The sequence below is a fragment of the Cucumis sativus genome, chromosome 1 (assembly GCF_000004075.3).
Source record: "Cucumis sativus cultivar 9930 chromosome 1, Cucumber_9930_V3, whole genome shotgun sequence".
Lineage (NCBI taxonomy): Eukaryota > Viridiplantae > Streptophyta > Magnoliopsida > Cucurbitales > Cucurbitaceae > Cucumis > Cucumis sativus.
In genome coordinates this window covers 30,903,871-31,139,711 of record NC_026655.2, presented here as the reverse complement: position 1 = coordinate 31,139,711, position 235,841 = coordinate 30,903,871, and the positions used below count along the sequence as shown (strand labels likewise).

The following is a 235,841-nucleotide window of genomic DNA, read 5'->3' as shown; positions in this document are numbered from 1 at the left end:
CATAGCAACCATTTCCTTGCAAATTCATTTCATCATAAAATCGCATCGCACAGGAAAGCATTTCGCATAACAATTTCCATCTTTCGTACCATGCTAAGCTCAAGAGTCAACACGCTCTTATCGCTGATTTGCAGCTGTACGGAGAAATCTAAACGTATACAAATATTTCCATTAATCCAGTTGTGCATAACGTGTTTTTCCAAGGCATGCAATTCGTGTTTTTCCTTCAATATGCACATTTAACATCGTATAAAATATTGCAAGCAAATGATTGGACTGTTCCTAAATTAAAGAAACGTTTAAAAGTTTAGAAACCATGTATAAGAGCGCACATACAAGAGCTTACGCACCGTGTGAAATTCGATTGCAACTAGTGTGGGAGATATAGAGAAAAAGATATGGGATTTTTCTTAATCCCTTCAATTATGTTTTATTTTATATAAATAACATTTGAAACTATATGCAATGGCATGCTCTAGCTAAACCATGCATTAATATTTCATTTTAAAATATCTTTTCTAGTTCCAAGGAAAGCACATATTATAAGTTCCAGTGTCTTTTGGGTGCATCAAACAAGGGCCATCTCGATAAATTTCCCACGAGCAATCAGTGCAACGATTTGTGTCCCTGTGAAAGTTATAGATGGTGAACTTTTGCATCTCGCCTTGCACAAATTCAAACGCGCGCAAGTAAATTCTGTTGTGCCCCAAATATTAGGTTTAAAGTGAAAGGAGTAACTACGTCCAGACTCAAGGAACTGGACTCCCAAGTCATCGTCCTTTGACCTACAGTGAACGCCTAGCACTGGGCCAGCCAATTTATTAATAGTGGTCACTGTTGTTTCAGGTGGACCAATTGAGATTAATTCTTCATCAGCATATAGCGTGATGAAAAGTATTTGTAAAACCAAGAATGCAAGTGCCAACGAGGAATTCATTATGCTTTCGAATCGAGAGAGAAAGATAAGTAATGTCCAAAGGACTATGCTTTTCTTTTGTTGTTGGACACAATGGAATGTTTCGAAACATCACACAGACATATATAGGAGAGTAAAGGAATACAAATCTTTTTTCAAATGGTTAAATGGTAATTTTGTGATCGTTATGCAACTTTTCATTTTAGAAGCAGGAACCGCGATAGTTTGAATCAATGGTGAAAAGAGCGCATTAAGCAACTACATATTGGTAGTGACATTCCACAATTAATATAAAAGAAGAAAAAAAATAAGTTGTAAAACAATTCACGAAATGATTGTTATGTTTAACCACATAAGGTTAATTTTTACATCCCAACTCAATAGTACTCCTTTTCCGTTTGTTTTGTCTTTCTTTTTTCTTCAAGTTACGTACTAATAAGGATGGTTGGAAGACAATAAATTAGGGAAAGAGTGTGGGTTTAGGTTACATTTCAGCATTTAGTTAAATTATAGGTTGATACTTTTTTTAATTTGTATTGTGTATATACAAAATAACACATATCTTGTTGTTGGTATTTTATTAATGCCACATCAAATTTCTAATTAGGAGATTCTTCAACCTGTATGTTTAGTTAGTCCGTGCTTGGATTGGAATGTTGGGTTGATTAATTTAAATCTTAAAATAATAATTGTATCGATTTAAATCCTAAACTTCGCCGGGTGTATCAATTTAAACCTCAACTAAACTAATAATAGTATCGATTTGAACATTGCACTTCAATTAGTCTATCATTCACCTCCTCTTCAACTTCTTCCCCCCCTCTTCCTCCCCTTACCATCATGCAAACGTTTAACATGAAACATCTTTACCAACACATTTTTCAATGTGCATCACTCAAGCAAAATGAAATACATCGTCCGACATAAAAGATAGGTGGTAACTTAATTATTTCCATTAGATGTTCACCATCACATTCGATTAATATATATATATACATAAACGATCTGTAACTGTGTGCTTGCTTGCCAATATTTTCCTTCGCTGCCTTGTGGGGCATAAAAAAAATATTTTGAGGTTACACCAAAACGGTCTAGTGAGTGGAGGTTTTCATCAACACACATTTAATAGAACACACTCTCGCCATAACGCATTACAAAATTTCTTTCCACAACACCACGCAATATAAATAAGTACGCATTTCAATAGAAATATGAGTTTAAATTGGAAAATCATTCCGCTGCGTTTGGCGATTTACACATTCAAATCTCATTGGCAAATATTCATAGCAACCCATTTCCTTGCAAATTCATTTCATCATAAAATCACATCGCAGGAGAGCATTTCGCATAACAATTTCCATCTTTCGTACCATGCTAAGCTCAAGAGTCAACACGCTCTTATCGCTGAGTTGCAGCTGTACGGAGAAATCTAAACGTATACAAATATTTCCATTGATCCAATTGTGCATAACGTGTTTTCCAAGGCAATCAATCGTTTTTCCTTCAATATGCACATTTAACATCATAAAAGCATTGCAAACATATGATTGGATTGTTCCTAAATTAAAGACACGTTTAAAAGTTCAGAAACCATGTATAAGAACGCACATACAAGAGTTTACACACTGTGTGAAATTCGATTGCAACTAGTGTGGGAGATATAGAGAAAAAGATATGAGATTTTTCTTGATCCCTTCAATTATGTTTTATTTTATATAAATAACATTTGAAACTATATGCAATGGCATGCTCTAGCTAAACCATGCATTAATATTTCATTTCAAAATATCTTTTCTAGTTCCAAGGAAAGCACATATTATAAGTTCCAGTGTCTTTTGGGTGCATCAAACAAGGGCCATCTCGATAAATTTCCCACGAGCAATTAGTGCAACGATTCATGTCCCTGTGAAAGTTATAGATGGTGAAGTTGTGCATCTCGCCTTGCACAAATTCAAAGCCGCAAGTAAATTCTGTTGTGCCCCAAATATTAGGTTTAAAGTGAAAGGAGTAACTACGTCCAGACTCAAGGGAATGGACTCCCAAGTCATCGTCCTTTGACCTACAGTGAACGCCTAGCACTGGGCCAGCCAATTTATTAATAGTGGTCACTGTTGTTTCAGGTGGACCAATTGAGATTAATTCTTCATCAGCATATAGCGTGATGAAAAGTATTTGTAAAACCAAGAATGCAAGTGCCAACGAGGAATTCATTATGCTTTCGAATCGAGAGAGAAAGATAAGTAATGTCCAAAGGACTATGCTTTTCTTTTGTTGTTGGACACAATGGAATGTTTCGAAACATCACACAGACATATATAGGAGAGTAAAGGAATACAAATCTTTTTTCAAATGGTTAAATGGTAATTTTGTGATCGTTATGCAACTTTTCATTTTAGAAGCAGGAACCGCGATAGTTTGAATCAAATGGTGAAAGAGCGCATTAAGCAACTACATATTGGTAGTGACATTCCACAATTAATATAAAAGAAGAAAAAAAATAAGTTGTAAAACAATTCACGAAATGATTGTTATGTTTAACCACATGAGGTTAATTTTTACATCCCAACTCAATATTACTCTTTTTCCGTTTGTTTTGTCTTCTTTTTTCTTCAAGTTACGTACTAATAAGGATGGTTGGAAGACAATAAATTAGGGAAAGAGTGTGGGTTTAGGTTACATTTCAGCATTTAGTTAAATTATAGGTTGATACTTTTTTTAATTTGTATTGTGTATATACAAAATAACACATCATCTTGTTGTTGGTATTTTATTAATGCCACATCAAATTTCTAATTAGGAGATTCTTCAACCTGTATGTTTAGTTAGTCCGTGCTTGGATTGGAATGTTGGGTTGATTAATTTAAATCTTAAAATAATAATTGTATCGATTTAAATCCTAAACTTCGCCGGGTGTATCAATTTAAACCTCAACTAAACTAATAATAGTATCGATTTGAACATTGCACTTCAATTAGTCTATCATTCACCTCCTCTTCAACTTCTTCCCCCCCTCTTCCTCCCCTTACCATCATGCAAACGTTTAACATGAAACATCTTTACCAACACATTTTTCAATGTGCATCACTCAAGCAAAATGAAATACATCGTCCGACATAAAAGATAGGTGGTAACTTAATTATTTCCATTAGATGTTGTTCACCATCACATTCGATTAATATATATATACATAAACGATCTGTAACTGTGTGCTTGCTTGCCAATATTTTCCTTCGCTGCCTTGGGGGCATAAAAAAAATATTTTGAGGTTACACCAAAACGGTCTAGTGAGTGGAGGTTTTCATCAACACACATTTAATAGAACACACTCTCGCCATAACGCATTACAAAATTTCTTTCCACAACACCACGCAATATAAATAAGTACGCATTTCAATAGAAATATGAGTTTAAATTGGAAAATCATTCCGCTGCGTTTGGCGATTTACACATTCAAATCTCATTGGCAAATATTCATAGCAACCCATTTCCTTGCAAATTCATTTCATCATAAAATCACATCGCACAGGAGAGCATTTCGCATAACAATTTCCATCTTTCGTACCATGCTAAGCTCAAGAGTCAACACGCTCTTATCGCTGAGTTGCAGCTGTACGGAGAAATCTAAACGTATACAAATATTTCCATTGATCCAATTGTGCATAACGTGTTTTCCAAGGCATTCAATCGTGTTTTTCCTTCAATATGCACATTTAACATCATATAAAAGCATTGCAAACATATGATTGGATTGTTCCTAAATTAAAGACACGTTTAAAAGTTCAGAAACCATGTATAAGAACGCACATACAAGAGTTTACACACTGTGTGAAATTCGATTGCAACTAGTGTGGGAGATGTAGAGAAAAAGATATGAGATTTTTCTTGATCCCTTCAATTATGTTTTATTTTATATAAATAACATTTGAAACTATATGCAATGGCATGCTCTAGCTAAACCATGCATTAATATTTCATTTCAAAATATCTTTTCTAGTTCCAAGGAAAGCACATATTATAAGTTCCAGTGTCTTTTGGGTGCATCAAACAAGGGCCATCTCGATAAATTTCCCACGAGCAATTAGTGCAACGATTCATGTCCCTGTGAAAGTTATAGATGGTGAAGTTGTGCATCTCGCCTTGCACAAATTCAAAGCCGCAAGTAAATTCTGTTGTGCCCCAAATATTAGGTTTAAAGTGAAAGGAGTAACTACGTCCAGACTCAAGGGAATGGACTCCCAAGTCATCGTCCTTTGACCTACAGTGAACGCCTAGCACTGGGCCAGCCAATTTATTAATAGTGGTCACTGTTGTTTCAGGTGGACCAATTGAGATTAATTCTTCATCAGCATATAGCGTGATGAAAAGTATTTGTAAAACCAAGAATGCAAGTGCCAACGAGGAATTCATTATGCTTTCGAATCGAGAGAGAAAGATAAGTAATGTCCAAAGGACTATGCTTTTCTTTTGTTGTTGGACACAATGGAATGTTTCGAAACATCACACAGACATATATAGGAGAGTAAAGGAATACAAATCTTTTTTCAAATGGTTAAATGGTAATTTTGTGATCGTTATGCAACTTTTCATTTTAGAAGCAGGAACCGCGATAGTTTGAATCAAATGGTGAAAGAGCGCATTAAACAACTACATATTGGTAGTGACATTCCACAATTAATATAAAAGAAAAAAAAAATAAGTTGTAAAACAATTCACGAAATGATTGTTATGTTTAACCACATGAGGTTAATTTTTACATCCCAACTCAATAGTACCTTTTCCGTTTGTTTTGTCTTTTCTTTTTTCTTCAAGTTACGTACTAATAAGGATGGTTGGAAGACAATAAATTAGGGAAAGAGTGTGGGTTTAGGTTACATTTCAGCATTTAGTTAAATTATAGGTTGATACGCTTTTTAATTTGTATTGTGTATATACAAAATAACATATCTTGTTGTTGGTATTTTATTAATGCCACATCAAATTTCTAATTAGGAGATTCTTCAACCTGTATATTTAGTTAGTCCGTGCTTGGATTGGAATGTTGGGTTGATTAATTTAAATCTTAAAATAATAATTGTATCGATTTAAATCCTAAACTTCGCCGGGTGTATCAATTTAAACCTCAACTAAACTAATAATAGTATCGATTTGAACATTGCACTTCAATTAGTCTATCATTCACCTCCTCTTCAACTTCTTCCCCCCCTCTTCCTCCCCTTACCATCATGCAAACGTTTAACATGAAACATCTTTACCAACACATTTTTCAATGTGCATCACTCAAGCAAAATGAAATAAATCGTCCGACATAAAAGATAGGTGCTAACTTAATTATTTCCATTAGATGTTGTTCACCATCACATTCGATTATATATATATATACATAAACGATCTGTAACTGTGTGCTTGCTTGCCAATATTTTCCTTCGCTGCCTTGGGGGCATAAAAAAAATATTTTGAGGTTACACCAAAACGGTCTAGTGAGTGGAGGTTTTCATCAACACACATTTAATAGAACACACTCTCGCCATAACGCATTACAAAAGTTCTTTCCACAACACCACGCAATATAAATAAGTACGCATTTCAATAGAAATATGAGTTTAAATTGGAAAATCATTCCGCTGCGTTTGGCGATTTACACATTCAAATCTCATTGGCAAATATTCATAGCAACCCATTTCCTTGCAAATTCATTTCATCATAAAATCACATCGCAGGAGAGCATTTCGCATAACAATTTCCATCTTTCGTACCATGCTAAGCTCAAGAGTCAACACGCTCTTATCGCTGAGTTGCAGCTGTACGGAGAAATCTAAACGTATACAAATATTTCCATTGATCCAATTGTGCATAACGTGTTTTCCAAGGCAATCAATGTTTTTCCTTCAATATGCACATTTAACATCATATAAAAGCATTGCAAACATATGATTGGATTGTTCCTAAATTAAAGACACGTTTAAAAGTTCAGAAACCATGTATAAGAACGCACATACAAGAGTTTACACACTGTGTGAAATTCGATTGCAACTAGTGTGGGAGATGTAGAGAAAAAGATATGAGATTTTTCTTGATCCCTTCAATTATGTTTTATTTTATATAAATAACATTTGAAACTATATGCAATGGCATGCTCTAGCTAAACCATGCATTAATATTTCATTTCAAAATATCTTTTCTAGTTCCAAGGAAAGCACATATTATAAGTTCCAGTGTCTTTTGGGTGCATCAAACAAGGGCCATCTCGATAAATTTCCCACGAGCAATTAGTGCAACGATTCATGTCCCTGTGAAAGTTATAGATGGTGAAGTTGTGCATCTCGCCTTGCACAAATTCAAAGCCGCAAGTAAATTCTGTTGTGCCCCAAATATTAGGTTTAAAGTGAAAGGAGTAACTACGTCCAGACTCAAGGGAATGGACTCCCAAGTCATCGTCCTTTGACCTACAGTGAACGCCTAGCACTGGGCCAGCCAATTTATTAATAGTGGTCACTGTTGTTTCAGGTGGACCAATTGAGATTAATTCTTCATCAGCATATAGCGTGATGAAAAGTATTTGTAAAACCAAGAATGCAAGTGCCAACGAGGAATTCATTATGCTTTCGAATCGAGAGAGAAAGATAAGTAATGTCCAAAGGACTATGCTTTTCTTTTGTTGTTGGACACAATGGAATGTTTCGAAACATCACACAGACATATATAAGGAGAGTAAAGGAATACAAATCTTTTTTCAAATGGTTAAATGGTAATTTTGTGATCGTTATGCAACTTTTCATTTTAGAAGCAGGAACCGCGATAGTTTGAATCAAATGGTGAAAGAGCGCATTAAACAACTACATATTGGTAGTGACATTCCACAATTAATATAAAAGAAGAAAAAGAATATAAGTTGTAAAACAATTCACGAAATGATTGTTATGTTTAACCACATAGGGTTAATTTTTACATCCCAACTCAACTACTTCCTTTTCCGTTTGTTTTGTCTTTCTTTTTTCTTCAAGTTACGTACTAATAAGGATGGTTGGAAGACAATAAATTAGGGAAAGAGTGTGGGTTTAGGTTACATTTCAGCATTTAGTTAAATTATAGGTTGATACGCTTTTTAATTTGTATTGTGTATATACAAAATAACATATCTTGTTGTTGGTATTTTATTAATGCCACATCAAATTTCTAATTAGGAGATTCTTCAACCTGTATATTTAGTTAGTCCGTGCTTGGATTGGAATGTTGGGTTGATTAATTTAAATCTTAAAATAATAATTGTATCGATTTAAATCCTAAACTTCGCCGGGTGTATCAATTTAAACCTCAACTAAACTAATAATAGTATCGATTTGAACATTGCACTTTCAATTAGTCTATCATTCACCTCCTCTTCAACTTCTTCCCCCCCTCTTCCTCCCCTTACCATCATGCAAACGTTTAACATGAAACATCTTTACCAACACATTTTTCAATGTGCATCACTCAAGCAAAATGAAATACAATTCGTCCGACATAAAAGATAGGTGCGTAACTTAATTATTTCCATTAGATGTTGTTCACCATCACATTCGATTAATATATATGTATATACATAAACGATCTGTAACTGTGTGCTTGCTTGCCAATATTTTCCTTCGCTGCCTTGGTGGGGCATAAAAAAAATATTTTGAGGTTACACCAAAACGGTCTAGTGAGTGGAGGTTTTCATCAACCACATTTAATAGAACACACTCTCGCCATAACGCATTACAAAAGTTCTTTCCACAACACCACGCAATATAAATAAGTACGCATTTCAATAGAAATATGAGTTTAAATTGGAAAATCATTCCGCTGCGTTTGGCGATTTACACATTCAAATCTCATTGGCAAATATTCATAGCAACCCATTTCCTTGCAAATTCATTTCATCATAAAATCACATCGCATGGGAGAGCATTTCGCATAACAATTTCCATCTTTCGTACCATGCTAAGCTCAAGAGTCAACACGCTCTTATCGCTGAGTTGCAGCTGTACGGAGAAATCTAAACGTATACAAATATTTCCATTGATCCAATTGTGCATAACGTGTTTTTCCAAGGCAATCAATTCGTGTTTTTCCTTCAATATGCACATTTAACATCGTATAAAAGCATTGCAAACATATGATTGGATTGTTCCTAAATTAAAGACACGTTTAAAAGTTCAGAAACCATGTATAAGAACGCACATACAAGAGTTTACACACTGTGTGAAATTCGATTGCAACTAGTGTGGGAGATGTAGAGAAAAAGATATGAGATTTTTCTTGATCCCTTCAATTATGTTTTATTTTATATAAATAACATTTGAAACTATATGCAATGGCATGCTCTAGCTAAACCATGCATTAATATTTCATTTAAAATATCTTTTCTAGTTCCAAGGAAAGCACATATTATAAGTTCCAGTGTCTTTTGGGTGCATCAAACAAGGGCCATCTCGATAAATTTCCCACGAGCAATATGTGCAACGATTCATGTCCCTGTGAAAGTTATAGATGGTGAAGTTGTGCATCTCGCCTTGCACAAATTCAAAGCGCCGCAAGTAAATTCTGTTGTGCCCCAAATATTAGGTTTAAAGTGAAAGGAGTAACTACGTCCAGACTCAAGGAATGGACTCCCAAGTCATCGTCCTTTGACCTACAGTGAACGCCTAGCACTGGGCCAGCCAATTTATTAATAGTGGTCACTGTTGTTTCAGGTGGACCAATTGAGATTAATTCTTCATCAGCATATAGCGTGATGAAAAGTATTTGTAAAACCAAGAATGCAAGTGCCAACGAGGAATTCATTATGCTTTCGAATCGAGAGAGAAAGATAAGTAATGTCCAAAGGACTATGCTTTTCTTTTGTTGTTGGACACAATGGAATGTTTCGAAACATCACACAGACATATATAGGAGAGTAAAGGAATACAAATCTTTTTTCAAATGGTTAAATGGTAATTTTGTGATCGTTATGCAACTTTTCATTTTAGAAGCAGGAACCGCGATAGTTTGAATCAAATGGTGAAAAGGCGCATTAAACAACTACATATTGGTAGTGACATTCCACAATTAATATAAAAGAAGAAAAAAAAATAAGTTGTAAAACAATTCACGAAATGATTGTTATGTTTAACCACAAGGTTAATTTTTACATCCCAACTCAATAGTACTCCTTTTCCGTTTGTTTTGTCTTTTCTTTTTTCTTCAAGTTACGTACTAAAAGGATGGTTGGAAGACAATAAATTAGAGAAAGAGTGTGGGTTTAGGTTACATTTCAGCATTTAGTTAAATTATAGGTTGATACTTTTTTTAATTTGTATTGTGTATATACAAAATAACATATCTTGTTGTTGGTATTTTATTAATGCCACATCAAATTTCTAATTAGGAGATTCTTCAACCTGTATATTTAGTTAGTCCGTGCTTGGATTGGAATGTTGGGTTGATTAATTTAAATCTTAAAATAATAATTGTATCGATTTAAATCCTAAACTTCGCCGGGTGTATCAATTTAAACCTCAACTAAACTAATAATAGTATCGATTTGAACATTGCACTTCAATTAGTCTATCATTCACCTCCTCTTCAACTTCTTCCCCCCCTCTTCCTCCCCTTACCATCATGCAAACGTTTAACATGAAACATCTTTACCAACACATTTTTCAATGTGCATCACTCAAGCAAAATGAAATACATCGTCCGACATAAAAGATAGGTGTAACTTAATTATTTCCATTAGATGTTCACCATCACATTCGATTTATATATATATACATAAACGATCTGTAACTGTGTGCTTGCTTGCCAATATTTTCCTTCGCTGCCTTGGGGGCATAAAAAAAAATATTTTGAGGTTACACCAAAACGGTCTAGTGAGTGGAGTTTTCATCAACACACATTTAATAGAACACACTCTCGCCATAACGCATTACAAAAAGTTCTTTCCACAACACCACGCAATATAAATAAGTACGCATTTCAATAGAAATATGAGTTTAAATTGGAAAATCATTCCGCTGCGTTTGGCGATTTACACATTCAAATCTCATTGGCAAATATTCATAGCAACCCATTTCCTTGCAAATTCATTTCATCATAAAATCACATCGCACAGGAGAGCATTTCGCATAACAATTTCCATCTTTCGTACCATGCTAAGCTCAAGAGTCAACACGCTCTTATCGCTGAGTTGCAGCTGTACGGAGAAATCTAAACGTATACAAATATTTCCATTGATCCAATTGTGCATAACGTGTTTTCCAAGGCAATCAATTCGTGTTTTTCCTTCAATATGCACATTTAACATCGTATAAAATATTGCAAACATATGATTGGATTGTTCCTAAATTAAAGACACGTTTAAAAGTTCAGAAACCATGTATAAGAACGCACATACAAGAGTTTACACACTGTGTGAAATTCGATTGCAACTAGTGTGGGAGATGTAGAGAAAAAGATATGAGATTTTTCTTGATCCCTTCAATTATGTTTTATTTTATATAATAACATTTGAAACTATATGCAATGGCATGCTCTAGCTAAACCATGCATTAATATTTCATTTCAAAATATCTTTTCTAGTTCCAAGGAAAGCACATATTATAAGTTCCAGTGTCTTTTGGGTGCATCAAACAAGGGCCATCTCGATAAATTTCCCACGAGCAATTAGTGCAACGATTCATGTCCCTGTGAAAGTTATAGATGGTGAAGTTGTGCATCTCGCCTTGCACAAATTCAAAGCCGCAAGTAAATTCTGTTGTGCCCCAAATATTAGGTTTAAAGTGAAAGGAGTAACTACGTCCAGACTCAAGGAATGGACTCCCAAGTCATCGTCCTTTGACCTACAGTGAACGCCTAGCACTGGGCCAGCCAATTTATTAATAGTGGTCACTGTTGTTTCAGGTCGACCAATTGAGATAATTCTTCATCAGCATATAGCGTGATGAAAAGTATTTGTAAAACCAAGAATGCAAGTGCCAACGAGGATTCATTATGCTTTCGAATCGAGAGAGAAAGATAAGTAATGTCCAAAGGACTATGCTTTTCTTTTGTTGTTGGACACAATGGAATGTTTCGAAACATCACACAGACATATATAGGAAAGTAAAGGAATACAAATCTTTTTTCAAATGGTTAAATGGTAATTTTGTGATCGTTATGCAATTTTTCATTTTAGAAGCAGGAACCGCGATAGTTTGAATCAAATGGTGAAAAGGCGCATTAAGCAACTACATATTAGTAGTGACATTCCACAATTAATATAAAAGAAGAAAAAAAATAAGTTGTAAAACAATTTACGAAATGATTGTTATGTTTAACCACGTAAGGTTAATTTTTACATCCCAACTCAATAGTACTCTTTTTCCGTTTGTTTTGTCTTTTCTTTTTTCTTCAAGTTATGTACTAAAAAGATGGTTAGAAAACAATAAATTAGAGAAAGAGTGTAAGTTTAGGTTACATTTCAACATTTGTTTAAATTATAGGTTAATACTTTTTTAAATTTGTATTGTCTATATACAAAATAACACATCGGCTTGTTGTTGGTATTTTACCAATGCCACGTCAAATTTCAAATTTCATATTTCAACGTTGAGGATTTCCTGGCTCCATACAGAAGTCAAAGATACCACATGTAGGAGCGGCGTGGTGCTGGTAATGCACCTATAATCGCTCGAGAGTTCTTTAACATGAAACATTATTCTACATGGAATGTGATTGAAAGAGCATTCAGTCTGTTGAAGGATCACCGGGCAATCCTTCGAGGAAAGTCACACTACCTAGTCCAAGTCCAATATCACATGATAATGACGTGTTGTCGACTACACAACCTCAACAATAGAGAGATGATGAACACTGATATGATGAAGGATTACGATAAAGGGTGATTTGACATACGCAACAATTGCAGGTGACAACACTCACTACATTGAGACCTCCAACGAATGAAGTCAATGGATGGATGATCTGGTAGAAGAAATGTTTAATAAATGGAAGTTACGTAATCAGTTGTAGTACTCTTACGTAATCAGTAGTATCCTTTGATGTAATTTGTTAATGATGGACACTTGACTTGTTTTTGTCATACGTTTTAATTTTTTTAAGAATGTGTGTGTGTAGCTACAATATCAATGGATTACTAACAAATCACTTGAAGCATGATGTATTATGTTGCATACTTTATGCCTTGTGTTAGTCACTTCATTAACATGTTTACATATATTTACTAGTATGACAAGTTCTTCTCAGGCCCCTGAACACATTTGGACAAAAGAAGAAGAGTCCAACCTAGTCAAGTGCTTGGTGGAGTTGTTCTTAGTAAATGGCTGGAAGATGGATAATGGAAACTTCAAACTTGGGTACCTGGCACAAGTACAAAGAACGATGGCAAAGAAGATGTCAGGATGTAACATCCAAGGTTCCCCGATAATTGACTGTTGAATAAAAACCTTGAACAGAACATTCTAGGCCATATCGGAAATGTGCGGCCCATCATGCAGTGGGTTTGGTTAGAACTATGAATTCAAGTGCATCATCACTTAGAAGGAATTATTCGACATTTTGGTGAAGGTACGTTATTCATTATGTCAATTGTTATTTGTTTATAATTGTAATAAAGCTGATAATTTATTGAAACATTTACATAGAGTCATCTTGCCGTCAAGGGCCTCCTAAACAAATCCTTTCCCTATTATGACGATATGTTCTACGTTTTTAGGAAAGATTGTGCTACAGGAGCACGCACACAAACATTCATCGATGTGAGGTCGAATGTGCCAGAAGGGTACGAGGGATTTCCCGCCGATGATGGGAATGACCCAGAGATTCCTATGATGTATAGTTAGGGACTAGACATGTCACTTGACGACATCATGGGCACACGACTTGGTCACTCAAGTGAGGGTAGGAATGCTTCAAGTGGAAGCAAGAGGAAGTGGGGAGACCAAACGGTTGAATTGTTGACATCATTCGCAATGTAAATGAAATTTGTGAATGACCAGTTGAAGGCCCTTGCAAAATGGCTGAATGTACAATGTCAAGTGGAGGATGACTTGCATGCAAAAGTCGTGAAAACATTCACAAAAAATTCCTGAACTAAGTAATCGCGATAAGGTGTAGCTTATGCAGATAATATATGAGTAATGTCCAAGACATGAAAGCATTCTTAGGAATATAACGAACTTAAATTGGACTAGTGCAATGTGCTGTTGGAAAATACACTTGACGGATGGCTAATTTTCGTTAGTTTCTTCCTGCTGTTGGTTGGTTAATTTTGTTTTTATGTATTTGTCTTTATTTCTTAATCTACTGTAAACATTGTGCTAGAAAGCTTTATATTATTGAATTTATGTTCAGATAAATATGTATTAGAAATGTCTTTGCCTTGCTTTATTACCTAAGTAACAAATCTTGGTGTTATATGCTTAAACTAGTATCGAGCACAATAACCTAAAATAGTGAGAAAAATGACTTTGTCGAGATTGATCCAAAATTAATCAACTAAGGGTCCTAAGTAAGAAATTTTAATAATATCAATTTATAATTATATGTTTTCTATTACATGTGTACGTCAAAAATAAAGTAGTGAAAAGTAACAATTCAAACTAAATTTATGAAATGAACGTCGTAATTAAGAAATTAATTTGAAGAAAATTTTTGTTTTCATGAAAAATATATATGCATGAAAAAAAATATTAGTGCAAAAGTAAAAGTAAGATTGAAGCTTAATTTATTATACGAACGTTGTAATTAAGAAGTTTTTTTTTTCATTCGATGTACCATATACATGCATGAAAAAGAAATAGTGAAAAATTATGGTTGAGACTAAATTTATTAAACGAATATCATAATTAAAAATATTTTTAAAAAGTCAATTTAAGAAAAATGTGTATTGCATGTATAATATGTAAAAACAAGTAAAAAAAATAAAATTATAATAGTTTGCACCCAAACACAAATTATAATAACATAAATTATAATAGTCTCAACTCCAAAAACAAACTATCAAAACAAAGGATAATAATTTACATTCAAAACACAGACTATTAGTCTGGCTTCAAACGGAGACTATCATAACACAAACTATAATAGCTACGATAATAACATAATATTATAATACCGAAAGTATTGAAACTGACTTCTCACTCCCAAACACCACCTTAATTTTTATACTAAATATGGATCTTGATCTCGGAAGAGAAAGACGGAGGAAAACTAGTACAGTAAGAGTTTAATAATTTAGGTTTGGACAATTTCCCCGCCGAATGGCATTTTTGAAAATAATTTTATGAACTCTCTGTTTCATTTTTCTTCTCTAAGTCCTAAAACTGCCCCTTTTCCTCTCATCCCCGCCATTTTCAGTTCCCCCCACCGTCGTCTCCCTCTATTTCCCCATCGCCGTCTCTCTTCCGTTCGTCTGTACCTATCTCTCCCTCCTTCTCTCCTGCGATCTCCGGTTTGTCACCTTCAACTTCTCCTCTGTGGCTTCTTCTCTGCCGCTTCTCCTGCAAAACCCTAGCATCTCCATACCCTTCGGTTGAAACAGGGTAAATCTTAAATCTCACGCAAAATGAGGATTATGATAAAAGGTGGTGTGTGGAAGAACACGGAAGATGAGATCCTTAAAGCTGCGGTTATGAAATATGGCAAAAACCAGTGGGCTCGAATTTCCTCGCTTCTTGTTAGGAAATCTGCTAAGCAGTGCAAGGCTCGATGGTATGAGTGGCTTGACCCCTCCATTAAAAAGGTACTTCTCCTTTTTCATTTCATGTGCTTTTTTTAGACTAGTTTGATACTGGAGGCTCTTTTTAGATTAGTTGGATTTGTTTCCATTCAATTGTCCAGGTCTTCTGTTTCTGTTCTTTCGTTTCCTCAGTTTTGCAATGCGGAAAATCACCTCAATTTCTTTGTTGTGGTAGGTTCTTTGGACTGACCATTTGATTTCCATGATTACTTTAGACTGAGTGGACAAGAGAGGAGGATGAGAAACTACTCCATCTTGCTAAGCTCATGCCAACCCAGTGGAGAACTATTGCACCAATTGTTGGACGTACTCCATCCCAGTGTCTCGAGCGGTATGAGAAGCTTCTTGATGCTGCTTGTGTTAAGGATGACAATTATGAACCAGGAGATGATCCAAGAAAATTGCGCCCTGGAGAAATTGACCCAAACCCAGAGTCAAAGCCTGCACGTCCCGATCCTGTTGACATGGACGAAGATGAAAAGGAAATGCTTTCTGAAGCACGAGCAAGGTTAGCAAATACGAGGGGAAAGAAGGCAAAAAGGAAAGCCCGAGAGAAACAACTTGAAGAGGCCAGGAGGCTTGCTTCTCTGCAAAAAAGAAGAGAGCTAAAAGCTGCAGGAATTGATACTCGACAAAGGAAGAGAAAGAGAAAAGGAATAGATTACAATGCTGAAATTCCTTTTGAGAAAAAGCCTCCTCCAGGATTTTTTGACGTTAGTGAGGAAGACAGACCAGTGGAACAGCCCAAGTTTCCAACAACGATTGAAGAACTTGAAGGCAAAAGAAGGATTGATGTAGAAGCCCAATTAAGAAAGCAAGATATTGCAAAGAATAAAATTGCTCAGAGACAAGATGCTCCATCAGCTGTGCTGCAAGCAAATAAGCTGAATGACCCAGAAATGGTGCGGAAAAGATCTAAACTTATGCTGCCTGCACCTCAAATTTCAGACCATGAATTGGAGGAAATTGCAAAGATGGGATATGCAAGTGATCTTCTAGCTGGTAATGAAGAGCTTGCAGAGGGAAGTGGTGCTACACGAGCTTTGCTTGCAAATTATGCACAGACACCACGACAAGGAATGACACCTTTTCGGACTCCCCAAAGGACGCCGGCTGGAAGGGTGATGCCATAATGATGGAGGCAGAAAACCTTGCTAGGCTGAGAGAATCTCAGACTCCATTATTGGGAGGAGAGAATCCAGAGCTGCATCCTTCAGATTTTTCAGGAGTCACCCCAAGGAAAAGGAGATTCAAACACCAAATCCTATGTTAACACCCTCAGCAACTCCTGGTGGTGTTGGTCTCACTCCTCGGAGTGGCATGACACCAGCTAGGGATGCTTACTCGTTTGGCATGACTCCAAAAGGTACACCTATTAGAGATGAGTTACGTATCAATGAAGATATGGATGCACATGATAGTGCAAAACTGGAGTCTCAAAGACAAGCTGATTTGAGAAGGAATCTTAGCCTAGGATTAGGAAATCTTCCACAGCCTAAGAATGAGTACCAGGTAGTTATGCAACCAATTCCTGAAGACAAAGAAGAACCTGAGGAGACGATTGAAGAGGACATGTCTGATAGGATTGCTAGAGAACGAGCTGAGGAAGAAGCAAGGCAGCAGGCTTTGCTTAGGAAGAGATCAAAAGTGCTACAAAGGGAGCTTCCACGGCCTCCTACTGCGTCTTTGGAACTTATTAGAAATTCTTTGATGAGAGCTGATGGAGACAAGAGTTCATTTGTTCCACCTACCCCTATTGAGCAAGCTGATGAAATGATAAGAAAGGAACTTCTAGCTTTGTTAGAGCATGATAACGCAAAGTATCCAATTGATGAAAAGGTCAACAAGGAGAAAAAGAAGGGTTTCCAAGCGCACTGGAAATGGACCTACTACTGTCATCCCCACAATAGATGATTTTGAACAAACTGAGATGGAGGAGGTAAACTTTTCTTTGTTGGATGATAAGCTTGCAATTTTCTTACTATTATATCTTCATTTAGAGCAAACAGTTGTGTCGTTTTTTTTTTTGTTTTTTTTATAGAAGCTTGCTTGATTGGAGGTTTTTCTTTTAGAATCTTAAATTTTATCTGTTATGCATGCTTAAAATTGCTTTTTATTTTCTTTTTTTGTAAGAAAAACTTGTGGAAGGCCAAATGAAGTATATAAACAATTGAGCATAGTTCCCTTGAGAACAATGTTCTATTGATCCCTATTATCTGTGCTCTTGCCATTGGATTAGCTACTTGTAATATTGGATTTTTGTTATTGGGGTAGCCACTAGTGGTAGCTGGTGGTTGTAGCTCTTTTTTAGTATTTTTGCCCAAGTATATCTTGTAGATGCTATGAATTGCCGTAGTTTCTATTAAAACTGCTGAGGGTGGTTTGAGTAGTAGCGTGTTGTTGATAGCTGTTTGTGGAGGAAGCTGAGGAATGTGAGTACAGATTTGGGTAGAGAGCATATCCATTAACGAGTTGAACTATTGTGGATTAAGTATTGACTTACTTTGTTACTAAAAACTTCAAATCGATAGTCAAAATGTATATTGAAGTCTAACTAAAATTAACTAGCATGGATTTATTTTTAGCTATTTAAAATGGCTTAAGTTGCAAGTCTAGTATGTGAACTTTGAGGTTTGTGTCTATCTAGTCCCTGAACTTTTAAAACTGTCTAATAGAATCTTAAACTTTCAATTTGTCTCTAATAGGCTCCTAACAAATTCAAAACTTTTTAAAAATTAATATAAACTTGATTTTTGTCCTACGGAACTCTAAACATTCATTTTTGTGTTTATTAGATATGTGAATTTTAAATAATTCGAAATTTCATGGACCAAATTTGTTATTTTAATAGATCAGAGATCAATTAGATACAACCCTCAAAATTTAGGCCTTATGGGTGAAATTTTAATTTGATCAGTAAAATATTAATGCTAACTAATTAATCAACTAGTAAAATTTAGCATGGAGAAAAATACTAATTTGAAGTATTCATAAGAGGTAGTCATAGAAAGTTAGTGTGTACTAAATAATATATTTGCTTGATTAATTTGCTATTAAATAAAACCAATTACTAAGATCTAGATTGATAACCATTTGTTTTTTAGTTTTTTGCTTTTGAAAATTAAGCTTACAAACACTAGGTAAACTGATCTCTTTGATCCTAATCCTAATAAATTAAGGATTTGATCATAATACCCTATTCCTACTACATCATTTTCATTCCTTATTATTCAACCCTTAGGAACAAAAAATGCTATGTATTGGTAGGGTAATTATGAAACCATAACATTTTCTTTACAATGTAACTTGAATAATTATATCCATTTAGAATCTAAAAACTGTGATAATTATTAAAAGCTAACTTAATATCTTATCCAATGATGAAGATCTTACCTAAAAGGAAATTTATAGTCATTATTGTTTATGCTTTTTAAAAATCTTTAAAATGGAGTTTGCTTTTTGGAACTCTCAAAGTTTATTATATGTCCCGACATTTCTTTATGTGTCCATTGATAATTTCAAATAAAGCAATAATGCGTGTTTACTATGATTAACCATTGTTTATGTGCAATTAAAAGTTTTAGTGTTATTTTTTTTTTTGAAAAGGAAACCAGCCTCTTTATGTTTAGGGTTTAATTCGTATCCAGTTTATTCAAGGAGTGTGCCAATACACGTTTTTTTTTATATGATATCTCCAAACAGACCTGTTTACTTTTATAAATTACACTAAATATATTATGATTAAATATGGAGTGTTCTTTTGCTTGTCACATTTACTTTTTTCAATGGTAACTTTAAGGAAGTATTGCAGTGTTATTCAGTGTGGCCAACATGGGCACATTGCTCAGGCTGAAGGGTATGTGCTTTATTGGTCAATGTGTTGCCTAGGGTTCTTATGATAAGCATGGGCTGTTACATACTATGATTCAAAACTATGATTCAGAACTATATGTTGTAGCGGGGCCCCTCCTGGTAGTCATCTTGTGTCATCCGTTTCCTCCAGTTAGTCATCTTGTCTCATCCTCATTAGTGATCTTGTTGAAAATCAATTAACACTTTGTCAATAGGTCTTGACATTTCTTCTTATATAAAAGAACCTGAAACTTAAGATGGATTTTTACATTTTCACTCAAGTCTGCATTGCAGAGTGAAGCTTTGGTATGCCAATCTTGGCATTTAGCTAACTTCCTTTGGAACTTTGTTGTTTTCAATGATTGTAGGCCAAAGGTTGAAGATGATGATGTGTCTTCTTTGCAACCATATATTATTTCGGGTATACGTTCAGATTCACAATGTGCTTTTGAAAAGTTTCAAAGGCCCATTTGCATAAAAGGTAGAAAGGGAAAGAGAAATCGGGGCGAGTGCCTTTGTGCTTATTGGAGGTTCTTAATCTTTGTTGTGTAATGTTTACCCTTTATTTTGTCTCCCTAGTGCTTATTCCTAGAGAGGTTAAGGAGGAGGTTTGGGTGGTGCAGATTATCCCTGTAGAGGAAGCCCTCCCCTTTTCTAGGAAAGGAGAGATGGAAATCAAAGGTAAGGGAAGAATAATGATGGAAGGAAGGTTTTGGTTAGACTAACTTTGAGACTACTTGAAGAAGTGTAATTTTGGGAGCGTCTAGATATAGTGATATTGGATGAAACTAAGCACAACAATTACTGTCGCCAATTAATAGAAGTTTATGGGGTGATAGGCATATGGCATGGTCTGGTTTGGACTTGATTGGGGTGTCAAGGACTCAAGTTGCATCTTGGGTTTATTGGATGGTTTTCTACTTGTTCTTGGTAAATTCGTCATCTCTTGGCTTGTGACTTTCCGAGTCAAGTGTGGGTTTGGTTTTAGGGGTTAATGGTCCTCCTTTCACTAGAGGTAGGAGAGGAGTGGGGAGGTCTTTTGAGGCATAAATTGGTGTTGTTCTAAGCTGATCCTTGGGTTGCTATTTTTATGAGGTGAGTCATTTTCCTCTACTTATCTTGGGCTCCCTTGCATAACTCTGTCCTGGATAAGTTTTAGAAATGGTTGTCCATATTTTTCTAGAGGGAGACACTTGCTCAAGGAGGGTCTTGGTTTGCAATTAGTCAAGTGAGATGAGGTTCTTAAACCTGTTGCTTGATGAGGGCTTGGGTATTAGGAATTTGAGCTTATATAATGGGTTTTTTTATGGTCAAATAGGTGTGGTGTTCCTTCCTTGAGTCTGATGCAATGTGGTTCACAGTGAGTAGGTTTGGTCCTTTCCCATATATTCCCTCTAGAGTCGGGGTCTTCTATGGTGACTTGCACCATTAGTCTCTTTGCATCTGTCAGCAACCTAGCTCTCCTCTATCACCTTTTTCAGCAGAATATTCCAAATAGAAGAAGGGGAGCAAGAGCAAGACTCAAATTCCTCGAAGATAGATGAGGAAAAACAACAAGTAAAATTGGAAGAAGGGTTGATTTGAAAGATAAGAATCATGAAGCTCCCAAAGTTAATAAGTAGAAGGTAGAGTGATTTAGAGGGGGAGAGGAAGTATGAACAATTGTGTAAAACAAATTTAACCTTTAGATTTACGAGAGTTTGAGGGTTAAATTCTTACATTTATCATAGTTTGAAGGTTAGATTATTACATTTATCATTGTTTGAGGGTTTAATTCTTACATTGAAAGTTTAAGGGTATGTTTTTCTTACATTGTAAAGTTTGAGGGTTTACAATCCAAAGTTATTGGTGTCTTCTCTTCTTTATACCTCAATAGTATTGTTTTCTTTTTTCTTTAGTCTCTTCTCTTGAAGGTTGATGTATGTTTTGAGCATTAGTCTGTTTTCATTCGGTCAATAAAAAGTTATGTTTCCTTTTAAAGAAAGGTTTATGATTGAAAGTTTAAGGGTGCAATTGTTACCACCAATATACTTTAGGGGTGGTTTTTACAATTTACCCTTTTTAATTTAATCCGTGTAGTTGCCCCATTGTTAGCAACTGCTCGTGAGGCTTCAACTTTCTTTTTTCTAGAAACAGAAACAATATTTTTCATTGATGAAATTAAAGGCTAATGCTCATAATACAGTAAGACATAGGAAGTAAATGAAAACTAAGAGTGGGGATCAGCAGACGCACCTGGCTATTTCAAATTTCTCAATTAGGTTGACACATCCTTAGCGCCATCTTCATTCCCAATAAAAAGAATTACAAAAGAGTTCTATCAACATAAGTCACTCAAACTACTACTCAATTATTTTGTAGAAATGAAAGGATTCCAATTTACACAATGTCCAGTGTAGAGTGGGCCCCATAAGCTTTTGATAGAGAACGCCGAGTGGAGGCCAAGAGATGAATAGTTCCCAAATGGTCGGACTAATTTGAAAGTTTGTCATGAAAAACCTTTGATTTCGTTCGAACCATATTTCTAAAATGAGAGCCTTGAGTGGATTAGATAATAACAATTGGGCTTTAGAGGATAAAAGAGGACCAACCAAGACTTGAACCACATCAAGGATGCAAGTAAATTTTTGCCAACAACAAAATAGACTAGGAGCGATCGAATAGCAATTGTTGGAAATCCTCACTATTAGCGGAATATAAAGGACAGATAGTAGGGGAAAGATAATGAAACTGAAGTTCGTGTTGCAAGATGGTCGAGCAATTGAGAACCAAGCATCAACATCCAGAAAAGGATAGTGATTCTTTTAGGGCTAAGCGTGTAAAAGTTCTGGACTTAATATCCAAACAAGGTTATTGATTATTAAAAGAAGGATATCATCTGAATTATCGTCTACCATAATTTTGTTTCTCTTCGTGAATATTTTGGAATTCTTCTTGATAAAAGATGCAAATTACTATGGATATATACTAGGTCATTGACACGTGACATCAACTTGTTTTGTCTAACTGAATTAATAAACGAGTACATGCTCCAATTCATCTCACAACATGAAGATGAGGAAGGGTGACCTAGTATCTTCAAAGCAATTGATGGGAGCATCGGTACATTGACACCATGCATAGTCCGCTGATCTTTTGCATCTTCATTGTACCTAGCTGTTATAAGATCAACATTATTAGAAAAGTTGAAAATCTAGTAAACTCCATATTCACTTTGGCCGGATCTTCTGCATTAGGAAAATATTTTTTAAGGCACTTATTCTCTCACAAGTCTTGCGAAATAATGGATCATCTAAAATCAATGGTTGCTGATTGTGGAATTATTCTAGTATGATCCTTTACACGTCCATTGTAGTCCCTCCAGATTTCTCTCATGTGGGTGGATGAGTTTAAGCCTTGTTGTTTGTGGTAGCCTGCTTGTTATGGCTTTTGTGTTTGGTCTTTGTTTCTATGGCTTAACAAGCGGGTTCTTGTCAGTGCCAATCAGAACCCAGAGAAGCTAGTTTCTTTGAGTTTAAGCCTTGCTGTTTGAGGTAGCCTACTTGTTATGGCTTTTGTGTTTTGGTCTCTGTTTCTATGGCTTGCCAAAGGGGAGTATTTTTCGTGGAGTTCTTTTGGAATCAGTTTCTGTTTGTTTTGGAAGATCTTTTCGAGTTTCTTTGGGTTCTGGTTGGCACTGACAAGAACAGTTTTGAGGCAGCCGACTGCTTCTTCTTGGCGCTTCTCTTTCTCCTCTCATATAGAAGATTTGGATGTGCAAGTTATCATATTCGGATGGGCTCCTCTTGATAGAGTTGTCAAGTTTTGCTTTGTATTTAGCTTTCTTCAATTTGTTTTGCTTTGCAAAGGCTTATTTTATTTGTTAAGTTTTTGTTTAACTTCGTTTGTTTAGGTTGTCTTCTTCTTGTTGCCTAAGTTTTCACTTTAGTTTGTATCTCCTCTAGTTCTTTTGCTTTTAGTACGATACTTTTGTGCTTTGAGCTTAAGGCTCATATTTTATCATTAATAAAAGAGGCTTGTCTTCGTTTCAAAAAAAAAAAAAAAAAAAACTGAAAAAAGAAAAGAAAAAAAGACAAATCAATAAGGAAGAAAGCAGAAGGGGAGGTGGAGTTCGGGAGAAAAGCTTCCCATCTGGACATGTATGTAACTTTACATAAAAAAATACAGTATTTGATGCAAAAACACATTAGAAAACTATGTTTGGATAGGTTAGTCTTTTGGAATTGAAGTTTCTTTGCAATGTTCATATAATAAGTGTCAAAACCAACACAATTTTTTTATGAGTTTTAATATTATTTACCATTTTCTTCTTTTTTAAAGTAAAAAACAGAAGACTTTTGCTTTTATGTGGGGAGATGAAGTTGCAAAGGCCAAGCGGCAGTCATCCGTGAGAAGCGAGGTCGTCCAGTGAGAAGTGAATGTCTGAGCGGCAGCTGATGTTCGTTGTCATTTGTGGAGGTTAAGGTCGATGTTTTCGAGGGTTGGGTCTTTTAGGGTTTCAAGTTTCATTGTTTAATTTTTAAATTGGGGGTGCAGTCTTGGGGTCCTACCCCCTTCAGATTTGAAAACATATGGATGGATCATCATCCCTTAAAATTTTTTAAAACTGGTGGGGCAGTATGATTGTTGACGGGTGGCCAATTTACTCTTTCATGAAGAAACTCAAAGGTCTCAAAGTTTACTCAAAGGGTTGGAATAAGGAAATGCTTGGCAACATTTTCTCCCGAAAACAAGTGCTTCTTGATAAGATTAACTCTTTTGATATGCTCGAAGAATCTGGTCCGTTTATTGAGGATAATGCCTTGGAAAGAGAAGATTGTAGAGGGGCTTTGCTTGATTTGATTGTTAAGGAACAAAAAATCTGGATCCAGAAATGTAAGCTCCAATGTTTTCTTGAGGGGGAGGAGAATTCAAGTTTCTTCCACAAATGGGTTTCGGCCCATAAAAGTAAAAGTCTTATTTCTTCTTTGATGAGCATTGATGGGCAGGCTCTAGTCACTGAGAAGGAGATTGTGGATGAGATCCTTAACTTCTTTTCAAGTTTGTATGGCACCTCTGTTCATTTGTGATGGTCTCAACTGTAAAACTCTTAGTTTACAGGCTTCTAGCTCTCTTGAGGCTCCCTTTAGTGAAAAAGAGATTATGGATGTTGTTTTTGAGATGGGTTGTCTCAAGTCCTCAGAATCAGATGGTATGACCGGAGAGTTTTATAAAAAAATCTTGGAACATTTTGAAATTTGACTTAGTAAGGCTGTTCCAAGATTTTTTTAAAAAACAGAATCATTAATAGAAGGTGCAACTAAACTAATGTTTGCCTCATCCCCAAAAAGAAAGAGGTGATTTATGTTAGTGATTTCAGACCCATAAGTCTAATTACCTCCTTGTATAAAATTATCTCTAAGGTGCTTGCAACAAGACTTAAAAAAGTCCTCTCAATTATTAATGATACTCAAATGGCTTTTGTGGAGGAGAGGCAAATTCTTGATGCTATTTTGATTGCTTTAGAGGCCATTGATGAGTGGTCTTCAAAAGGTAGAAAAGGTGTCCTGTTGAAGCTTGATCTGGAAAAAGCTTATGACAAGGTGGCTTGATCTGGAAAAAGCTTATGACAAGGTGGATTGGTTTTTTCTTGACATGGCCATGAAACTTAAAAGCTTTGGTAGAAGATGGAGGAGATGGATTTGAGGATGCAATCCGAAACATAAGGAGACTTTCCTTAATTTCTAGGCTTTTTAGTTGGGTGAGGGAACAAAAATCTGATTTTGGAAGGATAGTTGGTGTGGCATGCAACCTTTAGCAGAAAATTTCCCTAGTTTGTTCTCTTTGTCGCTTAGTTTCTCTAGTTTGTTCTCTATCGCTGCACAAGGATGCTCTTGTGGCTGATTGGTGTAATTTTAGTCCTTCTTGGAATTTGGGTCTTAGAAGAAATTTGCTTTATAATGAGCTTGTCAACGTGATCACCGTTATGGAAACTCTTCATTCTTGGGCCCCTTCAGATGATCGTGATAGTCTTAAATGGACTCTTAATGCTAATGACAGCCTTACTACGACGTCTTTCTTTCTTAAATTAACCAAAAGATCCCCCTCTATTGCTGCTCCCTTGATTTGCCACATTTGAAAGAATAAAATCCCCAAAAAAGTGAAATTCTTCTTATGGTCGCTTGCCTATAGAAGTCTCAACATTCATGAGAAAATTAAAAAAGAAATTCCAGCACACCATGCTCAGCCCGTCGATGTGCTATGCCTTTTTTTCAAAGACGAGGAGACCCTGGACCACTTATTTTTGCATTGCACTTTCAGTAGGAAAGCTTGGTACACTGTTTAGAATCTGTGACGTGGAGGTTTGTCTTCCTAGACAGTTGGATGTTGGAAGGGCTCAAAATTAGAAGTTATAGTCGAAAAGGTCACATCTTGTGAAGTTCTGCTACCCATTCCTTTCTATAGTGTATTTGGAAAGAAATGAATAGTAGAATTTTTTAAGATAACTATAATTCTTTTGATTCTTTTTGGACTATATTGCACAGCTTTTTGGTGGAGTACGAATTACACCAAACACATTTATAGTTATAGCCGTTCTATGATTTTCAACAACTGGAAAGCCCTTATTCTTTAGTTTCTCTTCGGGAGGGCCCTCTTGTCCCTTGCCCTTGGGCTGCTTATCTTTTGTTCATTCTTACAAAAAAGAATCTTAAAATAATGAAATAACCAGGATTTTTTTTTGAATGTGTACCATGCATGTCTGAGCTGAGCTTTGTGTGTGTGTGTAATTATATATTACTATTGTTTGTTATTATTTTAAAGACATGTAAAATTGCATATGTTGAGGCGTGTCGGTGTCAGACACGTGTTTGACACTATCACTTTATCCAAAATGAAATGCCCGTGTTTCCTAGTAATTGATCATTTCTATGAAAACCTTGTGACTGCATTTCATTGATTCTTGATTTTCTAATGTAGTGAAGTACTTTCATTCTAACTATCTATCTGTCCTTTGTTTTTTCCATCTATTTATTTTATACACGAGCATTTAGTGAGAATTTTTTTTCTGAAACAGGCCGATTATTTGATAAAGGAAGAGGCTCGGTATCTGTGTGCTGCAATGGGGCATGAAAATGAATCCTTAGATGAGTTTGTAGAGGCACACAAAACCTGCTGCTTGAATGATCTTATGTACTTCCCCACTAGAAATGCTTATGGACTTTCGAGCGTTGCTGGAAATCATGAGAAATTAGCCGCCTTGCAGGATGAATTTGAGTATGTTAAAAAGAAAATGGATGATGATACTGAGAAGGCTGTCCGGTTGGAGAAGAAAGTTAAAGTTCTCACACATGGCTATGAGGTATGTATTGTTGTTGGAATTATCATGTTTACGTCATTAAACTTCATTCTGTTTTGTTTGGTTTAATTTAATTCTTTTATTTCTTTCACTATTTATTATTAATTCCTTTTCGTGCTGGAAAATGTTTTTCCCTTCCAATTGACACTTATGCTTTATCAAGACTAATATTTCTTAACCATTTGCTTCATTTTCATTACTTTGTACTGGAATGTGCATTTAGAGAATGCTATTGTTTTGAGTAATTTCGCAATTTCTCTTTCTTTTGTAAATATTTCAATGTCATGCCTCGATTGATTCTAAATCCCGTAGGGCCTAAGGGATTAAAAAGTTAAGCCCTGTTTAATAATCATTTCTAAGGGAACCTCTAGAAGAATGGTCTCCTCTCTCCTCCCATCCCTCAATAAAATTTCTATAACTGCACCTCCGTCTTGTCCACCACTGGACCACCAATTACCCCCTCCTATCCTATCCGATCAATTCACATTGACCTGAAGCTATTTACTTTGCAACTCGATGAGTTCAGCAATGGAAAATCTGTGAAAATTACTAAAGGAAAAACATCATCACAATCTCTTAGCCTATCTTGGAAAGCTCTCACTTAGCGGTCCTCCGTTCATTTCTTACAGCACGATCCCTGCTACTTCAAGTTCTTCAAAAGTACACTAATGATGGAGCCACCCTCTGGTCGGGGAAATTCACAACAAAAATGGGCACTATGTTGAGCTCACCTACCTATACCAATCGGGACACTGAACAAAGATTTTCATTCCATCGGAAGATAAAAAACAAGGATGGTTCTCTTTTTACTCGCTTCTGTCTAATTATATGGCTGGCCCATCCCCACCTCCCACCAAAATTCACTTTCAAGGCTGCTATACAAGCAAACCCAATTAAACCAGTCAAGCGTGTTGGTTTGGTTAAGCCAATTCCCCACGACCTGATCACAACCGTCCGATCAATGCTCCGATGAATGATCTCTCTTCCCCCCACTCTGATTGGAAATCGATGGTTGTGATTCAAAGATACCAGCTCAAAAACTCTTGGGCGAAAATTTGTGAAGTTATACAATCAACTCTCATCACTTTGCACAATTAACCCCATTTCTTGACGACAAGGCACTCGTTCATTTTTATTATCCAACTGCTGCCAATTCTTTAACCAAACATAAAGACTGGGTTTTGTTTGGGAAGTTTTGTCTGGATTTTGGATGTTACACTCTTATCTTTCTACCAACGCCAGCAAAGATCATTTGGTGGCTGGATTGATGTCTTTGATCTTCCACCAATCCTTTGGAATGAGTAGATTTTTCAGTTCATCGGTGACCAACGTGGTGGGTTTATTTGCTGCTCAAGCCAAACAGATCGAGTATTAAATCTTCTAATTGCATGGTTGAAGGTTTGCACAAATTTAATTGACCTCATTTTCGCTCATGTTGTCCTGCCTCGAGTACTTGTTGGATCAGAAATCTGTGACTATTCGTGGGATCAACGTTGCAATCAACCCAACCCAAACGACGACGGTGGCGGATTCCTAGCGACGACGGCGGAAAATCAGGGCATTAATTTGGTCGTTGCAGAATTGTAGCATCCTCAAATCAACAAAGGAAAATCCCCCATTAATTCCTTATTGATGCTGACAATTTCCCATATTTTTCTAAGATTCTCAACAAATACAAATTTCAAATGATTTTCCTAATTTGATGGAAAATAATATTTTACAAGATCAGAATATCTCCAATACACCCACATTGACTTACCCCGTTATTCTTCTTGGCCCCAGGGAATCTCCATCCCCCTCCTTTAGTTAACCTTCCAAGATGTCTCTTCTAATCTTTGTGAAAGGTAAAGAACAACTTACAACTCCTAAAAATCCTCCACGATCCTATTCAGACTCTAAAGCCTACCTTACCAGTCCTGTCTCTCTCCAAATGACGATTTCTCTCTTTAGACCTTGGAGGATGCCGTGTTTGGTGATAACCCTGAATAGTCGCACCTTCTAATGATGATCCTTCCCCGTCCCTATAGATTTGAACAGCCCGGTTCAACACCCAATCCCTCCATCTCACCCTACTGCCTGTGACATTCTGTCGACATCTACATCTTGCCCAATCAGCTTACGAGACATGGCCTTCATTCTCTTGCAACATGGTTTATGTGTCATGTCCATTCCCTCTCTTCCACCTCCAAGGACTAAGAAGTCTTGCACAACTAGTAAATGAAATAAATTACAGAGTGAATTACAAAATCCAATCATCAATTTATTATGATAAATCTACGGATTTAGCCGATAGGTAGGGTGCCGAGGCTGTACAATGAAGATAATATCTTGGAATGTATGCAGTCTGAATTCTTGGAAGGAACATGCCCTTGTTAAGAGGTGGATTTAACAACATGACCCAGGTATTGTTTTTCTTCGGGAAACCAAAATTATCTGGTACTAACTCCTTTTTGGTTAAATCCATTTGGAGGTCCGCTTTTATTGGCTAGTTGGTGCTTGACGTGATTGGTACTTCAGGTGGTCTCCTTATTTTATGGCATGCACTTGACTTCGCTGTTCATGATGTTATACAGAGACTTATACTATTTCTATTTATTCATACATCTATGGCGGATGGATTCTATCTCCCTGATTTTTGGCATGAGCTTGATGATTTGGCTGGTTTGGGAGGGGATTCTCGGATTCTTGGAGGCGATTTTAATGTGACCATATGGTCATCATGGGAGAAATCACGACCATATAGTAACCGTCAATATGAGGTTTTTTAACCAATGAATTTCTGACATAACTCAAATGAGAAAATTTTATAAATGTTTTTGAAGTTGTGAATACAAGGTGACAACTACTCTATTTATAGCAAAAGTAAACTAATTCTTATCCTAATCCTAATTAATAAGAGAAACTTAACAAAAGTAAACTAATCATAATCCTAATTAATAAAAGAAACTTAATTGTAACCCTAAATAATAAAATAAACTAATTCTAATCCTAATAAACCAAAGAAACTAATCCAAATCCTAATCCTTATAAATTAAGGATTTGACCAGAATACCCTATTTCTACTACATCATTTCTTTTCCTCCCAAAAGAAACTCGTCCTCGAGTTTTAGAATGAATGAAGGTAAATATAAAAAAGTAAGTTGGTCGAATGGAGACATCTTGGAATATCCAACATCAATAATATCGGTCTTTTTGTTGGTGCAAAATTGGGCACCCTTTTAAGGACTTTGGCCTCTCAGTCATAGTTTCCAATTGACACTCTTTCTGTAATCACCTTTAGGTGCTTGGAGTCTTCGTATTATCTTATTTCCTTTTATCAAGAAAATGTTTCTTATATAAAAAAAAAAAAAAAAGATTCTAAATCCTGTGTTATAACTGCGCTTTATAAAATGTTGATATGGAATCATCTTTTATCTCTCAAACATTATGGGAAATGAATAATGCAGAGAGATAGAATTTGTTATTTGTTTACAAACTTGGAACTCAGAACTGTAATTTGTTATTTGTTGACGTTTCAGACACGGGCAAAACAAAGCCTTTGGCCACAAATTGAAGCAACTTTCAAGCAGATAGACACTGCAGCTACAGAGCTGGAGTGCTTTGAAGCTCTTTCAAAAGCAAGAGATGTCAGCTGCTTCACATCGGATTAGTGGTATCTGGGAGGAGGTTCAGAAACAAAAAGAGCTCGAGAGAACTCTTCAGTTACGTTATGGAAACCTTTTGGGGGACTTGGAAAAGATGCAGAAAATCATGGTTGATCGCAAGACGCAGGCACAAAAGGAAAAAGAGATCGCTGCTGAGAGTCACGCTCTTCAGTTGGCTGAGGTTGAGCCTAACCAAAACGTTGGAGAAAATGCTGATTGTTCAGTAGAAGCAGTTGATTGTGAAAATTCAGTGCCTGTTACCACCTCCATTGAATTAACGGGTGAACAACCAAACTCATCTGTGGGACATGAAAACAAAACTAATAAGGCCATGGATATCCACACTGAGAAAGAAAGTGTAGCAGTGAATTTGAATATTGGTTTACCTGATAACAAACTACCTTCTGCAGCGGGAGATGCATCACTGCCTGACAATGGCTTTGAAGAGTCTGATAAAAGTCAAACCATTGATGTTCCTCGTCACGAAAACTTGGGCCCTGATGCAAATGGCAGTTCAGATTCGGTTGATGGTGCAACTATTGAAAATGATAAATGTAGTACTGATATTGTCGAGGAAATCAAAGTTGTTGAAACTCAGCACCCTGTGATTGAAAATGAAAATAACTCAGATATGCATTCGATTAATCTGGAGGCGGCTGCACCTGCATCTAAGGATGGTCCTGTGGATGATGGCAACACAGGAGGAACGGAATCAAATGTCTAGACAATGTAGAGATGATTCAGGTTCTGCTGCTTGCCTGTCTTTCGGGTAGGATAAGAGGGAGAATTGTTGATTCCATGAAATAGTGTTATAGATTTAGTGTAAACAGAGAAGGTGGGTTTAGAGACCTCCAGAGGGGTTAGATCTGAATTCCAATTAGAAGGCTGCTTCTTACAAGTTTGTCTCTAGAGGGAGATGATGTGCTGAAACAAACCCCTTGAGGATGATGCACAAGATTTGTATTGCTTTCTTTTTGTAGGACTTTTTCTTAGAAATATTTTATTAAAGCTTCATCTGGAAGAGTATTGATGAAATTATACTGTTTCATTTCTATCACTGGCCCTCATTCAACTCATCATATCAGGTCTTTGATTTGCTAAAAAAAAAAAAGTTGAAAGTCTAGTAGTACGGGTTTTTGTCACTTTTCCACTTTAATTTAATGGACTTTCCAAGTTTTGAAGGTCGAGTATAAATTATTGTTTCTTTAGGTGTGAGTACATAATGGGTAGATTTTATAATTTTAAAAGTCAGAAAAAGAAAATCATAATATTAATAAAAGGCAATGAATAAATATTTGTAATGGGTAGATTTCAATTGTAATGGGTAGATTTAATTCACAATGTGAGTACATAATGGGTAGATTTCAATTGTAACACGTTTTCTATGAATGAAATTCGAGCTCGTGTGTTAGAGAACCTTTTCCCTTTGAAATTGAAGTATCAATTGTTGCAATATCGTATTTGACTGCAATTCTTCTAATAGTATTTGAGATGATTAATTTAACTTTGATCAAGTTTGTTTGTGAGTGATTTAATTTAGAACAAGATCCCCAAATCTTTCTTTTAAAGCTTTATTCATATGATTAGTTGATTCAAATTTTGTACAAGGAGGAGTCGTTTGTTTGATTTATTTTTGGACATTCTCTCTTTAATTTTGGGTTCTTGATTAGGGGTGGCCCTATCACTTAGAGATAGGTAGGACGAAGGATGAGAGATTGGATCCCCTCCTTTTAAGCTAAAAAATTCAATATCAACTCAATTTAGTGTAAAGGTCACCCAAGGTCAAGATCCAGTTAATTGAATCCAAGAGGCGAAGCCTATGGACCAGACATGTTCAAACTCACAAAGTCCACTAAATAACTCTATAAGCTTTTACATTTGAAGGGTCAAAATTTTACAATTTAAAGAGTTTAGAGAGAATTTTCCTAACAAACTCTCAAAAGATTTATAATGCAATTTAGAGGTTAAAAATTTATACTACAAATTAGGGGAAAAAAGAGGAATACTTGTACTAAAAATTAATAAAACCAAGTTCATTTCCTCGAATCAAATTTGATGTCACAAGCGTCGAGTTGTCGATCCTTCCTAGCCAACCAACACGAATACGAAGTCGTTTTTCATGTCACAGACATCGAACACATTTGTGGAAACTTTGTCCTTGCATGTTCTATACCTAGGACGATTGGAAACAAGCATGTTCACCTTTATGTAAGTTTCGTCCAATGCTCCAAAGCAATTCTGCATAATTGAACAAACTACAGATAAGTACTATGACCTAGGGCTATCTTATCAGTATGGATTACAAGACTAGTTGAAGCTTAAAGCACCTCCATTGTGAATCGGTGCATGTGTTTGTTATTGGTTGTGGTTTCTTCAGCAACTTATCGTGCAGTCGTATCATAGCTAACAACACAAGGTTGAAATGACGAAAAACAGTCTCCCCCGATTGCATAGTCTTGCTGGATGACTTTATTCTTCATATAGTGCGTTAGTATATATGCAGGAACATTGCGGCCATCTCCTCCCACATCGACGACGTTAGACCAGCACTTGTCCTTAGTAAGTGACATAGAATGGAAAAAGTTCTTCTATCCATTCTAGTACTTTGGTGACAAACAAGGGCGGAGGCGTGTATCATACGAAAGTAGGAAAGTTGTCTAATTTGATGCCTATTGTCGTACGATGTATGTGTCACCCGCTTATTGTCGTTCATCAGTGTCTCCAAAATCAGTAGTAACTAACATTGGGAGACTGCGAAGATGGTAATATTGTGCGAATATTTTTTTATGCCATTTGAGAGGTAGCGACTGTGAACCTGACGATCTACTTTTCTACCTAGAATGCTATTTCACCTACCATGCATGCGTTAGAACATAATACCTTTTTTAACTTGTAAATTGTAGTTAAGTAAAACAAACTTATGTGATTAATCAATCCACTCTTTTTTTACTGAAATCAAACATTCGTACCCGTTATGCAAAAAAAAGACAATGAAGTACCCTTTTTTTCCTTGAAATGATTTCATAATGCGTTTGAAAAATTGAACAAATCATGGCCTTTAGGCCACCAAAGTTTTGGAAGGAGGGAGGAAATAGACAAACGTAGGTATGCCCGTATCTCCACACGCACACGTGGCTTATTGTGACCATTTTTTTATTATTAACCAAAACGGAAATGAATTATTTCTTACCATTTTTGTCAAATTAAATATTGTGACCATTTGACGTTTTTCAACCCATTTACTGTCCACGATATGCTTCCCTATGTATTTTGTGACCGTTGGCTGCCCTCACAAACTATTATATATATCGTCTTTCCCTTATTCCTAGAAGGTAATTACTATATTTTAGTTTAATATTTGTTTAGATGTTAATTTAGTTTAGTGCGTACTTTTTAGATTTAACTATGGAGAATTGTCAAAAAAAATTAATTAGTTAGTTATATATCCTTGTAAAACTCTAATAACTAATTTAGAATTGCAATATAGTTTTTCAAGAACAGGAAACTATAACTGATTAATTAATTTTAAAACATTAATTAAACTTAATTAACAACTGAACAAATAATAAACTAAAATATAATTGGAGATAATTTGTTAATATTATCTTTTTTAAAAAGAATTAGAGATGGAGAAAAAATATGTATAATTTTAATTGAGAAATAACCAAATTAAAATATGAAAATATAATTTAATAAGAAAAATTAAATAGTGAGATATTATATAAAAGAAAAAGAATAAAAATTGAAAATAATTTTTTTAATAAAAGAAAATATGATGAATTAAATAAGAAAATAACATTATTTAAAAAATTTACCCAAGTTTTAGCTCAAAAAATCTCTAAAACCCTAATTTTAGTTTTTCACACATTTCCTCAATCCGACTCTACTTTATTTCCCTCCAATACTTTTTTCTAAAGTTATTTTCCCACTTCATAGTCTCACAATTGATTCTCTCTCTTTTTCCACTCTCACAGTCATTTACACTATACCCATCGGAGTGTGTCTGCTTGCTCGTCCGCCCTCGCCATCCTCATCTCTTTCTCCGGTGAAAAAAGTCAGTTTATCAAGCCACCAACGCCCTCTTTCTCTCTACCCCACCGCACGCCTACCCACTCACCGCCGTGGAGTGATTGCATCTCGTCATCTCGTCATACATTGAAATTATTATTCAAAAGTACCTAATAAAATACTTGTTTTGCTTCGCTTGCTAGTATGAAGGAGTCTGATTTGTGTCCTACTCTATTTAGATCAACTAAAACATAACCAAGCTCATCAATTCGAACATTGGCATTATTTTGAACCAAATCACATTTAAACACAAGATGGTGAGGTACAATGAAGGCATAATACCTATTGGGGAGAATGGAGCAAAGTTGAAGTTTTTCATAGGGTTTGTGACACATTATCATGTCCCTATCACATATATGTTTTCGAAAAGTGTGCCTATAGAACTGAAAGATAAGATATTCAATACAATTGATGTATATATAATTTACACATTGATAATGTTCTTGGTGTACGTACGCCTTATATTTACGTCGCATTCATCATTGGTTCAAGATGTAGGAAAAAAATTCTTCAAATGCAGACATTTTGTTTCGTCGGTTTAAGAACTAGATAACAACAAAATACATTATGCCACATAAAGATGAACGAAAACTCCTACAAGTTCCACTAGAAAAGTATCCATTTGTTGATCAAAATCATTGAGAAGAATTTGTAAGGTCAAGATTATGTGAGACTTTTTATGCATGAAAAATGTTTATTGATCAAAATTATTAGGAACAATATTTGTTACTTTCTCACTAATTGATCCATTTGAAAATATGAAACAAGAAAATTGCAACAAGATTGACGATCTAAGAACAACTACAACCATAAAATTTCGAGAAAATGTTATGCCAATCTTATTGAGGAAATAATAAAAATTAATTTATGTTCTCACAATTATTAAGTTTATCAAACTTTATTAAGTGTTATACCAATCTTATTATGAAATTGGAATGTAAAAGGAGAGTTCAAATGAAGCTGATTTCGATCGAGCCAACATGTGGAAGAAAGCTCGAGTTAACAAACAAGAGGAGTATGACAACGACGATGTTCAACAAGTTGTCTATAAAATAGAAAGACTACTTGTAGATTACAAATTTGAATTAACCATATATAAGAATTTAGATAACTTATATTAGTTTTGATATCGTTTTAGAATGAGATCTCAGTGAATATAGATTCATCGTCCCTTAAAGGACACTCTTCTAATGATGTTTTAACCCAAATTGAGTACGAAAGAGCATTATGGTCGTATTTGTAGGGTCGCGGTGGGTATGTTACTCCTACAACTTACTTCCATTTTTTTAAAAAGATATCAAAACGTTATTATTTGGGAATGAGAGGTGTTTGAAGCCAAATTTCTTGGAGGAGATTGAGTCGAAAAAGATAATCAAAGAGAAAGGTAAGTTGAAACCGGTCGAATATCAAGACTATTTGATAAATAAATATAAAAAGACAAAGGTGAAATTGATGGAGAAACCAGAAGAGAATGAATCTAAAAGGGAGGAGGTGGAGGAGATCAATATAAATGACAATGAAGTAGAGTGAACATTCAAGGTACGTGATCCGCTAATAAACTGAAATGTCTAATATTTATATTTTACTGAATGTGGATGTTCTTGAATTAAGAGATAACCTTAATAAAAATGCTTAAGGAAAGAGAAGTTATATGTGAGTCGACGTCGATTATGCCAATAGCTTTGAAGTCGATTATTAGATACACTGCGAAGGTAATGAACAAAGATTCCAGTATAACTATTCCACTACCTGTTGGCATTTTTGGTATTAGTAAAGAATCCTGTGCTCGGAGAGGACATCATTGATCTTTATAAGATGAACAAAGTCTTTGTTTACATTGATGGCTTATATGTCGTAAATCAATTAATGTAACTTGTTAAAAATATTTTGTAGGTATTTGTATTCATCTATTCTTGGTTTGAAGGAAAATTTGCAGTACGACTTTATGGATTCGTTGTTCATCTCTTTTGGACATAACTCACAAAAATCTCGAATTCGAAACTTGAGTAGTATATTGATGGTCTCAAAAGCAAACCAAGTAGTTCTTACCCTTTTTAATCTTGGGTAAGTCAAATTATTTGATTAGTTGCATTAACAATAAAATAGTACTTATATTTTGTATAATTAGGGACATTAGACACTGTTTGTCATAAATGTGTATGACGATACAATGTTCTATCTTGACTTACTAAGGATATCATCAAAGTCAACTACAAGATATGTGACCAACATTCAACGACTTCAAATAACTGTCATATTTTATTTTATGACAACAAATAACTATCATCATTTGTGTATTAACGACGGTTAAATAAATGTCGCGAATTCATTTATTGTGACATTTTTTAATTGTCATGAATATGTTAATCGCGATAGTTTTTTTTGTATAAAAATGTCATTGTTTTGCTATTGACGACATTTTTTTTCTGTCACACATAGGGCAATCGTGACCATTTATTTTATTAAACAACTGTCATCGTTTTCGGATTGACAACAATTAATAACTACCACAAATTCATTTATTACGTCATTTATTTTCTGTTGCAAATTTCTCAATTTACTACAGTTTTTTCCTGTTGTCCTTGTCGCTCCACCATTACACGAACCATTTGAATGACAATAATGTAGCTGAGAATGACAATTTTGAATTTATAATATTGACAACCATATAGAAAAAAATAGCCAACACTTTAATATATATACACTATAATACAATTTATAATATTTGTACATCTCCATACAAGTTTCAACAATCCACATGTACAGAATCCTAGCCCTTAATCAAAAAATATTTTAAATAGCATTAGAATACATCTAACAAGATTTTCTGCAGAAGCATAAACGACCAACCGAGAATGTTCGTCTCTGGAAATGTTCTTTGAAAGAAAACTCATGAAGTTGTCGACTCCAGTTGAACCTACAAAGACAACATGAATATAAGCATCCATGATAGGACAAGAGAGTACAACTCTTATAGAAAATTTCAACATTGAGCATTACCTATCATTGCAATTCAATAGTTTGTTTTAGTATATATAACCACTAAAATTGATTAATAACAAATCATCAAAGAGTGAAAAATGGAAAGCCAATATCACAAATATATCCTTATTCCTAGTCCTTACAACAAAAAAGCTAAGACAATTCCTAGTCCTTAAAGTTCAAGAGTTTGTATTAGGCAATCATCACAAATAAAGATGAATAATTATGCACCAATTCTCTCAGATTATTAAAACAGAGAGTAAGATTATAGCAAGTACTCAGGTTCATGACAAAAAAAAAGGCCATGAAATGCAGTTAGCCAAATTGCACTTCAATCAGAGTTTTGCGCAACTACGATAATCAAGGAATAGCTTTTCCTAACAAGCAATGAATGAGAATATATACCAGTTTGTGGAATGCAGATGATTGGGCAACTGAAGGGGTTCGTGTCAAAACATACATATATCAATGTACCATTCATTGCTGGCTTGCAACAATTTAGGGCTAGAGCTTGTTACTGGAATGAAGTGCCCAACATTATCCTATGTGGCACGTGACAAAGAATACCCTTGTAAGATTCTCCATTTGTTCAATACAAATTGAAAGGAATAGAAGAAAAAGTTGTATAGTTTTTGCATCATCAACAAGTAAGGAAGTCAACTGACTAATTACTCAATTCTTAAGTTACATGTGAGACTCCTAAAGAGACATAAATAATTAAATGCTTCATTAGCTTCCTGAAGTACACTATAATATAGGTATCCTAAATTTTGTATATGGATAACTAAGTATTATGAGAAATTCGTGCAGAGTCTTGTAACTTAACTCAATCCATTTACCTGACTTGAGTGGTGGAAATGAAACAAACAATTTTTTAAAAGTGAGAGGCTAAAAGAAATAAGCAAAACATTACAACCATTAAAGCCATCAAATTAACAAAACAAATTAAAGCCACTAAACTAAATCAAACAAATTAAAGACTTCACTTACATACAACCAACAAAATTATTACTTCATTTACATGGAGAAGTAAAACGCCGTTACAAACCTGAAACTTGTCTTCATCAGAGAGTTCATCAAGATCTGCTAGAAAGGAATCAACCAAAGTAGCCTACAAACCCCAAGAAAAGAAATTGGAAATTAACAAACAAGATAAATGACATCTACCTAATGTTGTAATTTCATGGACATGGAAGTCCCAAATGAGCTTCCATAAGTTACCTCTTGAAATTTCTTTTCCTTTCTATTTTGCTGCATTTTTTTTTCAATATGGTCTTGGCACAATGCAATAATTAAGTGTGTAGTTTTTGCATCAGAATATTACGAGTTGAGTACATTGGCAAGAATTTCCAAAGAAAATGAAGATGGAAAAGACAATTTGAATGAATAAAGCATAAACTACCTTAATAAGTTCATCAGATGCAACATATCTTATCACTTCTTCAAGACTCATCTCTGCATTTAAGTTTAAAATTAGATGTTATTGTGAGTAATCATACTTAGGAAAAGCTAATAAAGTTTTTCAGCCTACTCGTGTCCTGACGTTCTAGAGCTGAATTCTACATCTTGGATACCGAATTCACAATAACACTAAAATATATACAATTGGAACTCAATGTAGAAATAACATACAAGTCGAGGTGGAGATAGCTTCACATTTTCATCTTTGCAAGCAGAACGAATATTGGTAAGTTTTCTTTAGTTCTTACAAGATTAACCTGGAAAAAAGAAAACTGCTTACGATGTAAATCAAGTAGAAACACCATTACGAAAACACCAGAACATCCATTCTCCAGTTGGCTAAAGGAGGGGAAAATGTCATCATTCTTAATTTCTAGGTTTTCAAACTTGTTGGTGACTCATTAATTAGCAGTAAGCAATTGAAACTTACAAGAGCGAGGATATGTTATCTGGCGGAGGTAAAGACTTATCCACATAGGAGGTAGTCGCTGAAACTGATACCACCTCACATCCAACAAGTTGTTTACAAATACAAGAAACTAGCATTTCCAAATTAAAAATATCATATCAAGGATGGTGCCATCGGGGAGGGAACATAAATGCCATGCATGACTAAAGGTGGTTTTTTTTTCTTCCACAAATCAGAGCCTTTGCGACAGTCACGCTTGTAATTCATCACCACCTCATCTTATGTACTTGAGACTTGTACTGGTTTTATAGGTTTTGTCAATTTTGAGATTATAAACATTTTGGACTTAAAGAAGAGCAGAAACAGTAATGGTTAATCAGTGGGCAAGTGATAGCCATTAGGATAGAACTCAAATATTTTTCTCACAGGAAAAAAGTTTCAAAGGCAGTTACCATCCGTAATCCAGCAATGAAGTGTACGCCCATATCCAGAATGAAACCCCCCTGACACAAGACATATGTTGTCAATGAAAGATAAAATTTAAGAATACATCATCGGGATAAAAGAACAAAAAGAGAGAGAGAGATAACATAGATATAAATGTAGAGGTCTTGTTATTGGGCATTCCATTATACAATAGTTCCATCTATAATAAGAACATCATATTCTTCCATGAAAAAGTGTAAAAGTGGCAATCATGAATCATGATTTGATGGGAAAAATGAAAACAGCATAGATAATATTTAAAAATTGTGTTGTGGTTGTTTACTAGAAGAACACTTACAGCGAAGTCCCGCCGCCAAGAGCTTGAGAAGTAGGGGTTCGAACTATTCATTGATCCTTCAACAATCACTTGGACGCTCATCATATCCCCAACGTCAGCAATTAAGTTTTTGCACTGCAAAACAATAAAGAGCATTTTGCCGAAGTACTAGAAAGAATAAAAAATAATCTAAAAAAAGTACCTCAACAAATGCATATTCCAACTCGCTTGTGGCTGCATTACGACCATATTGCCAATTTAGAAATTGCTCTTTGTAATATCTTCAACTTAGACCCAAGCCATTTTGAATGCAACTTTTTCAGTGTACGTAAAATGACTTTATGGGGTTCATGGTTGATGATATTGATTTGGGTTTTTCTTTCCTTTTTTTCCTTTGCTAAAAAAGGTTAAGATAAGAGAGCCACTACCTTCAACTTAATATAACTTATAAGATGAAATAATTTTTCTCTGTGATCTATAAAGTTGCATTATTTATATCCTATGTCTCAACTGGTCCATTAGAACTTTCATTGTCATATCAGTTTCATAAATAGTGGTAATAGGAAGACAACATCTAGTCTCGATAAAAGTGATATACATTGGGATCTATACTATGGGCAATTAGAATTTATACTTCCAGATCAATATTCTCATTTCTCAAGAGAGAGACTATTGGGATCATAAAATAATACTAACAGAAAATCTGGCTCTTGGCATGCATCTTTGGGAAAAATATATTAGGTAATGAACCACCAGGAACAATGCTTGACACCGCTAAGTGATCCATGTTGGGGGAGAACCATAAAGAGGATCTCAATTGAAAAGAATTATGTCAAATCTGTGAATCTAACCTTTTACAAATGGATCTTTTCCATTCTATTGGAAAGAGACAGATCTAAAGCTAGCTAACTGAAAATGTGGCCAGACTAATTAATTAATCAACAACGCATAAAAGAGATAGAACACTCATACACGACATATATCTTCTAAATCACAATCCGCCTGAATGAGTTGCATTGTCTTCTTCTCTGTTATTCTTTTTATTCTTTTCACCAAAATTGTTTAGACAAAAATAAGCACAACTAAAAAAAAAGTCGCTTATATAAGAAAGAAAGGAAGACAGGAGAACTGTGTGCTATAAATTTGGTAGGACTAGAGTGTTTTTACTTTACACCTTGGTTTGTACAGCTTTGAAGCCATATGTATATTTTCCATATTTTCCAAAATATTCCCAAAAAAGAATGAATAGTTAGTTATAAAGAAAGCTAAAGTTTAGACAAAAGAAGTGTCGTGTTTTTAACATTTTTAATACATAACACATATATACATATATTAATCTAACTTTTGAATTAGAAGAGTATATATATAACAAGATCAAAATAAATTAGGATTTGAAGTATCACACCATATATGTACAAAATAATCAAACAACAACAATATTGTAATTAGAATTATATATTATATTATGATCACTATCAACTCAAATGATTTAGCATCTAAATTTGTTTATAACATAAAATGAGTTTCACAATAGAGGGGAATTAACAATTATTTACTCACATGTGAAGAACAAATGATCGTTAAAAATGTCAAAATATCCAATTATACGTCTTTAAATCTTGTTCGATCAATCTAATTAAATTTAATTTACAAGCATATATACATATATAATAGGGAGAAATTCAAAGTTTGAAACATAAATTTAATTAATTAAAACAAGTTTTTCAAAAGAGTTTACAACAAACTTTACCTTTAAAAGGAGTTTGATAAAGGACTTCAAGCGTGAAAGTCCAAAATCACAAACCTAAATAAAATACCACCAGATATGTACCACATTAATTGATCAAAGCAAACACACACACTAGAGAGAGGGAGTAGGGAAATGGGAAGGAACTGGCACTATCACTAAGAACATAATTTAAGTATCAACAAAAAGTCAATATTCTCCAAGCAAAAACATGATAACTAATCATAAAGAATTATGATTATGTTTTAACTAATCAAAATTTTATTCAAAGGGTCTTATCCCCTACCTCAAAAGAAAGTTAACTAATAAAATTAGAACCATTAAAATAAAATCTAGTTCACCAGGATTCCACTATAATAACATTCTAAAATGATTTCCTCCTATGTACATTCAATAATCAAGATTTCCTCCCATGGGCATTTCATCAAACAATTGGTGGGCAACACAAAAGAAAGAATATTCATTTACTTAGTGGCAGCCAAAAATCTAGAAAAATTAAGGAATAAATACAAAAATTTGTGAAGAACATATCTTAGATGCAATATTGAGAATTGAGTTTCAAGTTTAATTGAAAAAATCGGCAGGAGCAAGAACTCGATTCTTCTTAAATTTCGACCATGGGATTTTGTATTGAGAAACCACTTTGCAATCTAGCAAATAGCCTAAAGCTTTATTCAAATGCTATAAAACTATCTTTTTTAGGATGACTTACTCAAAGAAAAGTACAGAGAGTAACGATTCAAAACCTTTCAACCCTTTCTCTTAGAGACCTAAACTAACATTCATCCTTAATTGGAAACTAAACAAAGAACAACAGGAGAGGTAAGAAAAAAACAATAGTAATAATAAGGGATGAAGAAATTACAATTGCCTTTTGGAAATGAGGATAAAAGGTGGAACGAATATGAGAAAGGCGAGATTTGAGGCTTCAATGGTAGACTCCAAAGAGTGGTCGTAGCCCGTTCGTCGTGTAGTAGAAGAGGTACAGGCGGCGTTGGAGTGGGGAGATGGCCACGAGGGGGCAATGCCGATGATGGACCTCGTCGTCGTCTGGAGAAGGGAGTTCAAGGAGTTCGGAGATTGGGAGGCGAAAGGGAAGAAATCTGAAAGGGGAGACGAAAGGGGAGAAAGGGGAGAAAGCAGAAAGGGGAGGCAAAAGGGGAGAAAGACGAAAGAAAGGGGAAAGGGAGAAGGGAATAAGTTAAAAATCCCTTAAAAAGTTATTATTTTTTTATATTAAATATATTATTTTATTATTATTTTTTTTCTATTTTATGACATCAAATAACTGTCGCGAAAAATATTTTCCAAAAATTTCCGTCTTTTCCCGCCAAAAACGCATTTTTCTCCCTTTCGTGACATTTTTTTTTCCTCCCTCTATTTTGTGATATAAATAAATGTCATAGTAGAGGGTTTTTCTTCTAGTGGTAGAGCCAGGACAATAGGCTTATGATTGTGCGTGGAACAATAATAAACAACACATTAAAACAAAAACAAAAGAAAATTAAGGAAAATGAATATAAAAAATTAAGACAAAAGAAAAGGCCAAACTCTCAAGGTGGAACCTCATATCCCAAGTGAAGTCGTCAAGCTATCACCAGTACTAGAGACGACGCAAAGCGGCCAACGTCATAAAAAATGGAGTTATCACTAATCTTCTTCTTCTTCTTCTTCTTTTTTTTTACCTTGTGATTGGTCACCGAAATAAATTAAATAAAATTTAAATAAAAAAATGGTTTGCAAAAAAAAAAAAAAAAGAACGCGGAGCACGGAAGGTGTTAGGACCCATAACACTTGTTTAGAAAATTGTGGTCAAATTTAATATCTTGAATTGAAATCATTATTTAAATAAATTTCATTTAGAAAAAATAAGAAATTTTTAAATGTCTTATTTCATTGCTCATACTCCAATGATCCCATTAAATAAATATATTTTTTAAAACATTCTAAACCCTAAACTCCACCTTAAGAGAAAAAAATTATTATAATTTTTCAAAATCTATTGTAACCTAATCTTTAAATAAATATATTTTTTTAAAACATTCTAAATTCATTTTTTCTTGACATCAAGTCTTGGACTACCAAAGATATCGATCCCTCACCTAAATAATCTAGAAATAAGGTTCTCCCAAAAATTTCTAGATTCTATTGTTGAATTTTTTTAGCAAAATTGATGTAAGTTATTAAGAAAAAGTTAATTAGGAAACCTTATAAAATATAGATTAAACTTTGATCTTTGAAAAAAACATAAAGTATAATTTTAAAGAAAAATTTTCTAAATGGTTTTTAAGAAAAAAAGAAATTTAAGAAAGATTTCAAAATTACTTGTGATTTAAGCTAAAATATTTTTAAAACTTCGAAAAATTTTAAATAAAAGTCAAATAAGAAATAATGCACAATATAACAAGCAAAATCAAATATGTCACAACAAATTAAGCAAATCACATAAGGTTTTTAGGAAAAGTATTGGAGATCGATCTCGGACTCCCAAAGTACTGATCCCCTCTATCTAAAAAAAAATTAGAAATAATGAATTCTCAGATAATTCTAAATTCTTTCGTCGAGGATTATTTTAAGGATAAAGTGTAAGAGAAAAATGATATATAAGAAAAAAATCAAACTAATTAACTATAGTACAAGATAACATCATAGTAGAGATTGTCAAAATGAATACAAGGCAAAATATCAAAGAAAGCATGTATACATATATTTAAGCAATATAAAGCATAAATAAGATGCAAATTTAAGAACGTATGAGTTAAATGAAAAGTATTGTCTATTGAAATAATAATAATAATGTTGACGACGATGATAATGATAATATTAACGCAATATTAATAAAATTTTCTTTATTCCTCGTTCTTTCTCTTTATATTTTTAGAGAAAAGAAAATAAGGATCAAGAGTTAACGACTATAAATATAATGATAATAACGATAAATAAAAAAAAAATACAATCATTTTCCTCATGTCTCTCTTTTTCTCTATCTTTTTCTAAAGAGAAGAAAAATGCTAAAAGTTTTTTTCTAAAAGAAAATAATGATAAAAAAAACATAGTAAGAGAAAACAATAAGATCTTCGTTATACATTTTCTCTCTCACTACCTTTCAAAAGAAGAAGAAAAAAAAAAAGAATTGAGATCATAAAGGAAAATACTTGTAGTGTGAGATATGTATCATTCGCAATAACTTCCTACCAAATGTAACCTCCACCAAAGTTTTTGGGGAATTGACAAAAATAGGTCAAAAATAGACTAGATAAAGACTTTTAGGATTGATTGTAAAAAAGTTGACATTTAGGACAAATTGAAGGTGAAATGACGAAAATACCCTTATTTCAGATTAAACATTTCAATTTAAGAACCTGTGAGATGTCTGCGAGATGTCTGCGAGATGTCTACCAGATGTTTGCGAGATAAAATAATAATAATAATAAATTGCTAACATCCTTTGAAACATCTCTAAAACAACCTTAAATCAACCATAAATCAACTTGATACATTTAATATGCAAATATATATACATATAACACAATTCATATTCGGATTTTAAAAAAAATAAAACAATTAAACCAATTTATTATTATTATTATTTTATCTCGCAAACATCTGGTAGACATCTCGTAAACATCTCGCAGGTTCTTAAATTGAAATGTTTAACATGAAATGAGAGTATTTTCGTCATTTCACCTCCAATTTGTCCTAAATATCAACTTTTTTACAATCAATCCTAAAAGTCTTTATCTACCCCATTTTTTGCCTATTTTTGTCAATTCCCCAAAGTTTTTCTTCGTATGAGATTAGGTTACTTAGAAGAAGAAAAAAAGAAAAAGAAAAAGAAAGAAAAATAATAAAACAAATAAATGAAAATCCACATTTTTGTAGATATTTTCTCCAAAGAATTTTGTCTCCTCTTTTCAAATGAGCAAATGTCACATTTATAGGTGTAGATTGCACCAAAAATTAAAAAAAAAAAAAAATCGATAGGAAAAATTACTTGAGAAATTTTAGAAATAGTAAATTCTATCGCTTGATATGTTATATGCTATAGTGATAAAAGATTATCATTTATAGAATCCAAAATTTTGTTATTACTTATACATATTTTAATTTATTTTGCTAGTTTTAAAAATGCCTCAAAATTAAATGAGATATTATGTATTTTGTGTAAAATAAATTAATTTTCTATTTTTTAAAAAATAATAGATAAGCTGCTTTTTTTTTCTCTCTTTTTGGGATGTACGTAAAAAATGGATTATTATGAGATTTTATGTTATTATAAAATTTTACCTTAAAAAAGAAACTTTAACCATATTGACACTTCATAAAAAGAACTATTAAAAGATAAAAATTAAATATATTTTATTTTTCTATAAGTATTTAAACATCCAAATAAAAAAAAAAGAACAAATTATCAAAGAAAAAATTGCATTAGATGATGAAAAAATATTAATAATAAAAAAGCAGCTCATAACACATGTTTTAGTATATTATAAATTTGGCAAATATGATGGTAATCAACGCTAATTTAATTTACTATTTTTGTAATTTTGAAAATGCAAGTGACACGAGGTTTATTATCATAAATTTTTTGTGATTATATATACTTTTTTAAACTGCTATTATAAAAAGTTTACATTATTTAATACAAACAAAAAGGGGTGCAAATTTTGTAAAAAGATATGCCTCTTGACCAGCTGATGATTCTTAAATTACAATCTATAGAAAAATTTAAAACATTCAAGAAACCTACCAATTTGGATCCTCCCTAATTTTTCTGTTTACAAAAAAGAACAAAGTCTATAGTTGGACTCAAATTTAAATACTTTAAGAATATAATTAGTTCAGAAGCTGATTCCTCATCTGATCTGAAGCTATATAAGATGATTCGAAAGAATAAAATAATAAAAATAAAAAGTTGAAACTAAACCACAAACGGATATTAATTGAAACTTGAGATATATATTCTTTATTCTTACTCTGTTTATACTCAAAACCACTTTTTTCCTTTTGCGTTTTTTACTTTTAAAATTATTCAATCTTTTTTGTGAGAACATGAGGCCCTCTAATTTTGAAACCATTTTTATGAAGGCAAAGGTTAGATACATCCATTCTATCACTTATTCTTTATACATTTCTTTTCACTATTTCATTCACATAGAAAAAATATTAAATTATTCTGATAAAACAATTTTAGCATATAAAAAATCAAAATTATGATTGAATAATTTTATGGAATAGATGAAGAAGAGATAAGTGATGTTGGAATGCATGTAAGTATTTTTTTTTTTATTGCTTTTAAAAGTTCTTTTATTACTTCTTTTTAGTCTTCTGATGTTTTGAGAAAAATAAAATAATAGTAATAAATAAATAAAAAGCATATGATAGTTAATGACTAACCCTTTGTGTTAGTTTGCTATAAATTTCGTTTATGTTTATGCAACTCAACCCAATCGTGGGTTCATCCGTATCTAAGGTGAGTGAAATCAATTTCATGTTTTTTTTTTAATTGCTTTTTTCTATCGAAAAGAAATGTAAAAGCTTCAACCATTCTTGTGTTCAATGATCTATAATTATTTATATGTTTATGCAGTGTTTGAAGTACTTACAGAAGCTAATATCAACTGCTTTTTCTTGGGCTTATAATATCTTCCATTTCAAGAGTAAGAAATCACTCTTTTTTCTTATAACTTCTATTTCCATTTAAATATAAATAAAAAAAAATGGTTTTATTTTCTAGTTCAAAAGGTTGAAGATTTGAACCCTATTTCTTGAAGAAAATTAGTCATAAACCTTCTTTCTTACGCCCTTTTCCAAGATCTTAACTTACCAAATAAGAGATTCTCCGTTTATGGGTTCATGATAATCTTCTTCAAAGAGCAATATTTAACGTGTTCATTTTGTGATCAAATCCTCATGTAAAAATCCAATATATTTGATACAATAAATATTTGGACCGAAAATTAATGTTTGTGTCAAATAATGACTTCTTAAGTCACTAACTTCTTTTCTTTCTAATAAACGATCTGTAGAGTATATATAAGTTGCAGTGCAAAATGGTGAGTAGAAAGGTGGATTTGCGGTCAGACACCGTGACGAAACCGACAGAATCAATGCGAGCTGCGATGGCGATGGCGGAGGTGGACGATGATGTGTTGGGGTACGACCCCACAGCGTTGGAGTTGGAAGAAGAGATGGCAAAGATAATGGGAAAAGAAGAAGGGTTATTTGTTCCATCAGGGACAATGGGAAATCTAATAAGTGTTCTTGTACATTGTGAAACTAGAGGGAGTGAAGTGATTGTTGGAGACAACTCTCACATTCACATATTGGAAAACGGAGGTATTGCAACCATTGGAGGAGTTCATCCAAGAACAGTGAAGAACAAAGATGATGGAACAATGGATATTGATTTGATTGAAGCTGCCATTAGAAATCCAAAGGGACAACTCTTCTTCCCAACAACAAGGCTCATTTGTTTAGAAAATACACATGCAAAGTAAGTATATTCACTAACCCCTATTGTTTTCTTACTTTCGTTTTGAAGCCTGCTAGGTAACAACCTTTGTTTTCTTCTCTTTCTTCATTTTTAAATTGACAAGATTTAGTAACATCTTTAATTCTTAACAAATTCCAAACTCCAAAAACTATCATTTTTTCTTTTTCTAATTTTCAAAGTGTGGCTTTTGTTTTCTAAAAGCATTGGTAGAAAATAAGTAGTTGAGAAAAAGAAATAGGGTGAAATAGGTTACCCAACAGGCCTAAAGTATTGTGATATTTTTTTAAATAAGAAACTATAAAACTAAAAAATATGCTATAAAATACTTATTTTTCAAGAAATAGAAATCAACATATTATTATTTGTTCTTATTTGTTCTTATTTGTTCTTTTGATCTAGTTTACAAGATACTGATATTGGGATGGTTTTTGTTGTCATTATTATTTTCTTCTTAAGAAAAAGAAATCTAATTTGACGTGCCTCTTATCTATTTAGTTATGTTTAAATTGATTGAGACATATTTATTTGTTAGTTATTTGAAATGAAGTATGAAGAAGTTGGTTTTCTTTTAAATATATTAGTCATTAGACAGTCCTATGAAATTTTAAAGGTAAATAGTTTTATTCAATTTTATTTCTTTAATTATTATTAAACTTATGTCCGAGATTTACCAAACAATTATGTGAATTTAACCATTTCTAATTCTCTTTATAAAATTATTTAAACATTTTCAACCCCATCCAAATTAAAACACATTTAATATTTATTACAAATTAACCAAATACAATAGGAACAATTTCAAATATAGCATAAAAACCAAAATATTTACAAAATATAATAAAAATTTAAAATTCTATAGATTATAAACATGAATTTGATAAAATTAAATTTCAAGTTACTAACTTTTTATCAATGAAAAAAAGAAAGAGAATAATAAAACATAAGAGGATTTATAAGAAAAAAGAAAGAAAGGTAGAAGAAGACCCAAAAAACTACAAAAGGATATGTTTTGACCAAACAGAATATTTGGAATGTCTAATCACTAATGGCAAGAAAAAGAGTGTTGTGAAATTAAATTTAGATTCAATTCTATCTTTTCAAATTTTTTAGTTGAACGAATATGTATTTAACGGGTAATTTGAATTCTGTTTTCAAAAATTGTTTTGAAATTCAGTAACTTCAATTTTAAAAACAACAGATTTTAAGTTTTCAATCCATTCACATTCTGAACTAAAAACATTTTATATATAAAAAAAATGTCAGATTATTTATGGAAATAGAAAAAAAAAAAAAAAAACTGATAGTACTAAGAGATTTGTATCCGTTTCTATCTATTACAAGTTTGTATCAATTTCTATAATTGATATGTGCTAATAGAGTTTAGGTAAAAAATGCATAAATTTTTGCTATAACTTGAAAGTAGTTGTGATTCATATTTTTATATTTAAAATACTACTGGGAGTTATATTAGAAAAGATAAAAACACTAATAAATGTATTAACGCAAAAAAATTATTAACTTTTGTATGTATATAATAAGATATAGTTTATGAGTTGAGTAATTAGTAACGAGTATATGGTGAAAAGCAGTAGCGGTGGAAAATGTCTTTCGGTAGAATATATCGATGAAGTTGGAGAGTTAGCTAAGAAGTATGACCTCAAACTTCACATCGATGGAGCTCGAATTTTCAATGCTTCAATTGTGAGTGCTCTCTATTTATATATTTCTACTCAATACTAAATTTAGTTTTCAACTCTACAAAGTAATATACTTTTTCAGGCACTTGGTGTTCCGGTTGATCGATTGGTACAAGCCGCTGATTCAATATTAGTACGTTTATATATACATTTTACTCTAAAATGTTTCGCTATCTTTATTTGCTTTTATTATTGATTTGAAATTTAGGTAGAATTTTGTTTAGAGTTAAAAGAATATGTAGCTACGTATTTTTGTTCAGCTTTATTTAAAATTAATTCAATTGTTAAATTAATTTTCGCCTTAATTTCATTTATTTTTTATTTTTTGATTAATCACATTATATATATATATACAATTAATTTAACTACTTTTAAAGTTTCTAATTTTTTACTTTTGAGGTGATAATTTTTTTTATCAATATAGTCTATTTGATGGAATTTCGTCCATTTATATATTTTATGGGATTATTGTTTCAAATATTGGAGTGATAACATTTTTTAAGAAACTTATTTTTCTAAATGAATTTTATTTAAATAATAATTTTAATTCAAGATATAAAATTTGTCCATGGTTGTTGTGAAGTGTAAACATTTATCATACACAAATGACTTTTTAACTCCGTTTTGACAAACTTTTATTTAAAATTTGTTTACTTTCTTTTCTATCGCATTGTAAAAAAGATTGATGACGACTTCCAATTTTTTATTGTTTTTTAAAATTAACTCATTTTGAGGATGTTAACGGCTTTGCGTCGTCTCGAACACATGACGACCATATTTTTTAATTCAAATAAGTTACACACAAACATTAAAACATTTTAAAGGTTAGAAGTTATATATTAGTTGATGAATAGTTGACAAAGCTTGTTGATGATTTAGGTAGGAATTTAATTGTTGCAGGTATTTGATTTTAGTGTGAAGTTATGAATCTAACAATTCTATATATAGGATTGTTATTTTGTATTAAAAAGCAACCAATTGTTAAGAAGATATATAAAAAGAGAGTTATTTTGAAGAGTTTTCCAAATAAGTGTCTTGTTCTTTTTAACCCTAATAAATTATTAACCTTATATCTTTGACTCATTAGGTATGTCTATCAAAAGGTTTGGGTGCACCTGTTGGATCAATCATTGTGGGTTCAAAAGACTTTATTGCCAAGGTAGTAATTTGAGTTTTTATTTTTTATTTTTATGATATTGGAATTGATATTTCTAACATTGAAACTTTGTAAACACATCATATGAATTTGAAACTCTCTTAAGATAGTTTGGAAACCTAGGTTTATTATATTTGGAATTCTTTCCATTGAGAAATCTAGGACATTCTTTATGAGAAGATAACGTTAATATGAAGAATTATGTTAGCACGAAAGCTATTGACAAAGTAAATAATATAAACAATAATAAGTAAAGTCAAAACACAACCAAGTTGATAATCCAGTTTGATGTAATCACACCTACATTTGGAGGATCTTAAGGTCAATTGAAAAGTTCATTTACTGAGATTTTGTATTATATAGCTTTTGCAAGATAAATGTTTAGGCTCCTTTAAAATACTTGAAGTGTGAATAACGGATTCAATCTAAGCTCCCCTTAGATCATATGATTCGTGTTTAACCCTTGCATCTCGATATCCAGGCTCCTTTTGAGAGAGACTCCTCAAAAAAAAAAAAAAAAAATTGAACGTTAGGCTCCTCTCTAACGTATACAAACCTTCTCAATCTAGTGAATCATGAAGTCTGCAGTGACAAGGTTTTCAACACCATATCCCACACCCCACAGGCTATATCCAAGGTCAAAGACAAAAGGTACTCACCATGCACATAAATAATGCTTCAAGGAGAAATCTTCGGTCAAAAAATGGACGAGGCTATATCCAAGGTCAAAGACAAAAGGTAATAAAAATCTTCCAATCAATGACATAGGAAAGGATTTTTATTTTGTCTCAATCGAAGGCCATAATAAAACCACAATTGCCATAAACTTTCCCACAACCAAAAAAAGGAAAGATCACCAAAAATATATGAGGCAAAAAATAAAAATACATTTGCAAGCCAAAACACTTAACAAACTCCATCTTTTGACAAACAACATTTCTCTTTTTATTTTTCCTTGGCAAACAAGCTAAACAACCAACAAACCATAGGGATAACAAACAACCACAAAACAATGAACACATCAGCCAACAACACTAACAACCAACAAAACAGCCAGCAATAGCCTACAACCTCAACAAAGCTTGCAATCAACCTACAACAAAGATCTCCCCCTTTGCTTGCCATAGAAAATATTAGCCAGTGGATGGAGGAGGATTTTGAGACGAGGAGGCAAGAAAACACTATAAGTGTGGATCAAGGCATTAAAAGTAGAACACCTATTCGGAAGAGTGTGAAAACACCACTCAAGGTTCGTGACTCTATAGATTACACATGAAGGATATGATTGATCAAGGTAGGAGGCAACAGTGACTCACCATGAGGAGTGCACAAGTCATTAGGAAGGGTAAACTCTTCATCACACAGATGACTAATAGTGTGTGCAGTATCAGGAACATAAGACATTTGAAACATCGCCTATAACTCAGATGAATAGTCTTAGGGGCAGGGCCAGGAGCATCCTGATCAATTAAGATGGATGAATGCTGATAAAGCATAATACTACTAAGTTTCACAAAAGTTGAGAAGACACTGAAGGCATAAAGTGGAGTGGTACCAATTCACAATGTCAATCTTGTGAAGAATGGCATATTTCACACTAAGTGAGACATCAAACATTGGCCATTTAGGGGCCATTTAGTAGCAGTTTCCTCCAATCAATTCAAATGCTAAAACTCATAGGATGGATGCACAACAGAGAAACTAGCCAAAATCTCAACACCAAGAAACTAATTTATAATAGCAGATGTCACAATGAAGCATAAGCCAGAAACATGAATCTTTCAGTACTTAGGGCCAATTGGATCATCAAACTTCATAGTTAGATTGTCAATAAATTCATGATCAAGCACAAATAAAATGGACCAACTTGAGACACAGTCTTTGTCATACCAGTTTGGTCAGTTAACACCATAATAGGAAGACAAGAGCGATGCTTATTAGAAATGTTGACCTCATCAGAAATTTTACGTTTGGACTACATACTTCCCTTTTCAAACAGTTTCTTCATAATGAAATGATACCCATCAATGGGGGCAAATGGGACATTGGAAAGAATTTCGTGGTGGTCAACTTTAGTGGTTATGATTTTGGGACCTTTGGAAGGACCCGTACAAGTATGTTTGCTTTTTGTAGTCTTCTTAGCATGACTAGGATCTGAGCACCAAAAGAAACAGTAGGGTACTCACGAGCTCGCTTGGACCGTCTGACCAAGTGAGCCAAAACAACATTATCCTTAAAGAAATAATTGGGTGCAACATCATTTAGAGGCTCCAAAGGATCAGTTGATGTTGTAGTTACAGAGGCAAATGTATCCACACTAGCAGAGGGATTAGTATCACTTGTGAAATCAACAGAAGTTTCAAAAAACGAGATAAAAAAAATTCACAGACTCAATTTAGTTAGCAATGTTAGCATTAATGTCATTAACATTACATTATTCTCAGAAACAATATCTTCAATAACAGAATTCACTGTCTCTAACATTCGACAAAACAGGGTAATCAAAAGGGGCGATTGAGGCATTGTTCATAATAATCATAGAGATAGATGGAGGCATAGTATTTTTGACATTTTCATTAGCACCAAATACATGATCAGGGCTAGCAGAGGAATTGACAGAGGGTGCATGCAAGATATTTTCATCGATAGTAGGATTGGGATGAGAAATACCTTAATCGGGAATAGTAGAACTAAACAATCGAGAGGAACCCACATTTTGCCACTTGGAGGAAGACGAAGAATGTCCCTGCATTCGGAACCTACTAGAGATAGTCCTTGCAATAGAGACACTAGAACTAACTTTGGATTCAGATCGATCCTTTAGTTGACAGGGCTAGTAAGTTCCTCTTCTTGTTGCTACCATGATGAAGTTGGAAGGAATGGAAAGATGGAGATAATCACGAAACCACACCAATAACTTATAGTGAAGATGACACTCTAGAACACACATGAGAAAGTAAATTGAATAAGAGTAATATACTAGAAGAGAAAACGACGCCCACTTTGTATTATAAATTGAAATAGAGGAAAATATGATAAATAAATGAGCTTCAATCATAGACATAGAATCACAATAGTCAGCCCACAGGCACACACAATATTCATAAGACAATTAGGGAAACTTTGCCATACAAGATCGAGTATCAATTGCTATAAATTTACTTTGCAAATTTCCAAACTTGCCCAAAAAACTCAAAGGTAGCAGCATCTGCAGGTTTTGTTAAAATGTCAGCAAGCTGAATTGTAGTTCTAATATGCTCCATAAAGATGATTTTATTCTCCAAAAGGTCTCGTATAAATGATATGTATATAAATGTGCTTTGTTCTTATGTGTTGAACTGAATTCTTGGAGATGTTAGTGTGGCACTCATTTAGAGCAAATGAGCACAACTATTTCTAGTTGTTATATACTCAGCTTCAACAATTAACAAGGATAGACTATTCCATTTCTTACTAAACCAAGACATTTTAGCTTATTCTCCAAAAAGAATCATAATTCTAAAGTACTTTTATTTTTTATCTTTCGAGCATCCAGACCAGTTAGCATCACAATATCCCATTACAGATGAATTAGTATCACAGGAATACCATAGGCCATACTTAGTAGTACCATGCCCATATTTCAGAATTCCCTTGACTGAAGCAAGATGTCATGCACCCACCCATAACACATCCTACGCAATACAAGCGTCGTTGTGACTTGGGGCAACTTTAACACCTTAAAATGAAATGTTAGAACGCCGACCTTACAACTTAAACTTTATTTATTGAGAACATGCTATGCGATAAGAACTCAACATTTCAATGCTTGAATATAACTTAACAACTTTTATTAACTTGATTAGAGTTTTTTATATTAATCTTAAACCAGATTATTCATCAACTCATATTGTCAACTCTTTCTTTGTAACTTACACATGTAGGTTTAACATTTCTTCTAATTATGCTTAACTTTATCCCAAGATATAACTTGCTAACTAATCTAGATTAATGTGTCCTCTTAGCTTTCCCACGTTCCTTTCTTTGCCTAGCTAAAAAGTTCATCTTTCTTCCTTGCGTTGTCTAGCTAGCTAGAATACATAACTACTCCTTCCTCTAGCTAAACATTCCTTCAAATGCCTAATAACTATACTTAGTACTTACAACCTCCTTCACAACTGTTTTATTTCAGAATGCTTGTAGCACACAAGAGTGCATTTAGTGAACAAAGTTGTCAACCATGGATTGAGGAGATCATCAAAAAAATGATATCATCCACATAAATTTGTGCTATCAAGAACTTTTCACTTGATTTCTTAATGAAAATGATTTTGTCAACCCCACCACGAGAGTACCCTTTAAGAGTTAGAAACTCGACAAGATAATCATACTAACCTCTAAGTGCTTGCTTGAGACCATAAAGAGCCTTCCGGAGTTTGTACACATATTTTTTAGGATATGCTAGGTCAATGAATTCCTTGGGTTTAACAACAAAAACTTCCTTATTCAAGTACCCATTCAAAAAGGTAAATTTTACATCCATTTGGAACATCAAATGTTAGTTCAAATGTACATAACAACTCATCCATCTTCATGGTGGCAATATCATTCGCTTCTTCAATAGTTGTTATCTTCAACGACAAAGCGTTTTGACATAGAACGAAACACCTTTCTAGTTAATTTCTCTTCAGATAATTGTCACCAAGCACAAATGACTCATTTGCAATGTTAAAGACATGAACATTATAGTCGACAATAGTTTAATCATCCATCATCTTAAGAGATTCAAACTACGTAAAAATTTGAAAATATGAGACATTTTTACTTTGAACATACCTTCATAAACAACATGTAAAATTCCTTGTGCTTCTTCGGCAAACATACATGTATTTATTAGTTTGAAGACATTCCCAAATATCCCTTATCTTTAGCTTCCGAACCAGTCTTTCAGTGGTTTAGAGGACTCTTTTTCTTCAACATCAGTGACAGAAGGGTGAGTCTAGCCTGAGATAATTGCTTTCTAGGTCTTGCTGTCAATCCTTTTGGCCTTCCAATATGCATAGTTTGAACCATCTACCATAGAAGGTCTAATTGTTGATCCACCTAATTCTCTGATTAAATCCATAGCCAAACACTTGTAATCCACTCTAATACCAATTAAAAAAACATAATGTTAACCTAGAGAATTATGTTAGGACCAAAGCTATTGACAAAGTAAATAGCATAAGCAACAATAATTAAAGACATAGCACAATCAAGTTAGTAACGCAATTTGGTGTAATCATACCAACAACTGGAATACCTTAAACTGGATTGAAAAGATCATTTACTAAGATTATTCAAAAGGTTCACAAGTACATAAGTTATCAAGAATTAACTATCTTGTATTGCTAACTTTCACAAGATAAATATTTAGGTTCTTCGTAAACTACTTGAAGTGTGAACAATGGGATTCGATCTAAGCTCCATGTTCCAACCTGGGCCTAACCCTATCTTCTTTTCCTAGCCTCGATGTTGGCAACAACACTAATGTCAAGCCCTACCTCCTACCTCAACCTTTTCATTGTTTCCTTCTCCTTATCATCCTTCTTTACTCACCAACACCTCAAGTATGTATTTGTCCTCAAATTTTCGATGTAATACCTAGAATTTGACATTTTGGATTCAACACCTAATGATCTAGACGTTCTTGTATATCTCATGCGACCTGATTACGTCATCCTTACTTGTCTTGAATGCTTCTCAAAGATTTTTGTCTTCCTAATTTACATGACAAACAAACGTTTTTCATTTCCTCGTGTGCATTCCATTTTGGAAAATATTTTACATGTATACAAGGAGAGAGACAAGATGATGAAGAGGATAAGTGAGACTTCTTAATGTTGAGAATTACTGCTTAAACACCCTCCATAAGTAAATTAACGATTTCTATTAATTAAGAGGTGAAAATCATAGTATTTTCCAAATGTTGCTCAGTTTTATGAAAACAAACTAGAGATTAATATGACACAATCGTCAAATCTTGATCGTAAAACTATAATTTGCTCAAACAACTTTGACTACATCACAATTGATGTTGATTTAACTGAACTTGCACTATAGGGTCTTTTTTTTCTACTTTTTTAAACAACCCTTTATTATGCAAATTTTGTGTTGAAATGGTGTGTTTAATATATAATAGGCAAGAAGGGTTAGAAAAACATTGGGTGGAGGAATGAGGCAAATTGGGATCCTTTGTGCAGCTGGACTTGTTGCTATCAAAGAGAATGTTCAAAAACTTGAAGCTGATCATAAGAAGGCTAAGCAACTAGCTAGTAATTAACATCACTCTTTCACTATAATTCTTATCAACATTACCAATTACTATACTGATCCTCTTTTTTTAATATTTTTCTTGGGATTAATATAGGTGGGTTATTCCAAATCAAAGGATTAAAGATTGATCCAAAATCAGTTGAGACAAACATTGTAAGTATCTCTAAACAATAATTGAAAATTGTAGTGATTTTTATCATCTTTGTGTTTGAATTGATTTTTTTGTTTCTTTTGATTAAAAGGGTTTAAAAATAGATATTTAAAACTTATGTTTGATTTTAATGTCAATATTTTGTACAGTTAATATGAACCGAACTTATATAGATAAAAGATTATTCGCTCTCTCGATATTTAAGGAGTGCGTTCAAAACTCTTGAGATGCATTCAATATAGAGTAAACGAATGCGTGAGAATCTCAAGATGCTATATTATCTTACATTACGACAATACAAAAACAGTAAACGAATACTTACTCAATGAGAATTTAGTGATATTCATCAAACAATCTTCCCCTAATAGATTACAAAATGAACTATTTACTTAATTGTCTAGACCAAAACTTCAAAATTTATCAATGTTAGGTCCAAAACTTTCAAAAGTGTTAAATGAATCTCTAAACTTTTTAGGTTGGGTTTCGTTGAGCATGAACCGTGTCGATATTGTATCTAATAACTTCTTAAAAGATTTAAAATTCTTCTAAATTAATTCAATCTCTTTTAGATAAAAAATAAATTTTGTGTTTAACGTCGGAGAACTTTCAATTTTGTGTTAAAGAAATGTTTTGATTATAAAATATTAAAGCTCATACATAAGGGATGCTCATGAATATAACAATTAGATTCAAAATATACATATATGACAATATTTTTAAAAAAGTTGCAAATATAGCAAAATATGTCAAAAAGTCTATTAATGATTGAAGTTTATCAACTATAGAAGTCTACATTGACAGACTTTGCAATATTTGCATTTTTTTAAAAACGTTGTTGTACACTTAATTATTATTCTTAAAATTGCTACACCAATTATAATCATCCCATAAACAAATGTGTAAGTTTGAGTACAAATCTCAACGTTTAGAAAAAAACGAATTGTAAACTATAGTAAATAAAATTACATATAGTTAGATCAAAGTTAATTTTCATAAATATAACAAAACATCAAAATATTTACAGTCCATGTATAAAAAACAAAAAACCCTTGACCGGACTTTTTTTTAAAATATTTCATATTTTCCATATTTTTTTTTTCTCTTCTTCTTCTAATTTTTCTTTTCCTCTCCATCATTTTTCTTATCTTCTTCCACAAATTTTGTTTCATATTTTTTTTTAAATCATGATATTTTTTCAAAGTATTTTTTGGTTCAAGATTGTATATCAAATATAAAAGATCTCGAAAAAAATTCGATGAAATATTGGTATACGATCGTTTAGATTTTCGTGCACCAAAAAATCTTTAAAATATTGTTTAGATTTGAAACGGTTGCGTAGCCAAGGTTTAATCACTTGGTGTGAGACATTTTTATGAAAGGTATTCATATGTTGGTGAGTTTTATTTTAATACTTAAATTACAAAATTAAAAAAAATATTTCTTTATTATTATTATTATTATTTTGAAATTATTTATAGTTATTTAGTTTGTCATATATTATCAGATATTGTTTGAAATAGAAGACGATTACGGAATCTCAATGGAAACATTATGTAAAAGCTTGGAAGAACGTGGCATTTTTGTGATGCTACAAACCCAAACAAGGTCTATTCTCAAATTAAAATTCTACTTTTCATTATATATTATTCTTTTTCGTCAAATGTTTGATTAGGAAACATTTTTAATATTTTTTTAAACCATAAAGGTAGAACAAAATCTCACTTATTTCTTATAGCATATATTTTTCACTTGCACGTTTATACGCTAAAATCTCATTTTTCTCGATTCTTAAAGGTGTTATTCTTTGAAAAGTATGAAAGAACATTTTATCTTAGAGCTATTTTTAAAAATACTATTTATGTGTTTTTACTAATTACAATTTATATTAAAAAATATGAACAAATATATACAATATATAAGATTCTAAAAAAAATCAATTAACTTTATGAATTGTTTTTAAATATAACAACGTGAATCAAAATATTTATAAATATAACAAAATATTATAGCCTTTTTCTAATTTGTTATACTTTTTTACATTTATAATAGCTTCAACAATTATGTTAAAATATTTTTTATTTTTTCGTTAATTTAAAATTTTAGACTAAAAAACCAAACAAAATTGCCAAAATAACACATTTTATATTTTTCTTCGTTTTGAAAGGAAGTGTGCATGAAAACAAAAGTTTTAGCTAAGAAAAGACAGATGTTTATCCAAAACAATTCAATCTGGCTTCAACAACGAGTGAGTTTCAATAACTTTTGAAATAGTGAAATATTTTAATTAATAGGAAAAATATTTTCAAAAATCTTTTAAAAATGATTGTAACATCCGAAAAGAGAAAAAAATACGTGTAATAAGATATCACAATCTATTTACGATGAACTGTGTGGTAGATCAAGATAGACTATTATCTCTATTTATGGAGCAATAGTATGAAAACAATAAATTCAATAGGTTATTGTATTTAGTTATTTATTAAACAAAGTTGAATTGCAGGGCTAGAATTGTTTTTCATCATCAAATTTCAACGAGTGATGTGCAGTATATTTTATCTTGCTTTCAGGTGATCTTCCAATTAGGTCTATTTTTCTTTTTCAATAAAAATATATACGAATTATTTTAGATATAGCAAAATGAATCAAAGTATTTATAAAATATAATAAAATTTTAGATTTTATCAGTGACAGATGTCGATAGACTTCTATCAATTTATTTTATTATCTATCAATCATATTGATAGAAATTCATCGGTGATAAAATCTAAAATTTGGTTATATTTATAGAGTAATTTTTCAAAACTATATTATTGTTACAAATATATAAATGTAACATATGACAAAGAGTTGAAAGTTTATTAACTTTTTTGAAGTTTATATAAGAACTGGCAATAAGTTTTCACAATTCTCCACCAAATTGTTGATTAAACTAACATAAACCTTTTTCCCTTTGGCTTTTGCAGCAAACTCTAAATGGAATTAAAGTTGTAAATGGCAACTAATTGATCTCATAAGTAACTGTTTCTCTCTCTCCCTAATAAACAAAGTGGAAGTTACCCACTTTGGCATATATGCTTAATACGCCATTTTCTTTGTTGTATAAAACATTTCTAATCTCTATATTGGGCTATAGTATATCATATTCTCCATTTCTCTTTTCTTGAGTGAGGAAAAACAACAACTTATCATTAATTAATAAAATGATAGTATATCAAAGATAAGTTGTTAGAATTTACGTCCTAAAACTCATAGTTTGTAGATTACATATAGTATATGATTATTCTATATGATTATTGAATTAGTTATTAGTGAAATATAATACTATCATCATGAATCTATTAAACTAAGGTCCAAGGCTATATTGTAGACTTGGACTTTATGCAGAGACATAAATATGGATCAAGATTGAGTTTATAGCCTAAACATTTTATAGTATATGAATAAGGTTGAGTGTCTTATTTTGATAACATTGTGGATGCGGTTTTATGTAGTTAATACAAATGTTGTGAACCTGAATCGTTCATATAGAGATATAAAAGTCGAGTCATCCTATGTAAAAGACTTGCATAATATCATACCATTAAAATAGTCACTTTTTATGTTATAACACTGTTGGCGTTTCAAAACTGACTATTTCTTTTAATTTGATGACTTAGGTAACTTAACCTTAATCCTGAGTTAATTATGAACTCATATTCACATGATATTATCTTTAGATTTGCATAGGTGAGGATAGTTCATCAGCGCTGACTCAATATACCTCCTCTTTCAAGGGTAAGAGACCGGGTGGATAGCTTGGACATAAGGTGCAAGATGAAATTCACTTCTGATCTCTTTAAAGTCAATAGATAGGTTTTCCCCTTATGCACTGAATCTAGATCATGAACAAGGGACCCCACCCTCTCATTAGCCTGAGTGGAATTCGGTTTATAGGTTGGTCCTTAAACCAGTTGTTCATTAGAGGATCAATGATACTTAAGAAACAAGAGGTAAAGTTAAGGGTAAAACGGTAAATTGATTGAGTTGAGATTACGAACAACCTGTGAAGGGTTAATTTACTGAACATGGTTATATCAGGTGGACATAAAATATATCTATAGTGAAGGAGTGCAACTATGGAACTTTAGTGCAATAACTTGTTAGTTAATAAATGTTGATTAATTTTGTTTAAAAGAGTTCAGTTAATCTCAAATCGTTGGAGCCCATGATTGATAGGTTCACTAGTCCTCTACTAGCTCATTATAGTAATAAAATTTAGAACAAGGTGATAAAAAATTCGAATAGTTCAAATTAATTTTTAACGAGTTTTTTTAAAGTCAAATGATATTTAAATTAAATAAAGATTCGAATTAATTCAATTTAATTGATCAGGTTCTGATATTATTATTTTAATATTAAATAATTAGATTAATATGATTCATCGGGTCATGCAAACCAATCCAAATTCGACACGTAAGCTAAAATAGCAAGGACGATTAGAAGTTCCCTTGAGATGCCAACATTATCTCCTTGAAAAGCCAAAGTCTTTAAAATGTTTGACTCTCTTTATCTTCTTAGGAAGCAACTGACATTTACATGTCTCATAGAGTCGCCTAGCCTTGTTAACAGGACACATATTTCTTATCAAACTCCATTAAGCATAAGTACATTCTCATTGCATTATTGTATTAAACGCCTAACTCTTGGCATCCAACATAGGTTTCTTCCTCGCTACTTCTTCTTATCACATTGCTTACACTTGCTCTGTATAATTTAGACAAGTATTCCTCTTTGCGTCACCTTTTTCCTTTTTTGCATGTTTCCTCGAGGGATGTCCTATACTCTTCTCTAAAATGACTTCATCAAGGATCCTTTCCAACCAGACAACCTTTCTTCGAGTGATGGCCTCACACATACTTCTTTCGTAGAATATATTCTACCCTAAAAAATTTCTTCATTTAGCACCCTTGTCGCAAGGTCTCTTCTTATTATATATGTCCTATATATCGCGTTGGTGGTACGAAATTAGGGTCTTACAAGAAGATTTATCAAATTATTCTAGAACTATTATTCCTCCTTCTAGATACAGTGAGGCAGACTATATAAGCTTTACTCTAAATGCTAAACTTGTCAGCGATATCCGTTGAAAAGTGTATGTCGCACGTCACATCACCTCCAACTAGTGCTCTTGGCTTTTTTCGTTTTCAAAATTGTTCTATATTTAGTAAATATTTTACCACTTTGTTATATTTTTTAAAAGACCCCTTAATTATATACATAAAAGATAGTATTAATTGTATATTTATATATAGAGAGTGTATAATGGTTATTGAAAAGCCCAAATTTAATCAAGTAATGGAAATAATTTCGTGTTGCCTAAATATTTTATTATTTCACGGTGATAAGAGAAAGAAAGTTGATGAAATCAAATTTTTATTGTTTTATAGAAAAATGCATTGGGTATTTTTTAGAATATAATATAACAAATATAACACATTGTTTTAGAATTTTGTAAATATAGCAAAAAATTTTATTTTTTTTAAATACTCTTCATCCTAAATATTTTATTAACCCTTTCTTACATAACACATTTCTTTTTTTCCTTTTAACGCTCTAATCATCCCTTATTTCTTCTCCTATTTTTCAAGGTCCTAATCATTCTTTCTGGTCTTATGGAAAAAACAATTTGTTTCTTCAATAACGTATATATTTATTCTCCCTATTTTTAAGGTCCTAATCATTCTTTCTTATATGGGAAAATGATTTATGTTTTCTTTCTCTTAATCTTGATTTTAGAATATCAATGGTACATTATTTGCATTGTGGAATATAATGGTTCTTGATCATAGTAATTTAACTCTATTTCTGATATTTTCTTTACTTTCTTCGATGTGTTTTTTGAGTTAAATATGATTTCAAATGATTTTATTTAATTTTTTTCGGTTGGTTTTCTTTTGGTTTTACTTTGTATGAGTTTTGTATGGACTTCCTTCCTATATGGGGAATACAATGAAAGCAAGACTACTACTACCTAATAGGTAAATCAGGCACCCTTCAAGATTCATTCAACTAGGTCTTAGGCTTGACTAGGACAACAGACTCAACATTTTTTCCTTTTCTTCCTTTTCATCTAGACCTTTATTTTTGGGATCTGGCGGCTTCTTAATGTGTTGTGATTGTATTTATATTATATGTATTGGTTGGTTGATATATTTACTACATGATTTTCATTTTTTTTTTCAAATTTTATGAAGTTTATTATACAATTATTAAGTATATGAATGATATAACTCAGTGTATCATTATCAAGTATATCAACAATAATATATTGTTAAAAAAATATCGGCATATTAATAAAGTGAATTATTATCAAGTATGTCAAGCAAGTTTACAAGTGGATATCAATAGTGTATCGAGTGTATAAGTAGAACTTCAAACATATCAAGTTTATTTAATCAGTTGAGAGTATTAGTGAAGAATACTAAGTGTATATATCTACATTACATCAGGTGTATCAAATTTGCTGAGTGTACCAATGAAGCATAACAAGTTTATTAACAATCCATCGAGTATATCAAACTTATCAGTGAAGTATTAGGTGTATCAAAGTGTTTCAAGTGTGTATCAAAGAGTATCATAGTTCATCAATTTGACGGTAGATTCACATAGATTTTTTAAAAACTCCTTTAGCAATTAAATACTCAATTATTATAAATCTCATGGCTAATGGTAGTGTTTGGAATATTTGAAAGTCTCGAAAGATTTCTTTACTTACCAATTAAAATTTAGGCATATAAATGATATGGTTAATGGTTATCTTTATTATTTTTATTGGATCCAAGTTCATGCTTATCTTTCTTTCTTAAAAATAATTTGAATAATATAGATGTCACATTTACTTTATTTGACTGAAACTTAAATAAGTTTTAGAATAAAATATTTAACATTTGATGCACTAGTAAAGTAGTAGTGCCCTAAAAGCTAGCATGACCTTGTGCCTTGTAGATCCTTATCTTTTATCGGTAACTACTAGTACCGTTGGACAATTGATATAGAACTAATATATTCTATACTTTGAATGTCTATTATATATTCTTCAATTTTTTAATTTCAAGTATAGCAAAATCAATTAGTATATGTATAAATATAATAAACTATTATAATTATCTATATATGATAGATTGTGAACGAATTCTATAAGCACGTCTATGACATGGTAGATAGTACAATAGTCTATATAACAAATAGATTGTGATATTCTACCATCATTTTAAATATTTTTAACAATATTGTTATTTGAAATAATTTCTCTCATAAATATTAGACTTATTTAATTAAAAATTAATAAGTATATTAAAATGACATTTTTTAAAATAGAAAAATATTGAAAATATTTACAAAATATAGCAAAATCAATCAAACTTTCTTTAATTTAGCTATAAGAAACCTGTAGTTTGAATATTTTATACTAAAAAAACTTTCTTTAATATTAGGTTGTATAAACTAATATTTTATACAACCTACCTAAATGGGTGTTAAAATCAACAAAAAAAAATTAAGTATTTACTACTTTGCTGTGATTTTGGGAAAATTGCATCAAATGACAAAAAAAATAGTTAGAAAAAAATACCCCATAACACCTTTTTTTTCTCTTCATGTTACAAATAGTAAATATGACAAGTAATTAATGATAACACACAACTATCAAACGACTATCAGAAGATTATTCGCTTTTAAATTTGCTACTTTTGCAATTTAGAAAATGTAGTGACATGCACTTTAAATGGCTATCATAATTTTTTTTCTATTTTTGCAAAAGCTCAATGATTTTATGCATATTTGATTTATAATCATATTTATTAAAATAGTCACTAACAAGATCTTTATTTCATTCTTTTAAAATGTTTTTCACTTTTCAGGTAGAGAGCTTGGTTCCCAAGTCTGACCTACAGTTGCAAGTATGTTTTCTAGTTTTTAGGTTTCCTTTGTTACATATGTATCGAGACCATGCATTCAGGTTTGTGGTTGTGTTTTGTGAGGATTTTGTGGTGTAAATGTCTTTATGTTGTTGATTTTCCATCTTTTAGAAACATCTGTGTTGTACAGTTACTCTAGATATGCCTACGTAGAGTATTATGCATATGCTTTCTTAATTTCATCTACGTTAAGAGTAGGTAGTTTAATAAGTTGTCAGTAAATGTCGTAAGAATAGAGTGATACTTGTTAGTGTCACACCTACCTTTGAGTTAAGAGAAGAAGGTCTAGGAGGGAGCGCGACAGTTTGGTATTATAGCAAAAAAGTTCATGGAAATCATAAGTGAGTTTAAGAGTATAAGAGTTAAAGTATGTTAAGAGTTAAAAAGAGAGTCTATGAGTTAAGTTTCATGCATTCTAGTTAAAGGTATCCATAGCATGTGTAATGAGATGATATGTTATAGGAGTTATGTCTTGTCAAACTGGGCAGATAGTGTAGGTAGGAAGCTGAAGGGACACGAGATCCAATTAGAGATTTAATAGTAGGGAGGCAGTCTAAAGAGAAGTCTAGCTCCCTCAAGTTCAATGTGATATGGAAGGAAAGTATATTCCAGAATTGCTCAAAGGTTAGCAAAGGTAGTAGGGTTAGTAGGGTTAGTACAAACTAATTGAGGGAAAAGAAGTATGGCAGAGAGGTTGAAGGACTTATGAGCTACAATGTGTGAGGGAGAGTTCCACAGACTCAGCCAGTGCAAGGCATGACTAAACCTAATAGATAAGTGCTTTTGTGTAATGGATTGCTCTTGAACTAGTAAAAAGAGCGGTGCAGTTTTCTCTAATCCAAGAAAAGAGTTCAAAGATTAGTGACATACTAAAAAAGAGTTTGAAAAGTGAACCACTATAAAATTATCGGTGTCAATTTATCTCTCCCTCTTCTATTTAGTTTTGTAATTAATCTGTTGATATAGTTCATTGCATAAAATTAATTTATGAAGTACTTGAATTTTTTTATGTCACTTTATAAGTGAATTCGATCGGAATGCATTTGAATGAAATTCTTGTTTAAATTACTTATTAGTGAAAAGTTTTCATTAATTTGCAATCCCTATTCACTCTCCCTCCAGGATTGCCACATGAATCCTGCAATATATTTAATTTACTTAATATGTGTTCATGTTTTAGGAAAAGCTTTCATGCAAAAATATATTATTTTCTTAATTATAATTTTTCATTGATTCCAAAAGGGGAGAGGAAATAATAAGAAATATTGAAATGAAAGCATGGTATCAATGATATATCATTTGAATTTGTGATGTGTTGATTGTGATTGAAGTTCATACTTATATCATACACCTATTTGGATTTTATTTTTCTTGACTTGTTTGTCATCATACAAAAGAGAGAGAGGGAGATTGTTGGCCTTTTCGTCCATAATCAATTTATTAATTTTAATTAGTTCATTAATTCATGTTTTGATGATAACAAACTCAAATTCTATTGACTAACAATTTTAGTGTTTTGAATTATCATTTACGTAGAGCTTGAAACAATGATTTCAATGCAATTTGAATCAACTAAATCAGGTTCAACTCAAGAAGTTATTGCTAAAACAAGCTTACCAAAATTTGTTAATTCTGACTGGATGATGTGGTAAAAATCTTCTCGTCATAGTGGATCAATTAGAAGGTGCCATTTCATACAATGGACCTTTTTATTTTTGGATTGACTTTAAAATGAAATGAAACAAAATTTACTAGTCTTTTATCTTTCTGTCTATTGGCTAATTTTTTCTTAAAGATTATGGACTTGTTTTTCTTGGACTTAAAAGTGTTGTATTCGAGATGATGTGGAACAGTCAACGTGCTTAAAAAGGATTAATTGTAAAACAAAGAAAAGAAAATCGTCATCAATCTAATTTTTTACAATTTGATTATTGAACACTGAAATAAAGTAAATAATTTTAAAAAAATGCAAAAAAACTAGAGTTGGATTCTGGAGTTATTTATGTATACTGAAAATGTGTTAGCATGTCATAACACTTGTTTAGAAAACAGTAGCCAAATTTAATGTCTGGTACAAAATTCATTTAGAAAAAAATATGCCCTATTTCATTGTTATCACTCTAATATTTGAAGGAATGATTCCATAAAATAATTGAAATACATTCAATTAATTAGAATATTGAGAAAAAATTTCTCACCTTAAACCTGATGAGAAATTATTATAGTTTCTAAAAATCTATTTTAGGCTAGTTTTTAATAAAGATTTGTTGTTAAATATTGATTAAATTCATTTTTTCTTGGTATCAAATCTCGGACTACCAAAGATTTCTAAATTCTATCGTACAATTTTTTTAACGAAATCGATGTGAGTTATTTTTTTTAAAAAAAAAATGATTAAAAACCTTATGAGATATAGATTTAATTTTGAATTTTTGAAAAAAACGTAAAAATATAATTTTAAAGCAAAAGAATTTCTAAATGGTTTAAAAAAACAAATTTAAGAATGATTTCAAAATTACTTGTAATTTAATTTAAAATATTTTTAAACTTGGAGAAATTTTAAATTAGATCAAATTGGAAATGATGCACAATTTAACTAAGAAAATAAAATATGCCATCCAATAAATTTAGAAAATAACATAAAATTTTATTTTCTTAAAAAAAGTATTGGAATCGATATTGGACTCTCAAATAATCCATCCTCTCACTTTAAGAATTTAGAAATAAATACTTCCACATATTTTCAATTAGGTCGCTGGAGTTTTTTTAAGAATAAAATAGAAAGAAAATGAAAAAAAAATCAAATTAATTAGGGATAGTTGCAAATTTAGTAATTAAATTCAAAATAATTAAGTATATAGCAACATTTTAAATAAATTGCAAATATAGCAAAATTTGTCAAATTCTATCAATGATAGAGTCTATCACTGATAGATCATATGAGTCTATCAGTGATCAAGTCTATCAGCGATAGTTTTGCTATATTTGCATTTTTTTAAAATGTTGTTATACCCTTAATTATTATTCTTCAAATCGCGATCTATTACAATTATTTAATTAAATTAACTAATGTAAAATAAGGTTGTAGTATTTCCAAATAAGTTTATTGTAAAATGTTGAAGCAAGCATACAAGTATTTAAGCTGAGGAGGACATGTAATAATCATAATTAGGATAGTAATGAGAATAAGTTAAAAGAAAAGAAAATAAAGAAAGAAGGAAAGAAAAAGAAAAAGAAACAATAAATGAATTAAAAAATATTAGAAAGAAAAAAAAAAAAACAAGAAGAGAAGAAACAAAACAAAGGGGTGACGGCATGGTTGCCGCCGCCCATAATAATAAATCTAATTATAATTATAAGTCTAATAATAATAATAATAAGTATAATGATAATAATTAAAAAAAAATTTAAAAACAATAGTAGTAGTAATAATAATAACATCAATCATCAAATTTTTTTCTCTATGTTTTAGTGAAAAGAAAATATGTGTCCAAAGTTGGGATTTAAAAAAGAAATAATAACCATAAATAAAGAAACAAACATTTTGTTTATGTCTATTTCTTTTTTTTTTCTATTTTTTAAAAAGAAAAAAAGGGTTAAAGGCTTTTTTTCTAAAAGAAAATAATAAAACCTTCCTTATACATTTTTTCTTTCTCAACCTTTAAAAAAGATCGAACACAAAAATAAGAATTCAAATCTGGAAGGAAATTATATATTGTATGAGGTGTGGATCTTTGAAAGTAAATATTTACTACGTACAACCTCCAACTAAGTTTTCTTTCATTATGGGATTAGGTTGTTTAGGATAGAGAAAATAATAATAATAATAACAAATCCATCTTTCTTTTCTTTTTGGTATGACCAAATGTCTCTATTTATAGATTCGGGTGTACCATAAATTAGAAAAATTTAATAAATATAAAATTAAATTACATATTATGTGATTTTATGTCAAATAGATTAATTTTTTTTTAAATAATATAAATGAGATTTTTTGAAAAATAAATTGATTGGTTTTTTTTCTAAAATCATATAGAAATGAATCAAATTGAATATTAATAAGAGGAATTTTAAAAAATAGCAAATTTTACAAAAATATTTACAATATATAACAAATTCTATCGTGGATAGTCAATGATATACTATAGTGATAGAAGAATGTCATTGATATATTCTAAAATTTTTCTATATCTTATAAATATTTTAATTTATTTTGTAATTTTTAAAAATAATTTTATTAATAAAGTAAAAATAAATTTTTAAAAAATAAATCAAATATGATATTTTGTGATTTTGTCTCAAATGAATTAATTTGTTTTTTAAAAAATGATTAGATAGGTTAATTAAGATTTTTTTCTTTTAATAAAAGTTTTTTTAAAAATAATTATTATAAGATTTTATTTTATTACAAAACTTTTACAAAGAAATAAAAAAAAAACTTAAAAAATGTAGGATAAAATTAAGGTGGCTATAAAAAGTAATGTGATTGTATTGTTTTTTGTTTGTGTCTTAAGAACTAGCTTTCGTTTAAATCTCCATCATTCAATTTCCTTTTACTAAATGAATTTGGATTTCATCATCTTTCTTTTTCAAAAACACTTCATCGTCTCCAAATTATAACTACTTTCATTACTTTTTATCCTTCGTAATTCAAAAACCTTCCATTGTAGAAAGTTTTTCTCATATATTGTTGGTCTTCATTTGAAATATTTTAGTGAAGGGTTGCTCGTAATCCCTACAAAAGTGTTCTTTGTCAGGGTTTGATAGTGATCCATGCCCAAGATGAGTTTGGAAAGTGGAGGTAGGTCGGTTATGTCAAACCACTATAAAATTATCTGTGTTAATTTCTCTATCACTCTTCTATTAAGGGTGTGTTTGGATTGATATTTGAAGTGTTTAATTTTTAGTATAATTCATTTTAAGATAAATTGAGGTATTTGATATTAGTTTAAAATAACTTTTAGAAAAATGAGATCAGGAAATAAATCAATTTAGAGAAAATACATTCAACCAAATTTAAAAATAAATGTTTATTTGGTGTTTAACGACAAATCTCTCGCAAATATCTATTTTTATCCCTATATTTTTTCTATTCTTTTTTACTATCTATCTCTTACTCTGTCGTTTTTTTTTTTAAATACTTTGAATATTTTTAATGTGTGTTTATATACATTTAAATATAGAATTGCAAATATTCCTCTATAAGACAAATCTACTCCATCTAACATCTGTTAAAGAAATTACAAGGACGTCAATGAAAAACATGATCATTTGGTTCGTGAAATGAAGATAAATGAATAACGTGGTCGAATTGCACATATTTTTATCTAGTTGATATTATATTGTATCGAAAATATTAATATTCTTATTTATATTTTATCGTTGAAAATCAATTAATTTTTTTTTATGGTTATGTATTTACATTTCAAGATATTTTTGTGCTTTTAAAATTGAATTGTAAAAAAAAAAGAAATTAATACAAATAAAACGAAATTGTTATTTAGTTTCAAGTAACTAAAAAATTAATAATTTTAAGATAACGTACGATTAATTTTAAAATATATTTCTCAAGAAAAAGATTCAAAAAATGTATATTTTCTTATGAAATTAACTCATAATGTTTAATAGTCTTTTTATGGTAATTTATAAACATGGTTATTATAGAATAAACCAAACACCATTTTATATATAAATATTTATAAAAAGGTCGTTTAAAAAATAATTTTTTTTAAAAAAAAAAATGTATTCTTAACCAAAATATATTTGTTTATAGGCAATCCACTCAAACTCATAGTTGTGAAATTAATTAGTGGATTGCAAATTAATTTCTCTATCCCTCCCTTATAAAATTATTTATTTGGCAAAATTTGAAGTCAAAATAAGTTCGAGGAATAAATTTAAAATTGAGTGAAAGTTAAATAACTAAAAAAAATCAGACCGTTTAAAATATAGAAAAAGTAAAATTGGACATACTAAAAAAGAAGGATAAACCAAAATAATTTCTATAATAATATGGAAGTAATAATGAAAAACGTTAATTTGGACTATTAAATTGTAAAGGAAGAAAAATTCAAATTGTCATGTGAAGCAGCCACGAAAGTTGGACAAACTTTTTTCATACTATATTACAAAATGACTACCAAATTCTAAGAGTCTATATAAAGAGAAATCTTTCAAATGTTTTTGGATTCAAACTTTTTTCCAACTATACTTTCCCCTCCCATTTTCTCTCCAGGTTAGCTAAATAAACACTTCTAATTTTCTTTTATCTCTTTCTTTTTAAATTTCAAAAGTAGCATATACATGGTAACATCGATTTGGTACTATTGTTTTTGTTTTTGGTTCGTAGAATTTTAGTTCTATTGTTATAGAGTTTAAAATGAAAAGTCTGATATGTATAAATTAGCTCATATTGTTTGTTGTTTAATTTTGTGTAGCAGTTGAAGTACTTCCAATATTGAATGACCCACACTCGAATTGAAGTGGCAAAGTTTGGCCATTGCTTTAGTTTTGATTGAGATATATTGCAACTTGCAACTTGCAACTCTAGTGTGAGTTATCCATTTATAAAGTAAGTATTATCAACTATGTACCTTTTCTTTTTCTAATTTAATTTATGGGTGAAAGTGAAACATTATATTTAGAGATTGATTTTCTTTTTTTTCTCTCTATTCTGCCACAAATATTTGAAAAATAAAATGTCTATAAATTTTGGGGGAAGTGGTGAAACATTTTTCTTGTTTTCAATTCCTCTTAGAAATACTAGTTCTTTATTTAGTTTGGTTTATTTTGAAAATAGAAAATACAAAAAGTTGGAAGTGTATTTGTTGGAGTTCTAAGGTTTGAAGGACAAATTCTAAATCAAACAAACTCAAATAAGAAAGAAATAATACACCTTTTATTTTTCCTTTTCTAAAAAATATCTTGAATATATATATATATATATAACATCTGTGTGTGGTGGTTGGAGTAATGATTTTGGTAAAAGAAATTTAGGTACCATTCCTTTTGTAGAATTGATTTTTAAATAATCAAATTATAATACGTTTATATCAAACTATGTTTATATATTTAAAATTAATTTTTAATTATTATTTATTGTTCCCAAAGTTAATCTAGGGTTAATTAGTAATTGTGATTTCCAATGGGGGAGAAACAATTATTTAACTAAATAATTATTGAAAATATGTGTTTCTATTTATCTTATTGTTAAATTCTTAGAAGCACGATTTATATAATAAATATTGGAAGAAAATTAACATAAATATTTTTTGGTTTTATATTAATAATTTAATAACAAATAATATATGTCATCTTCTGTTCCAATGTTTAAATTTATAAAAAAAATTCACAAATGACTAACCAACAATATTTAAAAAAAAGAAGCAGACCTAGAAAACATCTAACAAAAATCACCTATCATCTGATTCCTTCAAAATCAAATTCGAAATGATTTTACATTTTTGTAAAACAAATTTTAGTTCATAAAGAAACACAATGATTTGAAGGGGAAGTGGTCTTGACAAAAGAAAATGTAATTTTGTCCATATCCAAATCACTTTCAAACTCACCTTTCTTCAAAATTTATTTCTTTTAAAAGAATAATTAAAATTAACTTTTTATAAAAATAAATTCAAAATAATGGTTTTTTTTAAGTGTAATGCTTTGATCCGGATAGTAAAATAAAAGTTTATTGAATTTGACTCTTTTTCTGTTTAAATAAAATATAGGTTGTTTTTAAATATAGTAAAATAAGTCAAGAAATTTACTAAACATAATAAAATTATTATATTAAATACGCATAAATTTTAAAATATAAAATAGAAGATTATCATTATTTATCTATATATTTTTGGTATATTTTAAATATAGTAAATAAACTAAAATAGTTTTCGCTCGAAATAAATTTAAAACCACTGTCTTACAATTTTAATCTTGAAATATATATATAAAAAATGAACCACACCAAATTTTAAAATTTATCTGTGATAGACTCATATTAATATCTATCGATATCGTTAATAGAGATGGATAAAAATTTGTTTACCATTAAGAGATTTTAAGATTAGAAATTGTTCGTAAATATTTCAACAAAAATGGTGCAATTTAAAATAATTTTTTCAAAACTAATCTTTTAAATGTATAAAAATGCATAATAAAGATGTTAAAAAATATATATAGCAAACTAATTTTATACTTTCATTTTGGTAGTAAAATTTGGTTTCTGAATTTTGATTTTGTTGAGAGATGAATAATAAGGGAAACAAAATGGTATTAGACAAATCCTTTTATGCACACACAGAAAAAAGAAAGAAACAAACCATAACTACCAAACAATTTACTGTTCTTCTGTCAAGAAAAAAGAAATATTGAACGCACATAAATGACCGGCCGACTCATTTTCTTCTTCAAGATTGATACAACTGAAATCACATAATTGATTAAGATGGTGAGTAGTAGAAAGATTGATCTACGTTCTGACACGGTGACAAAACCGACGGAGACAATGCGAGCTGCAATGGCGATGGCGGAGGTAGACGATGATGTGTTGGGAAATGACCCAATTGCCGTTGAGTTAGAAGAAGAGATGGCAAAGATAATGGGAAAAGAAGGAGGGTTATTTGTACCATCAGGCACAATGGGGAATCTAATAAGTGTTCTTGTACATTGTGAAATTAGAGGGAGTGAAGTGATTCTTGGAGATAGTTCTCATATTCATATATATGAAAATGGAGGAATTGCAACTATTGGAGGAGTCCATTCCAGAACAGTTAAGAACAAAGATGATGGAACAATGGACATTGATTTGATTGAAGCTGCCATTAGAGATCCAAAAGGAGACCTTTTTTTTCCTACAACAAGGCTCATTTGTTTAGAGAATACTCATGCAAAGTAAGTACAGAATTGTATATATAGCTTTTTAATTTTTCTTTAAACTTTACATAATATCATACACATAGAAGACATTTTAATCACGGACATTTGTTCATATTATTAATGCAGCTTAATTCGTCAAAAGAAAAAAGAAGTGATTTATGTGTGATGGATAAGTATCACCCTATGGATAAACATACATCACTTTTAGAATGGTCATTTAGAATTTGTATTCAATTTGTTAGGAAAGTAAAAAGAGATAATGATAAAAAGAGAAAGTGGTTTTTTTAAGAATAATAAAAAAAAAAACAAACAAACCATTTATATTCATGCAAACAAAAATTGATTGAAAGGTTAAACTCAATTACACTTAATTAATACATAAATAAAAGGAGTTTTCAAACATATACATTACAATTATTAATTGAGACGGTGACGTAAAGTATTAAACATTTAACATATTTTTATCATTTTTACCATTTTTTAAAAGGAAAATACATGTTACAATTATTAATTAAGATGATGAGGTAAAGTATCATTTTAGGAAAGAAAATTTGTTTTTTTTTTTTCCTTTTTCTTTAGAAAATTGAATAATATTAATGTAATTAACTATTTGGTTTTTTGTTATGAATTTTATAGTAGTGGTGGAAGATGCCTTGGTGTAGAATATATTGACAAAGTTGGGGAGTTAGCTAAGAAACATGATTTGAAACTTCACATCGACGGAGCCCGTATTTTCAATGCCTCCCTCGTCAGTCCTCTCTCTACTAACTTCACTCATTTCCACAAAGTCCCCTACCTCTCTATATCATACCTTCTAATTCTTTACTTTCTACTTTTCACAATATCTTTCATTCTTACCCCACACATTTCTTTCCCATAAAAAACAAAAGTACTTATCATGCAAAATGAATTTCTTACTTTTATACACGTTTTTCTTTTAGGCTATTGTGTGTTTCAGTTGATCGATTGGTACAAGCTGCTGACTCAGTGTCGGTAGGTCTATCTTATATTGTGTTTTATTTTCTCAACTTAAATGTTTAAATAGTGTTGTTTAGTTCTACTGGTCAAATAAAATGTTAGTATTTATGTTTTGGAGTTGTATCTCTTCGTAATTAACTTTATAACCATTCATTTAGTTATAATTTTGATTATAATCCTTCCTTTTATATCTTATATTGTTCTCACATTCTCACTATATGTATTATTGATCTTTTCTTACTCTTGCTCTCTCACTTGTTTACGTTCTTGTTCTTGTTCTTGTTCTCACTGTTTTTCTCTTACGATCTTTCTTTGTTTCAAATAATAAAAATTTGTTTTTGGTGGTTTTAATTATTAATTATTGTGTTATTATTAATCTTTTCTTTCGATAATTATTTCCGAAGATGAATGAACTTTTTATAGCTATTATTCATTAGAAATTTGAAAATTATATAATGTATTCAAATAAAAGGGACAATAAAGAATAAGGTAGCATGTGAATTCAAAACAAGAAAGAAAATTTTATAAGATTCAAAACGTTTGTTGATGAGCACATACTTTGTCATAATAGTTCAAAATATTTACATTGAAACTGAAGATGGCTATTACTCAGCCTTCAATCTCGATCTTGATCGAAATTCCATTAGGTTAACAACCTTTTGATTTTTGTTAATTCATCTTCTAACTTTCCATGATGTTTGCAAACGTTTTACCAATATTTTTGTAAGACCACTCGAATTTAACCACACATAATCCATATATTCTATATGTAAAAAACATAAAACATCCTTTAATACATATCTCTCTCCTTTGATTTTTGGACTTAGGTATGCTTATCAAAAGGTTTAGGTGCACCGGTTGGTTCGGTTATTGTTGGTTCCAAAAGCTTTATTTCGAAGGTAAACATTTTAATTTTTGGATTGATATTATTTTTTCTCAACTTTTTAAAGAATTTTATGCATTTGTGAATACAATTATTATCGGAAATTCTACTGGAATTATGTTAGCAAATGGGTTTTTTTTTCACCAAAACAGAAAAATAAGAAAAAATTGGAGTCAAAATTGAAATTTTTATGGTTATAAATTGTGCCAATAGAGACCAGAATTTAACTTTTAAAACATAAAAGAAAGAATGGAATTTGAAAATCTATATATATTCTAATATCAAAATGGTAGCCTCATTAAACATTTTTAATTAATTTTGTCAAAGGCTTTTTGTTTTTTACAGCTTAATAATAAGCAACGAGGAAATGAGATTAAAATATATGTCTTAAAACAACTTTTAACACAAAGCATCAAGAATTAAATGAAATCATCACATTAATAAAGTACTTTCTAACGTGAAAATTAAGGAAGAATTTTTAGAACACTTAGACTCCCTCTCAACATCTCAAAATCCTATCAAATGCATCTCTGATCTAAAATTTCCTATGTTCATCTGAAGATACAATTATTTTTGTCATACAATGAGAATAATATTCAATTTGTTGTTTAATTTTCTCACTCCTCTCAAAAGTATTATTTGACAAAGATTATTATTAGAATCAAACACTTAATTTGTACATATTATATATATGTATTGAGATCAGGCAAGAAGGGTTAGAAAAACATTGGGTGGAGGAATGAGGCAAATTGGGATCCTTTGTGCAGCTGGACTCGTTGCTATCAAAGAGAATGTTCAAAAACTTGAGGCTGATCATCACAAAGCCAAGCAATTAGCTAGTAATTAACATCAATTATTCACTATATAATTTATAATAACATCTTACATATATATATATATTCAATTATTTTTCTTTTATATTTCTCTTCTTATTTATTTGTGAGAATAATTTAGGTGGATTGTGCCAAATCAAAGGACTAAAGGTGAATCCAAAATCAGTTGAGACAAATATTGTGAGTATCCATCTTTTTCTTTTTAAAATGAGGTGAATTAGTTTTGAAAGCATTAGTAAAAATTAGATTAAATTTAAAAGTAGAAGAAATGTTGGCTCGTTTAATTTTTAAAAATTAAAATCTAAATAATTATCAAATATGGTGTACTGATTTATATTTATTCTGAATGATTTAACTTTTATTGTATGAGTAGATATTTTTTGAAATTGAAGAGGACTCCCAAATCTCAGCAAAGTTATTGTGTGAAAGCATGAAGGAACGTGGAATTCTTTTGATGCAAGAAAGCTTATCAAGGTCTATCCTAAAACCTCAATAACCTATTTCTTTTTACTCAACTATTTTTAATGTGATTTTTAATCGATTTACTTTTTTTATTGAACATGAAACAACAAAAAATATTTTGTCGTTTGACAAAATCTATTAATGATAGGTGTTGATAAATATTTGTATTTAATAAATAAATAGTATACATGATTTTGGTAGAAATGTGGAACTTTTTTTATTGAAAGAAGTATCAATAAAAATGTGGGTGTTTTTTATGTACACATTGATTTTTGTAGAGTTTCTTTGACATCAAAAGTTGTTGGATCAGACATGTTGTCCCTTGAAGTTGTTCGCACACTTGTGAATAAACAAAAAAGACTGATTTTTTAAAAAAACTAAAAGACAAAGAAAAATACTAGTATACAAATGTCGTTTTTATTGAAAAATAATATATGTTTGATTTTTTTTTTTTTTTTTTAAGAATAGGTGTGTTTGATTACATTAATTGGTTTAGAAAATACTAATGAAACCATTAAATTTCAACCAATAATATGATATTGTCCACTTTGAGTATACACCTTCATGGTTTTGCTTTTGGTACCATCCCAAAAAAAGGCTTCATATATATCCAATAATATGATATTGTCCACTTTGGGTATACACCCTGATGGCTTTGCTTTTGGTACCATCCCCAAAGGCCTCATATATCAATAGAGATATAGTTGTTTAGTATACACCCTTATAGCTTTACTTTCGGGACCATCCCAAAAAATCTCATATCAATGGAGATATAGTTGTCATCACTTATATACCCACAATCATCCATTTATCTAATCAATGTGGGACTTTGATCGCATTACAATCCTCCCCACGAACAAGTTCACATTACAATCCCCCCTCCCCCCTCCACAAATAGTCATCCATCCGCCAAGCTCTATCTAAGTGAACTCCTCTTCTTGGAGCACACTGTACATCCAATAAAGTCTAACCACGAATCTCATCATGACCTACGTTTGAGGCTTTCGAGGCTCTATTACATCTTTGTTCGACACCTAAGGATCATACTAGCATGGTTAAGTTAGAGGCATGACTCTGATACCACTTGATAGGACAACAAACCTCCTAAATATCTTCACAATGACATGATATTGTCCACCTTTGGGTATATACCCTTATGGCTTTAGTTTTAGTACCATCTCAAAAGGCCTCATACCAACAAAGTTAGTTGTCCTCACTTATATACCCAAGATTTACTTATCTAACCTATATGGGACTCTGGTCGCATTACATCTTTAATTCTTCTATGAAATTAATATTTACGTTAAAGGTCCTTTTGTTTTAACTAGTTTTTCAAAGAGAAATACACTTTACTCCACAACTTGCACAAGTTGCTGCTATTACAACCACTAGAATCGTCCAGATCAGTAAAGTGAATTTTATCAAACACCTTATGTTCATCTTTCATACAACTACAACCTCAGTACACTTCAATCAACTTTATACCCTTCAACACTCAATCCACCCTTCTTTCAACTTCAACCAACTTCAAATTACAACATAAAATTCAACAAAGAAGTAAAATCACCATAATCGACATTAGCACCTTGGCCAATAAACTCCAGAGCATCAATTACCTTACCATCTTTGCATAAAGCCAATAAATCTATTACGACAGAAGACTATATGTTGGTGCAAGTACTGAAACATGCAGTGAAACAACTTAAATGGAACTTGGTCGCCTGGTGTGAACGCCTAGACTAAACATGTAAACAAGTGAACACTTGGATGTTGAACGCTTAACATCAAAACAAAAACTTCTTAGACGTAAGGTTGAGTTATGGATCACACTCGCTTTAAGATATTTTGTGGCTTTGTCCAGAGTGCAAACAGTTCATAATTGTCTCGTCGTCCTTAGTAGGGGTGTTCACGGTTCGATTTGATTCGGTTTCAAGCTAAAACTACACCGAACCGCAAAATGCAAAAAAAATCTCATACTAAATTGAACCGAACCACACGTTTGTGTCCAACCGAATCAAAACTTAACTGCATATACGATTCGGTTTCGGTTTGGTTTAAATCTCATAGAATCTTAGACCACCAAAGCATTGAGTTCGATAATTTATCTTTTTGTTTTAAATTCCAAAAAATCTCGGGCCACCAAAGAATCAAGTTTTATAAAATTTCCTTTTCTATTTTAGATCTCAGTGGATCTCGGGTCAACATATTTAATTGAGCTTTAGAAACAAAACTTTTATGAACGTTTCTTTTAAATTCATTTAATTTTTTTAATTGAAGCGGTTCGATTTGATTTTAAAATCGATTTAAAACATTAAATCGAACCGCATAAGAAACGATTTCAACATAACACAACTCGTACCGAACCGCAAGTAATCGATTTTGGTTCAGTTTCAATTCGGTTCGACTCAGTTTTCAAATATTTTATTAACACCCCTAGTCTTTAGGATAAAACAATTAGAAACTTGATCAAAGTTGCACCAGAATCGATTGAAACCAACCTACACTCTGAATGACATTACTTAGAAAAAAAATAGAGATAAGTTTTGAGAGAGAATTTTGTAAGAGATGTATTTTTAGGATATACTGAAATGAGAAGAGTGGAGAACTATATACAGAGGTGAGTTTTGTAACACCTCAACAATTATAATAGCATTAACGATCGAGATAATGCCTCAATGTCTCAAAGACTCATCGAATTGCTGAATGCCTCAAAGACTTATGATGGCAGCGGCGCACATGGAGATATCAATAAATCCACACTTGTCTATCTCCTCAACCTCTTCAAAACATGGATAACCTAAGCAAAACTAATTTTTATAATAATATGCATAAGCAAAGGTATCTATCAACTTGAACCTTTATGTTGCGTATATGATTTGGAATATAGTAGAGTAACTCTTAGCTTTGAACTCTAGCTTTAACAACGTCTCTCCACACAACATTATTCAAGTGTAGTTCAAAAAAGCTCGTGCTTTAACACCTAGCACGCGTCTATCTCAGTTTAGTGCATTCTCTAGAGAGTTTTCTTAAAATTCCATAGGAAGTTGTCCTCATTTCCACATCCACAAAGGTGAGTCTATCACGAGTACTCCTGTAGTTAGGTACTCCGCTTGACATCAATTATAGAACTCATTAAGAACAAAGTTCAACCTTTTCATTTGCTTTAGGATATATCATGTTACTTTCTTAAGAAGAATGAAACTCCTAATTTTCTGACATGAGTCTCTCCATATGATCACTCTTAATCAGTTCATACCCTTTGAACTTGTTTCTTGGGATCTCCAGTACAAGTTAGGTTTACCTCACGAGTGATTCATTTTCTATGGGCTTCAATCCCATTTTTTTAGAGGTTTCAAAAATCTTCTCTTTTGCTAGTCCTTTTGTCAAATGATCTGTTAAGTTTTCATCAGCCTATACATGATCCACTATAATTGCACCAGTAGCGAGAAACACTCTAATGGTATTTTCTTTATGACGTATTTGGTTTGGTTCACGAATGGTTAAGTTCCTTCCTCTTCTTAGTGTCACAAATTGTCACTAATCCTCTCGTGATCCTCCATTTGGTTTGGCATTTTAGTACTACTGGGGAGGGATCCCCTCAGCCTTCCAGAAATATCATTGACAATCTGCCCCATTTTGGACCTCCAAATTGCAGATGATAATGACTTAGCTTTGTAAAAAAGTATCATTCCTTCTACATCTACTCTCAAATGAGGTTTTTCATTGATGGTGATGATAAAGAGGTAGTGTGTGCTTGGTTCTGTGGAGGTGGATGGTTGTGTGACCTATTGTTATGGTGTCCTTGGTGATAGCCAGATGCTTCACCTTCTCCACCATGGCCACCCTGTCGTCCTTATTTCTGCGAACTCGATCCTCTCCATCTGAAGTTAGGGTGATTCCTTCAACCAAGATTGTAATTGTTGGAGTATGGGTCATGCCTGATGAATGCGGAAGTTTTAGTGTTTTGTGGGCATGAATCTGTGGTGTGAGGGCCACTGAATCCCACGCATCCAATATCCTTTATTTGTTTTACCACATGACCTGATCCTCTTGCGGCCGCATTAACTTTCGTTAACGCCATGAATTGCAATAGATTGTTCGTGGCGGTCATTTGTCCTTGCAACATCACCACTAAGTTCTTATCAAAACCTTCGTCATTACCTCACCTCGTTTTGTGTGGCAAGAGCCAAAATCGTTACCTCCCCATTCTTCTTGATTGTTGGACATCGCGTCCAGTGTCACCTTTTTTTGGGTGTATGTCCTTGTCAGCATATCCTACTTGCGAACACAACATCAACAATCTATTGTATAAACTTGATCATTATTGTTTCACACACCACACCCGTCTGACCATATGGACGATGGTGATGCTAGTATAAAGATATCAACAAATCCACATTTGTCTATCTCCTCACTCCCTTTAAAACATGGGTACCCCTTGAGGCCTAGAAGAGACTATCAGTGCATAAGGGTGACCATTTGAAGATTTTGATGACAAAAAATTGAATCGAGATGCTTCAAGATTTGAAATTGGTAGTGATAATAGAGTTTCTAGTGCGACAAGTGCTTGAATGATGGGAGAGGAAAGAAGAGAGGGAGAGATGGAAAAGAAGAGAGGAGAGGAATATATATATATGTGTATATAATTTATCCAACTCATTAGGCCATGCCAACCTCTATAGTCAGCTAAATTTAATTGTTTTATTACCGAGAGAATTAGGGACTAAAATTGCTAATTTAAAATATTAGGAACCAAATGTATCTATTTTTTTAAAAAAAAATTAGGAACCAAAAAGTAGTTTTATCTTTTTTTTATCATTATTAATTTCAAACCAAAGCACCTTCAACCACAAACAAGATACCACTATTACAAAATATGTATTATCAACTTTGAAGTCAAAAATTCGATTACCCATAAGATAATATGTTTAACTTATGTGCATAAATAATTATTTAGGTATATTTTTTAAAAATAAAAGTTATATTATTTTGCAGGATTAGAATTGTTGTTCATCATCAGATATCAACAAGTGATGTGCAGTACACTTTAAAGTGCATGAAGGTGGTGATGAATAATACGAATCCCTATTTGTTACTTTTAAGTGATGTCATTCTTTAAACTTAATTATTTATTATAATCTCACAAACACCCTCTCCATTTTGTCCTCTTTGCAGCAATTTCTCTGTGGAGTTCCACTTCAAAAATATGGCAACTAATTAATAATCACAACTCTCTCTCTCTCTCAAGTTTAGTCTCAAATTTACCTTCATTTTCTGCAACAACAATGTTGCTTTTTTAATCTAATCCAGACTTTAATCATTACTTAATGTAATAAACTTAGACATATTTCCAAATCTCCCTTAAATAAATATATATAAACACACTTGATGTTTAATACATACTTGAACTTTGGCCTAAAAAATATCAAAGTAGAATTTAAGAGTGACTGTTGGAAAAGGCTTTAGATGAAGGAAAGGTAGAGATTAAATGGTAAGTAAAGGGAAAGTATATTATAATTAGGTAAAAGATCAGTGCAATGCATGTGAATGAAATTTCTCTATATACAATTTGGAAGACAAATTTTATTATATTGAAATTAATATTTGATCCTATTTACAAAGTTACGAAGGAAATAGTATTAGCATTGTTTATGCTCTCATTTTAAATAATGGTTAGTTGAGCATTTCTGAATGTTAGACATTTCATATTACATTCGAATGGTAAACTATTTGCATGTTTTTTCTAAAATAAGAAAATAGAGGTAAGAAAAACAGTCATGTTTAAAAAATAACTATTTAAATCAAAGCATCACTGCTTGAACCAACCCCTTTGTTTAGAATTACCTTGGCTCAAGCGTTTACGATACTCCTTTGTCAAGTTACGGCCATCCAGAGAAATTTCAACGCACTAGCAATTAGGGGTGAAATCGGGTTGGGTTGTGAGACATTCTCAACCCAACCCATATTTTCGGGTTATTTGGGTTGGCAACCCGAATAACCAGAATTTAGTTTCTAACCCAACCCAACCCAAGCCGTAAAATATGGGTTTGGTTGGGTTGGGTTGTCGGGTTGTATATATCATTTTTTTTAAATTGTTTTTCCCGTTTTCTAGTTTCTAATGGTTATAGAAGTTTGAAATTGTTACATTTAAATTTCAAACATATATAAATCAAAGATTCCTACAATAAATTCAAGATTTATATACCTTTAATTTGTTTTTTATTAAAATAATATTTATTTATATATATATATATATATATACATATTATATTAATTCGGGTTAGGTTTGGTTGAACCGAATTTTTCAACCCTCCAACCCAAGACCCAATCCAACCCAAAAAAATCAAAATTTTTTAACCGAACTCAACCCATATTTTAACCTAACCCAACCTAACCCTTATAATATGGGTTGGGTAGTCCAGGTTATTCGGGTTCAACACATATTTGTACACCCCTACTAGCAATTATCATCCATTTTTCTTACTTCTAACGCGTCTTCCAATGCCAGATTACGTAGCAAGTAAAAGACATCTCATACCAGATCACACAACAAGTATGAAGCATCCTATTCAAGATTAGACAACATGAATACGGCATTCTATCGCACAATGGTATAAGGATATTCTTATTTCAGCCTTTAACATGTCACAAGCATTTTTCAACTAATACCAACATTCTAAATAATATATATCACATGTTTAAATTATGATTTGTCATATGAGGTTTAAAAGAATAGTTTTAGAAAGATTTTCTTCCGTTGGAAGTTCAAACACTATACTACTTGAATAGTTTATTGTCTCATTCTAGTCCTTCGATTCATTCATATGTCACACACACTTTAAGAATTTGAAAGCAAAAGGTAATTCACAACATACTTTCAATGGAAATCTATTTAAGGATTCAAATACATCTTAATTTTTTTTTTTTGTAAGTATTTGTAAAAAGAACCACTCACAGTTAGAGTCAACTAGCTCCAGCCTAACTTCCTCGGTCAAGAGTGTAACAACCCAACTTCTTATACTATGTTGATGTCATTACTACTCAAATAAATAACAATTTTATTTTATTTAAATGAAAAAAAGATCTTAAATAAAGAATTTCAAATACTCGAATGGGATAGAGGGCGGGGACAGGGACAAGGAGTGGCATCTCCAATGCCGCCTCACTCTATGGACATCCTACGTGGAGCCAGAGCATGTCCTTGTCGCTCGATTGTGCCATGGTCGTGCCACTTACCTCAAAACAACTGAGCCTTCATATTTTCCTTGCATGCGCACGTCTAGCCTTTCCACGTCTAGTTGTCCGACCGCTCAACGGTTGCCCAGAAAATGTGAAATTGCCAAAATTCATCAATCCACTTTCAATGCTTATAACTTTTGATCCAAGCCTCAAATTAGAAACATTCCTTCTACAAACTTTCTTATATTTTTCTTAACTTTCATACCACAAAATTTTATCTTACGATTCAAAATATTGCGTTTTGTAGCTTTCTAGAAGTGAAGACTATTTAGAATTTCTACAAAAATGACCTTCTCGCCTTTCTTTTAGTCAAACTTAGCACTGATTGCCTTCTTTCCATCCAACATCCCTCCTTAGTAATTTAAACTCATAAACCAAATGTTTAACTGTAGTTTGAATTGAAATGCATGAGTGGTTTATTTTCCTTTGTTGTCTAAAGTGACCCTTTTATAGAAAACTCTGCATGCCAACTTGTGGACACCTCCAGCTTAGCTTAAGCCACCTCCTACTTGCTCAAACCACATCTTGCTTGTCATAAAATGCATGCAGCACGTTGAAAGACACTTGGAAAACATTCAACTGACTTGCTTTAATTGGTTGACCACTTCCCTTTTTTCCTCGTCTAAACTTTAAACAAAATGTCATGCTAACCTCTTCATGACCATGGCCACAACCCTCTTTGGGTGCATTACCTAGCCTCTTGGTCCTCTAGTCACTTCACCTACTAACCTCTTAGATCATCATCTCTCCTAGCACATGACCAACCTCCTTGCATAGTGAACATCAAGCCTCCTTGCCTAGCACCCTTATCGCCCAATGTCTTAGAGGTTCTCACATCAACTTTGGCCGCCTACAACAACCCTTTAAAGGTTATTTTTTTTCTTAGTTGGCTACCAACATACCCTTCCTTGTACTTAGGAAATTCTCGACCATACTTGCATTTAACCATAGCCGTCCAAACCTTCATTTAGAGGTTATTTAAGCCCATCTTGGTCACCCAACAACCTCCTTTAGAAGTTTTCTTGACATATTTTGGCCCTTAGCTTGCTTCCTTTCATGCCTAACAACATTTAGCTAAATTTGATGTAGTTCTCCTTCTTTTACTTAATACAATTAACATTCAAACCTTAATACTCAACCAAAAACTTCACCTTAGTTTTAATGTCGCACAAGCCATGTCACTTATCCTTTAACTTATCTTTTCAAAGATTTTCCTTTCAAAAACTTACTAACTCCTTTTCTCTTTCCTTTACAAAGTCCTTGTAACTCTTAAGGGTTCCTAAAGATTTGGGGTTTTACATTAGTAGAATGACACACTAGTTAACGGATGTTGATTAGCTTGATCTAGAATGATTTAGCCAGTTAATCTCATATCATTGAAGCCCATGATCTATAGGTCCATTAAGTTTCCCGAATAGCAAAAGTCAAAGTTTTGTTTTTTGGCTTGAAAAAGTAAAAGTTTGACTTTGACATGAATGGTCAAATAACAATTTTACCTTTTAACTAAAGTTAGTGGAAATTTTTGAATTTTTCCTCCAACTCTTAGTGAGCTATGTACATGCTCATGGTGATGGCACCAAGCCTACTAAGAGAAAGTTCAATTTTGTATAATTTCACTAACTCATTAATGGCCTTAGTGGAAGTTCGTTGTGATGACACAAGGACCACTAAGAGTTAATGAAATGTGAGGTGTTGAACTTTGGTGAGTTTACAATGGGCTTTGAAAATTGGACCTTTAAATAGACAAAAGGACATGGAATTGAGCCCACTAATGAGTTAGTGAAATTGGTTGTGTGTTTGCAGGGTCGATAACATGCATCTAGCAAAAGCCACTATCTTTTTTCAGGTGTTTATTCTCTTAGAGATGTTGGGTCTTTACATCTAAAGTGTATTTTAAACGTTGTTTTTTATTGAAAGAGTTTAAATAACGATGATCTTTTTTAAACATATTTTTTAGTCAATTCAGATGAGTTCTAAATTATAATTCAATTTCTGAATTTGATATCAAACATGAAATATAACTCTCTTCCTTTAATCCCTTGTGTTCAAATTTTTGTTTTCAGATTTTCTACCAAACATGTCCTAAATTTTATATTTTATTATATAAGAAACAAAATCACATGACCTTAAAAACAATAATAAAGTTACTCTCTGTAATTAAGAGAAAGTTAGAATTTTCACATGAATTTGGCCTTGTTTGATGCATATATCGAGGTAGCTTCTGTTTACTGTTCTCACCACCCTTTAATTTTCACATGAAAGACCATATCTAGAACAATCAATACTAATTGGTATCAACTCTAGGGTGTCTTTGGTTGGAGCAAAATGAATCCAACATTCGAAAATGGAGGCAGCACAACTGGGCATCGTCTCTGGGAGAATATACCCCAATTTAGCAGCTTTATGGTGCTCTAAAAGTTCTCTATTTTGTAATTATGGCATTGCAACCTCCATCTCTATTAACGATACCTTTTCTATGATTCATCTTTCCCTTTTCCAACTATCCTAAAAACTCTAACTTGCATTGTATTACTTTCTTTACTGCATACATTATCACCTTTTGGTTTTGAGATATGGTGAAGGTGCTATAGAAGTTTCAACCCCTAACTGAAATGTCTTGATGTGTCTCGTGATCAAATTTAGTCTATTATCCTAATCAAATTTTATATTTTATTTTGAATTAATTTTTTTTATGTAGGTAAAATTTTATCCCAAATTAAAATTATAAAATTTAATCTATTATCCTAATTAAACTGTGAGCAAAATGTCAAACTTATCCCAAATTCAAATCATCTCTAAGTTTATCCTTAGGTCAAAGTAAATGTAGATAAGAACCTCAAATTGATCTCAAATTAACATTGGGTGTCATATTCCAAATTTTACTACAAATTCAAACCAACCAAAGTTTATCCACAAGTCAAATTAAATTGGGAATAAAACATCAAATCAAATTTCGGACATATTCCAAATTTTACTCCAAAGTCAAACCATCTAAGTAATTAAATTAAATTGGGAATAAAATCTATACAAAGAGTGAAATTAAAATACAATTAAATTAATTACTGGGGGAATGTGGTCATGATGAAAAGCCACAATAATGCACCAATATAATAGTAATAATAAATAAATAGAAGAAGAAAAAGTGAGCCAAAAATCATATGATATTATGTTGAGTGATGTTTGAAAAAAAAGAGGCAAAATATTGAATGCAAAATCACTATAAAATCATAGTTGCAAGGAAATGAAAAGACGAAAATGATGGAAAGTGATAGCATTGAGAAAAAGTTTAAGTTAAAACATTCTTCAGCTGAGAAGTTCTATGGGTTCTTAAGGAACGATTTGGGGGATTTGGTGAAAATGTTTCCTGATGTTTACAAAACCATCGAGGTTGTAGAGGGACGAACTTTCTCTTCTGGAAGTGTTGTACATTTTCAGTACCATCTTGGTGAGACATTTCATATATACATTTTCTCTTTAAATTATACTTCTTCTCTTTTATTTCACATTTTTCAACCTTTTTCTTTCTTCTCATTATTAATTATGTTGTGCTTAATTACTTCTCATTTTCTAACTTTTGATTTGTAAGCTATAACAAAATTTTAAACCATTCTCTTACAATCTATAACTATCTTAATAGAATTCTATCTATAACTATCAAAAATAGAAAGAAATAGAAACCTGTAGAAGTATTGTTTATCAATTTTTTTTTTCTTTTTGTTAATTATGTGAATAGTTTGATAATTTGTTTTCTATTTGTAAAATTTTCTTTTTAGAAGATCTTATGATATCATTGTCAACATTAGGTGGAAATAAAATGTGAAACAACAATATTTTGGAGTACCATTCGAAAAAGAATTATTCATGCAATTAGACACTATCCTTGATCTTGACCCTTCTTAATCAACGATATAGTATATCGTTAATAGAGTTAAGATTTGAATTTAAACTTTTATATCTATTTCTAAATTTATCACGACTTTGAATTTTAATTGCTATATTTGAAAATGTTACTCAAACCTCTTAACCCACTAAACAAAAAGATTGTTGCACATTACAATATTTTTTAAAACCATTGCATGTCTTAAAATTAAAATTAAAGATTTTGGAAACAATTCTTTTATAATTCCTATCAAAATGTTCTTAAAATATAAAAAATTAAAAAATTAAAGTGGACAAGAAACATTTTTGCTTTTCTAAAACCAAAAATTTGTAAACAAAAATTTGAAAATAAAAACCTCTATTAATCTTTAGTTTTCATACCTAAATTGGTTTGGATTTTGAAAACATTTGTAGAATGGGTAAACAAAATATAAAGTAGTATTTAGAAGCTCAATTTTAGAAAACAAAAAACTAAGAACTAAGGCTTCTTCATTTAATAACAATTCCGTCTTTTATTTTTGGTATTTGAAAACTAAAGTTATTTTTTCTTATATCCTTATAATAGTATGCATCATTTAAGCATAAAAGTTGAAATCTAGCTAAATTTTCAAAGCAAAAACTAGTTTTTTTTAAGTTTCAAAGTTGCAACGTAGATACAAAACATGAAGACCGATAAATAGAAGTGAAACTTGTAGACCTATTTTTTAAAAACAAAAAACGAAACAGTTAATAAACAAGGTTGTTAACATTAGGGTAAGTTTACTTCTCCCTTAGTTCCTAAACTCTAGTAAAAAGTGTCTATCTAGTATTTCCTAAATGTTTAAATTTTGCATTTCTAGTATAGAATAACTTAAAACTTTGAATTTTAAGCCTATTGGATTCTAATTTTAATTGTGTGTGTATATAATATATATATATATATATATACAAAAGGGGTTTTTTAATTTTTAAATTTAACGGTTAAACAGGAGATCAAGTTGTATCAGAAAAATGGTTAATAAAAGTTGCAGATGATGCTAAGAAATGCATAGTCTATGAAGCTGTTGAAGGAGATATGCTAAACTATTACAAAATGCTTAGAGCAAGGGTTGAAGCTGTTAATGGAAGATCAAACGAAATAGGAGAAAGCTTTGCAGAATGGACTGTTGAGTTTGAAAAGGCTGATGAAAATGTGCCTTTACCTCAAACCCACTTGGATTTGTTTGTCGAAATGTCCAAAGCCGTCGATGCTTATTGTTTTTCCTGTTCAAAATGAAACATGCAATATGTGAGAATTGACTTATGAGGCTTTAGAACAAATTAAAAGAGGTGAGTTAAAATGTTAAATTGTGTTTAATTTGTGGTATGAGTTAAGCTCGTGAAATGTTGTAATCTAAATCATCCAAATGTGAAGTAGAATACACATCAAGAAAGTTATGGGTCTTCCAATAAATTTGTTTTATTTCCTCGCTCTCAAATATTCTATTTGGTGATTATTTATTTGGGGTGTTTATCATCACTCGCTTCTAACAAAGTGGTATTAGAGCTTGAGTTTTGAGTTTTAAAAATTTGTTTTTACAAATGGAAAATTAAAAAATAATTTAGTTTCATTCCAAGTTCCTCGACTTACGAAAGAAAATTATAGCAGTTGGTGTATTCGAATGAAAGCTCTACTTGGTTCACAAAATGTGTGGGACATTATTAATAATGGTTATGAAGAGCCAGAAAGTGATGCAACTTTGAGCCAAGCTCAATGAGAAACTTTAAAAAATACAAGGAAAAAAGATCAAAAGGCTTTCACCATCATTCATTCATACATTGATGATTCAAATTTTGAAAAAAATTCTGGAGCAACTACTACACATCAAGCATGGCAAATTTTGGAGAATACGTATAAAGAAGTAGATCGAGTCAAGAAGGTTCGCATTCAAAAATTAAGAGTTGATTATAAATCATTGCTTATGAAGGAGTCTTAATCAGTTTCAGATTATACTTCAAAATTGCTAGCAGTAGTAAATGAAATGAAAAGATCCTATGGTGAGATAATAAGTGATGAGCAAGTAGTAGAAAAGATACTTTGCTCATTGAATGAGAAATTCAATTTCATTGTTGTAGCTATTGAAAAGTCAAAGGATTTGAGTTCAATGTCCACTGATCAACTTATGGGTTCTTTACAAGCCTATAAAAAGAAACTTCTTAAAAAGAACAAGCATACAATTGAACAACTTTTTCAGTCAAAGATGCAATAAAAAGACAAGACAGGCTAAAAAAGGGCAATAGAGGTCGAGGACGTGGTGGCAATCATGGACGTGGTGATTTCAGAGGTCGTGGTCAAGGAAACTAAGGTCAAAGAAAATTTTATGAGAGTAATTCAAGCTCAAGTTCATCAAGAGATCGTGGAAGACAATATTATTCGAGATCAAATGGAGAAAGATCAAATAATGACAGACGGTATGACAAAAGATAGGTTAAATGTTATAATTGTCATAAATAAAACCATTATTCCTGAGAATGTAGAAATAGGGTTGAAGAAAATGCAAATTATGCTAAGAAAGATGAAGAAAGAGGCGATTCATCATTGCTTCTAGCATGCAAATGTGTGAAAACATGTGAAAACAATGCATGGTATCTCGATACTGGTGCAAGCAATCAAATGTGTGGAAGTAAATCGATGTTCATGGAGCTTGATGAACCTATTGGTGGTGATATTGTATTTGGTGATGCCACAAAAAATTCAATTAAAGGAAAATGTAAGATTTTGATCCATTTGAAGAATGAGAAGCATGAGTTTATCATTAATGTTTATTTTGTGCCTAATATAAAAAACAACATTTTGAGTTTGAGACAACTCTTAGAGAAAGGTTATAATATTTTGATGAAGGATTATAGTCTTTTGATAAGAGATAATCATGACAATATGATTGCTAAAAAGTGCAAATGACGAAAAATAGAATGTTTTTATTAAACATTCAAACTGATGGTGCTAAATGTTTAAACTCATGTTTGAAAGATCCAAATTGGAGATGACACTTGAGATTTGGGCATTTAAACTTTGATGGCTTGAAACTATTAGTCAGGAAGGACAAGGTGAAAGGGTTGTCATATGTCAAACATCCAGATCAATTCTGTGAAGGTTGTCTTTATGGCAAACAATCAAGGAAGAGTTTTCCACAAGAATCATCTTAAAGAGCAAGGAGACCACTAAAGTTAGTTCACACTGGTCTTTGTGGACCAATCAAACCAAATTCTTTCGGTAAGAATAATTATTTCTTATTATTTATTGATGCTTTTAACCGAAAAATTTGAGTTTATTTTGTCAAGGAGAAATCAGAAGTATTTGGCATGTTTAAGAGATTTAAAGCCCTTGTTGGAAAAGAAAGTGGTTATTACATTAAAGCTTTGAGATCATATAGGAAAGGTGAATTCACTTCAAATGAATTCAAAACTTTTTGTGCAGAAAATGGAATTCATCGACCTATGACAGTTCCATTTACTCCTACATAAAATGGTGTTTTTGAGAGAAAGAACCAAACAATACTTAACATGACTCGAATCATGTTGAAGGGCAAGAAGATACCAAAAGAATTTTGAGCGTAGGTTATTGAATGGGCAGTGTACTTGTCAAATCGTTTCCCTACTAGAAGCTTATGGAAAAAACCTCCTAAGCAAGCACAAACGGGAAGAAAACCATCCATTGCTCATTTGAGGGTATTTGGATGTATCACATATGCACATATGCTTGATCAAAAGCTTAGCAAGCTAGATCATAAAAGTGAGAAACATGTTTTTATTAGCTATGATGCAAGCTCAAAAAACTACCAGCTTTATAATTCTATTACAAAGAAGACGATGGTAAGTAGAAATGTTTTATTTGATGAAGAAGCATCATGGAATTGGAAATGATGAAGAAGCATCATGGAATTGGAATGCAACAAGACGACAAATTTTTGCTTTTTCTTGATGATCAAGATGAGCCTAGTGACATTATTGCTTCTACATCTACACCACCAACATCGCTAATCACTCCACAACAAAGCACATCTTCATCATCTACAAGTTCAAGTGAAGGACCTCGTGGCATGAGAAGTTTTCGAGACATATATGATGAAACTGAAGTTAAGTCCATGTTTTAATAACCTTACTCTCTTTTGTCTATTTGATGACAGTCAACCTTTTAGTTTTGAAGAAACTTCACAAAATTATAAATGAAAGATTTCTATGGATGAAGAGATAAAAACCATAAAAAAGAATGATGCGTGAGAACTTTCTACTCTTCCAAATGGAAAGAAAGCCGTAGGTGTCAAATGGGTGTTCAAGATTAAAAGAAATGAAAAGGGAGAAGTGGAGAGATACAAAATAAGATTAGTTGTAAAAGATTATTCTCAAAGAAAAGGCATTGATTATGAAGTATTTGCTCCTGTTGCTCGTTTGGAAATTATAAGGTTGTTAGTTGTTCTTGCTGCTCAAAATAATTGGAAGATCTTTTAGATTGATGTCAAATCAACATTTTTGAATGGATATCTAGAAGAAGAAGTCTACTTAGAACAACCTCTTGGTTATTATGTGAGAGGTCAAGAGGATAAAGTTCTAAAATTGAAGAAGACATTATACGGATTGAAACAAGCACCAAGAATGTGGAATACCAAAATCAACAAATATTTCCTTGATAATGGGTATTTGAGGTGCCCTTATGAACATTATCTTTCTATTAAGACTATTGGTCATAGAGATACTTTGGCGGTTTGTTTGTATGTGGATGACTTAATTTTTATAGGAAATTGTGCACATATGTTTGAAGATCTCAAGAAGTCGATTTCCCAAGAATTTAAAATGACAAATATCGGGTTGATGTCATATTATCTTGACATTGTGGTGGAGCAATCAAAGGAAGGTATTTTCATCTTTCAAGAACAATATACTAGAGAAATTCTAGAGAAGTTCAATATGATCAATTCTAAGACTGTCACAACTTGAATTGAAACTGGGACCAAACTGTCCAAATATGAAGAAGGACTAGATGTTGATCCTTCATATTTCAAAAGTTTGGTTGGGAGTTTGAGATATTTGACTTGCACACAACCATATATTCTTTTTAGCGTTCTAATGGTGAGTCAATTTATGCAATCTCCTACAACTACTCATTTAAAAGTGGCAAAGAGAATTCTTCGTTACCTCAAAGGTACGCTTGATTATGAGTTATTTTATTCTTCATCTAAATAATTCAAGCTTGAAGGCTATTATGATAGTGAAGGGGCTGGAGATACTAACGATCGAAAAAGCACTAGTGGATTTATTTTCTTCATTGGTAATATTGCATTTACTTGGAGTTTTAAGAAGCATCCTATTGTGACATTATCTACTTGTGAGACAGAATACGTTGCTGCAACTTCATGTGTCTGTCATGTCATTTGGTTAAGAAATTTGTTAAATACAGTTGGATTTTGCAAGATGATCCAATTCTGATCCATGTAGACAATAAGTCAACAATTGCTCTAGCAAAGAATCATGTGTTCCATGATCGTCTCAAACACATTGATACAAGATTTCATTTCATCAGAGGTTGCATTTCAAGGAAGAAGGTTCAAGTTGAATACGTGAAGACTGAAGATCAAATTGCAGACATTTTCATGAAGCCACTCAAAGCTAATCACTCCACATAAATGCGTAAAAAAATCAACAAATATTTACCGTTCGAATAACAAAAAATTAAAACTCATGGAGCCACCATTGATTTTTTACAAATTCCATAGCATTTATCCTTTGTTGTTTTTTAATATTGCACGACTATTCTTCACTTCACTTCTTTTTTTTTTTTCATTTTTGCAATTTATTTCTTCTCTTCACATTATCACTTCTTTTTCTTCATATTCTCACTTCACGTTTATGATTTCTTCATTTCTTTTTCCAAAATTTCTTAATTTTCTCTTTGGTACAAAATCGTGTTTTCAAGCGTGTGTGACGGATTAATGGTAGAATATTTTTGTTATTTCACGTTGTGGATTTGTAAACTTTTTCTTTTTAAAAAAATGTTCTATATAGTGTAAATAAATTTTAGTTTTGTTCTATATTTTTTTTAAAATTCCTTACTAAATCCTAAACCCAATTATAAATGACATTTTTACATTGGACAATTATATTTTAGGGAACTGAAAATATCTATATAACAACATAAGTTTACATGATTGGCAACATAAATACCACAAGAAGAATACACAGCTATAAAGCTACAAAATTAAATAAATGAAAAAATTAACGAGTAACCATAAACTCTTTTCATAAAAAGAAAAAAAAAAGAATGAAAAATGAAATAATATAAATAAAGTTAATTGATGATAAAGTTGTCTTCCCAATCTAAAACATAATGCTTACAAAAACAAACACAATTTTAATTAGTCCAATATAGTTTCATAAATGAAATAAGAAATTATTAGAATACTACAAGCTTTGTGAAATTCATGGTATCCTCCAACACCTCCTTGCACCTCTATACATTAGTTAAAAAGTATAAAGCTACGTCTTACTATTCGCACGAGATTTTCGAAGAAATTTGATTTGTGGATTTGAACTTCGAGTAGATGCTTGAGCTTGATTTGGAGGAAGCGGAGCATGTGATGTTCTTAAAGTTGGAGTCTTGGAAGAAAGTTTGTATCTTCAAAGAAGCTTCGATCTTCGAAAATGATGATCGACTTCAGGAGCGAGAGTCTTCTAGCTCTTGGAAGAACTCTCTCCAGACCTTCTGGAGTAAAAAATCTCCAACATTTTCAAATGCTTACAAAGTTATAAGGCATTAATAATAAATTAATGACTGATACTTTTTCAAAAATAACAAAAACAAAATAAACTATTTGAATAAGACAAAGCCATTACCCTTTTCTTTCTATTATTTGTGTATTTTGCTATTTTTAAAGTTTACGTTTTAGTATACATGTGTGAAAGGAGTTTATTACTATTCCATGGTCAATAATGACCACGTGGAGAATTCAAAATTTTACAGCTGAAAACCTATAATTAATTAAAAAAAACAAATGGAGTTAAAATGGACAATTACAATAAAATCAACGTCATAAACCATGAATCAAATATAAAAAAAGACAAAACTAAAAGAGTTTTTTTAATCTCTATATAAATAGATATTGATTGATATTAATGATTGGTTGAATTGGTTGCTAGAGTTAGTCGTTGAAAATGAGCGACAAAATTAGTAGTTGGACCCAGTCACTCAAGGTGATCATCAGGACTAACGGTCATAGACGATCATCGCCAAAGTTGATCACTTGAGCTAATCTTTGCTAGACTTGGTCGCCTATAGTAAACGTTGATGTTGATCATTAGAGGTGGTTGCCATGGAAGTTGATTATTGAACACGGTCGTCGTTGAAGTTATCATTGGAGATGGTTGTTGGAGCATGAAGTTGGTGTGGAAAACACTTTACTAAAACAATTTATCTCTTATTGTAAAAGAAATATGGCTAAATTTGTTAGTTTTAACTTCTGATTTAACTAGAGTCTTAACTAAAGACTCATGGGAAAATCTATAAATACTTTGTAACACCTTGATATTTGAGAATGACAAAAACTGAACTAAAATAATAACTTGCTCCCAAGCACAGTGGACGCAAACATTTGTCAAATCACTTCAAAATACATTGTGTTCATCTTCTCCTTCACCTTCTCTTCATCTCACTATCTTCAAACCTAAAGAAGAAAACCTAGAAATATATAGTAAAGAAAGAAAGAAGAAGAAAATTTTGGAGAACTCTTCTTAATCTTCTGTAATCCAAATTTATACACAAAGTGAAAAGAGAGGGAAAGTAAAAGACAGTAGAGAGAGAACCCACCATTACATACAAATAGGTGGCTTCTTTGTGTCCACACATGTGGCTCCCACTACAAATTGGTATCAGAGCCTGCAGAAAGATTCAAAAAAGCTCCAAGAATCATATTCTTGATTTCAAGAAACTCAAAAATGGCAGTAGCAAGGTATGATATTGAGAAGTTCGATAGTAAGGGAGATTTTACCTTATGGAAAGCCAAAATCAAAGTCATAGTTGGCCAGCAAAAGACATTGAAAGCCCTCACAGATCTAGAAAAGTTACCTAAAACAATGACTCAAGAAGACAAATAAACTATAGAGAATGCAGCCTATAGTGCCATATAGTTTTAAATGTAAGTGACAATGTTCTTAGGGAGGTCATTGGTGAAGAAACAACTTATGGAATGTGGACAAAATTGGATGAAATCTACAAGTCCAAAGATCTACCTAACCGTGCATACGTAAGGGAGAGGTTCTTTACCTTCAAGATGGATGACAACAAATCTTTGACAGAAAAATCTTGAAGAATTCAAGAAGCTATCTTCAGATTTCAAAGAATTGGGAGACAAGATTGGTAATGAAAAATGAATCGTTCCCAAACATAGTGGACATAGGCATTTGTCGAACCACTTAAAACACAGTGTGTTCATCTTCTCCTTCACCCTCTCTTCATCTCACCATCTTCTAAAGGAAATCCAAAGAACAAAACCCAAAAATATACCGTATAGAAAGAAAGAAGAAGAAAATCTTGAAGAACTCTTCTTAATCTTTTGTAATCTAAATTCACACACAAAGTGAAAATAAATATTGAATTGGATATCAATCCCAACTTTAGGTAAGTTAATTTGAGAGAAGTTTTGGTCCATAGCCAATTGTTAAAATTATTAGTTTATTTATTGGGTTCCCTTACAATTAACTTGGATCCTGACTACTAAGGAAAAATTGTTAGAAGTTTTGGTCCATAGCCAATTGTTAAAATTATTAGTTTATTTATTGGGTTCCCTTACAATTAACTTGGATCCTGACTACTAAGGAAAAATTGTTAAGCTAATTTATCATTAAAAGATTCTATTATTAGACCTTTGATAGTAAATTGAAGAGCTTGCATATGTTTCCCTTATTATGCATTTATGTAGCTAGGATGCACAATCTATCAGTAACAGATTCTACTATTAAACCTTCGATAGTAAATTGAAGAGCTTGCATATGTTTCCCTTATTATGCATTAATGTAGCTAGGATGCATATGTTTCCCTTATTATGCATTAATGTAGCTAGGATGCATAATGGAACTGTTAGAGATGACTGATATAGATAGCTACATAGATGATCGTTATGTATGACTGAGATATATTATGACTAAGACATATTATGACTAAGACATATTATGACTAAGATATGTTATGAATGATACATGTTATGATTGAGATATGTATGACTAAGATATGATATTTATGATATGCTATATGTATAGGCTAAGATGTTATGCTTTGTCTATTAGAGTCATACCCATATGGGTGTCTCTTGGGATCATCAACTATTTATGTCTATGTGGCTAACTTTTATGAGTGATTCTACGAGGTCACTTTCAGTCTGATTTCTCTTAGACGTTCCTTTAAGGCGTTGAAGACTAGTTTCTCTTTGGTGTTCCTTCGAAATCACTGCCAAATATGTTCCTTCGAGATCACTACATAACGATAGTTATAGGGTACCTTCTTACAAGATCTTAATGGAAAATTAACAAACACTTAGTGGGGTTAGTAATGGGTCTCTTATTGAGTATATGTTTATACTTTTCAGACAAAGGTAGAAGTAAAGGAAATGTGGCGAATGACAATAAATGACCGTAGTTCGCCATAAAAAAAGTTTATGATCGTTTCCCTTTATGTTTACAGTATTTTATCAAAACTCATGAGTACTCTTATGATATTTTCTTATTATTTTAAATAGAACCCGAACTAGTACTTGACATTTTACTTTTATTTCTACATATTTTTTTATAATTTATAAATAAGTATTTGAGGTTTTTATTGAAAGATTTAGTATATTACTTTACTTATTTTCTTTTAGAAAATCTTTATCTAATTTAGTAGTAAAGACCTCAACTTAGTATAAAAAATTGGGTCGTTATAGACTGGTGGGTGAAAATATTGAAGCATGTTTAAGGTAAGTTTGTTAAAACAATGAATTAAACTCCACTAACATTTAGGGTGTGTTTGTTGCAAGGATTTAGGGAAATTAGGAAAAAAGTTATGACTTAAACCTTGTTTGGACGAACGGTTTCCATTTTTTAGAATTAAGGGTTATAAATAACCCTACAAATTATCCTACTTCATCCTCTCATAACCCTACAAATTTCTTTACTTCATCTTATCCTAATACTACACTTATAACTCTTCCCCCAAACACATGTTATAATAACACCAATTATATAATCCTTCCTACAAATGCATATTATCATAATACTACAACAATAATCTTTCCTCCAAACACATATTATCATAACACTATCATTCATATTCCTCCCCCAAACACATTACTATAACACTACCAATAATAACCCTAACTCCAAACACATATTATCATAACATTAAATTATCATAAACCTTTTCCCCGTAACTCTTTCCCTCCCCCAAACGCACCCTTAAAATTGGCATGACAAATATTAAGTTGGTGATTTTCAACAATTTAACCCGACTCATATTGGTGTGTCAAGCATCCCTAAAAGTTCTCAAAGTTAGTTATCAATCACCCTTTAGGAATCGTTGTCCAACCAGTGTTTTTCAGAACATAAGAAAATCAAATCCCATCTTGTTCCTAGTTACAATCTTCTATCTTCCAGATATAGAAACGGAACTATAATAGATCAAAACTTTACAAGCACCTTCAAACTGTACATTTAACAATGTTCTAAACTCAACTCTACTGCATTGTGTACCTAAACGTACATCGATCATATTCCACCCAACCACAACCAAAGAACATAAAATGTGAATTGTCCAACACCAAACCAACAAAGGCAATACCACACCACAGTCAGCGTATCCAAACATTTTCTCCAGCAACCATTGAAATTTTGGGGCAACAGTTTTTCCAGAAACAAGCAGCAGACCTGATAGTGTGGCTTCTTACAAGAGCCAAGTTAGCTGAAGTCTTCAAATGCTAATTTTTCACTTCAGCCCTCTGGGATTTGTGCATCTTCTAGCTTCAGGTTGAGGATGATTTTGAATTATGCCCCACTATGAAACCTAATCTTCGAAGCTGGCCAACTGACGTCTAAACAAGGTAACATGAATCAAATATATCAAACCGTCCGCAAAAAGCCACGAACTTCAATTAGGAAATTGTGTAAATTTTTCCGAAATCTTTGGGAATTAATACGATCAAGCACTGAAGAAAGCTGGTTTGCACTGGTCAGAGAGTGTAACGCATTTACAATCCTTGACTTGAATATTGGATTTTCCTGCCTCTCTATTAACTCCGTAGCTAATTTCTGTGACAAAAGAAAATTACCATAAAGCTTCTTAGAAATTGTTGGTTTAATGCCTCTATGTTTGTATGGGTCTATGGAACATATCCAACACCAATATTTTCTTAGTTCAGCCAAAAGGAAAAGGCAACCATATACACTTCACATTATTCATAGCTAAAAGATAAATCAAAGACTTGTGAAAGATGTCATTATCGTTACCAGATCTTTCAAGGTTCATTAAAAGGCGAGAAAGTTGTAATAATGCAAATACCTGGTATAGTCCTTGATCACAGAGAATCAGAGGAAAGAGAGCGTCGGCTGCATTCCCCACCAAGTCAGGGCTAGAATAACACAAAATTAAATAAACTATTAGTTCGAGTTAATTATAATTAACCTAATGTGATTGTGGGGTTGGGGGGAAACATAAAAGCCTTCCTAGAAGTACTCTCCTGATCTTAATATATTCAATGAGTCGAACAGAGCTTGGAGATGAAGGGAAATAATAATAATAATAATAAGCATTGCAGACTGAAGAGGTCATTCACTTGGGTCAAGTTTGTAAATAATTTTCTACATTTGCTATGGGTCTCCTGCTGATTTCAGATCAATTCTTAGAGTATAATAGTAATTTTCCTCATGTTCTTATTTCAAAATAGTAAAATTCAAACCCCATCTCAGTAAATTCCAGTATAATTATTTTCCGTATTCGATAGAAGTGGCCTTATCAGCTTATTTTGTCAAACATCGGATGAAATTATTCGGTGTAGGTATCCTTATGATAAAAAAACGTCATCAAGAGTACATTTAACCACTGGAATAATAAAAAATGTTGAAACCATCATGGATTGGTCTAATGGTAAAATAGGAGACAGTCTCAAAAAACTAACCAAGGTCATGAGATTCAATCCATGATGATCACCTGCTTAAGAATTAATTTAATACGAGTTTTCTTGACATCCAAATGTTATAGGGTCAGGTTGGTTATCCTATGAGACTAGTCAATGTGTGCGTAAGCTAGCCCAAACACTAACAGATATAAAATAATAATCAGAAATGTTGATATGTTTATTAACCTGTAATCTTCAAAAAGAAGCAACTGCAGAAGAGACTTGAGGAATCCACTCAGAATACCTTCCTGCACAGCTTCACTGTCACTTGCATCCTTTCTGGTAATTACTTGGGAGCCCAAACCAATCTTACCTGACCCAATTTCCTTTAGGTGGTATGAAGCAAGAGATTTTAGGGCTTTGAGGCACATATCAACAACTTCTGTGTCCTATAAAACCATGGAACTGTAAGATAAATGGACCAGACCAGCATTGAAAACTCAAGGACGTAAATCAAGGACGTTAGGTGCTAGAATTTACTCCAACAATTCGTGACACTGAATCCTAACAATAGAAAAATAATAATGAATTATTATCGTTTTTCTAACATACGTTCACCCTGCACGAAAGAGAATCATTAAACAGGAAATAACAAGAACTAAGACAGAACTCAATCTTTTTTTCCAGCATTTGGTTTATCCGACTTGGATCGAGCAAAATTCTGCCTGGTACCGGATGGAAGTCTCATTTGGATCAGTTTCATTACTACTTTAGAACAACTCGATTTTCTTGATAAATGATAATATTAAAGCTTCTCACAACATCAAGATTTCAACTTAAGTTCCAAGTTCAGTAATCAGAAACCAATGATATGAACTCAAACATTTATCTACCTGATGGTGGAGACCAAAGTCAAGAGTCCTAAGCACTTGGGCAAAAGCTTCATGATTCAGTTTTGCAACTGTTTCAGGATAAACCTCCAGCAAATGCGACAACAAAGAGAAGTACTGCAAAGAAGCAGAGTATACATCATCCTTATGAACCAATGATGCAGACCGTCATTTTAACCGACTGAAAATAACTTACATCCCGGCAAAGTTTTGGATACTTCAACAAATCCAAAGATATCAAAGGACTGATAATGTGGAGACCAAAGTAGACGACCTGCAAGAACAGAGTGTTGAAATCTCAGTACAAAATTAATATAAAATGCATTAATTCAACTAGTACTCACGCTGCAAATTAACTTACCTGAGAAATATCTGTTGCCGGCACATCAGAGTTATCAGATGAAAAATCAACCTAAAATAGCCAACTTCTGATTGTCAACAAAATCTTAATATATATACCATACACATACTATCTGCCAGAAAATTTCTTACCAAATCTTTTGAACAAAGATTTGACAAAAGTTGAAGAAGAGCACGTAAATCCTTGTACTTCTCATTTTTTGCCTCATTAAGTAAGCTGCTTGAAAGACTTAACGATATCTGTTGACATGAGGATGGAATATATAGAAGAACAATCAACCACTGTTATGATATAAAATTCATGGAAGGATAATATAAATCTAAAAGCAAAGTGACCTTTATGGTCATGGAAAGATTGTAAAGATCTTGACGCAATTTGAACCTTATCTCCAAGATTTTTTTTAAAGGCGACAGCCTCATTTATTAATAAACAATGAGAAAAAAAGTTCATGGTACAATAGGATGATACAATGAGCATACAATACAAAATCAATAATGATCGGTGCACCCAAGAAACTCAACTAGGAAAACACCCCTTAGCACCCGTATCATAGCCAAACAAAGGAGGGGACCAAACAATAGGTAACAACACATCTCAAAAGGAAATGTAGAAACAAATTCTAAGAGACTAGGAATACAATCAACCAAGGAAGAAGCATTAGAGGAAGTGACCGAAACTGAATCAATAATCAAGGTGGATAGAAGAAAGCCTGCCAATTAGTAGGATATCTTGCAAAGAGAAGTCTTTAGACAGTTTACTTGGAGAGCACCACAAAGCGGCATTCTGCCAAGCAATCTCATATTTATCGGACCAAAAGGAGACTTTATTGTAAAAGCCATCACATACAAGTTCCGCCATAAGTGCCTTGACAGCAATGCACTGTTGAAGGTGTGAAGGAGTTTATTCGGATCTTTGGCAGCTTAAACTCATTCGAAAAAAATATGCTGAAGAACCTCATGAAATTTGCCGAGTTACTTGTGTGTTTGCAAAAGCCTCGTCCCAGTCAAAAGAAATGAAAAATCTGTCTAGCAATGATCTTGAAACTACTCTTCCATCTCTTGACCATGTAAACTTCCCATTTAACAAAGGAACTTGAATGAGTTTTGGTTCTTCAATGAAATTATTGGATTTCCTCATGCCGTGCGAAATTCTACCTTCTGGAAAGCGCTCTCCTCCTGAGGGAAAGAAACTCCTCCCAAACACCAAGCTTCTGCACTAAACCAATAACGGAAAGAATCTCTGGCCAAATGACTTTCTTCTCTCTGTAACTGGTTGGACCATAAATAATGCTTACCCAACACAACTTAATGCACAATGATCTGCATTTGACTGATAGCAAGTAGCCCTATTTCAAAACTTCAATAGCAGAAAGTTAACTTTCATCCCACATGGTCAACATTCCTACTGATTTTCCATGAGCTTCAAGGGAGATCCAGCCAATTCCTTTCGAGCTCCATGGTGCTTTGAAAAGATTAATGTTGACCACCACTTGTTTGGTTTCCTTGCTTCATTGATTCTCTGACGTTCAAACAAAGCTAATCAAATTAAAACACAAGCTTCAATAGACTGAAACAAAACTCCTTATTTTCTACTTCTCTGACATCTCAAATCAATTTAAATCACATGCTTCAATGAACGGAACCAGATGGAGGGGAATGCTGTTAGCCTCTGTCTTGCTGGACTCCTTTTTTTCTGGTGAAAGAAATAAATTAGCAAACTCAGCTCCAAAGGAATCTTTGTCCTCTGCCTCTCCACTTTGCACCCTGCTTCCTCTATACAAAACTCATTTTCTGGTATTAATTCTTGATTACTGACACTGAACACTGAATCTTCATTCTTGGACCCTTCCTCTACTGCCCTTGAATTTGTTGAGGATGGACATTGGAACACCTATCACAAAATCACAATCTGGGCCTGGGATTTTAAAGGGAGAATGATGAAATTGAGCATTTAGAGGAAGGGGATGGACTAGTTGACCTGTTACAAGAGAATCCGGGAGTAAGAATCTTCAAACAGCTTTCTTTCAAAAGATCAAAATTTGCCAAGGCTGTCCAAGCATTGCGAAAGGACGTGCATCCTTTTCTAAAGAATTTTAGGAAGGCCTTGAATCACTTGGGATTTTTCTTGATTGATGTTGGAAAAGATTTGCTGGTCGGGGTACTTTTTTTATACAAATCAATGATCTCTGGTTGGGGGAACAATCAAAACAAGGATTTTTGAACTAATCAGCAATGGAAACACTTTTCTGATCCTTTATCTGCCCTATCTACATACCAAAATCCAAGGGTTTTCGCAATAAATGAATTACTGTAGGTGACCGGACACTTGGCGATTTTTTGGGGACCTTGGGAACATCCTGAATTGACCAAAGCAGTCTGACTGTTGGCATTAGAATCGTTTTTTTTTTTTCCGCAGAATTAAAGTCATGGCCGCCTATATTCTCTCTCTTCGAATTCCCCAACAATTGATTACCTAGAGAAAACTTTTGAGTTGTCTCACGAACATTGGAGCCAGCTGTAAAAAGGAAGCATTCCAACTCTTCAATTGCCCACATTTTTCTGAAGAACCTCCGTTGGATTTGAATTTTTCCAGCCGCCTGATCCTGATTCTGGTGCACGATTCCTGATTGCCGCAAAAAGGTTTCTTAATATAGAAGGCTTATTTTGCTTAAAGAATCCCAATCTTCATCATCAAAAGCCATTGATTGTAATCTACAAATATCGATAGGATAAGAAAAGTCACTAAAAAAGAGATCTTTTTTGGCAATATCAGGACTATCAATGATTCAATGTCGCCAAAATTAAGTAAGAAGTTGCCCTTGCCCTCATTCTTCAGCTCTACTAAAGAGAATAACTTTTACGCTTAAATGTTAGAGAGAGAGAGAGAGAGAGCTCCCTTGCCGCCGTCCTTCGTGTTGATGGCCTCCGACTATTCCTTCCCCGTCCGCACTGCTCTACCTACTTCCTCCGCTTACCTTTCCATCCCCCGCCCCTATTGCTCTACCTTCTCCGGTCATCTCTTCACTGAACGACTATGGGGACCTCAAGACGGACTTTGACAAAAATCGAAAACAAATTCTTCTCTTGTGAGTTTGATTCGAACAGCAAAGGAAGGGTGATTCGCTAACTGAAGCTCATTTGAACAAGTCTTATACCCTTGTAGAAAAGGAAATTCTTTTTGTTTGGCTGGTTGATTCCTTGGACGGTTAATAACGATTTTTTAGAAAGACATTTTGTTAACAAACCATAAATTTTTAGAAAGACATTTTGTAATGGAGGGTTCACCTGGATTCAAAACGATTTCACCTGATTGCCGAATAAAGGGTTAATAACGATTTTCACCTGGAATGAATCTTCCGAAATAGAAATATCCTTCCAATCACCAAAGATGAATAACCTTTGATGATCCATAAATCATAAAATCTTCTCTAATAACCTTATCACATTTTCGAACCCATTGTTGTTGAGAGCTCTGTAATTCTGAAAGAGGAACAGAGGAATGACTGGAGTTGGCTTCTTTTAGCATCAAACTCTGTTTTATCATATGTTGCGCAGGGGAAAGTATGTAATTGAAACTTTTACTTTATCTGCATAGCTTGGCTCTGCGCGAGTCGCGAGTAAAATGCTTCACCTGGTTTCCATAGAAGCGAGGTGTCAGTTGAAGAGATGAGTGCCACAACCCATAGTCATGATTCATTAAGAAACTTTTCAGCACGTGTAAGAAAGAAACCCATCCTTGTTCTGCAATCCCTAAATGGACATGCACAAAAGACTGATACCCTGAGGAATTTCGAGCAACACATATGACTGGATATCCAGAAGAAGCTTTGAACTTTGTCAGTCTTGTAGTTCCATCGGCATCTCTACCACTGTTGAGGAAGAATTTGTGTTCCTCATCTTGAGTTAAATCCGATAAGGCCCGATAAACCATCTCAGTTGATTCTTCAAGACTTGTAGAATTCTTCGAAAATTATCGTCTTCTATATTGAAATGCCCCTTTTCGAACCACATGCATTAAAAGGACTCGGTAATTTTACAGCTCTTCACTTCCATGTTGTTGGGAGGAGGGTCTGCTGGAAGGGATGGAAGAGGGGGAAGAGGGAAAGAGAAGGGAGAGAGTGTACTTACCTACCTTATCTCCAAGATCAACATGAAAATTTATTGGTTGTCACAATCCACAAGGATTTTCAATCTTCAAGAACAATTAAGTCCAGCATCATGATAATCTTTATTCACAATAATATAAATCACAACTATAAACTCCACTAATAATGCACATTATGATCAGATTAGATAGTAAGACCCTGTGCACATAAAAATAGCTTTACAGTGACGACTTTGATTGAATGTATAGAATAGGTGGGAGGTGGTGACACACAACGACCACTCTTTGTCAGAATGCCATACTGTGACATCGTCCTATATAGTCCCTGTGGTTTGTTAAATTCTCTTAAATGGTCCATACAATAAGGACTGTTTATTATGTAGATTTTAACAAACCATGAAGGGTAAATTTAAATTATAAACCGACCTAAATTTTAACTTACTCCAAACCATAGGGACCAAAGGTTCAAATTTTTCTATAAGTTTTATAATATATTAAAATTGCCTTCACCCACTAACTAAAACTTTTGGATTTTGGATTAAATTGATGATTATAAGATGTGGTATCAGTGCAGGTTCTTTGAAAACCCAATAAAACTCAACTTTATGAAAAACCTACAAAACCCTAAATCTTTTACAGCCCGCCGCTGCCCATGTACATCCTCTGACGGTCGTATTTACAAGTTTCTTTCTGATCTAAATGTTGACTTTTATGAGGTTAGAGAGGTCCAATACTTGGTAAAACCTCTCTTCCATCTATTAATAACCTATTTTCTGAAGTTGGCAGGAATGAAAGAATGTTATGATTGGAAAAAAATCTATTGATTCTGCATTTGTGACCAAACAAATAGTTATGAAGGCAAATTTAATATAATATATAACATGACGCTAGAAGGAGTGCCAAAATTTAAAGGTAATTTTAAAGATACTAACTGCTCCAAAATTTGAAGGTCATCCCTTCATGTTCAAAAATTAGCTTGCAATTTGTTGTTGGTTAGTAAACCTCTAAGGATACTAACTGTCGAGTTATCTTATGGGACACTCATTATGCCTTTCAGAATCAGGACTCCGGGGAGACGATTGGATGTGCTAGGATGATTGGTGGTCTCTGATACTTTGATGAAGTTTCAGCTAGTCATAAACAAGTTCAGGGCTAAGTAGTGTCTATTCTCCTTCGGTTAATGTATAATGCTCTGGTATCGTAAATTAGCACATGCTAATGTCTTTTACTTAAAAGTTTTTGTTTCCAAATTTATTTAGAGGTCTTGATTATTCATTTTTGTCAATGTGAAAGTTGCATTTTGCCAAACATCATTGATCCACTTATTTGCCCAAACTTTACAAGGTTTCTTACCTTTTTCCTTACTTCACACGGATGTTTGGAGTCCGTCTAAACTCATAATGGTAAGCATTGCTTTGTAACCTTTATAGACAATCATACTCATTTAACTTGATTCTATCTTAAATCACCAATTCAACTCGAATCAAAAATCACCAATTCAACTCTTAAGCTTATGCTAGAGGATGAACTCGAATAAAAAATCACCAATACAACTCTTAAGCTTATGCTAGAGGATGAAGACAAATTTAATATAATATGTAACAATTTCTAAACAATAATTATACAATTTTTTAAACATAAATAAATTAATAATAATTTCTAGTCAACTAACTAATATTTAGTGTTTAACTACAACTAGTCTACAATTGATAAATAAGAATTTAATTTCTGAATTCTTCTACCAAACACGTGTATGAAAACATGAATACAACTCTGTTTTCATTTAATTCCTTGTTTTCAAATGTTTGTTTTTAGTTTCTCTACCAAAAAGACCTTAAATTTTATTAATATCCCAAGGGCCAAGAATAGAAGGGGTTGAGAGTCCAACGATTTTAACTTCCAAGGAAAACTAGATTTCTCTTAACTAAATTACTATAAACTAAAATGTGCAACTCTATCTAACAGGAGATCTAAACTTTAAGTAATAATATTTACAAATTAATTGGATAAAGTAGAAACTTACCTTGCCAATGTTATGTGATGAATACAGCTGGAGCAAACGCATGCAAAAATCAACAACAGTAGCTGTTTCTCGAGCTTCTAAGTAATTAATTTGACCATCCACCCAGTGAACAACAAATTTCAGTAGCATATACACAACTGCAGACTAATAAAACATAATCCATCAGTATATATAAAATAAATTGTAGAACCAGCACATATACATTTTTTAAGGCACCTAGTGAATCTCTTGGTGTAGATCTTTCTATCTAAATGTCAACTCACAGACAAAAAGAACCTGAAAAGGTTCTGATTGAATACCATTTAAAAGGTACAACATAATGTGACTTAACTTCAAAGTAACCCAAACCACAGAACCCAGAAGCAATTGCCATTTTTATAAATATATTTTTTTATCAATGAGAGATATATGCAACTTTTAGGTACACCATTTTCTAACATTGAAAGACTTTCAAGGCATATGGGATGTTCAATTTTATAGTATGTTATAAATTTGACCCACAACAACACCATTATTTTATTTCCCCTTCACGCTAACTAGAAAGATAATCCATATAGGAAACAAAAAAAAAATGAATCAGTAGAATAAATTATGAAAAAAATAAATTTAAGTATTATCCAAAAAGAAAAAAAAAGGATAATATAATTAAAATTGTTTAAATTGAAATGACTATTCAATCTTTCATTACTTATCTAAAATGCAACCAACCACAGAAGTTCTCAAAATGATTTTAGGATGAATCAGGAATAACTTTCTGTTATGACATTCCTTGCTTAACCTCACTATTCTTTTTTAAAAAAAGAATGTATATATTTCCAAATGGTAGCTCAATCCGCCCCCTTAATTTTATTTTTTATGGTAGAAAACTCAGCAGTGTTTATCAATAAACGAAACCATTATGGATACAGAAATTTGTGTACCTCATCTTTGTAAACTGCAAGAAGAACCAAAACAGGGTTCATAACAGAAAATCCCAACTCATAAATTGATGTCTGAGTCCGAGGTTCTAAAGCACAAGCAGCTCCACGAAGCCGCTCCAACAAACAACTTATCTGCAAATATAATGTGATGTTTTATTTTTTTCTAAAAAAAAGAATAGTACTGTGTAATGTTAATTGAGAACAATGCTTGTCCATCATTGAACCCATCAAAACTTTAGGAAACAAATTCCAAACTAAGATTACCAGTATCGTTTTTCTATATACAAGGGACTCGAAACTTCACATGAAGTGGTCATTTAATATTTTTTAAATTAAATTACCATCATCATAACATCAGGTTGTTGAGCTATACTTGTTAAATCCTTCCTGCTAGCCATTTCGACCAGATGTGTTGCTGTATGGCCCATAAGGTCCCTTACATACCTTACAAAATGAAAACCGTGATCATGGCAAGGATCTGAATGTAAGAATAAAGCAAATGAGAAAGTAGCAGAGGATTATAGTGCTCACTGATTTGATGATTCGATATTTCTCACCCCAGAAGCTGAACGCACTAATGTTTGGGCAAGTGAACGCTGAAGAGAAGAGTTAATGACTATGTATTCAAATGGCAAGGCATAGGTAAGCTGGAGGCAAAGCCACGTTACCTGGTGAGCAGAATCTAACAAGAACAGTTTTTTTTCATTATCAAAAGCATTTGTTAAATTACGCCATGAATCCTGTAGCATAAACATGGATCTTGTAGAAATTAGTTTAAAGTCTCATACCCTATTAACAGCTTGAATGGAAAAAATTAAATGTCAACTTAAAGAATTTAAGAACCAGACAAAAGATTGCACTGATTCTATCAATCAATACAGAGTGAAATGCTCTTCCAAAAGGCTATTAAATCTTCTGATCTGAGATTCCCAACAATTTACGGTGAAGCTAAGCTACAATTCTGTTACTTATTGAAACATAGGGAAATCAGAATTTACCCTCTACAGGTATACCTAATGATTCAACATTAAAGTTTACCAGGAAACTTTTCCTCCTTTAGCGTTCCATCTTTAGTTCCAATTTAATAGACTCGATAAGAAAATATAAAAGATTTTCATGCATGAGTTGTTTCTGACCACAAAGCCTTGAATAAGACTCTTCTAGCAAATATCTCCAATGATCAACAGCCATGGAACTCAAGCTTACCATCTAAGTACATCTCATCACATGCATAGAGGCCATCAAGGGTACAATACCCACCACATCATATCACAAAATCCTTTTCCTTCCTAGGTTTTATTCAACTTAAAAAAAGGTTGTGAAATTATGTTGTAACAGGAACTTCTCAAATCAAGCACATCCACTAATGACCCGTGTCAAACTGATTTTTTAAAAAGAAAACAGCTTCATTTATTAATAAATAAACCACGAGACAAAAGCTCATTGTTTATAAATCTCAAGTTTTCTTCTTTTTTTTTTTCAGTATTTTGATGAAAAGTATCATTTCTAGTTCAAAAAGCAAGAAAACGAGGTCAATTTATTGATTCAAGCATTAGAAACAGTTATGCACTTGTAAGAATTATTAAGAAGATGACAAGAATTCCATACTAGCAAAGCAATTAATATCTTCATGTCTATGGACAACCACCACAAATTAGATGGATAATTATTTGACCGTCTATGGTACAAACTCACCAATGCAACAAGATGCTTGCAAATATGTTTCTGACGAACAAGTGCACGAAGTAGTTGGTTGCATGTGAGTGCCTGTTAAATTCCAAAAATTATTACGCAAGCATTCCAAACAATAAAAGGCTAAAACAATATCCATATTCAATAACTAAATTGATGTATTATAGCCCCATTGCCCTTTTACTTGCCACAGTCTTAATAAAATAAACGAACAAATGATCAACAGAAAGCAGCTTCACGACATGATCAATTAAGAAAAACAACTAGACTTTAAAACAGCATGCTAGTATGCGTTGCTTCAAACCTTCATTCAAAATAATATGATCAATGTTCATGATCTCTTCTCATGCAGTGACCATATCTGTCTAACTGCAAATAGTGTTTATTGAGGTCATACCCTTTTTCCACCAAACTCATATTTGATATTTCAGTTAGCCATTGTTCAGAAGTTGAGTTGTTCAGAAGTTGAGTAGTTCAGTTAGCCATTGTCCAGAAGTTCCCCCCCTTTCCCCCTTTCTTTTCCTTCTGTACTGCTCTTTTTGTATAAATCTCTTGTACTTAGAGTTCTTATTAATAAAGAAGTTTTTGTCTCTGTTTCAAAAAAAAGAAAAAGGCAAAAGCTCATAGTACAAGAGAGATATAAAATGAGCAAAAGCAAGAACCAAAAAGGATCAAGAGGTGCATCCGAACATCTCAACTAGGTTAGCACCCCCTTAGCACCCTCATCACATCAACCAAAATAAAGTACTAAAACAGATACAAAAAGAGTCCAAGTGAGGCTCATAGCCAATACAAACCAAAAAGAGACAATCAGACAAAGCAAACAAATCTAACTGTAGTAGGAACAAAAGATTGGCTAAATGGAGCTGCCAAAAGGATTTAACCATAATATCTATTCCTGCTACATCATAATCCTAATCCTAATTAATAAAAGAAACTAATCCTTAATCCTAATTAATAAAAGAAACTAATGCTAAACCTAGTAAATAAAAGAAACTAATCCTAATCCTAATAGATTAAGGATTTGACTAATATCCTATTCCTGCTACATCATTCTATCCCTCCTGAAAACATCTACCTCGTATTGCTACTTCTTTTTCCCTCATTGATTCTTGGGTAAATTCTGATCTACCGAGGGTTAGTGTAGCCCAAAAGTCATCTTCATCATTGTAGAGAATTGTTTCTTTCATTTTTGTGTGCAAAAACATCAATTTTGATTAGTTCGGTTTCCTCTACAACGCTGCCGACTTCATTTTCTTCGTCCAAAGTAGGTAATTTGGTTGCTCCCTGTTTTTTGTTGTCAATGATTTTCACTTCAACGCTTAGAGTTCCGATCATGTTTTCTTCCGTGTTTGAAATTTTGGGTAGGTCATTCCCCAATTTTCCTCAACCGTCGACGTCATTTTCTCTTTCAGGTTAAGTACACAATCTCTAAATTGAAAATGTTTTCGTCATTTTGGTTCCCACAAGCAATTTCCTCTTTGCAATTTTTACTGTAATATTCCCGCTTCTTTGAGTTTATTTCTTCTGCATCTTCTTTACTCGGCTCATTTTCTACAATTGTTGGCATGCTGTTTTCGTAATATCTTCCTTTGTAAACTTGCCTTCTTGGATAATCAGTGACAAAGTTTGTACATGTTTTGGAGGAATTTGTTGCACGTTCAAATTTTGTCAATGTTGGGGTAATTTTTTATTCTTGGTTGATTTTTTCCAATTTGTGGCCACGGTAAACCCATATTGTTTTCTATTTGATCAAGTGCCAAGGACATGCGTTCAAGTGAACAAAAGATACCATCAATAGAGCTTTCGATTGACTACAAGCATCGGGTCAATGTCTTCGATGATAGGACAATTGTTTGCTCGCCTCTTTGAAGGTTGTCATGAGGCCATTGTCGATAGGCCTTCTTCCTGCCAACAGGTCCAAGTTTCTTGGAGCTTTGATACCAATTTGATGTATACCAAATGAGAGAATTTTATTAATGTTTAAGAGTTAAATTTACCATCAGGTCCAAATTTCTTGGAAATTTAAGGGTTCCCCTAATTAGACATGTGTTGTTCGACAACAAGCACAACTCATGAAGCTCCCTCTTGTGATCGGCGACACTAAGAGTTTCCCGACCTTCCACCAGCGACAGTCAGCATTGGCCCAGGCAGTCATCTCTGACACCAAATTGATGTAGCCTAAGTAACCTCAAGGAGTAATCCTCTAACGATCAAGATTGTAATTCTTTTATTAGAATGAATAATGTGTTTCATACAAAATGAGGGAGACTCCTATTTATTGAGTTTTATCACACGTAGGGGTAAAAAGGAAATTATCCTAGAATATTAACAAATTACCCAATTAACCCATATTCTTCGTACGTCAATAAGAAAGAAAGTAAATAAAATGAACTTTAAAAAGCTCCTCATGACTCAAAAGATGATATTTACAAATGTTGAATCTAGGAAAGTCCTCTTCTTATCTCTTTGAAAAGTTCTCTCTTTAACTTCTATTATTTCCCAAGTTATTTTCTATCCTATTTTTCTCCTCTCCTTGTTATCAATAGTCAATAGTGTATTGCCTTATTTGGCAAAATTATCCCGTTATATTTAGGTGGGTTGTACATTTGTATCAAGATCAATGCAAAGTATCATTTCTTGTAAAATCAACAATAAATAATTGCACACAACGATTATCACTAATGATGAAAAGTTCAATAGAATTCAAGCAGCATTAAAAATTGAGGAGGAAACCCATACATGCAAGTCTTTCTCCCCAGGATAAGACAAAAGCGTAGTCGCGGCTATGCAAATAATGATATCAAGTATAGGAATTCCTTGGCCGTGTTCTCCAAAAAAGCTGTAAATGACTTTCCTGGTATGCTGTGACTGGAACTCATTATCATGTTCTTTACCATAGTTAGTAGTGATGATTTCTTCGGGGTGAAGTAAATATGTTGATGACCATCTTGATAGAAACCATACAACTGACTGCACCAAAACATTGGCTCACATAAACAAACTGATACAGCATAAAAACTATTAGAAGTAGAAATAACAATTATTCAGTTTAACTATAAGCTTGTAAAGGCCTCTTTTTTATTTCTTAGGATAGAAAAAGTAACGCTGAAAAAACTCTTCAATAGTAAGGCTATGTCTATAGATAGTCTTCTGGACCATATTCTCATGATTTGGTTCACATGGTGTAAATTTTATGCTCTTTACAAACCTTGAAGCCTATCCTTTTCCGTGCTAATTGGAAAAGGTTATAGTAACTTCCTTGGCTAGGGATTTGGATTTCCTCTTCTTTTCTTGCAATCTCACCGTATCATCTATACAATGAGATTTATTTTTCGACATGCATGTTTCGGTCAGTATCTTGTAATTTAGTTGTTTCTGTTCAATGCTAATTGCTATTATGTAATTTTTCAATTCATCCATCAAAAATGATGTTTTTTTTATATAGTTTAATCATGTTTACATATAAGAAAATTAAAATAGGAAAGAAAAGATATCCATGTACCACATTAAAATGATAAATAAATCTAAGCAAAAAGGCCTTCCTTAAAATTAGTCAGTAAAAGATAATACAATTTTGTCGTCCATGCTCTTTTGTTCTATCTGACGTCCTTTCATTACAGTACCTCATGGGCGGAGTGTAGCATGTAGAAAGGTTAGAGAGCAGCAATCATCTTTTTGTCTGTTTTTCTTTTGTGTCGGCGCTTTAGCCAAGACAACCAAGAGAAACAAATATTCGATTCTTTCATCAAATTTTGTTTTAACATCCATTCAAGAAAAATGCTAAAATGTTAATGGCCAAAAAACTTCAGAGATTTCCTTTCAGGAAATCTACTTAAAAGGAATCGATGCTATCCAAGTTCCAAGAGAGAAATAGATACGTTTTACATCTTGGAGTTCTTTACATTCTAATTTTTGTAATTATTCTATGTCAACAACTTGTGCCAGTACTATGAGAAGATAAGAGCATTAGTATGTTGATCCAAACTCTACCTCCATTAGTCGAGGGCTGAAAATTGATGCCCTTGTTTGTTGATCCAAACATTGCTCACAAAACCTAATAATTAAGCTGTATGAGAAGATAAGAGCATTAGTATCAATGTTGAATTTCCTTTTCTCTTGTATTATTAATTTCTATTTTTCTATATTTTTTCCCTATTTGTTGTTGGGTTTTCTCTATATAAGACCATGCATTTGGTTCAATAATGTATAGGAATAATATTACATTACTTTGACTCACATTTTTAAGTATCATTTTATGAGAAAGAGTGTTTTGCCAATCTTAGCGCTCAAATAGGTATTGTAAGCAAACATGAAAAAGAAATGAACACTTGTTGATGAATGTATAAAAAAATAGTAAGAACCAAAGGAAGGATAACGTTGCTAGGTAAAAAAAGAATCTAGACTAATTTCAATCCGAGAGAGAGAACGAAAACCCAATGAGGATAACATGTTCATGATATGCTTCAAAAAGTTCTTTTTTTGTGAGAAGAACCCGCTGAAAGAAGTATTTTTTTCCTCTTATATGTTTTAGAAAGAAAGGGTTTTTACAAATAAAGAAAATAAAAATATAGTGAATATAACACAACAATTACAGAAAAGATATTAACGAAAATAAGAAATAATTAACACTCCTCCGTAAGCTAGTTCGCAGATATCATTTGTGGCTAACTTGTCTATTGAAAGGGAGACAAACAAACACACAACTTTACGTGAAAACCCAAGTACCGAAAGAAAAACCACGATATTTTTCTTCTTATTTTCTGATAAATGATACAATAGGTACAACGGAAAATAAATAAAATATACAAGGGAATAAAAAAGGAAAAGATTTGAGAATTAAGGAAAATATTCCCATAATCTTTCCATAAATATTCTAATATTCCAACGACCACATATTGGGACGTAAATACCAATGAGGCCCAACTTGCTAGCATAAAAGTCGAAGCTTGGTCTAAGAAGCCCCTTGGTAAGAACATTAACAACCTGTCTTGAAGGGATGTATAGAATGCATATGCTCTCACTGTCAAGTCTTTCTTTGATGAAATGTCGATCAATCTCAACATGTTTAGTTCTATCATGTTGAACAGGGTTGTTAGCCATACTAATAGCAGCTTTATTATCACAAAAAAGTTTGAATGGTATCTCACATTCCTGATGAAGAACCGACAGAACTTTCTGGAGCTATTTTTCCTCACATATTCCCAAACTAATAGCGCTCTATATTTGGCCTCAGCGCTACTCCTGGCCACAACACTTCGCTTCTTACTCCTCCAAGTTATAAGATTGTCCCAAACAAAGGTACAATAACTAGAAGTAGACATTCTATCAACAAAAAACCATGCCCAATCCGAGTCAGTATATGCCTCAATGATCTTTTTGTCTATTTTTCTAAACATTAGCCCTTTACCACGTGTTGTTTTCAAGTATCTCAAAATTCTGTTGACAGCTTCCATGTGTTTCTCATATGGAGCCTACATAAATTGGCTGACAACACTCACAGCAAAGAAAATATCAGGACGAGTATGGGATAAGTAAAATCAATTTACCTATGAGGCATTAATATTGTTCTTTATCAACTGGAACTTGATCATCAAGGTTCCCTAGTTTATAGTTAAATTCAATAGGAATGTCAGCAAGACGGCATCCTAACATACCAGTCTCGGTTAGCAAATCAATAGTGTATTTTCTATAAGACACGGAGATACCTGCTTTAGATCTAGCCACCTCCATTCCAAGGAAATATTTCATATTTTCCAAATCCTTGATTTCAAATTCATTCTCTGCTTAAGTTGACTAATTTCAGTCTGATCATCTCCAGACAAAACAATATCATCCACATAAACTATGAGAACTGCAATTTTCCCTCCCTAGGAAACCTTTGTAAACTTGACTGTACCCTTGGGACTTGACAAAGGTAGTGAATCTGTCCAACCAAGTTTTGGGTGATTGTTTCAGACCATATAAGGATTTTTGGAGTTTACAAACCTGCTGACCAAACTGTCCTTCAAAGCCAGACGAGGACTCGTGTAGACCTCCTCTACTAGGTCTCCATTCAGGAAAGCATTCTTAACATCCAACTGACATAGAGACCAATCTTTGTTTACAACAGATAGAAGGATTGACAGTATTCAGCTTAGCAACAGGACAAAAAGTTTTTGAATAATCAACACTATAGGTCTAAGTAAACCCTTTTGCAACTAACCTTGCCTTGTGTCTGCCTTGTGTTCTATTTGCTTTGTATTTTAGAGTGAACACCCATTTGCATCTCACAGGCTTAGGCTTGTATCCCTTGGGTAGAGCACAATTCTCCCAAGTGTTATTCTTTTCAAGAGCTTACATTTCTTCCATGACAACATTCTTCCATTCAGGACATTTTAACGCACTGTGAATATTTTTCGGTATTGTGGTAGAGTCAAGGCTGGCAGTAAAAGCTCTGAACTGTGGTGAGAGATTCTCGTATGACACATAATTACATATGGAGTGCTTTGTGCAGGACCTTGTACCTTTCCTCAGTGCAATAAGAAGATCAAGAGATGGATCATACCTGCTACTATTTCCATAATGATTTGACTTAGTTTCATTTTCAGTATTTTCAGCAACAACCTCGTTCTCAATAATCCTGTCCTCTCTGTCTACAATGGCCTCATCAATACTGACCTGCTCACCCATATCATTCTCACTCATTCTGTTATTACTATATGAATTAATTGAATCAATCATACCTTGATCTCTTATTGGTTCAAAATCCTGCACTAGAGCCGTCTGAACAACAAGAGACTCAACTTCCTTTCTGAGATTCCTTCTATAGTAGATTTTCCAAGGAACTTGATTTGTTGGTAGGACTATACCGTGAGGGTTAGGGTCAGATAAGGTAACCAGAGTAGGATAAGAAGACTCTAAGGGAAGCATATAGTTAGACACTTCACCAAAATTCTCCCTTTGAAGTAGGCTAACGGGAAAAAAGGACGATCTTCGATAAAGGTGACATCCATAATAACAAAGTACTTAAGTGAAGATGGATGAAAACAATTATAGCCTCATTGGTGCAGAGGATATCCAACAAACATCCAAGCCTGAGCCCTAGAGGAAAATTTAGTTTGGTTTAGGACCATGGCTATGGCCATAGGCGGTGTAGCCAAACACCCGAAGGGGAACTTTAGGGATGAGAGGAATGGAGGGACAGGATTCTTTGAGGCAATCTAATGGTATCTTGAAATGAAGAACACGAGAAGGCATGCGGTTTATGAGATGAGCGACAGTAAGAATGGCCTTACCCCAAAGATAGGAAGGAAGAGAAGTGGACAACATAAGGAAACGAGCAACTTCCAAAAGGTGACGATTTTTTCGTTCGGCAACCCCATTTTGTTGAAGGGTGTAAGCACAGGAACTTTGGTTAACAATTCCTTTAGAGGATAAGAACTTGTTAAGAGAGTGGTTTTGAAGCTCATGACCATTATCACTTCACAGGATTGCAATCTTTGTATTGAATTGTGTTTCTATGGTGTGATAGAAGTCCCAGAATGTGAAGGTAACTTCGGATTTGTCGGAGATCAGGAAAACCTAAGTAAGACGAGTATGGTCATCAATAAAGGTCACAAACCATCATTTCTCAAAGAAGGTAGTGACCTTGGATGGTCCCCAAACATCACTATGGACAAGAGTAAAAGGTTGGGTTGGCTTATAGGGTTGCAAAGGAAACGAGACTTGGTGTTGTTTAGCTTGTATGCATGCATCACAAGATAAGAAAGAAACATCAATTTTGGAGAAAAGATGAGGAAATAGGTATTTCATATATTTAAAATTAGGATGGCCTAAACGGAAATGCCACAACACAAGGTCTTTTCCAAAAGTGCTAAAGTAGGAAGATAAAAGACTGGTCCTAGAAATACTACTAGAGGGGGGCATCATCATCAAGCAAGTAAAGACCCCTATTGTGTCAGGCAGTGTCAATCATCATCCTCCCCGAGCTCAAGTCCTAAAAATAAACAGAATCAGATAAGAATGTTGCTTTTCAATTTAGTTCATGAGTAATCTTGCTAATCGACATAAGATTGTATGAAATTTGTGGCACATGCAATACATTGTGTAATGAGAACCCGTCAAAAAGAGAAATCTGCCCTTTCCCAGCAATGGGAGCCAAGGATCCATCAACAATTCTAATATTCTCATTTCCAACACACGGAATGTAAGACACAAAAGTGTTCAAATGAACCAGTTAAATGATCTATGGCACCAAAGTCCAAGATCCAAGGATTCTTACCATCAATACTAATGAGACTAAAGGACTGAGGTATATTAAACCACCAATTCATCCAAAAGCTTAAGCTGGTGGTTGAAGGCAAATTTAATTATATATCACCAACACTCCCCCTCACTTGTGGGCTTGAAATATCTGAAAGGCCCAACAAGTGGAAATTGATTTTAATTGGGGAGGAAACGACAATGCAGGGGCTTGAACACAGGACCTCCCTGGACCACCTGCTCTGATACCATATTAAACCACCAATTCATCCAAAAGCTTAAGCTGGTGGTTGAAGGCAAATTTAATTATATATCACCAACAAGGTATACCTGACTGGACAATAGCTCCAAGTGTGGTTGCACTAGCATTCTCACTCACATAGGAAGAAGATAAAATAGGGAACGAGGTTACCGGATTCTTAGAATACATCGGTACAAGAGTGTTGGATGTCGTCCCTAAGATAGCCTCAATTGCTGCAATTTGTTGTTGAAGCTCTTCCAGTTGTTGCTGACTTATTCCCAATGAGGAAGCTTGCACGATAGGGTTGGAATTTGAGATTTCTTATCAGGATAATAACTAAGGTCATTTTGTGGCAGGGCATACAGATTTGACTGCAGAAGCGGTGATCGCCGGCCAAAATTAGGTTGCAGAACACAAATCGACACGTGGGGAACACTACAGGCAGCGGATGAAAACAAGAATGGCACGGTTGGGTTCGCCGGTGGCATCTAAACAGGATGGACTGGTGCATGTAGCTCCGGCGGTGACGTGTGCGGCGGCGCGTGGGTGGGTTCTGGCAGCGCAAACGATGAGAATATCTGTCGAACTATGTTTTACGGTATTTTCTGAAAGCGGCAAAGCCATTCGTCCATGGCAGCATTAATTCGAGCACCGACGGCGGTGGCACTAAAACTGGTAATTTCCATCATTGGTTGTGTTTTCTAGGGTTTCTAGGGTGTGTTCAATGTCCCGCTATGATACCATATTGAAAGGAGAGACAATACACACATCGATTTACATGGGAACTCGAGTACCGAAAGAAAAAACACAATTTTTTGTTGTCACTATTTTCTAATGAATAATACAATAGGTATAAGGGAGAATAAATAGAATACAAGGGAATAAAAAAGGAAAAGATTTAGGATTTAAGAAAAATAATTTCATTATCTTTCCATAAATATTACAAGATTCTAACATTGTCAATTAAATTGTTGAATTGCCGTTTTGGAAGACCTTTAATTTTTTTTTCTTTATCGAGAAAGGAAGCCCTTTAGTTAACACATTTGCAATTTTCTCTCTTGTAGAAAGGTAGGGAATGCAAACTGCAGCATCAATCTTCTCTTTTATGAAGTGTTGTTTCATCCTATCATGAAGAAAGCATTGTAGGTAATGGAAAATGAATAGACATTATGTCTATTCAGTCCTCGACTTATGGAGGTAAAGTTTTTCATGAAGGCTTGGATTGTGGGTAATGATCTCAATTCCTTTAATCAAGTTTCTTCGAGTATAAAACTAAAGTTCAGGATTTTGACTTGCCAAATCAATTTGTAGTACCTTCTCCTCCAGAAGAAGAAGTTCCACACTTGGCATTGAACGAGTAGAACTAGTAATTTCAGAACCAATGATTTTTGGAGAGATGAAGGTTAGATGTTTACCTCTAAAAATAATTTGGACTAAAAAAAAATTGATTTTGAAGAAGAAACGTCCATTCGTTCAAAGTACTTGTTGGTCAAAGCTTCAAAATATTTGTAAGCCTTTTTATGGAAGACAGCCTTACGACCAACTATAAATAGAGTATGTAAATAGTGTGTTTCCAATTCATATATCTTCCTAAAATCTAATTCTTTGACCACAACATCCTTTACATTGAGCAAAATGCTCGAACAAGCTAAAATATTTTGCAATGTCAATCCACAGTCCTTTCTGAATTCATTAGTCATCCAGCCATTTGGGAGATCTTCATCCATACTAGTAATAACTTGGGTAAGGTGAACGGCAAACAAGGAATGGCAAACCAAGATTTCAAGGTCGAAGCCAGAAGGGAAAATTCTATGAAAATGGCACAGGGAAGGTTGATTTGATGCTGAAAAGAAAAAACAAAGGGATTAGGATTCATAGTTCTAATAAATCAGAACATGGTTCGGTTCTCTTTCATTGGTTTTTCCCAATCAAAAACTGAATTGAAACAAAAAAAATATTACTTTCCCTAATGACAAACTGACATGTACAATATTGAACTAAAAATGAAATCAAACTATTAATTTGGTTTGGTTTTCAAGTTTTCATGTTTTCTATTGCACCCACAATACATTGGGGATCAGTTCGGCTCTGATCCTCCCTAGTTTTATCCCATTTTCTCTCGCATAGGAGAAACTTCACTAAATGAGCCTATTGGGAGAAACTGTGGGTTTTAAATTCAATTTATGAATTTTTTTTCTTCCTACGGTAAACACGAACTTTTCATGAATATTTGAGAATCAACAAGTTACCAACCTCCAATAACAAGCCGAACAAGAAAGGAACTCGAAATAACAACTATTATAAACATGACATTCATCGAAACCACATAAAATCAATATTTGTGTGAATTTACATAACAAGTCATTCCACCCAGAAAAAAATCTGTTGTTTTCCTTGAAGAACTTCAGCTAAATACTACCAAAGAAAATAATAAGTATAATAAACACAAATAGCTCATTGCAAAAATAATGAGCTTCTATCGTGAGTTAAAAAATAATCGTTTTTTTTTTAAATCAAGCTTCCAATAAGAAAGTGAAAAAATATACAATTATAATATTGTTATTAGATCTTTCAAAAAATAGAACATATATTACCTTGATAGTGCAATAACAGGATGTTTATTCGCTTCCATCACATCAGTAAACTGGAACAGTATAGCATTTGGAACCTGGGTTTAACATAGCATAAACAAACTATCTCAAGCTTGAACCATTATTCATATTTTTTAAAATCAAACAGGACTTTTCATTGATAAAATGAAAAGAGACAGGCGCTCATAATACAATGAAAAAAAATAAAGCAAAACAAAACAATTACAGCTATTACAGCCAAATACAAACAAAAATAGCACTAAAAAAAGAGATGTTGAAGCCCTTTGCAGTTCTTTTACGTAAGTTGGTGGGTTTTGTGGTTTTTTTGTCTTGGCCGATGGCCCATGTCTGAGACATCAGCAAGTGACAAGTTTGGTTTGACTTTTTCAGATCTCTTCTGTTCATTTTTTGAACTTTGTTGCCTCAGCCATGTAAGATACAAAGTCACCTATGGCTAAAGTCGAGAATCGTACCGATTTCAATAACCCTGCTATCCAAATAACCACGATCCGGCTTAGTGGAGAAAGTGAAGTTGTACACTCATGAACAAGGGGAAATTGGCTATATTACGGAGAGACTATCCCAAAACTAGATGATTCTTGGTTTGCTACATGGGATGCTGAAAACTTCATGGTTATGACTTGGCTTGTCAACTCCATGGTTGAAGACATCAGCAGTAATTACATCTGCTACCCTATAACAAAAGAATTGTGGGATAGTGTGACATAGGTATTTGAGTTTAATTAGACATCAGCAGTACTCTAATTTGGGCAATCAATCACAGGTATTTGAGTTTAATCTTAAATTAGGAGATATATGCCAAGGAGATAACTCAGTGACACAATACTTTTACACCCTAAAAAGGATTTGGTAAGACCTGGATCTCTCTGATTCATACGAGTAGAAGTCTGCAGATGATCAAAAGAATTACAGGAAAACCATAGAAGACGGTCGTATTTACAAGTTTCTTGTTGGCCTCAATGTTGAATTTCATGAAGTTAGAGGTAGAATACTTGGAAAAACCTCTCTTCCATCTTCTAATGATGTGTTTTTCTAAAGTTTGCAGGGAAGAAAGTAGCAAAAATGTTATGATTGGAAAAAATCTTATTGATTCAGTAGAAAGTTCTGGATTGACCAACAAACAAACATGAAGGCCTCTGATCACTCCAATAAGACACATGAAAAGCCTCGAGTCTAGTGTGACCATTGCAATAAACCCCGACATACACGTAAAACCTATTGGAAGCTTCATGGAAAACATGTGAATTGGAAAAGATCTAAGCAGGAGAGAAATTCCCTCTTACACACCTTGAATGCAAATGTTGGTGATTCCAACCTGTTTATCAATAAGCAGATTGATCAAATCCTGAAACTGCTAAAGACTACTTCTTCATCTAGTAATCCTACCTCACATAAACTTATCTCCATGGATTATAGATTCTGGAGTCTCTGATCATATGACCGTTCCTCTTCCTTATCTGCATCCTATTCCCCTGCAATGAAAAAAATTGCATCGCCAATGGTAGTTTCACCCGTATTGTAGGAAAATGAACTATTCCTCTAACTACAAAACTTACGTTGCATTTTGTCCTCTATGTTACAAAATTAGCTTGCAATTTGTTATCTATTAGTAAAATCTCTAAGGATCCTAATTGTCGTGTTGGAAGCTTGATTTAAAAAAAACGATTGGTGGTCTAGAATGATTGGTGGTCTCTATTACTTTGATGAAGTTTCAGCTAGTCATAAACAAGTTCAAGGCTTGAGTAGTGTATGTTCTCCTTTTGTTAAAGAACTATAATGCTTTAGCTTCTTAGATTAGGGCATCCTAATTTCTTTTATTTGAAGTATTTGTTTTTGGATTTATTTAAAGGACTTGATTGTTCATTTTTCAATGTGAAAGTTGCAGTTTTGTCAAACATCATCGATCCACTTATTTACCCAAACCTTACAAGGCTTCTTTAACTTTTTCCTTAATTCACACAGAGGTCCGTGTCTAAAGTTTTAACTCATAATGGTAAGAGTTGGTTCATTACTTTTATAGACGACCATACTCGTTTAACCTGCCTTTATTTGTTGACTAACAAGTCAGAGGTACAAGAGGTTTTTGTTATATTTTTACAATGAGTGAGACTCATTTCAAAACTAAAATTCGCATCCTTAACTATGATAATGGTATTGAATATTTCAATCAACAATTAACCAGTTTTTTACACAAAAAGGATATTTTACATCAAGCAACATGCCATGATACTCCTCAGAAAATGGAATTGTTGAGCGAAAATAGACATTTACTTGAAGTTGTTCATACTCTTACATTTTCTATGAATGTCCCAAAATATTTGTGGGGTGACGCAGTCCTTACAATTATATACCTAATCAATCAAATGCTAATTAAGGTTTCGAATTTTAAAACTCCTCTGAATCATTTTAAAAATTATTTTCCTACTATTCAATTCTTCTTTGACTTACCAATTAAATTAATTGGTTGTGCTTATGTTCATAATCCCAAGCCTACTCGCACTAAACTTGACCCTCGAACTGTAGGCTATGTCTCCCACAAGAAGGCTTGCAAAAATGTTTTGACCCTTCGACCGAAAAATATTTTAAGAGTATAGATGTGTCTTTTTTGGAAAATCAACCTTTTATTAGCCAAAATTCTCTTTAGGGGAGTCACCTAACCTTGAAAATAATTGTTGGGACACTTCACTATCCTAAACCTCATTGATACCAAAATTGTGAGCTTTAATTCTTTGATGCCAAGTGTGGAGAGTTCTTCAGAAAGAGAAACACTACAGACTGACATGACAAGTAAAAAACTGGAACTACAGGTTTATACTAGAAGAAACTTGACTCAGGAATAGAGAACAAATAGTTGATCAATCACAGAACCAATCTAGTACCCTAAAAACTGATTCTGAAGATCCAGGTTACATACATTCTCCTTTTACTTCTTCTAATTCTCCCATTTCTTAATCTCATAATTCCTTTCCTGAAGTCTTTGATCTTGATATTCTAATTGCCCATATGAAAGGTACCTGTAAATACATCAAATATCCCATTGCAGACCATTTTTCTTATTATAAACTGTCTGACAGTGATAAAGCCTTCACATCCAAAATAACCAACTTGTTTGTTTCAAGGAATATACAGGAGACACTGAATGATATGCATTGGAAATTAGAGATAAATCCGTTGAAACAAAATTGCACATGGCACATAGTTTAACTACCAAAAAGAAAAAGAAAACAGGTGGATGCAAGTGGGTAATCACGGTAAAATGTAATGTTGATGGTAGTGTTGAAAGGAACAAGACCAGACTGGTTGCTAAGGGATTTACTCAGGCCTATGGAGAGTTGATTATGAAGAAACATTTTCTCCAGTTGCTAAAGTCAATTAACATTTTCTCCGGTTGCTAAAGTCAATTCTATTAGAATTTTGTTGTCTGTTGCAGTTAACTTTGATTAGCCTCTCTATCAACTTGATGTTAAGAATGCCTTTCTCAATGGCCAATTGGAAGAAGAGGTATTTGTGGACTTGCCACCTTATTTTGAGGTAAATCTCAGAATTAACAAAGTGTGCAAGTTAAAGAGATCAATACACGATCTTAAACAATCTCCTAGAGTCTGATTTGAACACTTCCAAAAAATGTCAACATGAGCTTAGCTCAAATGACACCTGTATGTATCTGCGGACATGAGGTCCCGAGTTAAAAAAAAACACTTCGAAAAGCCATTCACGAGCTATGGATTCAATCAAAGTCAAGTCGATCATATGATGTTCTACAAACATACAGGAAATGACAAGGTTGTGGTTTAGATAGTTTATGTTGATGATATCATTCTTATAAGCAATGATGAGACAGAAATGACTTTCGTGAAGAAAAAGTTAGCAGAAGATTTCCAAATCAAAGACCAGGAATTTTCAAGTACTTCCTAGGCATGGAGTTCGTCAGATCCAAAAGTGGCATTCTTGTCGACCAAAGGAAGTATATTCTTGATCTGCTAAAAGAAGCAGGTTTACTTTTCTGAAACAGCTACGAGCCTCTTTATTAATGTATAAATAAAAGAAACTTGCAAAATTTGTTAAAATAAAATACTTGCACACTACTTGAGCAAAAGAGTAGAAAAATAAGAACAAAACAAAAAACGCAGTGAAAGCACTCTTAGTTCAATAGGAAAAGGAGTGTGACCAATTTTTTTCCAAAGTGCAATTCAATTCAGGTAAGTTTTCTCTCCCTCTCTCCTCCCTCTCTCCTCTTTTCTCTCTCCTCCTCCTCCTTCCCTTCAACTTCTTTGCCGATTACCCTCTCCGGTAGACACTGCTAGACGTCGCCGAGTACTTTGGCATTTCTCTAGCAACCATTCTTAACTTACAAAGATGGAAGTAAGAAGCTGCAAAATCAACAATTTTTTTTTCTACATCTGACATGAAGATGAAGCTTATCACATTGAAGATGTTGAAGCTAAAATTACTATGACTTTATCAATCTTACAATTTAGATGGTTCATTGAAATGGTGAAAGATTTGAATAAAAAATCTGAAGAAGAGTATTTCTGTAAGAAAGAAAAAGTTGAGTGTGGAAGGGTTGAACCTTTCAAATTCATAACCAATAGTGGATGTATTTTGAGATGCATTGCATGGCCTAGTACAGGAGGAAGATCTTTTATTCATATCCCCATTAAATAAGGGTGGAAAAGCTTTGGAAAAATGTTGGGAGACTTCAAGGAAGTCCATGAATATAAAATTTGGTTCTCCTCACCAAGTTCAACACCATCATGAAGCAGCCAATTAAAAGTATGAAAGGAAGCTATGCAGAGATAGCAGAATCAAAAGAGACATCCAGGATCTCTCTCCAATACTGCATCACAGAGTTCAAGCAAATATTGGGGGATTAAAAATTCGATAGTCTTCAAAGCACTTTGATAATCTTTGGGTTGTTTCAAAACTTTTCTAATTTGATAGTTGGGTAAAAATTAATGAAGCATTAGAACTCTTTTTCGATTCAAAAGTTATCATCAACCCTTTATCTGCAGACAATGCTCTGATTGAATTGGAACGTGGTCTTTTGAAGGAGTTCATTGAAAATCCAGGCAAATGGCAATATTTTGATGGCTTTCATTTAAAGTTTGAAAAGTGGAACAATCTCATCCATGGAAGACCAATATATTCGAAACGCTATGGAGGGTGGATTATAATAAAAAATCTACCTTTTGATTATTGGTGTAATAAAACTTTTGAAGTGATTGGAGCTCATTTGGAGGATTAGAAAATATTGCAGCTGAAAGTATCAACTTCATTAATGTCTTAGAAGCCAAGATTCAAGTGAAGGAGAATAAGTGTAGTTTCATTCCGGAAACCAATGAGATTTCTGATGAAAGAAAACGAAACACTTTTTTGAATTTCGGGGATATTTCTGTTTTTAATCCACCCAGCAAAGTACAAGGTAATTTATTTACTCATGATTTCTCAAATCCATTAGATATTGCCATAATAAACCAAGCTACGAAGGATGAAGGTTTTGAGGAAGTTTCATTTAGCTCCAAGTTTGAATTTCTTCATCCTTCAAACTCCATCCCAAGCACACAAAGGAACCCTTATAAGTTGTCTGAAAGGTTGTTTTCTTCATCTTCATCAGAGGTCAACATCAACTCACTGGAAGGAACCCTTATAAGTTGCACTACCAAGCGAAGTACACTGAACTCTCATCAAGAGTGCGAGCGAAATCCAAGCAAGGTGCAATATGGGATTGCTAATCTAGAGGAAGCTGGCAATCTTGAGCAACATAAGAAAATAATTTAACTTATAATTCTCAAAGCCTTTGATTTTTTTTGTTGATTTCTGATGGTATCACTAAATAATAAAATGATGCATAAAAATAAACAAAAATATGTCCTATAGTTATCACCACTTAACCAAGAGAACCAATCCAATAATTTGTCTAAGATAAATAACAGGAATGAGAAGAACCATATGTTGACAAACAAATCCTAAAAATTGAAAAGTGAATATTCCTTTCTTCAATACTCAAGTTGAACATCTCAAACTAATAAAGATAGGGAAACAGCGAGAATGTCAAAATGCTATGGTAAATTTTACAAGAAATACTACAGAAACTTTATAAATAGATGGAAGCAAAAAGAGACCATATAAATAATACAATTTGTTGCCCAAAAAGAGGCTTACCAACGGTGTTTCCCCCTCCACTTCATCAGCAAGCACGTGCCCAATTATTAACAGAAGTGAGTAAATTTCTTCTAGTGTTTCAGTTGGGTCAATGATGCCCCTTCCCTACAAAACACCACCGACAAAAATATATCAATCTTCGCATTATGTGGAGACAGTAAAAGATATAAAAATAAGAAACCAAAAAAGTTAGTTAAGAAACAAGGCTTATTGTCACAGACGTGGAGGATATATAAACTGCTGAATATTTATGGGTAAATTAATAGAACTAGAACCACATGGAAGTTTTCAAGTGAATTATTCACATCAGAATTGAACATGCTCCGTGGAAATTGATAAGTCTAAAATAACATATTTACTAATTAGAGAAAGCCAAGGGAGTTTCGAGAGTACTCTCTTCTCCACAATGCTCAACAGATCTACAAATTCCGCATATGCCAAATTTGCTAAAACAATGCCTTCCCCCTCTCCCTCACAGTCTCAATAAAGCGTTTTTTTTATAAGAACAACTTTCATTGAAAAAAAAAATGAAAGAATACACGAGCATGCAAAAACCAAGTCCACAAAAAAAGGGACTCCCTCAACAAGAAGGGACTCCAACTATACAAAATCATGTCTAAAGCTTAATTGCAATAGGTCTTCAAAATTGAAGCCCAACGAGAAACAAGAAGATGAACAAGAGACCAGATTTCTCCACTCCCTCTTTATCCCTAAACACCCTACTATTCCTCTCATCCCAGAACACCCATAAGGTGGCACAAACACTAGCGCACAAGAGAAAACGACCTCTCCCCAAACAGTGGATTGAGGAGGAAATGAAATGCATCCAAATAGCATTTCATTTCTTCTAATAAAAAGTTCACTAATAAATGCATGAACACCTTCAAGCTTCCTGGTGTAAGAACCCGTTGGAGTCAATAAAATTTTAGCCTCCTCATGGTGTTCCCTCACCAAGGATTTCAAGATTGACTCAGTGCAAGATATAAGCCTAATCAGTCGTCTTTTCTTCAATTGGATGTTTAGTGTGTTTAGTCTTCTTATTTCTATTTCTTTGTACTTCCTTTGAGTTGTTTTGTTTTGCTTTTGGACATACACCTTTGTTTTTGGTTTTTTTAGCTTCTTTGGATATGACGAGGGTGCTATGGGTGTCAACCTAATTGAGATGCCTAGGTGCACCTCGTGATCCATGGTTTACATGCTCATTGTATAATTCTCTTGTACTATGAGTTTCTGTTTCATTATTAATATATTAATAAAGAGCTTTTCAAAAAATAAAAGCATGAACAGATTAGACAGGTTGATTTAAAACTAAAATCTTCTATTCTGAAAACAAGCATCTTCCAAATAGCGATTTCATTTCTTCTTGTAGGCATCATAACTTTAGTGTAAGCTTGATCAGTTTCTGATTCTCACACTTGAACACTTTCTATCACATTTTGGGGGATTCCACCATTACTACTTGAAGACATACGACTAATTTAATCAAAAGGTTTTTTATTGGAAAAAAATACATACACGTCAAGTAGTTTTGTACCTAAGGATAAGAACCTTTCAAATGGTCATTGTACTTCATTTTATACATATCAAATAGTTTATATGGACTTCACTTTATCAGTCGCTGACTCTCATGCATGGGATGATTGTACCCCTTGAGCTAGATGGGTCAAATGACAGATGAACTTGAACTACAAATCAGGTTAACTCTGAACCCAGCATGGTCTAATTCTTTTTTTCTTTTTCCACATTTGAAATGTTGAAAACTAAATAACAAACCCATTATTCAAGCAGTTAACATCGTAGAATGTTCCACAAAGGTATCCTTAGTGCATGGAAAGGAACCTGATTAAGCTTCGAGAGACGCTCTGAGAACAATCTTATGAGGAAGGGAACTGTGACATTTATTGCTGCCCTCGCAATAAGAGCATAAGCACTTAATCTTTCATCCATGGCTGCAGAAGCAACAAAATGCAGATAGTGACAAATGGTAGCAGGTAGAACATCATTTATCACAATAATGGTTTTGAAAAGTAGGTTACTATAATTCTCTCACCAGAAACGGAAGCTTGAAAATATTCAGATTCAATATTGTCATCTAATGCAGAGGCAGATGCAGCTGCGACCCCATATCACCATTAGCTAATAATATAAGTTAAGAGAAGATTTCTCAAATTTAGAAGCAAGCTCTAACCACCTTTTAGCTCTGATTCCACAATCAAAGCAAACAAGTTAGCAGCAGCGCTGATACCTTCTTGTGGAAGCAATGAATTCTGACCACACCTCTCTAATGGCTGAAGAAAACAAGGGCAAAAGAAATCTCAATTTAGACTACTTATTGCAATAATTAGTTCCAAAATCATACAATGTCAGAAATATTTAAAATATACAGATAAATATCCGTGCAATTAAGAACTGTGACTCATCTTCAACCAAGTGCAAGCAATAGTGTTTCTGGAAGCCAATGGTCCTTTTAGCATTAAAAGCAGAAAATGAGAGGCATAAGAGAGACAAGACAAGACACTCCACTAAAAACTAGGACAAGACAATCTAAAGATAAAATTTTTAGACGGACGTCTCCTAGTGTTTGAAAGAAGAACGGAAGAAGAATCAAGGCAGAATAATTATATTTATTAAACCACCAATTCATCCAAAAGCTTAAGCTTGTGGTTGAAGGCAAATTTAATTATATATCACCAACACTCCCCCTCACTTGTTGGGCTTTGGCTTGAAATATCTGAAAGGCCCAACAAGTGGAATCAATTTTAAATGGGGAGGAAACGACAATGCAGGGGCTTGAACACAGGACCTCCCTGGACCACCTGCTCTGATACCATATTAAACCACCAATTCATCCAAAAGCTTAAGCTTGTGGTTGAAGGCAAATTTAATTATATATCACCAACAATATTGTTCTCCTTAATGAAGAAGATTGACTAGCCAAACTTTATCCAATCACCCCATAACTGCATTGTTCTTGGTAATGAAGATTTACTAGTTCAAACTTAATACAATTACAAGACAATTTATTAAATATTGAGTGCTACATACTATGAGGAGGGCTGTCCAGGAATCAAGTAATATATCACGGGCCTGCCAACTCCACGTCTCCTCCTCGCTGTTATGGGTCATAAGAACCTTTACAACTTCACCCATTAAACTAGATAACAGTTGAAGGGTGCCAAACGGTCTGGAATATCAATGCAAAAGAATCCGATCAAACGTGACCAACCATATAAATTAAAAATGGAATAGTTACAAAGCATGACTATAAATTTGTTACTGAATCACAAGGAACGCTCTTTTACTGACCTGATTGATTTAAGTAGTTGGTCAAACACAGAGGGACTTGTTACGGTTGCAATGGATAGCAATGCACGACAACCATCAAGCATTTCACTTAACCCAAGAAAAAGATATTGTACATGAGAAAAACAGACAAAATATTGAACAGAAGGATCATGAAGAAATCAAAAGTGCAAGCTAACCTTTCACATTTTCCACTTTCAATTGCTCTCGAAACAGCATCCGGAGGATCAATCCACTGTATTATCCCCAAAAGGAGCTGTAATAGATGATTTTCATGCATCTGCCCATTATCTGATCATTAAACAACATTCTTACTACAACAGGAACTTTTTTATTAACAATAATATTATACTCAGTGACAGATAAAACAAATCACATAACATAATTTTGTGAATAGAAAAAGAAAATTCTCATTAAAAACTGAGGACAGGCAAAATCCAAAATGCAAGAGAGATGAGATATCCACACGAAGCCCCAAGACTATAGAAAATACTCCCAAGTCATTCACAACATATCATTAAGAACAGAATTTTCAAAGCACAAGGCAAAGTAGCAAATTCCTTGATTGCATCAAGATGTTGGATTTAAAAAGTAGAAAAGAGTATTTGATAGTATGAGGTTCCATCTCAAAACCAGTTGACAATGAGACGAGTAGCCCATCTATCTTATTTTGAGTGTGAGTCTCCTTGGTTTTTCTAATGACTCTCAACATCTCCAACAAAGAGAACACAAGGTTTACATAGAAACCCTAAAACAAAGCGAAAAAACCACAATAGAGAGTCTTCTAATACTTCCACACACAATGAAAGTTACAAAAGAAGACAACTTTATAGGCTAGCAAGCCCTAATACAAAAAAGGAAATAAACTTAGGGTAAAGAAAAATACTAAAATATCCTTGAGGCTAGAACTATCAACAAACCCCCTTAAATTGGAGAGTAGATATCAATCAAACCAAACTTGCTAACACAAGTCAAAATTTGGCCAAAATAACCCTTTTGCACGAACATCTTCAACTTGTTGACAAGATGGAATATACGGTACTGCCACTGTTCGGTTTCTGTTTCACACACAATGAAAATTACCGAAGAAGACAACTTTATAGGCTCTAGCAATCCCTAATACAAAAAAGTAAATAAACTTAGGGTAAAGTAAAATACTAAAATACCCTCGAGGCTAGAACTATCAACAAACCCCCTTAAATTGATGTCAATCAAACCAAACTTGCTAACACAAATCAAAACTTGGCCAAAGTAAAACTTTTGCGAGAACATCAGCAACTTGTTGACAAGATAGAATATACGGTACAAAGTGGCTGTCAATCTCCACATGTTTCCTTCTATAATGTTGTCAGGATTATTGGCTATGCTTATAGACGCTTTATTATCTCAATAGAGCTTTATAGGTAAAACACAGTCTTGGTGAAGATCAGACAAAACTTTCTTCAACCGGACTTTTTATTATATTCTCAATCTCATAGCTCTGTCTTCCAGCTTCAGCACTGCTTCTTTTTCCTTTCTTTTTTTAAAGGAAAAGGCCTCTTTATTAATAATATAAAACTCAAAATACAAGAGTTATAGTCGTTTTATTATCTCAATAGAGCTTCATAGGTAAAACAGAGTCTTGATGAAGATCAGATAAAACTTTCTTCAACCATACTTTTTCACATATTCCCAATCTCATAGCTCTGTATTCCAGCTTCAACACTCCTTATTCCTTTTTTTTTTTTTTTTTGAAAATGAACGGTCTCTTTATTAATAATATAAAACTCAAAGTACAAGAGAGTTATATAATGATAAAAAACAAAGAGACCAAAAGGATCAAGAGGTGCAACTGAACATCTCAACTAGGTTGACACTTCCTTAGTGCCCTCATCACATTCAAGAACACACCAAACAAGATACAAGAGTGTATAGAGAATCCTAACTAGACAAAATATTCCACAAAATCTCCCAGTTTTGCATTATATTTAATAGGAGCGTCAGCAAGTATACATCCAATCATACTTGTTCCTTTTAACAGGCCAAGGGTGTATTTCTACTGTGTAACAAAGATCCTTTCCCTTGATTTTGCCACCTATTCCAAGGAAATAGTTTAGATTCCCTAGATCTTTTATCTCAAACTCGTTAGCCATTTTCTTTTTCAGCCAAGTGATCAAAGTCGTATCATCTCCTGACAAGAGAATATTATCTACATACACAATTAGAACAATTTTCTTACATAATGACCATTTTGTAAACAGCTTGTGATCAGAGTGTCCCTGGGTGAAACCTTGGAACCTAACAAATGTAGTAAACTTGTGGAACCATGCTCTCAAGGAATGTTTCAAACCATACAAAAACCTCTCGAGTTTACATGCCTGATGATCAAATTAAGCTTCAAAAACGGGGGGAGGGGAGGGGCTTATATAAACTTCTAATTAACCGGTCAAAAATTCATTTTTCACATCAAGTTGATGAAGAGGCCAATCTTTATTAACTGCAACAAAAAAGACCCAAATCGTGTTCGACGTAGCGCTATAACGGAGAAAGTCTCAAAATAATCTGTCCCACAAGTTTGAGTAAACTCTTTCTCTATAAGTCTAGCCTTGCACCTATCTATAGTTCCATCTGATTTATACTTCACAGTAAACACTCACTTGCACACAACTATTTATTCTCTTCGGGAATAGCACTAAGATCCCACATATTATTCTTTTCAAGATCTCCCATTTCTTTGGTGAAGGTTGTTTTCCAGTCCAAATTTTTTATAGTCATATGTAAGATTTCAGTATTGTTGTTGTATCTAGGTTTCCCCTTTTCAACTTGAGAGCTACCAACTTTACCTTCTTATGATCTGCCAAGTTGGTTCTTGCTCCTAACCAAATATTTTTCTTGTTCCTTGTTTGCAATTTTGACATTGGTTGTACAAAGTTTGTTCAAAATGGGGGAAGAAATCTCTTCTTCATCAAGTTCTTCATCTTGTCCTAAGAACAAATTGACCTCTTCCCTTGTCTTTCACTGTTTACCTCTAATTGCACCCACCATGTCGAGGCTCCCCCTTTCAACTTGAGAGCTATCAACTTTACCTTCTTATGATCCGGAGTATTCACGTAATCGAAGGAACTCTGTGTCCTTAGTGTGAAAGTCTTCCTCCCGATCATCATTGATTCAAGAATCTGAATTTGGGGATCCTTGGAGCATTTCTTGAATATTTTGTTGCTTTCTTGGATTTTCTTGGACTTGTCTTTGAATTCTTGAAAGCCTTTCTTGAAGTACTTCTTGCTGAATTCTTCTGTTCCTCATCGCATCGTTGTCTCTCCTTCCTCTTCCAACCCATTCTCACTCATACGATCGGCCATTTTCTTGGTTTTGATGAGGAGCTATCGCCATTATTTCCACCCATCTTATGAAAGCATCAATGCTTTCTTGAAGACCAGTAAGTGCCACATAAATTCCCTCAAATGAAGAGTCAACAAACAACAAGCATCGGGTTGATGTTCTTGGAGAGAGGCCATCTCTTGTTCTTCCACACGGTTGTCCTCCACAATCAGTCAATTAGCTCTTTTTTCGGCCATCTGTCCCAAATCTTGGAGGTGCTCTGATACTAAATTTGGTGCAAATCAAAAGTCCAATTTTCATCAAATGATTATTCTCTCAAATGAGAAGATAAATGTTGTATTCATACAGAAATATGAGTACAAGGTCCAAACTACCCTTCTAATGAACTTTATAACTTTCCTCATTTAAAAAACAAGTAACTCTCTTTTAATACAAATAACTCCCTTTCTTATTGCTCCATCACAAAGCGGCTTTTTGGACCCTATTTTAATTGCAAACAAAGTTGTGGAGGACTATAGAATCAGAAAAAAGAAGGGATCGATCATTAAATTAGACCTTGAAAAGGCTTTCGACAGAGTGGATTGGGCATTTTTGGAAAAAGTAGTGCATAAGAAGTTCACCGAAAGATGGATCTCATGAATAATGGGATGTATCAAGAATCCTAAATATTCAGTCTTCATCAATGGAAGGCCAAGAGGAAGAATTTCAGCTTCAAGGGGTCTTAGACAAGAAGGTCCTCTTTCTCCCTTCCTTTTTCTTCTGATTAGTGACGTTTTGAGCAGTCTCTTCTCCAACCTTCATAAGAAATAAATGTTTGAAGGCTTTCTAGTTGGAATCTTTCAATTTGCAGATGATACACTCCAGTTTTGTAAATTTGATGAGGAAAGGATGGAAAATCGTAGGAAAACATTACTAGTCTTTGAATGGTGTTCCGGTCAAATGATTAATTGGGATAAATCAGCAATTTGTGGTTTAAATATTGATGACAATAAGGTTATTTCAACAGAAGACATTTTAAACTGCAAGGTAGAAAGTCTCCCCTTCATTTATCTCGGTCTTCCTTTGGGAGGTTATCCAAAAAAGTGCTCATTTTTGGCAGCCCATTCTTGATAAAGTCCATGGAAAGCTAGATAAATGGAGAAGATACAATCTCCCTAGGGGTGGGAGGATTACACTATGCAAATCAGTTTTTTCCAGCCTCCCCACCAACTATATGTTTGTTTTCCTCATGCCAGAATCTGCTCTAAGCTCTTTGGAAAGAATCATGAGAAAGTTCTTTTGGGAAGGAAACAAGGGAGGCAAGCTAAACCACCTAGTCAAATGGGATGCTGCAATTAAATCTTACAAAGATGGAGGACTTAGTTTGGGCAAGCTGAAGCACAAGAATCTGGCCTTATTGTCTAGGTGGGGATGATGTTTCCCAAAAGAACAAAATTCCCTTTGGTGTCAAGTGATCAGAAGCATTCATGAAAGTAGTACTTTCAACTGGCATTGAAATGAAAAAGAAACCGTGAGTCTAAGAAGTCCTTGGACTAGCATATCAAGGCAATGGCACAAAATTGATTCATTGGCTCTTTCCAAATTAGGCGATGGCAGCAGAATATTGTTTTGGAAGCACCCTTGGATGGACATTATCACTTTGGAGTGTAAATTTTCAAGATTGGTTAGGATTGCACTCAATCCAAATGGGTCTATTTTAGATCATTGGAACTCTTCAAACAACTCTTGATCCATCTATTTCAGAAGATTGCTTAATGATGAGGAAATATTAGATTTTCAAACCTTGTTGAGTCAGATTTCTTCTTCACAACCAGCCTCCTTTCCGTATCAAAGGTTTTGGTCCCTTGATACCTCAGGCTCCTTCTCAGTAAAATCACTTGGTTAAGCATCTGATAGACCTCCCGTCATATACCGTTATAGTAGAAGAAAGAAAGTTAGTTAGCAGACTGTTAGCTAAAACAGATAGTTGGTAGACTGTTAGCCAAAACAGTTAGTCAGGAAGTTAAGAAGTTAGTTAATACCGTTAGTGCTACGGTAATAAAAAGAGAGGCTAAGAAAGAAAAGAGCAGGCAATTTGTAATGAGAAAATAGAGAGAGAATTCTGTGCATCTTTGGAAGATAAGATACAGAAGAACAGGATTCCCTACATGTAAAGTCATTGACTAGATACTATCAATAAAGTTTACTTCATAATACGTACGGTTCCCATCAGCATCTTTCGACATCTCCTTTGGAAAGTTCTTCATACAAAAGGCTTTGGAAATCTAACAGTCCAAGGATAAATATATCCATATGGATTATGCTGTTCGGAAATTTAAACTTTGCCTTAGTACTTCAAAGAAAGCTTTCCTCCCATGCCCTCTTACCTCATGCTTGCTCCCTTTGTGTTGATAAAATGGAAAACATCCAGCACCTTTTGTTCGATTGTGTCTTTGCATATAAATGTTGGTTCTGCCTTCTCCAAGCATTCAATTTTTGTTGAGGTTTTTATCATGTTTCTAAGAACAATGTGTTTCAAATTTTTGCTGGTCCAGACTTGAAGAAGAAAACAGCTGAATTGTTGTGGGCAAACACAGTAAAAGCACTTTTAGCTTAAATTTGGTTTGAAAGAAACCAAAGAGTCTTCCATGATAAATCATCAACTTGGTTGGAACGCTATGATTCTGTTCGTTTGAATGCATCTTCATGGTGCTCATTATCTAAATATTTTCAGGAGTAATCTTCGCAGCAGATTGTTTTAAATTGGCCAGCCTTTATAGCCTCCCCACCTTGAAGTTCTAGATTATCATGCCTTCCGAATCAGCCTTCTGCTCCAATCAGTTTTTGCTCAATCAACGATTATTAGTTTTTTTTCTTTGTATTCGGCTTGCTGCCTTGCTTTATGATTTTGTTTTGGATAGTTTTTTCTTTCATCTTGTTTGGCCTTGCACTGTGGCCTTTGATTTAATATTGTATTTCTTTTTAGAAACTTGGTATATGGGTTTTTCTTTTGCTTTTTGGATGTGAAGAGGGTAATAAGAAGGTGTCAACCTAGTTGAGATGCCTAGGTGCGCCTGCTGATCCTCCTCCCCCTTTTTGCTCTTTGTATAACCCTCATGTACATTGAGCTTTGTCTCTCTATTTTCAATATTAATAATAGTGAGACTCATATCCTTTTCAGAAAAAAAAATACAAATAACTCCCTTTCTATTACAATTAATACTCTTTCTTACTCTCTAGTACACCACGAAACCTCAAATTTATCAGTGAGGAGGAAAATCTACGATAAAATCAAGTAGCAAATACGGTCATGGTGTTCATAGCACTCCCTCTCAAGCTGGAGCATAGATGTCAAGCAGACCCAACTTGCTAACATAATAGTCAAAGCTTTGATAGAAGGGACAAAACCATTGTTTCTCCAAAGAGGTGGTAATACTCGAAGGGACCCCAAACATTGCTATGAATAAGGGTGAAGAGCTAAGAAGGTCTATAAGGATCAAACGGAAAGGTGGCTCCATGTTGTTTTGCATGAATGCGATCACATGACAAAGAAGAGATATCAACTTTATTAAATAAATATTTCATATATTGGAAATTTGGGTGACCAAGGCGAAAATGCCACAACATATGATCTTCTTTTGAAGATGAAAAATAAGAAGACAACAAACTAGTCCTATAACAATTTCTAGAGAGAGCATCATCGTCAAGAAGATGGAGTCCTCTATTATGTTGGGCAGTGTCAATCGTCCTCCCCGAACTCAAGTCCTGAAAGAAAACATTATCCAGTGAGAAGACAACATGACAATTCAGATCTCTAGTTATCTTACTAATAGATAATAAATTGTAAGATAATGTGGGTACTACATACAGCACATTGGATACATCCATCAATGGGAGACATATGACCCTTGCCCATAATAGGAGTAAAGGACCCATTTGCAATCCGAATCTTTTCATTACAAGCACTCAAAAGATATGATAGAAAATTATCATAGGATCCAGTCAAATGATATGTAGCCCCTGAATCAAGTAGCAGATACGGTCATGATGTTCATAGCACTCCCTCTCAATCTGGAGCATAGATGTCAAGCAGACCCAACTTGCTAATATAATAGTCAAAGCTCTGCCTGAGTAACCCTTTGGTGAAGACATCGGCAATTTGTTGACTAGAAGGAATGCACGGGATACAGATATTGTCGTTACCAAGTTTCTCCTATATAAAATGTCTGTCAATCTCCACATCTTTCATTCTGTCATGTTGACCTGGATTATTAGGTATACTTATAGCAGCTTTATTCCCACGTAAGAGCTTTATAGGTAACTCACAATCCTATTGAAGATCAGATAAAACTTTATGCAACCAGATCTCTTCACAGATTCCTAAACCCATAGCTTTGTATTTGGCTTCAACACTACTACTAGCGAAACACCATGCAACTAACTCCTCCAAGTAACAAGATTACTGCACACAAAGGTAAGTATCCTGAAGTGGACTTTCTAATCAGTTACTAGTCTTGCCCAATTTGAGTTGATATTGGCCTCAATACATTTTCTGTCAATTTTCTAGAATATCAAGCCTTTACCTGGAGTAGTTTCTAAGTATCGCAGATTGTGATTCACAGCTTCCATGTGTTCTTCGTAGGGCCTTGCATAAATTGACTAACAATGCTAAGTGCTTAGGAGATATTTGGTCACATGTGTTACAGATAAATCAATTTTCCCACTAAACACGAATACTTTTCTTTATCAATAGGAACTCTGTCACCAAGATTTCCCAGTTTCACATTGAATTTCATAGGGGTATCAGCAAGTCTCCATCCAGTCATACATGTTTCCTTTAACAAGTCAAGAGTATGCTTCCTTTGTGAAACAGGATCACTTCCCTCGATCGTGCCACCTCCATCCCAAAGTACTTTAGATTCCCTAGGTCATTGATTTCAAATTCATCATTGATCTTCTTTTTCAGCCTGGTAATCTCAATCGTATGACCTCCTGACAAGACAATATCATCAACATACACAATCAACACAGCAACTTTCCTAGATTCAAATTCTTTTTTAAACAATGTGTGATTAGAATATCCCCGAGAAAAACCTTGAAATTTCAAAAAGATGGTAAATCTGTCAAACCATGATCCAGGAGATTGTTTCAAACCATAAAAAGAACTTTAAGCTTAAGAACTTGGTCAAACTGAACTTCAAAGCTTCGAGGACTCGTGTACACTTTTTCTTCCAAATCACCAATTAGAAAAGCATTTTTGACATCAAGTTGATCAAGAGGTCACTCTTTATTGACTTCTACAGACAAAAAAAAATCCTTACTGTTTTTAACTTTGCTACAGAAGAAAAGGTTCCTGAATAATCTAACCCATAAGTCTGAATGAACCCTTTTGCAACAAGCCTAGCCATGTAGCTGTCTAAGGTCCAATCTGATTTGTACTTCAGAGTGAACACCCACATTCATCTCATTGTCTTATGCCGTCTAGGAAGAGTGTAAAGATTGTATGTCTTATTCTTCTAAGGTGCTCCCATTCCTTTCATGATACCAGTCTTACACATGATTTTCCGTAGCTTCATGTATGTCCTTGGGTATTTTGCAATGTCAAGACTAGTAGTAAACACCCTGAACTTAGTTAATAGATTACTATAAGATATGTAATTACACACAGAGTGCTTCATACAGAACCTAGTACCCTTTCTCAAGGCAATGGGCATGTCAAGAGAGGGATCATAGGTATCTAGCTTATTTGAGTCATCCGAGCTAGGCTCACCCACCTATGTGTCTACTAGAGTTTCATCACTCTTGGCAATCTTGTTCTCTTCTGAAACTGTCATATTAGTCCTTTCCTCCTCAACCACATCAACAATATCATTCTCAACACAAAGGTTACTATTGTTCAGCTCAATAGTACCTTGAGCTTATGTTGGTTCAGATTCATGGACCTGAGCCGACGGAGAAGTGGGGGCATCATTTCCTTTCTGAGATTCTTCTTATAGTAAGTTGGGACTTGGTTGGTGGGTAGAACGATGTCATGGAGAATGGGTTCAGGAAGCTCAGTAGGGGCCATGGGAATGAAGTGAATGCAGTTAGGCTCTACAATCCCACTCTCCCCCTAAAGATGGCTAACAGAAAAGAAGGATTTATCCTCAAGGAATGTGATATCCATGGACACGAAATACTTTCAAAAGGGAGAATGATAACGCTTGTAGCCCTATTGGTGCAAAGGATACCCCACAAAAATACAACTAAGCATGAGGAGCAAACTTAGTGTGGTTAGGCTCATGACTATTAACAGAGGCAATGCAACCAAACACACAGAGAAGCAGCAACCCCCCATAAGTAGGAAGGAAGAGAAGCAAACAACATGAGAGAGTGAGCAACTTCAAGGAGGTGATGGTTTTTTGTTTAGCCACACCATTCTGTTGTGGCCTTGTGGGGTATAGGCACAAGAACTCTACTGGACAACCCCAGAGGACAGAACGTATCGCACAGTTACTCCTCCACACAAAAAGTTGATCGAGAGACTCGTCTCGCAACGCTTGACCACACTATGACACACTCATGTGCCATGGGGTGGCTCACTTAGGCACCAGGGCCCAAGGGTGGTGGAGAGCCAACACCATGCCTCCCCTTATATATTATGCAATGGCCATTCCCCATTCTTCTTGGCTTGCACATGCAAAGTGGCGAAAAGTTATACATTGTCGTAGAGCATCCATTTGAACTATGATTCTCACAAAATCGTACAAGCTTGCATCTCATACTAAAATACACTTAACCCCACAGCTGTTCGTCAAAACTCACGACGGAACCCAACTTCTGGGGCCTGAACTAACCACCGAGAATGCATGTTCTCGCCCTTCAAACATCACAATCTCTTCGAAAACACTCATGCGCACTCTAGCTTTCATGTGCACTTCGTCTTGTTGTGTTGAACGATGTATCGTCCTCCTCGATAACATTGTGGCCATTCTCATGGCCCTTTCCTCGACCAGTGTCAACGTGCTTGCTTATGCACGTCAAGGTCCTTGCCCTCTTCATGTCAACATGCTTTATCATGCGTGTCGACGTGTTTTTCTATGTGTATCGACGTGCTTTCTTCTTCTCTGCCCTTAGTGGGGTCACAATCTATATCTCTCATGTATGATTGTAACACTATGGTAGGAGTTATGGTGGTGTCAACCACTCCCGAGTGCATAATCCTTAAGTTCCTTTGATTTTTTGTATTACCAGTGAGTACTTTGTGACTTCGTCTCTTTTCATTATTTAAAATCATGTTTCCTTTTCACAAAAAAGAAAAGAAAAACAACACAACAAGACACACACCAAGTGAATCTTGTTATTTTATTCTTTTACAAATATTGTTTCATGGGTATAGGTATTAAATGTCTTGGATTTGAATGTCTAGGATAACTAATGTATATGTTTGGATATGCAGGATAATTAATGTATGGAAGTTGAAGAATATATTTGATTTACCAATTTGGATATGGAACCCAAAACTAAATAATTATTTAATGAAATGGAAGAGAACAAGTAATGTAGTTATAAATTAGATGAATATTATTAGTTAAGTATTAATTAAGTTATTTTATTCAATAACAAAAAATTATTAAATAAATATAATTTAATTTCAATATGAATAATTAATTATAAAATATTATATTAAATAGTTTTATATAGTTAAGATAACATAAAATATCAATGATCAATGTATTAGTTAAAAATTTATTAAGTACAAATAATATATTTATATTCAATAATTACTTAAAATTAACAATAATTATTAATTGATATTAATTTATTGATTAATTAGACTTCATTCATTTCCTAGAGGTACAAAATTCCCACAAGTTTGGAGCACATAAAATAACCCATGTCATGTGGATTTAAATGTTCCCTAGATAATAATACCCTGAGTTTTAAATTTCGAAAGTTTGTGAAACAAACAAGGATCGTTAATTTGTTCTTATTTATGTATTTATTTATTTTTTAAAGGACACATATATTCACTGATATTGCCAAAGGAGGAGCAACACCCAAGAGCCTGAAAACAGAATTACAGAAAAGAAAATCCATGAAGCATAGAAAGATAAAACCAAAAAATTGCATAATAATTTCAAATTACTAATTCATCCATTACAAACTCCAAGCTAGTCGAGTGACTAACTTCAGAACTGAAAGCCACAGTGGTACAATTACTATAATTAACTAGATAAGGGCATCATCAGATCAAAAAAGATTTCTTCAACAGAGAGAGAAAAGAATATGAAAAGAATATCAAGGATAGAAAAACAGAACAAATGAAAACTTGAGTAGAAAAAAATAAACATGTGGCAAACTTGAGACACAGATAGGTAAGAATGCAGCATTTACCAGAATGAAATATTGCCCCTGCCAAGGAGCAAAATTGTACAATTAGCTTTCGAGCAGATACAGCTATAGGGCAGTCAAGCCAAAAGACTTGACATGAAAACTTCTGCCGAAGTGCAGAATATAAATTCAAAAGCCACGAGATATGCCCACTTGAAATCAAAACATCATGCCAAGCAGGACCAGGCTACAACACCAAAAAAGAGAGTAAAGACGTTGTGAAAGATTATACAACAAAAACAATAGTTATGCAACTGACACCTTTATTACAAAAACTGTATGGTAGGAAACAAAAAACTACTGAAACAAAATCGTTAAATAGATAAAAGAACAGTGACTAACTTCAATCCAACAAATTTTGTTTGATGTTTAACACACAATGGAGAGTGCAGAAAAATGACAATGTATCCTAACACATCCAAGAATATGGTTTAAGTATTAAACAAGAGAAACGTAGACACAGAAAATTTAATTTCTAAAGAAGAATTATAAACTTATTCTGATTAAGGTGATAACTTAAAACCTATTTCAACATGGATAAGATTATTGTTGGTATGACCTCAACAGAGATATGTGATGGATGCTACCGCCCCAAAGCCAAGACACCTTCATTGATGGTAGTCCTTCGTTTTTTGTTAAAATAAAACATGAATAGGGAAAAAATGAAAGAACACACGGAGATATAAAAACAAAAAAAAAAAAAGGAAAAGCTCACAACAGGAGACAAACCACAAGAAGGAATCAGACCACTTTCATTGATGGTAGTCATATTATTAACTGCTCCTTGGTTGCCAATAGAGCAGTGATGACCGTGAAAGAAAAAAGAACAACGTTCTAGGGTTTCAAATTGATTGAAAGGGCCTTTGATAACAGTAGTTAGAATTAACTAGATTATGATCTAATGTCAAGGTGCTTCAAGTCCAATAGAGGGGTTGATTTCATAAGTGCCTACAAAGTTCAAAGCTTCTTGTTTTGTTACACAATCCTAAAAGTTGACAAAGATGTCAAGAAGAATTAGAACAGAGACCTTCTTCCACCTTTAAACAGAATAGTTAAGTTGAGAGAGCAGTTCGATAATAAAGGGTAAAAAGTTATAATGACATTGGAAAGAACAAGAACTCGTCAAAAAATTGGGACTACAATCATGTTTGGATAGAATTTTATTCTTCATTCTTTTCGATCCAAAAATGTAAACTTCTTAGTTATAATTTTCTCACTTTAGAAATCCTAGAGGGGCTTCTTTCATTATTGTTCTTTTGTTTTAAATGGCTTATATTTCGCTTTTCTAATACAATTTCTTAATTATTTCACATGTAATACTTTGTTTAGAATATTTTGTTTATAGATGTCCCTTTGATCTCTTTATCTCTGTTCTAAAACTTCCATTTTCCTCTTTCAGATCCATTATCCTTAATTATCCATAAACATGACTAACAGAAAACTCATTCAATATGGTAGTATAAAAATTCAATTTACTTGACAAATTAAAAAATTAATTATAACAACGCAGCACCAGCAGCAGATATTTGATCACCTGCACCAAATTATACTCAGTTCTCTTGGTTGTATCACCATGATCCTTGACTCCGGCAAAGTACCAGCTGATACTAGCCTTAGCACCAGTATTACAAAAATCCCAGTTCAAAATTTGAAACATCAGGCGTAAAGCAGCAGTACAAACTTTGACTTCTGGAACCTCAGTCTGAGAATCAATTATTATATTGGTGACACTTACAGCAGCATCTTTTGCCCAACAGTAGAACGTCTATCATTCATGTCATACAAAAAAGATAACAATTGATAGAATGTCAAATTTAAAGCAAAAGAACAACAGACATACTAGGCAGAACCAAAGTAGAAAATGTTAATTTAAAATGGCTTCCAGAAAAACAATGAGTTAAATAAGTTCAAGAACCTTCAGGTAGTTCAACTCCAATGATCTCCTGCACTGCTCATGAAACTCCCTAGGAAGACCCATAGCACTTGACGTAGAGGGTGAAAATTCCGATACCTGTTAAAGAGAAAATAATTATTTATAAGGTTAAATTTGGGCATAACATTTTGAAGCTATTTGATGTAGTAGGAAAAGGGTATTATGGTCAAATCCTTAATTTATTAGGATTAGGGTTAGGTTCTTTAGTTTATTAGGATTAGAATTAGTTTTTTTACTACCTAGGATTGTTGAAGTTAGAGGAAAATATGAAATAACTCCCTTGATTCATTCTATATAATAGAGTTCAATATATATAGGCGTACATGGAAACCCTAACTAAAGACTAGTAAATTACAATAATGGACAAACGACTAATAAGCTCCTATATATATATATTATAACACTCCCCCTCAAGCTAGAGTATATATATTAATCATGCTCAGCTTTTTCCATAGGTAGTCTATTTTTTTAAAAAGGAAACGAATCTCACTATTATTAATATTAAAAAATAGACAGACAAGAACTCAATGGTACATGAGGGTTATACAATGAGCAATGGGGGGAGGATCAGCAGGCACACCCGGGCATCTCAACTAGGTTGACACCTCCTTAGCACCCTCATCATTTCCAAGAAGAGAAAATAAACACCCCTACACTACTTACACTAGGTTCCTAATTTCATTGCAAGATCAAACGAAAGCCCCAAATACAATGCCAAACATAATGATAACAATAATTATCTGTCCAAAACATAAAACTTAAAAGCTAAGGCATCAGACCGAGAAAACTGGTTGAAGCATAGGGCTGATCCAGAAGACAATGTTCGAGGACTTCAAAGTGAAGAGGCTATGAAGGCTAGCCAATTTAACAAGATTTTCTGCAAAGAGTAATCCTGAAAAGATTTGGATAATAAGCACCATGAAGATGCATTCAAACTAGCAGGATCATAACATTCCATCTAAGTTGATGGTTTATCATGGAAAACACTTTGGTTCCTTTCAAACCAAACTTCAACTAAGAGAGCTTTTACTGCGTTTACCCACAACAAATCAGTTGTCTTCTTCTTCAAGGCTGGACCGGCAAGAATTTGAGTCACATTGTTCTTAAAATCATGATCAAAACCCAACAAATATTAAAGGTTTGGAGGAGGCAGAACCAGCAGTTAGATACAAATACACAGTCAATTAAAAGGTGTTGGATGTTTTCCAGATTATCAACACAAAGGGGGCAGATATGAGGTGAGAGGGCATGGGAGGGAAGCTTTCTTTGAAGTACTAATGCACAGTTTAATTTTCTGAACAACATAATCCATATGGAGATATTTACCCTTCTTGGACTATTAGATTGTCAAAGCCTTTTGTACATAGAAATATCCATTGGAGAATATGTAGAAAGATGCTTAACCAAATATTTTACCGAGAAGGAACTTGAGGTTTCAAGGGACCAAAACTTTGATCCGGAAAGGATTATGGCTGTGAAAAAGAAATCTGATTTAACAAGGACTGAAAATCTAATATTTCCTCATCATTGAGCAATCTTCTGAAATAAATGGACCAAGAGCTGGTAGAAGAGTCCTAATGATCAGAAATTGACCCATTAAAATTGAGTGCAATCCTAACCAGTCTTGGAAATTCACTCCAAGGTAATTTTGTCCATCCAAGGGTGCTTCCAAAATTGAATTCTACTGCCATCACCTAACTTGAAGAGGGCCAATGAATCAATTTTATGCCATTGCCTTGATATGCTAATCCAAGGACTCCTTAGGCTCATGGTTTCTTTTCCACTTGAATGTCAATTGAAGGTGCTGCTGCCATGTATGCTTCTAATCACTTGACACCAAAGGGAATTTTGTTCCACTGAGAAACATCATCCCCACTTAGACAATAAGGCCAAGTTCTTATGCTTCCGCTTACCCAAACTGAGTCCTCCATCTTTATATGATTTAATGACAGCATCCCATTTTGCTAAGTGGTTTCGCTTTCCTCCCCTGTTTCCTTCTCAAAAGAATTTCCTCATGATTCTTTCCAAAGAGGAACTTCCTCGTGATTCTTTCCAAAGAGCTTAAGGCAGATTCTGGCATGAGAAAAACAGACGTGTAATATGTGGAGATGTTGAACAGAACTGATTTACATAACTTTTTTTTAAATGGAGACAAAAAACTTCTTTATTAATAAGAACTCTAAGTACAAGAGATTTATACAAAGAGAGTAATAAAGAAGGAATAGAAATGGGAAACCTAAAGGACGCACCCGCTGATTTGCATAATGTAATCTTCCCAACCCTAGAGAGGTTGTATCTTCTCCATTTATCTAGCTTTCTATAGGTACTCTATTCGAACTCCACTTAAAACTTTTGTAAAGATATTCCCTTATTGTTCTCCAGCCTTCACACATATCGAGTAGACACCAAACCTTGTATTTTCTCTCAAATAAAATGACGATCAATTTCAATGTGTTTAGTACGCTCATGAAATACTGGGTTATATGCAATATGGAGAGCAGCTTGATTGTCACACCACAACTTATTCAGAATTGTAGTATTAAAACCTAACTGAATAAAGAATTGATGTAACCACGTTATTTCACACTGCTTGTGCCATTGCTCTGTACTCTAACTCTGCACTTGATCGTGAAACTACGTTTTACTTCTTACTCTCCCATGAGATCAAATTGCCTCCAACAAAAACACAACACCCAAAAGTCAATCTTGCTATAATTTATTAGTTTAATTTTGCTATAAATAGAGTAATCGTATTCTTGTATTCACAAACTTATAAACATTAATAAAATTCTCTCATTTGAGTTTAAAAAATAATCCTTCAACTAATAAGGCCCCATTTAATAATGATTTTTCTTTTTATGGATTACCATTTTTAAAAATTAAACTCGGTAATAATAATTTCTTTGCTTAGTCTTCCATCCTTTAGTACATTGGAATCGTAAGCTAAATCTCATAACAAAAATAGATTCTTGAAAAAAAGTAGTTCTAACTAAAACAAATAATTCAATGTCAAATAATGGAAAAACTATACCAGCATACATATTATAAACAATATAAAACCAGATAGGAAAATCAACAGAGCCTTAGATGATTTAAGAAAATATATCTTACCAATGACTCCAGGAAGTTAACTCCACAAAATTGCACATCAACGCCATGAACACCATGAATAGACTGATTTATCTGAAAGTTCAGAACAATTCGCCATGCCATAGAAAATAATGGTTTTCAAAATTCCAAACCAAGATTCCTTTAGGAACTAAGAAACGTCAAAATGCCAAACAAAGATAAAAGTAAAAAAAAAAATAGATGAGAACTAGCTAGATAACAATATTCTTGGATCATTGTGAAAAAAAAGACTCCACACAGAACCCTGAAACTGATTTTTTTTTAATTATAACAAGGAATAACTTCTCGTTGATATAATAAAAAAGGAATAAATATTCAAGGGATACAAACCCCCAGAGGGAGTGAAAAAAATAAAATAAAAACACAGTAAATACAATTGTATAGAGATAGCCATCAAACATGAAACTATAACATAAAACCATCTTGTATTGTGTAATACATGTTAATGTTTATAAAAAGTGTGAAATCTTAAGAAAGCTCTTGTGTTATGTTCAAGTTAAAGTTTCATGGTTGATGATTGTATGCTATGTTTGCGAGTAAACCATTAGTCATATTCCTATCAATGAGCTAGCTACCGGACCTCCACGCGCCGATCCTTCTTCCTCAAAAAATTCCGACTATCCCATCTGTGCAACCCTCTTCTGCTTGCGTGGCCTAAATTGCTCCCCACGCCCTGATTCATATTCTGCCACCTAATTCTGGCCGGCCACCACTGCGTCTACCATTAAATCTGTATGCCCTGCCATCCACTAACCTTAGTTATTATCCCAACGTTAAGAATCCTTAAATTCACCCAATATTTGAGGTTGGTGAATCTTCGGCATATTTCAATCCTGACGTTCAAGCTTCCTCTTCGAGAATAACTCAACAACAACTGGAAGGGCTTCAACAACAGATTGCAGCAATTGAGGCTACCCCAGGGACGACATCCAACACTCCTGTACCAATGTGTTCTGAGAATCTGGTAACCTCATTCCTTACTTCCTCTTCTTATGTGAGTGAGAATGCTAGTCCAACTAGAGCTATTGTCCAGTCAAGTATACCTCAATCCTTTAGTCTCATTAGTATTTTTTCTTTTTCTTTTCTTTTTTTTTTTTTATAAGAAACAAGTATATTCATATAACATAACAGAACAATCTAAGGGCAAGGGACAAGAGGGCCCTCCTCGGAAGAAGCTAAGGAACTAAGAAATGATAGTCTTCCATTTGTTGAAAATCATTGAAAGGATATAATTACAAAAGTGTTTGGTGTAATTCGTACTCCACCAAGAAGCTATGTGTTGCAACACAGTCCAAAAAGAATCAAAAGAATTATAACTATCTTCAAAAATTCTACTATTCCTTTCTTTCCAAATGCACCACAAAAGGGATCGAGTCGCACATTTCCATACGATGTTTCCTTTTGGGCTATAACCTCTAATGTTGAGTCCTTCAATCATCCAGCTAACAATCTTACTAGGAAGACAAAGCTCCAAGTCAAAAATCCTAAACAAAGTGTTCCAAGCTTTTTTTGTAAAGAGACACTATAGAAATAGATGATCCAAAGTTTCCTCTTCTTTGGAACAAAGACAACGCATCGAGGGGCTAAGCAATGTGTTCTAAACTTTTTTTTGTATTTATGTTAAGAATCCTTCGATCCTGGACTCTAGTGTCACGGATCATTTAACCGGTTTCTCTGAACACTTTGTGTCCTACATTCCGTATGCTGGGAATGAGAAGATAAGAATTGTTGATGGCTCCTTGGCTCCCATTACCGGGAAAGGGAAGATTTCCCTTTTGATGGGTTCTTATTACACAATGTGTTGCATGTGCCACAAATTTCATATAATCTTCTGTTGATTAGCAAGATTACTCGTGAAGTTCAAAGCAACATTCTTACCTGACTCTGTTTCTTTTCAGGACTTGAGATTGAGGAGGATGGTTAGCACTACCCAACACAACAGGGGTCTTTACTTGCTTGATGATGATGCCTCCTTTAGTAGTATTTCTAAGACGAGTCTTTTATCTTCCTACTTTAGCACTTCTGAAAAAGACCTTCTGTTGTAGCATTTTCGTTAAGGTCATCCTAACTTTAAATATATGAAATACCTATTTCCTCATCTCTTTTCTAAAGTTGATGTTTCTTCCTTATCTTTTGATGTGTGCATACAAGCTAAACAACATCGAGTCTCGTTTCCATCACAAACCTATAAGCCAACCCGACCTTTTACTCTTGTTCATAGTGATGTTTGGGGACCTTCCAAGGTCACTACCTCCTCTGGGAAACAATGGTTCATGACCTTTATTGATGACCCTACTCGTCTTACTTGGGTTTTCCTTATCTCCAACGAATACGAAGTTACCTCCATATTCTGCGACTTCTATCACACCATAGAAAAGCAATTCAATACAAAGATTGCAATCCTGCAAAGTAATAATGGTCGTGAGTTTCAAAACCACTCTCTTAATGAGTTCTTATCCTCTAAAGGAATTGTTCACCAAAGTTCTTGTGTTTACACACCCAACAAAATGGGGTTGCAGAACAAAAAATCGACACCTTCTAGAAGTTGCTCGTTCTCTTATGTTGTCCACTTCTCTTCCTTTTTATCTCTAGGGTGATGCCATTCTCACTGTCGCTCATCTCATCAACTGCATGCCTTCCCATGTCCTTCAGTTCCAGACACCGTCAAATTGCCTCAAAGAATCCTATCCCTCCACTCGTCTCATCCCTGATGTTCCCCTTTGGGTGTTCGGATGCACTGCCCATGTCCATAGTCATGGTCCTAACCAAACTAAATTTACCCTGGGAAAGCTTAATTATCTTATAATGACTCAACCAAACATAGCATACTTGGTTAGTATTGTTTTTCAATACATGTAATGTCCTACAATTGATCATTGGGTTGCATTGGAACAAATTTTGTGTTACCTAAACGCTGCTCCCAATCGTGGTTTATTATACAAGTATAATGATCATACTAACATTGCATGTTTCTCAACCACTGATTGGGCAAGATTGAAAGAAGATAAAAGATCAACTTGAATATAAACATCTTTTTGGTGAATGGATTAAACAATTCAAATTCTCTCAAACCTAAGAGCTTTACAAAGAGATACACTTGCTGGTGGACTTGTGGCGCTAGGTTCCAACAAAGAGAGTTTTCTCCATATGAAAAAATAAAATAAAAGATAGGGAGAGAGAAAAGAAACAAGATAATAGGAGGGAAATATGAGAGGAGAAAAAATATGGTCGTGATCGTGAAGCTGTGACAGAAATGTAGGTTGGTATGACTCCCACAAGGAAAAAAGATTAGAGAGAAGGTGCTGAGGGTGGGATTTTAGAAAGGAAAAAAAGTACAAAGCAAAATGTCAGGCGCACCCTAATATCTCAACTAATTTGAGCATTTCTTGGGTCTTTCTATTTTGAGCAATAATCTATTCTTAATTTCATTAATGAAAAGTGTTGTTTCGATTTCAAAAAGAAAAAGCCTTGAAATATGAAAATTTGTTTCTTGTTCAAAAAGTTATTAAGTTCATATGACAAAGAATATGAAGAAATAATGAATACAACAAAGATCCAACTATATTAAACAAATAAGTTACTAAAAAGGAAAATATCCAATCCTAATCAGAATCCTTAAGAAAGATAAAAAAATAAAATATTAACAAGATTGACATGAACATTGATGATACCTGATAAAAGAACGGCTCCTTCTCAGAGGCTTCAAAATCAAGCCTACACATTAAAGAATTCAATGTTAGTGATGATTTCGATCATTTCTCTAGAAAACTTGAACTTCTTAGTGAAAGTAATCACTTTGGCTGACATCTTAAAGTTTCTGTATTAATTATAGTGAGCTTTCTTTTTTTTTTTTTGAAAAAGAAAAAGTCTCTTCATTAAGATAATCAATTGAGACAGCTCAAAGTTTATTATAATTCACTGTAACAAAAATAGTGAATTATTATTCTTATAAAATAAGATAGGAACTTTTCTTTGATAGGTGTCGAGAAACAAAAATGTTCAACGTCTACAAACTCCTATAAAAGGTAAAGGTCAAAAATAGAAAAGGAAACTATCTAAGGAAGAGATTGCATATAAAAGAAAAAGGGAAAAGGAATCATCATATCAGATCATATCGCTAATAGGGGGAAAATGGCTAGTGGGTATCGATCATAACTCTTAATTCACCAGTTGTAAGGTGTCTTCTGTTATGATATATATATATATACATATGTCCTTTATTGTAATTTTACATAGTCTCTAGGGTTTAGTTTATTCTCTTTATAAATATGTAACATTGCTTTGACTCAATGAGAATAAGACATACGTTTCTGAATTCTAGATTACATCTTCATCATCCCTCTAGTTTTAAGTTGCTACGTACTTTGAGGTCTAGTTATGGAAAAGGTGCAAAGGTGTCTAGGTTCAGGAAGAAATTCTCGAAAGAGGTAGATTGAATTTTATTCAACAAACAAAAAAACACATAAAAAGTGAAGCTGATAAAAAGGGAAACAAGATGATCCCACAACTTTGACTTAAATTGACTCTATTTTGGCCAAGGCCCAATTTTGATTAGATACATTATACTTTTGCTCTTTTTAAGATCTCAAGAATTTTTTTCTGCCTAATTAGAAAAGCTGATTAAGACTTACTCTCCATGGGAAGGTGTGAAGGGGTCGGGGGGAAGCCAAACTCCACGCCGAAAAGACTTCCAAAAACCTCTTCCAATGAACAGAGATAAGAAAGGTAGTAAATTGTAAGGCCTCCAATTGTGAAGACATATATAAGGAAGGGCCAGAAAGGAAGAAGCAGTGGAAATAGTAGGAAGGAAAAGAGTGATAACAGAATTGGGCTAAGCAGTGGGGACCATGAAGAGGGAATACAGGGTGGTAGTGAGGATCTAATAGGAAGGAAGGTTTAAAAATGGTTTTGGGGTGTGTAGGGAAGGCATGGAGAATTTGGTGATCAAGCCTAGCTTGTGGGAGAGGATTTCCAGCCCCCTTAAAAGTGTTGGTTTGCTTGTTCTCATCTATCTTTGTTCTTGATGTTATCTGGAAACTACCTCTATATTTTCCCTTGAAGTTCATATATAAATTCATCAGAGCGTTCCTCTGTTCTTGGTTGTCTTGTTGGGTATTTTTCTGTGTACAGGGATTTGGATACCTAACATAAAATTTAAGAGACCCCACAATAGAATATGATCCAAAAGATCATTGATAGTTCTAGTTGCAAACATGCAGAGGATTCTTGCCTCGCTCTATCCAAAGAAACCAAAACAAGGTTCTCACTAGCTGCACCAACAAAATGTTATTCTCCTTGATGAAAGAATGCCCTTCAAGTAAAACATAAAGCAAAATGAAAACATCACAAGAGAGGGGTATTTGTGACCAAGAAAATAATAGAAGATGGGCAGTTCGGAAGCAAAGAAGCAAAAGCAGAAGAAACGTCAAACGATCTTGGGATGCATGCTGCTACAACCACTGATGCACCAGCTTGGATTAAGGAGATATTTCTTCTCTTAATATTTTCTTGAGTCCTTTGTTTCACAGGTTTTCTCAAGGGATTTCAAACAGTTTTTCCCATGGATTTCAAATAGACATTTAATATCTTTGTTTGCTTCACAGAATTTCACTTTTTAAAACTCAGCATATTATTATTCAAGAAACTTTAAAACCCAATTGGAATATTGTTGGTAAATCTAGAAACAGCCTGAAAAGTTCTTGGATAGGTATTTCCAAAGCATGGAGAAAGGTGGAAACTTTGTCCAACCTCAAGCTTGGAAATGGCACTCGAATCACTTTTTGGAATGATGTGTGGGCTGAAGATGCCCCCTTAGATCTCGTCTTCAAAACATGTTTCTCAAGCACATTGGGACCATTCCACCCTATCTTGATCTATAACCTTTAGACATGTTTGGTGGAGTTGCTACTCCACCAAGAAGCTGTGCTGAACCACCATCCAAAAAGAATCAAAAAAATTATATTTGTCCTCAAAAATTCTACTGTTTCTCTCATTCCAAGTGCACCACAAAAGAGATCAAGTAGAACATCTCCACAGAATGTTCTCCTTCGAACGAAAAACTTTGCTATTGAGCCCTTCAAGCATCCAACTAGCAATCATGCTAGGGAGACAGAAGTCCAGATTGAAATTTCTGAACAGCAAAGACCAACCTTTCCTAACAAAGTCACAATGCAAGAATAAGTGGTCCAAGGTCTCCTTGCTATTCAAACAGAGGCAGCACATAGAATGGATGAGAGCAAAATGCTGAAACTTTCTTTGGAGTTTATCATGGGTGTTAAGGCTTCTATAAGCTCTGGACCATAAGAACTTTACCTTCTTTGGGATTTTAATCTTCGTGATGATGCGGACCATGGGTCAATAGTGGGAGATCTTTTGGTTAAGTTAAGAAAGGTCGATTTCGTAGTGAAATTTCCAGAAGCATTGAGCTTCCAACTAACACTATCATGGTCACCAGTTGGAGCCCACAAGTGAAGATTTTCAGAATAGCAGACACATTGCCAAATTCACTATCACACCTTTCCTCTAAGACCCAAATTCCATGAATGACTGATGGTGCACCAACAATCAGCAACAAAAGCATCCTTATTCAGATATGAGGAGAAAACATCAGGAAATTTATGTGAGAGAGGTTAAGCCTCGCACCAGCTGTCCTTCCAAAATCTTATATTTTTTCCATCTCCCAGCAAAAAAAGCCACAAAGTTAAGGAACGTCTTCTTATCCAAACACAGACATTAATTAATTAAAAATAATAATTTTAATCAATTACTAAATATAAATATATTATTTAGACATAATAAATTTCAACTAATATCTACCATTAGTATTTTAAGCTATTTTAATTATTTAATATAAATTACTATTCTAATTAATTTGTACTTAAAAAAATATTCTAATTAATTTATATGAATTTAATTAGTTTTAGTAATTAATTTAATTAATAAAAAAGTACTCATTTATTCTTTGCTTTATTAATTGAGCAAATAAATTAAATAATGCTAAATTTAATTTAAGACTACATTAATTGGTCTTGCATTTAATTAAGTAATTATTTAATTTTGATTTCAATATAAAAATTGGTAAATTCAACATGAATATTTGGCTTCCATACATTAATTTTAACTTTTTTGGAGAACTTGGGACCTTCATACTTCTACCAAGAGATGAAGGGTGGGACCATCCTTTAAGTTTTCTGATCTAGACTAGGATTTTTCATTAACGAGAAAAACTTCATTCATGTAAAAAAAAAAGAAAAAGAGACTAATGCTCCAAAATACAAAACCTACAAAAATAAGACAACATAAGAGACAAAAACAACCAAAGAATAGCTCACTGTTTGTTGCAAATATTGGTAGAACACCTTTTAACTGAAGAGCGAATATTTTATGAGCCAGTTCTATTATTGATACTTGTTGAATTCTTTGAAAGTAATCAAAGGATCCTATTAGTATTTTGATACAACATGTACTGTAGTTGTGTTTAAGTTAATGTCATATGGTTAATTGCATACCATTACATGTAGCCTTAACCATGTGTAAGAAATGTAAATCCAAATTTTGTAGGAAACAAAGGTGAGGAAGCATACCAGCCCCTTTTCATCAATTGAGCAGCCACAGCAGAAACCTTTGCCTGAACATAGCGCTCTGGTGAGCTTGCATGTTGCATAACATAGCACAGACAGAAACTGCATGTTGAATGCAACATATTTATCTATAAATCCTTCATTAAAAGAAGATAAATATTTCTATACAAATAAGTTCAGAACTGCTTAACAAATAACAACACAAAAATCAAATTCAGAATTGCTGCACAATTAATGAACAAAAAGAAATAGTTGAATAGATTTTTTGGAACAAAATGTGAAGCCATGGTTATTTCTAAAAAAATAAACAATCAAAACACAAAAACTCCACCTGATACAATTAATTTTCTGAAAAGGAAACATGGCTTTTCATGAAAGAAATGAGATGAACCTAATGCTCAAAATACAAAGAAACAGAATAAGCAAAATAATGAAAATACAACTATAAGAAGCCCTTAACTAGACAAAGCCAGAAAAGTAAAGCAAATACAACACATAACAGATTAAATTGGCTCCTGAGAAACTACTAAGTCTGAAGCTCTGTGAACAACCATGTGTAGCATGGACGATGGAAAGTAGTGAAAAGAACCAGAACTTCAAAAATCAACAGACTGAGACTTACACACTGATTTAGAAATTTTGAAGCAAAAGATCCTTCCAACCAAAAAAGCTTCAAAGTAAAAACTTGAAACTCTAAGGGTGCGTTTGGGGAGGGAAAGAGTTATGGGGGAAAAGGATTATGATAATCCTAGGATTGTAATAATATGTGTTTGGGGTTAAAGTTATTATTTGTAGTGTTATGGTAATATGTGTTTGGGGAAAAGAATATGAATGGTCGTGTTATGATAATATGTGTTTGGGGAAGGATTATTGTTGTAGTATTATGATAATATGCGTTTAGGAAGGTTTATAATCATAGTGTTATTATATCTTGTGTTTGGGGGAAGGGTTATGAGTGTAGTATTATGATAATAAGATGAAGTAGGGAAATTTGTAGGGTTATGAGAAAATGAAGTAGGGTTATTTAACCCTAATTCCCAAAAATGCAAACCCTTTTCCTAATCCCCCTAAATCCCCACCCCAAACACACCCTAAGGTACAGATGAAAGCAACGAAATTTTGATATCATCAAAGTCCCAGTTGAGTTTGTCTATTGAAGCTATTTCAGGTCTAGAACAAGAACCAAAAAGAAACTTCTTCCTAAAGGATGGAAGGGATGACACCAGAGCTACAAGAGTGTCGAAATTGCATGTATCAGGTTGGGTTCTAAGATGTGTCATTTGGCCAGGCACAGGAGGTAGATCGTTCATTTATGTGTATTCGGGGGACTCTAAGCAGGGTTGACATTTGTTTCTAAAAATGTGGTGTAAACCAGGCTTGTTTCCGTTTCCAAAAAAATCCAAAAAGTCTAATTTTTCATCAAAATGATTATCCTCTCAAATGAGGCGAGAAGTGTTATATTTATAGGAAAATATAAGTACAAGATCCAAACTACCCTTCTATCTTACTTTCTTAACTAACATTTCTATTCTATCGCAATTAAAACTCTTTATCACGCTTGAGTACACCAAAATGCTAAAAAGTTTTCAGATGAATCAAGAATACAGGGTCTGGCAAATGTCCATTCTTCCATCAACAAATCTCATCAGACAACAGAAGCAGAAGCAAAAGAGTTTCCCTACAAGCTTCAAGAATCCAGCTACACAGACAAGGTGAAAAATACAGGAAAGAATCAATACTCTGCTAGATAAGCTTCAAGAAGCGCCTGAATACAGAGCCCAAGCACTCTTCAAGTTGGGGAATGGGAGTAGAATTGGTTTCTAGATGCATCCTTCGTTAGATAAGAAACCTATAAAAGAGATGTTTCCCAAACTCTTCAAGATCACAATTCACAATCAATCCCCAAAGAACAGTAGCTGAACACTGGGAGTTTTCCACTTCATCATGGGTAATTTTCTTTAGAAGGCTCTTAAAGGAGGATGAAATCACAGAATTTCAGGCCCTTCCTGGTTTATTATCAAGCAGGAGGGTGGAGGCAAGTCCATATAAAAGACTTGGTCGCTGGAAAGTAGGGGATCATACACAGTAAAATCAGCTGTTACTCACCTTCCCTTGTTCACTAGAAAAAAATTCAGAGAAGGCACTTCGGAAATCTAAGAGCCCTCGAAGAGGCAACATAGTAGTATGGATAATGCACCTTGGCTCTTTAAACTGCTTCAAAGTTCTTCAACAAAAGCTCCCATCCCACAGTTTGTCTCCCTCAATTTGTCCCCTTTGTAAGGCAGCAAGTGAAACACTCCAGCATCTATTCATTGAGTGCTCAACTGCTCGTATGCTGTAAAGTGTTGGCAGAAGTTATTCAAAGTTTTTGGGCTAAATTGAGTTTTTGGCAGATTATTCCAGGAAAATATTTTGCAACTTCTGATGCAACCTTTGCTGTATTCAGGGCCAAGAATTCTCTAAAGTAATGTTGTCAAGGAACTGCTTTTTGAATTGTGGTTTGAGAGGAATCAAAGAGTGTTCCAGGAAAAAACAACCTCCTGATCCACTATGCTTTTATTTCTTTTGCTCTTTATATTCCCTTTGTACTTTGAGCATTAATCTCATTTCATTAATTCAGTGAAGAGACTAGTTTTTGTAAAAAAAAATTCCACACCTCTTAAATTTTTTCTTGAAACGGAAACGAGACATTTTATTGATAAGATGAAAGGAAAATTCAAAATACAATAAGATATATTAATCCATGGAAACAAAAAGATAGGGATCACCAGATGCACCAAACTATCTCAACTAGGCTGACACAACCATAACATCCTCATCATATCCCAACAAGTTACAAAAAGATTACACAGGAGAAATTAAAGCATTCCATTTAGACATATCCCCCCAACTGTTTTGCATATATCTACCACCAAGTGCCCCAAAGAATATCCAAAATAGCACAAGTAAATTGGCAATTCCTTTTGTCCGTCCAGGGTGCCTAGCAGTTTTAAAAACATACTTCACTGAAACAAAAAACCAAACAGTACAGTACTTCATAGAAGTAAAAATGACCTAATTAAACTTCTCTTGACATCAGCAGTAAGAAAACTCCACTCTCTAATAGCAGCATCTCGAATTGCAGCAGCAGCTTGAAATCGTGCATTAGCTACCTGAGAATTTTCTGCACAAGACATCAAAAGTCAAGATCAGCACTAAGACCTAAGAGATCATCTTTTGCACCATAATAGGAAAGCAAAAGACTCATGAATCCTTAGGCCCTGTTTGGGTCGTGATTCATTTTTGTTTTTATGTTTCCAAAAACATAAAGAATACAACAAAACAACAAAACATGTTTTGTATGCTTATTTTTAAAAACAATTCCCAAAAGCAACCCTTAAAATTAGCTAAACAAAAAACTAGCTTAAACAAAATAGTACAAAGCATAATAATTAGCTAAAGAGGCATCTAACAGCCAGCTGGTAAGATGTAATTTTCTTGGTGGAAAGGAAAATTACATCCTACCATTAGACTTCGCTTTAGCTAATTATTTTGCTTTGTACTATTTGTCCTTACGGGAACATCCAATAAAACATTATGCTTCTTACAATTTTGTTTAAGCTAGTAGCCTAGTACCTTGTTGCTTAGTGTTTGGATTAGCTTTTGTTTGTAAGTTCTTATTTTTCTGGTTGTACGGTATTATATTGCTAAGCACTTTAAGTTCTTTGAGAGATGATGTTGGTGTTGTAGGAGTGTCGACTTAGTTGAGATGTCTGGGTGCACCTACTAATCCATAGTTACTTTCATTTTGTTTCCTTTGTACTTTGAGCATTAGTCTCGTTTCATTATCTCAATGAAACCCTTAAAATTGCACATTTTCAAAAATAATAAACAGTCGTTTTCTTTGTTTTTAAATTTTGTTTTTCAGAAATTATGCATATGGGATACACTAGTGTATTTTCAAATGCACAGCCAAACACAAATTTTGAATTCAAATTTCAAGTTTCAAATTTCAAATTTCAAATTTTCAAAATTTTCAAAATTTTAAACTGGAACCAAATGTGTTTTCGAATATAGTGAAAAAAAGAATTAGTTTTTGTTTTCTACAAAGTTCTTTGTTTTCTAAAACAATTTTAGTATCACAAACCAAACGAGACCTTAATTTTTCATAGTGCTTTGAAGAACATGCACCGACAAAAAAAATAGAGGGAGGGAGGCAGGAACATCATAAATAGAGCAAGCATGCAAACATAGTTAAATAAAATAAACTTTTTTATGAAAAAAAACCATGAAGAATTGAAATATATTATTCTTTAGAAAAGGGAAAATTTTCTTGTTGATTAAGAATTATTGTCATCGTTACAATTTCCTTTAGAAAAATGATTGCATCTCTACTACTCCAAATGTGTACTTCATAGCCCAAGTAGAGTTCATATCTAACTGTTCATTAATTAATCCTTCCAACCAGACGGACTACCAGATAGATATTACATGACATATTGACAAGAAGCAAGACTTTAACACTGTTTCCAACACATAAATTCTATAAGAAAAGGTTTATAAAAATTTTAACGGAACCATTCTATGGGAACTAAAAAGTAATAAAAATAATAATAATATTAACAAGGAAGCCTACAAGTTCGCCAAATTCTTTGAGAGACATCTATTATCACATAATCTATGTCCAAAAAACTACCTTCTCCACCCTCCGTACTTGCTCTATTCAAACCATTCTTCAATAACTAACTCCTTAATTAATGACAAATAGGTCTCAACAATTCTAAAAATATTTCTAATATTTATCTTATAAGATTCCTAATAAATTCATGACCATGACAAACTCCAACTGCATCCAAATTAACATATAATAGCTTAATGGTCAAAATTGTGGTCTATCTCTATCATTTACTAATCTTACATGAAAGCATATCTTTAATGTTGAGGCCCACTTCCAAATTTGATCAGTTCTTTCATTCACAAATTTGAACATAAGACACATTGATGTAGCCTAAAGATGAAAGGAGAATTCTCTCCAAGAACCAGTCAAGTCTATATTATCAATGAAAAATTGTTTTCTAGACAGGGAAGATTTCTCTATTTATAGAGGATTAAATGCAAGAAAGAATACTAAAAGAAAAACTAATTTCTAAAATAGGAAAAAAAGAATTAAGTGAGCAACATGTTGATCTCCATATGCTGGGGTTCTTTGAGCATGTTTGGCTCAACATTAATCAAAGTAAATGTCATATTTTGGGTCTCAACTGCAATCAAGATAAGCTTTGGAGTTAAGCAGATTTGGTTGGTTGTGTGACATTAGCTCATTCCCCTCCCTTTCTTTCCGAGGAACCGAAAGGCTCTCTTAGTGGGGCCCGATAGTTGAAATGGAAGATTGATTTTCATATTGTCAGTGCTGAGTGGCATTCTCATTATTATCTGTCCCTTTTTCAAGCTTTTTTTTTTTCAGTTTCTGATTATATCCAAAAATTTGTGCAGGATTGTCCATGAGAAGGGGTGGATGAAGGGAAGGGTTCACATCTAGTTAGTTGGTAGGTCATCGGGAGATTGGTTCCCATCCAGTTAGTTGGGAGGTCATTGAGAGACTTGTGACACCATCAACGATTGAAATTTAAGGTTTCAAAGCAAAGCCTTGTTGGCTAAAGGCTTTGGTGCTTCTCCCTTGAATCTGAATCCTTATGACACAGGATTATTGCTAGTAAGCTGTTGGGACCCGATCTTGAGTTCAATCAGTAAAACTTTATTGATAGTAATCAATAGGAATTGAATACAAGAACGATCGAATTGAGATGAATCTCAATTTGAATACAACCCTCCTCTCTGTTACCTTATCTCTCAAAGGTGCACAGATGTAACTCTCTCTCTACTAAAATTCTTAAGTAACTTTCCCTCCTAAAATATCTACTATTTATACTAACAATAACAATATTAACCGATTCTTCATTTAACAGACTACCTAACCACTTCTTCATTTGTACATGCTTCCTTTATTGTTCTTCTTCCTTCTACTGTATTGGTGTATGATAGGGGATCTATCGTAAGCATGGCGCCCACCCCTTTGATATTGAAATCAGTGGAAGGATTTTCACTTGAACTCCCTTCCTTGTCCCATCATGTTCCTTGCATGTGGGGGAAGGAAAGAAAAAGTGTTTTTGAGAAGGAAAATGGGTGGAAAATAGACGCCCTACTTTAGGTTTCCTCACTTATATCGTACGTCTTCAAATAAAAATCGCTTGGTCTCTAAATTTTTGGTTTGGTGGGGCAGCTTAGTTTCTCTCTCAGTTATTTTCCATCAATCGTTGTTCAATAGGAAAATGATGAAGGTTTTTTTATGAAAATAACCACTTTCTTTCATTGAAAAAAAAATTGAAAGAATATGCAGGTACACAAAAAACCAGATCCGCAAAAAGGGGGATGCCAATCACAAGAAGAGGCTCCAACTATGCAAAAGTGTATAGAGGTGTGGGAGAGGGTACCTTAGTGAGGTTTGGTCCATAGTGAGGTTCCTTGTTTCTTTTTGAGCTAACATTTCGAATACTTTTTGTAATTACTCTATAGGCAACATTTTACTTCATTGGAACACCCTTCCTTTAGAGAGATTTTTGTAGGCTAGATTTTTTGTAAGCTCTTGTATTCTTTCATCCCTCCCTCCTCAGTGAAAGTAGTTCAAACAATAAATTAAAAAGTATATATATGCTTCTATAGCTATCACTTCTCAGCACCATCCTATCTTGCAAATAATAGGAGATCAAAAGTTAATAAAGGAATCTTCAGTTCTAGCCTAGTCAGTGCTACCAAGTTTTGCTCTTCTATTAATGGTAACAAAGGTCCCTTCTGGTAAGTTCAGAGGTCAATTGGCTAGGGGTTTGGAAAACCTAGATTTGTACAAGTTTGAGTTCAGGAAGCTGTGCTTCTTGAATCAGAGGAAACAATTTCTCAAAACTCGTATTTTAGCAGGCCTATAGACCATATTTGATTTGTAAAACTTAGCATAAAAATTATGTATTTCGTAGGACTAGAAGACCTTCAAATTTATTGCAATTGAAAATTTCTTCAGCAAAATCAACTTACCAAGAATGAACTGACATGTATGGTATGGATGAGGCGACTGGCGAAGTGATAGAATAGTTGCCTCAGCTGCAGATGGATTGATGTGCATCTAAGAAAGAATATGCATAAAATTTGTGTCCCCAAGATAATGGATTGTGCAAACATTCTAACAAAAAAGGCTTACAGAACAGCATTAGCCTGGCCACTGATACATGTTCACTAAGAACATTAAAAGTAGCATTTTGAAATATGTATATATATATATATTATATATATATATATATATATATATATATTGTAATCAAAACAGGTTTAGTCAATTCAAAAGGATATAAAAGTGCCGCAAAAGCTGAGACCTAATTTACCATTGTTCCTCAGCAGTGGACTTCTCTGAAATTATCGTAAGCTCTCAAGCACACAAGCCAAATTATATGCAAATTTCTTTCTAAGTATCGAAGTAATTCAAGATTCTATTTTGGCTAAAAATTGATAATCACAAAGACACCGAAAGTACCATTTTGGAATTCATAAAATCACAAAGAGGTACAATTGAAAACACAATCAGGTAAAATCACATTCAGGACTTAAGCTTAAATTGGCCAACCTTCATCTTACAACCTTGATAGCTCTTACAGTGTGTTATACTCCGCTTTTTCGATTTTATTTTGGACCTCTGCCCTCATTTAGCAGGCCAAGATTCTCAAGCTCGATGAAGAACTTGCTGAAGATCTCCTACTTATTGTTTTTATATTGTTTCCATTCAAGTTTTCTTTTTGGACTAGCTTTAGAACGGTCAAGATTTTGCTTTATTTTGCTATTGCTTTGTTTTTGCCTTGTTTGAGGATTACTGTGTTTTAGTTAGGAGTCTCTGTGTATTATTTATGCCTAGTTTGATGTGTTTTTTAATATGATGAGGCGCTAAGGAGGTGTCAACCTATTTGAGATGTCCATATGCGCCTCCTAATCCTTATTTTGGTTTTTTTATCTTTTCTCATTGTATAATTCTCTTGTACTTTCAGTTATATCAATAAAGAAGCTGGTCTCCTTTTCAAAAAGACAAACAGATACAATTGAAAAGGTCATAAAGGTGCCCAAAAGATTTTCTGAAACGATCATATGTTTTCAAGACAATTTTACCACCAAAAAAATTAATAACTGTTTTGGCTCATAGTTCCAACGTCATCAGTAGTATCTAAAATTATTGAAAATTTTGTAGCAGAGTCCCAGAGCGCCTCACTTCAGAGTATCAAGTCTCTTTTAACTTTTCAAGGGGAAAGAAAGTAATAATGGATCCTTTCAGCCTTTAATATCTCGTTTGTCATTAAACTTATTACCAACGAGGGCAATAACAAGTTACCAGATTGTCCACTAGTTGAAAACTTATAACAGTTACCAAAATTTATGAGAAACAAAAGAAATGGGCAGACTTTTCTTTCACAAGACTACAATTGGGCTTAATACCCATATAGATTATAAAATCAACTCATGCGCAAACGGGTTTACTTCAAAATGTTTTTGCTACTCTTTACACAAGAGATTTCAATCCAATCAAACATTCTTGGGATAGTCATATGACATGGTTATAAAATCTCACACTTACTGATCTTTTCTGGCAACCAAAAACAGCAGTAAGAGTGAGTAAAACCTGAATGGAACCGCAAGCAAGTTCAATGGCTTGCATGGTGGCCTGAAGTTGAGCCAAGTTTGGAGGCCCACTGGCATCCTGAAAATCTTGCATCTTCGTGCTGTATATTCAATACCGGAGGACCTCAGGGCAGAGGTCCCGATTAAAATTTTCTTGTAAACTCGATGAATACGGAAAGAGTGATTGTTGAGAGATAAAAGAAGGGATTCCAAAGTTTAGAGTAAAGCGGAATCTCTTTGAATTTGACTCAAAGATTGATCTAGATTGGCGGTTTTATGAACATGTGAGTGTGAGGAAGCGCACCGTCGTGGGATTTTAGGAGAAAACCGCAAATTATTGGGCTTTTGACGAAAATGAGCACTGAGATAAATGCAAATTTGGTGATTGGTTAAACGTATTTACTTTTTACTTTTTATTTTTTGGAAAGGAATTCATAAGTTTATAACATTGCCTCCATGTTTTGCAAGTTGAACCGTCGTCCACACCAAGTTTTGAAAATAGGTTAGAAAATGTTTCCATCCATCAGATTCTATCAAAATAATAGGCATAGATAGATATTAATATCATTTCATTAGTTTTATGAATTGATAATAATAAAAGGTTATATGTTTCTATTATTAATATAATTCAAAAACTTTTTATAATGGTAAATATTTTAACTTATTTTACCATATTTGAAAATGTATCTAAAATATACTGAAATGGATTGTAAATTGTATTTATGCGTATGTAGCACAAACTTGGAGGCAAATTTCTTCGCCTCTTCTTCCATCCTCAATCAAATTTACTCCATGCTAATTCGCTATTTTGAATTTCACTATCAACTTCTGCAATTAATCGCACATCTCGATCAAAATTCAAAGAAAATGATGTATAATGCAACAAGCTATAACTATTTTTTGTTTGTAGTCTCAAAATTGTAACGTGGTTCAATCTCACTAATTATAATTGAAAATATCTTTTTTATTACTCCAAATACTCTTTTGATTTTATTTCTTACCGATGCATGGATGTGGTTAAATAATTATTTTGGCGATTGTTGCGATTTTTATAAAAATATCTCATATAACTTGTGTATATACATGCCTGAAGGAATTCATATACCACTCTCGATAATGTATTATTTTAGGATATCGAGAATTTAAAACATATCTTTTCCATCAAGGCAACACATAAGTAAACCATAAATTAAAAGTACACGTTGCTAAAACATATTTCGTGGGAAAATCTTTTCTTGCTTTAAATCTCTCCATACATTTTCTTTTGTTACTTTTACAAATATGTTCAAGCAATGTATAAATATTCTCTTATGGTTGTGAGCTAAAATGTTCAAAAACTTGATTACTTGTTCCTCTACACAGCTATATTGACTATCATTCAGATATTTTGTTCTTAATGGCAACTAGATAAATAACAAAATTAATTAAAAAGACTGAAAAAATTAAAAACTCATTCAAAATACACGGTAATAAAATACATACTAGGTAAGTAATTAAAGTATCTATCAAGCGTCATATCAACTCGAATTGCTAAAACACAACTTAAGATTCTTTCTCCCTCTTCGTGCATGAACCAAGAAGAAACCAATTATCTGTTTTTTCTTCTTTTATGTTTTCTCTTTAGCTTCTTTCCACCTTCAACCTATACCACCTAAAGAGAAAAAAAAAACAATCGTGCATGAAGCTCTTTGGTTGAAATCTGTGAATATGTGAAGCTCTCTATTGTCTATTCATTAGAAGTCTTCATGGTAGAGGAAAAAAATCCTCCAATCAAAATCCGTAAAGTCGTGAAGCCTTTCAATGTCTGTGAAGGACGATCAAAACGACCTTGAAGATGAATGGTAGAATCTCCAAACTTAAGTAAACAATGCCAGTCTTCAAAACTTAAGTAAACGTATGCTTTTTTTCTTTCTTTTTTTAAAAATTAACAAATGGTTTAAAAAAACATATGTATTTTTTTAAAGATTAATTTTCAGAAATATATATAACAAAACACCAAAATATTTACGGCTGTGTAACAAAATAAAAAAGCTCATGAAGTTGACTAGTTTTTAAAAAGTATTCCAAGTTTTCTCTTGCCGCTTTTGAATTTCCTCTTTCCTTTTCATCTTCTTTCTTCTTTCTTCTTTTGCATTTTTTTTTTTTTTTGAAATCGTGATCTTTGTTTTCAATCAATCAATTGTGATCTTTGTTTTCAATCAATCATCAATTTTATATTATTTTTTTCAAAGTTTTATTTGGTTTATGATCGTGTATAAAATATAAAAGAGCTTGATACATGATCTTGAACAAAAATATATTGGTACACGATCGTTTAGATTTAGGTTTTAGATTGGGTATACGATCGCGTACCAAATCTAAAACGTACAAGATCATGATCTTAAACCAAGATCATTTCCTACACGATTGCATATTAGAAGAATTACACGCACGCATGTGGTCAATTAATAGCGTGTTGACTGAGATATTTTTGTATTTTTCATTGCGCGTTTGTGAGCTTTTTTCGTTTTTGAAATTGTTCAATGTAAATATTTTACCGGATTGTTATATCTTTTTTAAAAAATCATTTTCTAAATCTATATACAAATCTACCATCTAAAAAATATTTTGTAATGTTATAAGATATAATATACACAAAATATGAGAGGAAAAGTTACTACTACAAAAATAATGTGAAATTAAACACGAGAGAGAAAAGAAGGATGGAAGAGATATGGAAGAGCGAGTTTCATCTATTTGTTCAGATTTGAAAAATCTATAATATATTAAAATACCTTATTTGAAAATATATTTCAAATCTATTTTTTTTAGATATTACTAAAATTGTAGAGCAAATCACATATCTTGTATTTGAGAACATAATTATACATAATATATGGATTATATACTTTAGTTATCTTGATATTACAAAAAAACCAAATATGTACTATTTTTTTAAAATGTTGGTTGCTAACAAACTCTTCCATAAGACTGGTGAGGTAAATTGTATGTTTTTATGATAAGATTGCCAAATTAAGTTGTTCACAAACAAAACTCCAAGGTTTAATATTGAATAGTAGAGTAAAACGAGTTTCAACCGTAAAACTCTTAAAAGTAAATTTTTTTATTTTCTATAAGGTAAATAAATATGGTCATATTCTCCATTCATTGCTATCTCTCTTAACATATCATACACACAATTCATTCAGATACAAGTTCTGACTAGTTTTTAAGGTTGAGTATTACCAACATATTCATATATTTGTGTGTGTGTGTGTGTTTTTTTTTATTACTTATGAATATTCTTTTTACAATGTAATGTATAATAATTGAAGTATTGGTTAAAAAGAAATGATAAAATTGTAATGAAAAACAAACAAGAGAAGCGAGAAATTTTGTAGAGAAGAGAGAAGTTTTTGAATTGAGTTTAATATTTTTGAAGTAAAAAGATTAGAGATGTTTAAAGAAAAATAAAAGAAAACAAACCACAAATGTAATAACCTTAAAGCTCCAACACTGATCTTCTCTTTTCGACCGGAAGACTTGAGAGCTTGTAGAAGTTTGAATCTTCAATTCTTCAAGTATTTCAAAGCTTTAATCTCCTAGATGAATGACAAATGTCTCTATTTATAGAAAAATTTCATGGGTGGGTGGGCTTGGACCCATTTACTTGTTGGGTTTGGGCTTGGACTAATTTGTTTATTGAACATGGACTTGAGCCTATTTGTTTGTTGGGTTTGGGCCCATTTGTTTATTGGACTTGAATTGAGTTTGGTTGAATAAACTTAATTATCCAAAATTCAATAAAAAACCATAATTATTATAATATTTGTTGTGATAACGTTGGAAAATTTAATTGACCAAAATTTTATACTCGACAACCATTTAAAATAGTAAAATTTAAAATAATAAAAATGAAAAAAGAAGAAGATAAAGATACTTATTTTCAAAACTTATGGAAAATACTTATTTCCAAAATTCAAATTTATCCTATATTTTGGAATCTAAACCTATAACAATATTTCAAATTTATCTATATTAATTGAAAATCTTAAGTGTAGATAATGGATACGTAAAAAATATATAGTTCAATATAATAAAAAGGAAAAAGTTTTCAAAACATTAGAAATACATTATTTTGAAAAATCAATATTTTCGAAATCTAATTAAAAAATATATACTATGGATTAAAGAGTTATATAATACCGATATCTATTTAATTTATTAAAGATTGAGTTTGATACAATGAGATCACTAGTTGAATTTGAATTTGAATTTGAGTTTGATACAATGGGAAAATTTATTAAAGATTTTACTAAAAATCTTATTCACTCCTCGGTTTTTGCTATATTTTCTGCCGCCATCACCAAATTTATCATTCCCACGGACACTAAAATTGAGAAGAAATTTGGGCCTAAAAAAGTGTGGGATTCATTTGGGCTGAAGTTATTTATACCTTTCACTGCAACTACTAGGGTTAGCCTTCAAATCTGAAGAAAGAGTTAAAGGAAACGGAAAAAGGAAATCAATTTTCCCCTTCCCACGCCCTCTCTCTCTCACGCAGCCCACGCCACAGTTTCCACCCAGCAGTCGCCGGCCAGCTTCCGGCAAACCACGCTGCCAGTAACCTGCTCCTCCTTCTCTTATCTTTGACTCTCTTCATAGCCAACAGCAGCAAGAACTCAGCGCCGCTCTGCTGACCATCGTTCCGTCATCCGTGACACTCCGACGACTAGTCGCTCGCCACTCCAACTTCCGGCCTCGGTCGTTCAGGCCATCTGTGGGCTTTCTTAGGGTGATTTTTTCTTACATTTGGCGCTGGAATTTTTCGTTACCCATTATATTTCTGGCCCCGTAACTGATTGCCCACTATGTGTTGTCCAGTTGTTTTAGTATTGAGTTTTATTTGGTGAGTTTTTGGTGAGAAATGCGGTTCCAATCTCTTCTTTAAGTTTCTGAGTAATACTATGTGATTTTAAGTTTTGGAATTGGATAATTTCAGCTTGTTTAATTAAAAAAAGGGTAACTTTGATTGTTTCTTATCCAATAGAAGAAAGGGTACCTTTGAGCCATAATTTATTAGGATAAGTTTTTTAGGCTTTACAGTAAATATACAGTCTCTATTTGGGTTTCAAACGTGGAAACTGATTTATGATTTTAATATAGAATTGATCTGAGACATTTGTAAGTCAAAGGAGAATTGTTTCTTTTCCTTGCTGCTTAGTAAATGTTTTAGAAAAGCTTGTATGTTAAATTTTACGAAACTTTATAAGCATGCTGTAGATATGAGTTTCCTGAGTTATTATGATAGGTATTTATGTTGCATGCTAGATTAGTTTAGTGGATACTAATATTTGGGAGGCAAGTGACATTATTATAGATTTCCTTAGAGTTGAGGAAAGATTTGTAGTAAATTAGTCATTGATTTGTTGATGAATTATTTGTCTACATACTTCAAAATTTGTACCAATTTAGTTACTGTTGTGATAAATCTCATCAAAACTAAATGCTAATTTATATTACATAAACTAGTCAGTCTTTAAAGTTTATGAGCTAGTTTATTTGTAATCAACATATCAATCTATGCCTATAAAAAATCATTAGATCTTTATAATATTTGCTACGATAGGAATTAAATTGTTACCATTTGCAACTGGAGACTAAATTCTTATCATTTTGTGTATGGAGACTAAATAGAACCTAGAGTTGTAAATTGTTGCTTGTTTGAAAATTTGGAACTAAAATAATCTTTTAAACCTATTTTGTATTTAAAATTGAATAACTACTTTTTACGTTTGACTAAAATTTTAAGGGTATAAGTTTTTAAAACTTGTTAATATTCATGTGGTATTACATATGTATTTTTAATTAGTATATATCTGATCAATTTTATTCTAATTATCTATTAAAGAAACAGATATCATTTATATGTCATATCGTGATACCTATTGATTCATATAATTTTTCAGATATTCCTTCATCGCCAACCTTTCCGAACAGAAGTTAGTTTGGAACAAATATTTGTTGAAGAAACCTTAGAATCTATTGTACTAGTTTCAATTTAGCAACAATGGCGGGAGGCAAGATTAGAAAAGAGAAGCCAAAAGCAGCGGCGAAGGCTGCAACACCGTATCAGGGAGGGATTTCATTCCACAAATCCAAGGGTCAGCATATTCTTAAGAATCCCTTGCTGGTTGACTCTATAGTTCAGAAATCTGGAATTAAGAGCACTGATGTGATCCTCGAGATTGGTCCTGGTACTGGTAATCTCACCAAGAAGCTGCTAGAATGTGGTAAGATGGTTATTGCTGTCGAGCTTGATCCTCGTATGGTTCTCGAGTTGCAGAGGCGTTTTCAAGACACTCCTTACTCTTCTCGCTTGAAGGTGAGTTTTCCCTTTGCTTTATGCTTTAGGTTTATCAAAATTTGAATTTGCTTTTGTCTATTGATTCTTTATGTGTTTTTTCTTTATCCATCTGCCACCAATCATTTGGGATTTGTTTGATGTTTTGATTTAGTTGTTCTTATAGCTTCTGCTCGTTGTTAGGGATTGTTTGGTAGGCTGGAATGTAATGAGTTTGTAATGTTCTGTAATTTCATTACATTCCTTTCCCTCTATTTTTAATCCAACACTCTTTCACACATTTCTACCCTTCACGATCCCATTTGAACACCAATTTTAATCCTTGTTTTCAGTAATTTGATTACATGCTCGTCTTCCAAACAGGCTCCTATTTCTTTCAGTTGTATGAATTACTTGTACGTTGTACTCATATCTATCCTCTCTCTTTTGTAGTAGGCAAAATGGAAAATCTTTCCACTTTTTGAAATAGCTCATTGATTAGTTATATTTCCCATCAAATTCTCTTAACAACTATTTGAATGAACCAACCAGGTGTTGTTCTGTATTGGCAGATGTGTGCTTTTTCTTGACCTTTTGTTGGTGTTTTTACTTGATTGATATTTTGAGTTTCTCAAACTTGAATAATAATCGATCAGTTCTTCATCTTGATATGCTCAGGTTATTCAAGGAGATGTACTCAAGACTGAGCTTCCCTATTTTGATATATGTGTGGCAAATATTCCCTATCAAATATCATCACCCCTCACATTCAAATTGCTAAATCATCAACCTGCTTTTCGGTGTGCCATCATAATGTTCCAAAGGGAATTTGCTATGAGGTTAGTTGCTCAACCTGGAGACAAACTTTACTGCCGTTTGACCGTAAACACCCAACTCCTAGCTCGAGTGTCTCACCTCCTAAAAGTTGGAAAGAACAACTTTCGCCCTCCACCTAAGGTGGACTCATCTGTAGTTCGAATTGAGCCAAGGAAACCGCGTATTGAGGTGAAGCAGAAGGAGTGGGATGGATTTCTGAGAATCTGTTTCAATCGAAAGAACAAAACTCTTGGTTCAATATTTAGGCAGAAGAGTGTTCTTTCTTTGCTAGAGAAGAACTACAAGACATTGTGTTCACTTAACATCCTTCAGCAAGGTTCTGGAGGTAATGATGACAGTGCATTGGATTATTCAAATGAGGATCAAAGCATGGAAGTAGACGAGGATGGAGATGAGGAGGAGATGGATATGGAAGATGGTGATGCTGAAGAAGGGGAAGCTTCTGAATTTAAGGGTAAAGTGATGGGTGTTCTAAAGGAGGGAGATTTCGAAGAAAAGAGGTCTTCTAAACTCACCTTACAAGAGTTCTTATACTTGCTTTCTTTGTTCAACAAGGCTGGCATACATTTTTCCTGATTTTGTTTTTGTGATGTGTTTCTCCACAATATCCAATTTTGTCCTTCTCCCCTGTGTTTTAGGACTATCCTTTGTTTACTCCTAGAGAGTAGTAAAGTTATACCAATTTTTGTTGCTTCAACAACTGGCAATTGAAATTGTTACTCTTATTCTTATTCTTCTCTTTTTGTTGTATTAATCCAATGAATTTGTATTCTTTTATGATCCAAATCGTCAAATTATCGAGTAATTACAATAAAATAAAATAAATCTAATCAACTTTTTATTTAAAAATTAATTTGAATGGAAAAGACGGACAATTTAATAGGAAATTAGCTTAAAATACAAAATATATAGCTTTGTTACAAAAAATGTATCACTTTGATGTTAAAAAATATTCCTAATTTTGAAATAAAAAAACCTTTCAAAATTTTCAAAAATACATTTGAGCTTAAAAATACTATATCTAAATTTTACACCAATTAAAATTAAATTTATTTAACTATTAAATAAATAAATAGTTAAATAAATTTTAATTGAGTTACGAAGACAAAAAGCCTGGAATTTCCAACTTAAACGTAACTCAATTGACATCAACCAGAGGTCAAAATGTAATAATAGTCCTCATTTTGGTTTATTAGTCAATAATTGACGTGGAACCAATCATATATCTTTAATTCATCATCTTTGTGCATAAACGTTACAAAGCAATCCTAAAGCACATGAGACAGAAAAATAGGATCTCGATTAATAATTTAAACTAAATACATCTAATTCCACATTGGTTTGAATCTTTCAATGCTATTAATTTTCCCTAATCATGAAAAATGAAAATGAAGGAGAGGGAAACTAGTTAGAACTTAGAATCAGAAAAGGGGTCCAAGGTATTGAAACGAACAAATGACACAGACCAAGCACATTTAGAGAACACTAATGAACTTAAAGTTACGTTCTATATTCTCTTCCAAGACACTATTTTTGTTCTTTAGAATTTCAGGGTTTGGCCCATGAACAGAGAGAGAAATTATGTTACTTTTGTCTTCTTTGCCTTCACTTGAGGTTTTTCAGTGATTTCATCATCGTCCTCAGAAGCTTCTTCAACTAGTTCGTCCGGGACATCATTAGGAACATTATGTTTGGTTATGTACTCCTTCAAAATGGCCATGCTATCCTCTTTCATGGAAGTCAGCTGCTCAGAAAGGGTGCCTTTATTAGCTGTATTGACCAAATGTGTCTCTGATCCTAGGCAAAGTGAGACCTTAACCCGAGGCCTTAGAGGAATGTCTTCTTCAGCTGGGGCATCCATTGAGTCTGGCAAAGGTTAACGCAACACACAACTAAAAATGAGATAAAAATCAAAGCACGACACGAATACTTTAAAATTCCGAGGGGACTTCATTACTTGTTTAGTTACAAATAACTACAAGAGAGCTAGTGTGAAAATGTAACCTTGACTGAAATATGATTTATAAAGTAGACGGGAACATCCATACAAGCAATCTAAGGGAGTGATTTATAAAGTAAAACCCTCTGATAACGTCCAAACCAAATAGTCAAATCATATACAAAAGAGCTCTAATTGATCAATTAAGTAACAAGTATCATAGAGTTACTCAAAGGTAAACCTCAATGACTAACTATGCAGTCATATGTTGTACGATTCAAAGAGAATGTCATCCCATCATCAAATCATGCCTCTCAGAACTCAAAGGGAAATTTCATCTGACTCAATACAAAGGTATCTTAAAATTGTAATAAGTCTGCACGAGAATCATATTGGACAACAATGGAATGGATTTATAGACCGAGAGGTGGATAAATCTGGAAGAGTTCATAAAGTAAGTCTTAGGCCAAGGTTAGCACACCGGCATCTTATCACAAAGCAGCCAACGGAAGGCTAAGCGTTTGCTATTTGAAAACTATTATCAAAAGGAACTTCTAAATTGTATCAACTTGAACTTAACTGTTCAAGACAATATAACGTCAACCAGAAGGTTCGGAGGTTTGTATTCTCACGCAACAAATTGTTGCAACTCCGAAGCACCTTACAAGATTTAGTTTCCAAGTCTAGTTCTATTTAGGAATGTAAGATTTTATTGAACATTTGAAACCAGTGCTCATGGTCCTATATGATCTGTAGAAGGAAGGAACAACTTCGATTCTAGAAAGTAAGCCATATCTACCCAAACAAACTACAATACAATTAAGAAAATTTCATTATCTTTCAAAGAGCTCCCAAACAACTGGTAAACGAAAAAAAAAAAAAAATCCTGAACCATGTGTTTACAGACTCCAAACTTCTCCGGACTTCGATTCTCTGAAATATGCTACAATTTACTACTCCAGAATGCTTTCAAGCCTATATTTAGGATTCAAAATTAGAGACTACTAAATGATTTTAAAATCCATTGAAGAATTAACACATAAATCAGCATTTCGAGAAGGACCGTGCAACTTCAGTAACAGATAGCGTAATTATTCATCTCAAATTTGAACGTACCTGTAGAGGACAAATCAATAAACTCCGTTGCAGTATCGATCTTGTTCTTGAATAGAGTGGAAACAGCAAGAAATGGGGATAAGAGATAAAAAAAGGAAATTGAACGATTGAAAGACTAATGAACTGGGAAGGTTTTCTGTTGGCGGGAGAAGAAGGAAACTTATTCCATAGTCAAATGAAGCCCTAATTGGATAATAGTGATAAACTGTATTTTTATGAAAGAACCCAAATTACTAATAAATTTTATAAAAATTGTAAATGGGCCACTATACTCGTAAGCATAGGTTCAAATTACATATTTGCCTATTTTTATTATTTAATTGATTTATAATTTATAACAAAAATCTAAATAGAATAAATTGTGGGTTTTACGGTTTTGGAAAAAAGTGAAAATAATTTATTACTTTCCTTATACGAAAATTGTTGTATACTAATTCCATTATACTCGCAGAAGACAACGTGAATATTGAGAAATTTGAGAGTTTTCAGCAGTGAAGAAGAAGACATTTTGATGGTTGACAACTTCATAACTTTTTCGATAGAATCTAGGTAGAAATTTCGAGGTTAGTATTGTATATATTCAATACATATAAAACATTAGGTATATTAGGTATATTGAAGATATTCGATTAAATGGGCAAATAAACGAAACTGTACTTTTGCATGTGATAGATTCTAGGGTTTATTGAGGTTTCGGTGTGAAGAAGATGACTTTCGAGGGTCGTCACATTCCGATCTTTTCCTACAGAAATTGTGTAGAAATATTAGGTATGTTGGGTTTATTTTAGATGTTCGATTAAATAGCCAAACAATCGAAAATGTACTTTTGATAAGATGGATTCTAGTGTTTATTGAGAATAAAAGTTTTAAAAAATCTATTGCATGGTGAATTTTAGAGAGTAATAAAAATGTACTTTGAGTTTCTTTAACTTATATTGTGATTAAATATGTAACAAAAACTTACTCTAGGTTGATTGACAATGCAATGTGGTTTAAATATGTTAAATGTTGGTTAATTTTTTAAAACTTTATTTAATGGACAGTGCAGAAATGGTAAAGACAAAGTGAAAGATGTCTTGGGTCTAAGAGTAAGAAAATTAGATCAAACGAAGATAATCCAATAATTATCGATGATGCTGATGTATATTTAACATTAACTGTTATAAGATGTTACCATATTGATGTTTCATATGTATATTAATTGTTCCATAGGTATATATATTAATTATATTGTATTCGTGTATATCATAGGATGAAAAGATAACCGTTCTCAAGAGACTTATGAAGATAACCAAATGGAATACAAACCTATACAAAGTTCCCAAATGAGGATGAATATGATATAACAGGACAAAATGTCACTCAAATAGTTCTCTACGATGAGAACTTAGCTATGAAAAGAAATATAGTGCTAGAAACGCCGGTCAGAAAATGAATTGGCAAGCAAGAGAGGTCATTTAATCTGTATATATAAACATTGTTGTATATATGTTATAAACCAAAATAATTAGGCTATGGCAGGAAGTATATTTATTAATGTACTATATGATCGGTATATGATTGTATATTAGAAATCAGAAGGATCAAAGAACATTGAAGTACGTTGTGAAGAAAGTTTTGTATCTATATTTTATTGGCAACAATATTATTTTGATTACTATTATTAAGTAATTATATGTATATTTGATGGGATAATATATATTTGACAGAAATGATTAAAAGAAGGTTGTATAGAGAAATGAAAAAGAGGAAAAAATTATTAAATGAACCTCATACAATAAAGAGAAAGTTACCGGTTGAAGAAAAAGCAAAAGAAGTAAATACAACAAAGAAAATAAAAGTGCAAAAAGGGTTGAAAAGAAGTGGAGAGAAATCAAATACTAGAAAGAAAACAAAAATACAAAAATGTTTGAAAAGAAGGTTAGAACCAAAAAAAAAAACGGTATTTATATACTTAAATATACCATTTGATACATATATTGATTTATACTTTTGAATTATTATATTGTATTGAATATTTATAATGTTCACAGAAAACAAAGATGGAAAAGAGGAGCGTAGAAAAAAGACAAATAATGATTTGAACGAGGTATTTTTGGTCATATATCATATATACTATAAATTATGATTTAACGATGTTAGATATAACAAGGCATGCATAATAACATGTCTTATTATGAATGTTTGCAAGCTGCACCACTAATCCTGAAAATGAATAAATGGTATAGATCATAGAAACTTAGTATATATGCACGTTTAGATGTGATTACAGACATGAAAAAAAAAAAAAAAACTGAATAGGAAATAGTTGGACATGTTTAGGAGTTCTCCTTTTGTTTCTTTCCTTGATTTAAAAATAACCAAATTCCAAAATCAATTGCTATATCATATTATAAGACAATAATATACATTGACAAAGGAAGATGAACTTTGATTCAACTTTGAAGGTGATATAGCTAAGTTTGGGATAAGAGAATATGAAGCAATAACTGCATTGAATTGGACCATTACCACAAGTTAACATGGAAAAACTAAAGGGTAAATTTTAGAAAAATATTTAAAAAATGAGGATAGTCCGAAGTCAAGGTTGACATACATTTTCTATGACTCAAAAAAACGTAAAAGATGAAGACAAAGTGAAGATGACAAACATATATTTCCTAAAAAGCTTTTTACTAGGAAAACAAATTAAGAACTGGAGTAGATATTGAACACATAAAATTGGTTGATAATGAAACCCAATTTGAAGCTTACCCATGGGGAAGAATAAGGTATCACGTTATGATAGATTTAATAAAAAGGTTTATAAAAAATACTTTAGCCTTAGCAATTGAAATTTTTGGATTTGCCTATGCATTTTTAGTTTGGGCGTATGAATGTATACCACTATTAACTAGAACTTCCATGTTTTGTGCTAAAAGAGTTGGTGATAGCAATTTGTGCATGCTAAATTGGATTGTGGATTGTCATCCAGAGTGGAAGGAATTGGCTGAAAAGGTATTTGACAATGATGGGCTAATGCATTAAGATTACGTAAATTGTAAAAAAATTAAATTAAATCTGTATATATCCAATATACCCACATATACTTATGTCTAATACGTTTTAAATTTATGCAACAGTTTATATTTAAAGGTTTGTTTCCGAATGAAGATTTCATGGAAGGGAGCATGTTCCATGGTACTGAAACAAGTCAAATATTACTCTTATTAGGTTGTTTAGGTTATATGATATCTCTCCTATTTAAGATGTTATCAGCCCATTTGGTATTATTCTTGGTTTTATATCATTTTTGTCAGAAACATGAGTGATTTCAGCCGTTTTAGAATCAACTAAAATGAACTCATAAAACATCCTGGTTTTTGCTAGATCCTCTAGAAGAAAGTTGAATCCATGAGGAAATATTTGTTTGCAGACTTCGAGGACAGAAGGTCCGTCGAATTCTGGTTCAATGGTCAAATCCACCATTGTTGTTTTGGTGAAATAACCAGTAATTGGTGGAGAGCTTAATTTTGAGAGAGAGGAAAAGTTGTGAAGAGTATTTGATAGAGAGGGGGGAACGTCGCCAGAGAGCATTTGCGAGAGAGAAAGATAGCGACGATGTGGGATGAAGTAAGGTTTTTTTCGGTCGTTGTTCACAAGTCTTAGGAAAAATGTAATTTATTAAAAATAGTTTTGATAAAGATTACATACTGTCTACAAATCATAAATAGTAAAGAATGTTAATCAATTAATTGAAATTTTCTCTAGAGGTTAATTATGCAATAATTCTTATAAAATCAAATAATAAGGTTAAGAATCTATTTCTTAACACTTTCGTAAATTTTTCCCACAAAAACCGCTCGGAGATGCCCCAGGCTATGTTTTTATTTTCGTCCCAATACTTTTCTTCCAATGGTTTAGTTGTGTTTCTTTGATCTTGTGGAACCTATTTAGATCGATGATAGCCGGCGGATAGGTGTGGAAACCCATCTATATTGCACCCTGTATTACACAGAAAAAAAGCCCAGGGCATAAAGGTCGGGTGGGGCTCGTTCGTGGAGAGAGCGCTTTATAATGTAACGAGTAGATAGGAGGCTAGGCTCTCTAAGTTTATTGGTTCGAAAGGGGAGTGGAGGTGGTCGAGGGTGTCTTTGGATTTGATTAATTTATGAGATAGGGTTCAAGTTGTAAGTTCGTGTCCTTTGAATTTTAGCAACTAGCATTTTTTGCACGTGCATGGTATTTTATAAAATACCAAAATATCAACATTCTTCAACTGTAATTATTTCGTTTCTACATTGTAATTAATTTATGTTATGCAATTATCAGCTTTTAATTATCTTTTACTTGAAATAGATACATCAACTCATATCATAATATTTTTCTTAGTGGCCTCATTTTGAGCGGTATTAAAGTTTTTTGCCCATAAAGGCCGAAAAAAATATGCCTGGGAGTCAGTTTTTATTTTCGTCCCAAAACGGGTAAAAAAGGGCCAATGCATTAGCCTAGGAAGAGAGGACCCATCTTAGAACGATGTCAAAGGTCTCGAAGATTCACACCTAACTACTGGGTGGAAATATACAAAGGGGATAAATAAAAGTACAATTATAAAGTGATGAAGCACAAATATAGGTATCAACAAAACCAGAATACAAGTCTTACCCTATCTCGACTGTCGAGGAGTGTTAACCAACCGTCGGAAGGTTGGTTTTATATCCAAGGAGTGAGCTAAATTGCCCAATGAGTGATTGTTTTATAAAACATCGTTTTGAAATAATAAGTATTTAACTAGTGTCCTCCTCATTAAGACTTCAAATTCATTTTTCAATGGAACTCTCCCATTTCTCGAGGCCCTTGATAAACTCCCTTCTCCTCCCCACAATCTTTTGTAAATGTTATTCGAACTAACTTCTTTTATCGCCCATTTCATCTATCAATGAACAGTTTCTTCTTCATTTGAAGGAGCGGCGCAACCAAATAGCAAATGAACTCCAGAATATGGACCGGGGACGTGTTTCAAGTCAACCATTTGAGAATTTGGATAAGAGCAGAGGACTTGAAGCTCAACGCTCACTCCAAAATTTGGATGAAACTCAAGGGTCATCCGATGTCTCTGTCAACACGTGATTAATCAGTCATACGTCCTAGGGGCGCGTGTAATTCTTCTTTTAAACGATTATTATACGTGCTCGTGTAGAAAATGATACACAATTGTGTAGGTAGTATTAACATGATCATGTAGTTCTTTTTAACGATGGAAAAAATGCTTCAAATCTAAACGTTTCAACCATTTCAATTTTTATTTTTTTGTTTTTGTTTAACAAATTTGATATGTCTAACTTATTGATATTCATGAGATCAGTTTTTAGTGTCTAACTTTATTGTCTTTAATCGTGGATGTTATTGGAAACTGAATGGAAAATAATATTTAAAAAAACATTATGAGTTAGTTCTAAAAGCAAAGTCTTTAAATTGTATACTTGAGACAAACAATATCATGCTATTGTTAATATATAATTTATTGGCCTAACCGTCCGCCGACTATCATCGGTCTAAATAGGTTCCACAAAATCAAAGAAACACAACTAAACCATTGGAAGAAAAGTATTGGGACGAAAATAAAAATTGAGTCTTGGCATCTCCGAGCGGTTTTTGTGGGAAAAACTTTAATATTACTCAAAGTGAGGCCGCCTAGTAGTTATCTGTGCATTTTCGGGACCACCTCCACTCCCCTTTCGAACCAATAAACTTAGAGAGCCTAGCCTCCTATCTACTCGTTACATTATAAAGCGCTCTCTCACCAACTTGTTGAAGGATAGGACCACCCTGCAACCACGGATCCAGGCACAGTTTACAATGCCTACCATCCCCAACCTCCATTTGAACATGCCCTTTTAGACTATCCGATGACACACTATAAGTATTCATGTAATCCATCTCATGCTTGCCAAATTGACCATAAATAGTGACATTTGGTGGATTTTTTAAAGAATACACATATGAGTGAAAAATTCATAAATCTTGGAAAGAATACACATACACGGGATTTTGAAAGGATTTTTTTTATCTTCATATTTTCTTATTTATTTTAATACATATGACTAAAGACATAATTAAATAAATTGAAAATTTTACCTTTGTGATAAATGTAACAATCTTCGACATGATTCATCCTTGATGTTACTCAACAAGAATAATTTACCAATGGAGGTGTCAACTTTTCCCATTAATTTAGATAAAGCGGATTCAACCAAAGCTTCTTCCATAATCCCGAGATTTTAGTAAGATGTTATGATAGGAGTTGGATACGTTAATGACTTATAAGTGCATAACACAAATTAATCACACTAGAGAAACTTCTAATCATAAGAGCATAGATATTGAAATAATTACAAAGTCTTCTAATCATAAGAGCATACACAATCTACAATTGTCGTCCTGTCTACATCCATACATACATATATATATATATATATATATATATATATATATATATATATATATATATATATATATATATATATATATCCCAGACAATCACAATATGCATTCAACATCAAGTCTACATCAATCCATGTATATAGAATTTCAGGCTATAAACTCATTTGATTTTGGTCAAACGATAATATATAACATGGTAAATCGGATGGAATAGTAATTAATAATACAACATTTATTACATAAGGCATGATTATAAATAGTTGAGCTCGAACCTAATCTTTAGTTGGCAACTACAGCAAAAAATTTCAAACAACTTTTAAAGTTTAAGCAAAAAGTAACCGTAGGTAGGAAGGGGAGCAAAAGTGGGGTCTCGAATTAATTCTGAAAAATTAGTAGGCTTTCAAAATTTAGGTTCTAGAAGTAGAATTATTGCAGAAAAATACATAATTGCATCATTCAAATTGAATCAAACAGAGAGAAACCTCTCTTAGTAAGTTGTGGTTTGAGGACGAACTAAGCGAAAGTTGGTAGACATATAACGCTAACTAAGCAAAAGTTGGTAGACATATAATACCTGAGTTTAGGAAGGGGACATGAATGAACCGATATCACATCTGAATGAGAGGGATTCTGAGGACATGAAGTAAGGTTAAGAAAGGCTTAAAAGAATAAATTTGTGATTTATGTATGCAGTTTCACATCTACATTTGATAAAGTGCTAAACAAATACGACGATTTCAAAGTATTAGGGATGGCAGATGGCAGAAGTCTAAGGGATCTCGTACTCAGTGGATGGTGAACGACTGAAAGTGAAGGATCTAGTACGCATTTTCGGAGAGGGCGTGGTGAACACGGACGGATGGACGGTGAACACGGCAGAAGTGAGAGATCCTCAGAGAGAACGCGATTCATATTTAATATAATGTTACTAGGATAAGGTATCTAACTTTACGTATAAACTATAGACTTTTTATGTTATTACTTGAACATGAATATTCAATAGCTATTATATTTAGCACATGTTGATTCCAAGGTTCTTTGATAAATTGGTTGAATCTATCTAAGGTATAATGAGTTTCATATATAGAATGATGACATCAAATTATGTAGACAGTGTAAATTTAGTTTTTAAAGATCTTAGAGAACTACCTGTAGCTACCATGCTTACTTCAATTAGAGATGTATTGCAAAAGTGGTTTGATGAAAGAAGGTCTCGAAGTTTCTTGCCCACAAAACCCGAACGGTGATGCCCCAGACTCGGTTTCTTGGTTCCGTCCCAAAACGCCGAAAGAAAGGCACAATGGCCTAGAAAGGAACGGCCGGACTTAGAACGGGGTCGGAGGCCTCGAAAGTTCACGTCTAGCTACTGGGTCGTCCGATTCTGAGTGGTCTCGAAGTTTCTTGCCCACAAAAGTCGAACGGTGATGCCCCATACTCTGTGTCATACATGGTGCAATATAGATGAGTTTCCACACCTATCCGCCGACTATCATGGGTCTAAATAGGTTCCAGAAGATCAAAGAAACACAACTAAACCATTGGAGGAAAAGTATTGGGACGAAAATAAAAACTGAGTCTGGGGCATCACCGAGCGGTTTTTGTGGGAAAAAACTTTGATATTACTCAAAGTGAGGCCACCTAGTAGTTATCTGTGAATTTTTCTACCGAAAATGGGCGGTGATCATAAAGCCATCACTCTCGAGGAGATTAAAAACGAAGCCGTTGATCTGGTATGCTACTACATTTTTTCTCTTTCCTTGCTCATTTCCATTTCTCTGCTGTTTTTTCTGTGATTTCTGTTTTGTTGCCAAGGAAATTAACTAAAATAATATCGGACGGACGAATTTGGCCGGATTATTCTATCTGTGCCTGACTGCTCTTGATGGTGAGGCGTTGTTCATTTTTGTTCCCTACACAGAAAATAAAAAAAATTATTGTATTTTATTTATAATCTAAGCAATTTAAAACAATATAAAGCAGTAAGTAATGAATTAAACACTAACAGTTGAGTTTCTACAGTAGATTCTTGAAGATGTGACTCTTGAACAGATGGATTCTCATGGATGATCACATGTTTGTTATTTTGGTGGCTCGATTATAGGGACTTCAGAGTTAATCGTGCTTAGCTTGAAAAAATTCTATGTTGGGTGACCTCTTGGAAATTTTCCTAGGATGCATGTGAGTGAGGAAAAGCATGCTGAAAGATTTCGTGTTGATTTGTGAAGAGGAATTTCATTCTAATAAGTTTTTTAAGAATAGTAAGGCCTCAATTTGCTGAGTCCCTATGAGAAACAAGGTCACCCTAACTTTCAGTGTTGAACAAGCAGCAGCCAGCCATTTCGTCCTTGTGTAAATCCACTCTTTTCTCAACTCACTCTAATTTGGTACATAAACAAACTCTGATCGCTCCATCTCTATATTCATCAGTACATAAAAGACGATAAGTTTTAGTAAAACCAAAGATCTTAGCCATGGGTAGCGGTTGACGAAACCCAAAAAAAGGAGAGAGGTAAAAAAGGCAGTAAAAAACCCTCTAAAGAGAGCAAAAAAGAGAGAAGCAATAAAGGTGAAGACCGCAATCACCAAGTTTTCAAGTGGGAAGAGCTGAAGCATGAGGGGGAATTTTTTGGTAGAACTAGGCTAAATACGTGGTTTATTTCCTTTAAATTCTGAAAGTGATGGTTTGTTTCCTTTAAATTCTGAAAGTGATGGACTTCTATATTTTGTTTTATAATGATATGTCACCTCTCCTTGAAAGGCAAAGAGAGAGAGAGAGATGAGATAGAATAATAATGATGAAAGTTGAATATATATTGTAATAAATGAAGGCAAAAAAAAAAAAGAGGTGACCTTCTGATTCTCTTCAAAGCAAGAGCGTCAGTAACATCTTGAAAAAGGAGAATGCTCTAATACCCTCACATTCTTGAGTATTTCCTAAAATTTTAGGAAATGATGATCGCAAACAATGAAACTTTTTTAAAAAATAATGTAAATTTTGAAACATATGTCAAAAATAGGTTGAGTGTAAAACTATTGACAAAAATAGGTGAGTTGAGGTGAAGTTTGTACGCGGTACACGAGTTCCATGCAGTGAACCCCACATCTTCTATTTTTTCCTTATTTTTATATATATACTACACTGACCCTACATTTTTTTTATTTTCTCATTACTTATATACATACCCACATATAATATACTTTATATATTAAACATTCAAATTCTAAAAATATATTTCTTTATTAAATTAATTTATTATTTTCTTTTTTTCTTTATATATATATTTAAATATCTCAATCTTCAATCTTCAATTTTTCTTATTAAATTCATTTTTTCTAATTTAATTTAATTATTACTTAATCAAAATTATACATATTTTTTTAACCAATTTTTAATATATTTTTTTAAAAACGCATATATTAACAAAATATGATATTAAAAAATATATTAAACAACTGAAAAATAGTAATAATAATAATTAAAAGAAGTTGAAGTTACTCAAAATAATAATAATAATAATAAATCAATGCACATTATTAATTGAATAAAAAAAATTAATATATATATATTAAATATCTCAATTTTTAATTTTTTTTATTAATTCATCTTTTTAAATTTAATTTAATTATTTCTTAACCAAAATTATACATATCTTTTTCTAATTTTATGTTTTAAAAAACACATATATTAACAAAATATGTTACTTAAAAATATACTAAACAAAACAAAACAATAATAATAATTAAAAGAAGTTGAAGCTAGGGGTGTACATAAGCCGGGTTGAGCCGGGTTATAGAAAAATTATGGACCAACCCGAAGTATTCAGGTTGGCAAAAAAAGAACCCTGTCGGTTCCAATATACAAGGGCAACTCAACCCAACCCAAAAAAATTTGGGTTCAGTTGGGTTAGGTTGGGTTGGTTGTTTTATGGAATCTAAGGATCTTTAGTAAAAAGACATTAAATATGCTGATTGCATATTGATTCTATACGATAAAATTAGGCATTTGAGCATTAATTGAATCATAAAATCAGATAAATTCCATCTTTCTAAACATATGCGCTTTTATTAATAATTACCTCAGCGTTCTAAAGATGTTAGAACAAATCCTCATTCTAATTCAATTCATACAAATGGCTACCAAAAGAAGTTAAAAATCAAATACTAATAGAGGTTAAAGATACTAATTATTGTGACTTGTGAGGTTGAGAGAGTGATTAGAGATGTTGCAAAAAAAAATTAAATGGGAGGGAGGTTGACGAAAGGGGGGAGGGTGCTGGACAAAGGAAAAAAGAAAAAAGAAATAGGAAAGGGCTGACTAACCTTATTGTGAGGCTGAGACAAATAGTGATTAGAGAGGCAACAAGAATCTTTAAAATGGGAGGGACGTGGACGAAAGAAAAAAAACAAAAAAAAAGAGGGAAGGGGGTGGAGAGTGGAGAGTGGCGGACGATGGAAAAATAACGAAGGGGTAGTAGCTGAGAGTAGCGGACAAAGGAAAAAAAACAAATGAAAGAGAGAGGGAGACCAGATGTTGAAGGCGGATGATTGAAGAAGAACAGGAGGAGAGGAGACGAAAGAAAAAAAACAAATGAAAGAGGGAGGGAGGCAAGATGTTGTAGGCTGATGATTGAAGAAGAACGTAGGAGGATACGATGCGCGCTAGGTTGAGGAGCGACAAGTGGCTAGGGTTAATTGGATCGGGTTGGGTCAACCCAACCTCTTATTTGCCCAACCTAGCGAACCATCCAAATTTTTTCATTTTATCACTTTCTTAATCCAACCCAACCCAAAATAAAATCTAACCCAACCCAAACTACGGTTTGGGTTGGGTAAGCCGGGTTGATCGGGTTACCAATTTTTTTGAACACCCTTAGTTGAAGCTTACTCTAAAAATAATAATAATAAAAAATTTGCAATAGAAAATTATCATTTAAGTTTTTTTTTAATTTAATTTGTAATTGAACAAATTCTTGTTTTTCTTTCTTTTGCCATAAACATGATTTTTTTTATTCAATTACCAATGTGCATTGGTGGCTTCAAGTGTTATTATTATTTTTTTTGGAGTAACTTCAACTTCTCTCAATTATTATTATTACTATTTTTATTTGTTTAATACATTTTGTTAATAAATGAGCCTTTTTTAAAAAAAAATTGAAAATTGAAAAAAAAAGATATGTATAATTTTGATTAAGAAAGAATTAAATTAAATTAGAAAAATGATTTTAATAAGAAAAATTGAAGATTGAAGATTGTGATATTTAAATATATAGAAAGAAAAAAATAAAAAAATAAAAAATTTAATAAAGAAATATATTTTTAGAATTTGAATGTTTAATATATATATTATATTATATGTTGGTATGTCTATATAAATAATGAGAAAAGGTAAAATGTGTGGGACTCACGTATATAAATAATGAGAAAATAAAAAAATGTGGGCGCAGTGTAGTATATATATAAAAATAAGAAAAAAATAGAAGATGTGGTCTCACATGCATGCCATGTTTTTTGTGGACTCACGACTTCACGCTCACCTATTTTTGTCAATAGTTTTGCACTCAACCTATTTTTAACATATGTTTCAAAATTTACATTATTTTAAAAAAAAGTTCCAAACAATGAAGAATTAAACAATAAGCTAGACAAACTGATTGGAGAGGTTAAAGGGATTAAAAAGATTATGACTAATAAGAGTACTTCAACTGTTGAAGAAGAAAATTTGAAAGATAGGGATGAGGATCGTGATGGAGGGAACGGTCAAAGAGATATTAGATTAGACAAAGGAGAAGATGATAATACGAGAAATATTAATAAGGATGACCAACATCAACTTAGCTCAACCGACACCTGTATGTTCCCATGGATAAGAGGTTCCGGGTTCAAATTCCCACCCCAACATTTATTACAATACCTTTGCAAAAAAAACAAAAAAAAAAAAATAATAAGAATGAAGAAGATGACAAAACTACAATAAGAAATAATGACAATGAAGCTGTAAGGGTATGTTATTATTTATATGTATGTATGTTATTATTTATATGTATGTAGATGTATATATATATACTATTGCATATACATGTGTGTAGATGTATATATATATACTATTGCATATACATTCATGATTAATAGGATGGACAAAACGAGGGCGAAAAAAAGCCCTGAAAATAAAGGTAATTACTTTTGTTACATCGTATATGTATTAGTGATAATCATCAAAGAGGAGCTGAGAAAAACAATACAATAAAGGTACGTATAAGATAAATGTTTAAAATATATCATATAATATATTTTATATACCATGATAAGATTGGAATGAATAATCAGTAAGGAGAAAGAGAAATTTTTGCTTACAAGCAAACTGTGAAGAGGAGTTTAAGGAGAGAAAATAAACCATAAAAAATATTAAGGTCACAATTCACAACGAAATTTGGATCCGTAGAGCCAAAGAAGTAAAAATTAGAGATCAGTAGTCAAGGGTTCGAAGGTCCAAGTTTCAAATTATTATCATAAGGACTTTAGGAATTTGAGGTTGAATAGGATAGATTTAATGTTGAAGGTTATGTGCTAAAGTAAAACTTTAATTTCAGTATTCATTTTAATGTACTTTTGGTTATAATTAATTGTTATGTTGCTAGTATTATGCAAAAACTGAGACGTTAAATGCGTATATTTTTTATATGATACAGTATATTATAATATGATGTTTATTGTTCATGAAATTTTATGAGATATTGTTTCAATGTAGATAAAATGTTCACTATAATTTCTATAAGTATATTTGGAACAAGTTGTACATTAGATAAATAAATGTTTTTTATCATTGATGTTCTGTTTCATGGATTCCATTTTCAGTGATGGTGTGTTTTTTTAGATTTAATGCAATGCTATAGCAATGTTATACAAATTTGATGAGGTTATAGTAATGTTATTTCTGCTAATAAGAACACGAAAGATATATTTGGTGGTATTTGTATGAGAAAATGTATGAATAGAGATAACATAATAAATTATATTTTTTTGCAGTATATTTATAATAAATATGTAAACTTCTTACAGAAGTATGAAGCACAAACATTAATGATCATAAACAATATTATGATTAAGGAATAATATTGTATTGAAGAATTAATAGTTTATGATAACTTGTTTACAAGAACATGGATGAGTAAACTTTATGATTAATATATTGAGACAATTTTATGATATATATGCCCTTAGTAAAATGACGAAATTATAGTAGTACAACACATGAAAATTAATAGAAACATTTGGAAATAATTAAATTAAAGTCAAAACTAGTTTAAGAATAAACGTAATTAAAGTTTTAAACAACATTAGAAAATTCTAATATTAAAAACAATGATAAACTAGCTAGATAAGGAAAACTTGCCTCGCTTTCTGTTATGCTCAAAACATCCACAACGGTCATGTTTTACGCATCTCTTGAACTTCATTTTAGAAGTAATTCTAATCTTCTTTGATCTACCAACTGGACGTTTTACATTCGATGGGAGGGTGACAATTGATGAAACATCATATGGTACTTGCCATTGTCGATGATCACCTAAAGGATTTATTAATCCTCTATAGATTGAACTTAATGTGCTGTTCAAATAATAATGTTGACATATGTTTCATGGTAAAAATAGCACATGCATGGGAACAAGGTATTTGCAATATATTTCATATCCTACAAGTACAAATCTTTGAAGGCAAGTACACAACATATTGAGATGTGTCATAAATAACCTGATATTTCATATTATTGACTGAATTGACCTACATAGGTAAATAAGTATAAAAATTAATTAGGTATATAAATAATAAGACGATGTATATATAAATATTCAATTTCATTTATAAATTAAATATACCTTCATAGATCGACTACATTCAATCTGTTCCCTTAAAATACTTTCAATTGTTTTTATAAAATCTGTAACTTGATAGTCTTTTTCATTTCTACGCTAAAAAAACCATCTCTGCAATATCATTCTCAATACCTCAAACATTGAACATATTGGCAACTCCTTAGCCTTGATAATTGCATTATTCAAACTCTCATATATGTTAGTAGTCATCACATTATATCTACTAAGGGGTGAGTAGGCACGAGACCACCTAGAAATACCAATCGATTGTAACTCCTCACATTTACCAACCATTTATATTGGTTGTAATATGAAATGTTCAAATTTGCTTAGGGAATTTGTTTAATGTATAGTGATACATTATAATATAAATTTTTGTGAACTTTATTATATAAATTTAATTTTGGATATGATTCAAAATTAATTTATGAGAGATAAAATATTTGAATAAGTTCAAATACTAATTTAATGTGAATTGGATTCATATCAAATTATTGGTTACGAGAGAAACTTATATTTGAATATGATTCAAATTTAATTTAAGTTAAACATACGATGTTTAATTTAGCTATTAATTAATTGGAGAACTAATTAATAATTTAGTTCATTTAATTAAATTTGATTTAATTAAATTTATAAGATATTGCAGACATATTAATTAAATATAATTTAATTAATTATATTAATATAAATATATAAGATATTAGAAAGATATTAATGAAATATGATTTAATTAATTATATTAATATAAATCTATAAAATATTGAAGAGATATTTATTCAAATAAGATTTGAATGAAATATTAATTAAATATGATTTAATTAATTATTAACTAATTGATTACTTGTTAATCAATTAGTAGATTTGATAATAAAATCTTATGATTCTCTACTATTCATTTTCTTATTCCAAGAAGGAAAAAGAGTTAAGGAAAAAGAGTTATAAATATCTAGAAGAAAACAGTTTTCTTGAACCAAATATTCATTAAGAAAAAAAGCCAAGATTTTTTCTCTCTCCAAAAAGAGTTTCTCTCAAATATCTCTAAACATTTTCTCATCCTAAGTGGTTCCCACAAACCAATCTCATATTAGAGGATAGGAAGGTCTCCGACGGGTGGTGTTCCCATTTGGAGATTGAGTTGTAGATTCAGAGACGTTATCGAAAGTAAGTTCTCGTATCTTATGTTTAAAGCATGCATAAAATTTATTTAGAATTTTGATTCTAAAATTTTGCCAATGTACCAGTATTTTAAGATTTCAAAATTAAATTAAGTAATGATTCTTTAATTCTTCCGTTGCCATAGAGCTTTTATCCTTTCAGTTTAGACGACACACTTTCATCTGGTCGCATGAAGCGGCAGAGGGGCGAGGTATGACATCGGGTACACAATTTTGTTATAAAAATTATTTGATTTTTGGTAAATTATGTGATTTTAGGTATGTTATTTGATTTTAGGAAAATTATCTAATTTTAGGAAAATTATTTGCTTTTAGGGAAATTATGTGATTTTAGGTATGTTATTTGATTTTAGGAAAATTATTTGATTTTAGGTATGTTATTTGACTTTAGGTAAAATTATTTGACTTTAGGTATGTTATTTGACTTTAGGTATGTTATTTGATTTTTGGAAAATTGTTTCACTTTAGGGAAATTATTTGATTTCATGTAGTTTTAATTTTAAGGATTAGGAATATTTTAAATGCTAATATTTAAGGGATGTTGTTTAATATGGTAGGTTCACGAATAAAGAAAGTGGAGAATTTAGAATCTCATCTTTGAATAACCTATTTTAGAGCTTGAATTCATACAATGGTTGCACTTTTAAAAAACTTAGGGATTCAATTCATGTTACATTAATAAGGTATTATAGAGTTTAAATGTAGGTTAGGTGTACGTAGAGTTTGAATTTGGGCATTGAACTATTACGCTTTGTTTAATTAGAGTGATGTATCTCTGACAATGGTTCTAATATTTAATAGTTGATTAAATATGTCGATACAATCTGAAGAACTAGTTATTCTTAAACCTGTTAATGATGGAGATAGTGATATCGATGTAGAGGTTGATGAATTATTTTGAAATGAAAAAAATATAGAGTAAGAAAATGAAATGATATTACCTGAGATATCTACACAAATAGATTGAGACATTGTGGATTCTATTTGTGAACAAGAGTCTACATTGAGAGATAGGAATGTGTCTGTCGAAACATCTTGTTTAATTCAAAATGGAGTGTTATTTAACTGTATAGAAAATCTTCAGTTTGTTATTAAAAAGTATTGTGTGACAGAATACTACGAAATTGTTGTAGTTGAATCAAACCAAAATATTTGGTATCTTAAATGTAAATAGTGGAAAGATGGCTGTAACTGGAGGTTATATGAAAATAGGCGTGAGAGCCATGAAATGTTTGAAATTTATTAGGGTCGAAGGAGAACACTCATGTATGTATTCACACTTACACAAGATCACTCGCAACTCTATTCTAATTTGAGAAGTGTTAAAATTCAAAACATAGTTAGAGCTTATTCTAGTGTTACTGTGTCATTGCTCCAAGAAATAATAAAACAACAGTACGATTATAGTGTCAAGTACAGGCGAGTATGGAAAACGAAAAGAAAAGTACTTATTTCTATTTTGGTGACTGGGACAAATCATACTGGTTGAATGTCGTTGTACATTACAATTATGGAACCCAAGTTGATTGGTATTTTCTTCTAGCTGATGTACTAGGTACGACTATTTTTGGAAGAGTTTTCTGGTCATTTGATTCTACAATAGAAGAGTTTAAATCTTGTAGGCCATTAATTAATTTAAATTGATAGAGGCGCAAAATGTTAATTCACTTATCTATTGATGCAAATGGTCATATATTTCCTCTTGTATTTGCTATTGTGGAATGAGGAAAAACATCCAGTTGCTCATGATTTCTTCATGCACTACGTTAATATGTTACTAATCGAGATGGTATTTGCTTGACCTTTGATAGGCAAGAGGCATTCTTTCTACCATTAACAATGAAGAGGTAGGTTAGAGTGAACTTCGAGCATGCCATCAATATTGTCTTCGTCATGTTGCTAGCAACTTCAATATGAAATACAAATCGAAACAACTAAAAGATTTGGTGTTTAAGGCAGGTAATCAACACAAAAGGCACAAGTTTATAAAGTGCATGAAAGAACTAAAACAATTGAATTCAGAGTGTCTTGAGAACTTTGAAGATATTGACCTAGAAAATGGACTCAATCACACGATAATGGGTATCGATATGAGTGAATGACAAGCAATGCAACTGAATGTATGAAAGATGTATTTAAAAGAGCTCGAATGTTACCCATAACTTTATGGTTAGATTAACATTTTATCGCATAATTCTGTATTTTGAACTTCAAAAAGATGAAATAAGTGAAACACTCGACCGGGGAGATGTTTATACAGAATATGCGATAAGAAAGCTTAAGAGGTGGGAAAAACAAGCTTCTACACATTCAGTGATCGAGAAACCCAAATGTTTTAGGTTCACACGGGAATGAGTATGATTTCTCCATACAAAGGCCAACACACACATGTAATAAGTTTGATGGAAAGGACTTGTTATTCTTACAACAAGTGACAATCATTTAAAATTCCATACCCACATGTAATTGCAGTTTGTAATTACATGCACTTGACATATATACATTATATTGATGAATGCTATTATTGTTCAGCTTTAAGCATTCTTATGACAATCGATTTCATCTAATACAACATCCAAATTATTGGCCAAAGTTATCATTCGCTGAAGTTCGCCTAAATGCGAACTTACTTAGAGAACCAGGTCGACCCAAAACTACTAGGATCCATAATGAAATGGATTGAAAATAGTTCGGTCAATCACTTAAATGCACGATCTGTAAAGTTGGATATAATAGACGTACTTGTCTTCAACATGCTTCTTCTACAAGATACCAATGTGTTATATTTTAGGGTTTTGATAATTATTAATAACTATTTTTATGTAATTGTTTAATTTTGGGGTTTGATGTATATTTTAGGGTTTAATGTATATTGTAGGCTTAAACTTTAGTGTATTGATATGTAAAGTTTATAGCTTAAATTCATACTATCGTATTGTGAATTATTTAATTTTAAACTTTTGAATTTTTATTTCATAAATTGGACATTTAATATTTGTAATTCATCACTTTTATGTAGTTGAACTTTCATTTTTCATGTTATTACTGAAATACATTTATGTTATTAATGAAGTACTTTTTAAAACATTTTCAAAATTGGACCTAGGTCATGCTGATCTTACCCAACTATATCAACAATTGTCTCGTCACACACAGTTTGTATATAATACTTCCTTTACTATGGTTTTGAGTTGTCTGAAGCGAGAAGCAACATCCCAGAATACGATCCCCTTTGATCAATGTAATGTGCCATACTTAGAGGCTATTGAATTTCTTGGGGTTTCCCAAATATAATTCATGCAGTTGGATTGGCACATAAATACTTCTTTGGTCGAGTGTTGGAGATGACCCACACATTTCATATGCCTTGTGGGGAATGCACGAGCATGTTGCAGGATGTTACGATCAAGTTGGGGTTAACGATGGATGGTGAGCCTCTTGTAGGATTGTGAATGTATAACTCGAAGTAAGTATGTGAAGATTTATTAGGAGTTTTACTGCCTAACATGAATTGCCACCAGATGTTGATGTTGTGAGCGTCTAGAGATACAATCGTGCATACATTGTGCAACTCATTGGGTACACTATATGTTTCTTTCACTTTTAAACGATTTCAACCAAGCTGGTACGTACCTTTGAGGCGCTGCATGCCTTGGATGACTTTATAGAGAGTTGTGCCAAGCAAGTAATACACCATCCTTAGAAATAGGTGGGCCACTAATACTACTACAAAGTATAAGCATATGATAGATTTTCCATTGTAGCACCACAAGTTGCATTACAGGCTCCAGTTACTTAGCCTTTGAATTTCAGGTATTATTTTATTTATAGGTTGTTTTTTAAATAAAATTTGTACTATCTATAAATAAAATTATTATTAATTTTTTTCACAAATTAGATGAAGTAGTGTTCTACCAACATTAGAACAATTAGTATATATATTATTGACGTGTCGATAGATATTTGATCGATAGATACACTCTCAGGTATTAAAGTGTTATACAAATGTTGTCTATTTATTTTTTTATTGTCTACTTATGTTTATTTTTTTAACAGATTAATTGGACACCATACACGCTAGATATTATGACATTGCTTCCTGATTGATGTCATAATGGTGAAGTGGTTTGAACTTACGTGGGCCCTATGATATGCTTTCATATTATTGAGATGCATCTACCAAATCGTGGGTTGCGACAGTTCAATATGCTGCAAATACACCCAACATTTAGCTTTACAGACCCAACACTGCTCCAAATTGATTTAAGAGGCAAATACGATCAAGATTGCCATAGGATTAATGTGAAGTATACCACAAAGTGGCATTTGCGAAATGATCTTTGTGTACGAGGTGAAGCAACACATGAGCCAACAATATTAGGTGACTATTTTCCTTGAGATATGTCAATTATGGGGTCAATAAGTCGGGCTGGAGGAAAAATATGGACCAACCCAAAGTATCTAGGTTATGAACCCTATTGGTTTAAAATGAAAAAGTCAACCCAACCTAACCCAATACAAAAGTTTCGAGTTGGGTTGGCTAGTTGATTTTTTTTTTCATCTATCCATAATCACAACACCACCAATTCAACGAAATCAAATTTGGTATTGAACACAAAAACAATTTCAACAACACAAATTCAACAAAATCAAATTTGGTATTGAACGCAAAAACAATTTCAACACCACAAATTCAACAAAATCAAATTTGGTATTGAATGCAAAAACAATTTTAACACCATAAATTCAACAAAATCAAATTTGCTATTGAATACAAATAATTTTAACAGCACAAATTTAACAAATTCAACAAATACAACAAATTCAATAAATATAACAAATTCAACTTACCAAGCAGAACAATGGATGAGGCTCCTTCTTCTTCAACTTCCGCAACAAGTAAGCAATGCTTATACGGTGTGCGCATAATGTGAATGATGACGATCGATGCAACAAGCAAAGGAATGAATTAGGAAACTTCTCAGATGTTGTGGATAAAGTGAACATCACAGTAGCTCAATCGCAAGATACTGGTGAGAGTGAATCACAATAGGCGTTGGAAATGAATATTCTTGGTGGAAAGGAATAAGAGGAGCTAATGCGAAAGTTTGGTGATTTGTGAAATTAGGCGTTGGTAGACGCATTTGAAAAATGAAAATATTTTGTGCTTGACATGTATTCCCAAAAAAAATTTCTAAAACTCTCACTCACTAAACATTTGACTTACGTGTTTAAGTTTTCCTCCCATAGGTAATCAGACTTTGAGGCCAAGTAAGAATGACTAAGATGGATTGCAACACGAAAAGTCTAATCAAGTTATCTGTCTTTGGATGGTTTCAAGTTATTACGTCAAAGGAGGACAACACCACAGTTTTGTGTATGGAGATAGGTTGTTGGGAAGGAGAAGGATAAGAATGAAGTTCTTATACTCCTAAATACCTTATGCGAGGAGTGGCATCCCAATGGAGGAACGCAAGCCCAAAGCTTAGAACTTAGGTTTTCCTTAAGTGGCTTTCGAGGAAGAAAAATAAATTGTAAAAGAATTGAACTAAGTAATAAAATTAGAGTTGCGTTTCATTATCTTTTTGGTGTGTTACTTTTGTACCTCTTTAATGTTTATTGCTTAGTTATTTTTGTTCAAAGTGTTGAAGGCTAGCGATTAAGTTAAGATTTTTTGTTTTAGTATTTCGCTGCTATGAGTTGAAAGGGTCCTCTGAGTTTGAGTTGGGATTCTGCGATGAGGAAAGGTTGAGAAGTTTTGCTTACTAGGCATTTTAACGTGTTGTTCACAAAGAACATCGCCTGGAATGTCTAGGCGACATGCATCCTTCTGGTCGCAAGAAGCGGTGGGGAGGGGGGTCGAGGCGTGACATGTCAAGGGTGTGGGAGGCTACCACTTAACGTTGAAGGGAACCGCCAGAAGAGGCTGCAAAGTGTCGACCAAAAGGTTGAATGTGAAAAGGCTAAGTGCATCGTGCGAAGAACGTGGGATGGAACTGGGAGGGTGCGAACTGCAGAACATGAAATGTCTAAGATTTAGGATTTACATAATCGGGTTGGATTAGGTCAACTTGACCTCTTACTTGTCCAACCGGGTAACCCGACTCATATTTTTTTCAAATTTCTAATCCAATCTAACCCAATCCTTATGATTTGGGTTGAATAATTCGAGTTGGTTGGGTTATCGGGTTTTTGAACACCCCTAATGTCAATTTGACGACTTATCATCCATGATGACACTTACTATTATTGCATGGTAAGAATTTTATTATGGTTTGTGTTATAATTTTATAACATGTACATCATTTAATTATATTATTTGTAATCGTTCAGAATAATTTTGTTGAAGACGTACATGCTTACTCGATAGAACACAATTTTCAAGATTTGAGCTCAATGTTATTGCTGACACGAATCGAAGATGCATTCGATGAAGACGATGACAACAAGGAGATAATGTCATAAAGGGAGATCAAGATAATGCTTAGTTTGCAAATCAAAATTTTAAATTCGTATAAATTTCAATTTTAAATGTAGAGTTACATGAAAATGCATTTTTATTTGTACCAAAACCATTGGTCATATATTACCAACTTAAGTTAAAAAATAATCCTTTACAGCTTAAAGAAAAGTTTTATAGCAAATCTCATAGCACTCTTCTAATTCACTACTTCCAAGTTCCAATACACACCATTCAACTATGCATTAAGTTGTTAGTATGGTTTCAAAATTTAGACCAGAAAAATATTTCTAATTATTTACTTTAAATTGTTAGTATGGTTTCAAAAGTAAGTAATGCAAGTAAATTTGGTGAAGGAGTTTTAAATATTTTTGTTAAAAGGAAAAATGTGTGGAGGGATTTCTAATGCAAGTGAACATATAAATTGAAGTTGGTTGTAAATGAGTATAATAATGATAATAATTTTGGTTGGATTAGAACAAAAATAAGGACATGACTAATTAAGTTTTTAAGAAATTAAACCACTTTTATCTGTTTTTTAAGAAAGTCGTTTACCAAGTACACAACTTCCATTAATCCACGTTAGCCCATTTTGACCAACTTGGAATATGACTGGATTAAAAGAAGTTGTGTACCCGATACACGACTTCCTTCATAACAGTTTGAACTTCTACTCTAACATTTCTTTACACACTATCGTATTTTTGTCATTATTTTCGAAAGAAACTATACTTATGAAAATAACACGCCCAACACGTTATTTTGAAACTATGAACTTTAGCTTCACAATTGGGTTTCTTTGTTTTTGATCATGTGCAATCCTCTTTTATTACATAATAAAAACATTAGTTCCATAGTAAATTTGTATTGAACTATCATCCAAAGCTGCATAAACATTAGTGTTAGGAGTCATATTTTCTTTTCTTTTTTGGCGTAAAGTTTTCAAATCACATTCGTGTGGGTATAGTTAATGGAAACATAACTAATTTGGTCTACTTTTAAGTTTCTCTTTTTGGATAACCAACCACAATAATAATCCATAAAACCTTTTTTTGATATCTTTTTGTAAAAGAATAGACAATAACTAAAGAGCCCCTTTTCACATCATTAATTTATGTAGTGGTACACATATATCACTGTATTGTTCATTAATGCAATCCCCACAATCTCCATTTGTCACTTATTAATCAATACTACTATGCTCATAATTAATAAAATAAACATGTTTCAATTATGTTTCTATCCATTTATCTTTTATGATAATAATTGATATAAGTCATGGATTCATGAAACTAACAACCAATTCCACAAAATTCTAAATTTTCTTATCGTCTGATATATGATAAAAAGACGTTTCTTTTCATTTTAAATCTTATTAGACTTTAAAAAAGTGTCACTCCTTAATAATTATCAATTATACTCATGAATATGGTTCCCACAAATAAAATATCACAATGGTTAAAAAGTTCACAAATTTTCATCTTTTTCTACCATTCAAAAATGAAGAAGAATTTTTTCAAATAGTAGATTTTACAAAATATTTATAACCTATGACAAGATTATCCGTGGTAGAATCCAAAATTTTGATATCGTAAATATTTTAATTTATTTTACTACTTTTAAAAATACTAAAAAAACAAATACTTTTTTTAATTTCATTTTGGCTGCAGTTTCTAATAGTCAATAATTAATGACATAAAAACAATTACCATAAATGGTAAAAAAAACTCGAAGAAAATGAGTTTTTATGACTCATTTTTCACTTTACTAATGTTGGCTACTATTTATGAGTGATAGAAGGTAGATTTTGCATGTTGTATTGAAAACAATAGAGATATTAGGGGTGCAAACAATTATCTTAAATCAATATTAAACATTTTGAAAGATTTTGAAAACAAAAATCGATAGGTGTATAAGAAATTAAGAGCTCGTTTGGACTGAATTAAGAACAAAGTGTTTTTCAATAATACATTTCATTTTACACAATCCTTTTGAATTGAATTAAGAACAAAATGTTTTTCAATAATACATTTTATTTTAAACACTTTTTTGAAAATGAATTTAAAATTTAAACATTTAATATTTGGTTAGACTTTTTAATAAGTGTTAGACGTGAATTTAAAACTTGGTTTTAAAGATTTCTCAAAAATATATTATTTTATAAATGAATTTTTAGAAAATCATTTTTTTTCAAAATAGTTTTTTTGACAAAATTAAAAAAACAATTAAATAGGAATTTTTTTTTTTGTAATAAATGTCTTTTGTCCACATAAACATACATGTGTTACTTGATCGATGCTCATGTTAGGTTAAATAGGTTTTTTTAGTTTAGTTTTTTTTGTTATAATTTTAACCAAACCAAACTGAAGTGAATTTGTTCTATTCATCCATGTGAGGAATCTGCTGATAATTAATTAACAGAGCTTTAGAACTTCGTTTCATCATTAGTTATATTATTAAACCACTACAAAAATAAAATTTTTACTTTATATTTAAATTTGATAAATTTTCAAATAATATTGACAAATAACAAAATAAAATATTTGAAAATTTATTAATTTAAATTGAATTTAAACTTGGTACAAAATTGTTGAATATATAACGAAAGTCTTATATTATTTGGATAAAGTAACCAACACGCATATTAGTGATGGACAATATTCGTTTTCGATGAGATTTGATATTTATTATTTTTGTTTTCTCGCCTTTCTTTATTTTTCATTTGCATAACAACTCCTAACAAATGGTATCATAGTTTATCATGACTTAGATATATCTTTTAATGCAAGAATATGGATCAAACTTTCAACTTTTTAGAATAAATGTTATCTCGATAGTTAAACATATTTTTTCTAGGGGAGATAGAATAAGTTTCTCTAAATTTAAGATTTATAGTAGGTAAATTTTCATAAATATATAAACTGGCGAAATATTTACTGACCATGTAACAAAATGAAAACTCCGTGAAATTGACTATTTTTTTAAAAAAATTTCAAGTTTGTCATTCCTTTTCATCGCATTTCCTCCAATTTTTCTTCTTCTTTCCATCGTTATTTTTTCTTCATCGTCTTTTTATCTTCTTATGCCTTTTTCTTTTAAATATTTTAGTTTGCCCTCCCCTTCGTTTCCATATTGTTTCTTATGCAATTTTTCTTCTCTTTTCATCGTCTTTTTCTTTCCTTCTGCAGGTTTTTTTTTTCAAACTGCTATTTGGCTGTTTAAGATCATGTGTCAAATATAAAAGATCGTGAAAAAATTCTTTGGGATAATGGATGTAAACAATCATGTATAAAAAATAGCTAAATCTAAACGATCGTTTTTCAAATATAAACGATTGAAAAAATTGTATACCAAACATTTTGAAAAAAATAATTGAGATTTGGCTACCAAAATTTAAACGATCATATAGAAAGAACCGTTTAGATTTGAGTACGATCACTGGATGCTAATTAATTGCGGAACATCTTTGGTATTTTTCATTGTAGGCCGGTGTACTTTTTCGTTTTCAAAATTGTTAAATATTTTACTGTTTCGTTAAATTTTTAAAAAACTTTATTATATTAATTTAGTCCTATCAAAACACAAATTAAGAAAATGAAGAACATGAACGGAGATGTGATGATGGGAAAATAGTGATGGCAAAGAATGGGGAAATCTACCTCATTTTTCCACTTGCTTTTTCTGTTTCTTTCATTTCACCATTTCTTAGTTTCTCCTTGTTTATTTGTTTGCTTCGTCCATCTTTCTTATTTTGCCTTTTTCACGGTTTCTCACACCTATTTCTCTCATTGTCTCTCTATCTCTAATTCTCCTCATTTGATCCAAAAGTGGATTTTGTCATAACTTTTTATATATATATATGTATGTATATATGGAAGAAGAAAAGTGAGAGAAGTTAAAGAAAATAAAAATAAATAAATGGATGACTAAGCAGGGAAAAGAGGAAAGAAACCCGAAAGGAAGATGCTTTGTCTCACTCCACAATTTTAGTATTTATCACTCCCAAACAGCCTTCTCTTTCCCCCAAAATGGCTGCCTCTAACACCAATGTCTCCGGCGACGACCACGATCGGGTCTTGGCCACCGCTCAACACATCGTTAAGAGCCTCAATACCCCTAAAGAGGTTCGTGAGGATATGCTCTTCATTCTCTCCACTTTTGATAATCGTCTTTCCAGTATCAGTACTATGATCAACAATGATGACTCCAACATTAAGAACTCTAGGTTAGACGCCGCCGAAAAGGTGATTCTACGTTGGGACCCTAATTCCGATCAGTCCAGACGGTCCTTTAATTGGGAAGATTCGCCGGACGAGGCGGCTGAATATTTATCGGCGGTGGATGATATACTACAGTTACTAGAAGAGCTTTCAATTGGTTCCGAATCAACCGACATCGTAGATCGAGCAGAAAATTTGATCCAAATGGCAATGTGCCAGCTCGAGAGCGAATTTCGTCATATCTTAATTCAGAGCACGATCCCTCTCGACGCCGAGCGACTTTATGGTTCGATCCGAAGAGTTCATCTCTCGTTTGCGTCTCATTACAGTGAAATTGATGACGAATTGGAGAGTTTTGGCGAGGAAAGTCGTAGTTCTGGGCGATTTCATGAGCGAGGTGCGACAATTGGAGAAGATTCTTGGGTTGATTTGATCCATCCTAATGCGGCTGTTGATCTTTCGGAGATTGCGGATCGTATGATTCGCTCTGGCTACGAAAAGGAGTGTGTTCAAGTCTATAGCATTGTTCGTCGTGATGCTTTAGATGAGTGCTTGATGATTCTTGGCGTCGAACGCCTTAGCATTGAGGAGGTTCAAAAAAGTGATTGGAAATTCTTAGATGAGAAGATGAAGAAATGGATTAAGGCTGTCAAGATTACAGTTCGGTTGATTTTGGAAGGTGAGAAGAGGCTGTATGATCAGATTTTCACTGGCGCCAATGAATCCAAGGAGGTTTGTTTTAATGAAACAGCAAAAGGGTGTGTAATGCAGTTGTTGAATTTTGGTGAGGCAGTGGCTATTGGGAAGAGGTCACCGGAGAAGTTGTTCCGAATCTTGGATATGTACGACGCTTTGGCTGGTGTTTTGCCTGACTTGGAAGCCATGGTTTCTGATGAGTTTTTGATCAGTGAAGCACATGGTGTATTGTGTGGACTGGGTGAAGCAGCCATAGGGACATTTGTTGAGTTTGAGAATGCCATTGAAAGCGAAAATTCGAAGAAAGCAATGCAAAATGCCGAGATTCACCCACTTGTTCGATATGTAATGAATTACGTTAGATTGTTGGTTGATTACAGCAAGACAATGAACTCTCTTTTAGAAGATGAGGAAGTAGAAGACTTGCCAAACAAGAGGGATAACGTCGATAATCTGCAATTGGAAAGTACGTCGTCGCCTTTAGCTCGTAGATTATTAATGCTATTATCATCTTTGGAATCAAATCTTATGGAAAAAGCCAAGCTCTATGAGGATGTTGCAATGCAGTTCATATTTCTCATGAACAATATACTGTACATAGTGAAAAAGGTGAAAGATTCTGAGCTTGCCCAACTGCTTGGCGGTAACTGGCTTCGCAGGCATAGTGGCCAAATTCGCCAATACGAAACGAGTTACCTTAGAGCTTCTTGGAGCAAAGTTTTGTCTTTCTTAAAAGATGAGGGTATTGGTGGCAGCACAAGCAATGCCTCCAAGGTAGCATTGAAGGAAAAGTTCAAGAATTTCAATGCAAGTTTTGAGGAAATCTGTAGGGTTCAAACAGCTTGGAAGGTATCAGATGCTCAACTGCGCGATGAGCTGATAATATCCGTTTCGGAGAAGGTGATTCCAGCGTATCGCTCCTTCTTAGGAAGGTTTAGAAATCAATTAGAGAGCGGAAGGCATTCGGGGAAGTACATAAAGTACACGCCAGATGATTTAGAGAACTCTCTATCAGATTTATTTGAAGGATCACCTGTTGTATCACATCATTTGAGAAGAAAGGGTACTTGATCTGAGAGAAATCCAGAACTGAAACTGTTTGATGGTGAGCATTTGATATATATATTTTTTTCTCTTTTTTACTAATGTTATAGGCTCGTGATATTGTAAAGATTATGATCTTACTTACTTACTTTTGTTCATACACTGTATAATACATTACCGATGTTGTATACAATAGATTGTGTATCTTAATTTGAGGTCAAGTAATGTTATGGACGTAACACCAACCAACTGGGGCTTGCTAGAGCGGTCTTTTCCCCTACTTTTTCTCTTGTTTTGAGCTGTTGTACGTCTTCCTCTTCTTTGGAAGAGTTAGTATTTTACTTTTGGGTTCTTATATTTCGGATTAGATCTCCCCCTGCTATAATTGAGGAGGGGAGGGTGGTTGTAGTGATAACAGGTTAGTTGGTTTTATGAATTTCTTTTCTATCAAAACCCCCTCCCCCACCCCGACTCGCCAAATCTACTACAAAGAAGAAGCAAGAGTCTAATCTATAAAGTAGTTTGCTGCAAAATAATGCAATACTTTTGTTATCATTTTTTTTACTCAAGTTAGGGAGCATCATGGCCCCTAAATTGGCAGAAAACTTGAATTTTCTCCGATTGGGTCATTGCATTATTGTTTGATCATGGCTTTGTCACAAGACTCGTACGATGTAGCGAACATGTGCTAGCATTTGGATTCAACCATCAGATTGTCAGTGTTTAAACTCTGAAGTAGTTTCTTTGTTCCTTCTTTATCAAAGAATCAGTACAATGTTGATAGGAGCTAAATCTAAACAAGCCGACTTTTGCATCTTTCAAACATTATAAAAAAGTATAATGTAGAAAGTTATTTTGTTTGGGTGAGGGTGAAAGTTTCTCCCAAGTTTTTTTAGGTGTTGCGAGTTCCATCCTTATTTTGCTGTGGTGGGCCTTTGATTTTCAACCCAACAACCGTCAAAATTCCCCACTCCCATTAAGCTTGGGAACAAGTGAGTGCATTCAGTTACACACAACTAGCTAGCTAACAAGGCAATTCATTTGGTCAGATGAAGCATCAACAACTCTATTATTATTCAATGACAGGCTTTTCCAGTCCCATCATTTGATTTTGGAAGGTCAACTACCTCAAGTTTCTTTCAATATAATGTTCCTCTCATAACCCTTGACCTTGAATGTTAAGGTTGTGGATCGATGTTGGCCTTGAAATGGTTGACAATGCAAATCGGCTGGCCACACGGAAGGTGCATGTGATTCGATTTTGTATTTTCGACGAATGAAAAAGAACAAGTGAAGAGGAGAACAGAGAAGACAATAATGTTTAAATCGTGGAAAGGAAAATAAGAAAGGAAGAATGAAAAGAGGAGAAAACAATGAGATTGATACGAAAACAACGAAGAAAAAGGAAGGAAAAGAGAAAATGGTGAAATGAAAAAAGAAAAGAAAAGGAGAGAAAGGGAAAAAGAAGATCGAAGAAAATGAAGTTTCATGAGATGGGAGGAGTAAGGGGAAATGACAGACAGAAGGCAAAGAGGAAATAAAATATTATTAATATAAAAAATATAGAAAATAAAAATAAAGATTAAGATTTGAATATTAAAGGAAGTGAAAATCATAACTAATTGAAAGAAAATCATCTACCAAAATTTTGGTGTGAAGATAATTTAATATGTCTATTGATGGTGAAAATAAAAAAGGAGTGATAACTATGTTACAATCCAATGTTACAGCGTTCCACGTAACAATTACTAGAAATAATGGAGCAATGAATGAATATAGGAAATTGGTAACTCAGTTTGTCGTAAATCACCTATGTCGGGAGGAAGTATGTTCAGGAAAGACAACTAAACTAATACAATGATAAACAGTTACAAAGTAAACGATTAACAACTACAAAGTAATACTTATCTGTAACGATTACACAATTACAATGACTTCCAAATATCTCTATCACTCAACAACAATATTAGGCTTCTCCTAAATTTGAGACTCCTGGTCTTGATGACTTAGATCCCCATGAGATAGAAACTCTCCCTCTCAACAAGAATCAATCTCACCTTAAGTTGTAAGATTACTCGACCATTCTCATTTGCATCGTATCTTTCTTTTTCAAGAAGAAAGTACCCTTGCTCAACTAGCTTATGTTCTCCATAACCTTGAGAACCCTTTCTCAAATAAAATCCTGTTAAAGAAGATCCAAGTAACTTCAAGTATGTCTCCAAACAAAACAACTCTTTCACTTTCCTCCAATAGAGATTGAACACTCACAATAGCATAACACAAAGTTGCTCTTCAAAATATAACGGCCAATCCTAGCCAGAGGACTGTGTCCTTTAAATAAGCACATGGAAAATATAACAAGCAATAACTCTAGCTTTCATAGCAGTCACACACTAAATAAGAGACAACAGATAAGAAAAGTATTTTTGTGGATCAATCTCTATAGAACATCCTTATTTTTGAAACCATCAATGCAATGACCTTTCTACTAACATCTGAAGATGTTGCCAATCTCATAATTTCTAAGGGTGTAGGTGTATTATTTGAGGACATGTGGCAAAAAGGAGTGTTTAAAATTTTATTTCAAGAAACAACATCTAAAGCTTAGAAAATATAGTAGAAAAGGGAAGATAAAATTACAAAAAGGAAAGAAAAGCTTGGAAGGATAATGAAAATCGTGGTCAGATGGTAAGTTTTCATGAAAATTTTCTTTTTTTAAAAAAAGAAAAAGAAATGAAAGGTTTAAGAACATATAAATTTTAGGGATCTTAAATTTTATTTGAAAATTTTCATGTGCTTGTAAAAGGTTCTTAGTGTTTCAAGAATTAAGTTTTGATAGAACTTGTTGCCTTGAGTTTCAAATTGTGAAAGAAAATGAGATTCTTATCATTTTATGAAAGATTAGGTACATATGTATAGGAGTTTTATCATTGTGGGCCCGAGGATATTGTATTTATTCAGTATTGTCTTGTTTTGGTTGACGTGGCAAAAAGAGTTCGTTTAAGGAAAATTTTAAAGAATATTCCGTTGGAACAAATACTTCTTTTGGTTCCCTTTTGAAAAAGACTCTTTCATTTTTTAGGGAAGATATGTCGTTGGGGTTATCTTTCTCATGCTTGGACATTACTTTGTGTGATTCGTTCTATAATTTTGAGAGAGACGTTGTTGCTTGAAAAGAAGACAATGTGTGTGAAGAACAACTTAGCTTCTCTATTGAACAATCAATTATTCACAAAACCTAAAGCGTGTAAGTCCTCTCTCAATGGTGTGATTTGTTGCTGCCATTATATCTGATATTGATTAGTGCGGAGATTATAATAACCGAAGTTCAAGCTTTTGTAGTATTATGTGTTAAAGGGGAATTCTAATCTACATCATGATGAAGGACGTGATTCAGGGGGAGATCCTCTAGTTTATTACCTTAATCTGTTGATTGATGAGAAGCTTGATTAAGGGGAAGATTTTGACTAGCCAAATCTATCTTTGCAATAGTTTTAATTTAGTGATAGTGTTACTTGTTGTAATATTATATCATTGTGAGTATTGAGCGACGAAGTTTAGTGTGATACTCTATACTACGAATGTCTGATTATGATCTATATACGTCAAAGAAATAAAATCTTTGATCTCAGATTAAGGATCCCCCCAAACGTAGATGATGTGTCATCGAATTGGGTTAACAATGTCAGGTTACTATCTTTACTTATTATTTTTATTGTTGTTTCCCCTATTGTTAACTGTGGGTTAATCTAAATTACTCTGTTGATTCTTTTACTGTTTTATTAAATGGTATCAGAGTACGGTTTTATGCCTTTAATGGCTTCTGTGCGTGAAGGAACTTCAACTTTAAGGCCTTCTATTCTAGATGGGGCTAACTATGCATATTGGAAAGTGAGAATGATTTCGTTTCTAAAATCTATGGACAATAAGTGTTGGAAAGCTGTGATTTTTGGATGGAAATATCCCTCGATCAAGGATGTTGTAGGAAAGGTTACTCTTAAATCTAAACTTACCTTATCTAAGGAAGAAGATGAAGAATCTCTTGGAAACTCCCGAGCAATTAATGTCCTATATAATGGAAGTTGATCAAAATGTCTTTAAACTTATCAATATTTGTACTTTTGCTAAGGAAGCATGAGATATTATGAAGGTTTCTCGTGAAGGAACTTCCAAAGTTAAAATTTCAAGACTTCAAATCCTATTGTCCAAATTTGAAGCTCCTAAAATGACATAGGATGAAACGATAGCTGAATTTAATGTTTGTGTTTTAGATTTGGCAAATGAATCTTTTTCTCTTAAGGAAAAATTATCTGATCGCTTCCTTCTCAATTTAATATGAAAGTCACTGCAATTGAGAAAGCTAATGATATTACTACCATGAGATTAGATGAGTTATTTGGTTCTTTAAGAGCTTTTCAATTATCATTTGATGACAATGCTTCAAAGAAGAAAAACAGTGTTGCATTCCAAAGTGTGAGTGATGATCCTTTAAAGACTACCCACAAATCATCTCAAGATGAAAATCTTGTTGAGACCGTTGCCCTACTAGCAAGACGGTTTTCAAAATTTAGAAGCAAGTTTTATAAGAAGTCAGAAGGTTTTAGAGCTAAGGAAAACAAGAACCTAATAGCTCCATCAACTACAGCTCAGGATCTTCTAGTTCTTTTAATTCTTTAAGAAGAATAGATGTTGATCGAGGGAATGATCAATCTTTTAAGATTGATAGAAGCTTAAAATGTCACGAAAGTGAAGGGTTTGGTCATCATGACTGTTGGTGTTGTTGTGGGTTTATTCGTATTGTGGTTGTGGTGTTGTTTTGTTAACTTACAATGCCAAGCACTTGGTTGGGATGCCGCATAAGTTAGTTTAAAGACTTAAAGGGTACAATTAATTCTATGCAATAAATCATTGGTTAGGATCACTATACATGAAATACCCACTATGTACCTCATTATCGCACAACCACTAAACTCTTGTTGGATACAAGTTTTTTTCCTACTGCTCACCTATGTATAAGCAGAACAATAGGTTTATCTGGGTGAACCAGAGTCACACATGGAATTGATATCAAAACTTAGTTCTAGAGTTTCACTACTACAAAAATTGAATTACTCGACGTTAACACAATGTCAAGTAAAACTATACTTGAAGCTTTAAAAAGCGTCAAGTAATCGACTGTCAACTATAATCTTATTACTTGACAATCAAAAAACGTCAAGTACTCTATTGCTTGACGTCATTTTTGTGTCAAGTAAGATAGTATATTTGACGTTGTTTACGTGTCAAGTAAGAGAGTGTGTTTGACGGTTTTTTAACGTCAAATAAGATCATATACTTGACAATATTTACACGTCGAGTAAGATATATACTTGACTCTATTTACCTGTCAAGTGAGATAGTATATTCGACACTATTTACACGTCGAGTAAGATATATACTTGACTCTATTTACCTGTCAAGTGAGATAGTATATTTGACATTATGTACACGCCAAGTAAAATTCTATAATTGACACTATATATCCATCAAGTAAAATGGAATATTTGACTTAAATAAGATAGTATATGTGACATGTGTATTAAATATATTAAAATTTTCATTTTTCATTTTTCATTTCCTGCATTACATACATTTGTTTCAATAAGATATATTCATAAACAAAATAAACTCTCCAACTAACAGTTTGTCGTAAATTACCAACAATGATTTCATTCTTCTCAATAATGTCATCAACAATTACACAATTCCAATCCAATATAGCCAACTAAAATTTCCTATATTTGTCCTATTCCAAAATATTAAACGATAGTAGTTGTCTTATATAATCAAAATTGAAGTCTATCCCCATATATCTTTTGTCCTCATAATAGCTATGAACAAAAACATTTCCACAAAAAAGGTTATGAGCATTTTCATATCTTAGCCATTTACAAAATTAACAAGATCATATCTAGGTGTGTCTATCATATGTACCGAGCTAAAAATTTAGCTCACTCCCCTCGTACTTCATCCAATTCAAGCTGTGTGTATGAGCTTCTCGTATCAATCTATAAAACATAAAAAGTAGAATACACTTTGTAAAATATTTGAGTTAGTCATATTATATTATCTATAACGTTACAGTGTAAATAGTTTAAAAAACATACTGCATCAGAGATAATGTTTGTGTCATTAGTCAAAATTTCTCGCATGTATCTCATGACTTAATATCCATATTCAACAGTACCTACTTGTAAAGGACACTATCACACAACCAATTAACAATGGATATATATTATATTATGTGCTAGATTAAAATAAAAATTATTTTATAAATATATTTACCTTTACTTCTTTCCAAAATGTTTTTTTGTTGTCTTTTTCAAATTCTTCTGAGATTGAAAATTTGTCAAGGCCCTATATTTGAAATTGAAATTTAATTTTGTAGTTGAGAATTACAAAATAAAACCAAGAACTCTTTTCATTTGAGACTCTCAACATAAAAAAAAAAAAAAACCAAATTAAAATGTTAGGTTCCTCCAAAGGATATCATCTCTCTTTATTTTCGCCACCATTTTTGAGTGGCCCACAACTCGGTTCCAAGATCGGAGAATAGCGGGTAAACTCTAGTGGTTGTGCTAACTTTAAATTCGTGAAGAGAATACAAGAGAAGAAAAACTTAGAAAAACTTCAAAGGTAAGTTTTTCTTTTAACCCTATTTATGCTATTTTAGGGTTTTTTATGCATGTTAATTACTAAACTTATTTAGTTGCAATTAGAGTAAAAAATTTGATCCTAATTCCACTGCGCATGTCTACCATTTCCATCAGCACAAACATTTCACTACATAGCTCCGTCGAAACCCCTCTATTCTACACATTTGAATGTTATGCATAAACAGTCTAAACCTCTCTTATGGTACAATCATCTTTCGGTAGTAGAAATCCCTTACCTCAAATTTAGCTAAGTTTCTTGGCCGAACTAAGGTACAAACGAACCAATGAAACATCAATAGAAAATCAATAACTTTTACAAATAAATCTATCAATCCACTAAAGTGTGACTTCCATATACTTACCCAAGCAAATGGAGACTTGAACCTCACTTCAGACTTGTGTGAAATCCAATAACTGAAGTAATACTTCTCCAATAGCACCTTCAAGAATCAAATTTTAATCAAACAAATTAATCCAACACCACATTTGTATATGGCTACGAAGGCAACCACAAAACCACAAATACACCCTTACCACGAAACCATGACGGTTCACGACAAGGTAGATGCTGTGACTTGGACTAGCTAGTGATCACTTCCGTAGCTTTGGGATAAAAAGAGACCACTCCAGTTAGTTGTGCGGCTTGGTGAGGAAGAAAGTAGATGACCCGGGATAAAGCTTGCTCCAGGAGATGACTCATGGATTTGGAAGCTTGGCGCACAGAAGGAAAATGGAAACGACTAGACGATGGTTGAGGGAATGGAGGGTTCGTCTGAGCTTGAATGAAAAATGCAGTGCGAATGAAGAAGGACTAGCGTTAGACGACTTTGCACGAATTATGATGAGTTATGGCTCGGCCTCCTTTGAGCTTTGTCGAACGTGAATGGTGGACAAGGAGGCAAGGTGAGGGACTAACGGTGAGGATCAACAACAAGGGAAAACCGGACAACGACTTGAACATGGGGAAGAAGAAGAAGATGGTGAAATGGAGAGTTAGCATGCGCACCGAGGAAGAAAATATTATAATTTTAATAATAATATTATTATGATTATTGTTACTATTGTTTGGATTCTTTAACAAAAAAAATTACAAAATGACAAAATATTTAAACGGTACAAAACAATTTCGAAAACAAAAAATGCTAGGTCCATAATGGAAAATAACAAAAATGTATGTGACTAATTGACATCCAACACATAATATAATTAAAAAATAATCGTTTACATTTGGCTATTCTTTCCTACATTATTGTTTAGATTTGATAATTTATATTTGGCTACTAAAATCTAAATATATTATATTTAAATTTGGGTAGCCAAATCTAAACAATTCTTTTTTCATAAATTTTTGGTACACGATCGTTTAGAATGATTATTTAAATTTGGGTTGTCAAATGTCAACGATTTTTTTTCAAGTTTTTTTGTACTCATTTATATTTGAAAAATGATCATTTAAATTTGGAACACGATGGTTTAGATTTTTTTTAAATTTGGCGATGTATCCAAATCTAAACGAATTTTTTAAAGATTTTTGTACACAAGATTTGACTATATTTATTATCCCAACAATTTTTTTCACAATATTTTATATTTGGAACAACTTCAATAGCAATCTAAAAAGAAAATTTTAAAAATAGATCTTATTATATTTAGTACACGATTTTGAATCAAATAATAGTTTAAAAAAGTAAAAGAAAACTTCAGAGGATGAAGAGAAAAAGACGATGGAAAGAAAAAAAAAATTGCAGAGGAGGAAGAAAAGAAAGAGGAACGCAAATCTAGAATATAATATTTTTAAAAAATGGCCAATTTCATAGGTTTTTTCATTTTGTTACACGGACCTTAAAGAATTTGCTGGTTTGTTGTATTTATGAAAATTAATCTTATTAATTTTCTTTTCTTTTTTCTTATTAATCAAAATCTTTCTCTTTTCTCACCAAACTCGAACAAAATAACACAAAAATTTTAAAATACTAATAAAATAAAACAATTAGGTTAAGAAAATACTTCAAATTTTAGGACGTTGTCAATCGATAACCCAAATTTATGATGTAGCGAAGGATATTTAAATATTGACAGATATCTTAGAAAAAATCGTGAATATCACGAAAATTTATAAAAGTATCATGCATTTTTTCAGTGAAATTTGAGAAAAAACTTATTTAAGTAATAAACTATAGTTCCAAGCATATACATTAATAATAATTAGAAGAAAAATATGATCGGTAGCGAAATAATAGATAATAAAAAGGGAAATTTTCAAAAATATCAAATTTTACAAAATATTTACAAGCAATAGCAAATTCCAACACTGATAGACGTTGATATGTGATAGCTGATGAGTTCATAGTTAGCTTCAGATTAAGATTAAGTTATTTAGGTCATCAATCATCAAAATAGTCAGTTTTATACTGTAAACAATGTTATAAAGTAAAAGTCATTATTCATGGTTCAGTCTTATTGGATACTCTTTACGTAGAATGTCCTAACTTTCATATCTCTACATGAATGATTCATGACCACATCGTTTGTACTAACTACAAAACGAGCCGTATCCATAGTATCCCGAGAATAAGGCCTCCAACATTATTCATATACTATAGACTGTTTAGGCTATATATACTCGAACTTGATTCATGTTTATGTCTTTACATAAAATTCAATTTACTTGAGATAGCCTTGGGACCTTAGTTTATTAGATTAAAGACTATAGTATTCAGTTTCACTAATAATTCCTTAATATCACTTTATTGAATAAAATATGATGATAAATTACAAACTACACGAATTTTAGAACGTAAATTCCAACACAATTTCTCAATCGTATTGATCCTTTGTTCATTAAAACACGTGAACAACTAAAAAAATATGTAAAATATCCTTTTGGGTCCTTGTGATTTAAAATAAGGCTGAATACCAATTGGTTTTCATTTGCTTACCTTTCTAATTAGTTGTTCTCTCTCATGCTTATAATTTCTCTCAGCGTTCATTGTTCTTCACTGCTCTTCTACTTATTTGAAGTATGTTTTCTTGACTTCGTTATCAAGAACCTTGAAAGGTATTTTCATTATCCATTGAATTCATGTATTTTAACCGTTCATCAGAAAGAAATGTCTCTATACGATCTTGACAACTTGTATAAATACAAGTTATTGTACCCTCTTTTATAGAAAAATAAGGTTGAGATGTAGAAGTGTATCAAAACGCGTATTTTATGTTGAAAATACATAAGTATTTAGAAATAGGGAAATTGCAATGGATGACTATTTTAGCAATAATAATTAAGGATATAGCAACATTTTAAAAAAATTACAAATATTGCAAAACTATCACTCATAGACTTGTATCGCTGATAGACTTCATATATTAGTGATAGAGCAATATTTGCAACATGGTCTATCAGTGATAGACTTATATCGTTGATAGAATTTGACAAATTTTGCTATATTTGCACATTTTTTTAAATTGTGCTATATACTTAATTAATTCGAATTTAATTGCTAAATTTGCAACTATCCCTTAGAAATATACAACATAAGCTTTCATGTCCTTTTCACCGCATTTTTAGTTCTTTAATGAAGGCTTGTAAACAAAAAGAAGAAGCTAGCGAATTGCAAAGGAACTCATGAAAAGAATCGACGAGAAGGTCATATCAGGAGGTGGAGACAGTTCACTAGAAGATAAAAGTAGTAGTTGGAGTGACATGATCTGTTTACAAAGGCCAGACGTCTATAAGTGTCTATAAAAAGCCTCATTCTACACCATTTAACAGAGGCCAGACGTCTGAACGAACCTGCTAGACGACCTAAAGGGGCCAAACCCTATCGAGAGGTGGAAAGGAATCCTTTCCACCATCTGCAAAGAGCCATTTTTCTTCTTCTCTGATCAGATTGTAAAGTGAAAGCTTAGAATCTGAATAGGAAAGAATCGATCTTTCACTTTTCCCTTAACTTGTACTATGTTCCATTCTCCTTTCTTTTCATTTTTGTATTCTTGGTGTAAGATATCATGTTCATATTGTACAATAGCTAAAGGCATACATTCTTTGATATATTACATATATTCATAACCTTTTCAATCTATCGTTTCTTTACTTTACATTTGTCTGTGTGTTGTCAGTATTTTAGGTTTGTAGTAAGTCTTTAACAAGAAGTTTTGCTTATAATTCTTATCGCGTTAGCTGAGCTACATTCATCATTTGGCCAGTGTATGTTGCCAACTGTTCGAGAGAGTAAGTAACAAGGACGTGGCTAACACGTGAAAGGAAGAGTTTTCTCACCCTTGCGAGATGACTTCCTTCATTTATATCCCGAAAGGTGAACAAGTGTGGATACCAGGTACCGAGAGGTATTCGTCCTTAAATGTCAAGCTCTATAAGTTTTATGAGTAAATACGTCTAGATATATTACGCTTAAGAAAGATAAGTCATATGGATCCTGACAGGTGACCATGTGTGATGTTCAATGACTACGAGAGGAGCACATCTTAATCATAATCTAGTTAAGAGAAATACGTTGTGGTAAGCATTTCACATTAGTTAAGCATCTTACAATGCATATATTCCCTTTACTCATTCTTGTATGCAACGTAATTAACATCTCGATCTTTCCATAATTTATCCCTCTTTGCATAAGTCTTTAGGTGTAAATAAATAATTTTAGTTTATTTTATCATTCTTTCATATTCATTTATTTTTGTCATAACACCTTAGCTGATAAGTAAACCCTAGAACTAAGCTTTGATATCAATTCTCTATGTTCGACCCTGGTTCATCTAGAAAAACCTATTGTTTCGCTTACACTATGGCAAACAATAGGAAAACTTGCACAACGCGGACTTGGAGATAGATGGTGAAGACATTAGGAGTATTTTGCATGCAATGATCTGTATTCAATGACATGTCATCACACCACAAATATGCAAATTAACAAATAAGTTTGTGTGCCTTGATTATAAGCAAGTTTTTTAGAATATTGTTCTTAGAGACAACATAACTTATTTCACAACATGTCTCATGAAACACAATTCCAATTTCAAAACAATTGCATTCACAACCAATACATTTTTGGGTGAGAGTTTCTTGAAGAAACACTACTACAAAATCTGCTTTTTACTTGGCACTGTCAACTTTTATGTACTTGACGTTTTTAATAAAAAAGTGTGAAGTATGGACCATTTAAAAGAAAAAGCATCAAGTATAGTTTTAAAAAGTGAAGTTTTCACAAAAAATTTTGAACTATTTTACATTAGCTTTTACTTGACGTTTTTCTTGCGTAAAGTATAAAATAGATTTTACTTGACGTTTTATTTGCATCAAATATAGTGAACATTTACTTGACGCGAAAAGCATGTTAAGTGTAGTTTTAAAAAAGTAAATTTTTCACGAATTTTTTTTTAATTATTTTACGTAACGTGTTTTTCACGTCAAGTATAGTGAAGATTTTACTTGACCTTTTGTTCATGTCATGTATAGTTGGCATTTACTTGATGCGAAAAAAATGTCAAGTATAGTTAACATTTTTAAAATGTCAACTGTAAAAATATCAAATATAAAACGTTTAAAAATATGAAATCAATTATTAAAATAAATTTATTGAAATCAATTATAATATAAACCACGTTTGTTAGTTTAATCTATTTACCTAAAATTTGTATAGAAAGTGAGAAGTGAACAACAATATCAAAGAAAGAGGAGCAAATATACTCATAGTATGTCAAGAAGAGGTTATGCAAATCTTGCCGAGCATATTGTAATTAAGAATGTTATAATATTTGATATAGATATTCTTAAATTTAACTAGGGTGTGCTTAATGATATGCAAAAAAAGATCATTCCAATGGACAAAATTTTGGACGAGCTAATATGTGGAAAAAAACTCGGACAAAAAAAAATGGAGGATACATGAACGAAGATGTACACCATGTTGCCAATCAAATTGTAAGATTCTCAATGTTACATTCGCATTAAATCACATGATTATATTTTTTACCTATTACTAATCATATTTAACTCCTTTTAGGATGAGATTTTGAATAACAAAATGATACGTTGACTCAAGCTTTGGGTACTTTAGAATATGGTACGTAATGTGGGAGGTTTCATTACCTACTATTTATTTTCACAAACCAAAACCAAGAAAGTAAAAAAAGTGTAGAATTCAACTCTAAGAAATAAGACCGTGTGAAGAATTACTTTGGAAAAGCAGTGTGAAAAACCTCGTTTTTAATTTATTTTCTTATGAACTCTCTTGCTCACTGGACGTTTTAGGTACATCACATTTTTCTTAAAATTTCTACTAGGTAACATTTTAAGTTCCGATGGCCTACAATTGTTGAGATCTACCACAAAGTCTTATTTAAATTCGCATCATTGCATATGTTAGCTTGCATTTTTCTTTTGAATTGTGACTAGAATGACTAGCTAATTTCAAATAGGGTTTTAAATGTAAACTCTTGAAAATTTTCTCTTATTAAGTTTTTATGATGTGGTTGAAGCGTTGCGATTTGAATTTTATTAAAGAGTGTATAGTGAGGTATACTTGATGATTGATTAAAAGAAAATTAGCGGTGTTTATAGAATTTTCTTGTAGACATGGTCTATCCAAGAACCTTGGAACGGATTTTCTTAATAAATTTAGAAGAAAGGTCTTTGGTACCAATACCAACTTCTTTAGAAAAATGTTTCTTAGAGTTTGACAATGGATTTCATAGTTTTAATTGGTATCTATTGTTGTCATATCACGTCCTAATTATTTTGCAAGGTGTGAACCATAGAGAAACAAGTACAGAGAACACACTGAACACAAAACTAAATTAAGAGAGCCAAAATGCTAATCCTAAGTAAATTGATGGCAACATCGTGTTGTTTGCTGGTTGGATAGCGTTTCACTCTCAAACTCGACAATCCTGAGGCACTGGCAGAATACCATCGAAGAAATCGCCAAAATAACCGCGAGGTTCATGGACTAACCTCGAGATGATATCTCTAAGGGTGATGACTGCTTCCAGATTGCCATCATTGTCCACCACATACACACGGTTGATCTTCTTAGAATCGAGCAACAAAATCAGATCCTTTATCGTGTTGTCCTTCTTGCACGTAACCATGTTGCTCAACATTGTAGAGAACTCTTCGTGCTTCTCTAAATAGTTTCTAACCGCAGTCAGAAAGTTTTTTGCCGTTATTGATCTGTCAGAAGCAAACAATGGATTGTGTTATTTGATGATAAACATAGATCACTTTGGTGTCTTAGAACTAGTGACCACAACAATGTCGATTAAAATTTTACAATTCAAAGCCATGAATGTTTCATTTTGTTTAACCAAAAATGGAGAAGTACTTCACGTGCCAATCAACAAAGGCCAAAAAGTATAAAATTATTGATCACAAACCTGTAATCATGGTAGATTTCAGGTGCAGTGAGCAAGAAATGAATATCTCTTAAACTAATGTGGCCAACTGCCTTACCACTTTTTTGAATAACAGGTATACCTCCAACCCTTTTCTTCCTCATAAGTTTGAATGCTTGTAGAACGGGCTCCTCCTCGTACACCTGCGATAAAAGCAGCACGACATTGAATCTAAAGATAAACAACAAATAATAGATAATGATTATCCGAAAAATATACCTTGACAATAGAAGCTGGTGACATCATTGGAAGACCCAGGTCGGAGAGCGTCTTTGTTCCCCATCTTTCAAACCATTGAAGGCCTGCACATTCAGCTAACATGTGAATCACAGATGATTGTGTTATGATGTTCTCAATCTTTCCTTCCCCCAAGTCCACCACTGGTATGCTCTTCATTTTGTACTTCGATAAAAGTAGGAGCATGGTCAAAAAGGAATTTGACGTCTGCAATGCAAGAAATGGTGCCCAACGGAATGATCCTGAGATATCTCGCACCTGCACATTTGGAAGATTTTGATGAACATATAGCAAAGCCACATTCATCAGCTACAAGACGAACAAAGGAGATCAAACCTGGGTGTTCTTGTACAACTCAGAGGAAGTTAAGGATTCGAAAAAGCTTCCCGAGGTCGCTGCAGCGGATTCTGGGCCTAGTATCTCCTGTTCTAAAGGAGATATCACCTTTTTTGCTGCTGCAGCCACAGCACTTCCATCATTCGGACTTCTCGGGGATGGAGGTTCCGACTGCAAAATAAATCACCAGTGTAACATCTCTTATACGTATATGGTGGTTGAAAAACATACACGCCCCATTTGACATCCATTTTATTTTTTCTTTTCGCTTTTTTATACTAAAAATTCATAAACACAACTCCAACCTATAATTTTCTTTGTTTTGTTATATGCTGTCTATTTGACTCAAAAGAGAATTAAGAGGAAGATGGAAAATGGTGTAATTCCAAACAAAATGTTAACATGAAGAATCAAACTCAAAAGATAAATATAATAATTAAAAAGAAGCAATATAATATAATTAATTTCATTGATAAGACTATGACATTAAATATGGTTAAGAATGAAAAAGAAAGGAAAATGGAAACCTGATGAAGAATCCAAACAACAATTCCAGCAAACTCAACAATACCAATGTATCTATCAATCCAACTGGCATGATCAGGTGCATCAACGTCCACCACAGGTGCACTCAGGATCTTATGCTGAGCCAATATTTGAACCGCTTCACTTAAACTGCAGTCCGATTTTATCTCAATTCCTAAATTCAAAACACACACACACACACACACAAATTAAAATATGTAATCCTTTATTTCAAAATTATATCATATAACATAAATGGAATACCTTGATGAAGAGGGGCAGGTGGAAAAGCAGAAACAGGTATGCTTTCAAAGCAAGCATTAAGCTTTTCAGTTGGACTGAGCTGTGGTTCTTGAATATCCCATAAATCTTCCACTTGCATTCCCAATTTCGCCTCTGGGCTTCTTGGACTCTCTTCTCTTCCTTCCATTACCATTTTTCTTTTCCCTTCTACAAAAAAAAATTCATGCAATAACTCTACTGTAGATGGGACCGATAATTAATTAATTAAATGGTCAACGTAGATCTGCGTTTTTTACGTACAACACAACAACAAACCCAATTTCCCTATCACATTTGCCGGATTCCTGATAAACAAAAACCACTTTTCTTCTTTCTTCTCATCCTATGTTTACGCCCGGAAACACCACGTCCCACTCTATTTACAATTTTATTTTTTATTTTCTTTTAAATGCCCACCATACATTTAAACTTATTTTCTTCCTTTCTCTCTTTTCTTTTATCTCTCATCTTTTATTTATATATTTTTGTTTCATTTTCTTTCTGTGGGGTCATTTAAAAGAAATGAAATAAACATCTTTAATTTAATGAGTTTCAACAAACAGATTTTGTTGGATGGATGGCACTATCGGATGTGATAAGTGTTATGTGATAAGCAATAGAACTAAGGTATGCAAATGATATTTTTTAGAGTCCTACACGATATAGTTTTCAATTATGTGATATTGATCGTAACTACATGATAGTACTAACTATGCAAAATGCTAGAATATCTCGTCTTGTTTGACACAATTTTATTTTTATATTCTTTTAAATTCCCACCATACATTTCTCACCTAGGATGTCACATATGAGATGGTCAAGCGAGATGTAATAAATGACATGATCTTTATTGTATAATTAAATAATCAAACGTTTTATTATTTTTTGTATTTAATGTTCATTGTAATCTTTCCTTAACTTCAAACGTTTCGTTAATTAATTTCCAACGTCTTTATTTATTTATTTCCTTGTACTATATAAATATCTCTACCTCTTTATCTTGTATGTGAGAAAAATAAGCACAAACTCTTTTTCAAACTTTCTTTTTGGGAGCTTTCCGAGCAAAACAAAGTGTCTATTTGAGTGTTGAGATTTTAATTAGTTTTAGTGCAAAATTAATTGAAGAACAAGACTCTTTTATCTTGGGGATGACGAGACAATAATAATCTATTTGCACAAAAAAGCAAAGCCGCGAAATGACTTAAAGAGAGCAAAATTTGCGACTCAGCTCTATTCTAACTTGTTTATGTTTTGCAATAAGCGTTTTCTACCAGGCGATTTGACCAACAAGCAAGTTGTTAATCAATAGACGAATTGATCATTAGGCGTTTGGACCAATAGACGTCTTGACTAGTTCGCAAGCTAACTAAAGAAGTCATTATGATCAAGCAAGATATTTATACACTATGCGAGACACAAGACATGAAAACAAGCGATCAGTCTAGACATATAGTTTAGGCATTAAAGTTTCTCAACACATTACTCATTCTTGGCGATTTGCAACAACAATTTAATGTTTCGTTCTGATGTCTAGACCATTCCAAGGTGATTTGTTGTCTTTTGACCTCAATCGTCCTTTTCGCTTTGAAGGAGCACACTTTAAGAGATGAAAGCAAAAGATGTTGTTCTTTCTTACGTTGAAGAAAGTTGTCGTTGGATGTTCCACTGAAAAACTGAAGTTTCCAGAAACCAATCCAACTGAGGAGCAAATCAACAATCTTACCATGTCGACAAAGGTAAACTTCATCTATAAGAATCTAATTCTAAATGGTCTTACTGATGAGTTGTATGATTATTACAACACTATGTCCACTCTAAAAGAAGTATGAGACACGTTACAAAAGAAATATGACACTGAGAAAGTTGGATCCAAGAAGTGCGTGGTAACCCATACTTGCGTTATCAAATGACTGATGACAGATCCATGGAAGCTCAATCACACAAGATACAAAAGATTGCACGTGAAATTATTAGCAAAGGTATGCCACTTGACGATTAATTTTTAGTTTTTGTTATTATTGACAAGTTATGTCAATCTATAATATTATGTAGGCGATTTAGAATATACTAGAGTAACTTTTTGTTTTGGACTTTACCTCTAATAACATCTTACACAAAACATTTTTAGGGTGTAGATGGAAAGTCCATGCTTTCCAGCCTAACACATGTATCCCAGTTTTGTGAACACACTAGAGAATCTACCTAAAATTCCATAGGAGGCGACCCTCATCTCCACATTCACATAGATGAGTCTATCAAGAATACTTCCGTAGCAAGGTATTCCACTCTTCAAGTATAGATCACATTAAGAACTCAGCTCAACCTTTTTATATGCTTCAAGATACCATGTTGTCACTTTAGATTATAGAAAGAAATTGTCTGTAATGTTTCGTATGATTCACTCCATACCACTTGTATCATTTGTGATCAATTATTATCCTTTGAATTTGTTTCTTGGGATCTATAGTCTACAAGTAGGGTTTTCCTTATTGATTCATCTTTCTATAGACACGAGTCTAATTTTTACTGAGGTTTTGAAAACCTTCTCTCTGGCCATTTCTTTAATCAAAGGATATTCTAGGTCCTCATCAGCCTTTACATGATCTAATTTAAATGCACTGGTAGTGAGAAACTCTTTAATGGTGATGTGCTTATGACGAATTTGTTGCCTCTATCCGTTATAATAACGGTTCTTAACTTTTGTGATTGTTGTAGTACTATCGCAATAGATCGAAATGGTTAGTACCAGCTTTTTTCGCAAGGGAATCTTTTATAGCAGACTTTTAAACCAACATGCTTCTTCACTAGCAAGTGCTAGTGCTACCGTGACTAACTCCATCATTGACTAAGCCAAAGTAGTCTATTTCTTGGACTTCCAAGAAACAACTCCTCTTCCTATATTGACGATATAGCCACTAGTAGCCTTTGAGTCATCCGACTAGGAGTTCCAGTCATCATCGTTATAGCTTTTAATAGTGTAAACTTAGGTTTTGGGTTTTCTATAAGTCATCATAACCCTTTCTACCACGCTCCAATGCTCTATGCTAGGCCCGCTTGTAAACTTACAGAGTAATCCTGCAACATAAGTTATATTAGGCCTAATGCAATAAACAACATGTCTGAGACTGCTTATGATGCTCGCATATTTGAATTAGTTAACATTCTCATCAATGTTCTTTAAAAACTTTACACAAGGTTCATAGTGGGTACAAGTTGGTTTATATTCAAAGTAATTATATTTCTTTGAAATCTTTGCTATTAAGTGAGATTGATCCAAAGAAATTCTCCTTTTCAGACCTAATTGCGTAAGAAATTCTCCTAAGTCTTCCTTGTCGAAGTTTGCACTCAACATAGTTTTTTTACATCATTTGTGATGTGCAAGTTCGACTCGAGAATTAACAAATCAACTACATACAAATACAAGATTGTGCAAAAGATTGCTTTGAAACTTATGGTCGATGCATTTGTCACTTTCATTAACTTGAAGCCTTTACAGATAATTAGGCTATCAAAGTTTTCATGTCATTGCTTAGGAGCTTGTTTTAGACCATAAAGTGATTTATCTAGCTTATAGACTTTGTTTCATTGCTTAGGAGCTTGTTTTAGACCATAAAGTGATTTATCTAACTTATAGACTTTGTTTTATTGACCATGAATAACAAATCTTTCACGTTGCTCCCTATAAATCTCTTCTTCAAGTTTTCCATCCATGAAGGTGATCTTTGTTGGATTTCATGTCCTGAAACTCATAGATAGTAATATAATATGTTAACCATTATTAATAAAGTGTTATTATTATTATTTCAATAATTGTTATTGATAATATTATTACTTTTGTCTTAATAACCTAAATTCAATAAACTAACATCCTAAGTTGTTTGATGAGTCTTGTTATATATGTAGGGACATACTGAGATCAATGTTTGAGATATAGCTTAAAGTGTCTATAGTATAGGGATAAGGCTGAGTACCACTATGGATACAACTCACTTTGTAATTGTTACAAACACAATGATCCAACGTTCGTGTAGGTGACATGCAAATGAGGGTATCCTATGCAATGAGTTTGCATAAGACTGGACCACGGAATAGTAACCACTAGATGTAATCTATTAACTAGTTAAGTTTCTATTTTAATAGGATGGCCTAGGTAACTTAGTCTTAATCCTCAGTGAATTATGAACTCCTGTTTGCGAGGGATTGTCCTTTGATTTGTACAGGTGAGAGTGGCCAGATTGTTGACTCAATATGCTTATCATTCTGGGGACAAGATCGAGCGGGGAGCTGTGAACATAATTTACACTATATGGAATTCACTCATTTCCCACTTTAGGACAAGTAGATGAGTGTTCCCTTAAATGGTGTCTCCAGGACTTGAGCAAAAGGCTTTACCCTCCCAATGGCATGAGAGGGGTTTCTGTTTATTGGTTGGACCATAAACAAGTTGTTCATTAGAGGAACAGTGGTATTTAAGGACTAGAAGTAACTCATGGGCAAAATGGTAATTTGACTCAACTAGTGTTACAAACACTCGTGAATGGCTAACTTACTATTATTGATTTATATCCGTGGACACATAAATATATCTACAGTGAGAAGAGTTCAACTACGAGTCTTTAGTGGAGTGTATACACAGTTAATGAATATTGATTAATGTGGTTAATGAATTTAATTAAGTAACCTCATATCGTTGTAGTTCTGATCTGTAAGTCCATTAGGTTCTCTTCCTAGCTCATAAAGGGTAATGAGATTTATTTGTATTGGTTGTAATTTGAAATGTTCAAATTCACTTTGGGATTTAATATATTGTGTGATGATACATTATAATATAAAGTTATATTTTAATGAAACTTTATTATATAAATTTTGTTGGGATTTATGTCTTAAAACTCGTAGATTATAATTATAATTCATTGACCATTATTAATAAATGTTATTGATTATATTATAAGTTTTATCGTAATAACCCAAATCCAATAAACTAACATCTTAAGGTGTTTGATGAGTCTTGAACAGTATGTAGAGACATACATAGATCAATGTTCGAGATCAACTTAAATAATCTATAATATAAAGATAAGGTTTGATACCTTATCCTGGTAACACTATGGATACGACTCATTTTTTATTTGATACAAACGCAACGATCTAACATTTTCGTGTAGGTGACATGCGACTAAAGTAACTAATTAAGTATTAATTCTGAGTGTATTATGAATTCCTATTTGGAAGGAATTATCCTTTGATGTGTACGGGTGAGAGTGCCCAGATTGCTGACTCAATATGCTTATAATTTTGGAGACAAGACCGAGTGGAGAGCTGGAAACATAATTACACTAGATGGAATTCACTCCCTCGCAACTTTAAGATAAGTAGATGAGTGTTCCCTTAGCTTAAATGGTGTCTTCGGGACTTGAACAAAGGGTCCTACCCTCTCTATGACACGTAATGGATTTTTGTTTATTGGTTTGACCATAAACGGGTGGTTCATTAGAGGAGTACTGATATTTAAGGACTAGAAGTAACTTAGGGATAAATCGGTAATTTGATCCTGCTGGTATTACGACTACTCATGAAAAAGTAACTTACTGTTATTGGTTTATATCCGTGAACACAAAAATGTATCTACAATAAGAAGAGTTTAGTTGTAGGTCTTTTGTAGACTGTGCACAATTAACGAATATTGATTAATATGGTTAATGAGTTTAGCCAATTAATCTCATATCATTGTAGCTTTTGATGAGTAAGTCCATTAGGTCTCATTTCGACTTGTAAAGAGCAATGAGATTTATTTATATTTGTTGTAATTTGAAATGTTCAAATTTACTTTGAGAATTAATATAATGTATGGTGATACATTATAATATAAAGTTCATATTTTAATCAAACTTTATTATATAAATTTAATTATTGAATATGATTCAAAATTAATTTATATTAATTTATGAATGATAAAATATTTGAATGAGTTCAGATATTAATTAATATATGAATTAGATACTTAATATGCGATTTATATTTAATTTAAATTAAATATAAGATATTTAATTTAGCTATTCATTAATTAAAGAATTAATAGTTTAATTTTATTTTATTTAATTAAATTTGATTTAGTTAAATAACTTAAAACTATAAAATATTAGAGAAATATTCATTAAATATGTTTTAATTAATTTCAAATTGATTAGTTAATTAATTGGTTAAAATTTCTATTAATTAATAGCATCTCATGATTCTCTCCCACCCTATCGAAGAAAGAGGGTTATAAATATGTAAAAAAAAAAAAAAATAGAAAAAAAGTTTTTCTTTAAGCCAATGTTTTTCCTCTCTTCAAAAATAGTTTCTTTCTAAACCTTTATTCATCCCAATTGGTTCCACAAATCAATTTCATTCTAGATGATAAAAAGGTATCGAACGAGTGGTGTCCTAATTTGGAACTTTTGTAGATTTAGAGGCTCCAAACAACGTAAATTTTTCATTCTTTTGGCTTCATTTGTATTTAACTGTAGACATAAATAATATAAATATAGTTGAAATGTTCTAAAAAATTGACAGTTATATCATGCAATATATGGGTACTTCCTTTCTTATTATTGATTTTTATTAACGAAAACATAATTTATGGAAGAGCAACATCATGCACTTTGAAATATATCGAAATATAATGAAGGTGAAAGAAAGGTTGATAGAATGTGAAATATACTCAACAATAACAATGGCATATATGGTTATTTGGCTTGCAAAATCCTCCTTTCAAACAGCCAGAAATGCAATGACTCCAACACTTTCCATCTTCACCACTATTATCATGTTTGTCGTCTACTCCAGGTATGCAACTCCCCAGTTCAGGATGTTCATTGCAACACAGTTGAGCTCTTGTTTTCAAACTTCCTGCAGTTCCATCAATTCATTAGTGTTACCAATAAGATCAATACAGTCACTTTATTTTTTTAAAATAAAAAACCAAGTAATTAATTCTATATATTATTTTATTCAACAATATCATTTTCAAATGAAAGTCATTTGAAAAAAAAGTGAAAATACCTGAATACAAGACGAGAAAGACGATAAGAATGCAAGAAATAACTCCAACTTTAGCCATTCTCTTTTATTGCAATGTAGAAATGGTTTTGGAATGCATGGAGTTTAGTAATAGCAAGTTATCTGTTTTTATAGTGAAGCCTTCTGAAGGTATAATTTATTTATTTATTTTCATAGATATGGAAAGGGTTACTCATCATATTAAATTAAGTTCCATATAATTAGAGTTAAACAGCTTAGGCTTTGGCATTTACTTTATTTTTTTTCCGTTTTTTTGTCTTTACACAATTTCTTTATAATCGAGCAACCTTCTCGTGCTTCCATTTTTGTTTTTGTTTCCATTCAATTTTTAATTGGGAATGTTGTCAATGACAATGTATTCTTTTTTGGATAATCTTACAAATCTTTGACCATAATTATTTAGATTAAACGTCTAACGTCCCTAGTTTAAGAGGGAGAAATAAAGAATTTCGTATCACATCTGAATGAGAGGATAAAAATAAGAAAGACTTAAAAATAATTAAAAGTTACTACCTATACCAACAAGGTGCTCCTTCCTTTTCGGTGGCTCGATCATATGATTTTCAAAGTTAAGCATGCCTAGCTTTGAGTAATTTTATGTGAAAAAACAACAAGGGGATAATGACAGTAAACAAACTTAAGTGATGATGGAAAAAAGCAATGAGAAAATTAAGTAAAGACAACGGAGAGATACACAACATTGTTAACCTAGTTTGATGACACATCATCTACATCTGGATCTTTGACCCGTGATCAAAGATCTTATTATTTTGATATAATAACAAATCATAATCAATCTATTATGATTTTAGTATAGAGATTCACATTCACTCTTTCACTAAGTATACTACAATTTCAAAGTTAGATTTTTCTAAACAAGATCTCTTCCCTCTTAGTCATGCTAACTCACTCATCATTATATTAAGGTATTAATCAAATGAATCTCCCCCTAAAAATCATCCTTCACCATAATGTAACTAGTGTTTCTGTAATATGTCTGCTAAGGAAAATTTACCCTCCAACATCAAAGAAAACCAGCAATTAATAACATCATCAAAAGATAACTTACAAGTTGTTGGTCCAACAAAAATATCTAGAATCGACAAAACTTCGACCAAGACTATTCACCGTCTTTCGTCAGAAGACAGTTGCAGCAGCAAAACCTACTTCTCACTTTTTCGGCGTACATTGCAAGGAGCACAAAGCAACCATACATAGAAGGTCAACCCAACACCGAATCTTCACAGGCAAGGAAAGAATAATATTAGTAAAGGATACAAAATAAAATCTCAGAGTCAAAGAATTTTTTTTTTTTAAAACCTTCCTTTCAACATTCTCTTTTTGCCACATCAAACCAGAGAGAGCTGAACAAAATAAGATATACACGCTTACATAACTTCTAACAAACTCCCCCTTAGGACCAACTTCCTTGACTTGTTTAGACATGCATAAAAAAAAATACAACAATAAAGCAAATACCGACAAGAATAATGCAAAATTGAAGGTTTAGATAAATAACAAATTTAAATTTAAATTGATAAAATAGCAAAATCATAAAAGATGGAAAAAAAGATTGCTACAAAAATGTCTTGAATGTGCTTAATCCAAATATAATTATTCCATGCAAAAACTACAAATATCCGACGTTGGGTTAATCCGACGGTTGGGTTCTTTTCAACGTTGGTTTATTTCACTCACTGGCGTCGTTCGCATTGGTTTTCAGCATTGCAGATCACCAACTTTGTTTTCCTTCACTCACCGACGACGTTTCCGTTTTCTTATTTGGCCGAAATGTAAAAGGAAATTCTGGATCTGCTTCTGTTGATCATCTGTCAACTCTTCTTCATTTTGGCGAACCCTTCTCTTCGTCTTTCGATTGAAGATTTTAAAAAACATGTTTAAAATTGATTTAGTTAAATTAAAAAAGAAAAAAATATATGTTCAAATAAATACTTTCTTTATATTGTCAAGTAGGTTAATCAAATATATTTATTTACTAGCCATCAAAGTATTTCAAAATATTTGTAAGGAAATCAATGAAATATTGTTTATTAAATCAATTTTTTTAATTTTTTTTGTTAATAAATAAATAAATTTGATATTATCAAAAACAAACTAAAACTAATAAAATATTTTTCGATATCAAACTGTAAGGTTGTTATGAAAAAAAAAAGACAAAACTAATAAAATTGAAATTTTAAATTCGCACATTTCTCACAAATTTGTTATAAATAGAAAGTTATTTAACTTTTTAAAAGATTAATTAATACTAACGTTTGAAATTAAGGGATCTAATATAAAAATATAATTTTAAATTGTTATTAAAATATATATTATGCATTATTTAATAATAGTTATTGATATTATTAATAAATTGTTTAAAACATAACATACCCCAAAATCTGGTAGATATATGTATTATTATAGGAAGGGTTTTATGTAACTAAAATTTATCAAATTTGAATGTTGTTCGTAAAATACACTTTATTCGTGTTATTTCCAATATCCTACCTCATTTATGAAATATAATGTATTTGGAATGTATCGATTATCCTATATTCATGGGTATATTCGGGTTTAATACAATTAAAAAAAAATACTGAAGTTCTTATTTATTTATTTATTTATTTTCAGCATTTTTTAAGTTGGTATTTAAAAAATTTCTATTTACATGGTTATCTCTTATTACATTTGGGCTTCACTCCATGGCAAGTGAGGTTAGGATATACTTTCTCATATACTTTGATCCAAACAATGAAATTTTCAAGCAAACATTTTTATATTTTTAATATTCAAATTTTGAATTTTAGGTTTAGAAGGTTGGAATATATATATATATATATATAAAAGAGAGATAAAAAATTTTAATATATAATATTTTATGTAATAAACTCCATTAATTCTTTAAATTAAAAATGATACTACCTAATGAATTATAAATTGTATGATATAAAAAAAATTAATAGTAATAAAATATGTTCTATCTTTCTATAGAATAAGTTTTCATTAAATCATTGAACAATTGGATAGAACTATGCAAATTTTACCCTAAATAATGCGGTAAAAGGTTTATTAATTTATCCATAAAAATTATTGTCATTGATAACATTTCCAATTAAAACTTGGATGGAAACAAAAACAAAAATGGAAGCATGAGAAGGTTGCTCGATTTTAAAAGATTTGTGTAAAGACAAAAGAAAAGAAAAATAATGAAGTAAATGCCAAAGCCTAGCTGTTTAATTAACTCTAATTAGAACGAAGTTAATTTAATTAATATGATGAGTAAGCCTTTCCATATATAGTGTGAAAATAAATAAACATATTATACTTTCACAAGGCTTCACTATAAAAACAGATTACTTGCTATTACTAAACTCCATGCATTCCTAAACTATTTCTACATTGCAATAGAAGTAAATGGCCAAAGTTGGAGTTATTTCTTGCATTCTCATTGCCTTTCTCGTCTTGTATTCAGGTCGTCTGACTTTATTTATTTATCTTTTTAAATGACTTTAGTCTGAAATTATATGGTTGGATGAAAACCTAATTAAGTGCTTTCTTCTAAAGTAGATACTGTTAATTTGTTAACATTAAGTAATTGATGGAACTGCAGGAAGTTTGAAAACAAGAGCTCAGCTGTGTTGCAATGAACATCCTGAACTGGGGAGTTGCATACCTGGAGTAGACGACAAACATGATAATAGTGGTGAAGATGGAAAGTGTTGGAGTCATTGCATTTCTGGCTGTTTGAAAGGAGGATTTTGCAAGCCAAATAACCATATATGCCATTGTTATTGTTGAATATATTTCACATCTATCAACCTTTCTTTCACCTTCATTATATTCTGATATTTCAAAGTGCATGATGTTTCTCTTCCATAAATTATGTTTTCATTAATAAAAATCAATAATAAGAAAGGAAGTACCCATCATATTAACTGTCTATTTTTCTTTATTAAATTTGGACTACATTATATTATTTGTCTCTATAGTAGTATGAATGAAGTTAAAGTAGATAGTCACAAAAATGTAAGATACAATATAGTTAGGACCAACGTCTAAGATAGATAAGTTTTGTTGTTTTTTCCCTTAATTTCTATATTATGAAACTATTGAAAGTTATGTACACAAAAAAGAAAAAGAAAAAAAGAAAATATGATCCACTCACATTCATCAGCTATTTTTCTTACCTCCCTCTAGTGTATCACCGAAGAACTTTTGCAAGAGAAGCTCTTTTAACAACCCTAACGTTATATGGAGACCTTTTAATCTCTCTTGTTTGCCTATCTTAATATAACATTAATAATATAAAAGTTTTCATCCATAAAATTGACACAAACACTATATTTTTAGGATCAATTATTCCCATTTATGTGAATCTAATAGAAAATTAATGAAGGTGAAAAAAAAAATGAAAACTAATAAACTTGAAACAACAATAATTATCAACCATCAAACATGCAACGATCCAATTTTGGAGGTCTCTCTGGTTAAGTGTCATTACTTCATGTATATATGCAGTTTTAAAAACAAAAATATTTGAATCAATTTGACTTAAAAATAAATTTAACTAAGACATATATAACATTTGTAAAAAAAAATCTTTGTTTTTCTTAAAAAAGTAAGCAGTTTTTGTCTGGTACGCTAAAAATATTCATGAAAATAACATTCAAAACTTAAATTTCTTTTAGTAAATGTGCTTTGTCTAAACATTAAATAACGTTAAAATATAAATTTGAGTGGAGGAATTGTAGGTAGTTCCATGGCACGACATGTGAAATTTACTACAAACCACAATGGACTCAATACCCAAAAAATATTCAAAGCTATAAAGACAATCAACACAAAGATGTATAGTTGTTCGTTCAGACCAAATCCATTTAAGAACGAGTTTGGAGGAATTTTATTAAGAGCAATAAAGTTACAATTACAAAAATCAACAAGTAATATGCAATCTGTAATTTATCACATCGAACTCAACTACACATAGACCAAAATATACCAAGAAACTGAGAGAGACCCACGTGTCGACTATTTCCTCTGAAGTCGAGACTCAAAACCCACCAAAAACCACTTTCTTTGACTGAAGATCAACATGTTGAGCAACCCACTACAACCCAAGAAGAACAAACTACCACCAAGAAAACCCACAACTAAATGTGCCACCTCTAACGTCGAAACTCACTATCAAAAGAATGCCAAAAGAACTCACAGAACACATACATCAAACACCATCAACCACGACTAAACCAACTGTGAAACCTCATGGAAGAACAACAAGAAATTTGTTGCCTAGACCATCGGAGGAACGCTTGACACTCACCATTAGATGACCTTTCGACGTTGTTCTACGTCAATTCTCTTTGTCTCTCTAAGTGTCCGCTGCTTCTCCCACTCTCTTTGTTTTGTGCAATTTTCAGTTGCCCTCACCTTCTCCTCTTTTTCTTTTCCCCAATTAAACGACCTAGAAGAAAGAAGACGTAAGTACACTTGAAGAAATTTTTCCTTTAACGTTGGTTTAAAACCGACATTAATGGCCTTTGGTGTCGGTTCAAAACCGACATCTATGGTAGCATTATTAGAGGCCTTGAATGTTGTTTTTGCTTTGATGCCAGTTTAAAAACGACACCAAAGACATCATTAATGTCGGTTTAAAAACGACATTATTTGCCATTGATGTTAGTTCTAAACCGACATTTTTTACGGTGTTATTGTTGACCTTTAGTGTCAGTTTTCCTTTGATGTCGTTTTTAAACCGAGATTAATGATGCATTTGATGTCGTTTTTAAACAGACATCAATGAATATCTTTAATATATTTAATGTATGTTTTAAAACGACATTAAAGCCTTGTATGTTTTTTTAATTATTGTATTATTGTCCATTTTTTATGGTGTCGAAATCAACATTATTTGTCACTAATTACAACATGAAATGTTCGTCATCGAATATTAAAAAAAATACAAAAATATTGTTGCACGATTGCTAGTTGCCTACCACTCCATGGCAAACCTTATATATTACTTCTATATTTCAGTTGCAAGGCAGAAGATTAACACCTACAAAATCGACACAGTTTCACACATCCTTGTTTTCTATCGAGTAATCTCACGTAAAGTTAACGTCGATCCTCGCTTTATTTCTTATTTTTTGCCAATCCTACATGTAAAAGTACTTAAAAGTACAGTTTTAATCAAGCGTGATGACTTATGTAAGGTTCATTCTCTTAATATTACAAATTTTCACTAAAAGCTACACATTTTGATAATTTCTCTCACGTTTTGACTTTCATTGTTTAAACTAAAAGGCCACCATAAATTGTATGTCCTGCAAGTTATCCCATCCCCAAATTTAAAATAGTGCTTGTCCTTAAGCATAACTCTACACCTAAGCCTTACCTTCCTCCTCACATCCACTAAACTTCTCATGATGTGATTTTTCCTTACTCGCAATTAGGGTTCACTCTCATCACGTAATATCCTTGTTTAGAATGCGATAAGCTCAAGTTTCAAAATACTCTTGTTCATCCCCATAAAATCTTATTTTCAATTTTTAGAAATGGTTGAATTTTTTTAAAATTTTGTGTCATTTTTGGCAAAGAAAACTTTTGTTTATTATTTATTTGGGATTTTCCGTTGGAAAATCATACGCACTCTATGAGTCTGCTCCTCTCTTCAACTACAACTCTTATCGACACTTTTAACTTTTATTCTCATATTTTTGAAGTTTTGCTTCTTATTTTTGGGTGAGAGGCGGTAACATTGGAGTTCTTATTTTTATTGAATTAAAGAATAAAAGAATTTTTTAATTTACTTTACTTTTGGCATTTTTTTAACTATTGTTAAAGCTTATTATTTAAAAATTAGCTTATTTTTTTTAACTAATTTGTTTGAAAGGTTTAGCTCGAACCTCACACACCCTAAAATTTAGAACGCATAAGGGTCATCATTACGGAAAAATGAATGATAAGATTTATCGTAGAAAATTTTTACAAAGGAGGTTTGAGTTAAAAAGCTTGCTTGCCTAGTGAACTTCTTGAAATGTTTTCTAAGTAAGTTTCCTTACAAAGTTGGACGCCTAAGTAACAAATGAAACTGGATCTCGTATAAATTATATCATTGAAGTTATCATCGTGGAACAAAGAAACTAATGACTTAAATGCTAATGTATTTTGCAACAAGTAAAGTTCGCATTGCAAGGAATATAATTTACAAAAGAATACACCTGACATAGTTATATAAAAATTGAAATGCCAAAGAAGAAAAATACAAAAGAACAAAAAACATAACACTCTCAAATTTAATAGGGGCTCCTCAAATTCTAGCGGTATGGCAAGCTTTGGCACGAGGCTTGTGATAGCCGCGTAGATGTAATCGATCAACGATTTGTTATGCCTGTCAGAACACAAAGAAGCTTTCTTAATCAAACGCACTATCACATTTGTTTTTCGCTTTTAAGCTCGCAATCTCAGAGGCAAGCTGATTGTGTTGACCTTCATGATGATTGTCAATCTTAACTTCGAATCCAGAATCTGCTTCTCATGTCTTAAAGCGCGTTCTTGCAAATTTGTTTGGTTTTGGAAAATTTCTTTGAGTCCATCCATCATTGGTTTGCTTAATCGTATTGTTGATGAACTTGAAGTACTTATCATCATCACTTTCTCTCGCCACGTTACTTTGTTGATCTTTTGTTTGTTTTAGCGGCGAGGGAGCACATGTCTCACCTGCTTCCTCAAAAGAGATTTATTTACCTTTGAGGAGTGGTTCATCAACAGGCTCCTCCAAGACTTCTTCTCTTTGCAACCCAACAGGAACTAAGGTCGTGCTCTCTGGATCCTTGGTAATTTCTTCATTGATTAGAGGTTTATCGTAGGAAAAGTCATCACATGGGTCTTGGTTGAACTCAACTGTTTATCCCTTGGTTAAACTTGGATTTATAATCTTCTTGTTGCATGGTAGTGGTTTGGTCTAGTAAATATGTGATAAGAGTTTGAGGATTTTTTCTTGCCGCTAAGGAGTAGTAATAGTGGTGGTATTGGCGTTTAGGAATTTTGGGGAGATGGGATTTGGATTATTGGAGAAGGTGGTGACGTTGAGCGCTTTGGAAGGAAAGGGCGAGGTGGTGGTGGTTTGGACAGTAGGTGGGTTGATGATCACAAGAGGAATAGGATTCCTAGAGTCCTTGGCTTTGGATTTCTTTTTCTTTTTCCTTGACCTAGAAACTTCCTCCATACCTTTCCTTTTACAAATTAGCGGGCTTTGCATTTCATCCTCCATTTCCTCATCGTCTTCAATCTCCACTTCATGGTTCTCAATAACCTTTTCTGTTTTCTTAGTTTTGAGGTGTTTGTTTTTAGCCTTATTCTTGTGGAGATTGATCATGCAGTTAAGGCTTGCTATCATACAAATCTCACCCTTAATCGCAGTTTGAGAGAGGCTCTTTAACGCGAGACTTGCCTTTAAGCACAACTACTCTATAAGATGTGGGAGGGGTCATGCGCCGCGTGAATGTTTAACTCACGGGTGGATGTGCTTGTGGATTATTTTGCCCACATTGGCAAGAATCTCCTCCATTATGCAGTAAAGAAGCATTGCTTTGTCCATGGACACTGTATTGTCGTGGTGCGTTGGCATGATCTTCTTATTCGCAAAGAAAAGTAAAACACAAGTTTTTGTGTTCAGATTATGTGGGTTGATATTTCTTGGTTGGCATTATGTCCAACTTGGTGCCCGGCCATGCTATTCTACTTAACACGTCCTTTATGTCCTCTCGCATGGGGTTCGCATGGGGTTTTTAAAAACGTCAAAAATATTTTTAAAATTTCTTGCGTAAAACGACGACGTTTCATTTATAACATTTTCCCTTTTCTAAAACCTAATCTGCCGCGCGTTTTTCCAGAAAATCTCAAACTCTCCCTCGTTCGTTTTTCGTTCTCCCTTCGCGCTATCACTGTTCGTCGTTCTCCTTCGTGCATTCGTTCGTTCACCGTTCACCATTGTTCAACGTTCTCCGTTCGTCGTTCACCGTTCACTGTTCACCGTTCGAAACTCGTAATCACCTTCTCTATTCAAAAACCCGTGAACACATTCACCTCTGTACGAAAGAGATGTGTTTAAAAACCTTTGTAAAAGGTAATAATTTCACTTTTTTACTTTGTGATTAGAACTTGTAATCTGTAATTTTAAATTGGAATGTGTTTATTGCCTTTTTTCCCTTTGTGATTAAAGCTTACAATCTGTAATTCCCTTTGTGTTTATTGCCTTTTTTCCCTTTCTGATTAAAGCTTACAATCTGTACAATAGGACTTGTTATTTGTGAATTTCTCACATTAATTTACTAGGTTGTGGCATTGGGAATTAATTAGTTTATGTTTAAAGGTTTAATTTCTTCTTGTGATGCACCTATACACATCCATATGACTATTTAAGAAAACCATTGCTCTTTGATTTTACTGTGTTTGACTGGGAGAAATTTATATATATGTGCATGGATTGATGTGGACTTGTGGTTGAGTGTATGTTGTGACTGTCTGGTTATGTATATGTACAAACATAAGGATGTGGAAACGACTGAATCTCGTAGATGTTGCTTATATAAAGTGTGGATTTTAATTAGTAGATTGATTGTTGTTTAGACTGAATGTATGATCTACTGTTATGGTTGTGTGCTTGTGAACGGAAGAGATGTCATGGTTGTGCCCTTGTAGACTGAGGAGGAGGTTATGGTTATTTAATTTGTTAACTGATGTATTGATATGTTTTTAACTGACCTTGGGCTAAACTCGAGTAAGACGACTGTTTGGGGTTAAATGGGGTTAATGAAATAGTTCTTGCTCCTTTTAATCCTGGGTAAGTCAAGTTATTTTATTACTTGCATTGCAAAAAACTAGTACTAATATTTTATATAATTAGGGGTCATTGGGCACTGCTGGCCATAAATGCGTATGATGATACAGTATTCTACCTCGACTCACTAAGGACAACATCGAAGTCAACTATAAGATACGTCACCGACACGTAAGTTAATCTAGTATTTCATTTAGTGTTGATTCTTATATGCATGTACACAATATTTAAACTATTTGTTCAATTTTATCTTGTCAAAACAGAGCAATAGCGATGCTTTAGTCACAAAAGAATATTAAAAAAAGTAGAAAACAAAATTTATGGCGAACAGTAAAGGCAAGTATCAACTTTTAAAGTCATTATAATTTTGTAGACTACTAGCAATTAGGATTACTTTGTTATTCAAATTCGTTGCTTTTATATAGTGTCCACTACAAGTCGGGAGTACTGAGTGTGGATACTACGGGATGAGGTATATGAGAGAAATTGTGACTAGGGGAAGCATTGTTATCTGATGCGGTATGTTATATATCAAACTATTGGTTTTATGAGTTAATTGGTTTATTTGTATAGTCAGTTAATTCATTTAATTTATTTTGCATGTTTATAGATTGATACACAAAGATCATACTCACAGGCAGAACTAGACGAGGTGCGAGTTGAGTTAGTTGACTTTTTGGGTTCTTACATAATGATTATGACTAATATTTTGTGATTTTGAGGTAGGAAATTTTTTGTTGTGTCGCTTCTTTATGATCTGAAACTTTATGTATAGAAACTTTAGCCGATAATTCTTTTAAATTGTTCATATGGAGGAAGGGGAGAGGGGGAGGGGAGGGGAGGAGGGGGGATTCATTCGTATACTTTTGATTATTGTTATAGCTAGCA

At 32.9% G+C, this 235,841-nt stretch overlaps 9 protein-coding genes and 1 pseudogene across 16 annotated transcripts; 6 read left to right on the top strand and 4 right to left on the bottom strand.

Annotated features, from left to right (window-relative positions):
• Positions 1-15,166: 15,166 nt before the first annotated feature.
• LOC116403721 lies at positions 15,167-31,561 on the top strand (annotated as a pseudogene).
• A 7,611-nt stretch (positions 31,562-39,172) lies between these two features.
• On the bottom strand, positions 39,173-40,339 carry LOC116401711. The gene is made up of 4 exons (XM_031880164.1): positions 40,190-40,339; positions 39,858-39,908; positions 39,427-39,515; positions 39,173-39,335 (listed from the first exon to the last, which is right to left on the bottom strand). Exons 1-4 carry the CDS (start codon positions 40,322-40,324, stop codon positions 39,188-39,190), a joined length of 423 nt encoding a protein of 140 aa, XP_031736024.1. The 5' UTR covers positions 40,325-40,339; the 3' UTR covers positions 39,173-39,187.
• Positions 40,340-46,931: 6,592 nt separating this feature from the next.
• Positions 46,932-60,940, top strand: LOC101205859 (probable low-specificity L-threonine aldolase 1). Of its 5 annotated transcripts, none has more exons than XM_031880868.1 (11): positions 46,932-47,009; positions 47,506-47,575; positions 47,945-48,411; positions 50,001-50,112; positions 50,191-50,241; positions 51,196-51,267; positions 57,425-57,557; positions 57,653-57,711; positions 59,196-59,314; positions 60,210-60,276; positions 60,673-60,940. In XM_031880868.1, exons 3-11 carry the CDS (start codon positions 47,969-47,971, stop codon positions 60,709-60,711), a joined length of 1,095 nt encoding a protein of 364 aa, XP_031736728.1. In that variant the 5' UTR covers positions 46,932-47,009; positions 47,506-47,575; positions 47,945-47,968; the 3' UTR covers positions 60,712-60,940. The 5 variants fall into 5 exon arrangements, 4 of the variants coding, with proteins under 4 accessions (XP_031736728.1, XP_031736720.1, XP_031736719.1 ...); XM_031880860.1 differs by lacking the exon at positions 46,932-47,009 and adding an exon at positions 47,045-47,185; XM_031880859.1 differs by lacking the exon at positions 46,932-47,009 and adding an exon at positions 47,222-47,388.
• A 10,890-nt stretch (positions 60,941-71,830) lies between these two features.
• On the top strand, positions 71,831-83,099 carry LOC101205504 (probable low-specificity L-threonine aldolase 1). Its single transcript, XM_031881926.1, has 11 exons — positions 71,831-71,899; positions 72,105-72,235; positions 74,078-74,556; positions 75,178-75,290; positions 75,485-75,534; positions 76,347-76,418; positions 77,109-77,241; positions 77,357-77,415; positions 77,609-77,709; positions 82,693-82,759; positions 82,873-83,099. Exons 3-11 carry the CDS (start codon positions 74,111-74,113, stop codon positions 82,912-82,914), a joined length of 1,083 nt encoding a protein of 360 aa, XP_031737786.1. The 5' UTR covers positions 71,831-71,899; positions 72,105-72,235; positions 74,078-74,110; the 3' UTR covers positions 82,915-83,099.
• A 4,902-nt stretch (positions 83,100-88,001) lies between these two features.
• LOC101214882 (kirola) lies at positions 88,002-90,272 on the top strand. The gene is made up of 2 exons (XM_004142490.3): positions 88,002-88,381; positions 89,784-90,272. Exons 1-2 carry the CDS (start codon positions 88,192-88,194, stop codon positions 90,068-90,070), a joined length of 477 nt encoding a protein of 158 aa, XP_004142538.1. The 5' UTR covers positions 88,002-88,191; the 3' UTR covers positions 90,071-90,272.
• A 9,010-nt stretch (positions 90,273-99,282) lies between these two features.
• On the bottom strand, positions 99,283-164,832 carry LOC101215118 (exportin-4). Of its 2 annotated transcripts, XM_011661964.2 has the most exons (32): positions 164,458-164,832; positions 162,834-162,921; positions 158,823-158,931; positions 155,772-155,870; positions 151,860-151,902; positions 148,171-148,242; positions 145,042-145,137; positions 144,661-144,891; positions 143,130-143,313; positions 131,636-131,747; positions 131,460-131,546; positions 131,199-131,337; positions 130,345-130,441; positions 130,204-130,266; positions 129,993-130,102; positions 128,154-128,258; positions 121,974-122,047; positions 114,888-114,963; positions 113,637-113,867; positions 110,898-110,969; positions 109,871-109,942; positions 109,734-109,798; positions 109,544-109,646; positions 109,203-109,334; positions 108,283-108,426; positions 102,287-102,394; positions 102,156-102,206; positions 101,991-102,068; positions 101,798-101,911; positions 101,151-101,353; positions 100,349-100,418; positions 99,283-100,098 (listed from the first exon to the last, which is right to left on the bottom strand). In XM_011661964.2, the coding sequence occupies exons 1-32, from the start codon at positions 164,548-164,550 to the stop codon at positions 99,910-99,912; spliced, it is 3,510 nt and encodes a 1,169-aa protein (XP_011660266.1). In that variant the 5' UTR covers positions 164,551-164,832; the 3' UTR covers positions 99,283-99,909. The 2 variants fall into 2 exon arrangements, with proteins under 2 accessions (XP_011660266.1, XP_011660267.1); XM_011661965.2 differs by lacking the exon at positions 162,834-162,921 and having other exon boundaries at positions 164,458-164,590.
• Positions 164,833-168,909: 4,077 nt separating this feature from the next.
• LOC101215363 (ribosomal RNA small subunit methyltransferase) lies at positions 168,910-172,392 on the top strand. 2 transcript variants are annotated; one of them, XM_011661963.2, is made up of 3 exons: positions 168,910-169,344; positions 170,405-170,820; positions 171,457-172,392. In XM_011661963.2, the coding sequence occupies exons 2-3, from the start codon at positions 170,506-170,508 to the stop codon at positions 172,189-172,191; spliced, it is 1,050 nt and encodes a 349-aa protein (XP_011660265.1). In that variant the 5' UTR covers positions 168,910-169,344; positions 170,405-170,505; the 3' UTR covers positions 172,192-172,392. The 2 variants fall into 2 exon arrangements, with proteins under 2 accessions (XP_011660265.1, XP_004142540.1); XM_004142492.3 differs by having other exon boundaries at positions 168,911-169,230.
• Positions 172,393-172,893: 501 nt separating this feature from the next.
• Positions 172,894-174,874, bottom strand: LOC105436354. Of its 2 annotated transcripts, XM_031880904.1 has the most exons (3): positions 174,671-174,872; positions 174,447-174,529; positions 172,894-173,481 (listed from the first exon to the last, which is right to left on the bottom strand). In XM_031880904.1, exon 3 carries the CDS (start codon positions 173,474-173,476, stop codon positions 173,195-173,197), a length of 282 nt encoding a protein of 93 aa, XP_031736764.1. In that variant the 5' UTR covers positions 173,477-173,481; positions 174,447-174,529; positions 174,671-174,872; the 3' UTR covers positions 172,894-173,194. The 2 variants fall into 2 exon arrangements, with proteins under 2 accessions (XP_031736764.1, XP_011660264.1); XM_011661962.2 differs by lacking the exon at positions 174,447-174,529 and having other exon boundaries at positions 174,671-174,874.
• Positions 174,875-200,495: 25,621 nt separating this feature from the next.
• LOC101205970 (exocyst complex component EXO70B1) lies at positions 200,496-202,827 on the top strand. The gene has a single exon (XM_004142535.3). It carries the CDS (start codon positions 200,631-200,633, stop codon positions 202,587-202,589), a length of 1,959 nt encoding a protein of 652 aa, XP_004142583.1. The 5' UTR covers positions 200,496-200,630; the 3' UTR covers positions 202,590-202,827.
• Positions 202,828-215,905: 13,078 nt separating this feature from the next.
• Positions 215,906-218,451, bottom strand: LOC101206215 (SNF1-related protein kinase regulatory subunit gamma-1). Its single transcript, XM_011661959.2, has 7 exons — positions 218,309-218,451; positions 218,030-218,215; positions 217,768-217,940; positions 217,241-217,411; positions 216,887-217,162; positions 216,650-216,810; positions 215,906-216,446 (listed from the first exon to the last, which is right to left on the bottom strand). The coding sequence occupies exons 2-7, from the start codon at positions 218,199-218,201 to the stop codon at positions 216,149-216,151; spliced, it is 1,251 nt and encodes a 416-aa protein (XP_011660261.1). The 5' UTR covers positions 218,202-218,215; positions 218,309-218,451; the 3' UTR covers positions 215,906-216,148.
• Positions 218,452-235,841: the final 17,390 nt, after the last annotated feature.

Bases quoted from the DNA above. Each gene is read 5' to 3' on its own strand.
- LOC116401711 (XM_031880164.1), bottom strand. From the start codon at position 40,324: ATGCTCTTTATTGTTTTGCAGTGCAAAAACTTAATTGCTGACGTTGGG. The intron at 39,516-39,857 runs GTAACTGCCTTT...ATTTGTAAACAA, and splicing joins TCATTGCTGGATTACGGATG to CTTGTTGGATGTGAGGTGGT. The intron at 39,336-39,426 runs GTAAGTTTCAAT...CCCCTCCTTTAG, and splicing joins GATAACATATCCTCGCTCTT to CCAACTGGAGAATGGATGTT.
- LOC101205859 (XM_031880868.1), top strand. From the start codon at position 47,969: ATGGTGAGTAGAAAGGTGGATTTGCGGTCAGACACCGTGACGAAACCG. The intron at 57,712-59,195 runs GTAAGTATCTCT...ATAGTTATTTAG, and splicing joins AATCAGTTGAGACAAACATT to TTTGTCATATATTATCAGAT. The intron at 59,315-60,209 runs GTCTATTCTCAA...GTTGAATTGCAG, and splicing joins ATGCTACAAACCCAAACAAG to GGCTAGAATTGTTTTTCATC.
- LOC101205504 (XM_031881926.1), top strand. From the start codon at position 74,111: ATGGTGAGTAGTAGAAAGATTGATCTACGTTCTGACACGGTGACAAAA. The intron at 74,557-75,177 runs GTAAGTACAGAA...TGAATTTTATAG, and splicing joins TTAGAGAATACTCATGCAAA to TAGTGGTGGAAGATGCCTTG. The intron at 76,419-77,108 runs GTAAACATTTTA...TATTGAGATCAG, and splicing joins CCAAAAGCTTTATTTCGAAG to GCAAGAAGGGTTAGAAAAAC.
- LOC101214882 (XM_004142490.3), top strand. From the start codon at position 88,192: ATGATGGAAAGTGATAGCATTGAGAAAAAGTTTAAGTTAAAACATTCT. The intron at 88,382-89,783 runs GTGAGACATTTC...ACGGTTAAACAG, and splicing joins ACATTTTCAGTACCATCTTG to GAGATCAAGTTGTATCAGAA.
- LOC101215118 (XM_011661964.2), bottom strand. From the start codon at position 164,550: ATGCAAGATTTTCAGGATGCCAGTGGGCCTCCAAACTTGGCTCAACTT. The intron at 143,314-144,660 runs GTGATCAAATAT...TTGGTGTTGTAG, and splicing joins CTGAGTATAATTTGGTGCAG to CCTGGTCCTGCTTGGCATGA. The intron at 128,259-129,992 runs GTTCCTTTCCAT...GGTGTTTTGTAG, and splicing joins GTCTCTCGAAGCTTAATCAG to GGAAGGGGCATCATTGACCC.
- LOC101215363 (XM_011661963.2), top strand. From the start codon at position 170,506: ATGGCGGGAGGCAAGATTAGAAAAGAGAAGCCAAAAGCAGCGGCGAAG. The intron at 170,821-171,456 runs GTGAGTTTTCCC...TGATATGCTCAG, and splicing joins CTTACTCTTCTCGCTTGAAG to GTTATTCAAGGAGATGTACT.
- LOC105436354 (XM_011661962.2), bottom strand. From the start codon at position 173,476: ATGGATGCCCCAGCTGAAGAAGACATTCCTCTAAGGCCTCGGGTTAAG.
- LOC101205970 (XM_004142535.3), top strand. From the start codon at position 200,631: ATGGCTGCCTCTAACACCAATGTCTCCGGCGACGACCACGATCGGGTC.
- LOC101206215 (XM_011661959.2), bottom strand. From the start codon at position 218,201: ATGGTAATGGAAGGAAGAGAAGAGAGTCCAAGAAGCCCAGAGGCGAAA. The intron at 217,941-218,029 runs GTATTCCATTTA...TTTTGAATTTAG, and splicing joins ACCTGCCCCTCTTCATCAAG to GAATTGAGATAAAATCGGAC. The intron at 216,447-216,649 runs GTTTGTGATCAA...TGCTTCTGACAG, and splicing joins GAAATCTACCATGATTACAG to ATCAATAACGGCAAAAAACT.